At 43.9% G+C, this 261,276-nt stretch overlaps 8 protein-coding genes across 17 annotated transcripts; 6 read left to right on the top strand and 2 right to left on the bottom strand.

The window, feature by feature from the left end:
• Window positions 1-49,874: 49,874 nt before the first annotated feature.
• Window positions 49,875-98,251, top strand: LOC106605706 (ETS domain-containing transcription factor ERF-like). 2 transcript variants are annotated; one of them, XM_045718698.2, is made up of 7 exons: window positions 49,875-50,308; window positions 54,188-54,336; window positions 84,562-84,638; window positions 85,510-85,744; window positions 89,556-89,739; window positions 91,874-92,003; window positions 95,689-98,251. In XM_045718698.2, the coding sequence occupies exons 3-7, from the start codon at window positions 84,575-84,577 to the stop codon at window positions 96,525-96,527; spliced, it is 1,452 nt and encodes a 483-aa protein (XP_045574654.1). In that variant the 5' UTR covers window positions 49,875-50,308; window positions 54,188-54,336; window positions 84,562-84,574; the 3' UTR covers window positions 96,528-98,251. The 2 variants fall into 2 exon arrangements, with proteins under 2 accessions (XP_045574654.1, XP_045574652.1); XM_045718696.2 differs by having other exon boundaries at window positions 84,562-84,680.
• A 908-nt stretch (window positions 98,252-99,159) lies between these two features.
• Window positions 99,160-145,760, top strand: arhgef1b (Rho guanine nucleotide exchange factor (GEF) 1b). Of its 5 annotated transcripts, XM_082975480.1 has the most exons (30): window positions 99,168-99,461; window positions 120,527-120,611; window positions 120,906-121,019; window positions 121,488-121,586; window positions 122,159-122,201; window positions 122,324-122,429; window positions 122,690-122,830; window positions 124,712-124,741; window positions 126,137-126,245; window positions 126,393-126,483; window positions 126,839-126,871; window positions 128,000-128,209; window positions 128,318-128,459; window positions 129,589-129,600; window positions 130,542-130,694; window positions 135,106-135,302; window positions 135,454-135,600; window positions 136,437-136,516; window positions 136,694-136,934; window positions 137,019-137,119; window positions 137,196-137,270; window positions 137,389-137,464; window positions 138,298-138,465; window positions 138,956-139,043; window positions 139,220-139,339; window positions 139,609-139,670; window positions 140,266-140,412; window positions 140,512-140,771; window positions 141,139-141,242; window positions 141,515-145,760. In XM_082975480.1, the coding sequence occupies exons 2-29, from the start codon at window positions 120,561-120,563 to the stop codon at window positions 141,208-141,210; spliced, it is 3,168 nt and encodes a 1,055-aa protein (XP_082831606.1). In that variant the 5' UTR covers window positions 99,168-99,461; window positions 120,527-120,560; the 3' UTR covers window positions 141,211-141,242; window positions 141,515-145,760. The 5 variants fall into 5 exon arrangements, with proteins under 5 accessions (XP_082831604.1, XP_082831603.1, XP_082831605.1 ...); XM_082975478.1 differs by lacking the exon at window positions 126,839-126,871 and having other exon boundaries at window positions 99,160-99,460; window positions 120,525-120,611; XM_082975477.1 differs by lacking the exon at window positions 129,589-129,600 and having other exon boundaries at window positions 99,160-99,460; window positions 120,525-120,611.
• A 70-nt stretch (window positions 145,761-145,830) lies between these two features.
• On the top strand, window positions 145,831-149,388 carry LOC106605673 (B-cell antigen receptor complex-associated protein alpha chain). Of its 2 annotated transcripts, none has more exons than XM_014201561.3 (5): window positions 145,831-146,015; window positions 147,321-147,677; window positions 148,293-148,408; window positions 148,628-148,690; window positions 148,827-149,388. In XM_014201561.3, exons 1-5 carry the CDS (start codon window positions 145,976-145,978, stop codon window positions 148,953-148,955), a joined length of 705 nt encoding a protein of 234 aa, XP_014057036.1. In that variant the 5' UTR covers window positions 145,831-145,975; the 3' UTR covers window positions 148,956-149,388. The 2 variants fall into 2 exon arrangements, with proteins under 2 accessions (XP_014057036.1, XP_014057037.1); XM_014201562.3 differs by having other exon boundaries at window positions 145,843-146,015; window positions 147,324-147,677.
• Window positions 149,389-149,965: 577 nt separating this feature from the next.
• On the top strand, window positions 149,966-191,879 carry LOC106605704 (hormone-sensitive lipase). 2 transcript variants are annotated; one of them, XM_045718695.2, is made up of 14 exons: window positions 150,099-150,187; window positions 154,802-154,842; window positions 176,551-176,792; window positions 177,259-177,543; window positions 177,667-177,757; window positions 178,750-178,895; window positions 179,367-179,552; window positions 180,723-180,875; window positions 183,053-183,197; window positions 183,880-184,107; window positions 184,247-184,405; window positions 185,472-185,674; window positions 186,299-186,565; window positions 186,716-191,879. In XM_045718695.2, exons 2-14 carry the CDS (start codon window positions 154,827-154,829, stop codon window positions 187,115-187,117), a joined length of 2,523 nt encoding a protein of 840 aa, XP_045574651.1. In that variant the 5' UTR covers window positions 150,099-150,187; window positions 154,802-154,826; the 3' UTR covers window positions 187,118-191,879. The 2 variants fall into 2 exon arrangements, with proteins under 2 accessions (XP_045574650.1, XP_045574651.1); XM_045718694.2 differs by lacking the exon at window positions 154,802-154,842 and having other exon boundaries at window positions 149,966-150,187.
• A 7,490-nt stretch (window positions 191,880-199,369) lies between these two features.
• LOC106605699 (transmembrane protein 145) lies at window positions 199,370-236,419 on the top strand. Of its 2 annotated transcripts, XM_014201595.3 has the most exons (16): window positions 199,371-199,644; window positions 216,654-216,728; window positions 217,431-217,508; window positions 222,870-222,956; window positions 224,997-225,098; window positions 226,809-226,893; window positions 227,332-227,403; window positions 228,259-228,327; window positions 228,783-228,863; window positions 229,552-229,630; window positions 231,406-231,499; window positions 232,286-232,458; window positions 232,787-232,907; window positions 234,193-234,381; window positions 234,568-234,628; window positions 236,003-236,419. In XM_014201595.3, the coding sequence occupies exons 1-16, from the start codon at window positions 199,540-199,542 to the stop codon at window positions 236,020-236,022; spliced, it is 1,491 nt and encodes a 496-aa protein (XP_014057070.1). In that variant the 5' UTR covers window positions 199,371-199,539; the 3' UTR covers window positions 236,023-236,419. The 2 variants fall into 2 exon arrangements, with proteins under 2 accessions (XP_045574647.2, XP_014057070.1); XM_045718691.2 differs by lacking the exon at window positions 236,003-236,419 and having other exon boundaries at window positions 199,370-199,644; window positions 234,568-235,439.
• Window positions 236,420-237,914: 1,495 nt separating this feature from the next.
• On the bottom strand, window positions 237,915-239,929 carry LOC106605701 (large ribosomal subunit protein bL17m). 2 transcript variants are annotated; one of them, XM_014201597.2, is made up of 3 exons: window positions 239,552-239,929; window positions 238,736-238,804; window positions 237,915-238,574 (listed from the first exon to the last, which is right to left on the bottom strand). In XM_014201597.2, the coding sequence occupies exons 1-3, from the start codon at window positions 239,723-239,725 to the stop codon at window positions 238,314-238,316; spliced, it is 504 nt and encodes a 167-aa protein (XP_014057072.1). In that variant the 5' UTR covers window positions 239,726-239,929; the 3' UTR covers window positions 237,915-238,313. The 2 variants fall into 2 exon arrangements, with proteins under 2 accessions (XP_014057072.1, XP_014057073.1); XM_014201598.2 differs by lacking the exon at window positions 238,736-238,804.
• Window positions 239,930-242,509: 2,580 nt separating this feature from the next.
• LOC106605678 (trypsin-1-like) lies at window positions 242,510-247,171 on the bottom strand. Its single transcript, XM_014201568.3, has 4 exons — window positions 247,146-247,171; window positions 243,071-243,358; window positions 242,807-242,996; window positions 242,510-242,717 (listed from the first exon to the last, which is right to left on the bottom strand). Exons 1-4 carry the CDS (start codon window positions 247,169-247,171, stop codon window positions 242,655-242,657), a joined length of 567 nt encoding a protein of 188 aa, XP_014057043.2. The 3' UTR covers window positions 242,510-242,654.
• Window positions 247,172-252,745: 5,574 nt separating this feature from the next.
• Window positions 252,746-254,585, top strand: LOC123743150 (trypsin-1-like). The gene is made up of 6 exons (XM_045718692.2): window positions 252,746-252,840; window positions 253,021-253,171; window positions 253,307-253,557; window positions 253,776-253,912; window positions 254,124-254,225; window positions 254,405-254,585. Exons 1-6 carry the CDS (start codon window positions 252,765-252,767, stop codon window positions 254,450-254,452), a joined length of 765 nt encoding a protein of 254 aa, XP_045574648.1. The 5' UTR covers window positions 252,746-252,764; the 3' UTR covers window positions 254,453-254,585.
• The last annotated feature ends 6,691 nt before the right edge of the window (window positions 254,586-261,276 follow it).

Genomic DNA, 261,276 nt, shown 5'->3' with positions numbered 1-261,276 from the left:
ATTTAAACTTGTGTTAAATCCACTCCTCAGGTCATTGAGGACCACAAACACTTTTGTCTCTAATAGTATCCTATAGTAAGCCAGCCATTCATCAGCTGTGAACCTTACTCACACATCCATTTACAGACTGAATATGCATCACTTGGACAAGGGTCCCAAACAAGCTTGTCTGGGTCAATTCAAAGGGAATTGCTCTATTATTTTTATGTCCGTGATTACGAGGACGTAGCTGTAACTACCACTCGGGCACAGATAACAAAGATGTATTTAGAACTAAATAATATTGAGTGTACCTTTGTTTAAAGCTGGAATCAATACGTTTTAAACCGTGTCCATTTTTCATTTAGCCGCGTCATGTCTGTGCAGAGGAGGGGACGGGAGATAAATGGGCTGGATCTTCTAATTCCCCTGTTGCCGTTATCATAATTGTTGAACAACCACGATTTTTAAAGATCGGGCTTTAGGGGAGGCAGGCCGCACAAAGAAAGTTAATAGATTTAGAAAATTGAGATGGATTGTGCAGCAGACATATTTAGAATGTTCCATTGGTTTGGCAGGAAGATGGACAAATATGATCAGGGGTTGTGGTGGTGGTGGTGGGGGGAATAAAACAGAGTACACACACACACAGGGCAGCAGCAGAGAATGCATCCTGCCTCACAGATAAAGGTGTTAGTGTGTAGATATGTTGAGTGAGTGTATGTCTCTGTTATGGTTAGTACTGTAATGGCCGGATGTGTCATAGTTTGAAGTCCAGAACTGCCTTAATGCAGATGAGTTCACCTGTAAATTGTCACTGAAGGGTCCTAATTGACAAGCAGTTCCTTTCTCAGGGCAGCAGGGGGAAACCGCTAGCTGTCGATGGATGCTTCAGCCAGGGAATACGGGAGGAAATCTCTCCTCTGATTTAGGGGCAGGCAGGAGGAAGAGCTTGAGTGCTGTTAGATGGCACAAACCAGAGACGGGAGTTAACAGACTTAGCACATTGTTTCAGATAAGCACAGAATGTTCTGAATCAGAAGGTCTCTATTCCATTTGATCATGTATTCTTGTATCTATAGTGTTGATCAGTGTTACATGTATTCTTGTATCTATAATGTTGATCAGTGTTACATGTATTCTTGTATCTATAGTGTTGATCAGTGTTACATGTATTCTTGTATCTATAGTGTTGATCAGTGTTACATGTATTCTTGTATCTATAGTGTTGATCAGCGTTACATGTATTCTTGTATCTATAGTGTTGATCAGCGTTACATGTATTCTTGTATCTATAGTGTTGATCAGCGTTACATGTATTCTTGTATCTATAGTGTTGATCAGTGTTACATGTATTCTTGTATCTATAGTGTTGATCAGCGTTACATGTATTCTTGTATCTATAATGTTGATCAGTGTTACATGTATTCTTGTATCTATAGTGTTGATCAGTGTTACATGTATTCTTGTATCTATAGTGTTGATCAGCGTTACATGTATTCTTGTATCTATAATGTTGATCAGTGTTACATGTATTCTTGTATCTATAATGTTGATCAGTGTTACATGTATTCTTGTATCTATAGTGTTGATCAGTGTTACATGTATTCTTGTATCTATAATGTTGATCAGCGTTACATGTATTCTTGTATCTATAGTGTTGATCAGCGTTACATGTATTCTTGTATCTATAGTGTTGATCAGCGTTACATGTATTCTTGTATCTATAGTGTTGATCAGCGTTACATGTATTCTTGTATCTATAGTGTTGATCAGTGTTACATGTATTCTTGTATCTATAGTGTTGATCAGCGTTACATGTATTCTTGTATCTATAGTGTTGATCAGCGTTACATGTATTCTTGTATCTATAGTGTTGATCAGTGTTACATGTATTCTTGTATCTATAATGTTGATCAGTGTTACATGTATTCTTGTATCTATAGTGTTGATCAGCGTTACATGTATTCTTGTATCTATAGTGTTGATCAGCGTTACATGTATTCTTGTATCTATAGTGTTGATCAGCGTTACATGTATTCTTGTATCTATAGTGTTGATCAGCGTTACATGTATTCTTGTATCTATAGTGTTGATCAGTGTTACATGTATTCTTGTATCTATAATGTTGATCAGTGTTACATGTATTCTTGTATCTATAGTGTTGATCAGCGTTACATGTATTCTTGTATCTATAGTGTTGATCAGCGTTACATGTATTCTTGTATCTATAGTGTTGATCAGCGTTACATGTATTCTTGTATCTATAGTGTTGATCAGCGTTACATGTATTCTTGTATCTATAGTGTTGATCAGTGTTACATGTATTCTTGTATCTATAGTGTTGATCAGCGTTACATGTATTCTTGTATCTATAGTGTTGATCAGCGTTACATGTATTCTTGTATCTATAATGTTGGTCAGTGTTACATGTATTCTTGTATCTATAGTGTTGAGCAGTGTTACATGTATTCTTGTATCTATAGTGTTGAGCAGCGTTACATGTATTCTTGTATCTATAATGTTGAGCAGTGTTACATGTATTATTTTATGTATAGTGTTGAGCAGCGTTACATGTATTCTTGTATCTATAATGTTGATCAGTGTTACATGCCACAAGTGGAACACACCCCTTTTATTTAGCACTGTGTTTTCTTCCGTCTAAAACGACTTTTAGAACCTGTAGAGAGAGACAACACAGTCAATGCTTTTTTATTTCCTATTTTGGAACCAGTCATTGTGTCCAATGACAAACCTCTCTCTCCTACATTCTGTCCTATTTTCTATAATATTCACATAATTATGGCATGATGCATCTCTTCCCTCCCTTCAATAATGTATTTTTTTCTCTATGGCTCTTATTTTCCATCCATTATCTCTCCCCAGCCTCAGATACATTGTATTTATGGTGCTCCAGTATTCTCTATGAATGTCTGGCTCTGCAATGACATTATATTTCAGCAGTACAATATAGATGGTACTATTGCGGATACTACTGCAAATCATCAACAAATCGAAACATGAAACCAAACATTTATTTAGCCTTCAACATCCCAAAGACAAACGGCAAAAGCGTTTTCAATCTGTCCCCCTGACAGACAGTTGGTAGTCGTCTTTTAGGTTGCAGTCTGAAAATTGAATTACCTCATATTGGATTCTATAAAAGTCCAGTTGGGGGGGATTTTCTTTCTGTGATGTAATTTGAGCTATCCAATTTTCCTCGTATTTACTGTCTATATTTTTGTCAATTTGGCAGAGGAACACATTGTACGCGTTGGTGCTTCGGTGTCATCGGTGTCGTCACGGTACGGTGGTTTTGGCTCTCATTGGCCCTGGAGGTCAGTGTGTGGGAAGAGAGGGTGGCTCTATGGGGGCTTTGGAGCCGCTCTCGGCCCGTCCCTTTGGGCACCACCAGGCCCGCATCCACTCCTCTCATTCATGAAGGGGTCAAAATACGGGTCAAAACATCCCGTTAGACTCTGGAGAGACGTGCTGGTGTGTAGGCGTAGATGAAACAGGGTATTTTGGGGGGGCTTTGGTATAGGCTGCAGCTGGTAATAGTTATTTCGCCTCACTCTCTCACAACTCCAAAGACGCCTAAAACTATTGGTTTACACAAAAGAAGAAGGAAAAAAACAACTCAATTGTTTGGGAAAGAGTACAATGAGGAGGCTGGTGAACAACCTGGGTATGTAAGTGGGGTCGCGACCCAAAGTGGGCCACGGATACGTTAATGGTGCATCGTGACATGTCAGAGTAAAATATATATGTATATTCTATATATTTTTACATTTATTAGGAACTCTTTCTGGGTTCTCAATTTACGGTTGTCGAAGGCTAAATAAATGTTTGGTTTCATGTTTCGATTTGTTGATGATTTGCAGTAGTATCCGCAATAATACCATCTATATTGTAAATTAACTTTTAAAGAACAGATGAAATGTCTTCTGGGAACATTCTTGTAACATCAGGTGAATGTTTTTTGCACCCTAAAAGAATCAACCACACAACTGAACAGTTTTAGTATTTTGAGAACATATATTTTGTGATATCCCCATAATGTTTGCACCAGACTGTTTCTGTAGACCTAATGAAACATTATGGGAACCTTTTAAAGAACAGATGAAATGTGTTCTAAGAATATTCTTGCAACGTCAGGAATGTTTTATACAAACATTCTATAATCATCATCACGACTGGACAGTGTTTGTGTTATGAGAACATTTGCCACGACCTAACGAATGTTCTGGGAACTTTCACAGAAACAGTTTTGGTTTGCTGGGCAGGCTGAAAAAGTTTAACAACCTCTGTCCTAGACAATTGCTGCTAACTATTTGTTTTACACCCTCTGGCATGTAGGCCTATAGATAGGGCCTGTGTTTTGAAGATCTGACCTAGAAAACTCAGGGCCTTAGTTATATAGCCTATATGGTTCCAGAGGTTTTCCTAGTCAGGACATGTAGTGTATGTAGTGAAGACTTCCATGGCTATCACTAACAGGAACTGCTAACCACTTTCTCTTTGCTTGATTATGGGCTTGTCCAGCTGTACCATCCAGCTAGCATCTGTCGCAGCCGCTGCTGTCGTGGCTCTCTGACCACGGCCTCCCTCCTACTCCATCCCAATGTAACCTTTTGCTCCCTCTGTCTGTTTAGGGAGGGATAGAGATGTGGAGGGCGAGAGAGACTGACAGTGTGCGCTCCCCTGCTCAGTAAATATGAACTGCACCCAGCAGACAGACTCATTCATCACAGGGGAAAGAGAGAGGGAAAGGGAGGGAGGGAGAGGGAGGGAAAGGGAGAGAGGGAGAGGGAGGGAAAGGGAGAGAGGGAGAGGGAGGGAAAGGGAGAGAGGGGCAGAATGGAGGGTAGAGGAAAGGAGCGAGGAGGAGAGGAAAGGAGCGAGCGAAGGAGCGGCAACAGAGAAGTGACCACAGTACAGCCAAAGAGAAGGGGAGAAAGAGGGAGAGGGGCAATTGAAGGAGGCAGATGGGGAGAGGACGAGAGAAAAGAAAGGAGGATGGAATGAGTGGGAGAGGAGGATAACAGAATGGAGAGGCTGAGATGATTGAGGGATAAATAGAAGATAGTGGATTTATTTGGGGAAGCATGGCAAACAGGAAGACTGATGAAATGTAGAGGGACAGAGAATGGACTTGTGTATTGTTTGAGCTCTTACAAGTGTGATTCCTGACAATGTGTAGATCCTGGTGTTATTCTAACCCTCAAGACAGACAGGCTTCTAATCTCAATTTTAGAGACTTGTTGAACCTCAGACCTTGACCTTCAATCACTTCATTTCTTAAAGGAAAGTATCTTGTAGAGAGATTTCCACGTCAACCAATAAATACATATATTTACTGCGTTGTGGTCATTTTCCCTCCATGCTTTTTACACTATTAACCATAGTTTGGATTCCATTAGCATTATGTTGAGGCCTTTCCTACTGAATTAACTCAAACTAGCACACTAAACATTACCAAGGCAACTAGACCATTTATATATCATTAGGCCTATACCTCATATACCTTCACTTTCAAATTCCCCTCTTCTCTACTGACCCCCCAACTCCTCCATTTAAAGCACCTTCCTGTTCCTCTCTCACCCCAAACCTCCCCCTCTCTGCCTTTCCCTCCATCTCTCCTTCCTCCACAAAGAAAGACAGGAGAGAGGGAAGATGGCGTGTGGCAGATGCCATATTTCGACTTTCTGTCAGTGTGATTAATATTGACACGGTGTGTTTCTTACCAGAGGGTTGTTGACTGTGTGTGTTGTTTTGATTTCATTATTCTGTGCTCAGGCAGTTTGTCTTAAAGATCATACAATAACAGATGTGGGGTCTGAAATAGAGACACAGATATCGGGATGGGTTGAGTGCACTGGTCATATCACTAGTAGAGACATCGGTCATCAGTCCTCCTATCTGGACATGTCTTACCCCCTCAGGGTGGGCTAAGCAGAGGCCTTATGAAGTGTGACCCCCACCACCCATATATGTCTATGTGTATGGCTATGCCTGTGTTCATATTTCTAAAGAACTTCCCCTCTGGACTCGAGAGGGATTTAGGCTAATCATTCATTTCAGTGTGAACAGTTGAGAAGGAGGAAGAATCAAATCAATATCTAAATGTTGACTGCTGAGGAGAATAAATGAAGCAATGTGACGGAAAGGGAAAGGTTGAGAGACAGGAGAGAGAAAGAGGACGGGAAAGAAGAGAAACTTTTACGAATCAACAAATAAAAGGCGAAGCTGGGAAGAGATGGTGCTAGAGATGGTGCTAGAGAAAGAAGCTGGGAAGAGATGGTGCTAGAGATGGTGCTAGAGAAAGAAGCTGGGAAGAGATGGTGCTAGAGATGGTGCTAGAGAAAGAAGCTGGGAAGAGATGGTGCTAGAGATGGTGCTAGAGAAAGAAGCTGGGAAGAGATGGTGCTAGAGATGGTGCTAGAGAAAGAAGCTGGGAAGAGATGGTGCTAGAGATGGTGCTAGAGAAAGAAGCTGGGAAGAGATGGTGCTAGAGATGGTGCTAGAGATGCAAGAGGCGGACGGGGGGGAAACAGAAGCTGGGAAGAGATGGTGCTAGAGATGCAAGAGGCGGACGGGGGGGAAACAGAAGCTGGGAAGAGATGGTGCTAGAGATGCAAGAGGCGGACGGGGGGGAAACAGAAGCTGGGAAGAGATGGTGCTAGAGATGCAAGAGGCGGACGGGGGGGAAACAGAAGCTGGGAAGAGATGGTGCTAGAGATGCAAGAGGCGGACGGGGGGGGAAACAGAAGCTGGGAAGAGATGGTGTTAGAGATGCAAGAGGCGGACGGGGGGGAAACAGAAGCTGGGAAGAGATGGTGCTAGAGATGCAAGAGGCGGACGGGGGGGAAACAGAAGCTGGGAAGAGATGGTGCTAGAGATGCAAGAGGCGGACGGGGGGGAAACAGAAGCTGGGAAGAGATGGTGCTAGAGATGCAAGAGGCGGACGGGGGGGGAAACAGAAGCTGGGAAGAGATGGTGCTAGAGATGCAAGAGGCGGACGGGGGGGAAACAGAAGCTGGGAAGAGATGGTGCTAGAGATGCAAGAGGCGGACGGGGGGGAAACAGAAGCTGGGAAGAGATGGTGCTAGAGATGCAAGAGGCGGACGGGGGGGAAACAGAAGCTGGGAAGAGATGGTGCTAGAGATGCAAGAGGCGGACGGGGGGAAACAGAAGCTGGGAAGAGATGGTGCTAGAGATGCAAGAGGCGGACGGGGGGAAACAGAAGCTGGGAAGAGATGGTGCTAGAGATGCAAGAGGCGGACGGGGGGGAAACAGTTGTAGCTGGAGACTTGCATTGACTTTTTCCCCTACTCAATCGCATGTGACTGGAGCCTGCGTGGGGGCTAACAGATAAATTCACAGAGGGAGAACCAGAGGGAGGGAGAGAGAGAGCGAGAGAGAGAGAGGGACTGAGGGAGAGAGAGAAATGAGAAAATAAATGACTCTGGAAAGATATGACGATAGGCTACACGCGGCTTTAAATCTAAAAGGGAATTCGCGACACACTCGACCAATTTGTCACTGCACTCTTTACCTTTTTTTCATTTATTTTTTGTACTTTTTCACCTATTATTTTCGCCTCTTCAATACACCGATGCCCCTAATTTACCCCATTTTCCCCGTCTATCAAATTCTTCTTCACCCCATCCTGTTCCATCCATTCTCTTTACAAATTTCCCACATTGTTTTTGTCTTGGTTAGGCTGCTATTCACCTATCATTTGCCCAAAATTGTAACTGTTTGTATTTTTCTTTTTTGCATTAGGCTATTATGTATTATTAATAATAAACTACCTGCCTACATTTAACCCATGATCAACCACTTTCATGATGCTACTCTCCGCGTGGGATCATGCTACTTAACCCATAGGCTACCCAAAACGAGTGTCTTTCATGATGCTACTCTCCGCGTGGGATCATGCTACTTAACCCATAGGCTACCCAAAACGAGTGTCTTTTTGTGCCCGTTTATAATTTATGACAAATCCATAAATCTATCAACCTAAACTACTTGTCTTTCAATAGGTCTACCTTCATCTGTAACTACACCCAAGGATCTGTGCCCACTCTCCCTCCTCCTCCTCCTCCTCCTCCTCCCCAAACATATCAAAATCTAAGAGAGAGAGGGAAATGAGATGCATCGAAAAAAAGACTGAGGGGAACCAACAGTAAAGGATGGTTGGAAAAAGGGTGGAAGAATGGAATAGAAAAGAGAAAATAAAGAAAACGCAGACTTAAAGTATACCCCCTCTTTTATTTAATTTAGACGCCAGGCGAAAATCGATCCTGCCATTCGATACGCAATCCGAATCAAGGCGAATTAAGCGGGCGGAAATTAACTCTGAAAATATTTTTGATGGAGTGGCTTGTAGTCTCTCGGCCAAATGGACTGCAAAGTGGAACAAATGACAGGGGCCTAGTGGTGGAGACAGCGCCGCTCCATCTTCCATTAGGCCGTAATGGGATAGGTCCAGCCCCCTAGCTCGACTCGGCTGCATTAATCAAAACAGCCGCTATATGAAGATTTATGGTTCTCCCCTCGTCTCCGCTCCACTCCAGCGCCGCCGAAGCCAGAGCCAGTTCTCGGTGTGTGTGTTTGAAGAAAGGAGGGGGTGATCTCTCTCCCTCTGTCTCGCTTTCTCTCTCTCTCTCTCTCTCTCTCTCTCTCTCTCTCTCTCTCTCTCTCTCTCTCTCTCTCTCTCTCTCTCTCTCTCTCTCTCTCTCTCTCTCTCTCTCTCTCCACATACCTTGCATATACACAAACAGAGTCGCGTGTCTCGCTATGTGCACATGCTCCTTTATTCCGGGACTGTGTAATCGTATCTTGTCATTTTTGTCTACATGCATGTTATAGGACCTGTTTCTTCGATTGGTGCCTCTCATGGAGCTAGGTGATAGTCTATAGTTGATGTAGTGCAGGGTGACAGGATGCTTTGGTTCTGGGTTTCTACAGACTACATTCATAGTTTTAATATACACTGTATGTCTGTGACGCTGAAAGGCATTTGCCTTCTTTCCATCTGTTTTTCTTTTATTACTGTTTATGACTGAACTGACTGTACATACTGAACAGACTGAACCGATTGAACTGACTGAAATTACTGTTTTTTCAGAACCACAAACTTTTCATGAACAAATAAATCCTTAGGATATCTCTTGCCAACAATCCTTACTCTCAGGCATTCAAAAGTGAGACTTTAATGATAGCTCAGCCTAGTGGCTGTACTGAACCATCCCTCCAGGTGGTTGATCTGTGGCCCAGTGAGAGAGAGAGAGAGAGAGAGAGAGAGAGAGAGAGGGAGGGGGAGAGAGAGAGGGGGAGGGCCACTGCTGTGCTGAAGCAGAGGGGCAGGGGGAGACAATCTGACTGACTAGCAAAATGTCCTAGGAACAAACCAAAAAACTTCAGCCCACTTCTCATGAAATGAGACTGATCGGCCCACCGCTGAGAGACCCTATTTGAATGTGTGAGTGTGTGTGTGTGATTGAAACAGGGAGCAGGACTGGAGGTCTCCCAATGGACGTCCTCATGCCATTGTACCTTATTTCCCAATCTCTCTCTCTCTCTCTCACACACACACACACACACACACACACACACACACACACACACACACACACACACACACACACACACACACACACACACAGTGACTTCTCTCCTTAACGCCTAACTTTTCCCAGCTCTCTCCTATTCTCCTTCCCCTACCTCTTTACTTCCTGTATTTCCTCTGTTTTCCTTTCTCTTTGGTACCCATTATTTCTACCTGTCCCGTCTCTTTCCCCTCTATATACCTCCCTATCTTTTTCCACTTTAGCCTATTCCCTTCGACCCCCGTCCCCCACCCCTAGCTCTCCCATGCGGATAACCAAACCAACATGGAGACATCTCTATATCCATCTATCTATCTCTCCTTTCCTTTTGCCCTCCCTCTTTCCCTTTTCCCTTCTTCTCTTTCTTTCACTGGCGCGTGGAGGGGAAGCTTGCTGCCAGTTTCAGTCTGCCGAAGGGTTTATTTAAATTAGAAACGCTTCATTCTCCATCTCTCTCTCTCTCTCTCTCTCTTCCACCATCCTGTTGAAGCCTCCAGAGTCCAGTCAACACTGGGCAACTTTGTTTGTAGATGGAAGGGAAAGAGTGGAGGTCGGACGGGGAGGAAGGAAGTGAGGAAATGAAGGGGGGGAAAGTAGAGGTGGGAGAGAGGGAGTTAGAGAGAGGTCAGGGGAGGCCTGCTAGTCAGTGTTCGTTAGTTCCTCCCTCCTAACATGACTCATTCCGCTCCGATTAGGCCCCTTAAACGTCCCTTCCACTTGACTCTGTCTGTAGGCTACCGCTCTGCCTCCTAGACATCCTATCATAGCACCCCTACCTTCTAGGCTCCTGCCCTGCCTCCTAGACATCCTATCATAGCACCCCTACCTTCTAGGCTCCTGCCCTGCCTCCTAGACATCCTATCATAGCACCCCTACCTTCTAGGCTACTGCTCTGCCCACTAGACATCCTGTCAGAGCACCCCTACCTTCTAGGCTACTGCTCTGCCCACTAGACATCCTGTCAGAGCACCCCTACCTTCTAGGCTACTGCTCTGCCCACTAGACATCCTGTCAGAGCACCCCTACCTTCTAGGCTACTGCTCTGCCCACTAGACATCCTGTCAGAGCACCCCTACCTTCTAGGCTACTGCTCTGCCCACTAGACATCCTGTCAGAGCACCCCTACCTTCTAGGCTACTGCTCTGCCCACTAGACATCCTGTCAGAGCACCCCTACCTTCTAGGCTACTGCTCTGCCCACTAGACATCCTGTCAGAGCACCCCTACCTTCTAGGCTACTGCTCTGCCCACTAGACATCCTGTCAGAGCACCCCTACCTTCTAGGCTACTGCTCTGCCCACTAGACATCCTGTCAGAGCACCCCTACCTTCTAGGCTACTGCTCTGCCCACTAGACATCCTGTCAGAGCACCCCTACCTTCTAGGCTACTGCTCTGCCCACTAGACATCCTGTCAGAGCACCCCTACCTTCTAGGCTACTGCTCTGCCCACTAGACATCCTGTCAGAGCACCCCTACCTTCTAGGCTACTGCTCTGCCCACTAGACATCCTGTCAGAGCACCCTACCTTGTTCTCTTTTCTTCTCACTATTTTTGTTTCTGTTTCTTCTGGTCATATTTTCTTCTGTTCTCTTTTGGCCTCCCTATCTGTCTGCAGTCTCCCTGTTTCACAAGCTTGTTCTCTTACTATGTCTCTAATTCCTCCCGCTCTCTCTCTATCTCTTTATCTCTGGTCTGTCTATCTGTCCATCATTTGTCTCCGGTGAGTGAGATGCAGGGCATGGGTCAGTCAAGGCACCTAGTCATCCCTGTAAATGATGACCCTGCCTTTTAAACACTTCTTTCCCTCTCTCCCCCTCCTCACCCCCCTATCCCCCACCACTCTTTGCCTATTAACGCACAGTTATGTGAACAGGCCTCTGCTCCGCTGCCGACACTGGCGTCAAGGAAACCAAGTGTGGAGAACATAGAGGCAAGTCTCTAATGACTGACTGACATCAGACAAGCTCATAGATCACAGGATTATTAATAACACTGTTAACCGGCCCAGTCAGGACCACCATCATCAACACAGACAAGAGACTTAATGGACACTCTGATCATCTCTCATTCCCAGCACACAGCTCTATGGCCTGTCATGTAGGCTCTTGGAGGTGACACCCATTTCATTTGACTCATTTAAATGAAGCCCCTATAGATGTGGGATCTTAATTTGATCATCCTGTTGCAGGACATTTAAAACTTGTAATGTATTTGAGGTTCAAAAAGGCTTTTGATGTTTGTAATTTTCACTTGGAAATTTCAGACTTGATTTTCCCTTGTGAAAAATATGTCAAATGTCCATTAATTCTAATCCACATAATAATTCACATTTCCTGTTGGTGCAGGATTATTTTCCTGCAGTAGCAAACTGGCTCAAATTAAGATCCTACATCTGTAGCTCACTGGTGTTGGTGTAGAGATTAGAATCAAATCAAATTGTATTTCTCACAGACTTCGTAAACAACAGGTTTAGACTATCAGTGAAATGGTGATTTACCAGCCCTTCCAACAATGCAGAGAGAAAAATTGAAAAGTTATAGAAACATAATAACATGAGGAATAAATACACAATGAGTAGCGATAACTATCTATATACACAGGCTACCAATACCGAGTTTATGTGCAGGGGTACGAGGTAACTGAGGTAGATACTGTATGTACATATGGGTAGGGGTAAAGGGACTAGGCAACAAGATAGATAATAAGCAGTAGCAATCGCATGTACAAGTTAAGCAGTTATTAGCACCATAAGTGGCCACATCTTTTTTTCACCTCAATTTTCCTTTCTTCAATGTCGTGGCATATTCCTTGTTACTTACAGGTAACGGAAAACGCTCTCATTGAACATGTTCTCTGCTTACAATTTGTAAAACTCTTATCAGCCTCATCTTATTTCCATCTTTCTGTTATTCCTAACTTCCTTATGAGTGAGTTGTCCCCAGTTACTGGTGATGATTACAACGGTGTTGATTGGGTTATGATGATTACGATGGTGTTGATTGGGTTATCATTCTGCAGTGCGATGAGTTATTCCCTGTGACTTGTAGATAATGGGCAGGGAAATGTGGCCTTTAAGGCAGTGAGGGCCCATCTAGGGAGGGGAGATTGAAAGGCAGCAGGGAATGAATGACCTGTCCATTTAACCAGCCGAGCTCAGAGAGATGGCAGGGGAGCGGGGCGTCCCTGGAGAGCAGGGTCTGGGGAAATCACACTCACACTTCCACCAAACAACTGGATCCTATAGGACTGAGCTGAGGGAGCTATATACAGGCCAAGTTGAACCATTCTCCATCCACTATCATGGTTTGTTTGTATACTGTAAAAGAGAATCACATTTGTGTTGTATGATTGAATGTGTGTGAATAATTTGAAATCACAGTCTAAAGCCAGTGACTCGCAGTCAATGCTTCCTAGGCTTCTAATAAGGGACCTACAACAACTGACATAAATGAGTATATTTATTCACCTCATGTTTGATCATAGTGTGCTATTTCTCCATTGGTCTGTCCAGAAGTCTCAGAGAGCCCTTAGGTGGTGTAGATTATTTACAATTCTAAGGAGAAAAATAAAAACTATGGCTGACAGTCCCAGTCCATTGCCCTGTAGTGCTGAAGGTTGGAAACTGAACACAGCTATCATCGCTGTCCATGGTTCTGAAATGTTAACATTAGATGTTCTGCAAGTGACAAAGTCACCACAGATCTCTTAGGAGATCGTTGGCCAATAGTAGTGTTGCTAATGACAGCTCATTGATCCTTCAACTGATTACACTAATGAAATGCCTTCTATGAACTAGCATTGCATTAGAACATGCATTAAGTCTGATGCCAAACTAATACACAGTTAGAGCTTTCCTCTTTGTCTGGAATATATGTTACCTTCAGCACATCACCCAGACCTTGACCACTGTGACCTTTGACTCATTCCACTGACCCCTAAAACAATGGAAGTGGCAATTGTATCTAAAATTGTCGATGCATCATGTTTGATTATCTTTACAGATCCAATGAGAGGGAGGAATGGGACTCTACTGCACCACAGACAAAGTCAGTACTTTCATAACAAAGATGCTTTATACTCGCCCAATGACAGACCTACTGAAATGATTTGTTTGTGGGAGATAAATAGTGGTCTGTTGGCCTATCTTTGTTTATTGAGCCCTTTTGATACAATATTTAGCAATAGGCAATTTAATTGGCCTTTGTGAAGAGGCAGTACTAAAGTACATTATGACTGTATTCTCATTATTCTAGTGTAAAACATTTAAACAGTTGTAAAGGCATCAAATAATTAAATAATATTGCTAAAGAACAATATTTTATCTCTAGCTGCCTTATTTTGATGGATGTCTGTTTATGATTCGTTCCGCCAAGAAATTCCTACAACATTTCTTTCCTGATAATATATCAATTTATCAGCCGAGATTTCTATGTTAATTTCCACCCCTCCCCCTAAAATAAAGCGTCTTACTCCCAAACGATCTCGAACTAATTAAGCAAGCGTTAATTAAAAATTCGAGAGACTATAAACGTGGAGAATTGTTGTGGAAACGTTGAAGTTAATCAAGCTTTCAAATTATTGATAACATCCTTAGAACAGTGATCGATCGGTAAGACATTAAGTGATAAAATAAAGCAGGGATTGTGATATGTGTGTGTGTGTTCTTATCATCTGTCTCTAGATGTAACTATCTAACAGTAAAGGCTTGTTTTCAACCCATATGTTTATTTATTTTATTACCTTTATTTAACTAGGCAAGTCAGTTAAGAACAAATTGTTATTTACAATGACGGCAAGATCGGCAGGTAGCCTAGTGCGTTGGGTGAAAGGTTGCTAGATCGAATCCCCGAGCTGACAAGGTAAAAATCTGTCGTTCTGCCCCTGAACAAGGAAGTACTGTTTAGAAACAGACAGATTTTTACCTTGTCAGTTCGGGGATTCGATCTAGCAACCTTTCAGTTAGTGGCCCAACGCTCTAACCACTAGGCTACCTGCCGCCCCTATGTTATAGTATGCTATAATGTACTTACATACAATGGCCAAATGTCATCACTGATGTTGTACTAGCTAAATCCCATTTACATAAAAAAAACACCAGCTGTGAGCTCATATGTAGTTAGTTATACGTGTATCGATACTCAATTGATGTGTGCTGATGCCAACGCTTCCTCTCTTTGCACGCGTTATACAAAACATCAGGTTTTCACATGTTTACATGTTTTGTCCCCTGTGTGTCTGTTTACGCCTGTGTCAATGCCTGTGTGGCATGTACTTACAAGGCGCTTCATCATTCCGCCAGCTATAGGAGCAATTCACCCATAAAGTGAGCCTTTCGCCCATAAATAATATTCAAGTCGCTCTATTGTTAAGTGAAAAGTTGACTGGTGTTTGATTTTTTCTTCTTATTTTTTTCCTTGTTCTTTTCCGCGGCGACCTCGGGTTAGGACTCATACATCACGGGATGACAGGTATAGAAAGGCCCTAAATTAGCAACTAAATCGAATATTGATCAGCTATGTGCGGCCCTGCTAGTCTCGGCTGCTTGCCGTTTTTTTCCAGGGAAGGAGAGAGGAGAGAGAGCGAGAGATAGAGAAGGAAGGAGGGAGGGGTGGGGGTGAGAGATGCGGCTGTGTGTGTCTCTCACTCTCTCTCCCACCTTCTCTCTCCCCCTATCCTTCTCTCTGTTTGAGTTTGAGTGCTTGTGAGAGTGTCTTGTGTTGTATATTGCTTTACAATAAGAGCCAGTGAAACCGTTTTTATCTTCTTCCGATTGAGCTTTTTCGTCTGTGCGTATCATTTTCTGTACCCTTCCGACTAAATATATGCAAAACGATTGATGTATACGCCTCCGTATTAACTCTCCCCATTATCTTTGGTTGAAGTGTTGTTAAATTGGCGTTCCGTTATTAATGATACAATGATGACAAACGTAGACTCTCATTAAGATCATTGTTAGCTGCTGAGACATTATAGCCTACCCGCTACCCTTATCACATCTGTCTTCAGAGGGAGAGAAAAAACTTTCCATCTATCCATACATCCGTCCACCCATCCATCAATCAATAATAGCCATATGCAAAATCCTCTCCACCACTGATTTTGTTTATTTTAGTTTTCAGCCCATGCTTCTTGAAGTTTCAATAAAGTATCTGATTACCCATTTGACTATTGGCCTGCGCTGTTTATAGATAATTTGCTCGATGGCGGTGCCCCCTCCCCCCATGTTAGGATGAGAGGGAAGTCGACGGCGCGCACTGTTTGATGAAACGATCAAGGGCTTTCTCCCGGGAAACGTTGTGTGTCCGGGGCGGTGATGAACCAAACCCAAGGCCGGGGAGTGGGTGGTCAAGGTTACGCCGGGTCACTGAGATTAGTCCCGGCGAAGTCTTTAACAAAGGGCCGGAGCGTCAGGCCCGCTGAGTCCAGATCAAAGTATCGGGTGTAGGACAAGCGGGGCGTAAAACAGGGATGAGCTGCGGATTACAACGGGCTAATTGGAAATGCGTTTGTAAGTCCATTAAAAGAGGTGGTTCAAACATTCTGCTTCTCGTTTAGGCCTCTGTCATCCCACGACTCCCTCATAGGCCAAAAGCGAAACTGTTGGATACAGTTTTCAAATAGTCATAGACCTAAGGCCTATGGGATTCAAAATGTGCAGCCTACAATATCCTATTCATATTAGGCCTATAGCCAATGTTGCTATATATGAGTTTCATTGAACGCTGAATGACCGTGCGCTTTGCTATGGTCAGGCTTTAGCTATTTCAGCACCATGGACAGCGGCAGGTCAGCACCTCGCTTTTGGTCAGCACCAGATCGAGTTCACGTTGCAGATTCCTTAAATATTCAAGACTGCATCACTTTTTGAACATAGTAGGCAGTTCTTGTCATTCTAACATTTTCATATGACATATGTGGGCCACATATATTCCATCGTAGAGATAAATAGCCTATTGCACCGAATATGCCTACTTTTTCTTCCATCTCATTTGTCTATTTTTGCTGTTACACTTCAAGATATATTTTAACGACTGTTTGCATGTTTTTCATGCAAAGAGGACGACGATAGAAAATAGCAGAAGTTGTCAGAGATGCGCACACCCCTCGTCACGCGCCTCTTGGCTAGCAAGTTGTGTAGAACTTTGCTCGAGGACATTCCGGCAACCATCTGTTTCCGGAAGAACTCTGAGCGCAGGGCAGGAAGCAGAGTTCGCAAATTTGCGGGGAAAGGTGGTTGTCTGCCAATACGCCTGTTACTGTGAAAATGCTCCGTTTGATTTATTTTCTCTCTCCACTCAACTTTTCTAAAGACTTAACAGGAGGTAAGAAAATACACGTTATCTTCCTTTTTCTTTTTTCCTTGGCAGAACCAGAAATCAACAAACCTCCTTCCTGCTGCCACACACTAGCCCAGGCTATAAACACCCACATCTTCCCATCAGATTAATGGTCTTCTTGAATTAGGCTGAAAATCATAATTCAAAGGATATCCTCAACATACTGAGTTCATATAGGGTTCATATGAAAGTGACCAAACACTTGTGTCACTGGCTCATTCCTATATCACTAACCTCTTACATTACTTAATTTTAGCGAGTTACATTGCATTAAAGTTATATACTGTAAGTGTACTTCTCAAAAACAGAATCTGAGCTATGTGTATACTTTCATTTCAGAAGAGATCAAAAACATGCATATTTGAGCGAGACAGAGACAGACAGAGAGAGCGAGAGAAACATAGAGAGAGAGAGATGGCTAGAGGAAGATTGAGCAAGATGGAAGGAAGAGAGACCAGGGAAAGTACAGGTGGGTTGAAGGTTGTCAACAAATTAACAGTGTTCGCATTCTGTTCATTAAGAGAATGTCTGGCGCAGAACAAGGCATTCTGTGTGAGTGTGTGTGTGTGTGTGTGTTATCAAGGTGAACTGGCAGAGAGACAAAGCACCTCTTCGAGGGGAAGTGCCCAAGGCAGTCAATGGCTTATACAGTACATGTGATTATATACAGTGAATAGATTAGAGGAGTGTGGGCACTGGAGGGACACACACAGCTGATTCCTTCTGAAGTGTATCTTAAGACTGTACTCGCCTGTGGCGTTGGTTTTGTTTACAGTATAGATCCCAAAATATGTAGGCTGCGTGTCAGCTCACAGGTTGAGGTCTACATATTAGAGGGTTGTCTGTTTCTGGCTGGTGGTTGTTATTGTATGTCTAACTACATCTTATGGTCAGCTAAATAGCTGGTCCCAGGCCTGTCATCTTTTTCTGCTCAGAAAGGCTAAGATTAAAGCTAAGGGAGGGAGAGCTGATCTTAGATCTATTGTTGTTGTTGTTGTTGTTGTTGACTCCAACAGCATCCAATGATTTGGGCCAGTTCCAGAGGGGTTATAGAGCAGGTGGGTGCTCCACTGTTCACCATCAGGTGTTGTATTTTCTATTCTACTGCAGAGATGAGACCACCTGGCCTCACTGAGTCCCACCTGACACCATGGCAATCAGGAAATGGAGTAATGACATCACAGTGTTTCATTAAAACATGATAATGTATATCGACACATACGTTGTTTCATTGTTACTGTCTGTGTATTTGCTTGATAATAATAATCATTGAATTCTGTTCATAAAGGTTAGATGTAATAGACATTTATATTTACCATAGGAAAGTTCATTTAGGATTTGGAGAGGGACATACATGGATCAGTGCTATTTTGTTTCACTCTTTGAGGGTGTAAATTGATCAGAACAGAAGAGCAGAAGGTGAGAACCAACAAAAGAAGAAACAACAAGAGAAGCTTTAGATAAAGGAAGAAGAGGAGTCAGCTGTTTGAGACGGAAACTAAAGATGCAGCAGAAGGCCATTGCCATCCAAGCAAAGAGTACAAATGTAATGTAACCAGAAAAAAATAGGTAAAGAGAAGGAGAGAGAGATGAATGATGGATAATTGCATTAGAAAGAAGAGAGGGCCAGAAGGAAGGAAATGATTAGAGGAGAAGGGACTGATATCCGAGAGAGAGAGAGAGAGAGAGAGAGAGAGAGAGAGAGAGTGAGAGCAAGAGAGAGAGAGTGAGAGCAAGAGAGAGAGAGTGAGAGCAAGAGAGAGAGAGAGAGCGAGAGAGAGAGAGAGAGAGAGAGAGAGAGAGAGAGAGAGAGAGAGAGAGCTTACCGCCGCCGTTCAATACACACTGACACTCTCCCTCTGTGTCAATACATACTGTGTGTGTGTGTGCATCCTAATCCTAGTCCTGTGGCATACCCACTCTTGTCAACTCCTCGCTAACATTTCATTCAATCTCTCTCATTCTCTTTGTCTCAGTCCATCTCTCTCAATACTTTCTCTCAATTTGAGATTTCAATACAGCTAATTGTGGGATTATTTGATTGTGTGAAAGTTCAATATATAATGAGGACCTCTAATCCATTGATTTGTGTAGGTGTCAGAAACTGATTGTCTTAATCCTCTGAGATGGGTTCACGTTTACACATGTCAGTACTTGTTCTGTATATTTGTGTATTTTGTTGTCCATTGCTTTTCAACCATACACACTCTCTCTCCCTCTCTCTTTCCCTCTCTCTTTCCCTCTCTTCATTCCTTTCCATTTACTCTCCCTTCTCCATCCCACCTGCTCTTCTATCCAGGCAAGGACACCTACCTTTTGTCATTGACCCCTGACCTGTGTGTCTGGGCATTGACTGTCTCTTCTCCCCTCATGTCACTGGAGCTCCCTGTCAATACTTACCTGGTTTAGACACCATCCCTCAGCGCTGTGGTCAGAGAGTGGGGGAGACCAGATGCACTGGAGCACCAGGAGAGGAAGAGGAGGAAGGTGGAGGGAGAGAGGGGGAGGGAGAAACATAGAGATGGGGAGCAGTGAAAGGGATCAAGATCGAGCATGTTTAAAAAAAAGGGGTGAAAATGAGAGCGAGAGAAGTTTTAATGGAAATGATATAACTGTTGTCTGTAAGCAGATGTACGTTGACACTGACATTCATACTCATTCATCATAAACATTTAACAGAAATGAACAGTTGAAAATGTCTTGATTACAATACACTTCATAACTCAGGCTGCATCTAGAGTGTATTTCATTTCATTCCTAAAGTGCATGTCTCTATCGGCCCTATTTTCCAGTCTACTCCACCTCCACCACGCTCTGCAACCCTTTCCTTCTCTCCCTCTTTCCTCTTTACTATTTTCATTTCCTCTAATCTTTCACTCCCTTGCTCTACATCCGTGTCACTTTGATTTCCCTGTCCACTGGCCTGCGGGATGTGTGTGTGTCTGTGTGTGTGTGTGTGTGTGTGTGACTGTCGTCTGTTAAGAGAGTGTGACTTAATTGTGTAAAGCAGTTTTACCATCCTAAGTGAATCACCACGTGTCCTTTAGCACATCAAGATATGTGGCATCGGAATCCCACTGGATGTTTCATGTACTGCTGAAACACACACACACACACACACACACACACACACACACACACACACACACACACACACACACACGCAAATACACACACACACACACACACACACACACACACACACACACACACACACACACACACACACACACACACACACACACACACACACACACACACACACACACACACACACACACACGCAAATAGTCTCTATTCCGTCTGTGTACTGGTGTGTCTGAGCACATTTGACGCTTTGCCTAAGCTATATATTTATATGTATATCAGTGTGAACCATGTGTGTGTGTGTGTGTGTGTGTGTGTGTGTGTGTGTGTGTGTGTACACTGCTGTGTCTGGGCTTGGTGCTGGATGGGCCAGCCTGAATGAGAGTAGACAGTGGGCGCGTGGAGAGCAGGGGAGTGAGAAGGACGTAGCACGGGTGGAGGGGGGAAAGAGGAGAGAGCGCTAGGCCGAGGGGGCCCCCTCTCCTAGACAGTTTGACTGATGACATGCATTAAACAGTTAATCTGTCTGATTGAATGTTTGCTTCCTCCAAATTGAAACATTAAACAACAAGGCGAGAGAGAGGGAGGGGAGAGACGGAGGAGGAGAGAGGGATATGGCTTCATCTATTGCCCAAATCATGCAAAGCATGGGATTGGAATATACAATACTACCCTGTGAGCCAGAGAAGAGGGAGAGAGAGGAAGAGGGAGATTGGAAGGGACAGAAAGGGGGTGTGAATGAGAGGAAAGAGAGAAGGGGCGTGAGAGAGAGGGATGAGAATGTTAAGGCCGTGGGTGTGAGAGAGAGAGAGAGAGAGAGAGAGGGATGAGAATGTTAAGGCCGTGGGTGAGAGAGAGAGAGAGAGAGAGAGAGAGAGAGAGAGAGAGAGAGAGAGAGAGAATGGAGTGTTGTAGAATGGACCTAACGAGAGGTATTGAGGTGAAAGTTCTGGACGGTTATCTATGTAAGTGTAAATAAGAACAAACTAACCATCACAGTGATGAGAAAAAGGAAAAAGGAGGGTAATCGATGACATTAATCAATCAATGAACTACCAGGGAGTAAAGAAAACCAGCAGCACTCTGGACCGCAGGGCCTGGATTTGAAATCCCCTCTCCTCATATGTCATTAAAAAGACCTTCCTTTCCATAATGATGTCTTTTACAACATAGAATTAAGAATTAGAACATTTAATATGATCTCTATGTTCTAACATTTGTTCAGACTACCCCCCCCCCCAGTAGGCTTTTCCTACCATGCTTCTCAAAGTGTTAATATGTTCACTTAGTTTTTACTATAGCCGAACCAGGTTATACTTCCTCAGGTCGTGACCTCTCTCAGAAAGAAGCCCAACCCCTGTCAGCCATTTCCCTGTGGGACCAACATGGAGACGACTGAGTCTGTCTGTCTGTCTGTCTGTCTGTCTATTTGTACTGTTGTTTACATTTGATCATGTCTGACCATATGACATGTCTATAAAGGTGATTCTAGGTATGATAGCAAAACCAGAAAGGCAAGATCTTCATACTTGTTATTAATATTATTTTGTAGAGATTGAATATAAATACTGAGAGCAACAATTGTAATATGCCTGCCAATAAATGGTCCTCTCATACTAGAAAACAGTAATTTTACTAATGAGTGGTTGCTGTCCAGTGCTGAAATGTGACTATAGTCTGACAATGCCTGCTGGGGTTGCTGTCCAAGGTCCTGAAACTGTTGCCGCTGATAGGAATCCTGGACATAGGCTTTAATGTTTACAATACTGTTAACAGACAGGTGCATAGACGGACAGACAGAAAGAGCTGTTACTGTGGTGAGGATGGTGAAAGATTGGGAGGAATTGGGTGACCCTCACTAGGTAATGTGATATGTAATTTACTCTCAGCCTGACCCTGCTCTTCCCTGTATCCCACCATCACAACCCACACAATGTGTTTCCCTCTGTCTCAAGTGCATATTCTCAACAATGACCCGTCATTTTCTTCCCCGGCTGATTTTGGCCCCGCTTTAGGACCAGGGCATATAATTGCACAAACAGACAGAGATAATGGCTTGATGAACACGAGTCTTTATCGTCAACAGGCGCCAGAAACCCAGAAGCAATATGAAAACATTAATAGGTAGGTAGCAGGATGGACGGATAAATGGATAGATCTTTTAGAGAAGGTCAAACTCCTGTGGCCAAGCTCTAAGACCATCATGAAGAGAAGAGAGAATTGATCGCCGCATGCTCCCAAAGGGGCTAAAATGACCAATAAATTATTTTGAGGTCGAGGAACATTCTATAGGGAGGGAAAGAGCAAGGAAGGGGAGAAAAAAACAACCTGTTCTTTGACTGTATATAATGACCCAGGCAAACTGCTGTCAAGAATAGCTTGCTGAAAATCCACATGGATCTTCAACCAGATTGTTTGGGTTCAGAACCCGGAGTTGTAGAAGGTCCATGCACCTCTCTCTTACCTCCCTGAAATAATTTATTGGTGCATAGTTGTATGTTCTCTCTTGTTCTTCCTAATGTCAGCACTACCAGAGCCCTTTGGCATAGGCCTTTGATTATTGACATCATCACCAACAAACCCCTCTTCCCCCACTTCCTTGATGATTGATGATTCCGTCCATCCCTCTCTCTGCCAGTAAGGAGTCCCAAATGATCCCCTCATCACAAGATGGTGTCTCCTATTAGTGCCCCAAAAACGTATGATCCTCTCACATGGCGCCTGTGTGCAACCCCACAACACATCCCCCACTTGATGAGTGATAATAAGTGATTCCTTCAGCATGAGGCTTCATTCTATACCCCCCCCCCCCCCCCCACCAACTCTTAAAAGATGCTCTCCAGCTATTTTTTTTCCTTTTCTGTTCAAAAACAATGGCCCAAGTACAAATACAGTAATGTACACACACTTGTGCCATGTCATGTCATTCCTGGACCACCTATTGAGATGTGCCTTTTGTTAAGTAAATTATGGGATCACCCCCCCCCCCCCCCCACAGACAGACACACACACACACCCTTAAACACCCCTTCCCCCTTCAAAAGTGAGTGATCCCTCAGTGTGATGACGGCTCTGGTTCCTCCCCAGCCTGCATCAGTCTCTGCGTGGCTAATGACGCTCAGATGGATGGAGCGAGACACAGCCAATGGCCCTCCGTCACTAACAGAGGGATGGAGGGGCACGAAGAACAGTGGTGGATATGTAGATTGGGGAGGAGATGAGCGTGTGTGAAGACAGAGACGGATAGAGAGATCCACGAACGGGTAAACAGGGTGAGTTTGATTGCTAGCACAGAGTGAGGCCATTACGGCGAATCCGCACACTAATCATAATGAATCACTTACTTATTAAGTGTTAATTACAGTGCGCAAATACATCCCAGGCAGGGAGGCATGGACGCAGCTAGGCCTGGGTGGGTGCTACTTTCTGGAGGGTGCAGGCCATATTCATTTATTCGTATGTATTCATTTCCCTAATTAAAACAACAAGGCTGAGATAATAAGTGTTTTCTTTGTGAGAAACAAATGAAGGCTGAGAAAAGCAATATGAAGCGGAACGTGGCTCAGTGTAAACACTAAATCATATGAAGTGATGGTGCTTGTTCAGCTGTTCATTATTAAAATGGCTTTATATCCATTGGGTTGGGTTGGTTTGGGTTGGGGTTGGGTTGGGGTTGGGTTGGGGTTGGGTTGGGTTGGGTTTGGGTTGGGGTTGGGGTTGGGGTTGGGGTTGGGTTGGGTTTGGATTGGGTTGGGTTGGGGTTGGGGTTGGATTAGGTTGGGGTTGGGGTTGGGGTTTGGGTTGGGGTTGGGGTTGGGGTTGGGTTGGGTTTGGATTGGGTTGGGTTGGTTTGGGTTGGGTTTGGATTGGGTTGGGGTTGGGGTTGGGTTGGGGTTGGGGTTGGTGTTTGGGTTGGGGTTTGGGTTGGGGATGGGTTGGGGATGGGTCGGGTTGGGTTGGGTTGGGTTGGGGTTGGGTTGGGGTTGGGTTGGGGTTGGGTTGGGTTGGGTTGGGGTTGGGGTTGGATTAGGTTGGGGTTGGGTTGGGGTTGGGGTTGGGTTGGGTTTGGATTGGGTTGGGTTGGGTTGGGGTTGGGTTGGGGTTGGGGTTGGGGTTGGGTTGGGGTTGGGGTTGGGTTGGGGTTGGGTTGGGGTTGGGGTTTGGGTTGGGGTTTGGGTTGGGGTTTGGGTTGGGGATGGGTTGGGGATGGGTCGGGTTGGGTTGGGTTGGGGTTTGGATTGGGTTGGGGTTGGGTTTGGATTGGGTTTGGGTTTGGGTTGGGATGGGTTGGGTTGGGTTTGGCTCCCCTTCCCCATTTAGTTATTACCTCAAACCACCCCGTCACACTAAAGTAAAGAAAACATACTCATTCCCCCTCTCTCTTTCTCTCTCGTGTTACACACACACACGCACACGCACACGCACGCACGCACGCACGCACGCGCACGCACACACACACACACGCACACACACACACACACACGCACACACACACGCACACAAAACCATTTAATGAGAGCATCTTTTCAACCATCTCCATTGAGAATATGGATATTTTTGATGGCATCCAGGTTTAGGTGGCAAGTTAATCTGCTCATTAAATGGCCTACAGTACTAGGGCCTACAGTCCAGGGCCCTTCAAACAATAACCCCTCTGAAAACTGTCAAATCAACCAAAAAGACTCAATCTTTCCCAGTTAATTGTCAAATGTTTACATTCTCTTCCAGAATCACAAAATACTATTCCAATAGGGAACTAAACTGATTTGACCATTTCTGTTTTCCTATTCACACATCTCTCGTTGTTTTCCTCCTCCTTCTTTCCTCAATGCATTTTCCCAATTTCCTCATCTTTCTCTCTCTCAGCCCCAGAATGGCCCACCTGAGCGTCTCTGGCGAGGGCGGGGCGCGGTAATGGCGTTAATGCTCAGTAATACGGGCCAGATATTATAATCTAAACACTGTCACATTGCGTTAGCCGTGGGAGACTGACGTGTCAATGCCGCGTTGCGCAGGTGACGCATAGGGCTCAGGAAGCGTGGCCCGGTAATCGTCGAAAACAGACACGTTTATTTTATGGTGAGTTTTTGTTTGTAGAGTTTATTTCAGCCTATGGTTTGTGCGAGGGACAGAGAATGGAATGCGCCTGCCTGTGATCCCGCGTGCATGCGCCTGCCTGTGTGTGTTCACGCTGAGTGCGCGCTTGGTTGGTGATTTATGCGCGTGTGTAATTGAGTGTTAATAAAAGTTTGTCCGGAGCGCGTGTAATTGTGTGTTCAGGACCCACCATGTGCGAGCGTGTGTGTAATTGGGTGTTATCGATGCTGTGAGTGTTTGTGTGAGTCTCAAAGTGCGTTTGGACAGATCACGGGTTGAGTGGAGGTCTCGTTGTGAGGTAATGCTCTGGAAAGTTCTCATTGTTTGTTATCAGGACCCAGACATTCCCCCTAAAAGATGGTCAGTTTTTTGTGGATCGCTGTCTGTAAATTGCCTGGATTTACTGAAATCCTTATAGTGCTTGTAGTGTTTTTATTTCTTGTCGTCAATCATACAAGGATAAAGAATACTTAAAAAATACATGTACAGATGATTGCGGGTTTTAAAACCTTAAAGCCACAGTCTGTAAGATGTTCAGTGGTTTAAATTGCCATTCTCATAACATTTCATATTACTGCAGCTGATCTATATCCTATGTGTGTGGTGTCCTATATTAACGTTCTGTATTTCTCTGGATGTATGGTGTATTATACTGGTGTATGTATTCAGATGTTCTATAGTGTCTAGTGTTGAATATTAGTGTGTAGTGTAGATGCTTGTGGCCTGTGAGCATACATTAGGCATATATCATTATTTATAGTGTGTAATGTTTTGTAGTGTAGATGTGTGTAGCATGTGTGGTGTGTCTATACTATTGTGTAGTTTGTGTAGCATCGTGTAGTGAAGGTGCGTGTGTGTATAGCCTGAAGGTGTGTGTAGTGTAGCGTAGTTGTGTATAGCATTGTGTAGGGAAGGCATGTGTCTCGAGTTGTGTAGTGTGGGTGTGTTAAGCGTTGTGTAACATAGGTGTGTGGGTGTGGTAAGCGTTGTGTAACCTAGGTGTGTGTGGTGTGGTAAGCGTTGTGTAACCTAGGTGTGTGTGGTGTGTGTGTGTTAAGCGTTGTGTAACCTAGGTGTGTGTGGTGTGGGTGTAGTAAGCGTTGTGTAACCTAGGTGTGTGTGGTGTGGGTGTAGTAAGCGTTGTGTAACCTAGGTGTGTGGGTGTGTGGGTGTGGTAAGCGTTGTGTAACCTAGGTGTGTGTGGTGTGGTAAGCATAGTGTAACCTAGGTGTGGAAAGCGTTGTGTAACCTAGGTGTGTGTGGTGTGGGTGTGTTAAGCGTTGTGTAACCTAGGTGTGGAAAGCGTTGTGTAACCTAGGTGTGTGTGGTGTGGGTGTGTTAAGCGTTGTGTAACCTAGGTGTGTGTGGTGTGGGTGTAGTAAGCGTTGTGTAACCTAGGTGTGTGTGGTAAGCGTTGTGTAACCTAGGTGTGTGTGGTGTGGGTGTGGTAAGCGTTGTGTAACCTAGGTGTGTGTGGTGTGGGTGTGGTAAGCGTTGTGTAACCTAGGTGTGTGTGGTGTGGGTGTGTTAAGCGTTGTGTAACCTAGGTGTGTGTGGTGTGGGTGCGGTAAGCGTTGTGTAACCTAGGTGTGTGTGGTGTGTGGGTGTGTTAAGCGTTGTGTAACCTAGGTGTGGGTGTGTTAAGCGTAGTGTAACCTAGGTGTGGTAAGCGTTGTGTAACCTAGGTGTGTGTGGTGTGGGTGTAGTAAGCGTTGTGTAACCTAGGTGTGTGTGGTGTGGGTGTGTTAAGCGTTGTGTAACCTAGGTGTGTGTGGTGTGGGTGTGTTAAGCGTTGTGTAACCTAGGTGTGTGTGGTGTGGGTGTGGTAAGCGTTGTGTAACCTAGGTGTGTGTGGTGTGGGTGTGGTAAGCGTTGTGTAACCTAGGTGTGTGTGGTGTGGGTGTGGTAAGCGTTGTGTAACCTAGGTGTGTGTGGTGTGGGTCCTGTTTAATTGATGCAGGCTGCCCATCGATCCCTCCCGCCCGGCCTAATGAAGGCCTGATTGGTTTGTGAGGGCTGGCTGGTTCTGCTCAGCTGCCTGCTGCCGGCCCCGGCCCCGCTGCACACACTAATCCACACACACACCCTCAATTCACCATCACTCTTTTCTCATGGTCTCACACTTTGTCTCTGTCTCTCTCCTCTGTATCTCACTCTCCCTGCTCTCTCTCTTTCTACCACTGTCTGCCTTTGTCTCTACTATTTCTCTGTTCTACCTCACTTTCCCCTTTCTTTTTATTGGACCCGTCTATCACAGACATTTGACCCCAACAACACTGTGTAACAAGTCTGACACCAAGATTTAGTCACACCCTTCTGTAAATGTGGACACACCAGTGGCTGTCCTCTGGTATTTGCTGTATATTTCTATATCTGTGTCTCCCCTTCAGTGCATGACCTGTCATTCAGGGAAGGTGGGGCAGAGCCAAAAAAAGGCTTGCCTGTTTTGCATGTTATTTTGGCATTAACACGTGTCACATATCAGTGTGCAAACAATGTAAAAAATATATATATGATTGAGTTAATAAAGCCGCATACAAACATGGTCTCTTTTGTTTTCTTGAGTAAGGCAGCTCCAAAATGCAGGTGTTTCAGCCTAGCTCAGTGCTTTCTGTGGTGTTGGGGCAAGCCAGCAGAAAATACGGAGAGTTGCACTGTGATTGGCTCAGTGTTCTGTCACTCATGGGGACACTACGTCACCGCCAAGTCTAAGGGTAGAGCTAGAAAATTTGAACCCCTTGAGTGTTGCCATAGAGTTACATTAGAAGTGCCCATCCAAGAAGGCTCAAGGTCATTGGCCACAGATAAAATCACATGAAATCACATATCAACAGTAGCTTTGATTGGACTACTTTCAAAATCTTAGCTAGCAGTCATCATCATGAGTCAAGTCGAGAATCTACTGGCAAACCCTTTTTAATCCTTGTCATATGAAGAGAAATAATGAAGAGAAATTATAGATAAAATGTATTGGTGCGTCTCCCGGATAGCACAGTGGTCTAAGGCACTGCATTGCAGTGCTAGGTGTGCCACTAGAGGTCCAGGCTCTGTCGCCGCTGGCCATGACCGGGAGACCCATGGGGCGGTGCACAATTGGTTCAGCGTCGTCCGGGTTAGGGGAGGGTTTGGCCGGCAGGGATGTTCTTGTCCCATCGCGCTCTAGCGATTCCTGTGGCGGGCCGGGCGCAATGCACGCTGACACGGTCCCCAGGTGTACGGTGTTTCCTCCGACACATTGGTGAGGCTGGCTTCCAGGTTAAGTGGGCGTTGTGTCAAGAAGCAGTGCAGCTTGGCTGGGTTGTGTTTTGGGGACGCACGGCTCTCGACCTTCGCCTCTCCCGAGTCCGTACAGGAGTTGCAGCGATGAGACAAGACTGTAACTACCAATTGGATATTACGAAAAAGGGGTAAAAGTAAACATATATAAATAAAAAAAGAATTATCAGTGCTCATCGGCCATTGGACATAAACATTACACAACAAGTTGGAAATCACAATTTCAACAATGAGTGGTTTGGAAGGAATCAGTGGCTAACTGCAAGCGTTGCAAAGCAATCGTTAGCATGCTATTCAGTGGCGTGGCTGTGGGGTCCCAAGTCTAAGATTAAGGGTATCTTATCCTAGTTTAAAATTATCAACATTCAACATTGGCCATGCTGTCAATGAAGCATGATTTGTGCCACGCTCAAAATAACTGTTAACTCGGAACTACAAAATCTGAATTAGTGAGTTCAAGACAACTGGGAACTCGGGGAAAATGAGCTACGACTGGGAAAATATGTTTTGAACTTTCATCCAACTGTAAATCGGGAACTCAGGCCTCTTTCTAGAGCTACGATCTGAAGATCACTGACGTCATCACGAATCATGATTCAGCCTTTTTTTCCTGAGTTCCCAGTTGTCTTGAAAGCACCATAAATCCACAAAGGACCACTGTGCCACCTTCCTGTTCAAGTGAGCACAGCACAACAAGGTGAGTCCAAAAATGTATTGTATGCTGCTGCATAAATGATGCAATATACCAGGGAGATATGTATACTGTTGCTAAGAAAGTAATACTAAGTGTATGTTGTGTAGTAAGCTGTTAGTAGCCCATGGACCTCACCCTAATAATTGTCTATTTTTGCCTACTGTTCTGACTTGGTGGTGCACATGTAATCTATAACCTGTTTTTGAGAAATGTAATCGTTGAATATTGTAAGAGCTTTCATTGTCTGCTTATATTCCCCCTTTATTTATCCTACGATTCTGACTTGGTGTACGGGGAGAACACTGTAGAGTGGCCCATGTTCTGAATTCTGTCGCTGTACATTTCAAAAGTGCTGAACAAATAATTATATTGACTACGTCCATCCTAGCTCGTTCATTAATGTCTTAATCTAAATTACGGATTGCCTCTTACCACTTGTTCCTTTATGCCATAGTTTGTACATCTCAATTGTCAGTAGAAACCACATTTGTTTAAGCAAGTCAGCCATATCAGCTATGTCTTTTAAAAGGCAGTAAATTATGCTGAATGAACTGTTTTGCTGCCAGACAAGGCTCCACTGATAGCCAGGTGTAGCAGTGGTAAAGTGCAATTAATGTATTTTTTAGTGTTGTGTTGTGGCTTTGCTGGCATACATCCCACTTCTTTGTTTTGCTCCACCAAGATGTACATGCTAAAATGGCCACTGCTCCCCTTACTGTCCCCATATCTCTGTCTTGTGTCAGTAACCATCCCACACCCACATGGCGTCACTGTGTGTCCTCTTGTCTCTGTATCTCTATGTGTCTGAGGGCTTTCTCTCTTGGTGTCAGTGTCTCAGTGTCTCTTTTCAGCACAGACAGTCTCAGTAACATGTCAGTCAGACATGGTGCGTCAGTCATCTCAACGACTATAAGTCTTCCTGTGCCAGTCACTACAGACACACATACCAAGGTATTACACTGTCGTCTCCTTAATGGGTTTGTCAAACACTCCTTCACAGAGCCAGTCACTACAACAGGCAGGGGAATGCTATCAGTCTCCCTTGCTCTCTCTCTCTCTGTGTGTGTGTGTGTGTGTGTGTGTGTGTGTGTGTGTGTGTGTGTGTGTGTGTGTGTGTGTGTGTGTGTGTGTGTGTGTGTGTGCATTCACCAGTGTCAATCTCAGAAGGGGAAATAAAAGGCCATCCATGTATCAGCCAAAACTCTCCCGCTTTTCAGTCTGGCATTGCAGCGGGCAGCCCCATCTCTCACTGTCTGTCAGTCAGTCAGAGAGGCTGGAGCTGGCATCATACAGTACTCAAGCTATCATAAAGTCTCTAGCTAGCAGGGTTCAAATTATAGGGTTGCACCCTCACATCCATGTTGAAAATATGACTCTTTGTCCAGACCTTTTTTTAGGTTATCCCTGTGGTTTCACATGAATAATAATGTAAACAAACAAGCAAATAGCGCAGATAGCAGAGATGCATATTCAACACCACGGGCAACGTGATCAGAATCCTTGCAATCTGCCGTTCAGAACTAAATAACAGTGGAGAGAAGCTGTGTCTGGTGAAGCTGCAGCAACATCAATGGCCACTAGGGGAATCCTGAACATCAAATCAAATGTTATTTGTCACATGCGCCGAATACAACAGGTGTCGACCTTAACGTGAAATTCTTACTTACAAGCCCTTAACCAAGATGTAGAGTTTAGAAAATATTTACAAAATAAATGATAAAGCAACACAATAAAATAACAATAACGAGGCTATATACAGGGGGTACCGGTACCGAGTCAATGTGCCGGGGTACAGGTTAGTCGAGGTCATTTGTTCATGTAGGTAGGGGTGAAATGACTATGCATAGATAATAAACAGTGAGTAGCAGCAGTGTACAAACAAGGGGAGGGGGGGGGGGGGTCAATGTAAGTAGTCTGGGTGTCCATTTGATTAATTGTTCTACAGTCTTATAACTTGGGGGTAGAAGCTGTTAAGGAGCCTATGGGACCTAGACATGGCACTCCGGTACCGCTTGCCGTGCGGTAACAGAGAGAACAGTCTATAACTTGGGTGACTGGGGTCTGACAGTTTTTGGGGCTTTCCTCTGACAGGTCCTATTATATAGGTCCTGGATGGCAGGAAGCTTGGCCCAAGTGATGTACTAGGCCGTACGCACTACCCTCTATAGCGCCTTATGGTCGGATGCCGAGAAGTTGCCATACCGGTGATGCAACCGGTCAGGATGCTCTCGATGGTGCAGCTGTAGAACTTTTTGAGGATCTGGGGACCCATGCTAAATCTTTTCAGTCTTCTGAGGGGAAAAGGTTTTGTCGTGCCCTCATCACGACTGTCTTGGTGTGTTTGGACCATGATAGTTTGTTGTTGATGTGGACACCAAGGAACTCGAAACTCTCGACCCGTTCCACTACAGCCCTGTTGATGTGAATAGGGGCGTGTTCGGCCATCCTTCTCCTGTAGTCCACCATCATCTCCTTTGTCTTGCTCACGTTGAGGGAGAGGTTGTTGTCCTGGCACCACACTGCCAAGTCTCTGACCTCCTCCCTATAGGCTGTCTCATCGTTGTTGTGTTGTCAGCAAACCTAATGATGGTGTTGGAGTCGTGCTTGGCCATGCAGTCGTGGGTGAACAGGGAGTACAGGAGGGGACTACGCACGCACTTCTGATGGGCCCCCGTGTTGAGGATCAGCGTGGCAAATGTGTTGTTGCCTACCCTTACCACCTGGGGGCGACCCGTCAGGAAGTCCAGGATCCAGTTGCAGAGGGAGGTGTTTAGTCCCAGGGTCCTTAGCTTAGTGATGAGCTTTGTAGGCACTATGGTGTTGAACGCTGAGCTGTAGTCAATGAACAGCATTCTCACATAGGTGTTCCTTTTGTCCAGGTGGGAAAGGGCAGTGTGAAGTGCGATTGAGATTGCGTCATCTGTGGATCTGTTGGGGCAGTATGCGAATTGGAATGGGTCTAGGGTTTCCGGGATGATGGTGTTGATGTGAGCCATGACCAGCCTTTCAAAGCACTTCATGGCTACCGACGTGAATATAATTCGGCCTCACAGCTGTCCAAGGTGCTGAATCTGAATATGCAATCCTGCTACAGGAAGGCCCACACAGGAAGTACCTATTAAGAAGCCTGATAGACTGCTTCCACCATACTTTATTTCAAACTGTTAGATTTAGTTTAGTAAATAATAAGTCATGAATCTGCAGAAAACGAAAAGAAACTTCTTCAGTGATTCCTTGAAACGACAATCCCGAAGGGTCGATGTATCAGGGTGGGGGTCAATTCAGTTTTCAAATCAGAAAGTGAATAAAAAAAAAATGTTTTAATGAATACATGGAATTTTAATTCACTTACAAATTGACTGCATTCTATGATCAGAACCCTGGTAACCTACAGAGTAGACTGGGTCCTGGTCAAGATGTTAACCTACAGAGCAGACTGGGTCCTGGTCAAGATGTTAACCTACAGAGTAGACTGGGTCCTGGTCAAGATGTTAACCTACAGAGTGGACTGGGTACTGGTCAAGATGTTAATCTACGGAGTAGACTGGGTCCTGGTCAAGATGTTAACCTACAGAGTAGACTGGGTCCTGGTCAAGATGTTAACCTACAGAGTAGACTGGGTCCTGGTCAAGATGTTAACCTACAGAGTAGACTGGGTCCTGGTCAAGATGTTAACCTACAGAGTAGACTGGGTCCTGGTCAAGATGTTAACCTACAGAGTGGACTGGGTCCTGGTCAAGATGTTAACCTACAGAGTGGACTGGGTACTGGTCAAGATGTTAATCTACGGAGTAGACTGGGTCCTGGTCAAGATGTTAACCTACAGAGTAGACTGGGTCCTGGTCAAGATGTTAACCTACGGAGTAGACTGGGTCCTGGTCAAGATGTTAACCTACAGAGTAGACTGGGTCCTGGTCAAGATGTTAACCTACAGAGTAGACTGGGTCCTGGTCAAGATGTTAACCTACAGAGTAGACTGGGTCCTGGTCAAGATGTTAACCTACAGAGTAGACTGGGTCCTGGTCAAGATGTTAACCTACAGAGTAGACTGGGTCCTGGTCAAGATGTTGGTTTCCCTAAAGAAGGCCAAGCTCTTCACAACTGTCAATCATATTAAAGTCAGTCTGTGTACCTGTGGTCTGTCTGTCTCTGTATGTCTGTCTGTCTGTGTGTGTGTATGGCTCCCTATACCCTAACCCTCCACCTATTCCTATAGCCAACGCTACCCCCACAAACACACAATAGCACACACTCCGATAAGTGGTGTGTGTTTACAGCTTGTTCATTTCCACTCTGCAACTCTCAGCTGAGAAAAGAGTGAGGGAGAGAGCACAGGAAAGAGAGAAGGATAGAGAAAAAGAGAGCAGGAGAGAGAGAGGGATAGAGAAAAGGAGAGCAGGAGAGAGAGAGGGAGGGTTTATGGCAATGTTTTTGTCCTGGAGAGAAATGGCCCTCTAGATTGTAATTGGAGGCAGAGAAAGAGAGAAAGAGGAGGGAGGGAGAGACAGCAGAAATTGCTTGGCTGGGCTGTGTGGGATGATAGTGTTTTTGACAGGTAAATAAGGCTGTGATTGTGGACAGTTACACTGCACCTCGCTGACCCTCACACACGCTGGCCTCCTCCGTCTATATTTCACTCTGACACGCATGCTGACTCCCTCTCTCTACTACACACACCCTCACACACTGTACACATATACCCTCACACACAACCTCACACACTGTACACACTGATACATATACCCTCACACACAACCGCACACACTGTACACACTGATACATATACCCTCACACACAACCTCACACACTGTACACACTGATACATATACCCTCACACACAACCTCACACACTGTACACACTGATACATATACAACCTCACATACTGTACACACTGATACATATACAACCTCACACACAACCTCACACACAACCTCACACACTGATACATATACACTCACACACAACCTCACACACTGTACACACTGATACATATTCACTCACACACAACCTCACATAGTGTACACACTGATACATATACAACCTCACACACAACCTCACACACTGATACATATTCACTCACACACAACCTCCCACACTGATACATATACAACCTCACACACTGATACATATACACTCACACACAACCTCACACACTGATACATATTCACTCACACACAACCTCACACACTGTACACACTGATACATATTCACTCACACACAACCTCACATACACACTCGAACACACAACCTCACATACACACAGACACAGATACACACTCAGACACACAACCTCACACACACACACACACACACAAACGTACACATGTATACACATAGACAAAAACATTTATGCCCACACACACTGTGTACACTATGGCACTTTCATTGATTCTACAAATAGCTACATCACTTCATGCTCAGGAAACCACACCAATACCCTGTGTTTTACATACATACATGTACCTTATAGGACAATCTGCCTTGAATATCAGGGTAACTTTCTAATGAAACTAGTCAGCAACTCCCACATGTACCAACCCCACTGCCTGACACAATCACATACTTTATAGCATATGCTAACATGACAGTGGGCTAAATACATCATCCCTATAGGCCTATACTGCCCTACCAAGCAAACAAGGCAGTATACTGCACATTTGGTCGAAAATGAGTTAATGTCATTTTTGTTACATTAAACAGATGCTTAATCATGTGGACAAGTATTCTGCCTCTACTGTATTGTGTTTTGGAGAAAATGGGGGTCATGTTAGCAGTAACTGCATAAAGTCACTGTGAAACTAAGGTAAATAAAAGCCATTTTTCTCAGTTCCACGCCATGAGCAGTTTCTGCCTTTTTGCTTGGTAGGGCAGTATACTGCTTTTTTGCTTGGTAGGGCAGTATACTGCTTTTTTGCTTGGTAGGGCAGTATACTGCTTTTTTGCTTGGTAGGGCAGTATAGTGCTTTTTTGCTTGGTAGGGCAGTATACTGCTCAAACATTCACTGACCACCATTCATTTACCAACCATATTTATTTATTACTGTCCCTCTCAAACGATGTATTTTATTTTTGAATTTTTCTTTTTGAAGATAGATTTTCTCTATAGGACTATAGTGGTATCTCTTCTTCCTACACGTTTTCCCCTTCCTTCCATCTTCCCATCCTCTTTTATCAAGTCAACAACCGTCTCCCCCCTTCTGCCTGCCTGCCCTTGCCTCCCTCGCTCCCTCCCTCTCTCACTTCAATCTCAAGTGTTTTCAATTTTATTCTAGAGTGGAATTAACTACCCCCGATGTCAAATTGCCGACGAAATCGATAATAATATCTTTACAAAAGAGGATATTCCAGTCTCTCGCGTCGGCTTTTGAAAAATGGAAAATTTAGCCGAGATTGATTCATTAGTTGACACGTTATAGGACGGTATAAGTATTGATCGCGGCCTGTCATGTCCCATCTCGGCTAATCGAAGCTGAGGCGCTCTGTCGATGGGCGCATTTTTCATAATTCCAACGCCGGGGAGAGAGACTAGCCGGCGCAGGCGACTGCTCGGCTCTGAGAGAAAAGGGGAGAGTGTAAGGGGGGGGGGGGGGGGGGCTGAAGGCAGAAGAACGATAGACGGGAAGAGATGACTGGGGGGAAATAGGTAGGGGGCAAAGAGTGGAAGACCGAGAAATAGAGTGAAAAAGAGGCATGGGGTAAAAGGGAAAAATAAAGGGAAAAGAACGGGGATTTTTTTTGTGTGCACGAACACAGCTACACGGCTAGCCTGGAGGCCTGAGGGGTGAGAGGGCTAGGGAGAGGTATTGGGACGTAGATAATTAATGCATTAACAAATTAAATCCTAACGGTGAGATAACGAGGTGGAGGGAAGAACGGAGGGAAGCCAGTGGGATGGCAAAAGAGAGAAATAGGGCGACAATGGGGAGGGGTGGATTTTAATTGGGGACGAAGATGCGGAGAGGTGTGAAAACGGCTAGATCGGATGAGGAGAGAGCGAAGGTGGAGTGCTGAGAGGGGAGGTTGGGGTGGTGGGGTGGGTGAAATAAATAGAAATCGAATGACTTGGGTGCGAAGAGAAAGAAGTTCTGAGGCGGAAAAAAATATAAAGAGCAGCGAAAAGACACAACGACAATGATGGAGAAACTTTTGATAGCTGTGCAATTCGTTTGGAAAGTTGGTATTGCTCGCGCTCAAGAATTCAGTCCAACATAATGCCACCGCTCTCACATTCTTGTCACGAGTTCCATGAATCTAGGGGACACGTCAATCAACTAAAGAACGCTGTTGGAAGGGAATGGAGTCTACCTGTTTTTTTGCCGCTTTTACTGGTCCCTGCACTGGCCCTTTAGGCCCTAGATATACCTGTTTCCCTTCCTGTATATATAACATAATAGGCATACTGTAGTAGGCTACAGTGTGAAACCATAAATGTTGTCCAAATGAAGACAATGTTTAAGTTTGATGAAATGGGCCAATAGACCCATATATCCCTTTCTAAAAGGGGACTATATTGTAAATATAGTCCCGTGTGGCTAAATTGATAAAGCTTGGCACTTGCAACACCAAGGTTGTGGGTTTGATTCCCACGGGGACCAGTAAAAACAAATTTGAAAATGTATGTATGCTCTGGATAAGAGCACCTGCTAAATGACTCAGATCAAAATGTAGACATACTACAAGCGGTTTAGGCCTACTTAGAGAGGGAGATGCTGAAGATGGTCCCCTATCTTCTACTATTCATATGCCTAAATATAACCACTATTCTGGTGGCAACCTTTATGAATCTCAGTTCATTATATATGATTTGAATTAAGTCACAGGCATATTTTGTTGTGTTGCGTGTTGAGAGAAAAGCAGAGTTTGGGCCAAGGGCTACCACAAAAAAACGATGGTAAGAGTGCTGCAGCTGATGACAAATGGTGGGAGGAGGGATGGAAAGCATCAAGACAAATGAGATACACAAAATTAGAAGAGATTGAGTTGGAGTTGGATTATAAGGAGAGAGGGATGACTAGAAAAGGAGGAGAGTGAGTGCATATGAGCAAGATGGAGAAATGGAGGGGAGGGGGTGCGCGCGGGGGTCTCGGTACTTGGCAGTCTCTGGGTATCTCAGGTTCTCTCCGGCCGGGAAAGCGGTCGATATTTAATTGTTATTGCTAGCATGAAACGCACGGAAGCGGGGCCTGTACGAAAATTTCTCATTTATTTGGTATTCTTGTTTTCTCTCCTTTCCTCCCCCCTCCCCCCCCCCCCCCCCCCTTTGTGGAACGCCGGGGGTGTGCGGGGTTAGAAGCGAGGGGCAGTTACCGCGCTGTGGGGGTAGAAATAGAGGGATGAGGATGGGATAAGCTCTAAGGGAAGAAATACACCGTTTTCTTCTCCCAAGTTTAGTTTCTGTCCCTAGACAGATCGGATCCCCCCTCTATCACCTGCACGTAATCTCACTCTCACTGTCACCCGCCCCTGGACCCCCTCCCCTTCCCCTGTTACTCCATCACCCCTCTCTACCCCCACCTGTCCAAAATGAAAAATCTGTCATTTTCATCAAACGTCCAACCAAATATTATCTACACTCCATTCCAAGAGATCGAATCTTATTTAAGGCGACGAGATTCGCCATCTGTTTTCAAATTTCATTCCTCCATGAACTTTATTTTCCCCGACTTTGGGCAAAATTATAACCTGATCGATCCTCTATCTGGCCACCGTCTACATATATTTTCATTTTCATTGGCGGTCTCCCTCTTTGCTTTCAGTCGGCTGGTCAATTTTCTGTCTCGTGAACACACAGGAACACGCGCAGAACACATTTTACAGAGTAGATAGAGACTCAAGTGCAGCCAGCTTGAGTGTAGAGGGCTAGACCCATATGAGCTTCTCAATCTCTTTCTCTCCACCCCCTCTCTGCTCTGCTCTTTCCCCGCGTCCTGGACCTCTCTGTCATGCTCGCTTGCTCTCCCCCTAGCAAGCACTGTCAACCTGCCTCGCCCTCTCATATAGCATTGTTTCTCGTGATGTCTCCATCTGGTTCGCAGCTTCTTCTTCCTGTCCCATCTCTTACGCACCGCGGACGCAGTTGGAAGTGACATAGGAAACGTTTAGAGCGAACAACTTTTTTTGTGCATTTGTCCTCTTTTCTTTAGCAAACTAGCCTATTTGTTTTTACGCAGGACATTTCAACAGAGTTTTGTTTGTTTTCTTTACCCGCCTGGTTGTCTACACTTTAGACTACTCATACTATGTCCGTTTTTCTTTAACCTAAAACTCAATATTCAGACTATTTTCTGTTTATCAATAACTTTTCAATAGGCTGTAGCCTACCCTATTTATTCGCCTATTTAACTTTCTTTGAGTTGCTTTAGCCTACTATTATGCACATGTGGAGGATGGGCAGTGAAACGTGTTCATGAGTTGATTCCCAGTCGTCAGAAAGCTCTGTCTATGTCAGTTACGTCGACCGGGCCCCGGAAACTCAAGTGGGACCTACTGCCAAGTCGATGAGAGCGCATCGGAGAAGGTAAGCATGCTCTCTTCCCATTGCCTCTGGATAGACACGTTAGACTAAGTGAGAGGAATACTAAAAGAAGACGTCGGAGTGCTCTGGAAACAGAAAGCTCAAGAGATTGAGGGGAAAAACACGTGGCTCCTTCAGAAATTGATTGATCTACAGAATGCGCACGGGAGTGTATTGTACTGCGCTCAATGCGTCTCCAAATAGATCTACGCGGGTTCCTTTGCTATTAAGCAGTATTGCGATGCTTCTTTGACTAGAAATTGAGATGCTTCTGTGATGAGAACGTGTTGCGTTGCATTTGTAATGTAGGCCTACAATGAGTGTACACAACATTAAGGACACCAGCTCTTTCAATGACAGACTGACCAGGTGGAATCCAGGTGAAAGCTATGATCCCATAATTGATGTCACTTGTTAAATCCACTTCAATCTCTGCAGATTAAGGGGAGGAGACAGGTTAAAGAAGGATTTTTAAGCTTTGAGACAAGTGAGACATGGATTGTGTATGTGTGCCATTCAGAGGGTGAGTGGGCAAGACAAAAGATTTAAGTGCCTTTGAACAGGGTATGGTGGTAGGTGCCAGGCACACAGGTTTGTGTCAAGAAATGCAATTCTGCTGGGTTTTTCATGCTCAACAGTTTCCCATGTGTATCAAGAATGGTCCATCACCCAAATGACATCCAGCCAACTTTGGGAAGCATTAAAGTCAATATGGGCTAGCATCCCTGTGGAACGCTTTCGACACCTTGTAGAGTCCATGCCCAGACGAATTGAGGCTGTTCTGAGGATAAAAGGGAGGGGGGGGGGGTGCAACTCAATATAAGGAAGGTGTCCTCAATGTTTAGTACACTCAGTGTATATCTTCACTTTAAAGAGCGGAAAGGTGAGATGTTAGCCGTGTATCTAAGTGGCGAGACAGTGTGGAAGGAGAGGAAGTGAGGAGGCAAGGGAGCTTTAGTACATGGGTAAACAAATGGGGGATTCGCTTGAGAAGTTGTAGGTACAGAATGTGTGTGTGTGTGTGTGTGTGTGTGTGTGTGTGTGTGTGTGTGTGTGTGTGTGTGTGTGTGTGTGTGTGTGTGTGTGTGTGTGTGTGTGTGTGTGTGTGTGTGTGTGTGCAAGGAAAGCCTCAAACTCATACAGTGTGTGGCTGGCCTTCGTTAATGCTTGTAGCACTTATAATGTAAGTAGGTTTAAATGGTGTATATTTGAGGGGGGAAGTTACCTGTAGAGTGTCAAGCCCCTGTGAGGTGTATCTCTGTAGCAGTGTCAGTGCTGTATCTAGATGGCCCACAGTGTGACCAGTCAGAGTAAAGCATTATGCATGAGACACCGGCTGGGCCAGAGTTAACAGCCAAGCTAGCATAGGATTTTTTTCCAATGATATCAGTGGTATCAATCACAGGTATATTTTTGTTATTCAGGATGCCTGGCTGGAAAAGCAACAAGGTCTCAGTCTCACTGCAGAATTAGATGTTCATCCATGTTCTCCAAAAGTCACATTTTGTTGCTCCTGCTGCTCTGTGTTGTTCCATTTTCCCGAAGGTCAAATGTCGAAGTTAAAGGTCAAGTTTAGTCACTCATTCTGAATGGTTAAGGTAAGGGTTAAGGTTTGGGATAGGGTTAAAACATGAAGTTTAGTCACTCATTCTGAATGGTTAAGGTAAGGGTTATGGTTAGGGATAGGGTTAAAACATGAAGTTTAGTCACTCATTCTGAATGGTTAAGGTAAGGGTTATGGTTAGGGATAGGGTTAAAACATGAAGTTTAGTCACTCATTCTGAATGGTTAAGGTAAGGGTTAAGGTTTGGGATAGGGTTAAAACATGAAGTTTAGTCACTCATTCTGAATGGTTAAGGTAAGGGTTATGGTTAGGGATAGGGTTAAAACATGAAGTTTAGTCACTCATTCTGAATGGTTAAGGTAAGGGTTATGGTTAGGGATAGGGTTAAAACATGAAGTTTAGTCACTCATTCTGAATGGTTAAGGTAAGGGTTATGGTTTGGGATAGGGTTAAAACATGAAGTTTAGTCACTCATTCTGAATGGTTAAGGTAAGGGTTATGGTTAGGGATAGGGTTAAAACCAAAAAGAAAAAACAGTGTCCACGACTGGGATTGAACACACAACCTTCTGATCCAGAGTCATGGGATTGCATACATGCCAGCACCCTGTCCACAACACCCCATCAAAACCCAAGCCTACTTGATGATAATAGCGCTCACTGTTGCCCCTAGTGGCCGGTTTTGAAGGCATTTCCCAACGTTCGCAAGACGTCCAATTTCGATGTCAATCTTGAACAGCCTGGCTGGTTGATCAGTGGCTTTGAGCCTCATCCATTGATTAGGTCAGCTACATGAACATCCACACCTCTCAGAAACACAGCCGTTCAGTTATTTGTCTTGTACGTTGGTCGACTGAGGTGATATTTATGTTGACTTTAACAGGTTGATTATTGTCAGGTTGAATGGTTCCATGAGTGATAAAACAGTCATAAAGGCAGGTCCAGAGTCAGTCCTCCAGCACTGAGACGATGACGGTACAGTCAATGGCTCCAATCATTCCTCATCTGCTTTATGGCTTTTCCGACGTTTATAGCCGTTAGGCGGGCTTACGTAAACGCATTAACGGATGTGAAGGGCACGGGGGCTTTATTCAGCTGGGTACTACATTTAATCAAGGGTCACTCCCAGTTCATAAAGTCAGTAATCCACTCCATGTCAGCTAGATCCGCTTCAGAGTTTGGCTGAGACACGGCAGAGGACTGTTGCATGGATGTTTGTCTATAGGTAATCTTATTAGATGACTGCACTCCATAAAGAGATCATGATACTAGATGTGTTATCTGTTTATTCATTCAACCAACTGATAGTAAAATAGACAGAAAAACATTGTTCCTGCTTTATACAGTCTTGCTTTATGTTCCCTCTTATCAGTGCCTGTGAATTGCCTTCATTCTTACTGTTATCCTTTCCTTTTCCTCTGTCCTTACTGTTATCCTTTCCTTTTCCTCTGTCCTTACTGTTATCCTTCCCTCTTCCTCTGTCCTTACTGTTATCCTTTCCTTTTCCTCCATCCTTACTGTTATCCTTTCCTTTTCCTCTGTCCTTACTGTTATCCTTCCCTTTTCCTCCGTCGTTACTGTTATCCTTCCCTTTTCCTCCGTCGTTACTGTTATCCTTCCCTTTTCCTCCGTCGTTACTGTTATCCTTCCCTTTTCCTCCGTCGTTACTGTTATCCTTCCCTTTTCCTCCGTCCTTACTGTTATCCTTCCCTTTTCCTCCGTCGTTACTGTTATCCTTCCCTTTTCCTCCGTCGTTACTGTTATCCTTCCCTTTTCCTCCGTCGTTACTGTTATCCTTCCCTTTTCCTCCATCCTTACTGTTATCCTTCCCTTTTCCTCCGTCGTTACTGTTATCCTTCCCTTTTCCTCTGTCCTTACTGTTATCCTTCCCTTTTCCTCCATCCTTACTGTTATCCTTCCCTTTTCCTCCGTCGTTACTGTTATCCTTCCCTTTTCCTCCGTCGTTACTGTTATCCTTCCCTTTTCCCTCCGTCCGTTACTGTTATCCTTCCCTTTTCCCTCCATCCTTACTGTTATCCTTCCCTTTTCCTCCGGCGTTACTGTTATCCTTCCCTTGCTCTTCAGTAAATCTTTATTTCTTCCTCCTCACTCAAACTTTTCTATCTCTTCCACATTGTCTCTCTGATTCACACCTCTCTATCCACCCTCCCGTCTCACCTACCCTACCTACCCCCAAGTTGGCCTGCCCCATGTTTGGGAGTCGCTTACCCCCTCTCCTTCTCTCACTTAACCCCATATTTCACAGCTGAACTGAGGCTAATTTCCCCCTAGTCGGCCGAGCAGCGCTCCCTCCACCACACCACCACACCTAATTACCCACAATTAAAGACCAACGCTAACGAGTAAATTACTCTGTTATGAAATGACATCAAAAGGGGACTGGAGGAAGTAGAATGGATTGGAGGAAAAGTTGGGCGCTAGCCTTGGGGGAGACTGGGAGGGAAGAGGAGAGTTATCATGCAGTGTTTCCTTTTACCCCCAAGGATGTTTCCTTAGGCTGGATGTGCAAAGACCCATAGGCCACACCTGGGGCTGTAGACACTAAAAGTGTGTTCAAAATAACACCCTATTCCCCATATAGTATCAGTCCTGTGTACAGCATGCAGCATGCAGTATGTGGCTCTGACTAAAATTGCTATATTGTGAAAAGGCTGTCATTTGAGGTTTGCTCTACTATTTTATATTCAGTTCAATTTGATATAGGTTCTTCAATTGAACATAGCTACCGCCCTAGCTCATATTTTTATTTAACCAGGCAAGTCAGTTTAGAACACATTCTTATTTACAATGACGGCCTAGGAACAGTGGGTTAACTGCCTTGTTCAGGGGCAGAACGACAGATTTTTACCTTGGCAGTTCGGGGATTCGATTTAGCAACCTTTCGGTTACTGGCCCAACGCTCTAACAACTAGGCTACCTGCCACCCCTAATGAAACATGATGGTTTAGCAGAGGGATAGTAAAGGCAAGTAGCAGACTGATGTAGGGGGACTTCTTTGATGCTGGATCCCACAGAAAAGCCAGAATGTGGGTATAGTATATAGTATATTGTATTCAAGTCATGGATTTGTTAATTTTCTGGATTATGTGTGTATAGTTTTTTTTATTGCTAGGTATTATTGCGACCAATAAACTTTGATTTGATTTTGTAAAATGATCTTGGATACCAAACATAACACAGCTTACTTAGTATTTGTCAGTCTAAGGACGAGTAGGCTTTCCACCCCCCCCCCCCCCATCTAAAACCAGGAAAATGAAACAAATAAACCCTAATTCAGATTATTTTCGTCCAGTTTGCACCCTAATACACAGACTAATGGGGAAAAGAAGAGCTATATGCTGGGGATAATTCTAACAGTGGTAGTAATAACGTCAGACCCGACACTGATAACAATTAGATTTGATTTCATTTGAGAATGCCTCCACAGCTGCTCCCTTCTCACCCCCTTAACCCCCCCCCCACCCTCTGCCCCGCTCCCCCAGACCTGTCTCCCCCCTCTAGATTAAAGTGGGTGTGTTAATTCCCTGGTGTAGCGATCGAAGGGCTCTGGCAACAATGGGAAATGGGCTATTGATTAGAACAGCTCAGATTAAGACTAGGCAGTGGAGCTCTTTCTTGCTCTCTTTCCCCCCCTTTTCTCTCCATTTCCCACCTTCTTCTTTCTGTCTTCCTGTCTGTCCTACTTGTGTCACCTCCCTCTATCTATCCCCCTCTTTCTTTCTTTTCCCTACCTGTCCCTACCTTCCCCCCCCCCCCCACACACACACACACACACACACACACACACACACACACAGACAAAGGCTCTGTCAATGTCTGAGGATTTCCGTGTCTGTCTGCCCCCACTCTTCTCTCCCTCCTTCTCTCCCTACATCCTCTCTCTTTCTCTTTCCCAATCTCTGTCTGTACCTATTAGGCCTATCTATTTGCTCTCTCTCTCTCATGCACTCGTCTCCTTTGGAAACAAGGTAGAAACGTCTGCCAATACCACTGTTGATGTAATAAAGTCTAGAAATGTAGAAATAGAACTGTACAGTAAATGTACAGTAGTATAGACTTAAACAACTAAATAACTAGATTCTAAACCCCTCACTCCAAAGCAGTCTGACACCCACACTGCTGTGAGGTTGTATATCAATCAATCAAGCCACGTCTTTGTTGTACCACAATTAAAACCTCCCCTATCAAAATCTCTCTTATACCAAATTAGCTGTCATGATCTGACGGGGGACAAAATACATTGGATTTGCATTGAAAAGACATAAAACATACAAAATATAAGGAGACAGCAAATCTATACAGTGAAAAGTGAGCTAAAATTCCCCTGCTCTACTTATATTAATTACCTCAATCAATGGGAATGCTGTAGGTCAGTTATCCATCCTCCCCCTCCACCACTACTCTCTGGCAGAATGCCTACCAGGCGCCGGAACCACATCCCAAGCCCAGATCTAGGATCTGTGGCCACACCACTGCTTCAACCTTGTTGGTGTTATAAGGCGCCTGAGATTGGTCTTGGGTCAGTGGTTAGGAGGTACTGTATTGTCCACTGCTTCCACCCTTTCGGCTGTGAGACACACACGCACGCACGCACGCACACACACACGTAGACAGACACAAACACACATGTGTCCACATCAATATTCCTATGATCCTTAGGGACTATGAGAGTATTGGCGGAGCTTTCATCTGCTGAGTATGTGACCGTGTGTCTGATATCCACTTCTCCCGATACACACACACACACACTTAGTCCCCTCCCAGACACGTGTGTAAACACTATGATACACACACACTTAGCCCCCTCCCAGACACGTGTGTAAACACTATGATACACACACACTTAGCCCCCCTCCCAGACAGGTGTGTAAACACTATGACACACACACACACTTAGCCCCCCTCCCAGACAGGTGTGTAAACACTATGACACACACACACTTAGCCCCCCTCCCAGACAGGTGTGTAAACACTATGACACACACACTTAGCCCCCCTCCCAGACAGGTGTGAAAACACTATGATACACACACACTTAGCCCCCCTCCCAGACAGGTGTGTAAACACTATGATACACACACACTTAGCCCCCTCCCAGACAGGTGTGTAAACATTGATACACACACACTTAGCCCCCCTCCCAGACATGTGTGTAAACATTGATACACACACACTTAGCCCCCCTCCCAGACAGGTGTGTAAACATTGATACACACACACTTAGCCCCCCTCCCAGACAGGTGTGTAAACACTATGACACACACACACTTAGCCCCCCTCCCAGACAGGTGTGTAAACACTATGATACACACACACTTAGCCCCCTCCCAGACAGGTGTGTAAACATTGACACACACACACACTTAGCCCCCCTCCCAGACAGGTGTGTAAACACTATGATACACACACACTTAGCCCCCTCCCAGACAGGTGTGTAAACATTGACACACACACACACTTAGCCCCCCTCCCAGACAGGTGTGTAAACACTATGATACACACACACTTAGCCCCCTCCCAGACAGGTGTGTAAACACTATGATACACACACACTTAGCCCCCCTCCCAGACAGGTGTGTAAACACTATGATACACACACACTTAGCCCTCCTCCCAGACAGGTGTGTAAACACTATGATACACACACACTTAGCCCCCCTCCCAGACAGGTGTGTAAACACTATGATACACACACACTTAGCCCCCTCCCAGACAGGTGTGTAAACACTATGACACACACACTTAGCCCCCCTCCCAGACAGGTGTGTAAACACTATGATACACACACACTTAGCCCCCCTCCCAGACAGGTGTGTAAACATTGACACACACACACACTTAGCACCCCTCCCAGACAGGTGTGTAAACACTATGATACACACACACTTAGCCCCCCTCCCAGACAGGTGTGTAAACACTATGATACACACACACTTACCCCCTCTCCCAGACAGGTGTGTAAACACTATGATACACACACACTTAGCCCCCTCCCAGACAGGTGTGTAAACACTATGACACACACACACTTAGCCCCCCTCCCAGACAGGTGTGTAAACACTATGACACACACACTTAGCCCCCCTCCCAGACAGGTGTGTAAACACTATGATACACACACACTTAGCCCCCCTCACAGACAGGTGTGTAAACACTATGATACACACACACTTAGCCCCCCTCCCAGACAGGTGTGTAAACACTATGACACACACACACTTAGCCCCCTCCCAGACAGGTGTGTAAACACTATGATACACACACACTTAGCCCCCTCCCAGACAGGTGTGTAAACATTGACACACACACACACTTAGCCCCCCTCCCAGACAGGTGTGTAAACACTATGATACACACACACTTAGCCCCCCTCCCAGACAGGTGTGTAAACACTATGATACACACACACTTAGCCCCCCTCCCAGACAGGTGTGTAAACACTATGATACACACACACTTAGCTCCCCTCCCAGACAGGTGTGTAAACACTATGACACACACACACTTAGCCCCCCTCCCAGACAGGTGTGTAAACACTATGACACACACACTTAGCCCCCCTCCCAGACAGGTGTGTAAACACTATGATACACACACACTTAGCCCCCTCCCAGACAGGTGTGTAAACACTATGACACACACACACTTAGCCCCCCTCCCAGACAGGTGTGTAAACACTATGACACACACACTTAGCCCCCCTCCCAGACAGGTGTGTAAACACTATGATACACACACACTTAGCCCCCTCCCAGACAGGTGTGTAAACACTATGATACACACACACTTAGCCCCCCTCCCAGACAGGTGTGTAAACACTATGATACACACACACTTAGCCCCCCTCCCAGACAGGTGTGTAAACACTATGACACACACACACACTTAGCCCCCTCCCAGACAGGTGTGTAAACACTATGATACACACACACTTAGCCCCCCTCCCAGACAGGTGTGTAAACACTATGATACACACACACTTAGCCCCCCTCCCAGACAGGTGTGTAAACACTATGACACACACACACTTAGCCCCCTCCCAGACAGGTGTGTAAACACTATGATACACACACACTTAGCCCCCCTCCCAGACAGGTGTGTAAACACTATGACACACACACTTAGCCCCCCTCCCAGACAGGTGTGTAAACACTATGACACACACACTTAGCCCCCTTCCAGACAGGTGTGTAAACACTATGATACACACACGTAAACAGACATGGGTTAATGTCAAAGACTTATAATTGCATGCTTCAGCACAGTATCATGATAGGTTTGGTGTTATAGGGGAAACTTGACAGGAAACTCAAGGGAACATGGAGGTGAGAAATGAACGGAAAATGTTAGATGGACATAGAAGGGCTCGTAGGGAGGAGAAAGGATGGGGACGTCATGCAGAATATGCACAAGTATCTTCAGAGGTTAATTAACAAGCCCCGACAGTCAGATCAGCACAGGACACACTAGAGGGCAGTAAAGAGGTGTGTGTGTGCGCACATGTTTGTCTTGGTGTCTTGTTCTTGTTTGACCCAAAAGTTCTTATCTGAATGTCCACTGTGGACTTACAGGTAACTGCCAAAATAAGGAAACACCAACATAAAGATTCTTAATAGGGTGTTGGGCCACCACAAGCCAAAACAGCTTCAATGCACCTTGGGATAGATTCTACAGGTGTCTGGAACTCTATTGGAGGGATGCAACATCATGGGGGCATAGCCATGGTAGCCAAAATAATGTCCTGGCCAGCATTTGTATACGACCCGAACCATGATGGGACGTTAATTGCATAATTAACTCAGGAACCACCTACTTTCAATATACTTTGTATCTCTCATTCACTCAAGTGTTTCCTTTATTTTGACAGTTACCTGTATCCCTCTATATCCTCACTAACTGTATGGTGTTTTCTATCTCACCTGCCGTACTCCCATCTCTCTACCTCATCCCTGTCTATACGCCAGTAGGGGCTGCTGGGGGGAGGACGGCTCATAATAATGACTGCCATGGAGTAAATGGAATGGCATCAAACACATGGAAACCATGGAAACCATGTGCTTCATGTATTTGATACTTATTCTGCACCAGCCATTACCACGAGCCCGTCCTCCCCAATTAAGGTGTCACCAACCTCCTGTGATACACACACTCTATCTCTTGCTACCCATGCATGCACCCCATCACCACATCCCTCTCTCCATCTTCTCCTCCGTCTCGGTGACTCCCTTGTCAGATACTGCACCTCTCTGCACTCGAGTGAGTTCCATAGGTTTACCTAATTGATTATTAAGTAGCTGATTGGGGATCAATTAAGTAATTAAAGTTGGTTAGGGCAGGGTCGATTGCTGGCATGGGACTGAGGACGTGCATTGAAGTGTGTGTGTGGTATAGCGTAGCGCTACAGCCTTGCTTTTGCAGCCCTACGTGTCTTTTTACTCTTGTTAGTAATTGTGGTGTATACAGTGATATTTAGGGAATTATGTCCCATACAGACAGTTACCTACGCCCTTAATTGAATGTTGGATGTGTGGTAAGAGGAAATAAATGGCCCTTGACTGTGAAAGTGAATGATACTGTATCTTCTTAATATCTTCACCTTTTCTTTTACCTATTATGTTGAATTCCCTCTAGAAATATGGCAGTGGCTGTGGCGGTGGCTTATGTGTTTTTAACCTAGGCATCATCTGGCATGAAATCTATACAGGAGTAGTGAGTATTCAGTCTGAAAGAATAGTGAGTATTCAGTCTGAAAGAATAGTGAGGATTCAGTCTGAAAGAATAGTGAGGATTCAGTCTGAAAGAATAGTGAGGATTCAGTCTGAGAGAATAGTGAGGATTCAGTCTGAAAGAATAGTGAGGATTCAGTCTGAGAGAATAGTGAGGATTCAGTCTGAGAGAATAGTGAGGATTCAGTCTGAGAGAATAGTGAGGATTCAGTCTGAAAGAATAGTGAGGATTCAGTCTGAGAGAATAGTGAGGATTCAGTCTGAGAGAATAGTGAGGATTCAGTCTGAGAGAATAGTGAGGATTCAGTCTGAGAGAATAGTGAGGATTCAGTCTGAGAGAATAGTGAGGATTCAGTCTGAAAGAATAGTGAGGATTCAGTCTGAAAGAATAGTGAGGATTCAGTCTGAGAGAATAGTGAGGATTCAGTCTGAAAGAATAGTGAGGATTCAGTCTGAGAGAATAGTGAGGATTCAGTCTGAGAGAATAGTGAGGATTCAGTCTGAGAGAATAGTGAGGATTCAGTCTGAGAGAATAGTGAGGATTCAGTCTGAAAGAATAGTGAGGATTCAGTCTGAAAGAATAGTGAGGATTCAGTCTGAAAGAATAGTGAGGGGAGCGAATAACGACCGAGAACGATGTTTGACGGTATCACTTTGAGTGCACAATGGTACATTTTGGGGGTTTATTCTACGTCTTCCCACTGGGCACACACTGGTTGAATCAACGTTGTTTCCACGTAATTTCAAAGAAATTGCGTTGAACTAACGTGGAATAGACGTTGAATTGACGACAATGGGTTAAGCCTATCCTGAAATGTTAGCGGTGGAAAATAGCCCAATACTTTGTTAATTGACACAAAATTGCACGGTTGAGTAGAAAAAATTGACAAATATTTTGGTAAAACAGAGGAAGGGTGAGAAAGGATATGTGACTAACCAGTGAGGAGGCGAGACAGAGGGGCTGCTCTTGTGGCGGCGCGACTGAAAAGAAGAGTGTGAAAGGAAAAATACACACAGTCAAACTCGTGCACACACACAAAGACACACACACACACACACAAACCTCATATACGAAACACAGGAGCGGAAACGGGTCGAATCCTACTTCAAATTCTCTTTCCTCTCGGCTTGTCGACCGGGGAAAACAAACCGACCCGAGGCACAGCGAATGGGGATTTACTAATTAACTACTTACACACAGAGAGATGCACACCTCCTCCGCTCTCTCCCTCCCTCCCTCCCTCTGTCAGTTCCCTCGGTCGAGGTTGTTAGTGTAGTGCTGCTTCCACGGTCCCCGGCTCGGTGCGCCACTGGAACAAACGCCTGGAGAGTGATCTCAGACCTGGGTAGACTGCTCACGCTTTGGCTGTTGAAAGAATACTGAACCACACTTGAGGTATGTCATGGTCTTTATAACGCCATATCTTTGGCCGTCAAATGTTTAAGTTTTAGAAAAATTATCTGATCGTTTGTTAGATTTTGGATATGTGTTTTCTTTTATGAGTTTACTTTTTGTTGTTTTGTCAAGTGACTGAAACTAATATTATTGGGATTGTATTATTAGTATTATTATTGTTATTAGGCTGAGCTTTTAAATTCTACTTTAGATTCGATTAACTATCCTATATCACTGTTTATTTTAGTTTTCAAAATTACTAGTTGGCTTCCAGTCTGCATATAGTAGCCTACCTGAAATAGTGAACAATCATAAATAGGCTAGATTTTGGGGGGTCACATTTGAGTCTCCCGTCTTGCCCAGCCCAGCATGCATGTTAGACCACTGCTGCTCTCTCGTCTCGCTGAGGGGGAAGTTGTCTCCCGCGCAGAGCTGTCTGTGCTGGCCCGGATTAGCCGTTAAGTGTCTCTATTTGTTAACGCTTTACGTCTAACCCTCACCTCCACACCACAGTATCAATCAGTCAATTAAACAGCCACTCACACGGCTAGCAAGAGGCGTCTAATGTCGGCTATGCGCCGCCTGGGCTGTGTGTGTGTGTGTGTGGTGTGTGTGTGTATATCTCTCTATCTGTCTGTATGAGTGACCCAGCCTAATTTACCTTCACAAAGTGTATGTAATGTTTGGCCGCGGATGCATTTATCTTTGTGTCATCTTTTTCACGCTCTGGTGAGCCAGGATGCAAATACATGTAACATGCAAGGGAAACGGTGCTTTTGGCAGACCCATTCATCATTGCGCGTGTAGAAGTTTGCGGATGATTGTAACAAAACGGTTGGGTATCCAAAATCAGACCTAAAGTTTGTGTTTTAGGCTTTAGATAATACGCCCACATGTTTACAATGCTGTTATTTGTTGTGATAGGGACACCATACAGTTGGAAATAGGCTAGGCAAATTTGGATGTTCACATGATTTAAAAAAAAAAAACAATAACACATGTTTATTAGAATATAATCGACTGTAATATTGTTTTATTTTATGAGTATCACAGGAAGTTCAAAGTCGTCTTGTGTGGAAACACAAACCGTTTCAATAAGTGGTATTGTGACGTTATTTGCTTTTCTAATTCAGTTGTGAGTGTATGTGAGAGTTCTGTTTGTGTGTGTGTGTGCGCGCGCTTTCATGTTAGCCTAGATGGGAGTTGGAGATGCTGATCACGGGTGACCTGGCTGCGATATAGACGCAGAGAAAACCCTCAAATCTTTTGGAATAATCTAGCCTCTGCTTGACTTGACTTGGTCCCCCCCCCCCCCCCCCCCCCCCCTCCCAAAAAAAGTTGTTTACCCTAGTGAAACGTTGATGTATATTTATGGGCGCCGTGGGTTACCTTATCAATTATTTGTGCCAGTACATTTCTAGATAAACAGTGTTTATAAATCAATAGATGCATGTAACTATTCCAGATTAAGAGATAGATCAATAGGTCCACCTAACCCGACCGAATGTTTATTTTTTTCTCTGTTCAATTATTCAGTATATCATCTAACTTTGCACAACTTTGCCACTGCTCACAAGCATCTACTGTGAGCTGCTGAGTTCAAGGCTTAAATTAAAGTTGTCTTCATTTTAATAGACTATAGGCCTACTCTTCTAATCGTCTATTCGTTTGCATTGCTATTACTATAATATAGACCTAACAATGGTGACGAGAATGACAATGCTGTGCATATTGAATAATCATGATAATAATGATAAGAGCTGAATAATAATAATAATCTATTTCATTTAATTCAGCGTCAATTACGAAAAATAGTGTACAGAAAGAGTTATAACAGTGCAGATTTTTATCCATGAAAAAAGGAAGTCAGAAAGCTGTGCTAAGGATATATTTTTGAAGGACTAAATGCCCGAAATTGTGAAACTAAAAAATAACAAAAAATTCCCCTGCACTTTCACTCACTGTATTCCACTTTTTTTTTTTTTTATATTCAATGTATATTGTTCACTTAGAAAGTTACATTCTTTCTGTACATTTTTGTTTTGTCTTTTGTAGTTTTGTCTTGGTTTAGTTTTTGCAGTGTTTAGGTGGAAGTCTCAAACCTCATTTTCTCTCATCTCCAAACTGACCATTCATTTAATTATTTCCGCGGTTTGTGCCGCCTCTTCCCGGCTGCCTCTATCTTTCTCTTGTCAATATTTGGTAGAAATATTTCCGACATTAAATGGCATTCGGGGAAATCTCTCCCCACATCACTCACCCTGCCCTCCCTCCCTCCCCCCTCATCTTGAATTTGGGCTAGAAGTTGTTCACCTGTCGAATTAGGCTACATTTAGTTTAAGTTGTTTCTAACTTAATTCGAATCAATTAAATGAATTAATAATAAATAACAATTGCTCACATTTTGGTAGGCCTATTTGTATGCCGTTTTGGCCAACACGTAGGCTATTATTATTATTATTATTATTATTATTATTATTAGTGGTAGTAGTAGTAGTAGGCTAGTATTATTAGTATTAGTATTATTCCATTTTAATATATTGCAATAATGACAGATGTAATTGTTACAACGTTAAAACGGTATCTTACAAAATAATCTATTCTAATCCCATAACTTTCTGGTACAAAACTAAAATGTAAAGGCATACAACAATATAATATGTCGACAATGAACTCCAAAATGAACGATTACATTTTAAATATATTATATTCTTCAATTATCAATTTAACGTACAAAATGCCTGCGCATGCAGTTGTCCAAAAAGTCTGTCATATCGAGCTGCCGTCTCGCCTGGCTTTAACGTGACCTGTTGAGGTCAATATCGTCATGTTAATCAATCCACTGAGGAAAATACATAATCTGATATTTCTCCACTTCTAAAGGCTGGATTTTCCTCTAATATTCCTGGATAATCTCTTGATAATGTTTCCATACGCCCCGTAACACCTATAGGAGCCATTTCACATATATGAACCTTTGGATACACACGGGGGAAGGATAATATATTTAAATTCAGGAGATGCATTTGTAGAATTATAGCAAATTTTGAAGGTCAACCATTTGCCCATGCATGGCAGCGCTATTCACCTTCTCATTTAGTTCAGGCTCGATACCAGTGTTTTGAATTCCTCGTAGTTGAATGTTGCTTCTCAGCCACAATCAACGTTCTAATGCTAATAGCACCATCAAATATTCAGGGTAAAAGCCTAGGCCTACTTTGAAATGAGCGCCGTGTGGTTTGATTTCTGAAAACGTTATTATCCTTAATGTCTTGCATCTGGAAGCTAATTTGGTATGATCAAAGCGCAGCTAGTTAGTGCGGTCAATACAGTTTCGAGGACGGCAAGCGCCCTATCGATAGTGCATGAGACGCTAGGAGGCCCACTTCAGTGATGATGCGCGGCATTCAATTCCAAGGAATACTCGTTGCCTGAGCCAGTAGGCTACCCCTGTCTCATCTCACCAGTCCACCCGTCTCCTCTCCTCTCCTCTCGCCATGACAGTCAAGAGTAAATAAGGTGATTGATCGGATGGGGTGGAGTGGTTCCACCTGTCATTGTGCTCTTCTGTGATGTAGAGGCTGAAGTGGCCCTCCCGGACACAACTCAAGTCCCAGGGACGGTTCTGTTCAACTGGAAGAAAGCACGAATCTCTTCCACTTTGTCGTGTGTTTGATTATTTCTTCCCCAAGAGTGTCTTCTCTTTTGGGGAAGCACTAGGCCATGAGGCAAATTCATAGCCAACATGACGTGAGGTTGGTGTTGGACGTGGTTGTAGGGCCAACAATATTAGCCTTATCTCGTTTATTAACTAAAATACATGTATTATTTAAATGGGTTGAATCACAAATAAGTTGAACGAAACTATTTATTTTTTAGTGTACCATCACTTATAGTGCGACGCGGGACTTCCCTCGTCTCTCCGTCCAGAACCAGCGCAGCCCAGAGAGGTCCAGTTCAGTGCGGTGTTTGGAGTTCGGGCTTCGGCCTCAGGTGCATCTCTGAGGCGGGGCGACGCGGGAGTCCAGGTTGGTGGCAGCCCGCTCCCTTGATGACAATACCCCTTCTAGCTTTTCAATTAGGACTACTGTCTCTCACTAACTGAATGTATTTACCAATGTTTATCCCAAAGAAATCATGTTTTTGATGTTTCAACTTTTTGGTTTATTATTATACTATATGACCAAAATAGACCTATTGACAATACTTGTTATCATGTCAATAAAACATTATAGCTAAGCATTGCAAAAAGGGAAAGTAAAATTATTTTCTCATTATAATTGAACCAACGTGACTGCACCTCATACTAAATAGGTTTCACAATGCCTTTTGAGCTTTGATCAGCACTGTCTGTCTACAGTGATAAGCTCAATAGTGAATAAAAGCAAAAATATCAAAGCCATTTTGTTTCATATGTTATCAGAGAAAAACGTAGTTCTCTTGACCTGATTGTATAATGCAATTAGGGTAGCAAAGCTCAAAATACCTATTACCTCTCTTTAATGCATACAGTTATCCCCATACATACTGAACCTATAGGACAATTGAAGGACTATTCAGTCCCTCTCCCTGTGTCTATCTCTTCCTACCCCCCGTCTCCTCTACCCCCTCCCTTTCCCTCATCTCTTTCTCCTCACCCCCTACCCATGTCCCCTCTCTCCAGCACACCTGGTAACTACAAACTTGTACACAATAATAACAGCGAGATGTATCCATCTATCTCTCTATCTGGACTGTCTGCAGTTAGTGGAGTGGCTGAGAGACTCGCAGGCGTCAAAGGTCAGTTAATCGATGGCACACAATTTGACAAATCCCAGCGATTCTTATCATCCACACGGCGTTTAGGGCCAAAGGAGAGGAGAACCGCAGAGATAAATGTTTAATCCTGACTGGAGAGAGAGAAAAAAGAGAGAAAGAAGAGGAGAGAGCGAGTGAGGGAGGGAGGCAGAGAGAAAGAACGAGGGGAGGAGAGGGAGAGAGAAAGAGGGAGGCAGAAAGAGAGCGAGAGATAGGGAAGGAGGGATGTAGAGACAGAGGGAGAGAAAGAAAGAGGGAGAGAGGGAGAGAAATAGAGAGGGGGGTGGAGAGAGGGAGAGATAAAGAGGGAGAGAGAGAGAGAAAATAGGAAAGTAAATGAGTTACAGACAAATGGGCGTTGAAGTTGTAAGTGGAGGGACATAGCAACATGGACATAGCATCATGGACATAGCCACATGGACATAGCATCATGGACATAGCATCATGGACATAGCCACATGGACATAGCAACCGGGCCATCTCTACTTCTACATTATATTCACGCAGAGAAAGATAACCGATTCATGCTCTTTCTATATGTTTCCTGGATTAATTCTGGACAGGAAGAGTATAATTAGAAGTTGTAATGGTTTTGACCTTGTGTAAACTTACTATAGAGTTAATGTGTAAAGTTGAGAAAAACAAACCTTGTATGATTGGCAGATTTCTGAAGCACTCATGAGGCAGTAGGATGTTAGTCCAACAATAAGACCGAGCAACAGAGAGGAAATGAGCTTTAGAACACAAAGCTAGTCTGAGACTTTTCTTCATATTTTTTTGAAAAAGTGGCAGTGGTTTAGAAATGGACCCACTTTCTCTGTCCTCGCGCCCTTCAGAAGAATGTCTGAACTATAGCATGGCCTCAGTTGATAAACCTGCTCTTTAAAAGGACTTAATGACAATGCTCAACCCAAGTTAATTTTATTTAGGGGGTTTCTTTCGCTGAGTCATAATTATCGCTTTGACAGTGATGTAATTTTTTTTTAATGCTTTAGTGGACTTTTAGAATGGCTAATCCTTATGCGTGAAATGCATACTGCTCTTTCTATCCAGACATTGACACAGATGGACTGATGGTGGAGAGAATACAGTAAGAGACTGAGAGATGGCATAGAAAGACAGATGGTTGGAGAGGAAAGAACAAGAGACAGTGGATAGAAAGACAGACGGACGGACGGACACAGAGACAGAGAAAGGGCAGACCATCCACCAGACAGACTGACTTCCAGACTGTGCTGCTGTGTGTGACTGAGGGAGCTGCTTGGCCGAGCATCCAGACACACGCTCATGTCCCTTCCCGCCGTCTCAATACGAGCTCAATGTAATTCGATTGAGATTAGTCGCACTGGCATGACAGCAGATCCCTAGTATTGCCAAAGCACTTAGGAAGCAATGACAGGCCCACATCGATGGGTGCTAACACACACACACACACACACACACACACACACACACACACACACACACACACACACACACACACACACACACACACACACACACACACACACACACACACACACACACACACACACACACACACACACACACACTCCAACATGCCATGTAGGCAAGACAGAGAGACAGTGATAGAGAAGGAAAAAGAAGGAGAGAGGGAAAGAGGGAGAGAGAGCTCATAACTGGCAAAACATCAACGACTGTCAAGAAGAAGCAGTGGGCAAGAACTGTAAAGAGTGCAAAAGAAATGGATGGGGGACTCAGACAGAGAGATGAGGTGAGTGGGGTAAGATGGGTGACTCAGACAGAGAGATGAGGTGAGTGGGGTAAGATGGGTGACAGACAGAGAGAGATGAGGTGAGTGGGGTAAGATGGGTGACTCAGACAGAGAGATGAGGTGAGTGGGGTAAGATGGGTGACAGACAGAGAGAGATGAGGTGAGTGGGGTAAGATGGGTGACTCAGACAAAGAGAGATGAGGTGGGTGGGGTAAGATGGGGGACTCAGACAGAGAGAGATGAGGTGAGTGGGGTAAGATGGGTGACTCAGACAGAAAGAGATGAGGTGGGTGGGGTAAGATGGGTGACTCAGACAGAAAGAGATGAGGTGAGTGGGGTAAGATGGGTGACAGACAGAGAGAGATGAGGTGAGTGGGGTAAGATGGGTGACTCAGACAGAGAGAGATGAGGTGGGTGGGGTAAGATGGGTGACTCAGACAGAGAGAGATGAGGTGAGTGGGGTAAGATGGGGGACTCAGACAGAGAGATGAGGTGGGTGGGGTAAGATGGGGGACTCAGACAGAGAGAGATGAGGTGAGTGGGGTAAGATGGGTGACTCAGACAGAGAGAGATGAGGTGAGTGGGGTAAGATGGGTGACTCAGACAGAAAGAGATGAGGTGAGTGGGGTAAGATGGGGGACTCAGACAGAGAGAGATGAGGTGAGTGGGGTAAGATGGGTGACTCAGACAGAAAGAGATGAGGTGGGTGGGGTAAGATGGGTGACTCAGACAGAAAGAGATGAGGTGGGTGGGGTAGGATGGATGACTCAGACAGAGAGAGATGAGTGGGGTAAGATGGGTGACTCAGACAGAAAGAGATGAGGTGAGTGGGGTAAGATGGGGGACTCAGACAGAGAGAGATGAGGTGGGTAGGGTAAGATGGGTGACTCAGACAGAAAGAGATGAGGTGGGTGGGGTAAGATGGGTGACTCAGACAGAAAGAGATGAGGTGGGTGGGGTAGGATGGATGACTCAGACAGAGAGAGATGAGTGGGGTAAGATGGGTGACTCAGACAGAAAGAGATGAGGTGGGTTGGGTAAGATGGATGACTCAGACAGAGACAGATGAGTGGGGTAAGATGGGGGACTCAGACAGAGAGAGATGAGGTGGGTGGGGTAAGATGGGGGACTCAGACAGAGAGAGATGAGGTGGGTGGAGTAAGATGGGGGACTCAGACAGAGAGATGAGGTGGGTGGGGTAAGATGGGTGACAGACAGAGAGAGATGAGGTGAGTGGGGTAAGATGGGTGACTCAGACAGAGAGATGAGGTGAGTGGGGTAAGATGGGTGACAGACAGAGAGAGATGAGGTGAGTGGGGTAAGATGGGTGACTCAGACAGAGAGAGATGAGGTGGGTGGGGTAAGATGGGGGACTCAGACAGAGAGAGATGAGGTGAGTGGGGTAAGATGGGTGACTCAGACAGAAAGAGATGAGGTGGGTGGGGTAAGATGGGTGACTCAGACAGAGAGAGATGAGGTGGGTGGGGTAAGATGGGTGACTCAGACAGAGAGAGATGAGGTGAGTGGGGTAAGATGGGGGACTCAGACAGAGAGAGATGAGGTGAGTGGGGTAAGATGGGTGACTCAGACAGAAAGAGATGAGGTGGGTGGGGTAAGATGGGTGACTCAGACAGAAAGAGATGAGGTGGGTGGGGTAGGATGGATGACTCAGACAGAGAGAGATGAGTGGGGTAAGATGGGTGACTCAGACAGAAAGAGATGAGGTGAGTGGGGTAAGATGGGGGACTCAGACAGAGAGAGATGAGGTGGGTAGGGTAAGATGGGTGACTCAGACAGAAAGAGATGAGGTGGGTGGGGTAAGATGGGTGACTCAGACAGAAAGAGATGAGGTGGGTGGGGTAGGATGGATGACTCAGACAGAGAGAGATGAGTGGGGTAAGATGGGTGACTCAGACAGAAAGAGATGAGGTGGGTCGGGTAAGATGGATGACTCAGACAGAGACAGATGAGTGGGGTAAGATGGGGGACTCAGACAGAGAGAGATGAGGTGGGTGGGGTAAGATGGGGGACTCAGACAGAGAGAGATGAGGTGGGTGGAGTAAGATGGGGGACTCAGACAGAGAGATGAGGTGGGTGGGGTAAGATGGGTGACTCAGACAGAGAGAGATGAGGTGAGTGGGGTAAGATGGGGGACTCAGACAGAGAGATGAGGTGGGTGGGGTAAGATGGGGGACTCAGACAGAGAGATGAGGTGGGTGGGGTAAGATGGGGGACTCAGACAGACAGAGAGAGTGACTCAGAGAGAGAGAGGATGAAGACGAGTGTATACAAGTGATGTACGGGAAGAGGGGAGATTTACTAGAAGAGAGATTGTTAAGTCAACATGTCCTGGGTCAGTCATTAATCCGATTTAACAGCAATTAAGGTGAGACTGATTCCTCCCTAGAGAGGAGGGGAATCAGAGAGAGAGAAAGGAAGAGAGGGAGGAGAATGAGAGGTGGTAGGTGGGAACCACCACACCCCACATAATACAGCTCTATTCTCAATCAAAACTATGACCTTGTAAACAGGCGGTAGACATAGGCCAGGATTCAACCCGATCACGCTTTGTCGTCAATGCACGTTGTAAAGGCAATGTCCCCGTGTAAGCAGAGACCACATTCACGGTAAACTCTGCATACGTTGAATCCCGGTCTTCCATCTAATACAGTGATGTAGGAGGTGGAGGGGCGATTTCTTTCTACTGAAGGTGAGAAAGAGGAGAGGAGTGAGGAGGGTAACTCTGGTGCATATAGATGAAAAGTAGGCCCTTTTCCCCCTCTCCTTCCTCCTTTGCCCTCTCCACCCTCAGCCCCCAGCCGCCGTGCTCTGCTCTCTGGGTTCGGTTGTTCCAGATGTGTATCGGGGTCCTGGGGTGGACAGAGGGCCCCGTCGTCCCTGTAGCATTGGTGCGTCTATTGGGAGATTGTGGTCCTGATAGCTCTCCCGCCTGACATGTACACAACAGAACATAAATCACACACACACAGAGACGCATAGACGCACACTCACGCTTTATCTCTCACTCAGCACACCTCAGATAGGAGCCAGCTCTGCAGAGAGAGAGAGGGGAGAGAGAGAGAGAGAGAGGGAGAGAGAGAGAGAGAACGGGGTTGCTAAGTAGGGGAAAGGGTTGGGTTTGAGATGATCTGCTCGGCTCCTTGTTCTCGTTGTGTCTGTCTGCTGTAACTGGTGTTTACTCACAGTCTTAATGAGAAAATTGTTGGCTTGAATTGGATTGGGTTGCATGATGCTTGAGATTTAAATGAAGTTGTACCATTATTTACCATCCTTAAAACAACCGTAACACCATTAGTGATCCACAGAATGGCCAGCGCATTGAGATACACAGGGTTCTCATTCCCATTCTATGGGTATACATTCTGTCCTATGGGTCAAGTCCACGTATGATACTCCCAGTAGTGGTGCGTGGGTAAAATCACTGGAGAAGCCAATCCAGAATAAAAAGTCATTTTACAACCTCTGTGTTGTGATAATTGTGTTGTTTGTTCCATAACCTGTTAGTTCATATGCCTTGACACCGTGATATATAGGCCTGAAGGCCGAGACAATAAGAAGACACAGTGGCAGAATAAATTCAACCACACATTTGTTTCATCACAAAACCGGAGAGCAACATCTGTCTGGTGAAGTCCACGAAACAAATTGCATGTAACAAAGTTACATGACCTACAGCATGGTCAATCAAGTTAATGTTTCCCACATTTTTGGACTACTAAACAACTATTGATTTAGAACAGCGGAGAGTTACTGCAGGTCCCAGAGAAAACAGGAGCTGCCTCCACTATTCCAGCACCACTTCAACATTTCAACATCATCAAATCACCTCTACTTAGTCTAACACAGTTACAACTAATAGATACCAAAAACTATTTAGTCCAATCAACATAAGCTACATATCATGTGGCTGTCCATGGTTCTGATTTCTCTCTCTCTGTGTGTGTGTGTGTGTGTGTGTGTGTGTGTGTGTGTGTGTGTGTGTGTGTGTGTGTGTGTGTGTGTGTGTGTGTGGTGTGTGTGTGTGTGTGTGTGTGTGTGTGTGTGTGTGTGGTGGCGCAAGTAGAAAAAAACATGTTCACTGACTCTACTTGTAGAGAAACACCAATGCCATCCTCCTCTTTCATGTTGCCTAAACGGTCTATGACTGTCATACAGTACACGCTTTTAGTTGTTGTTGTCCTAGGCTACCTGGCTAAAATACTTGCTTACTAGCCTAACTTCCTTTCGTGGGCTACGATGTGCCAGGAAAGCTAGTTAACATTAGCATACTACATCTAGTTACATGTTGAACTTCCATCCTCTCGGGCCAGGGTTGCAATGAATGAATTTATGGTTGGATCAGAATCACCGTTATAATCATTAGCCAGTATGGAGAATTTAAGTAAAACCACGAGTCCAAATCCATATCTCCATCCATGGCTAATTTAGGAAAGGGTCGATTTTAGCTAGCTAGCTAGCCACCGGAGGACAACAACACAATGAGATGCAACAATTCAACTTTTTTCTGTCAATGCACTGCATCTCAGTGCAAGAGGCGTCACTACAGTCCCCGGCTGTATCACAGTCCCCGGCTGTATCACAGTCCCGGGCTGTATCACAGTCCCCGGCTGTATCACAGTCCCCGGCTGTATCACAGTCCCCGGCTGTATCACAGTCCCGGCTGTATCACAGTCCCGGCTGTATCACAGTCCCCGGCTGTATCACAGTCCCCGGCTGTATCACAGTCCCCGGCTGTATCACAGTCCCCGGCTGTATCACAGTCCCCCGGCTGTATCACAGTCCCCGGCTGTATCACAGTCCCCGGCTGTATCACAGTCCCCGGCTGTAGGCTGTATCACAGTCCCCCGGCTGTATCACAGTCCCCGGCTGTATCACAGTCCCCGGCTGTATCACAGTCCCCGGCTGTATCACATCCAGCCGTGATTTGGAGTCCCATAGATTGGGAGTCCCATAGGGCGGCGCGCAATTGGCCAAACGTCGTCCAGGTTTGGCAGGGGTAGGCTGTCATTGTAAATAAGAATTTGTTCTTAACTGACTTGCCTAGTTAAATAAAGGTTAAATAAAATAATAATAATTCCCTTGACACTTTTTTTCTGGTGCATCAGGACTATTCACAGTAGAGCTCACTTAGTTTAGCTGAACGCTGGTTGGCTAATATTTTCTATGTTTTTTATCAAGGCTTACTGGCTTCCCTTTCTTGTTACAATGTCATAGTCTTTCTGACCAGACAGCATCAGATAGATATGCTACACATACTGAGACAGAGGAGCGCTGGTTCGTTCGCTCAGATGCTTTCTCTGGTGAGATACATTCAGACTCTTGCGAATTGAAGGAAATGTATGCAACACAGAGAGATGAAAGATAAATGATTATTTTGTATGTTTTTTTTCTTTTTTGGGGAAGCCTGGCTTCCCTTGGCATCCATGAATACACGCCACTGGATACCCCAGATAGAGAGAGCATTACATTTGGCCTGTGTTGACAGAGGGAGGTTGTATTGACTGGCTCTTGCAGGGGAGGCGTGTCCCCAGCCCCGTCTCCAAACCATTTGTGGCGTTTAATACACTGTAGCAGAGGTCTCCCTAACCTGTACACTGCATGCAGCAGCCGTAGGAATCAATATGCACTAGTCTAGACTGAAACGGAGCATCTGACACAGACTGAAAGAGGGAGTGAGGATGAGAGAGAACGAGGGAGGAAGTGGGAGAGAGAAATAGGAAAGGATATACAGGGAAACAGAGGAAAGGTCAGAGTGAGGGATCCAGGGAGGTACAGGAAGGAGACAAAAGGAGAGGAAATTATCAGAGACATGGTTTGAAAAGCATGGAGCCAAGGAGAGGAGAGAGGGATGGAGAGAGGGGGGGTGGGGGGTGGAGTTAGAGAGACGTAGATGGTGAAAGAGAGCAAGCGATAGAGAGATAACAAGAGAGGGCGGTCAGTGGCTGAAAGAGACATTAAGCCAAGAGAAAACAGGGATGGAGACACCCGAAAAGAGGAAGACAAGGACACAGAAGAGGATACACACAGGAAGGAAAAAAGACATAAGAGAAAGAGAAGGGCGGGAGAGAAATAGAGACAGAGGGAGAGGAAGAGAGAGAGAGCGGAGGAAGAGAGCGAGAGAGGGGAGAAAAACAGAGAGGGGGGTAAAATTTCCATCAGGTTTTCAATTGGGGCGGATCAATAGTGTATTAGAGCTCACCTTGACCCTGTCTCTCCCCCTTCTCCCTGGCCCCCTTCTCCCTGGGCCAGCACACAGGGCAAGCTACTCTCCCTCACAGCAGGGGGCGGAGAGGGGGAGAGATTGCATTACGGCCTCCTTTTCTTGGACCAAAGTGGCAGAAAATGGTACAATAAAAAGAGGGATAGAGGACAGAACGAAAGAGAAATAGAAAGAGGAAAAGTGAGAGTGAGAGTGAGGGAGAGAGAAAGAGAGTTGTGGGGTGGAGGTGGTCCATACTGGATGTTGTGTTGTTGTATGTGTTGGCAGACAGTGACTATACATGAGGAGATCTGACTGAGGGACATATAGGCAACAGAGACCATGCATGGGAAATGAAAGCACTGTGGCCCTATAGGCTGCGGCCGGTTCTATTTAGGAAAACAGATACATGTGTACTCTGAGGCACTCTTCTTTACATTGGGACTGTATGGCACCATTCTGTTGTATAGGGTTCTGTCTTAACTCTTTTGGACCTCCTGTTGTATTGTGTCTCATAGGTTGATTTATTACATAAGGTCTCCATGACATGAATATAATGTTGAGCCAAAAAGCAGTTGATTTGTTGTCCAGACATTATTTTCTGTCTTTACATTGCGAGTTTCTGAATCTTAGTCTTGGCCTTAGTCTTGCACGCACGCAAGCAAACACCGTCAAACACCGTCAAACACACACACACACACACACACACACACACACACACACACACACACACACACACACACACACACACACACACACACACACACACACACACACACACACACACACACAGTCGACAGGACACACTACATCACAACACGAGGACACAGTACTTCACACCATTTCAGGGGACAGAAGCAGGGGCAGAGGGAGCGAGGGGATGGGGAGCGATTGAATGAAAAAAATTGATCCGGGAATTTAGCATTTAGACACAGTTTACAAAGCGATATAGAGGGGAGGCGCGGGAGCAGAGGGGAATATAGGGGGAGGACACTTAACTTTACAATAGGTCAGCTTTGCCCAATTGACTAACTGTAACCCCGGCGTAGGTTAGGATGTACTGTAAATACCTGCGTGGTGTAAATTAATTTCACAATAGTGTTTTTGTTTTATAGAATTTAACTAAAATGACAGGATTGTTGGAGGAAGTTGGCAGATATTTTTGTAGAATCTCAGTTTATGTTCCCGTTAACTTGCCCATGTGGAAACTATATATTTGTTGTTATTGTAAATAGATTCACAACAACGTCTCAATAAAGGTTTATAAGGAGAAACACTAATGCCGCAACTAACCTCCCCACATTTCCTAATGTTGTTCCCATTGTCACCCATCCACACTTGGGCGCACATGTACATGCTGGGAATCTCAACAACACACTGTCCCTCTTGCTGAGGGGAAAAATAGAAGAAAAAAGGAGAGAAAAGAAATCGATCGCCGGGGATAGCGGTGCGAGTCGGAGGATCGTATCTTGTCAAAATAATATATTACCCTCATCCCCGGCTGATCGATGCGGTGGATTAGGGACGGAGGGCTCCCTCTCCCCTCTTCCTCCCTCTCTTCCTCCCCGGCGCTCCGTGTAGTTTAATATTTACCTTCGTGAAAGAGCGGCCGTGACGGCGCTCACTCCTAATTGATTCTGACACTTGGGGCTCTCTGTTTGGACTGCGGATGAGAGAGGGAGGGGTTTGTGGAATGCAAAGAGAGAGAGAGAGAGAGGAGAGGGAGGGAAAGAAGGAAACAGTGTCGAAGAAAAGTGTGTAAACAGTGAATGGACAAAAAATGAAATGAAAATGCCTACAACGAGACAAAAAACATTCTGAAGATTGTGAGAGCAGTGATCGAATGGAAAATGAGAAATGATATATTTAGGGAGATGGATGAAGTGAGTAAGAGAAGGATAAAGGGCAGAAGTGAAAAGGTTAGGATAAGTCTGTGTTAATGATGTGGAGGTAGATTGATAGAGAGATGGAGTAGCCTAACAGATGGAATGAAAAGAGAGAAGGAAAGTAAAAGGAAATAAGGGTGAGAAGTGTAAGAAGAGAGATGGGGGGGCGTAGTAGAAAAGGATGGATAGCACGGCATGGATAGAGGGATGAATAGTACGACAAGGATGGAGGAAATGAACGTGGAAGAGAAGGGGAAATGGAGAGAAGCAGGGGGAAATGGGAGAGAGGGGAAAATTGGACAGGAGGAGAGGAAGAGAAATGGAGGCATAGGGAACAAGGAGAGCAAACGAGAGGGATTAAGAGAGCGACAGAAAGATACATGACAGGAGGGGTGGACATAGAAAACCTATAAAATGGAGCGTAGGGGGAAAATAGGGGATGAGGGGAAAAAGCGAGAGAGGTGACAGGATGATATCGAGGTGGATAGACAGAAAACAGGAGTTATAGGGAAGGAGGGAGGGGGCAAGAGAGGGGCATTTTTTCCGATGAAGGAACTGGCCTGTCATCTTGTTCCGCCAGCACAGAGCGCTCCTATAAAATACAGGGAGCAGGCAGGCCACACAGGGTGACTTATGTGTATATCTAGGCTTTGTCAATATATCTTTCTGTCTTCCTTCCTCTGTGTTCCCCTTTTGCTCCCTCGCTGTCTCTTTCCAGCTCTCTCACTCTCTGTTTCTCTCCAGCTCCCACTCTCTCTCTCTCTCTCTCTCTCTCTCTCTCTCTCTCTCTCTCTCTCTCTCTCTCTCTCTCTCTCTCTCTCTTTCTCTCAGTCCCAGTTGAGTAATCTCCCTTTCTCCCTTTCTCCCAGCACATGTCTTTATATCTCTCCTTGTCTCTCTGTGTAGTTCCCACACAGATTCACAGGCTATGTGAAGGTTTTAATCCCGTGAGGATTTATACATGAAAAATAACCAGAGGGACATTAACTTGAGCACACATTCAGTTGCCTCTGTAAATTCTCCAGGTCTGTATCCCACAATGATGACACAGTATTATTATGCGAGTCTGCAGGGGAAAGGGATAACCAAATGAACAGTGTAGTGTTCCAAGGTGTTTCTGTCCCATATAGCTCTATAGGAAGATCTAGATACAGTGTAGTGTTCCAAGGTGTTTCTGTCCCATATAGCTCTATAGGAAGATCTAGATACAGTGTAGTGTTCCAAGGTGTTTCTGTCCCATATAGCTCTATAGGAAGATCTAGATACAGTGTAGTGTTCCAAGGTGTTTCTGTCCCATATAGCTCTATAGGAAGATCTAGATACAGTGTAGTGTTCCAAGGTGTTTCTGTCCCATATAGCTCTATAGGAAGATCTAGATACAGTGTAGTGTTCCAAGGTGTTTCTGTCCCATATAGCTCTATAGGAAGATCTAGATACAGTGTAGTGTTCCAAGGTGTTTCTGTCCCATATAGCTCTATAGGAAGATCTAGATACAGTGTAGTGTTCCAAGGTGTTTCTGTCCCATATAGCTCTATAGGAAGATCTAGATACAGTGTAGTGTTCCAAGGTGTTTCTGTCCCATATAGCTCTATAGGAAGATCTAGATACAGTGTAGTGTTCCAAGGTGTTTCTGTCCCATATAGCTCTATAGGAAGATCTAGATACAGTGTAGTGTTCCAAGGTGTTTCTGTCCCATATAGCTCTATAGGAAGATCTAGATACAGTGTAGTGTTCCAAGGTGTTTCTGTCCCATATAGCTCTATAGGAAGATCTAGATACAGTGTAGTGTTCCAAGGTGTTTCTGTCCCATATAGCTCTATAGGAAGATCTAGATACAGTGTAGTGTTCCAAGGTGTTTCTGTCCCATATAGCTCTATAGGAAGATCTAGATACAGTGTAGTGTTCCAAGGTGTTTCTGTCCCATATAGCTCTATAGGAAGATCTAGATACAGTGTAGTGTTCCAAGGTGTTTCTGTCCCATATAGCTCTATAGGAAGATCTAGATACAGTGTAGTGTTCCAAGGTGTTTCTGTCCCATATAGCTCTATAGGAAGATCTAGATACAGTGTAGTGTTCCAAGGTGTTTCTGTCCCATATAGCTCTATAGGAAGATCTAGATACAGTGCTCATCAGCCGTTCTCTATTACTTTCCATATTAGCCATTCTCACACAAGTAGTCACTGAACTTGCAGCGTTGATGATGAGCGTGTGTGTGTGTGTGAGAGAGAGAGAGAGCTCATGTATTCATTTGAACTGTAGGAGTGCTTCATCTCATCCTCATGGAGCATCTTTAGCTTGTTCAGCTGAGAACTGGTGTTAGGCATGGGGCTGGGCATGGGGCTGGGCATGGGGCTGGGCATGGGACTGGGCGTGGGGCTGGGCATTGGACTGGGCGTGGGGCTGGGCGTGGGGCTGGGCATGGGACTGGGCGTGGGGCTGGGCGTGGGACTGGGCGTGGGGCTGGGCGTGGGGCTGGGCGTGGGGCTGGGCATGGGGCTGGGCATGGGGCTGGGCGTGGGACTGGGCGTGGGGCTGGGCGTGGGGCTGGGCGTGGGGCTGGGCATGGGGCTGGGCGTGGGGCTGGGCATGGGGCTGGGCGTGGGGCTGGGCATGGGGCTGGGCATGGGGCTGGGCGTGGGGCTGGGCGTGGGGCTGGGCGTGGGGCTGAGTGTGGGGCTGAGCGTGGGGCTGAGCGTTGGGCTGAGAATGGGGCGTGGGGCTGGGCGTGGGGCTGGGCGTGGGGCTGAGCGTGGGGCTGAGCGTGGGGCTGAGCGTTGGGCTGAGAATGGGGCGTGGGGCTGGGTGTGGGGCTGGGCTGGGGCTGGGCATGGGGCTGAGCGTGGGGCTGGGCATGGGGCTGGGCGTGGGGCTGGGCGTGGGGCTGGGCCTGGGGCTAGGCATGGGGCTGGGCCTGGGGCTAGGCGTGGGGCTGGGCGTGGGGCTGGGCGTGGGGCTGGGTGTGGGGAGCTATGGGGGGTTGGCATCCTGCACACTATGGGGTTGGAGGGGAAGCCTACTTGGAGCACTCATTAACTATTTCTAAACACATTAGAGCTTTATTGAAGGGGTATTCTGAGTTATGACAGCTCATGCTTTCAGACAGGACAGGCCCCGTTTAGATCCATTTCTTCTGGATTCAGTCAATTCAAAATAAGTATTGAAATTAATTTAATGGATCATCAATTTTTCATTTTGTCTCTCTCTCACTTTTCAATTCATAAATTGGATTTCAATGTATCTAATTTGAACTGACTGAATTCAAATGTAATTGACCCCAGCCCTGCAATATGGGACAACTCTTGCCTCACCCTCCTCCTCCATAAATGGCAGGCAGGTTTGGGGGGAGGATGGGTGAGTGCGAGACAGCGGGAGGAGAGTTCCCCTGGAACGAGCCATAACTTATTTATTTTACTGAACAACACAGAAATAGAATCCCAAATCCATCCGTGACTTCCTCTGTTCCTGTTTCATTCTGTCTTTCATTCCCTTTCCCTGTGTGTGTGTTATTTATTTATTTCTCTCTCTCTCTCTGTCCTCCACCTCTCTCTCTCTCTCTCTCTCTCTCTCTCCCTCTCTCAGTCTGTGTATTTCTCCCTCTGCTCTTTATTTACCTCTCTCTCCTGCTCTCTGCAGTGGCTCAGGTAGCGGTAACAGAAGTGTCAGTTGTCATTATTGGTCTAATTCAGTAATCCGTCATCGAGGCTCACTGTATGCAGCGTATTATACGCCGGCACAGCAGGTGTACTACGCACTGAGGTGGAGATTCCATTTGACACGCACAGAGGCGAGGGCCGACGGGGGCCAGGCTGGCGGGCATGCTGTGTGTGTGTGTGTGTGTGTGTGTGTGTGTGTGTGTGTGTGTGTGTGTGTGTGTGTGTGTGTGTGTGTGTGTGTGTGTGTGTGTGTGTGTGTGTGTGTGTGTGTGTGTGTGTGTGTGTGTGTGTGAGTAGTAAAGGTCTTTTGATTTCACTGTAAACAGAGTTCTGAGAGGTCTCAGTACAGAGAGGAGCCACAGTCACACAGGAGTTCAGAGAGACAGGGTTAACACACTCAGTTACACAAACACACACAGTTACACAAACACATACAGTTACACAAACACACACACAGTTACACTAATACGCACACACAGTTACACAAACACACACAGTTACACCAATACTCACACAGTTACACAAACACACACAGTTACACAAACACACACAGTTACACAAACACACACAGTTACACAACCACACTCAGTTACACAAACACACTCAGTTACACCAATACTCACACAGTTACACCAATACTCACACAGTTACACAAACACACTCAGTTACACAAACACACTCAGTTACACCAATACTCACACAGTTACACAAACACACTCAGTTACACAAACACACACAGTTACACAAACACACTCAGTTACACCAATACTCACACAGTTACACCAATACTCACACAGTTACACAAACACACTCAGTTACACAAACACACTCAGTTACACCAATACTCACACAGTTACACAAACATACTCTGTTACACAAACACACTTAGTTACACCAACACACACAGTTACACCAATACACACAGTTACACCAACACACTCACACAGTTACACAAACACACTCAGTTACACCACACCCACAGCCAGACACAAAGCCAGTGGGTCAATGAATAGTCAGTAGTGCACTGACAGAAGGAAAGGTTATCATACCTATAGCTATCAAAATGACTTCTGAGAGAAGGAAAGGCTATCATTCGTATAGCTATCAAAATGATTTCTGAGAGAAGGAAAGGCTATCATTCGTATAGCTATCAAAATGATTTCTGAGAGAAGGAAAGGCTATCATTCGTATAGCTATCAAAATGATTTCTGAGAGAAGGAAAGGCTATCATTCGTATAGCTATCAAAATGATTTCTGAGAGAAGGAAAGGCTATCATTCGTATAGCTATCAAAATGATTTCTGAGAGAAGGAAAGGCTATCATTCGTATAGCTATCAAAATGATTTTATTTTTTATATTTTTTATTTCACCTTCATTTAACCAGGTAGGCTAGTTGAGAACAAGTTCTCATTTACAACTGCAACCTGGCCAAGATAAAGCAAAGCAGTGTGACACAGACAACACAGAGTTACACATGGAGTAAACAATAAACAAGCCAATAACACAATAAACAAGTCAATGACACAGTAGAAAAAAAAGAAAGTCTATATACAGTGTGTGCAAAAGGCATGAGGAGGTAGGCAATAAATAGGCTATAGGAGCGAATAATTACAATTTAGCAGATTAACACTGGAGTGATAAATGAGCATATGATGATGTGCAAGTAGAAATACTGGTGTGCAAAAGAGCAGAAAAGTAAATAAAATAAAAACAGTATGGGGATGAGGTAGGTAGATTGGGTGGGCAATTTACAGATGGACTATGTACAGCTGCAGTGATCGGTTAGCAGCTCAGGTAGCTGATGTTTAAAGTTGGTGAGGGAAATAAAAGTCTCCAACTTCAGCGATTTTTGCAATTCGTTCCAGTCACTGGCAGCAGAGAACTGGAAGGAAAGGCAGCCAAATGAGGTGTTGGCTTTGGGGATGACCAGTGAGATCTACCTGCTGGAACGTGTGCTACGGGTGGGTGTTGTTATCGTGACCAGTGAACTGAGATAAGGCGGAGCTTTACCTAGCATAGACTTATAGATGACCTGGAGCCAGTGGGTGTGGTGACAAATATGTAGTGAGGGCCAGCCGACTAGAGCATACAGGTCGCAGTGGTGGGTGGTATAAGGTGATTTGGTAACAAAACGGATGGCACTGTGATAGACTGCATCCAGTTTGCTGAGTAGAGTAGTGGAAGCTATTTTGTAGATGACATCGCCGAAGTCGAGGATCGGTAGGATAGTCAGTTTTACTAGGGTATGTTTGGCGGCGTGAGTGAAGGAGGCTTGGTTGCGAAATAGATATCCGATTCTAGATTTGATTTTGGATTGGAGATGTTTAATATGAGTCTGGAAGGAGAGTTTACAGTCTAACCAGACACCTAGGTATTTATAGTTGTCCATATATTCTAGGTCGGAACCGTCCAGGGTGGTGATGCTAGCCGGGCAGGCAAGTGCGGGCAGCGAACGGTTGAAAAGCATACATTTGGTTTTACTAGCATTTAAGAGCAGTTGGAGGCCACGGAAGGAGTGTTGTATGGCATTGAAGCTCGTTTGGAGGTTTGTTAGCACAGTGTCCAAGGAAGGGCCAGAAGTATACAGAATGGTGTCGTCTGCGTAGAGGTGGATCAGGGAATCGCCCGTAGCAAGAGCGACATCATTGACATATACAGAGAAGAGAGTTGGCCCGAGAATTGAACCCTGTGGCACTCCCATAGAGACTGCCAGAGGTCTGGACAACATGCCCTCCGATTTGACACATTGAACTCTGTCTGCAAAGTAGTTGGTGAACCAGGCTAGGCAGTCATTAGAAAAACCAAGGCTATTGAGTCTGCCGATAAGAATACGGTGATTGACAGAGTCGAATGCCTTGGCCAGGTCAATGAAGACGGCTGCACAGTACTGTCTTTTATCGATGGGGGTTATGATATCGTTTAGTACCTTGAGCATGGCTGAGGTGCACCCGTGACCGGCTCGGAAACCGGATTGCACAGTGGAGAAGATACGGTGGGATTCGAAATGGTCAGTGATCTGTTTATTAACTTGGCTTTCGAAGACTTAGGCAGGGCAGGATAGGCAGGGCAGGATGGAAATAGGATAGGCAGGGCAAGGCAGGGCAGGACAGGATGGAAATAGGTCTGTAACAGTTTGGGTCTAGTGTCACCCCCTTTGAAGAGGGGGATGACCGCGGCAGGTTTCCAATCTGTAGGGATCTCGGACGATACGAAAGAGAGGTTGAACAGGCTGGTAATAGGGTTTGCAACAATGGCGGCGGATAGTTTTAGAAAGAGAGGGTCCAGATTATCAAGCCCAGCTGATTTGTACGGGTCCAGGTTTTGCAGCTCTTTCAGAACATCTGCTATCTGGATTTGGGTGAAGGAGAAGCTGGGGAGGCTTGGGCGAGTAGCTGCGGGGGATGGGGTGGCATGGCCAGCCGTTGAGAAATGCTTATTGAAATTTTCAATTATCATGGATTTATCGGTGGTGACCGTGAGAGAAGGAAAGGCTATCATACCTATAGCTATCAAAATGACTTCTGATAGAGGTTTCATTTCTCTGCTGATATCGATGAATGAATATGCAATGTAGAAATGATTGATTTGTCTCCCATGATAGGATTATGAATATGATGAATGGTACTAGATTCATTTTGATAGTGATGATCCGGGTATTATACATTGTGATTGTATTCGGAATTTCAGCTCTCCACAACATTGATTGTGTTTACATGTTTTTTTTTACTGTTCACGCTGTTTCATAAATTTATTGACTTAATAAATACACGTTGTCATTTTTACATTACACGCTTTCCATGTTCATCAACGAGCTTGTCCTATTACCATATTTTGAAGTCACACTCACCTCCATTTAGAAAGTGTCCAGGTTGAATCAAGATGACCCTAAAACTACAACTCCCATCTCATAGCACTGCAGTCCTAGTTCCCCCGGGGGTCTCAAATAGAGCAAAATAAGACTGCTTAAATCTTCTTTAGTAAGTGTATTGTGAATTGTGAGTACAGCGTATCTCTCCTTTCGCTCTCTTACTTTTATCAATTTGTATGGGAGCTCCCACCTCTCGGTTCCCCACGGGTATGGTGGGTTTGATCACGTTCTCAACCCCACAAGGCTGCAAATCCAGTAACCACTGTAAGTGTTTTAAACAGTTTAAACTATCATCATGCTTCACGCTGTGTCTAGAACCCCTATACGTGTCTCAGACCACACCCTTTCCCTTCCCGTAGGCTACTTTACTTTGAGGTTGTTTTTGAGGCACATGGTCACGTTCAATGGCATCACGTACAGTCTTAAGTGGATATTCAGCTGGTGAATTTTTCAATAGTTTTTAAATTAAGAAAGTTTTAAAAAACAATTTCCCAAGATTAGTACTTGCGTTTCTTGTAACCTACCAATTATAATGTATCCAATGTTATCTTCCCATGGTCGTTTTTCTAGCCTACTATTTCGATAGAATTCCCGAATTGTACATGTCATTGTAATCCAGGCCAGTAAAATAGAACCAAGAAGAAAACACATTTATGCTTGTAATATTGTCCATAGAATAACCGAATAGCTTAACCGTCACTAGGCAGACAAGGAACGAAAATAAATTAGGGGTTGGCCTATAATAATAATAGTAATAAGAATTATTATTATTACTACTACTACTATTAATAATAATAACAGTAATAATGATAATAATAACAATAATAATAATAATAATGTCAAAAAGGAGAACATTTATTCATAAATGGTGAAAATGCACAGGATTCGTTGACTAATTACTTTTCAGTTGGCTACTTATCAAACATCATGCCTATAAATCAAACACACACAAAAAACCTAAATGTTACCACTATTTTTGTATCCGTTCAATAATTGATATAGCTCACTGAAGTTATGAGCTTGTTGTTTCAACATTCAGACATGTAGATATTTAAATATCCCTTCTTATTCATCTGTAGAGTGCTACTTTCGGTAAACATGAACGATCGAGACAGGAGGCGGGGGGGGGGGGGGGGGGGGTAATGAAGAAGAAAAGCACCTGTCTGCACGGTTCTGGGGGGAGTTCAACCCGCCGTTTCCGTTTTGCAAAAGCTGCGGTAGTGAGACAAGAATAAGAACTAAGAACAAACGGATAGCCCAAACCGGCGGCGGCCAATCCGGATGAAGACAGAAAGAACCAACAACGGTTCATTACCGTCCTACTCTTTTTCTGAAAAAAACAAACACTCTTTATCTCTCTCATACTTTTTTAGATCGAAATCTTTACGAATTTTAATAGGTCTGTTAGAATCTACATCTTGTTTGCATTGCAACAAATCTCAACATTCGTCACACAATGTTTTACTATGAAATAATGGACACGAGAGGGCTATGGATGGGCTGCGATTTAAATGAAGGAGTAATAGCCTAGGATTTAGAAGAAAACGTAGAAAACTATACAGGGAACGAAGAGGCAACTTGAAATAAAGGAGGAGAGGAGTGATACAGCAGGTGAAGAAGAGAGGGGGATGTATGGAGACAGACAGGGAGAGAAAGAGAGAGGACTTGGGCAGAAGGAGGGAGTGTGTTAGACAGAGTTGGGAGGTGGTGGCAGAGAGATTAATGGTCTGTGTTGATGTTTGGGGCAGGGCACTCACTGCTTTGGCCCTCCTTGTAATTCTGTACTTAATCACCATCATTATGACACAGGGAGCGGACGGAGGAGAGAGGGAAGGAGGGAGATAGAGAGAGAAAGAGGAAAGGGGGGAAACCGAGGACAGATAGAGAACAAGGTGATCAAGGAGGTTGATGATGGAGAGGGGACACTCGGAGGAAAAGAGAGAGCAAAGTAGAGGAGAAAGAGAGGAGACAGAGGAAAGATGAAGGAAAAGAGTGGGTACTGGATGTGTGCTTGAAATATTACTATATGCTTGAGTGAGCAGGAGATGGAAGATAAGAAAGAAAAGGAGGGAGAGAGGGGAAGAAAGAGCTATGACAGCAAGATGTAAAATAAAAGATGGGGGTGAGAGAGAGAGAAAAGAGAGAGAGGGGGAGAGAGATGAATGGATAGAAAACAGGATGAGAGAGGGAGCAGCATGAAAGAGTACATGTTGAAGAGTAGGGTGCCGCTCTGCAGATGATGAAACGCTAATTAAAGTAAACGAGCTACCTGAGCCCTTCGACTAACCCCTTGTCACCCTCTGTCAAGAGCAGGAGAGAGTGAATGAACTAGGGAGAGATGGAACGAGGTAGTGGGAAGACGAGACAGAGATTTATGGAAGACAGAAGTTCTTGATGTTCAGTAGTTGTGCCTTTAGGTCCAGGTTTAGTTTCCCATGTTGCCTTTTCATATGAACCATTATGAACTAAGCAACTAAGTTTACCCAATACCTCTTGTTATGGGTATTATTTACATGGCATCGGCAATGTTTATGTGTAATCGGAATAATTTATGTTCTGTATGACCTTGTACCAGTTATGGACAGTTGTCACTGTTCATTTTGGTATCCAAGGAAGTGTATTGAATGGGTGAAAGTGCCACTGTTGAGAGCCGGTGCTCCAGTGTTGCACCGAGGTTGGGGTGAACAACATATCCTCGCATTTTCCAACATGGGCTTGAAAATGTCCACCACTATCCAAAGATGAGCTCTCATGTCAAGTAGAGAACAGTAACAGCAGTTGGCATGACTCCTGGACTTATTTGCCAAGTGACCTTGAATCAATATCAAATAACTTGGGTGATTTGGAAATAAATAGCTACCGTTATCATATAGTGTATGTTTGATGTCATGCTTCTTCCACTGTATGGGTTGGTGTGGTTTAACTACATGTCATTGTAACCACGGTGTTCTTTTTACGGACCAGTCATTTGCAGGGTTCACATGTTTTACCATAGCTAGTTTTTTTGTATGTACATAGCCATGAAAACATGTAAGTGAACCCAGTTATTAAAGATAGTTTGTCATCCTGTCACTATTACAATTGGTCCCTTGGTTGTTACCCCTTCATGATATTTCCTTAGTCCATCAAGCATTTTGTTATCTAACTGGCGAGCTATATATAAATCTACCATTCTTTATTTCTTAATGCTCATATTCATTCAATTAATCCCGCGTCTAATTCGTTTATATATTTATTTAGCCCATCTCGCTATTCCTCTTTCCTTTTTTCTTCTCTCTCTCCAACGATTATCCTGGCGTCTAATTAGAAATCGATGCTGTTGGGGCCGGCGGGTATTTGCGATGTGTTTGTGGACATTGAGAACAATTCCCCCGACAGAGACAGAGAGAGAAAGAGCGAGAAGAAAGGAAGTAAATATGAGGAAAAAACACACACACCTCCTCAATTTACCATACTGACAAGCAACTTCACTCCTTCCAGCTATTCTTCTTTTTAAAAAGCAGTAAAAAGCAAGTAACGGAGAAATGAAAATGATATCATTTTAACCACTGTCGCGAGGGATTTGAGCGGGGAGTGTTTTTAGAATAAATAAACGATGAGGGGTATTTCAAAACGCTTGAAATGAATGAGCATAGCTCAACACTAAAATACAAACAAATGTTACCACCAACTATTTAGAAATAAATGGTATCGGCTGGGACACCAAGGCAGTATGCAGGAAGACCATTAGCCTTCTCAGTTTTAGTCTTTCCGCTTAATGTAAGTAATTATAGCCATAAAAAACTATTTTGGGTTACCGGTATTAGCCTATTTATTTACTTATAATTTCCTTATTATTATATTAATAGCTTACTATTATCATAATTATTATTATCATTATCATTATCGTTATGATTGGTTATTATGCCTGTTTTTAATATTCATATAATTTGCTGAATGTTATTTTTAAATAGATATGTAATGCATTGCTGAATTTTTGTGTCTGTGCCTCTGCGCCTGCCTGCTCAATTCTGATACCGATCCAAAGTCTCTTCCGGTCGGCGCGTCCCGTGGAGAGGAGTCGGCAGAGGCGACGGGTTAGCACGATTACTGCCGGAGCAATCGAACCTAAACGAATTAGGAACCCCAGATGCCGGTCTGGGAGAACATTTTAAAACGAATTGAAAAAGGAATGAGAATGCGCCCTTTTATTAGTTCAGCTCACACCGGTACCGTCTGTGTTCAGCTTTATTTCTCTACCCATAATCACTTTTAGCTGTTTTTGTTGTTGTTGACTCTTACAACGAAATCTCTCTCTCGTGCTTTATTCGGACTTTGTTGAATTCAGTGTCAGGAAATGTCAAATTGGGGAATACATTGCCATCTTTTAGCGAGAAGGAAAAAATAAAAGACGTTTTTTTTCTCGGTGTTGCCTCACATTTCGTCAGCCCCTCTCATGCTTTACTTGGCAAAGGCAATCTGCTGGTGTGTGTGCCTCTGTTCGTTGGTTTGGTATTTGAGTCAGTCAGTGCATGCATGTCTGTCAGTCCATCTCTCCATCTTGCGCGCTCATTAAACGTCCCTCTCTCCCCTTCCCGGCGTGTTTGTGCTCCCACTCCCGCCCTCCTTCCTCCTCGCCTCGCTCTCCCCTTGCCCATGGCTATATGATCGTGAAAAATGTGTTTACAAAACTCGCTCTCTCACAGATCAAACCACACGCGAATCAAAGACTTGGAGAGAGAAAGAGAGAGGAGGGAAGAGAGGGGTGTGTGTAATTTAAAAATTCGGTGTTTTTTTTCCTTGTGCATGTGGATGTCTGCACATGGCTCCTTTGGCAATACAATATCTTTAAGCCCAAAACAACTGTTTGTGTTTCATAGTTAAACATGAGACATAATGTAATATTGATGGCTCCTTGACACACTAACACGGTGATACACGGCCTGCCTCAGTCCAGTTGATCATTAGTATGTATTACACGGCCGTACAATACCGTGCTAACAAGCACCGCACCTGAGATAAGTTGTCATCTGTAGTTGAGCTTTCAGAAGTGTGACACGAATTGGTTTAATTGACAGTTCAAGAAGCATTTGCTGTTGTGTTTTATTTCTCATGTTGCTTTTTCTCAAAGTCCATTTTAGGCCAGTCATTTTTGTGAGGAGGATGATGATGATGGTGTGTGTGTGTGTGTGTGTGTGTGTGTGTGTGTGTGTGTGTGTGTGTGTGTGTGTGTGTGTGTGTGTGTGTGTGGTGCTCGGGTATGTATCAGAATATGGAGGGAGGGAGAGTAGGGGTCTTTAGATTCATCATAACAAAACAGGGGACTGAATATAGAAGTGGGTAATACAATACAGTATTGATGGAACAATGGGGAGAGGAAGAGGAGGAAGAGGAAGAAATAAAGAGAGCGACTTGGCGAGACACAGAAGGGGATGAGAAAGAGAAGAGTGTCAGAGGATAGAGTGAAGGGGTAAAGAGAGGGGGATGAGAGACAGGGAGGGAGGGGCAGACAGACAAGTGGGGGAGTGATTATAGCAGGGTTTATGTATGAGCTATTGATTTAGTCGGTGGTGACTTCTTGAGTGGTTAATTCGGGAAGTGAGAGCGATAGAGAGAGTAACTCACTGACCAGGGAGGAGGAGGGATAAATAGAGAGGGGGGTAGAGAGCAGGGAAGGGAAGGATAAGGAGGAGAGAAGGGTCTGTAACAAGTGCATCTCCTCATGGGGTGAAATCATCGACAACGGCAGCTTTTATCACCATGCATCTAAAGACAGGTGTTGAAAGCAGGGCAGTACAGTGTTGGTCTCCGCAGGATGGAGTTAAAGGAGTCATTTTTCTGCTAACCTTTGACCTCTGAATCCCATAACCTCTGCGTCCAAAATGCGACCATTTTTCATTTGAAGTGCACTACCTTCAATCAGGCACTGCTGAAACTAGTGCACACTATAGGAAAAAGAATGCCATTTTAATCCCCTGATCTGACAAACCACCATGCAGGTTTTAAGTAGGCTACATTCTGGTCAAAGAAGAAAATATTATGTTAAAATGTCTGATTTTTCCATAAAACAGTTGTCTTTCATGAACAAGTTTGATAGCTTTTGGTATCTTTCAAATCTCATGCTCTCACTTTCTCTACAACTTTGCAATTCTGAGCTCTCTCTTGTGCATCTGGTCACACACACACACACACACACACACACACACACACACACACACACACACACACACACACACACACACACACACACACACACACACACACACACACACACACACACACACCTTCTCTGTTTACCTTTAGGATAGGGTGAAGTTGAGCCCATAGGTCACTCATCTGCTCTATAGAAACAACAGATGGTTCTCCCCTTCTCACTGTCTTACCCTGTCTGGAGGAGTCAACATCAACCCTAACCCCAAATCCCTAACCCTACATTTAAACCTAACCCTAAACCTAACCCTTATTGTAACCCTAACCCTAATTGTAACCCAGCGAAATGTCTGCTTTTGTCTGAACTTCTGGTCCCCACAAGGATAGTAAAACAAAACCACAAAACCACACTCACACACCTTGCATCTGGAAGTAGTAATTTGCAGTTAATCAAACTCTGTGAAATTGCCTCATTGTGAAATTGCCTCATCATGAAATATATTTCGTATAAATGTTTGTAGATGTAATCATGTATGTGCGTGTGTCTCTTTGTATGTTTTAGACGTGAATATGCGTGTCTCCGCTTGTGTGAAGTTTAAGGTCCGCTCGTTTCTCTTCCCCTCTCTCTTCCCTCTCGCGCAGGTTTTGATCTCTCAGCCGCGAGATCAAAGGCGTTCTCTGGCTATTAGTCAGCGCGAGCCATTGATCCCTCATCGATCCACGCGAGACACAGCCGCCCCGTGAACACCGTACTAGGCTCCCCAAAGCTCTCCCGCACGTCGGGAGAGAGAGAGAGCAAGCAAGGAGAGAGGGAAAACGCAAAGGGGGGCAATGTGTGTGTGCGTCTGTGTGGATTTTTCACTGGCACCGGTAGAGCCAAGCTCGAGCTTTTTCTTTGCCGCGGGACATGAAACAATGAGGCTCGAGCCGGTTTTAATAAAGCGCGCTTTCCCTCCTTTCAACTCTGGCGCTCGGCGGACGAGCCGGCAGCGGAGAGCGATCGATAATTAATGACGATGAATAATTTAACCCTATCGATTGATACTTTTTCTTCCTCTTTTTTTCTTCGTATTTTCCTCCTTATATCTTAAGGCCGGTATTCTGTAAGGTGGTGATACCATATCACATGCAACCCTCTCCCATCACCATCTCCTTAACTTGAGCAAGTTTTCCAAACATTCGCTTCCTCATCCACATGCCAACCTACTGTATATTTATTAATAATTTAGCTTCATAACTAGACACACTAGTTCGTTTTCTTAATAAAATCGTCATCATTAGTGTTCACATACAAAACGTTACCCCATTTATTTCCCCTGGTTGAGTCAACGTTGATTCCACGTAATTTCAATGAAATTAAGTTGAACCAATGTGAAATAGGGCCTATACTTTGAATTGACGTCTTTTCCCAGTGGGATGGCTGTTTGGTCCATTCACATACAGACATATCTCCAAAAGCCCCATAGTTTTCAAGCACCCAATGCTTATAGGCCTAAATTGTATGGTCTTTGTTGTTGTTGATGAAATTACATGTTGTTTCTGAAGTGGTTTAGCAGTTTTGGGATTATAGTCATTTTTACAGGCTCATTTCAAGTTCTCCATAATTTTCTCTTCTTGACCTGTTCCTCTTTTGACTTTTGTTCATTTATTTTCCTTCCCCATTTCTCCCACCATCATCCTAGTTGTATTGTTGTCTGTTCCATAGACCTCTCCACCTTCCAGTTTAACATTTGGACAGCCAGCAGGTCCTGTCTTCCATCCCCCTGCACTTCTTACCCCTGCCCCTCTGCCTCCCTCCCTCCCTCCTCTCATATCCCCCCTCCTTCTCCTCTTACAAACCCATACCACAGTCCCTCTGTTCTTCCACCCCGAGGCTGACCAGAGTGTCAGAGCTAACCAGAGAGAGGAACAGAGAAAGCGGGAGAGGGGGTAGAAGGATAGGGAGAGGGTGTTCAGTTGGGCATTTTCAGGGGCAACCAAAAAAGAAAGATGAGACAGATGTACAGAGTTTGTTTCATCTGTTGGAAACAGAGAGCGAGAGAGGCCAGACTCATATCTCTTCTCTTTTTTTGGAGACCCTACACTTTTTCCATCTTTAGACACCACTGGAGACAAAATGTTGCCAGAATGTCAGTCTGTCCAACGTCCATATCTGGCTGTTACTCTTCGCTCTGCTCCCTCTCTGTCCACATACTCTCCATTACCAGTCTTTCTTCTGTTCCAAGTCCCCACTCAACCCCAAGTCCCCACTTTACCTCTGTTCCAAGTCCCCACTCTACCGCAAGTCCCCACTTTACCCCTTTCCCAAGTCCCCATTCTACCCCAAGTCCCTACTCTACCCAAGTCCCTACTACCCCGTCCCAAGTCCCCACTCTACTGCAACTCCCCACTTTACCCCTGTTCCAAGTCCCTATTCTACCCCAAGTCTCTACTCTACCCAAGTCCCCACTTTACCCCTGTTCCAAGTCCCCACTCTACCCCTGTTCCAAGTCCCCACTCTACCCCCGTCCCAAGTCCCCACTCTACTGCAACTCCCCACTTTACCCCTGTTCCAAGTCCCTATTCTACCCCAAGTCTCTACTCTACCCAAGTCCCCACTTTACCCCTGTTCCAAGTCCCCACTTTACCCCTGTTCCAAGTCCCCACTCTACCCCTGTTCCAAGTCCCCACTCTACCCCTGTTCCAAGTCCCCACTCTACCCCTATTCCAAGTCCCCACTCTACCCCTGTTCCAAGTCCCCACTCTACCCCTGTTCCAAGTCCCCACTCTACCCCTGTTCCAAGTCCCCACTCTACCCCTGTTCCAAGTCCCCACTCATCTGTCAGACCTGATTTAGTGAACTGCAGTTCATTACCATATAGAATCTGATTCTTCATTTCCATTCACAGAAAAGCTCAATAGTGAACTCCAAGGCAGGTGCAGGTGTACTATGGGGTTCCAGGACACATGTTATAGGTGTATTAGTGTAACAGTGAAACAATAGTTGCCAGTGTAAAACTGGGACAATATGTCTCACGCTCTGCCTTTTTTGGTATTGGTGATTAGAGTAATCCATCATCTATACTGTTGTATTGGGTGGCCATCAGTTACTGTGTGAGACTGGTCTTTTCTTTGGTCCATTATAGGCTCGTCCCCAATGCTACGTGCAAACCTCTTTGTGACTATCTTTTAGCCTTTGTTTATGCATTGTGTGTGTGTGTAGTCTGCATCTTTGGTAAACAATGAACATTGTATTTTTCAGCCCTGCGATAAATGTGTGTGTGTGTGTGTGTGTGTGTGTGTGTGTGTATTGATTCAGTTAGTATCCAAGATTTCAACAATGCCTCATTGTGTGTGCTATCACTATCAGTCTCTACCTGTACACTGGTGTTGGTATGTGTGAGTAGAGTATATACCTGTGACTCGGTGTGTCTGTGTGGGTATACACACTCCATTAGTCTATCAGTGCGCCTCTGTATCTGCCAGTGTGCATGAGGAGCAGTATTCCCTGTGCTGCTAGTTATAATGTTTCTGGGGGTGATAGGGGGAACTTGAAAGCCCTGTGCTGCCCAAATCAAAACTAACAAGGAAATGATGGGGGCTCCTTTATCTCCTCTCTGGCCTGGGGGGCTGAGGGGGGTGAGAGAGGGAGATTGGGAGTCGGGGTGGGGGGGTGGGGGCTGGCTTCCTCTTTGATTTGTAAAAAATGCATTACCTCCGAAATCAAACAGAAAATTACTGTGCCGAAGCATTACACACAGAGCAGGAGAGGGAGGGAGAGAGAGAAGACAGTGGACAGGTGGGAAAGGGAAGGGAGGAGTCAACTGTGGAGATAGGCTGGCAGATAGATAGGAGATGGGTGCGTATAGATTTTGAGGAGGTGCATAGGAGGAGAGGTAGACCTTGTCCGGTACTAAAGCACCCATATTGTGTATCCTCTGAGAGTACAGACTGGGGTTTAGGAGTCTATGATAAATGATAGGATGATGTGCTATTGATGGCCCAAAGCTCAAGGGAATAGGGAGAGGCATAGATTGTTGCAAACATAGAATTACATATGGAATCATAGACATATAGGAGCTCTATGGCTGTAAAGATCAAATAAATAGACAAGTTGAAATTCAGTGCAGTGCCTGTCAGGTCTCAAATATGCTTAAATATTGTACATGTAGCCTCTAAAGGTGTTGAAATAATTCCACAACAATCTCTGGAAAATTGTTTTGAATGTACAGCTTCCCAGAATGCATAGTTATCTTAGTAAATAATTGAACAGGGAGTATAGGCTTGTTAGTTACAGGTGAAGATAATTACTTGGCGACAGACAGAATTCGCACTCCAGGAGGGACAGTAAAGGAGGGACAGTAAAGGAGGGACAGTAAAGGAGGAGCAGGTAGAACAAGAAAATGAGGAAGAGAGGAAAAAGAAGAAGGGATATATACACTCAGACGATGGATTCTGATAAAGAAACAGTCTGAAAACACAAAGATGAAGAGAGCGGGAGGAGCCACAGTCCAAAGACTAAAAAGAGCGAGAGGGTGAGAGTGAGTGAGAGGGTGAGGGCGCGAGAGGGTGAGTGTGAGTGAGAGAGCAATGCCTGGAGTTAGTAATAATAATTTATACAAACACACCTCAATAATTCACGTACCATTTCAATGCTGGAGGGAAAATCCACATTTCACAGAGCATAATTAAATAGAGACAGAGAGTGGAAAGAGAGAGAGAGAGAGATGGAAAGATAGATGGAGAGACCAGCATTAAAGATACTTTTGCAGTGGCAGGGTTTCTTTTCCATTTGAGGTTTGTAAAACAACCAAGATGAAATTGTAATATCCAAACTGTATCCAATCTCTTGAACTCGTCTCACTTCACTTCATCCTAACATTGACAGGTGCTCATCCTTAGTATTTCACCATTCACCTCCACAGTTGTCTAATGTGCACAGTAGAATTACAACTCTACTGTGCATATTCACCTCTACTGTGTCATATTCACTCATATTACAGGGTCAGCCATAGTAGTATGGCACCCCTGGAGCAAATGAGAGTTAAGTGCCTTGCTCAAGGCACGTCGTCAGATTTTTCATCTTGTCAACTCGGGTATTTAGAGCCCACTGGTCCAACCACCTGCCGCCCTAATTCACAGTTTCATTTCTATATTCAGAGGTTATCTTCTCAGAAATAAAATGATATGAATGTTCAGACAGAAAGACTGTGCTGATCAACAGTTTGCTGGGCAATAAACATGTCTGGATGTATTTATTCTGTACATTTACCTGTTGTGCATTTCACTAGCCAACCCAATTCCAATTTTTGGGCATTTATTTGGCATATTCGATGCAGATCTTATCTTAGGTATTAGTAATGTGAAAATATGAAAATACTTCAGCTTTATTTGTTTTTACACACCTGGCCTTGGTTCTCATTTTAGTTTCTATTTTTGTAATTTTCTCCTCATTGTATTACAAAATATGAATTATTTTAAATGATTGTAAATTGAATATATCAGTCTTTCATGTAACATCTTTGTCAATATAGCCGTTATAACCACTAAACCACTAACCCTTTTGGAATGAATCACTACTCCCTACTCCCACTTTTTGATCAAAACAGCTTCTATCTATTACCTCATTATCCTGCGCCTCTTCAAGTTTAAAGAGATTCATTTCTCATATTCTTTAAACATACTGTAGGGATGTCCTCCACATTGCATCAGTTACTGCTCTCTGACCCTGCTAGATCGCGCCATCAACACATGATCTACAAAAGCTCTTGATATATACTGAATGTAACGTTGATATGAGGGACTCAAAACCACGGTGTAAAACCATCCCCTGCCCTTTGCCCTGCAGGTCATCTCTCACCTCGGACTTGGTTAACTCATCCCTCTCTCCCACCTTTCTTTTTCTCCCAGGAAATAAAATGTATTTGAATTAAATTAGAATTTTTCCCTCTCTCCCCTTCTCTCCCTCTGTCTCCCCATCTCTCAGGTGTAGTGGAGGCATGGACTGTAACTGCGTCAGTGATCTGTTGCTCACCCCCCCTGTCCCTGCCCTCTGGACTCCAGGTGAGGCAAGCAGGATGGGGGCACTTTTTTGCGGAAGCCGGGGTACGTGGTTTGGGGAGTTGGGGATTTTATTAGGGTTGTGGAGGAACATTTGATAAACTTTTGGGGGAGGGCAGATACCAGTTATACACTAAGGGGAGATGTACAAAGTGCTTGCAATGTTTGGTGTTAGCTGTTATTATCAGCAGGAATAGAATAGACAACAAAAAACCTTGATGCTAATTTACCAAACTGTCTTTATTTACACTTCAACTAAATGCATTATTCCTACCTCTTAACCTTTATGTACCTATTTGTAGTAGGTTTACCTGTATTCCCTTGCATACTTTTCCCCTGTGTTACTGCTTAGTACATCAGGCCTTGATAGCTAGTGTTTTCTAATGGTCAATATGTATACTCCAACAAGTTTGCATTATCAAGATAATTTGTTATTTATGAAGAACCAAAAACTTACCACACACATCAGTGAACAAATAACGTTTCTAATTTGTTAGGAGTCATGTTTCTTTACTTATTCTGCAAGGTCTAATTAGCCAGAATTTTTGTTCAATTGATGAGCTATTTAATTATATTAGAAGTGTACAGCAGCAGGCAGTTAGAATTCAAGTATTATCAAAATGTAAGTAGCATCCATCAACTCTGAAAGAGAGCAGAAATCTAACTGACCAGCCAGTGGGTCCAAGCTAGTGGGCATTAGTAGTACCACAGAGCAACATTGCTGTAGGCATGCTCTGTGATATTAAACACATCATCCCTTAACTGCATCACTCCATCAGTCATCCAGACAGCTAGCCCCTTTGGCCAGCACTCACCATTCACAAACCAATAGGCCTCAATCTCATCCTCCCACTCTCCTGCTCCTCCTCCTCAGGCATCGCCTTCCCAGACTGGGCCTACAAGCCTGAGTCGAGCCCCGGCTCGCGACAGATTCAGCTTTGGCACTTCATCCTGGAGCTACTGCAGAAGGAGGAGTACCAGAGTGTGATTTCCTGGCAGGGGGAATATGGAGAGTTTGTCATCAAGGATCCTGACGAGGTGGCTAAACTGTGGGGCCTCCGGAAATGCAAACCCCACATGAACTACGATAAGCTGAGCAGGGCGCTAAGGTAGGAACTGTGTGTGTGTGTGTGTATGTGTGTGTGTGTGTGTGTGTGTGTGTGTGTGTGTGTGTGTGTGTGGTGTGTGTGTGTGTGTGTGTGTGTGGGGGGGGATTTTATCTGATATTTTTCAGTAAAAGATGCCAGAAGAAGTAGCAGTATTTATTTTTTGTGGATTTAAGTCCTACATGTCTCATTCATCTTCTCCCTCCATGTCAGTAAAAATGGAAAGAAAAATATTATGTTTTTTCCTTAAAAATGTCAATACCCTCGATTTCACCTTATTTTCCAATGTCCAAATGGAAAAGTTCACTCTTAAACCTCCGTATAAAAAAATCAATAAGAATTTAGCAATTAATCCCCCATATAAAATTGCTTGGATTTAGACCTACTGAGAATAAATCAAGTCCTTTTGCCTTCTCAGAAATACTTGGCTAAAAACTCTACGCATTGCTATGTGATTTAAGCTATAGCCCTGCTACCTATTCTGCTATACATCATTCTATTGAATTTCCCCCGCACCCCACCGCTACTCGTTGTTTGCTTATGCAAATGACAATACACACACACACACACACACACACCCTGTTACCGCCCTCCCTGGTTTCCCCTGCCCTCTCGTTAATGGGGGCTGTCGTAGGGGTCTAATTGTTATGAATTGGCTGGGTCCATAATTAGCCTTCTTGATTAGCCTAGCTTAATTGCTCAATTAAGGGCCACGGTACAATTGCCACGCAAAGCAAAAGTGTACAAATTATTGCGAGGGCCCCAAACGTTTGTGGTGGATACATACTGATATACATTGTATTTGGAAAGTATTCAGACCCCTTCACTTTTTCCCCATTATTCGAAAATGTATTTAAAAAAATGTACCTCATCAATCTACACACAATACCCCATCATAATGACAAGGCGAAAACTGTTTTTTTGAAATTGTTGCTAACTTATAAAAAACAGAAATACCTTTTTTACATAAGTACTCAGACCCTTTGCTATGAGAGGAAATTGAGCTCAGGTGCATCCTGTTTCCATTGATCATCCTTGAGATGTTTCTACAACATGATTGGAGTCCACCTGTGGTAAATTCAATTGATTGGACATGATTTGGAAATGCACACACCTGTCTATATAAGGTCCCACAGTCGTCAGAACAAAAATCAAACCATTAGTCCAAAGGAATTGTTCATAAAGCTCCAAGACATGATTGTGTCGTGGCACAGATCTGGAGAAGGGTACCAAAACTTTTTTGCAGCATTGAAGGTCCCCAAGAACAAAGTGGCCTAAATCATTCTTAAATGGAAGAAGTTTGGATCCACCAAGACTCTTCCTAGAGTTGGCCGCCAGGAAAAAAACAAATGTTATCAATTTTAGAATAAGGCTGTAACGCTGTAAGGTAACAAAATATGGAAAAAGTGAAGGGGTCTGAATACTTTCCGAATGCACTGTATACAGGTCTGTATGCCTGTGAAGTTGTTACCTTACTTCTACAGTGTAGCTATACAGGGTTTTAACTTTGTCACTGGCCTATTTTAAATTACTTACATGCTTAAAATAGTAAATTAAAGTCTAAGAATATATCAGGGCAGTCACCAGCTTAATATAATATGTTTTTTCTTTATTTAGTTTTGAGAACACCCCCCACCCCACCTCACCTCTGTACCAACCCTCTCATCTGAACCATATGGCAGTATGTAATATCTGACAGTGTAGGATTCTGACAGGTACTGTAGCCTGTGACACCTCAGTAGGTGGCACAGGAAACAAGCACTGTAGAGTTGGAGTGACTGGCACCTGAGGTTGTTTCCATAGAGACACCACTCACATTGTAGTCCCGCCCTCAAAGAGGCACTTCAGTTGCGAATGATGCCAGACGCACTGACAGCAAGAGTTGATGTATATCTATTATGCATATTTCTGTACATATACATACATGTAATAAATAATATGTATGCACATATACTCTACATGTAATAAATAATATTTATGTACATATACTCTACATGTAATAAATAATATTTATGTACATATACTGTACATGTAATAAATCATATGTCTGTACATATACTGTACATGTAATATATCATATTTAGGTACATATACTGTGCATGTAATAAATCAAATGTATTCATCACATGCTTTGTAAACAACAGGTGTGGATAAACAGTGAAATGCTCACTTACGGGCCCTTCCCAAATATATTTAATATTTACATAATAATTGCTGTATGTCAACGGTGCACAGCAGGTCAGATCAGGCTCAGGAGGGATGTTGTTTATGTGCTTGTTTTTGGTTTTACTCAGGGACCTAATTAGTCCTGCCTAACGAGGTGTGTGGAGACTTTATCAAATCAAAACATGAATTGATCAGTGAGATGCCAGGGAGAAACAAACCCAGCAGGAGTTCAGCCCTGGAGGACCTGTGTTGTTCCCCCTGCTGTTAAGGGAACACATTACTGTTGACCAGGGCTCTCCAACCTTGTTCCTGGAGAGCTACCGTCCTGTAGGTTTTCGCTCCAACACCAGGTGTAACTAACCTGATTTAATTTGACCAACCAGCTTATTATTAGAATCAGGTGTGCTAGATTAGGGTTGGAGGGAAAACCTACAGGATGATAGCATTCCAGGAAGCAGGTTGGAGGGAAAACCTACAGGATGATAGCTCTCCAGGAAGCAGGTTGGAGGGAAAACCTACAGGATGATAGCTCTCCATGAAGCAGGTTGGAGGGAAAACCTACAGGATGATAGCTCTCCAGGAAGCAGATTGGAGGGAAAACCTACAGGACGATTGCTCTTCAGGAAGCAGGTTGAAGGGAAAACCTACAGGATGATAGCTCTCCAGGAAGCAGATTGGAGGGAAAACCTACAGGATGATAGCTCTTCAGGAAGCAGGTTGGAGGGAAAACCTACAGGATGATAGCTCTCCAGGAAGCAGATTGGAGGGAAAACCTACAGGATGATAGCTCTCCAGGAAGCAGATTGGAGGGAAAACCTACAGGATGATAGCTCTCCAGGAAGCAGATTGGAGGGAAAACCTACAGGATGATAGCTCTCCAGGAAGCAGATTGGAGGGAAAACCTACAGGATGATAGCTCTCCAGGAAGCAGATTGGAGGGAAAACCTACAGGATGATAGCTCTCCATGAAGCAGGTTGGAGGGAAAACCTACAGGATGATAGCTCTCCAGGAAGCAGATTGTAGGGAAAACCTACAGGATGATAGCTCTCCAGGAAGCAGATTGGAGGGAAAACCTACAGGATGATAGCTCTCCAGGAAGCAGATTGAAGGGAAAACCTACAGGATGATAGCTCTCCAGGAAGCAGATTGTAGGGAAAACCTACAGGATGATAGCTCTCCAGGAAGCAGATTGGAGGGAAAACCTACAGGATGATAGCTCTCCAGGAAGCAGATTGAAGGGAAAACCTACAGGATGATAGCTCTCCAGGAAGCAGGTTGGAGGGAAAACCTACAGGATGATAGCTCTCCAGGAAGCAGGTTGGAGGGAAAACCTACAGGATGATAGCTCTCCAGGAAGCAGATTGAAGGGAAAACCTACAGGATGATAGCTCTCCAGGAAGCAGATTGGAGGGAAAACCTACAGGATGATAGCTCTCCAGGAAGCAGATTGAAGGGAAAACCTACAGGATGATAGCTCTCCAGGAAGCAGATTGGAGGGAAAACCTACAGGATGATAGCTCTGCTGTGAACCATCGATGACAACATGGATATTTGTTTCTAACTCTTCCTATTTTTTTCTCTCCTTTCTCCATTCCCTCTTTCCTAATCTCTTCCTGTTCACCTTTCTCTTCATCCTCCCCCACCCAGGTACTACTATAATAAGCGCATTTTGCACAAAACCAAAGGGAAGCGTTTCACCTACAAGTTTAACTTCAGTAAGGTGGTGCTGGTGAACTATCCTCTGCTGGACATGGCCAGCTCCCCTTTCCTGCTCCAGAACCACTTCAATGGGGGCTCCGCCGCGCCCGACTGCAGCCCTCTCACACCCGAGGTACGGAGGGAAAAACGGAGGAAGTGAGGGAGGGTGGGAGGGAGGGAGGGAGGGAGAGAGGAACGAACGAATGGAGTTTAGGACAGAGGGAGGGACGGAGAGAAAGGGTAATGGATGGAGGAGGGTATGAAGGGAAAAGAGAAAGAGAGGATTACTAGGATTGTAAGGACAGGAATTACAGCTATTCCAGAATAGACAGCTACTTCAAGTTATTCCCCGCTATTATCACAATCCATCACATTGTCTAAAGTGAGCTGTCATTTGAACAGTACATGTTTGAATTCACCAAAATTAAAGGACAAGTTGGATAGAAGACAAGCAGATTCCTGAGAACCATCAACGACAAACATTGGGGAAAAGAAGAGAGGAATAAAGGGAGGAAAATGAGAGGGAAAGATGGAAATATGGTTGCCAGAACTCCATACTTGATTGTTTATTAATGTTGATTTGATTCAGCGGGTCTAGCTAAAATCCATTTTGTCTCAGGGAACTGCAGATTGTACTGTACAGACTCCTGCTGTGTATTCATTCTTCAGTTACGGGAGGATCAATTGTATTCCGTGTGTCTTATCATACATCTTTTATTCACTGTCTCTAATAGCAGCAGTCCTGATCATGATAAAATGTCTTCACTTATTATTTGCCCAGAGTCATCTTGAAATTTTTACAGAGATAAATGTTCTTGGACCACCAGAGGGGTTGTATGAATAAAACTGTCCTGTTACAGTTTGTAATGAAACAATAGATACACGTATTGAAGTAATGGTCTGTGCTCAGGATGCATATTTCTGACGGATCCATTTAGGTGATGATATATGCAAATGAAACACTAACTGATTCATACTTTCTCATTTGCTTGGATATAGAAATTGCTATGACAATAATTTTTTACAGATTTTTTACAAATACAAAAAACTGACATTGCAATACTAGTGCAAATAGTATTTTATCTTAATTAATTTAATTCATGAAATGTATTTAAAAGAGAATAGAGTTAACTTTAAATGACTAGAAGAGTCTTTGATTGTCCTGAAAGATAGAAACAGAAAAAGAGAGTCACAAAGAGAGTGAAGGAGAAACTGGAGAGATGGTTTTAACTTGTCCTTAAAACAAAAGAAGATGTTATCCACCCTTCTCACATCCCCGTCTCGGATGGCCTATCCCTCTGTCATCGATTGGAAATGAAAGAAATAAAAGACAAGTAGATACGTCAGATCAGATCAATGCTCGGTCATTAATGCAGGTTTGGTTAAGCAATCCAGATCATGCAGCTTGGAAGTACAGTCTCGCTTTTCAAACTTGGAGCTGATGGGTGACAGAAATTATTGATCCCAGCTCTTCTAAAAAAAGAGAAATCCTCTCTCTCTCTCTCTCTCTCTCTCTGTCTCCCTCGACTCTGTGTGACTTAACCGTTTCGTTTGTTTGGCCTCCTTTCTCTTTCCTGTTTTAAAGCACCTCTATACACACACACACACACACACACACACACACACACACACACACACACACACACACACACACACACACACACACACACACACACACACACACACACACACACACACACCCCCCCGCATACATCCTCTCTCTCTCTCTCTCTCTCACTCTCTCACTCTCTCTCTCTCTTACCCCACAGCTATTATGTTGTTTAGTCTCTCTCTCCCTTCCATCAATCCTTTCCCTCCTTTGTCCCCTCACACTGTTCCCTCCCTGAAGGGTGCCCTATCCCTCTATCTCTCGTCGTTTATCCTTTGTGCCCACTTAATCGTTGGCCTCCATTTGACTCTGTACTTCTCCTGGCTTTGAGTCTTTGAGCCTCTGTGTCCTCCTACCTCCTCTCCTCATCTTCTCCTCTGTTTTCACATCTCCTCTCCTCTCCCTCTCAGTCCCCTGGCACTTCCTTTTATCCTGTCCTTGCTGTGACTGTTGGTGTGATTGCACCACACACTACAGGGTGCCATCTCCATCAAATGACTTACCCTAAATACATGCTGATTTAAAGAGGAGGTTGAGGATCCTATAGACAAGTCTAGTTTTTATTTGCTGATGAAATTAATTGCTATTGATTGCTTAACTGACATGGGCAGATTCTAATGTTTTTTTCTGTCTCTCTGTCTCTCCCTCTTTCTCCCAGGCCCTGCAGTCACTGTTCCCTCGTTTGCCAGAGTCAGGGAGAGGAACCTCCCTGTTTGATCGAGTGGCCACAGCCCCGGGACCAGAGGGAGACAAACTGAGACTGGACACATTCCCCTTCCTCAGCTCAGGTTAGAGAGAGAAGAGCAGAGATGAGAGGCGAGAGGGAGAGGGGTGACAGCGGTAAAAATAAGGTAGAAGATGATTGAGAAAAACGGGATGGTGAAGAACAGAGGAGAGAGGGAAGGTAAAGAACAGAGGAGAGAGGGAAAAAGAGGTGAGGAGGAGAGAGGGAAGGTAAAGAACAGATGAGAGAGGGAAGGTAAAGAACAGAGAAGAGAGGGAAGGTAAAGAACAGAGAGAGGGAAGGTAAATAACAGAGGAGAGAGGGAAGGAAGGAAGGAAGGAAGGAAGGAAGGAAGGAAGGAAGGAAGGAAGGAAGGAAGGAAGGAAGGAAGGAAGGAAGGAAGGAAGGAAGGAAGGAAGGAAGGAAGGAAGGAAGGAAGGAAGGAAGGAAGGAAGGAAGGAAGGAAGGAAGGAAGGAAGGAAGGAAGGTGGAGAACTGATGGAAAGTGGAGATTGAGAATGATAGAAGAAATGAGGAGAGCATAAGGAGAGAGAGAACAAGATCAAATCCATGTTCACTGCAGTACTTTACTGCCTCCAATTCATACTCTCCTTCAGGTGACAGGAAAGGTTAGATGGGAGTGATCTACAGTATATATTGTCGTATAATTACAGTGATATGAGGCAGTTGCTCAATTAAGGTTTTTGGAATTAATGTCAGTGTAGTCATGTGCATTTTCCCTTTATATAATCCCTCAGTTTGTATGTGTGTGTTTGATTTGTGTGCTTCCGTGCGCGAATGTGTGCATGTATGTGTGTGTTTTTTGTGTGTGCATTTGTGTGTGGGTGAGCGTGCGGGCGTATGTGTGTGTGTTTGTGCGTGTACAGATGCCTTTGTCTGTCTGGATACTCCATGTGTGCTTTTCAGCCCTGCTGCTGCATCAGAATGTGTTGCCTTACTGTACAGTGAATATGTGTGTGTGAGTTAGTGTGTGTTCACTGTGAATACATTCCCCTTCACAACCTGGCCCCCCTGTTTTGTTTGTCCTCAGGTCCTATTCCCCCCTCCTTCACTCCTTACCCTCCTCTCCCTCCCATGTGTCCCCCCTGTCCTAATCCCTTCCTAGGCAGGAAGGCCCTAATTGAGGGTGCAGGCTTCAGTTTGTGGCCTGTGGGCGCCCATTACTGTGTTTTCATAAGCAAGTGAGGCCTGCCTGACTGATTCAATATTCATGTGTCTGCTAGCTACTTTTGGCCCAGCACACAGAGACTCAAGCACTGTCAAATTATCCCTGCATAGCAAATAACACAGAGCGAGGGGGGGGCAAGAAAGAGGGAGGGAGAGAGAGGGAGAGAGGGAGAAAGAGAGAGAGAGAGAGAGAGAGATGGGGTAAATCTTTGATTTGCTGTTTGTTGTTGGAAGGAAGTACAGTCGAGGTTGTAGAGAGTTCTTTTGTTCGCACACTAAAATTGAATTCCAGTATCACCTCAGATGTACCTCCTTTGTTTCAGTTCTTATTAAATGATGCATTAAGGGAAGCTGATGTAATACACATACACATTTAATCAGCTGTTATGTTAATCAGGTTTCTGCTTTTGTCTAATAGAAGAAGAAAAAAAGTCCCAGATTGGTTTTAAGTGATACAGTTGAAGTCGGAAGTTTACATACACTTAGGTTGGAGTCATTAAAACGTGTTTTTCATCCACTCCACAAATTTCTTGTTATCAAACTATAGTTTTTGCAAGTCGGTTAGGATATCTACTTTGTGCATGACACAAGTAACTTTTCCAACAATTGTTGACAGACAGATTATTTCACTTATAATTCACTGTATCACAATTCCAGTGGGTCAGAAGTTTACATGTTGACTGTGCCTTTAAACAGCTTGGAAAATTCCAGAAAATGATGTCATGGCTTTAGAAGCTTCTGATAGGCTAATTGACATCATTTGAGTCAATTGGAGGTGTACTTGTGGATGTATTTCAAGGCCTACCTTCAAACTCAGTGTCTCTTTGCTTGACATCATGGGAAAATCAAAAGAAATCAGCCAAGACCTCAGAAAACAAATTGTAGACCTCCACAAGTCCGGTTCATCCTTGGGAGCAATTTCCAAACGCCTGAAGGTACCACGTTCATCTGTACAAACAATAGTACGCAGGTATAAACACCATGGGACCATGCAGCCATTATACCGTTCAGGAAGGAGACGCATTCTGTCTCCTAGAGATGAACGTACTTTGGTGTGAAAAGTGCAAATCAATCCAAGAACAACAGCAAAGGACCTTGTGAAGATGCTGGAGGAAACAGGTACAAAAGTATCTATATCCACAGTAAAACAAGTCCTATATAGACATAACCTGAAAGGCCGCTCAGCAAGGAAGAAACCACTGCTCCAAAACCGCCATAAAAAAGCCAGACTACGGTTTGCAACTGCACATGGGGACAAAGATTGTACTTTTTGGAGAAATTTCCACTGGCCTGATGAAACATAAATAGAACTGTTTGGCCATAATGACCATCGTTATGTTTGGAGGAAAAAGGGGGAGCCTTGCAAGCTGAAGAACACCATCCCATTCCGTGAAAAACGGGGGTGGCAGCATCATGTTGTGGGGGTGTTTTGCTGCAGGAAGGACTGTTGCACTTCACAAAATAGATGGCATCATGAGGGAGGAAAATGATGTGGATATATTGAAGCAACATCTCAAGGCATCAGTCAGGAAGATAAAGCTTGGTCGCAAATGGGTCTTCTAAATGGACAATGACCCCAAGCATACTTCCAAAGTTGTGGCAAAATGGCTTAAGGACAACAAAGTGAAGGTATTGGAGTGGCCATCACAAAGCCCTGACCTCAATTCAATAGCAAATGTGTGGGCAGAACTGAAAAAGCGTGTGCGAGCAAGGAGGCCTACAAACCTGACTCAGTTACACCAGGTCTGTCAGGAGGAATGGGCCAAAATTCACCCAACTTATTGTGGGAAGCTTGTGGAAGGCTACCTGAAACATTTGACCCAAGTTAAATAATTTAAAGGCAATGCTACCAGATACTAATTGAGTGTACGTAAACTTCAGACCCACTGGGAATGTGATGAAAGAAATAAAAGCTGAAATTAATCATTCTCTCTGCTAATATTCTTACATTTCACATTCTTAAAATAAAGTGGTGATCCTAACTGACAGGGACTTTTTACTAGGATTAAATGTCAGGAATTGTGAAAAACAGAGTTTAAATGTATTTGGCTAAGGTGTATGTAAACTTCCGACTTCAGCTGTATATTCAAGTATGATGGAGCCAACTAGAGTGCCAGGGTGTGCGAGTTGTGTTTTTCTATTATTTAGTTGACTTAACCAAGCACCTGGACTATGCACACGGCCAAAACAGACATATTTTCTAAGTAACTGTATTTCTCTTACCACAGTCCATTTTCCTTTTTTCATGGACAGTATTATTTTATTACAGTGGCATAACTATTCTGTTATTAACAGGATATTTGAATTTGCCAGAGAGCATATCTCTCATCATGTTCATATTTGTTGTTAACCAGTTGAATGTGTGAATAGGTCTGGCAGGCATATAGTCTAAGATCAGGGTTCTATTAAAATCAACAGCGCTCTCATTTTGCCCCAGCGCATAGCTGTGGATTTGCATTGCTAATTATTGCAGAGCATAATTAGCTAACATGCTTGGATGTGGTATGTCAGGAGACCTTTACCCCTTCAGTGAGCTAACCTCTGTCTCTGTTCTCTTCCAGCCGCTCCCTGTTACTCCAAGCCCCCGTCCCTGTTGGGTCCTTACCCCCGCAACCCTCCCTTCGACTACCCCTGGGGCTTCAATCCCTACCTCTCAGGGGCCTTCTCCCTCAACAACTGCCCCAAACTGCCCCCCGGCTCCCTCTACCCCTCCCACTTCTACCCCAACCCACTGCAGACCAACCTGGGCCAGCTGCCTCACCCCTTCTCCTCCCTACTCCCGCCGGGGGAGGTGGCAGGAGGGGGGGAGAGAGGAGCAGCGGGCCAGACCGGGGTTACTAACGGCACGGCAGGTGGGCAGCCCAGACTCTGCCTGCCTCCTTACCCTGGTGCTCTGTCGCTGGGCCGGACGGACATTGGCAACGGGGGCTCTGTGGGTGAGAGGGAGAGAAGGGAGACCAATACCCCAGGCACAGGGCTTGGGTTGGGGCTAGGGTTAGGGTTAGGGTTAGGGCTGGGTCTGGGAGGAATGGGTCTTGGTGGTGGGGCTGGGGGGCGACAGAGCCCATCGGAGCGGCGAGGCGGGGTGAAGCAGGACCCAGAGTCAGACTCAGACCTGGAGATCACAGATCTGAGCGACTGCAGCTCAGACAACGAGCCTGACTTCAGCATCACCAAGGAGACCAGGCTGAGCGGTCGATCACAGATCCTGGTGGAGGGGAAGAAAGGGGGAGCACTGCCACCTCTCTCCTCCCTCCCTCCCCCCGTGTCCCCCCATCCCCTCAAGAGCCTGGTGCCCCTCACCCCTCCCCCTCCGTCCCTCCCTCTATCCCTCTCTCCCTCCATGGCTCTGGTTGAACGGCACAGGGAGACAGAGACTCTAAAATTGATCCACAGCTAATAGATTCTATTAGATAACTCTCTCTCTCGTTCCCTCCTCTCTCTCTCCTCTCTTTCGCTCCCTTCATCTGTTATGTTGTCCTTTATTTGAGCCATCTTGCCCTGTCTCTCTGTTTTTTTCTTCCTCTCGCTCTCCACCCTTCTGCTCTCTCTTTACATGTTGACTTGTCCAACATAGCTGAGATAGTGAGCTTGCTGATTTTGACATTACTGAGAGTCTACCATGTTTCAGATGTATGTGTACTACTTATTCATCATGTGCTCCCACATTTTATTGTCTCAAGGTTTCAGTGATATTTTGAGCTTTAACAGCATTGCACGTTGTTCTGTGCTATTCGTATGTTACCGTGTTACTGCAATGGGTCCATCAAACTGCATAAATATAACACAATGTATAATTAATTACATTAAAATATAATACTATAACAATAATAAACAACACTACAATACATAACATTAATTGCAATAATGGCCACATTAAATTATATCTGACAGAGATATTACTTTCGTTTTTGGGGATTCCTTTTCTTGGGTACCGGTATGTATTTTTCTGTTCAAAACATAGTCAAACATTGCCAGCTGGTGGTCTTTATAGAAGGCTGCTACAGTTCATTGTTTGTTGGTAGAAATTATCATCCCCCAAATCCAAACAATTAGTCATTTTGCTCTGCTAATGTAATGCTCTGGTATTGTAATGTACATTTCTAACTCCACACTTGTTTGTTTGTTATTGTTTAATGCCAATTTCAATTGCTTAACTTTCTTCAGTGAGAGGGAGAGAAAGAGAGAGCAAAAGAGAGAGCTGGACAAATCTAGAATTTGTATCAATATTTCATTGTATATATTTTATTATGGTGTATACATTTAATTATTATCAATATTATAAAAGTTAGCTGTGTTGGTGTGATTTAATTACGTATTTAAATAATGTTGGGAAATTGACAAGTATAGGTGTATTAAAGTTTTAAATAATTAACAGCAGTCAGAGTATCTGCGCTGGGAAGGTGTTTTTTCTATGAGGAGGACTCATATATGGGGAATTGTCTCATATTTTCTCAACCCCAGCTAATTGTGCCCTTTGGTCATTTTCCAAGATGCCCTTTGGGTTTAAATATTCTGGTAGTCTTATTTTTATAGTTAGCATTCACCCAGTGTAACTGTTCTGTAATTTCTCAAATGTGAGTAATATTGGTTTCAGCACATTCTTTCAACTACAACAAAAAAATATGTAGATTATTTTTGAGTCTAAGCTTTTTATCCATGGCAACAGTTAGGCAGTTGGTCCCCTTGTAGAAATTAAAACAAGAGGTACAAAGTATCTCAATACCAACTAGGGACACAAACCAACATCTCCATTCCATGTTGCTCACTTTGAAGCACAGAGTGCATACTAAGTACCCCACATTGTACAGATTCATATGGTATGGTTTGTAACAAGTGGCGGTATAACATTAGGTGTGAAAGCCCTAATGTAAAGGTCATGTAATTCTATATTTGTTGGATTCTACCGGAAATCTCTGTTTCATGATCTCTGTGTGGCATTCACCAACACCGCTGTAAATACTATTTCCTTTGTGAATGTATGTGTAAACACATCCAAAATGATCATGCCGTGAAATAATGTCACATTTCTTTGTTTTATTGTAAAGAGGAAAAATGGAAAGACCAAAAATAAGAAAAAAATATTAATAACTTCTAAAGCAATAAACATTATTCTGGAGATTGGACTGTTGTTGGCACTGAACTCATTGTGTGAATGTGTGCTTTACACAGGAAGAGGCTCCTATAGGCCTGCTTGAGACCCCTGGTGTAGAGCATCCTTTCTCCACAGGGTGGCGAACCTGGACCTATATTACAATGTAATGACCTTATCTAGTCTACAAGAAAAGTTTGCATTATATCATGGAAGGGTTTGATTTCATGAGCATGAGTAACAATTGGCCATGGTTTCCCTTAGTCTTATTTTTCTTGCATGTGTAATTGACTGATTGAGTTCAATGAGTTGTATGCCATATGGCCTCCTCTCCCAAGGATATTATGTCATGAAAATCTGCCGCCTACCTTTATTAAACGTGTTGATTTAAAAAGTCTGAAAATTGCATAGTTTTCCCTCCATAGTGTGCACTACATTTGACCAGTGCACTATAACGTGAACAGGGTGCAATTTCGGATGCAACTGGAAGCTGAGACACAGTAGTAAAGGCCGGATATGAAGAAGGGAAATTAAGAAGATGACAAACCAAGATAAGTGCATGCCCTAAACTTTCACAAACAGCCAACACTACCTAAATCGGAATTACTTTGTGTGATAGCCTATTTGTGAATTGTGAAACATATGAGATCATATTTCTAAGTGAAACAGAAGTTTACGAAAAAAAATCATTACCTCTACTGGATATACCTAAATGTATTTATGGATGCACTAGTTCAGTGTTCCATACCATACTGTTCAGTAATTGACATATTGTGTTAAATTCCATAAATAATATTTTAACACAGATTACCTTATGTGTGGAAAGATTAGCAGTGAACTAAAATGTTGCTACATAAACACATTGATGATGTATTGGATAACTGTTGAGACGGTTGACTCCCATGGGTGAACGAGGGGAACGAATACCGTGTAACACAATATTGTATGGAAGCCCAACAGGAAACAACTGGGGATGGAAAAAGTTACATGAAAACCAGATTTTGCATAGCTAGATCATATTGAAAACTGTATTATTGCATCAAAGTAATATATTTTGACATCGTCATGCATTACTTTGCCAGTGGTTTATGCAAATAAAAAAAATCAGTCAAGGGGAAATTGTGCACTTGAATTTGTACTTCCGCGTACAATGTTTTTTTCCAGCGACATACGACAACTTTCGAACAGCAAACCATATTAGACGTTTGTCAGTCTTTTTTTTGTTGTTGCTGTATTTTGAGGTGAGTACCACGTTGAAACATTTTGCTAATCTATTTAACACGTACATACGTTCGATGCTTAGTTACTTATAAAAAACAAACAAACATGGGAATTAATTAGGTTATTCCGCGAGTAAAGGCTTGTCTCTCGCTAGCCAGCTCACCAGACAGCCTTTAGTTAGCGTCTAGCTAATGGAATGTTGTGTTTGGCTACAGTCTAGCAGGACATCTTGTTCTCTCGAGTACCAAAATCAGGTGTTTTAGAGTGAATTAAAAACTATTTTATTACAAAGCAAGACTTGCTGAAGCATACTGGTATTTCAAGGGTACGTGTCAGGTCGCTAGCTAATTTGTTCAATCAAGTGATATTTTTTTAGCAGGCTACAAAGTATCGCTATCCGTAATGTTATAAAAATGTTGTTAGGAGCGGAATTTGTAAAATGACTCGCGACATTGTAGCCTATTATTTAATGTAACTCTGTAACTATAGCAGTTATTGCCAGCAATGTGGCCAGGCCTACGTGCGATGATTTGCTTGCCTATGTATTTTCCCCCTGGTATTTCAATGTGACATTTAAAACCTAAAAATTATACTTCATCAAATAACATTAATAGCTAATGTTTGATTTAGTTGTTAAATCAGCCTAAAGTCTGAGTGTTATTTAGACATAAATTCACACATTATACTGATTAGGTTGTTAATCATTATCAAAGATAGATAGCCTTCTGATAGCAAGATGTGTGAGATTGTACCAGTAGATATATCATACACTGTAGCATATTTCTCCTGCTTACAGTTGATCACACTATTTTCTATTTCTATATGAAAAGTACAGCAGCTATACAAACACACATCTGTCACTGGACTCCATCCCACTTTTGGCCCTTTTTGCCTCTCCCCTCCCCCTTTGTCTCACTCCCCTCCCCCATCGTTCCGTTTAATCCTCTACAAATCAAATCAAAATGTATTGATTGCATACACAGATATGCAGATGTTATTGCAGGTGCAGCGAAATGCTTGTGTTTCTAGCTCCAACAATGTGTTAATAGTACCTAGCAATAAACAACAATATGCGCATAATCCAATAAGTACAAATAAATAAATAAAAAATATCAGAATGTGCAATGTCAAAGTCCGGAATATATATAAACTGGTATAGACAGTATATTAATAGGAAAGACGGGTACAGCAGTAGTTGTATAGGATGAGCCATGACTATAATACAGTATATACATATGAATTGGGTATACAGTATGTAAACTTGATTAAAGTGACCAGTGTTCAATGACTATGTACATAGGGCAAAGCAGTCTGTAAGGTGCAGGGTAAAGTACCAGGTGTTAGCCAGCTACTGTAGTAACAGTGACTTAGGTGAATTAGAAATTCTTGGATCAAAGATCAAGAGGAAAATATACATGATCAGACCTAGAGGGTTGGGCCTATATCCATAGTATGAGTTGTTCAATACTTATTTAGCTGTTTAGTTTCGCAGCCTCAGTTGAACTCCAAAAATAATATTGTCTATGTGTTACTAAGGGACTGAATTGGGCCTACAACACATCAACATTGTGAATGCTGAATCAGTAAAAATGTTGCTTTAGGTATGTATGACCTTTGCTCAAAATCTGAACAACACTCTGTCTCAAGTTCAGCCATGGTCTGTTGTTAGGGGCCTGTGGGTTGACCCGTGGTTGTTTTGGAGTAGTTCTGTAGCTGAACTGATCAGATGAGACATGATGCTGAAATGGCGGTTGGGCTTGGAGCGTTGTGATGTGTCAGCGGCGACCACTGAACTACAGAGGCTTCCTGTCTCTGTTAGAGGAACAACAACATTTAGCTGTCATCCATCCTTTCTTTCTTTCTTTCTTTCTTTCTTTCTTTCTTTCTTTCTTTCTTTCTTTCTTTCTTTCTTTCTTTCTTTCTTTCTTTCTTTCTTTCTTTACCTCTGCAAGTGCAGTCTTGCCTGAAGCTCAAAGGGTACCGTCTCTTCTTGTCTCTCACACACACGCCAGGGCTGGGCTATGTATCGAATTTGATTATTTGAAATCATGTTTTGGGGCGATATTCCAAATACCTTTATTGCAAGAATCAAGGTATTGTTTATTTTTCGTTTATGTCCGCATATTCTCATGTTGTCTTTTTGGTCTCATCTCCTTCAGCTCATCTCTCAGCTTCTTCTACTGAGACTGTGCATCTTTACACACACCAAGCCCCTCCCCCTACACGCCCAGCTCCTCCCCCTAACACCAAGCCACTCCCCCTGCTACTCATAACAACAAAGATGAGAGATCACTTCCTCTCTGACAAGCGGTTTTAACTCGCTGTTTGCATTTGAGGTTTGGTCCAACAGAATGGGTCATATGGAGACTGAAACACATTGAGACATTATTTTACTGTAATACAGGAGTTAACCTTTCTAACTATATCATTTTTATGTCTCAACTCTGCAAATTGGGGCCAGAGCAGACACTACTGAAACAGGAGTATCAATGAACGTTGGTTCTGGAAAATGAATGCTCAGTTTGTCGCTCGCGGTGGCGTTGCGGTACCACATGCTGCTAGCAGCATTTTAGCCAAAGACTGTCATAGCATAAAACACCATTATATAAGGAATTCGTTCTTATTCTCATTGGCAACTCATTCTCATTCTGAGAAATAAGATATCCACTAGATTTTAACATCTGAACAAAGTGGACAGGCTAGCATGCTGTTCAAACAGTTGGAGACGGACAGAAGGGTGTGTTAATAACAATTCAACTTTTAGACCTTGTTAGCAAGCAAATAGCTCCAAGTTGGCTAAAGTTGAAATATAAAGATTAGCTGGCTTCTCGCTAGCACGTGGGCTTGTGCTTGAGAGGTTGTTCATGAGACCTGTGTTAATTTTCTATAATGCCTGCTACAAGAAGTGAGTACATTCACTAATAATGACATGTTTCTGGTTAAATTTGTAACAAAAAGGCATTTTCATAGACAGACTTGAAAGCCAGATCAGTTATTATTGCAAAAAAACAGGTTAAACTATTTTGATTAAATAATTAACTAATAAGTGGGTCTAATGGTTGTGGAAGGCTTATATTTAACCTTGGTATAATTTCACAAGCCCTGAATTAATTAGATTATTGCTGACTGTTTGAAATGCAGTGTATTTGATAGTGATGCACCGATATTACATTTTTGGCCCATACCAATATTTTCATTGCCAAAAACAAACAATACCGATAACCGATATTTAACATTTTTGCTGCCTTTTAACCATTCTTGTACAGTTAAAGAGTTAACACACACACGGACGCAGCGGTCTAAGGCACTGCATCTCAGTGCAAGAGGAGTCACTACAGTCCCTGGTTCGAATCCAGGCTGTATCACATCCGGCCATGATTGGGAGTCCCATAGGGCGGCTCACAATTGGCCCAGCGTCGTCCGGGTTTGGCCAGGGTAGGCCGTCATTGTAAATAAGAATTTGTTCTTAACTGACTTGCCTAGTTAAATAAAGGTTACACACACACACACCACACTGACCAAAAGTTACGTATGTCCCCGTTACCAGTAAAACATAATCAAAACCTATTTCTTTCACTTACTTGCTGTGCTGTTTCATTGTTCAGTCGTTTCATTCTCAGCCAGTATTTCTATGGAATGCCGTTTGGGTCTTTGCGTGTCAAAAAAGATACACGGTAAATAACACTATTTGACGTGGCAAATAACATTTTTGATGTGGGAAATGACATTTTTGATGTGGCAAATAGGCTTGTTGACCAATCAGGACCTGAATATGACTGCATGTCACGTGGATGTTTTGGAGTCTGATAACTCTGAGGAGGACGTTGGGGGAAAAATGGCTTGGGTATTGAGTAGACTGATACCCCATTTCATTGATCCCCAATCATTAGGTAAAGCTGTACAGTGTAATATGAATGTCAATACACACAATAGGCTGACTGGGGAGGTGATTTCACACAGTCACAGTCCTGCGATAAGAGCTTCAACGCTAATGTTTGCATAAACTTAACACAGTTTCGTTCTGTGGGTGTCACAGAGTAGACTGATACCCCGTTTCATTGCTTCACATTCTAACCTTGTTTAACATTCTCGTCTAAATATGGCATGATTCCACCAATTACAAACTTCTGCATCACTTTCAAAGAGGTACTTTTATTTTGAAGGCAAACCACTATTGTTACTAATCCTTATTGTGACTAGCTTCACAACACACAACCCGGTCTGGTCGAGCCTCACTAGCCAGATGAAGCTTGCTGGCTGCTTATAACATTAGCTTTGGGCAACAGGGTAAGTAGCTGGCTAGCTATTTATTTTCATGAACTAAAGTTCAATTTCAATAGGCGAACAACAAGTGGCTACCTAGTTAATACTCACAAGGATTCCTAAATCATTGCTAAGAATAATGAAATTGACTGCATTTTCTACTGGTCATTGTTTTCAGGCTGGTTGTATTGGTGCTAGCTAGGTACCAAGCTAAAGCTAGCTAGCTACCCCGGAAGTTGCTGTCGAACAAATAATGCTTTATTACCAACGCGGTATTGTAAACACATCATTTGTGGCCGGTGTTTGCTTGTTTGCAGACTTTTTCTGTACAACTTTGACTGTGCTACTGATAGTAGTGGTGGCGCTTGGCTTGCACGTGCAAATTCATGAAAAGCTTATTTAACACGTCAAATTGTGTTATTTGACGTGTACCTTTTTTGACATGCAAAGACCCAAACGGCGTTCCATAGTATGTCGTGAAGCTAATAGCAGTGACGCTATTACTGTGTAACTCCGGTAGGGCAAAATCTGAAAAATAGCGCAGTGTGTACCGGTGCTTGACCAGTCACCGAAAGCCAACATCACCCACGACAGAGAATGGTTGATTGTCAAGGGCAATGAATTCCATTATCTTGGCGTTTAATGGATTTTGCCTTTGAGTTGTCTCGCTGAAATGTTCTTAATCTTTCAAATGACTGCTCGACTTGTTCACTGCTCGATCCACACAGCAGACATTGTGGGCTAGGTTAGGAAGGCTGTGTTGCGCAACATTTTACGTGGCGTCATTACTTCATGTACCTACGTTATATAGGTGTGCTTTGACATCGGTTTTGCACATCACCGTTAAACTAGACATTGGGCCGATACCAATGTTGGCATTTTTAGCTAATATCGTCCGATTCCGATATATTGTGCATCCCTAGTATTTGATCTTTAATTGTACAACAAAGCCTGTTTAGAGAAACTATATATCGTGAATCGCCCCTTAAGTTAGAAAAAATGTAGATGATTTTTAGGCCATATCGCCGAGCCCTAACGAATGCACACTCCCCACCCTCCGCCAATCTCTGTCTCAGGTACACTATCCTATTCTCTCAGGGCATTAATAGAGGAATCCCAGTGCCGTCCTGCGTCTCCCTGGCATGACGGAAGGATCTGAAAGCAGCAGCATTAATCCTGGCCTTGAGCAAGATGAAACTGAGCATCTTCTAACCAAGAACCGTGTGTGTTCATCAGTGTGTGCGTACTGTATGTCCGTTTGCAATTAGCCTAGTGTGTATTCCAGACGACAGTTAAATGAGCCGTGTATTTGTAATAAGTGGAGATCGTAACGGCAGGGTGGGGGATGGTTCTCAGTTAGCCTAGCTCAGGGTATTCTCAGGTGAACACAGGTAGCTCTGGTTTACTGTCAGCTTGTACAGTAGAAGTGCTTATCTCTCTCTCCTGTCTCAGTGTGCTGTGTCAGCCCTGTAGCACAGCCATGTAGTTCAGAACAGTCCAGGACAAACCCACTGTCCTCTGATACACTATGTAGAGGCGGGAATGGAGCTGAACATGTGTGACGGAGATGTGTGCAAGGTGGTGACATCCCCAAGCCCTGATTGAGTCTTTTAGTAGAGAGAAGATGTGTGTGCACATACAGTATGTACAATTAGACTGTGTATGTGGTATACAGTTGTCTGTGTGTATTATGTCTTTATGTCTTTGTGTTTGTGTGTGTGTCTTGTTTTGGCAGACAGGCAGACAGGCAGACAGGCAGACAGGCAGACAGACAGACAGACAGACAGACAGACAGACAGACAGACAGACAGACAGACAGACAGACAGACCGGTGGGACATGGAAACAGCTCTGCCCCTCAGTCAGAATGTGAGTCAGACTGGTAGAGAACAGGAGGGAGAGAAGGAGCTCTTTCATTCCCGGGGTCAGGCTGGAAAAAACTAGACTGGGCTTCATGGACCGTGTTTACTCTTGGGGATGGATGGATGGATGGATGGAGAGAGAGGGATAGGGGTGGGTGGGATAAGTGGAGGTTTAGACACACACACACCACCATCACGAGAGCAAGCAGCCTCAAATGACCATCCATGTTGACAGTGCAGCAGGGCTGATGAGGTTACTAATGTAAACAACGAGAGGGGTTAGGACACAAAAACATCTTAACATTTACAGCTCTGAATGAGTTGTATACACATTATTTTCTAAAAGTCTGGTTAGAAAAGGGGGAGACAGAGCTGTATGACTAAATCTGAAGATATTAATTATTAGGCCATTTTCACTGAGAAATTTAACAGAAATGTCCAATAATGGTGCTATCTGCAGTATGTGGTTTATGGTGCCTCGGTAATAGAGCTAAGTTAAGATGGAGGATATGAATGCAGCAGGACTGTGTTGCATGGTTGGTGCGTTATGTGGGCCGTACCGTCATGAAGGGGCGTGTCTGTTGGGCGGCGGTATTGCTACCTCCATGTTCAGAGCCAGCCCAGATTGGGATTCTGGGAAAGCTCTTCCAACACTCTGGCCGGACATAGCTGCTTTATGTGCTGCCGTCCTCAAGTCATCATCAGCCACCGCTGGACATAGGGGTGGTAAAACGTGTCCTGTCAACACAGCACTGCACACACACACATACACCCCATCTGAATGAATGAGAATGTTTCTCCACAACCCAAATGGTAATCAAAGGCCTCTGTGTTTGGCCTGCGCAATTACCCTACTATCCAGACACACACACCAACACACACACACATTTGGAAGCAGTTAAATAGGCGGGAGGCTCACTGCGAACCCGTTCCATGACAGTCGATTGGCCCTCGTCTATCCAATGTTTCCATAAAGCATGAAACAGTGACCACTTACATGGAGAGTGCGAGAGAAAAAGAGGGGGTAGGGAAAGTAATGCCAAGGAGTTGTTGGGTATGGAAGTATATTTTGGCTCTAATGGATAGGAAATCGGGACAGAAAGAGATGCAGGGGATTTAACACACCACTGGTGTTCTAGGGGTGAGGAATTTTTGAGTTGCTAGTCTTATGTTAGCCAGTGTGTAATGGCTGCTAAATTACGTAATTGGCTCTACTGTTCCGGTCATGAGTGGCTTGGCTGTATTGGAGTGGCCATTAGAGGTCGACTGATTTCATCGGAATGGCCGATTTTTAATTAGGGCCGATTTCAAGTTTTCATAACAATCGGAAATCGGTATTTTTGGACGGCGATTTGGCCGATTAAAAAAATAAATAAATAAATAAATAAATAAATAAATAAAAAAAAATACAATTAACCAAAAAAATAATATATAAAGAAAAATAAATTAAATAAACATGTATTTTTTTTTTTTTTTTTAAGTATTATTTTTTTAGACCTTTATTTAACTAGGCAAGTCAGTTAACACATTCTTATTTTCAATGACAGCCTAGGAACGGGGGGTTAACTGCCTTGTTCAGGGGCAGAACGACAGATTTTTACCTTGTCAGCTCAGGGATTCAATCTTGCAACCTTACGGTTAACTAGTCCAACGCTCTAACCACCTGCTTTACATTGCACTCCATGAGGTTACGCGAATGCAGTAAGAAGCCAAGGTATGTTGCTAGCTAGCATTAAACTTACAGTGGGGCAAAAAAGTATTTAGTCAGCCACCAATTGTGGAAGTTCTCCCACTTAAAAAGATGAGAGGCCTGTAATTTTCATCATAGGTACACTTCAACTATGACAGACAAAATGAGAAAAAAAAATCCAGAAAATCACATTGTAGGATTTTTAATGAATTTATTTGCAAATTATGGTGGAAAATAAGTATTTGGTCAATAACAAAAGTTTATCTCAATACTTTGTTATATACCCTTTGTTGGCAATGACACAGGTCAAACGTTTTCTGTAAGTCTTCACAAGGTTTTCACACACTGTTGCTGGTATTTTGGCCCATTCCTCCATGCAGATCTCCTCTAGAGCAGTGATGTTTTGGGCTGTCGCTGGGCAACACGGACTTTCAACTCCCTCCAAAGATTTTCTATGGGGTTGAGATCTGGAGACTGGCTAGGCCACTCCAGGACCTTGAAATGCTTCTTACGAAGCCACTCCTTCGTTGCCCGGGCCGTGTGTTTGGGATCATTGTCATGCTGAAAGACCCAGCCACGTTTCATCTTCAATGCCCTTGTTGATGGAAGGAGGTTTTCACTCAAAATCTCACGATACATGGCCCCATTCATTCTTTCCTTTACACGGATCAGTCGTCCTGGTCCCTTTGCAGAAAAACAGCCCCAAAGCATGATGTTTCCACCCCCATGCTTCACAGTAGGTATGGTGTTCTTTGGATGCAATTCGTCGTGTTTGGAGGACAAAGAATGCTGAGTTGAGTTTTTACCAAAAAGTTATATTTTTGTTTAGTCTGACCATTTGACATTCTCCCAATCCTCTTCTGGATCATCCAAATGCTCTCTAGCAAACTTCAGACGGGCCTAGACATGTACTGGCTTAAGCAGGGGGACACGTCTGGCACTGCAGGATTTGAGTCCCTGGCGGCGTAGTGTGTTACTGATGGTAGGCTTTGTTACTTTGGTCCCAGCTCTCTGCAGGTTATTCACTAGGTCCCCCCGTGTGGTTCTGGGATTTTTGCTCACCGTTCTTGTGATCATTTTGACCCCACGGGGTGAGATCTTACGTGGAGCCTCAGATCGAGGGAGATTATCAGTGGTCTTGTATGTCTTCCATTTCCTAATAATTGCTCCCACAGTTGATTTCTTCAAACCAAGCTGCTTACCTATTGCAGATTCAGTCTTCCCAGCCTGGTGCAGGTCTACAATTTTGTTTCTGGTGTCCTTTGACAGCTCTTTGGTCTTGGCCATAGTGGAGTTTGGAGGGTGGCTGTTTGAGGTTGTGGACAGGTGTCTTTTATACTGATAACAAGTTCAAACAGGTGCCATTAATACAGGTAACGAGTGGAGGACAGAGGAGCCTCTTAAAAAATAAGTTACAGGTCTGTGAGAGCCAGAAATCTTGCTTGTTTGTAGGTGACCAAATACTTATTTTCCACCATAATTTGCAAATAAATTCATTAAAAATCCTACAATGTGATTTTCTGGATTTTCTTTTCTCATTTTGTCTGTCATAGTTGACGTGTACCTATGATGAAAATTACAGGCCTCTCTCATCTTTTTAAGTGGGAGAACTTGCACAATTGGTGGCTGACTAAATACTTTTTTGCCCCACTGTATCTTATAAAAAACAATCAATCAATCATAATCACTAGTTAACTACACATGGTTGATGATATTACTAGTTTATCTAGCCTGCCCTGCGTTGCATATAATCGCTTAGGTACACGTTGCTCCAACCATAAACATCAATGCCTTTCTTAAAATCAATACACAAGTATATATTTTTAAACCTGCATATTTAGTTAATATTGCCTGCTAACATGAATTTCTTTTAACTAGGGAAAGTGTGTCACTTCTCTTGCAAACAGAGTCAGGGTATATGCAGCAGTTTGGACCGCCTGGCTCGTTGCGAACTGTGAAGACTATTTCTTCCTAACAAAGACAGCCGACTTCGCCAAACAGGGATGATTGAACAAAAGCGCATTTGCGAAAAAAGCACAATCGTTGCACGACTGTACCTAACCATAAACATCAATGCCTTTCTTAAAATCAATACACAGAAGTATATATTTTTAAACCTGCATATTTAGCTAAATGAAATCCAGGTTAGCAGGCAATATTAACCAGGTGAAATTGTGTAATTTTGTGTTCATTGCACGCAGTCAGGGTATATGCAACAGTTTGGGCCGCCTGGCTCATTGCGAACTAATTTGCCAGAATTTTACGTAATTATGACATAACATTGAAGATTGTGCAATGTAACAGGAATAACGTTTTGTTTTCGAGATGATAGTTTCCGGATTCGACCATATTAATGACCAAGGCTTGTGTTTCTGTGTGTTATTATGTTATAATTAAGTCTATGATTTGATAGAGCAGTCTGACTGAGCAGTGGTAGGCAGCAGCAGGCTCGTAAGCATTCATTCAAAATAGCACTTTCGTGCGTTTTGCCAGCAGCCCTTCGCAATGCATTGTGCTGTTTATGACTTCAAGCCTATCTACTCCTGAGATTTAGGCTGGTGTAACCGATGTGAAATGGCTAGCTAGTTAGCCGGGTGCGCGCTAATAGCGTTTCAAACGTCACTCGCTCTGAGACTTGGAGTAGTTGTTCCCCTTGCTCTACGCTGCTTCGATGGTGGCTGTTGTCATTGTGTTCCTGGTTCGAGCCCAGGTAGGAGCGAGGAGAGGGACGGAAGCTATACTGTTACACTGGCAATAATAAAGTGCCTATAAGAACATCCAATAGTCAAAGGTATATGAAATACATATTGTATAGAGAGAAATAGTCCTATAATTCCTATAATAACTACAACCTTAAACAAGGAACCAACAGCTTTCATATGTTCTCATGTTCTGAGCAAGGAACTTAAATGTTAGCTTTTTTACATGGCACATATTGTACTTTTACTTTCTTCTCCAACACTTTGTTTTTGCATTATTTAAACCAAATTGAACATGTTTCATTATTTATTTGAGGCTAAATTGATTTTATTGATGTATTATATTAAGTTAAAATAAGTGTTCATTCAGTATTGTTGTAATTGTCATTATTACAAAAAATAAATGTAAAAAATCGGCCGATTTAATCGGTAGCGGGCTTTTTCGGGCCTCCAATAATCGGCATCGGTGTTGAAAAATCATAATTGGTCGACCTCTAGTGGCCATACCAACCAAGATTATTGAGTTGAAGGTGAAGAGAGAGGGAGACGGCGAGAGGGGGGCGGCGAGAGAGGGGGAGAACGGAGAGAGAGAGAGGGGAGAACGGAGAGAGAGGGGGAGAACGGAGTACGGGGAGGGAAGGAAGAGAGCGAGAGAAGCGGAGGGATGGGTAGAGAGGATGTGGTATAAGGGCATATTCACACCACCTTCAGCGCAGCTGTTTCTATCACACATCCTCCTGACACTTCTGTCTCTCTCTCTCTCCCCCCTCTTCTTTTGCTCTTTCATTCTCATCTCCTTTGCCTCTCTAGGTTCTTTCTTCTGTCTTATATCTCTCTCTTTTGGAACGTCCATCCGTTTAGGTCCAGAGTCTGCTACTATAGTATGTTGAATTGTGAATGACAATCTCTGTTTATCCAATACTATTTTCTGCTATGTAAACAAATGTACTGATTAACCCTACAAATACTTACAAGGCCAGGCAGTAAACTGTTCTAGTAGCTAGTTATCTTAGGTGATTTAATCTGTTGATATTGAGTATTATTCACTACCGTTCAAAAGTTTGGGGTCACTTAGAAATGTCCTTTTTTTTTAAAGAAAATTACTTTTTTTGTCCATTTAAAATAACATCAAATTGATCAGAAGTACAGTGTAGACATTGTTAATGTTGTAAATGACTATTGTAGCTGGAAACTGCTTTTTACATTTTTTATTATGGGCCTCGTACAGCGGCCCATTATCAGCAACCGTCACTCCTGTGTTCCAATGGCACGTTGTGTTAGGAAATCCAAGTTTATCATTTTAAAAGGCTAATTGATCATTAGAAAATGCCTTTGCAATTATGTCAGCACAGCTGAAAACTGTTGTTATGATTAAAGAAGCAATACAACTGGCCTTCTTTAGACTAGACTAGTTGAGTATCTGGAGCATCAGCATTTGTGTGTTCGATTACAGGCTCAAAATGGCCAGAAACAAAGAACGTTCTTCTGAAACTCCTCAGCCTACTCTTGCTCTGAGAAATGAAGGCTATTCCATGCGAGAAATTGCCAAGAAACTGAAGATCTCGTACAACGCTGTGTACTACTCCCTTCACAGAACAGCGCAAACTGGCTCTAACCAGAATAGAAAGAGGAGTGGGAGGCCCTGGTGCCAACTGAGCAAGAGGACAAGTACATTAGAATGTCTAGTTTGAGAAACAGATGCCTCACAAGTCCTCAACTGGCAGCTTCATTAAATAGTACCCACAAAACACCAGTCTCAATGTCAACAGTGAAGAGGCGACTCCGGGATGCTGGCCTTCTAGGCAGAGTTGGAAAGAAAAAGCCATATCTCAGACTGGCCAATAAAAAGAAAAGATTAAGATGGGAAAAAGAACAGACACTGGACAGAGGAACTCCCCGGAGTCGCATTTTCACCGTTGCATTGTTGGGAAGGGCCTGTAAGTAAGCATTTCACTGTTAGTCTACACCTGTTGTTTGCGAAGCATGTGACAAATAACATTTGATTTGATACGCACACCCCCCCACACACATGATGACAGTGAGCAGTACTAGGGTCTCACTGCTTCTCAGACCTTATCTCAGTTTTACCCACGTGACCTCGACTCCTCTCTCTGTTTCTCAATTATCTTTCTTCTGTTGGTTTCGTTCATGTAATATTTGCCAACTTCCTCCTCTGAGTGACAGAGGTGATGAGCACAGGTCAAATAAAGAAAAGGGTGTCACTTCTTAATCGGACCCCTGACCTTGTTCTCCTCTGCCATGTTCCATCCTTCTTTCTAGCTTTCTTTCTCTTTTTTTGTGCCCCATTCCTTCTCTCTCTCTCCCCCCTCTTCTTCATCTCTCGTCTTTGATCTCTCGACGTGACTCTTGCAGACAGGTCAAACAGGAAATGGCTATGATCGTTTCCTGAGGAAATTACACCCACTTCCTGTCTGTGTGCCTTCCGCTCCTTTTTTACTCAGGCGCCTCTGGGGACACCCCCTCGGAGCCAGGCCAGGGCCGTAGGACCCCAGAGAAGCTCTGACTCATTCAGTGTAATGAAGCCCAGCCTGATGAGAAGGCCAGATAAAAAGAGCACAAACACAGCTAGCTGCCTTTAGGGCTCTGCTCTATTTCAGGGCCATGCTGTCATAGCACAGGGGACCAGACACAGGCTATTGTGCGGGACCGGGTGTTTGGGGTGAAGAGTGACCTAAGCTGACACAATGAATGGATGTTTGGTACTTAGAAATGCACTTACTTTATGTTTTCAGATGGGATGAAAGACTGGCTTCTATGATTGCAATATACTTTACAACCCTCAATCTCTTTGTTGCTTTTATTTTTACAGTATTATATGACTCTCACCAGTCACATAAGGGCAGTGGTGTAAAGTACTTAAGTAAAAATACTTTAAAGTACTACTCAAGTAGTTTTGTTGGGGTATTTACTTTACTATTTATATTTTTACAACTTTTACTTCACCACATTCCTGAAGAAAATAATGTACTTTTTCCATACATTTTCCCTGACACCCAAAAGTACTCGCTATGTTTTGACAGGAAAATGGTCCAATTCACACACTTATCAAGAGAACATCCTTGGTCCCTGGTACTGCCTCTGATCTGGCGGACTCACTAAACCAAATAAATATTTTTTTGTCACATACACATGATTAGCTGATGTTAATGCGAGTGTAGCAAAATGCTTGTTCTAGTTCCTACAGTGCAGTAATATCTAACAAGTAATCTAACAATTTCCCAACAACTACCTAATACACACAAATCTAAAAGGGTGAAATAAAAATATGAACATATAAATATATGGATGAGCGATGGCCGTGCGGCATAGGCAAGATGCAGTAGATGGTGTAGAATACAGTATATACATATGAGATGACTAATGTAGGATATGTATAAATTATTAAAGTGGTGTTATTTAAAGTGACTAGTAATACCTTTTATTAAATCTATTTATTCAATGTATTAAAGTGGCCAGAGATTTGAGTCAGTATGTTGGCAGCAGCCTCTCAATGTTAGTGATGGCTGTTTAACAGTCTGATGGCCTTGAGATAGAAGCTGTTTTTCAGTCTCTCGGTCCCAGCTTTGATGCACCTGTACTGACCTCGCCTTCTGGATGATAGCAGGGTGAACAGGCAGTGGCTCGGGTGGTTGTTGTCCTTGATGATCTTTTTGGCCTTCCTGTAGGTGCTGTAGGTGTCCTGGAGGGCAGGTAGTTTGCCCCCAGTGATGCGTTGTGAAGACCGCACTACCCTCAGGAGAGCCTTGCAGTTGAGGGCGGAGCAGTTGCCGTACCAGGCGGTGATGCAGCCTGACAGGATGCTCTCAATTGTGCATCTGTAAAAGTTTGTGACAGTTTTAGGTGACAAGCCACATTTCTTCAGCCTCCTGAGGTTGAAGAGGCGCTGTCGCGCCTTCTTCACCACACTGTCTGTGTGGCTGGACCATTTCAGTTTGTCTGTGAAGTGTACGCTGAGGAACTTAAAACTAGGGGGCTGGGGGCTGGGGGCTGGACACGAATGCTTTGTTTGTAAATTATGTCTGAGTGTTGGAGCATGCCCCTGGCTATCCATCAATAAAACATATATTTTTTTTAATGAATACAAGGAATTTGAAATTATTTTTACTTTTGATACTTAAGTATATTTAAAACCAAATACTTTTAGACTTTTACTCAAGGAGTATTTTACTGGGTGACTTTGACTTGTCATTTTCTATTAAGGTATCTCTACTTCTACTCATGTTTGACAATTGAGTACTTTTTCCACCACTGCATAAGGGTCTGTCTAAGGCTTCATCCCTCTAAAGTGTTGTACCAGTTGGCTCTGTTGACATTATCTAAACTCCAGCGGTCTGTGATGCTCTACTCTTACTGGGTATTGGCAGGCACCATACAACTACAATTTCTATGATCCTTCCTATTCTGATTCTGACTGCCTGACACAAACTGCTCTGACTGACAGTCAATGTAATGTGACTGTCATTGAAGAAGCTTGATTGACAGGTATCAGCCCCTCCCACTGTGGTATGGACAGTGAAGAAGCTCACAGTGGGGTGAGGTCATCGTTTGGCCCCCCAGTGTCCTGCGTTCTTATTGGTTGTGTAAATGGTGACATGGTGGGTGTTTGTTAGCTCAAACGGTTACACAATGGGGATTGTGGTCTTGGTGCTAGAGCTGGTGTAACAGTGACTCGGTGATTATTAATACAACTCTCTCACACTGACCTACCTGCCTGGTGGAACTAAGAAATGCTGTAAAACAAAACATGTTGAATTACCATATAATATGAATGTGTTTGAAGTGAAAAATGGAGATAGGAGTTGTAACAGGTGCTTTATAATACACACGTACAGAGGCACATGCGCCTGGTAGCTATCAATAGACTGATGCCAGCTGACACCTATTGAGTTCTAATAACATGCTGAGTTATTGAAGAATGGTGGAGGGAGGAGAGGAGAGGAGGTGGAGGGAGAGGAGGTGGAGGGAGGAGAGGAGGTGGAGGGAGGAGAGGAGGGAGAGGAGGTGGAGGGAGAGGAGGTGGAGGGGAGCGTGGGAGGAGTAGCACAACTGCCTCCTTGGGAGCTCCAGGGCTCTCCTACTCTTCTGGGCCACGTCTCAAAAATGGCCTGAATCAACTTCCTCTCCTTGTCTCCTTTCCTCACCAAGTCACGTCCCAATAGTCTGTAATAGATTCTCACCCTTTCCTCACTGTCTGAACAGCCCCATCCAGCCCTTTTCATGTGTCGCGACGGGAAGGGAAGGGGACGAGAAGTCAAGGAGATGAGAAGGGGAAGAGACTGGTGTAGTCTGGTGCCATGCTGTGGAATGTTCAGTATGAGAGGAGAGTAGAAGGGACCCTCTCAGATTGAAGCTATAGTATCCCAACACTGTCTGCACTGGAGTGGATACTACTTCATGTGACAGCATGTCATAGTTCCACCAGGCAGCAGTACGTTCAGCCTCTGTGGTAGCCATGGTGATGTAACTCTACGGTTGGGTAAATGATGGGCTGCTGCAGCGGTGTTACTTCACATGCCACCTCGTCCCCAGGCTAATTGCACATAGCATTGGGCAGAAGTGTGTGGTGAACAAGATCACAGTAAGTGCAGCCAGGGCATTGGTTGATTCAGGCTACTAACAGTGATGGTTGTTATGTGTGGAGCTGAGGGGAAGGTGTGTGGGATTATTTCACCCTACTCTGTGCGTGTGTTTGTGCACATTTGTGCATTCCACTCAGTTCCCTGGTTTACTTACTGGACTGGCCATCCCTCATAGCCTGCTTCCTCTCTAGGTTTCTTCCTAGGTCCTGGCCTTTCTAGGGAGTTTTTCCTAGCCACCGTGCTTCTACACCTGCATTGCTTGCTGTTTGGGGTTTTAGGCTGGGTTTCTGTACAGCACTTTGAGATATCAGCTGATGTAAGAAGGGCTTGTTAAATACATTTGATTGACTTACCTCTACACATGACTGTGAATGACCACATGTCCTCCTCCAACTCCATTTCTCCATCTCTCTCCTTCTTGACCTCTAAAGCCTCTTTGAACTCATACCAGCAACACCACTTCTCCTTACAAGACAATGTGCTATTTTAGTCTCTGTCACTTACCTAACCTCACTCTCAAACCCAACACACATTTACTGCTATCGCGCCTCACGTCATCTACATACGCTGCACTCTTTCTACACTGTACTCTTTCTACAATTTGTTTTTACACTTTCACAGGCCCACAACCACCCGCTCACATCCTCATTCACACACAGGCCCACACCCACCCGCTCACATCCTCATTCACACACAGGCCCACACCCTCATTCACACACAGGCCCATACCCACCCGCTCACACACAGGCCCACACCCACCCGCTCACATCCTCATTCACACACAGGCCCACACCCACCCGCTCACATCCTCATTCACACACAGGCCCACAACCACCCGCTCACATCCTCATTCACACACAGGCCCACACCCACCCGCTCACATCCTCATTCACACACAGGCCCACACCCACCCGCTCACATCCTCATTCACACACAGGCGTTTCTAAGATTTTGTCAGTGGTGATGTGACTCGGGGCTGGACAATGGTGCTGCTGTGATTGTCAGGTTGTTCCCCGGTGGCTTCTAGGAGCCTGACTGACTCTGGCCTGGAGGATGAATGCAGGGCGGGGGTCCACTCCTGTGACTTAAGGGCAATTGCACGGTAATGGAATTATGCTGAGACTCTCATTTTTCACTTAAAAATGTATGCCAAACAAAAACAATTGATTTCAAAGTTTAACAAACCAACTCTATGCACAAGGACTACTTTGAACAATTGACACAATAATAAAAAATAAAAAAATTATGCCTCCTGGGGAAAACTGTGCAGATACAAAGTTTGGTAACAGAATTACGGTAAAATCTCCCTCAGTTGTATTATTTGACCAGACTTTGTATCTGCACAGTTCTTCCTGTGAATGTGTTTTTGCACAATTGTAAGTGGAAACTGTTAAAAGCAGTCATTGTGCATTGAGTTGTACGGTTGGTTAAACTTTGAAATCAATGGTTTTTGTTTAAAGTGAAAAATGTGAAATCTCTGTTTAATTCCGTTACCATGGACTTGCCCCTAACTCACTACTGGGGAAGAGGGGCCTCTGCAAAGGTTTTGGTCTACAAACAATTCCTAGCCCCTACCCCTTCTGTGTTTGGAGATCTGAAATTGTGTTGGGTATGTGTAAGCAAAATGGTAATCTGGCTCTACTTTCGAAATGGGTTTAGGTTCTGAGCTTCTGCCAGATTGCTTAGACTACATCAATTCAAATCAGATGTTATTGGTCACATACACATATTTAGCAGATGCTATTGCGGGTGTAGCGTATTCCATTCCTACAGTCTACAGCTGAAGGTGTAACCTAGGGTCTAAGGGTAGAGTCCAAGGGATGGGGTTGTTCCTGGACAGGCCTAGCCGTCACTGACTGTCATGAGTTCTCCCTCAGGGCATTATTGGCTCAGGCTTAGTTAAACTTTTGTTTAATGCTCAGCTCTAAACTGGGTTTTGGCAAGGCATGTCCAACTGTTTCCCTTGGGTTAAAATATTTATCCCTCTCTCTAACTCCCTCCAAGCTACGATCCCAAATCTAAATGTTTCAGAGGAGCCTGGAGGAAGAAGAATTTGTAATTTGCAGAAAGCACCTTGATTCTACTTAATTAGTCAAACACTCCAGGATTTTATTTAGTCATTCTCCAAAAATGGATTGGAGAATTCAAATTGGGCCCCTTTATTTTCTTGCAGTCAATTGCGTCAGTAATGACCTGTCGTGATAAGCAAGCAAAGGCCCTAACCAGGGTTTACCCCCCCTCCCTAACCAGGGTTTACCCCCCTCCCTAACCAGGGTTTACCCCCCTCCCTAACCAGGGTTTACCCCCCTCCCTAACCAGCGTTTACCCCCCCTCCCTAACCAGCGTTTACCCCCCCTCCCTTACCAGGGTTCACCCCCCTCCCTTACCAGGGTTCACCCCCCTCCCTTACCAGGGTTTATCCCCCTCCCCTAACCAGGGTTTACCCCCCTCCCTAACCAGGGTTTACCCCCCTCCCTAACCAGGGTTTACCCCCCCTCCCCTAACCAGGGTTTACCCCCCCGTCCCCTAACCAGGGTTTATCCCCCCTCCCCTAACCAGGGTTTACCCCCCTCCCCTAACCAGGGTTTACCCCCCCTCCCCTAACCAGGGTTTACCCCCCCTCCCTTACCAGGGTTTATCCCCCTCCCTAACCAGTGTAAATAAAATGTGTTTAATTGTCACATACACAGGATAGGTGCCCCCCCCCCAAAAAAAAGCTCTTACCATATACTCTATCCGAACACTCTAATTGTAGTAGACTCCCCAACTCCTGGCTTTGGACCTTGGCATATCTGATTCGAATCTGTTCTTTTTCCTGCAATTTCAACAGCCAATTTCAAGCCACATTTCAAACCACCTTCGTAGGTGCTATGCGTCTTGTCTGAACAGTCAAATCTGATTTATTTGCCCTCAAGTGCTTTTTAGACTGTTATTTGGCATATCTTGACAGTTTCACAAGAACATGTGGTAACTAACTAGCTTGTTAATTGTTTACAAATAAATGAATGTGTTAGAAAGCTAACAGCTACCTAGCTAGTTAGTTGACCGCTGTGGCTAGCCAAAAGGACTTGTTTTGAAAGCTGGACCGTCCTATCCTTTGAGGGCTTAAGTGTTCTTACACTATGATTTTGAACACTCAAAGCAACTGGGAAACATCCATGGCAGGCATTGTTGTCACCTTAACTTGCTACACAACTTCTGAGTGATAGGAAACACGAGCACCACCACCAGTCAGAGTACACCCACAGATAGAACAATGAGACAGATATTTCAGCGGATGTATAAATGTGAAGCATCCACTTGGCGTTCCCACTCACTACCAAATATGGCAGTGAGAGGAAGCCCAGTGGTCGGCAGTGGGAGAAGGTGGAACCAGATGGATTTTGGCTGACATTCTGCAAATTTTCTCATTGATTAAACCTTTGATCTCAATAGAGTTTTCTGTTCCAAAACTATAATCTCTTGCAAACAGAGTGGACTAAGTTTTCTAGACTTTACCCTTTGCTAAAGTTTCAAAAAAATGGCATTGTTTAGAACAAGTGAAAAGGTGAATTGAGTTATTGCACACGCACACTTCAGAGTAGTACGCATCGGAAATATGCAAATGTATGCTAGAACAAGCCAATGGGATCTTGCTAGCTTGTGCTTGTTCTGCCCACTATGACTCATTTGTTTCCATTTGAAACGACAGGCTGTGGTCTATCTTGGTTTAGTTATACATATCTTTGCTACACCACTGCCACACACCAGTGGTTACTATGACAACTAACTTGGCCATGTGTGTTCAGACAGCAGTCATTAGCTGACATCTGATTTGGTCGCTCGTAACTTGCTGTTTGGACAGTCAGTATTCTAAAACGGATTTGAAAAACCAAATGGATTTGAGCATTAAGGCCTGCAGTGTGAACAAGGCTTTAGTAGTATGATGATGGGTTCCTATAGGCTAGGCCAGGGGTCGGCAACCCTGTTCCTGGAGTGCCGCAGGTGCTGCAGGATTTTGTCCCAACTAGGCACCACACCTGACCAACTGAGCTCATTGATCAGTTCAGTGATGGTCTAAAATCAACACACCTGGTCTTCCAGGTCAGTTAAACTAAAAACAGGACCAGGGTTGCCTAACCCTGGGCTAGCCTATATATATTTCCTGCCTCATCTTCGTGTGTGTGTGGTGGGTGAGGCCGAGGTTGGTGTGGGTTAACGTTCGGAGTGTCACTCAGCAGGTTGTGGTGTTGTCAGATGATGTAATGTCCTCTCTCTCTTTTCTGTCTCCTCATGGTGCCAAAAATCCACATTGCAATAAATTGTCTGAATTGATGCGATGACAATAAATATAACTATACGTTTATAATATTAACTACTAGTTTGATGGTTGTAGCCATCAATTGTCCCATTATCAATCACCCACATTAGCAAACTTATTTCATTTCAAACTTCACATTTCTCTGGTATAGGCTACTTATTGTGATGAACCATATCAGAAAAATGCCGGCGATAAGTAATTGGTATAGTCGGTGTCCGATAATTTAACGGTTTATTTACCCAATCATATTGTCTCTAGCAAGGAGCGTTTGGGGCTCAGTGGTCTAACTGTGTCTGTCTGTAGGGGGGAGCGTTTGGGGCTCAGTGGTCTAACTGTGTCTCTGTCTGTAGGGGGAAGCGTTTGGGGCTCAGTGGTCTAACTGTGTCTGTCTGTAGGGGGGAGCGTTTGGGGCTCAGTGGTCTAACTGTGTCTGTCTGTAGGGGGGAGCGTTTGGGGCTCAGTGGTCTAACTGTGTCTGTCTGTAGGGGGGAGCGTTTGGGGCTCAGTGGTCTAACTGTGTCTGTCTGTAGGGGGAAGCGTTTGGGGCTCAGTGGTCTAACTGTGTCTCTGTCTGTAGGGGGGAGCGTTTGGGGCTCAGTGGTCTAACTGTGTGTCTGTCTGTAGGGGGGAGCGTTTGGGGCTCAGTGGTCTAACTGTGTCTCTGTCTGTAGGGGGAAGCGTTTGGGGCTCAGTGGTCTAACCCAGCCATGAGCATCATCGGGGCCGAGGATGAGGACTTTGAGAATGATCTGGACCCCGTGAGTAACTCCCTGATGACAATGAACTGTAGCGAACAATAGACTGATGAATGATCATATCTGTTCTGACCTTTCTCTCTGTCCCTCTCACATACTCCATTCTCTACCCTTCTCCTCCTCATTCCCTGTCTATCTAATCTGTCCCTCTCACATACTCCATTCCCTGTCCACCAATGTCCTCTATCTAATCTGTCCTTCACTCTGTACCTTCTCCTTCTTCTCTCCTCTATTCCTCACCTCTCCCTCAATATATCTACTGTTTCTAATCCCCCCCTCTCTCTCTGTCCATCCCAGACGGTGGATGACCACAGCAGTCACTTCACCAGTATAGAGCTAGTGAAGAGTCGGCCAACCCACCTGCTGGTCTTCCTTCAGCACGTCATCCTGCAGTTCGACTGCTCCTCCCTGGTGAGAACTACAGTGTGTGTGTATGGTGATGTATTGTCTGGTGTGTGTGTGGGTGTTTATGTCCATGTAGTGTGTGATGAGTGTCTGTCTGCTCCATGTGTAGCTATGTTTCTGTGTATCTCCAGTGATATTAAGCATGCCTGTCTCTCCCTTTTATTCTGCATGCAGACACCGTGATCCACCCAGGTACTGTTACCCCTCCACAGCCCAGACAGCCTCCCTCTCCTCACCCCTCTCCCTGACCCCCTACCTCCCCCTGCCTGTCCCTGTAGCTAGTGATGCACCTGTATTTTAATACACACCAGACTATCTGTCCTCCACATTGTCACAATGTGCTGTAGAAAGTCTGCACACGGCCGCGCAAATGACCTAATGGTGTTATAGAAAATGGTTTGTGTGTGTGGTACTTACATCTTTTAGCTCCCTTCCTAATTTTTATCTTTCTTGTTCTCTCTCCCTCCCTCCCAGTTATGTTACCTCCATGCTGACCTCTTTAAGAACCTCAGTACCAAAGAGACCAAGAAGCAGTTTGTGGAGTTCTACAACAGCTTCCTGGACAAGAGTGCTGTAAGTGCAAGAAACACAGGGAGCTAAGAAGCGACTGTAGAGCCCAGAGCCAGATGGCACCTCACTGTTCTGTTCCGTACTTAGTACCTATTCTGTACCGTACTTCCTCTGGTTTCTTGGTACTGGCCGTTTGTCCAGCTGTACCTTCTGTAACCCTCTGTAACCCTCTTCCTCTCGCCCTGTGTGTGTGTCTCTCTCTCTCTCTCTCTCCCTCTACTCAGTGTGTCACACTTTCTCACGCTGACAAACTACTTCCTGTTCAGGTCGTGGGAATGACCTTTGGGAAGAATTGCTTTTTCTATTGCTCTTTTTCTGTTTTACACTCCCTCTCTATTCTAAAAGGATACATGTATTGGAACATTCAGAGGTAGAGAGAGACTCATGGAGTAGAAATTGTACTTTTGTTTTCAGATGTTCCTCTTGCCTGCATTTTGTTTTATTGGTATTCAAGTGACATCTGGTGGTGACTGTGGTGTACTGCATTTTTGTTCTGTTGTAGAAGTCAGTGTGATGCATATTATCATTATGTCAAATTAAAATGTTCTCTCCCTCCTTCTCTTCAACCCACACAGATTCTCAGAGTGCAAATCCCTCACAATGTGTCGTTTGAGTTGGGTAAGCCCTCCTACGATCGTTCTCTTGTCATTGTAGATAATGCAGCCGTCACACTGCTATTCCACCACTGGTCTACTCAGCATTATCTGGATAATGGTGTGTATGTAATCTCTCTGTCTCAGACCGTACCAGACCAGACCTGCTCAGTGAGGAGCAGCAGAAGAAGTTTGTCCAGGATGTCCAGTTGGCTCAGGCCCCAGAGGTGCTGCGACAGCTGGAAGACTTTAGGTGACACGCCCACATCCATAGAACCAGCAGTGACCTGGTCAAAATCAGCCATATCTATGAAACCAGTGAAACAGCACCTATTGACTCACCAGTGATAACATTGGGTTAAAATAGTATCTGCCCTAAACACAAACTGTCTTGTTGCTCCCCATACACACATGTGTACCAACTAGCCCTCAGCGATAATGTCAGACTGATCACAGTTATACAGTGTGAGATGTACATACTTAAAGGGATACTTCCTGCTGTGCCCCCCTCAGGCAGAAGAGGATGATGGGTATGACCCCTAACGCGGCAGAGCTGCTGGAGGTGGAGTCTCACTACCCCACCGACCGTATCCCCATGGAGATGAAGGAGAAGGCCGTGGCAGAGACCCTGCTGGACAAAATGTCTGAGATCCAGTGAGTGGACGGCTGGGGTGGATTATTGACTGTCATAATGCAGTACTACATGGCGTGTAGCTTTTATGTAGCTTCATAGATAAAGGTACAGTCTAATTAGCTACGTTAAACCTCCCATGGCCTAGTCTGGAGGCAAGTTTCATATGAATTAAATTAAATGCTGTGTAGTATTATGATGACATCACGGGCCTCTAGACATCACAGTTCCAGTCCCTCAGCGGACATTTCTAGAATATGGTGCAGAAATACACACATTGACACAACCAGTTCAACACACAGGGACCACTAGGGGATAGATGGATGATTAAAGACATGGAGGAGAGAGACTGATTTGGGGAGAAAAGAAAGAGGGACAACAGTGATTGGAACAGAGGGGGTGAAAGGGAGGAGGAGGAGAGGAAGCGGAGGGAGAAGGATAGAGTCAGCAGTGCCACGTTGGCAGGAAGGCTCTCCCCTGGCATGCGGCCAACCGGAGGGAGGGGGAGGATGAAGAGGGGGAGGGAGGGAGAGAGAGTAGGGGCAGTGCAGTGTAGTCCATTTATCTACCTCTGACCCAGTGGCCAGACACAATGAATTAACACTGGAACAAGTGAGGGGGAAAGCAGGAGACTAGCTCTTTAACCTGCAGTGTGAAGAGAGAGGATGGAAGAGTGACTATGAGAGAGAGACCAACAAAGGGGAAGGGGATATGCCCAAGTCCCTTTCCTCTGGTTACTACTGTATTGTCAGTGGAGGAAGTATGAAAAGCTTGTCAGCAGGCAGTGTCAAACACATCATAAACTTACTGACTCACAATCAACTCTCTCTGTTACTGACTCTCAATCAACTCTCTCTGTTATTGACTCTCAATCAACTCTCTCTGTTACTGACTCTCAATCAACTCTCTCTGTTATTGACTCTCAATCAACTCTCTCTGTTACTGACTCTCAATCAACTCTCTCTGTTACTGACTCTCAATCAACTCTCTCTGTTATTGACTCTCAATCAACTCTCTCTGTTACTGACTCACAACCAACTCTCTCTGTCTCCTAACTACAAAAGAGTTATTCATTTATTCTGCCCATTTAGATTCACTTACACAATCCTCTGCTCTCCTCCACAATCCCACACTCCCCCTCGTTCAGCTGCTCCCCGTCTCTCCCCCCTCTCTCCGCTACAACATGGTGACCTCACAACCTCTGTCTCCTATTGGTCAGTCAGTGGAATGGAGGGATGGGGCATCCTGATTGGCTTGGGGAATCCCGGGAAACCCCTCCCCTTCCTTTATGTTAATAGAAAAGAAAAACAGTAGGATCTCATTTCCATATTCTTGCCTGCTTGTTGCATCAGACTAAAACACAGTTAAATAGTCATTTCCACTGTCCTGGAGCATTCTTAGATTTTCCCGCCCCCCCTGCAGACAACTCCCAGAGAGCAGCTGTGCCTTGACCTCACACTTATCTTTTGCAGATAGTTAGACGGCTGATACCTTGCCTTGTGCAGAAAAGCAGATTGGATAGATTTGTACAGATTAGAATTTTGCAGTGTTTTAGTTTAAAAACAATTGTCAATAGTTTCTTGTGCCTTGTTTTGGGTGCAGCTTCTAATGCATCTCTCATTGTTTTAGACTTTGTTTTATTTTTTCCCTATTTTTGTTGGAAAGATCAGAGTATGTTCAGTAGCCTCTGCTCTGAACACAATATCACTGCAGTCAGATTTGAGTTGGATCAGGAGAAGCTTAGTCGCTTCAGATTCCACCGTCCCAAAACAGAGTTAAGAATCGGTCGAGAAAGGGAAAATGCCACTTAATCGACTGCGGCGGTAAGTCTACAGACTTGGCAATGTCTGCACTTATCTTTCTCTCTCTATCTCTTTAATATCTATTCATCTCCTCTCTTTCAGTCCCTCCATTGTCGCAGACGAGGAGAAATGGTGAGTTTTATGTTTCACGGTGCTGTGTGTGTCTGAACCACTTCCGTCAATGTGTGAATGCATGATGGACATGTTTTGTCCAGCTCCCTGCTTAGATTCATTGAAGTCCATACATGCCTTATATTTATTTTACCTTTCTCCTCAATTAGTTTGTTTTGCTCTATAGTTGTACATTGTGCAGACTTCAGTACTGTAGTTGTACGTTGTGCAGACTTCAGTACTGTAGTTGTATGTTGTGCAGACTTCAGTACTGTAGTTGTACGTTGTGCAGACTTCAGTACTGTAGTTGTACGTTGTGCAGACTTCAGTACTGTAGTTGTACGTTGTGCAGACTTCAGTACTGTAGTTGTACGTTGTGCAGACTTCAGTACTGTAGTTGTACGTTGTGCAGACTTCAGTACTGTAGTTGTACGTTGTGCAGACTTCAGTACTGTAGTTGTACGTTGTGCAGACTTCAGTACTGTAGTTGTACGTTGTGCAGACTTCAGTACTGTAGTTGTATGTTGTGCAGACTTCAGTACTGTAGTTGTACGTTGTGCAGACTTCAGTACTGTAGTTGTACGTTGTGCAGACTTCAGTACTGTAGTTGTACGTTGTGCAGACTTCAGTACTGTAGTTGTACGTTGTGCAGACTTCAGTACTGTAGTTGTACGTTGTGCAGACTTCAGTACTGTAGTTGTACGTTGTGCAGACTTCAGTACTGTAGTTGAACGTTGTGCAGACTTCAGTACTGTAGTTGTACGTTGTGCAGACTTCAGTACTGTAGTTGAACGTTGTGCAGACTTTAGTACTGTAGTTGTACGTTGTGCAGACTTTAGTACTGTAGTTGTACGTTGTGCAGACTTTAGTACTGTAGTTGTACGTTGTGCAGACTTCAGTACTGTAGTTGTACGTTGTGCAGACTTCAGTCCTGTAGTTGCATTACTTTGCAGTAAATGGCATTCTGTAGCTGATGTAGACTGACTTGGTTTATGGTCTTATGGCCTCAGTTTGAAAAGCTCTTGCATTTTCCCTCTCAAGCTCCTCACTCTACTCCTCCTTTCCTCTCTGGTAAACTTCCAACACTCCACCCAGCATCACCCCAGCCTTTCTCATATCTCAACCCCAGCCTTTCTCATATCTCAACCCCAGCCTTTCTCATATCTCAACCCCACCCCTTTTCTCATCTCAACCCCACCCCTTTTCTCATCTCAACCCCACCCCTTTTCTCATCTCAACCCCACCCCTTTTCTTGTTATTTACAGCTCATGCTTTAGCATCCTCTATAATAGTGTATCATTACTGTTTCTATTGCAATGTCAATATATATGCATTTATACAGAATGTACTTTCATACTTTTATCACCCTTAACTTTACAGAGATCTTGCTCTCCCTCCCTCTCTCTCGTCCTCCAGTTCGTCAATCTTTGCAGCAGTGGCCTTCTACATGAAGCACCTAGGAGTGAAGTCCAGAGTAGCTGACAGTAAGAAGTCCAGAGGGTTCTTCAGGAGACCCCTTGGGAAGGTCTGTCTGTCTGTCTGTCTGTCTGTCTGTCTGGCAGCTAGCTGGACTCCACGGTCCACAGTCCATACCACACATCAACCTATCCACTATTATTAGACTGTTCTTGTCATAATGCGCTCTCTCTTTGTCTCTCTTCCTCCCTCTCAGAATAAGAAGAGTGAGGAGTCCACTAAATCTAAACCGAAGGGGGGTTTTCCCAACATCCTCAGCGCCGCCGGTGGCTGGATTGCTGGCAGCAGTACGTACCAGCAGTGTCATAATATGAGATGAGATTGTACTTTGTCAATACCCAAGGGGAAATTAGTTTGTCTTCCTTACATCGTTAAAAAACAATACAATACATACTGTATACACTACTAAATACATACTGTATGCACTACTAAATACATACTGTATGCACTACTAAATACATACTGCATACTGAAGGTACAGAGAAACAGAATGGATGACATATTGTATAAGCTATGTCAGGTGTTTGATTATCGATCGCTATCTAAAAGTGGGTCTACCAGAATGACCGTAGTGCCTGTATAAGCCAAAGTCTTTGTAGAATTAAAAAGAACCCGTTGTCTTGCCCTGTGTTCTTCTTTCAGCTGAGGTCAAACTTCCTAAAGTGGAGGCTGAAGGTACCACCGTCTGGCTCTTTCATCTCCTCTTCCCCACCCCTTTATCTCTAGAATGGTTTAGTCCTTACTAATCAACCCCAATGCATGTTTGCATGTACCAAATCAACCCGGAAGGGGATCCGAGGGGAATGTTTTGCGTCTAGGTGTAGATGATATGATCTGTAATCACTGGTGTTTTGATAGATGGACTGACCACACGCTACAGCTGGGACGATAAAAACAAACATCTGTGATTTTGCTATACAATGTTCCTGTAGATTGTTCTAAAAACGTTATTTGGGCAACGGTAATAGCCTATGCGTTAAGTTGATTCCTGCAGAAATGTGACGTTTGGTGCAACTTTTAAATTTGATGTTTGGAGAAACGCGGATAACCATCAGAATCTGACGTGAAATTGGTACAACTGTGAGCTCTTGTTGTACATCAAGTAGCCTAGGCCTAGCGCTGGAAGGTTGTTGTAGGATGTTAGCCTACATTTACTGATAGATGAATCAAATAGCATGCTTGTCTATATAGCAACAATATCACCAGCTAAGTGTTTTGAGCTCCCACTGCCATCTCAGTTGACTTGCTTGGCACTGGAAATCAATAGTCAAAAGCCCTCCCGCTAATGTAAAGTAGCCTAACTGTCCCTTTTAAAACGTTTAGTTATATTGTTGTAGGCTATTTATTGTTATCGAGCAAAATAGTTACATTCATCACATTATCACTTTTTGTCCATCTCGCCCAGCTCTAGCACCTCCCCCAAACATGATTTATTGCTGATTTATCATTATCGAAACAATTGGTCAATTTATCACAACATGGATTTTTGTCCATCTCGCCCAGCTTTCTCTCTCTCACACACACACACACACACACACACACACACACACACACACACACACACACACACACACACACACACCCTGAGAATGACTAACCCTCCTCTCTCACCACAGATCCACTGATTACCCTATACTCATCCTGTCTGTGTCTGTCTCTCTCATAGTCTCTCATGGAAATGCCTCTGACTGTTTTGACCGGGTTTTTTTCCCTCCTCAATGTCATCCCTTTTACCATATATTTCTCTTCTCTTTCTCTCTCTCTCTCTCTCTCTCTCTCTCTCTCTCTCTCTCTCTCTCTCAGTGGATAAAGAGAAGGTGAATCAGGAGCGTAAGGTTTCCAGCGTCCTCGCCCCCTCTCGAGGCTCCTCCGCCCCTGATGCCGCTCCTCAAGTATTAAACAGGAAGTCTGTTTCCACAGGATCCTCCCCCCATCAGGGTTTGGAGGTCAGCGAGGGCTCAGGGGTTCACATCAGTGTGACCTCCAGCCCAGACTTCTCCCACAGCGAGATAGGTAAGGCTGATTGGACGGATACATGGTAGCGTAGCAACACCCAACCTAACTTAGGGTGTATTCAGTGAGGTGAATCTGAAATGTGTGTTTACTTCCCTCCTCTCCCAGGTCTGTTCAGCAGCCGTTCGGACCCCCATTTGGTGGCGGAGGGGGGCGAGCTGTCCCCCGCGGGGATGACAGGGGGGCTGGCTATATGGGAGCCCCCCTCACCCAATGAACCCCCCCTGGAGGAAAACCTGGACAAAGACAGGTGAGGGAGAAATAGAGGAAGAGAGAGGTAAAAAAAAAAAAAAAATGGAGTAGATGAGATGTATAAAACCAAAGACCAACATAGACCCAACACCATTAGGTAAAGTTGAACATGCAGTCAAACATTTTAAAAAGGTTTGGGGTCAGTGGCTATGCTAAGGCTGAGGGAGCGTGGTAAAACTCCCTCAGTGTCTCCGTCTGTCCCTGCTGTGTACTGTGCTGCCTAGCCTACCTACCACACCTTAGCCCTGCCCTGCCAGAGCAGCTCCATGTAGCGAACATCACCAAGACCCACCCAGCATTTGGAGATGGACCCTTCCTGGGGCTACAGGGACCTGGTCTTCCCCTCCAGCCCCCAACCCCTCCTCCCTTCTCCTCTACCACAAATCTCTTCTTTTGTTTACCTGTTCTCCACTTTCTTTCACTCTGTGTGTGTCCATCATCTTTCATGTTTGTGTTTGCTCCTCTTCCAAAGCACCACTGCTGTCTCCTTGTTTGTGCGATGCTGACTCTGCTCAGTTGTTCAGAGCAAGTTAAGTGTATAATAGTTAACATTGTACTGTAGCGTGTCATCTTGTCTGTGTGTCTGCAGGCTAGACTCAAGTACCAGAGCTGGGGAAAGCTGGTATAACGTTGTTATGTTGTCTGGGGTTGTGCGTCTGTCTGAGTTGGGCATTCATTGTGCTATATTTGATTTGTACAGCATTGTATCTCTACAGGCTTAAGTTCATTAAATTGGCTTTTACTGTGCTTCAGCCGTGCGGTCCAGCTTCAGATTTGTCTGTTGTCGGCTTTATCCCAGTCCTACTGTAAGTCAAGCAGTGAGGTCTGGTTCGCTTTCATGTCTGTTGCTTGCAGAAGGCATCAGTGTGTGTGGTTCTATAGGGTTCCGCTATGTTCTGTTGTCCAGTCTTCACAGGGCTTCATGTGGTACCATGTTCAGGACAGCAGACGTGTTGTGTTTGTGGGCGAGCTTTGCTTTCTGGGATTTTACAGTGCGTTCAGTGCTGTTAGCCTCTGTCCGTGTGCTGCAGCGGTTGATGGGGGAGTTGGAGGTTTCTAGAAAGGAGGTGTGTTACTGTTTAATGGTTGTGGTGGTTATGTAACTGTGCTGTCCCGTGTTTTTACAGACGCAAGACAAGGTGGGTTTCTACTTCTCTGCGACAGGGATACGGACACGCACTGGGCCTCATATTGATAACACACAGTCCATCCTGCGTTACTACACACACACACACACACACACACTGCATGGCTAAGTATTGTTTATCCTGTACCTTGAAGTGACGTGAGTGGGCTGTGATGTTAGAGAATAATAGTCTTCTTGTCAGTGTGTGTGTGTGAGATTGGAGGGTTGATAAGCCCAATTGATTGCCATTTAACATTGCGTAATTGAAAGGCCTTGGTACACAGACACACAGATGTTACTAAGGACCGCTTTCTTAACTAATAGTCTTGAGGAAGATGGGCTTCCAATGTGTTTCTGATAGGGCCAGTCATTAAGCAGTAACCCAGGACTGTGTGGAGTGTCTCTATGCTTCCAATGTGTTTCTGATAGGGCCAGTCATTAAGCAGTAACCCAGGACTGTGTGGAGTGTCTCTATGCTTCCAATGTGTTTCTGATAGGGCCAGTCATTAAGCAGTAACCCAGGACTGTGTGGAGTGTCTCTATGCTCCTGAGTCTAACCATCCATTCTCTGTCACATCTCTTGTGTGCTTTTCTTTTGATCCTCTACATTCCTTTGACATGACATTGACTTCCTCTGTAATGGTTCTCCTGCTTGGATCCACTTTATCCTAATATCTCCCCTGTCTTTGTTGTTCCACTCTGTACTCTTTGGTTTGGTCTTGGACCATTTCCTTCTGGTTCGTGTACTCCTCACTCTGTCTCTCTACTTCCTCTCCTCCCCGCCTTCCTCCTTATACTACCATCCTCCTTGTATTTTCCCCACCCACTGGCTCTCTTCTCGCTCCCCTCCCTCCCTCCCTCCCTCCCTCCCTCCCTCCCTCCCTCCCTCCCTCCCTCCCTCCCTCCCTCCCTCCCTCCCTCCCTCCCTCCCTCCCTCCCTCCCTCCCTCCCCAGGCGTGTGGGACGCAGTGAGAGTGCTCGTGTGGACAGACATTCCTCCCGTCGCCGTGGCTCCTCCCGGGCCAAACAGTCGCGTTCCCGTAGCGACGTGGACCTGCAAGCCGCCGCCACGGCAGCACACTCCTCCACGACCTCTCCCCACCCCTCGTAAGGCAGACCCCCCTACCCCCCTTCTCTCATGGGGGTCGAGAGGGGAGCACAGCCACAGATGGACATAGTCACTGATGGACAGGCTGACTGACTGACTATAGTCACTGATGGACAGGCAGACTGACTGACTATAGTAACTGATGGACAGGCTGACTGACTGACTATAGTAACTGATGGACAGGCAGACTGACTATAGTAACTGATGGACAGGCAGGCAGACTGACTGACTGTAGTAACTGATGGACAGGCTGACTGACTGACTATAGTAACTGATGGACAGGCTGACTGACTGACTATAGTAACTGATGGACAGGCAGACTGACTGACTGTAGTAACTGATGGACAGGCAGACTGACTGACTGTAGTAACTGATGGACTGACTGACTGACTGACTATAGTAACTGATGGACAGGCAGACTGACTGACTGTAGTAACTGATGGACAGGCAGACTGACTGACTGTAGTAACTGATGGACAGGCAGACTGACTGACTATAGTAACTGATGGACAGGCTGACTGACAGACTGACTGACTATAGTAACTGATGGACAGGCTGACTGACTGACTATAGTAACTGATGGACAGGCTGACTGACTGACTATAGTAACTGATGGACAGGCAGACTGACTGACTATAGTAACTGATGGACAGGCTGACTGACAGACTGACTGACTATAGTAACTGATGGACAGGCTGACTGACTGACTATAGTAACAGATGGACAGGCTGACTGACTGACTATAGTAACTGATGGACAGGCTGACTGACTGACTGTAGTAACTGATGGACAGGCAGACTGACTGACTATAGTAACTGATGGACAGGCTGACTGACTGACTATAGTAACAGATGGACAGGCTGACTGACTGACTATAGTAACTGATGGACAGGCTGACTGACTGACTATAGTAACTGATGGACAGGCAGGCTGACTGACTATAGTAACTGATGGACAGGCAGGCTGACTGACTATAGTAACTGATGGACAGGCAGGCTGACTGACTGACTATAGTAACTGATGGACAGGCAGGCTGACTGACTGACTATAGTAACTGATGGACAGGCAGGCTGACTGACTGACTATAGTAACTGATGGACAGGCAGGCTGACTGACTGACTATAGTAACTGATGGACAGGCAGGCTGACTGACTGACTATAGTAACTGATGGACAGGCAGGCTGACTGACTGACTATAGTAACTGATGGACAGGCAGGCTGACTGACTGACTATAGTAACTGATGGACAGGCAGGCTGACTGACTGACTATAGTAACTGATGGACAGGCAGGCTGACTGACTGACTATAGTAACTGATGGACAGGCAGACTGACTGACTATAGTAACTGATGGACAGGCAGACTGACTGACTATAGTAACTGATGGACGGGCAGACTGACTGACTATAGTAACTGATGGACAGGCTGACTGACTGACTGACTATAGTAACAGATGGACAGGCTGACTGACTGACTATAGTAACTGATGGACAGGCAGACTGACTGACTATAGTAACTGATGGACAGGCAGGCTGACTGACTGACTATAGTAACTGATGGACAGGCAGGCTGACTGACTGACTATAGTAACTGATGGACAGGCAGGCTGACTGACTATAGTAACTGATGGACAGGCAGGCTGACTGACTATAGTAACTGATGGACAGGCAGACTGACTGACTATAGTAACTGATGGACGGGCAGACTGACTGACTATAGTAACTGATGGACGGGCAGACTGACTGACTATAGTAACTGATGGACAGGCTGACTGACTGACTGACTATAGTAACTGATGGACAGGCTGACTGACTGACTGACTGACTGACTATAGTAACTGATGGACAGGCTGACTGACTGACTATAGTAACTGATGGACAGGCTGACAGACTGACTGTAGTAACTGATGGACAGGCTGACAGACTGACTATAGTAACTGATGGACAGGCAGACTGACTGACTATAGTAACTGATGGACAGGCAGACTGACTGACTATAGTAACTGATGGACAGGCTGACTGACTGACTATAGTAACTGATGGACAGGCAGACTGACTGACTGACTATAGTAACTGATGGACAGGCAGACTGACTGACTGACTATAGTAACTGATGGACAGGCAGACTGACTGACTGACTATAGTAACTGATGGACAGGTAGACTGACTGACTAGTAACTGATGGACAGGCAGGCTGACTGACTATAGTAACTGATGGACAGGCAGGCTGACTGACTATAGTAACTGATGGACGGGCAGACTGACTGACTATAGTAACTGATGGACGGGCAGACTGACTGACTATAGTAACTGATGGACAGGCTGACTGACTGACTATAGTAACTGATGGACAGGCTGACTGACTGACTGACTGACTGACTATAGTAACTGATGGACAGGCTGACTGACTGACTATAGTAACTGATGGACAGGCTGACAGACTGACTGTAGTAACTGATGGACAGGCTGACAGACTGACTATAGTAAATGATGGACAGACTGACTGACTATAGTAACTGATGGACAGGCAGACTGACTGACTATAGTAACTGATGGACAGGCTGACTGACTGACTGACTGTAGTAACTGATGGACTGACTGACTGACTGACTATAGTAACTGATGGACAGGCTGACTGACTGACTATAGTAACTGATGGACGGGCTGACTGACTGACTATAGTAACTGATGGACAGGCTGACTGACTGACTGACTGACTGACTGACTATAGTAACTGATGGACAGGCAGACTGACTGACTGACTATAGTAACTGATGGACAGACTGACTGACTGACTATAGTAACTGATGGACAGGCTGACTGACTGACTATAGTAACTGATGGACAGGCTGACTGACTGACTGACTGACTGACTATAGTAACTGATGGACAGGCAGACTGACTGACTGACTATAGTAACTGATGGACAGACTGACTGACTGACTATAGTAACTGATGGACAGGCTGACTGATGGACAGGCTGACTGACTGACTATAGTAACTGATGGACAGGCTGGCTGACTGACTATAGTAACTGATGGACAGGCTGACTGACTATAGTAACTGATGGACAGGCTGACTGACTATAGTAACTGATGGACAGGCAGACTGACTGACTATAGTAACTGATGGACAGGCAGACTGACTGACTATAGTAACTGATGGACAGGCTGACTGACTGACTATAGTAACTGATGGACAGGCTGACTGACTGACTATAGTAACTGATGGACAGGCTGACTGACTGATTATAGTAACTGATGGACAGGCTGACTGACTGATTATAGTAACTGATGGACAGGCTGACTGACTGACTATAGTAACTGATGGACAGGCAGACTGACTGACTATAGTAACTGATGGACAGGCTGACTGACTGACTATAGTAACTGATGGACAGGCAGACTGACTGACTATAGTAACTGATGGACAGGCAGACTGACTGACTATAGTAACTGATGGACAGGCAGACTGACTGACTATAGTAACTGATGGACAGGCAGACTGACTGACTATAGTAACTGATGGACAGGCTGACTGACTGACTGACTATAGTAACTGATGGACAGGCTGACTGACTGACTGACTGACTATAGTAACTGATGGACAGGCTGACTGACTGACTGACTATAGTAACTGATGGACAGGCAGGCTGACTGACTATAGTAACTGATGGACAGGCTGACTGACTGACTATAGTAACTGATGGACAGGCTGACTGACTGACTATAGTAACTGATGGACAGGCTGACTGACTGACTATAGTAACTGATGGACAGGCAGACAGACTGACTGACTGACTGACTATAGTAACTGATGGACAGGCTGACTGACTGACTGACTGACTATAGTAACTGATGGACAGGCTGACTGACTGACTGACTATAGTAACTGATGGACAGGCAGGCTGACTGACTATAGTAACTGATGGACAGGCTGACTGACTGACTATACTAACTGATGGACAGGCTGACTGACTGACTGACTGACATTAATGACCAACTAACTTTGCTTTACTGACTGTCTGATGTCTGACAATTAGACAGAAAGGCTGAGTGAGAGTGAATGGAAGCTTCTTCCACTGTGTCCCCAGCAGCTTCAGTTAGACCGGAAGAGATCCATGCTGAGTGACACAGCTTGACTGGAGGAGGAGGGCCAGAGCCAGAGTTAGTTTCCTAGAGTCAGGGCTACAGTACTAACTGTAACTAAGTGTAATGTTAGTGCTGTGTGTGGATTATGTAGACTTTGAACCAGCCAATAGCGTACTGTCCCAATCCAAATGCTTCTCAACCCAAGCAGGTTTTCTAGCGTCGCGTTAGATTCTTTTCATATTATCGCCCCATAGCCTTTATCCCCATACCCTTATACCTGCCCCTCTCCTCCTCCTCTGTCTTCCTCCTCTCTTCTATCAGTGTTGATGAAGGGGTGTTACCCCCCGAGGGTGTGCTCCCAGGTCTTTCCCTTTCTGGCCCCACCCCCCAGCAGGAGGAACAGGACCCTCGCCTCCTGGAGCTGGAGCAGGACCCGCCCAACTGGAGAGAACACACCCCCCCAGACACCCTCAAAGACCTCAGCAAGAAGGAGACCAAGCGGCAGGAGGTCATCAACGGTGAGGAGGGGTGGGGGGAGGGGTGGGGGATGGAGGCATCCAGCCTACGGAGGAGGAAAGAAACTAATTGCGGTGTAAGAATGAGCTGCTGCTATTCTGACGCAAAATATAGTGAATTAATTCACACTAGAGTCATCTCTCTCACTCTCAGAGTTGTTTGCGACGGAGCACGCCCACGTGCGCATGCTGAGTGTTCTGCAGACCGTGTTCTGGAAGCCTCTGGAGAGAGAGGAACTCATGACCGCCACAGAGCTGGCCACCATCTTCCCCAGCCTGGACGAGATCATAGACATGCACTGTGAGTACAGTCCCACCGCTGCATGACCGTAGAATCACCATAACCCCCGCTACAGTACAACCACATGACCAATGTACTGCCACTGGACGACCGTAACCCCAACTACAGTACGACCGCAAAACCCCTGACATACAACCACACTTACACAGTATGACTACATGACTGCAACTGCATGGCTGTGACCGTTACCCGACAACAGCACTTCTACAGTTCTGATCCTGGCACAAGTCAGTCTGACCAATGTAAATTGTAGGCAAGACCTCACGATACGATGTTACCATGATACTGAGGTTCTGATATGATATGTATTGCAATTCTCACAATTCTTTATGTTTTGCGGTTCGATTCTGTAATTGTATTGCAATTCCTTGTTCCAAAGATACTGCTTTGCTCACCATACGTCTGCTGCAGAAGGACAAGAGAAAGCCATGAGAAAACAAGTTTTGATCAGTCATGGAAATAAAAGTGCTGAAAACAAATTGTCTCCCTATTTAAAAAGAAGATGGAGAACAAGCTATGATGGGAAAATATTGGAACTTTAGTGCAACTACTGCACAAATAATATTGCGATACTGTCAAAATGATACGGCATCTCTTCCAAAATTATATCCTGATATTTAAATGTTTTGATATTTTTCCCTCGTCACCAGTAAATGACCCCTAGTGTAACTTTAACCCAACCGTAAATTGACCTGTCTGACCATAATAACCCAACCGTAAATTGACCTGTCTGACCATAATAACCCAACCATAAATTGACCTCAGTCTGACCATAATAACCCAACCATAAATCTACCCCAGTCCAACCTCTGTGCTCCCTGTGTGTTTCTGTGCAGATGCTTTCTATGAGCACCTGAAAAAGCTGCGTCAGCACAATTTCATCGTCAAGGCCATCGGAACCACGTTACTCAATAGGGTAAGGAACAGGTCACCTTCCATCACCCCCCTGTCTGTGCCTCTCACCCCCCTCTCTCTGTGCCCCTCACCCCATCTCAGCCTAACCCCCTCATCCCATATATGAAGTGGATACTTATGGAAATGGATCCCTGAAGAAAGCTTTTAATCTCTCCCTCTCTCCCTCTCTCTCGTCTAGTTTGGAGGGACGGAGGGTGAGTGGTTTCAGAAGCTGACGTCTAGGTTCTGCAGTCACCAGACGTGGGCCCTGGAACAGCTGAAGATGAGACAGAAGAAAGACCCTCGTTTCAACTCCTTCATACTGGAGGCAGAGAGTAGGCCTCAGTGTCGTAGGCTGCAGCTGAAGGACATCATCCCCACTGAGATGCAGAGGCTCACCAAATACCCCCTGCTGCTGGAAAACATCGCCAAGTGCACAGGTCTGTGTGTGTCCTTCGCTGCTCTCATTCAGATAAACAGAGAGAGTGTGTGTGTTGTGACATGTGTTGTGTGTATTCCTGTAGAGGACACCTTGGAGAAGGAGAGTATTCAGCAGAGTGCAGAGTGCTGTAGGAAGATCCTCAACCACGTCAACGAGGAGGTCAAACAGATGGAGAACCTGCTGGTGAGACACACACTACTATTACAACAACAACAAGTGTCTGAGGGAAAGTAGAAATTATTTCTCTCTCTCCCTCCAGACCCTGAAAGACTACCAGCGCAGGCTGGACACCTCAGGACTCAAACCCAGTAACGAGCTGTACCTGGAGTACAAGGTGACTGACCATAGTGAGGGCTTCTTGTAGTGTGGTCCAGTGCTCTTCATGCTATCCTTTCTACAGTTGTCCTGTTCTCTCATTCTTTATCAGTCTCTGTTGTTCTCTTCTCTCTCAGTACCTTGACCTGGCCCAGAGAAGGATGATCTATGAGGGGCCTCTGACCTGGAGGGTGACCAAGGAGAAAACTTTAGGTGCACTATCAACTCTACAAACATTAGTTTGTTTTGATGTATCAACCAATCATCTGTCTGATTTCGTTTTACACAAACCCAAGCTGTTGTTATTATGCTGTTTACTTCCTGCCCCATTCTCCTCCTCTCCTCTCCACCCTGTTCCTGCCCGACTCTCCTCCTCTCCTCTCCACCCTGTTCCTGCCCCACTCTCCTCCTCCTCTCCTCTCTCCCTGTTCCTGCCCCACTCTCCTCCTCTCCTCCTCTCCTCTCCACCCTGTTCCTGCCCCACTCTCCTCTCCACTCTGTTCCTGCCCAACTCTACTCCTCTCCTCTCCTCTCCACCCTGTTCCTGCCCCACTCTCTTTCTCCTCTCCACCATGTTCCTGCCCCACTCTCTTCCTCCTCTCCTCTCCACCATGTTCCTGCCCCCTCTCCTCCTCTCCACCATGTTCCTGCCCCCTCTCCTCCTCTCCTCTCCACCCTGTTCCTGCCTGACTCTCCTCCTCTCCTCTCCACCCTGTTCCTGCCCCACTCTCCTCCTCCTCTCCTCTCTCCCTGTTCCTGCCCCACTCTCCTCCTCCTCTCCTCTCCACCCTGTTCCTGCCCCACTCTCCTCCTCTCCTCCTCCTCTCCTCTCCACCCTGTTCCTGCCCCACTCTCCTCTCCACTCTGTTCCTGCCCCACTCTCCTCCTCTCCTCCTCCTCTCCTCTCCACCCTGTTCCTGCCCCACTCTCCTCCTCTCCTCTCTACCCTGTTCCTGCCCCACTCTCTTCCTCCTCTCCTCTCCACCATGTTCCTGCCCCACTCTCCTCCTCCTCTCCTCTCCACCCTGTTCCTGTCCCCCTCTCAGAAGTGCAGTGTGTGTTGCTGGGGGACCTGTTGGTGCTGTTACAGAAGCAGGATGATAAGATGGTGTTGAAGTGTCAGAGTAAGAGTAACATCGCTGTTCAGGAGGGCAAGCAGATGCTCAGCCCTATCATCAAACTAGACTCTGCCTTCCTCCGAGAGGTGGCCACAGGTGAGACGCGCACATCTTTAAATACTTCATTTGAATGCACAAATCACATTACAGTCCCGAAGGATTCAAACATTTCAAAGGTTCACAGATACATGGACACACGTAGTGTCAAAGCACCTTCTCCATACAGCTTGGCTGTCCATGACAAAGAGCAGTACCTTGCTAGCTGCTTTGCCTTTTTCCCATGCAGTCCTGCAATCTGATGGCCATGCACTGTTAGCCTATGTACACGTCCAAAGGCTGTTCAGGCATGACTCAAGAGGCTGGTATTTCAGAAACTTGACAGCACAGGGTCTGATCCATGTAAGAGTCATTAGAGCAACCCACTTCCAAAAAGAGTATCTGTCTCCGGCCTCCCCCCACAACAACAACACCTGCCATATTTGGTATTCAACAAAACACAACATCATTAACATGGAGCTGCACGCACACACAAACACCTTGCAGGAATATGTCAGCTCAATCCCCCTCTCTTCTGTCCCTCTGTCAGACCGTAAGGCCTTCTACGTGATCTTCACCTGGGACAGCGGGGCTCAGATCTACGAACTGGTGGCACAATCTGTCGGGGAGAGGAAGAAGTGAGTGTGGGAGAGAAGGGTTTGGGAAGGGGAGAGGAGAGGAGAAGGGGATTGGGAGGGGAGAAGTGAGTGTGGGAGAGGAGAGAGGTTTATGGGGAGGGAGGAGGAGAAGTGGAAGATATGAAGATAAAGACGAAGCACCAAGTGTAGTGGTGATGTGGCTTTGTTGTGTGAAGCTGGACAGATGTGATCAAGATGGCGGTAGATGAGCTGAAGAAGACAGGACCTCCATCTGACCTGAAGAGAGGAAACAGCATCTTAACTGGAGGAGGAGGAAACCCATACAGCCCCACCACGTGAGTCAACACAGCTCTGAGTGTGCACTGTTATAAGCCAGTCCTCTGACCACTGATCACATTTGAGTCATTTAGCAGACGCTCTTATCCAGAGTGACTTAAAGGAGCAATTAGGGTTAAGTGCCTTGCTCAAGGGTACATCCACAGATTTTTCACGTAGTCGGCATGAGGATTTGAACCAGCGACCTTTCGGTTACTGGCCCAGCGCTCTTAACCACTAGCCTACCTGCCGCCGATCACATTTCTTTCTCTCCTTCTCTTTCTTTCAGGTTTCCTCAACCCCCTCTCAGCCCCACTGAAAATGGAGGAGTCTTGTTGAAAAACAGCATTGGTGAGAACAGACAACAAAGCACCTCTTTCAAGCCATTGAGCTTCTAGATGTTGATAATGTCGTTGTTAATGGTGTTATTACTGATGTTTTAGTTTTTACTGTTACTGCATTACTACCAAGACTGTTCCTGTGTTTTTACTGTTACCGCCAAGACTGTTCCTGTGTTTTTACTGTTACTACCAAGACTGTTCCTGTGTTTTTACTGTTACTACCAAGACTGTTCCTGTGTTTTTACTGTTACTACCAAGACTGTTCCTGTGTCTTTACTGTTACTACCAAGATTGTTCCTGTGTTTTTACTGTTACTGCCAAGACTGTTCCTGTGTCTTTACTGTTACTGCCAAGACTGTTCCTGTGTTTTTACTGTTACTACCAAGACTGTTCCTGTGTCTTTACTGTTACTGCCAAGATTGTTCCTGTGTCTTTACTGTTACTGCCAAGATTGTTCCTGTGTTTTTACTGTTACTACCAAGACTGTTCCTGTGTTTTTACTGTTACTGCCAAGATTGTTCCTGTGTTTTTACTGTTACTACCAAGACTGTTCCTGTGTTTTTACTGTTACTGCGTTACTAACAAGACTGTTCCTGTGTCTATAGAACGAGATAAGGACATCCTGACTGATGAGATGAAGTCTGTGGACTCTCGTCATTCTCTGATTGATTACCTCTCGGACAAAGGCTTCGACTTGATTGGCCACAGCAACAGCGATCAGGTGAAAGTGGCCAATAGCGCGTTAAATGAAGGTAAGTGGGTTTATTTGATTGGTCCAAGCGGTTACCACTTTCACTGATGTTCCTCTTACTGTCATGTCATACATCAACTCTTCCTGTCTCCTCCCACAGTCATGTCCCTCAAGAGACTATTGGTTGGCAGCATCAGCCTATCAGACGACTCACAGCCTGATGAGCAGAATGGAAGGGAGGGGCCAGAGAGCCAGGACCAAGGACTGCAAGGGGAGGAGGAGGGAGGAGGAGGAGAGGGTGGAGGGATGAAGATAGACGTGGAGGGAGGGATCAGCGCTCCTTTGGTTCTGTCCCAGGAGAGGATGGAGGAGGTGCGCCGGAAACTGCAGAGTCTGGAGGTACAGCTGAAGAGACTGCAGGTGAGAGAAGGAGGGAAGGAAGGAAGGGTGGCAGAAAGAGAGTTGTTGAGTAATGGGGTTGCAAAGGATGACTGAAGCATAAAAGGAGGGAACCAAGGAGGACAGATGGGGACAAACAGCAGCATAGAAGAGAAAGACAGAGAAAATCACTGCACCAGGGCTTGTGCTGCTCTGTTGCTATTGTCACTGAAATGTCTATGTGAAATTGGAGTTCTGGGACAATGGCCTTTGTCTGCAGCTAGCTGTGTGATGTCACAAGAGCACCCACAAAAGGGAAAGAAGATTATGAAAGGAAGGGATGGCGGAAACGGAGGGGTGAAGTGTGTGTGTGTGATTCAGCATTTAACTGTTGATCTTGCTCCATCAGAGTGTTGAGGAGGAGCACCACAGGCTGCAGCAGGCCCTGTCTAAGTTCTCCCTGGAGGGGGGCAACTTCTAGTGAGACACACAGCGCCACCTTCAGGACACCAGGTGAACCTTCATATACAACCCTTTATACTGATGTCTTGTGGGAGGAGTTCGCCTTTACCACTGATACAGGGTCAGATCTTTTATTATCCCTCTAGTTAAGATAAGGGTTGGGGTTAGAGTAATCTGATTTTAGGTCTGTGGTTAAGGTCAACTTCTACCTCCGGCTCTGCAATGCCATGGGTATTAATACTAGAATTGTGTCAAGGATATGTTGTTTTCTCTAATCTCACCAACTATTTTCTTTAACCTTGTCATCTCTTGGTCTTCCTCAGATCACCGTAAGTGCTGGATTGGAGTGCTCGAGTTGCTTTTGGAGAATTGATGAATGCGTCCTGGAATTTCCTATTTACTAAACACTCTGTGCTCCACTGCCATGCCTGAGCCCTTGTTAAAGATTTCCAGGGGGTCGCAGCCAACCGTGAGGCCCTTGCAAGACTGAGGAGCACGGCTTTACGCAAAGTAGTTGAGTAATGCAATGTGTGTGTGTTTGTGAGTGTTTGTGAACATGCTCGTATGTGCAAGTGCGTGAGCATGTGAGAGATGGGAGTTTTGCAAACAGGTGCCAAAGATTGGAGCAGTAGTTTGCTGTGAGAAAGATGCTGCCTGGGCTTATTGATTGTGAGCTTCTGCAACACACATATACACACACACACACAACAGATACTTCCCCCAGTGCATGTTCAATAAATATATCTATCATTGCCAACTGTAGGGGTTTGGACTGTATAATAAACCCCCATGTATGCATGTAGCGAGAGATACTAGTGTCAGCCCTATAGAGGGCGATGTAGAGCTGTAGAACCAGACAGGAACATGCTCAGAGTTGTGAAATTCTGGTAACTTTTTTTCTGGTAACCAAAATTCACAGGTTTTCCCCAAATCCTGGTTGGAAGATTCCTGGATTTAGGAGGGAATAAGGAGGAATTCTGGGAGTCATTCAACCGGGGATTTCTGAAAAACCTGGGATTTTTGGTAAACTTTCCAAACCTAGACATTTTACTGAACATTTAGTAGGCCCCTATATCCAGTACATACCAAAGTACAGCAGAGATGCACTTTTAAGTTAGTATAATCTAATTCAAGTGACCACCCACACTGAATTCCCAACATTGAATTTGCTAATGTTTAGTACTATTATTATTATAATATATAATATATGCCATTTAGCAGACGCTTTTATCCAAAGCGACTTAGTCATGCATGCATACATTTTTACATTTTACCCCAATTGTTGAGATCTGCGTGTGTGTGTTGGTGTGTTATAGTGTTGTAGAAGCAGAATGGCCTTCTGGAGTTACTGTAATAGAGTTCTGTTAGAACTGTAATTATGGCCCAAACATTCATCCAGTAGTATTGGAATTGATCATGTTGTTAGGGATATAGACGGTGTGTGTACTGCTTTTGACTTCAGCTGCCTCTCCTTTGGACCCTGCTACTGTGCTGGGCCGGGCGATAGAGGGATGGACAGATACACAGAGATGGAAGGAGAGGAGGACCATTTTTATGACTGAGGTAGGATGCAGATTAGAGATGGAGGGATACAACAAGGAAGAGAGGAGGAGGGGAGGCAGAAGGGTTTTTCCGTGGAAGACCAACTTGATTAGCAGCGTATTAGATGGTGAGGGAGGTATATGTAGAGAGAAGACTTGAAGTTCAGTGTTCAATGTGCTGTGGAATCGGTTATATGGGCCTCCCGAGTGGTGCAGTGGTCTAAGGCACTGCATCACAGTGCTAGCTGTGCTACTAGAGATTCTGGGTTCGAGTCCAGGCTCTGTCGCAGCCGGCTGCGACCGGGAGACCCATGGGGCGGCGCACAATTGGCCCAGAGCCGTCCGGGTTATGGGAGGGTTTGGCCGACAGGGATGCTCTTATCCCATCGCGTACCAGCGACTCCTGCGGCGAGCCAAGCGCAATGCACACTGACACGGTCACCAGGTGTACAGTGTTTCCTCCGACACATTGGTGCAGCTGGCTTCCGGGTTAAGTGGAAATTGTGTCAAGAAGCAGTGCGGCTTGGTTGGGTTGTGTTTCAGAGGACGCACGGCTCTCGACCGTCGGCCTCTCCCAAATCCGTACGGGTGTTGTAGCGATGAGACAAGACTGTAACTACCAATTGGCTATCACGAAATTGGGGAGAAAAAGGAGTAAAAAAATCTATAATAAAATTAAGAATCGGTTATAGACACAGTCAGTCAGACCCATACACACACTGATACTCACATTGCGTGGAGCCCAGTGCAGTAACAATGGTCACACAGGAGCACGGTCATCACGTGTGTGATGTGACTGGAGTCGACTTCCTCACTATAGGACTGGTATCTTCTCCGTAAAGAAAGGAGGGAGACAGAAGGAGACACATAGTATTATATGCTGTATGATACATTTTATGGTAGCAATACCATTTTTGTGTGTGTTTTTCTTCAGGAGTTGATTGTAATTATTGTTATTATTTAGAGTAGTGGCATTGAACTGTGGACTGGGAAACGGGACCAAAGAGATACCCATGTACCTGTAGATCCTCATATGAGCTGTTTATATTGTCCCACTGCTTATTATTATAGGAGAAAGTCACTTTATGCTGATTGGAGAGTGATGCCTACAGTAAGCAGCCTTGGCTCTCTGCTTCTCCTCCATCCAAACTCCAGCGTCACATGTAGAGAAAACAACACAGTGGGTAGAAACGTAGAGGGCCTGTGTAGAGGGAGATAATGATATCTAAACTTGTATGAAGACTGTATTGTGATACATCATCCATGCTGCTGCCCCAGACTAATGAACAAAATTTAACTGGACACTTCACAATCACACTGCCGTTCAAATCCTCTCTTCATTACTACCATGTGTGAGCAGGGCTGCACTGTATTGTTATAGACATGACTCACCTAGCATCACTTTGATATTGACTGGACCACGTTTAGGGACAGCATGGGATGACGGTACAGTACAGTAAGATACCCATCATTACTGGATTAAGCTACTGTTTCTATAGACCACTTCTGGAATGAAGAGAAGCGGGTCTGGGGAGTTTGGATGCAGGAATTGCAGGGGCGACTAGTCGTCACTCTCACCAGTGCTGTAACAACAGTTATCTTTCACGATCACTTTTGAATTATGCATTCTCGTTGTGGCCATAGCAACCGCTCCCTTATACCCTCGCCCAAATATGTAATTATGCAAATGTTATTGATAGTTACTCTAAGAAGCAGAGGGCGTAGTTACAAGTTGTGTTGAAACTTCATTGCCTTTTTTTCTTTCACCCCCCACCCCTTTATTTTCTCGTCTTCCCCTCTCCATCACCAAGTCCACAATAATAGTCTCCATCTCTCCTTCATCCTGTCTTCCTTCTAGAAGTCGTAGAAATGTAGTCCTTACTACTCTCATCACCTTTTCTTATCTCACAATTTCACTGTACGTTGCGGTGTATTTAATTTAATTTGCTTAAACGGGTCGGGAGGTTTTGTTGATGTTTTGTTGAGAGGAACTTTTGTAATTATGTACTATGCAATTGGCAACAATGGGAGAAAGAGGAAGAGACTTGGATAGCTTTTGTTTGCTCAGAGACCCCATATGTGAGACAACTCACTTGTATTATACAATACTAGATGGCAACAAGATGAGGTTAAAGAGATTATCTCTAACTTGGGCTTTTTCACCATTGAAGCACAGTAATGAGCAGGTTAAATCCTGTTATACCAGCTTAGGTTAATACCTCCACCGCCACTGTAGTCTCAAGACTACTTGGCAAACGTGTGCTTACAATCCTCTCGCTCTCTCTTTCTCTCTCTTTCTTCCCTTTGCTTCCCCTCATGTATCCTATTTACAAATGCAGTGGTCTAGTTTTCTATGTATAAAATGTATTTATAGAGAAGGGTGTCTTGTTCTGATGATCAGGCCTGTTTTTTCCCCAAAGGGCTCTCTAGTAAACAAACACGGTTGGTTAGGGAGATGTTTGGCTGTTAAGGTAGAACCATGAAATGAACGTAGAAAGAGTTGGGTGACCAACATCAAGTCTCCAGTTTCAAGTTTTAATGTCACAAGTACAGTGAAATGCCTTTCTTGCAATCTCTAAAGCAACATGCATTCTAGGTTGTCCAGGTTTTCCTAGTCAGGTCCCCTGGCCTTAATTCTAGGTAATCCAAGGTTTCAGATAGGTGGTTGTGGCGGATTGACTGTAGGGTGGTTGTATAAGTCCTGCAGTGTCCCCTGTAACTATGCTATCTCAGGGGTATGTATGTTAGAAAGTGTATTGTGTGTGTTCACCTCAGCGACTACAAGGTTTGACCAGTGCCATGTTTGCTCCAGCTAGCCAGCGCTTTGTATAGAATAGGGTCTGGTCTGTCGCACATGCATCCGCCACATGTATATCTATAAAAAAATGAATATGCAAGATCTATACTGTGTATTTTGGCTTTGATTTCATTGTATAAGAGTTTTTAATTGTATACTTCAGAAGAAATGAGGTACTTTTTTGTATTATTGTAATTTTCTGTTTTTTAATAAATGGGGAAGAAAAACCGACATTTTTGGGGTCTTTTACTGTTTTGAGTTCTAGAACACTGCAGTCACTCAAGCATATATCCTGACACAGAGAGACCAACAAAAGAGGAAGGAAGGTTTATTCACAAGACAACTGGGTAGAAGTGTATAGCTGTGTTGAAAGGAACAACACTCAAATAACATAAAGGCTTATTTTCTGCAACGACTGGCAAACAATATAAAACACAGTGAAGAAGATGGTGGCCGTGACATTCTTGTTCCTCTGCTTCTGGGCTGGTGAGTAAGGGGCTGCTAGGATATGCTGATAAACAATGCAGGGTAGTTAGTCTTTCAGTGCATATTCACCTTTATTTGAGAAGTTACATTACAGGTGGAGGATGAAGATTAGACCGAAGTGTAAAACTATGGTGTTTGAGGGAATTAATATGAATAGGTTCAACATCCTTTGAACAGATTTCAACCCTTTAAACCATGCATTGTAACATGAAAACTATTTTCCCCCATTGTATCCCTTGGAACATTTAGATTATTTGGCTGTGAGTAATGTATCTGTTCTGCTCTAATGAACCGTATCTCCTACCAGAGCAGATGGTTGTGCAATCAAATCAAATCAAATGTTATTTGTCACATGCGCCGAATACAACAGTGAAATGCTTGCTTACAAGCCCTTAACCAACAACGCAGTTAAGAAAAATACTGAAAGAAAAAAATAAGAAATAAAAGTAACAAATAATTAAAGAGAAGCAGTAAAATAATAGCGAGGGTATATACAGGGGGGTAATGGTTAGTCGAGGTAATTGATGCAATATGTACATGTAGGTAGAGTTATTAAAGTCTGGGTAGCCAATTGATTAGATATTCAGTAGTATTATGACTTAGGGGTAGAAGCTGTTTAGAAGCGTCTTGGACCTAGACTTGGCACTCTGATACCGCTTGCCGTGCGGTAGCAGAGAGAACAGTCTATGACTAGGGTGGCTGGAGTCTTTTGACAATTTTTAGGGCCTTCCTCTGACACTGCGTGGTATAGAGGTCCTGGATGGCAGGAAGCTTGGCCCCGGTGATGTACTGGGCCGTACGCACTACCCTCTGTAGTGCCTTGCGGTCGGAGGCCGAGCAGTTGCCATACCAGGCAGTGATGCAACCAGTCAAGATGCTCTCAATGGTGCAGCTGTAGAACCTTTTGAGGATCTGAGGACCCATGCCAAATCTTTTCAGTCTCCTGAGCGGGAATAGGTTTTGTCGTGCCCTCGTCACGACTGTCTTGGTGTGCTTGGACCATGTTGGTGATGTGGACACCAAGGAACTTGAAGCTCTCAACTTGCTCTACTGCAGCCCCATCGATGAGAATGGGGTCGTGCTCAGTCCTCCGCTTCCTGTAGTCCACAATCATCACACACTAGAATCTATACCCTACACTTATAACTCTAAATAGCCTGATGTTAAGAGACATAATATTACAGCACTCTGGATTGTGTGGAGTTCTTCTACTTTGTAGGCTACTGTTTCTTTTTATCATCATTGTCTTGGGCCAATAGTTGGACAGATATGCTGTCAATATACTCCTGCTGCTCTGCCTTCTAGTAGGTGACCTCAGCCGTATCCAGGTTACTCTGGAGCCAGACAGGACCTCTGTGAGGGTGCAGCTCTCTCACACCGCCTCCCTGCGCTGCTGCTACTCAGTCACAGGGGGAGTCGTGGACACCACCTGGGCCACCAGCCCCCACACGGTCAATGGCACGGCCCAAGTTCGGGGAGTGGACCGGAGAGACAACCGTGTGACGATGGATGGGGGGAACCTGACGGCGGCAGGGGTCATGTGTCACACACTCATCCTGAGGGAGGCCCGTCTGAACGACTCAGGGTTGTACCAGTGTTTCCTCAACCATAGCGCCCTGTGGCCCCCTCTATACACCCACGGCACCTTCCTGCATGTCTACAGTGAGTGTGTGTGAAGCCCTCACAGTAAGCACCCATGTCCCCTTCCTTCAGGTCATGTGTGTGTAACCCTCAAAAGCTTTAGCCTGGTCTGCACTCGCAGTACTTTGTTGTACAGTATTTCTATTATGTGTGTGTCTGTGTATGTGCATGTGGGTGTCTGGTGGGTGGGGTCAAACCAGCTAAGCAATGCAGAATGCTTTGTGATCCATAAATCCAGTTAACCACTGCCCAGTCCAGTAGAATGCAATCCATCTAAAGCACCCAAACTTTAGCCACCAGTGAATGGCTACATTGTGTAGTAATCCCTCTGATTTAATTCAAATGACCAATGTTGAAATGTTAAAGAAATGCTATGGTTGTAGTTTTTCCTGGGAAATTGTGTGACATAAGGGGCATTGTTTTTTTTAAAATAATTGCACTGCTAAACATACACTGGCTGTTTGTCTAATTTATCTCAAACTATTCTCCTCTGTCTTCCTGCGATGATGCATGGTCCTCTGTCCACCCCCCCACTATCTGTCTTTCATGCACATCTAGCCTGCATCTCTCCCATGAAAGAGCAGCAGGTGAGTTCTACTCTGATGACCTTTATCTGACCCCTCTCTCCCTGCTTAGGGCCGATGGTGAAGATTCTGGACATCAGTGAAAGCACCAAGAACGGCATCCTGACTGCTGAGGGAATGTTACTGATGATGGCAGTGCTTCTGCATGGTACCATGATGCTCTTTAAGGTCAGAGAGCCAAGCAGGCCACTTTTTCTACTGCTAATGCTAGGCTACTAGATCTAATATTCCTAATTTGCTCTCATTCCAATAGTGAATTTTGTCATTTGAAAACTGCTGTAACCAGAAGGACTAGTATGTATGGTAATCTTACTGTATGACGGCAATGGGCTTTTTCACACCATTGGCCAAGACGTAATATGTCATCAACTTCCTCTGCTTTTCAAGACGAAGAAACTCAATCAACTGAAGAAGAAAAGGGTCAAAGAGGAAGAGGAGAATATCTATGAGGTGGGACTTGAATGAGATCCTCTGTCTTTCTGTCATAGTCACTGTTTTCACCATTCTTCAGTCAATCAAAAAAGTTCTAGAAGAAGGGAAGAGGAAGTCAACCTATCATAACTCCCTTACCTCAATCCATATCCAGGGTCTAAATCTGGAGGAATGCTGCTCCACATATGATCAGATCCAGCGCTCTCTGGTGCAGGGCCCCTACCAAGACGTGGGAAACATGATTATGGAGGAGGAGGAGGAAATCCAACTGGAGAAGCCTTGAATGAGAGGGGGAAGGAAGGAGGGGGAGGAAGAGAGAGGGTGGGAGAAGAGAAGAGTAATTTGATAGAATAGAATTGTGGTGAGGGTTTTGATAGGAATTTTCTTAACTGCCCCCCCCCCCCCCCCCCCCCCCTTATGTTTGAGTTTATAGAGGTGACCTGCGTTTTCCTTGCAGCCTTTGCTTATATTTGAATCTAATTTCTTAGTGGACCAAAAAGACAGTAACCTACAATGTCAGAGGGCATTTTGCTTTCAATTTAGCCTTTCATTACCAATGCCAGTATCTAACCACTTTATATTCATAAGAGATTTTTTTTTCTGCATGTTTGCATTTTCTATGCTTTGTGTATGCATTGGCCAAATGTTTTTTTCTCTCTCCAATCTCCATAATTCAAGGCCTGGATTGTGCTTTGTAAATACAATTTTAAAACTGATTGCCTTATGTTTTAATGTTTACATAGTTAGCATTTTAGCTTCATGAAATTGATGTATTTGTCATATATGTCCCTCGCACCCATACCAATGTGACTCGCTTGATGGAGTCTCGGAAGCGTTATCCCATTTCTGACACCACTGTAGCAAAATTGTGGTGTAGCACAACTGTGACTTGATCCTTGTCAGTCAAACACCTTACCATTACACCAAGAGGCTCTTGATAGGTCTCTAGCACAGGAGGTTGGTGGCACCTTATTTGGGGAGGACGAGCTTGTGGGAATGCTGGAGCAGAAATGTGGAATGGTATCAAATACATTAAACACATGGTTTGATGCCATTCCATTTGCTCCATTCCAACCGTTATTATGAGCCGTCCTCCCCTCAGCAGCCTCCACTGAAGATGTTGTAGCTTGTAGGCAGCTGTTAAGCCGTCACTAGCCTACAATACATTAAGGTTTACCTCCCTGTGATGGGAAGCCTACTGACAGACAGTACTGTACTATGTTTACCACAGATGATTATCTGGGGAAAGCTTTTGGACATTGCAACGCAGCAAAGAGGGTGGCGTTTGTCGAACTGGAGCACGTTAATAGGCTCTAGGAATGCATTACCAGCGCTGACTGGCTGCAGTTTTGGTTGTGGGTGTGGCTCTTTTTACATGTATGACTAGAAGATTTAAGGAGGCGGTGCGGAAATAGTGGGTGAAGATGGCGTCGGGAAAGAAGGGAGGCAACAACAGCAGCCTCGGAAAAGGTTTGAATGGAAGACGTTCGTCAAAACATAAAGAGGGGCCAATAGGTACGTTATTTACAGCAGTTAGACCTTTCGCTTTATTGGTTTTTGATAATGGCGGTTAAATTGTTAATTTAGGTTGCCAACCCCAACTCTTGCCTCCTAGCTAGCTAACTAGGATGCCAACGTTAGCTAAATTACAGAAAGATGTAAGCCGCGGAAAGTGACAACAGTCTAACATGTAACGTTATAATTACGTTTTCTGGCAACTTGCATTATGTGGTATGAGGTTTGCATTAAAATAGTTAAGTGTTTCGAACCTAAGCTTAGTAGCTAATGTTAGCTAGGGTGAAACTTTCACAACTCGTTTTATTTCATAATGTAGGTACTGTAACGCTCTATCTCGCAACAATGTACCAATGCAATGACTTGGAAATTGTAATAATTTCGCGCGAGTATTTGACGGTAACGTTAGTTAGAATGACCATTGTATCTAATCGAAACCTCTAGTCACCTGTTATATCGGCATCTTTCTTTAGCCCCTGTTGGTTACTCCCAGCTCTTGTAGGCTGACGATGGCAACTGTCCACCCGAACAGGTTGTCAACTCAGATAACACAGCGGGGTATGTGGAGTCAGGGATTAACGTTGGTGTGTGGAGGGGTGAGGGACGTTGAGAAACTGCACAATGCAACAGCAGCATCCTATTCTTCAGACAGTGTTGCCATCAGTTTACATTTGGAACCGTGTACTCAACAATGTGACACATGGGCAGCCTGTGGAAAAGAATATGCTTGAGGGGGTGGCATTACATGGTCAGGGATATGCCATTCAGTCAGACAGTTCTCCCACTGTAGCAGGATTCTTTACTAGTATTTATTTAAACTATCACTCTATTTAAAAACAACTGGATTAAATATGTTGAGCCTTTCACAATAGTCTCTCACAAACAAACCATTTATCTGTAGGTATTTAATAATGAGGTGAACAAACATGATATTATCTTAAGCAAACGTGCCTCTTGGATGAAAACAGTCCAGTGCCAGTTATTGTGGCGCAAAGAGACCTGTTATTATCTCTATCTGTAAGCCCCTTTTTGAGTGATTCCAGATCATGAGTGAAGAGCCAGATGCATTCTGCAGGGGTAGGATTTCCTGCTTCCCATAGACATCTGAATTGCAAAAATACCTGTGGATTGGATTGCCACATCATTAACCACACGTTTAGCCTATCCATCAAAATATGCAGGTAATGGTGAATGTAGCCTAGTTGTCAACATGAGCTGCAGATTCTGTCTGACCTTAGCAATGACCTGTTGTATGAGATGTTGACTCAACTCAGTTGACTAGCCACCTGTGGTACTAGACTTTCTTTTCTGGTCTGTCGTCTCAGTCAGACAGTGTAGTAAAGGGCTGAGGGGAAACCGGTGAGGCCACCAGGCATGCTTGGTTGTGAGGGGTGGAGAGGCTCATTGTTACTAACGTCCTGTTGTGAAGTTTGGCCACAACTGAAATCGTCTGGAGCAAGGGTCGCACCTTCCGACCCACCATGACAGGAAATACCCCCCTGCACAGCCCGAGGAAGATGTAGCCTAGCCTTCACACTGTTTGACTGCTTCTTGACTTCAATTAGCAATGGGGCATACTTCCTCAGGCTTAGCCTATTATTGGTACCATGGCATTTTGGATGAAAGTGAACTTCCATGCCATTTAAAGTTAAAGAGCAGTGCGGTGTGCACCACCCATCACATCTCTAGGCCAAGATGACATCATGCCATGATCAATTAGGTTAATTTACACATACTATAGGCTTTAGTATTCATATTAGTGGTTGAACTTTGCACTTTGATGTTCTTCTTAGAATTCTGCACCCACACTCTGTAGAGCCTCTTTATTTTGTTCCAATATGTGAGTCCACAGTGTTTAAATTAATACCTGACTATTTGAATATCATTAACATGCAACGTATTCAAAGAGCATAGGCGACACTAAATGGATGTCAAGTAGCCAATTATCTCTGCTACGGATACTGAGGTACCAAGGTTGTAAGTACGAGCAGACATGGTTATTAATTCTAATGAGACTTTATTTTCAAGATTAACTTGTAGGCCTCTCCTATCTAGAATGTAGAAAGTAATTTCACTCTCTTTGCCTGCCTCTTTACTTTTCTCATTGTACCTGGGCTGAGAATGTACCTTTTTCCTTGAAGATAAGCTTATCAGTGAGGGTGCTAAAACATCCTTACTCTGTATTCAGACGATTCATCATGTTTGTCCTGCAGTCTATGGGATCAGTAGGATGCTACCTCACCTTGCATTTTTCAGTTGAAAAGTGACTTAGCTAAGTATGTAGTTCCCAAAACATTCTGACAACCTCTATAACCCCTCAGACTTCCTGGTGAATCACTAAATTAACCAAAACAATATTAAGGCCTAGCCAGTCAGTCTCAAGCTGCAATCCAGGAGAAATGAGCTGAGCTGCCACCCACCAACAAGACAATTTGTTCCCACTGTTTGGAAAGCACTGCGTACAACCAATCCAGCTGCTGCCCTGGTACGTACAGTACAACCAACAATGAGGTTCAGGCCTGGAGCAGACTTAGACATTTCTCAAGACTTGGCCTGGCCTACACACACAAATCTCAGCATCCCTAAATAGTACACGTTCAAAGGTTCAGTATTACTGTTAAGACTTGAACTCACATGTTCAGACAGTATGAGGTGTTTGTGGTGTAGTAAGTGTCTGTTTGCATGTGAGTGTGCAGTAGATTAAAATCTCTTTATTGGTCTATTGTTCACAAGGTCCACTGAAATTTGACCTCTGGTTCCAACCTCTCCGAAAGACATGCAGGTTGCAGCAGGGTGCTGCCACACTGGACACCCATGGAGCTGTTGTTGTGGGTGGGGTTAAGTGACTTGCTCAAGGGACGGGCACAACGGCAGGCGGCGGCATCTAGGATTTGAAATGTATTGAGACAAGTTAGACAGTAACCTGTAGCAAAATATAACTCAATTGATTGAACATGAAATATATTTCAATATAATTGAAATATCACTATAGTCTATGGTTTCTATTTTAATTCTGTCCTCTAGGTTTTCATTTTATGTCACTTGTTCGTATCAAATGCGTAGACATTGGCAACTTTGTATTTGTGGTCAACTTATGCCCCAAAAGCATTTTAAGGCTGTCATTTAAATCATAACAAAATCTAAGATATTTGGCTACATCTTCTGTCCAAAAACAAATCCTGTGAAATGACATCAACACATATGGGGGGAGTTTCTGACTAGCTCTGTTGGCCGTGGCGTGCATGACCAGAATGACACATTACTGAGAGAGGCATTTTTGGACCGTTGCCCAAAGTCTACCTTTTTAATTAGTTTATCCTATAGCCTACTTTACCATACTTTTTAATGTACCTCCATTAAATTCAGTGAATGAAATGTAGACCTACCCTTTGATCTAGAAGACTATTTATTACTTTAAAATACCTTACAACTGTCTTACCTCATAACTATAAAACGAAGGATCTAAAACCTAGAGCTTGGACGATAAACCGAAAGTGATCGACAGCGACATTGCCTTCCTCTTACCAATGTGGCCTAGTGCTGCAAAGTTTTTATAGGATATTAGCCTACATTTTACTGGTAGATGAATCAATTAGCCTACACGACTATATAGCAGCAATATCATATTCAGAGTTAACAATCTCTTCAGTGTTTTTTTTTTTTTAGTTTCCCACTTCCTCAGGTGGTGAACATTATAGCTTATACTCCAATATGCACAGAGATATTGACAAATTCTCTGAAGAGCCAAAAATAAATCTGATCATTTTGGATCCTATTTTGACAGGTTGAACATCAAAATATGAATCATGCATTTCCTGGATGTTAGATGAATTTAGCTTTCTTTTTTAATCGTAGGCTACCATCTCAGTTGACTGACTAGGCACTGGGAAAAAATGTCTAGAGCCATGCCGCTAATGTAAATTAACTGTCGAAACATTTATTGCGCAAAATAGTTATTTATTGCAATATTACTTTTTGTCTATCAGCCAGCTATAGCACCTCCCCAAGAATGATTTATCGATTGTATTGTTAGTGCTCTACTAGAACCTGACAAAAGGAATTTTCTCACATGCTCACACACGGTTGTCTTTGACCATGGTATCTGCCAATTTGGCTGAAGGTCACTGGGAGTTGCATGCTGAACAGCCAAGGTTACTAACTTCCAGGGGGGAGAGGCAGAGGTTAGGCTACAGTATATCACCACTTGGAAAAGGGTATTATTTCAATCTGACATCAGGGCACATGCATGCACCCAATCCCCCTGCTCGGTTCTGTGTGTATACTGTGTGCATGCGTACAATGTCTGTTTTCCCCTGACTGGGTGAAGAGTCATGTCCCCAGAGTACAGCTCAGTGGGACTGCTGGCATGTGGCTAAAGAATCCCTGCCCTTTTTAAAACAGAGTGAGGGAGAGGAGAACAGAACAGAGTGGAGAAAAAAAAACAAGACTGGTTGGAAGTGGATGAAGAATGACATGGTGCCTGACACAAAAACAGACAGGGGAAGAGTCACCAAGTGAGGGAGAGAAGGTGAAGTGCAGGAGGATAAATCATAAAACCCTGTCTCTTTTACTTCACTCTTCTCTTCCCTCCTTCTCTTGTTGCTGTTGTTGAAGAGAGGAGACAGACAAGGACAGAGCCATGAACCCGGACACGGGTAAAAAACTATTTATACTCTTATGACTAGAGTAGTTGTGACCTACAGCATGCTTAATGCCTATATGTGTATCTGCCTGCTCATACACATTATTTACCTTCTCTTTTTCTCTCACCCATCCACACCATTCTGTAGAGCTCATTAGAAGCCTGTTGTGCTGCTGGTGGTAGTTGTTGTACATGATTTATTAATGCCGGTATTCGTCCATCTTTAATGTCTTGGGACCAGGTGTCACTTTTAGTTCAGTGTGGTTGTTTACCCTTAACTGCCTGGTGTAAAGGTTGACTGGTCAGAATGGTTATAGTGCGACTGAAACCAAGTTTGGTTCTTTCAGAGATTTTAATGGGTGATATGGACTGAACAGCTGTTGCTTGCGTAGGCTGCCACCATCTCTATAGACTTGAGAGAGAATATAGAATGCCGCTGCTTTCACTAATTTGATTAGTTTAATTGATTGATGGTTGAGGGGTCTGAGTTGTCCTCTTGCCCTTTTAATGTCATGTTCTCAGGATAAATAGTGGGCCAGAAACCTCATAAATGTTGCATGAGTACAAAATAGACCCTGTATGTATTTTCTAGTGGTTGAAATATTGTATTGCAAGTATCCTAAGTATTTTGTGCACATGGGGGATATGAGACACATATTCATAAAACAACATCCAGCCATTTGGCCTTAGTGAGAAGAGCAAAAACATGTTTATTTTTTTTAATAATTAGACATTAGAATCTATTTCATTTTCACCACCATTGCAGAATAAATTCCTCACCTTTTCTAGGCAGCCGTTCTGTAGTCTAGTCGAATTTAAGGTGAACATGCAGACAGTTGATATTTTACTTTGAAGTATTTATGCTGCTACTGTTTGTAGCCAACTGTAAAATATATTTTAAAAATTACTAGCCTCGACAATGTTTAAGAATTTGCGGGCAGTCCAGCATATTAGGTTGCGGGGTAAGTCAATGCAAAACATTGTTGAATTCAAACGTTATGCTATGTCCTCAACAGTTTGTGACCGGCCACCTGGGTTCAGTCTTATGTTGCAAAATTTGAAATGGTGTTTTTTACTTTGGATGAAAGTAGACTCAGAGCTACAAAATGGTATGTCATGCACTGCAGTTGAGGAACAATGGCAAAGTAATTATGTGCAGTGACATGGTTACTTGCATAGTAGTAATATCAAAAATAGAAAGTGTCCAGATAAAAATATTTACAAAATAATGAATAATTGTTAGATGCTTACCCATACATACTTGTCTAAATTGTTGGGTCATGTGAAAGTGCTATAACCACCCCCCAGCTACTCCGGTCACTTATCTAGACAAGTACAGTGCTTCTTCCTTTAAAAGTTGCAGCATACTTGCCGCAGCATACTTGCCGCAGCATACTTGCCGCAGCATACTGCCGCACGTCATTTAATTGTCAGACATTATTTCTATTACTGCAAGTTATTGCTAGTTTGACCACCAGAGGGCATCTTTAAGAAGCATTTGATAGTATTCCGTATTGGCATTACCAGAGAATTTTAAAACTCTTGTAATAACGTAGTATATGGGATTGATTTTAAGAAATTTGGCTTAAATAATTTGATTAATATTATGTTTCTATTCAGAGAGAAACAAAAAACGAAACCCTCAGGGAAAATAGGGCGCTGTACAACGTGACCGTCGGGATTTGGCTACAGGATTGGAGGATTCTAAATTGTTTGCCTTCGTTAGATAACTTTGTTCCAATATTTCTTTAAGTCAGTGATATTTATTCCCATGGTAATTCATTATGGATCCATAACTAAATCCACATCTGAATTTTGAAAGAGTATTTAAAAAAAAAATATCATTTTACTAATGAAATGTATTTGTTTGTTAGGCTATTGTGCAGTCTACAATACATACTGTAGTAAACATGGGAAAGTGCCTAATTCCTTACATAAGGAAGAGCAGGCCATGTCTGTACTACAAAATGCAGGGCATGTGGAAGACCAGTGTTATTTCATAGTTGTGATGGCTTCACTATTATTCTACAATGTAGGAAATAGTAAAAAATAAAGAAAAATCCTGTAATGAGGTGTGTCCAAAATTTTGACTGGGACTTGCTGAGTTAATTTGATTTAATATTATGGTGTTTCTATTCCATGAAAAACCCTCTGGGTTTCTGTTAGAATGGAACAGAAAATATGGCGCTGAACAACATGCCCGTCGGCAGTACAGTACTGGGCTATTTAGCTAAACAATCCCTGTGTCATGCAGACAGGAGACCGAGGTTCAATCCCCCGATGGGGAGGAAGGAGTAGACGCTCTTTGTTCTTAACTGATTCCATATGTTATTTCATAGTTGTGATGTCTTCACTATTATTCTACAATGTAGAAAATAGTAAAAATATAGAAAAATCCTGGAATGAGTTGGTGTGTCCTGCTAAGTTCTTATTTTTCAGAGTAAATAACTCACGGACACTAGAGCAGCTTTAACCAAGTTTAATCTTCCCAAAGGTTCTGTGCAGCTGAAATCAGACAGCAAAACATTTCAGACATCACAGTTTATATACTTCCTACTTATGACACTCCTCTTCCTTACAGTTTATGGCTCTACAGGAAAGAAGGTAACCAGATAGCAACCCTGATTACTGCCTTAAGGGGAACTGACCTTACCCCTCACCTCCTGACCCACAGATATCCATATGTCTTCCCTCTATCAACACATCACCCTCCTCCATCAAACACATTCCAAAAGCCTTCTGGCTTTTTACAATCTCTTTCTATTCAAGGCTTTGTCTCTCATTTATTTAATATCTCAATGTTCAAAGTTTAGCCGATTCCAACAGTCCAGACTGGTACGTGCTCGATGGAAAATATGCGCTGTACAATGTGACGGTTGGCAGTGCAGTACTGGACTATTTAGCTAAAGATTCCCCGCAGGGCACGAGGAAGGAGAAGGCTGTCCTTGTAAATAAGAATTTGTTCTTAACTGACTTGCCTAGTTAAGTAAAGGTTACACTTAAAGCATAACATTTCTGCACCCTAATTTTCAAGTTCTTGTCTAACCAATACCCAAATGGAGGTTAAGTGAAAATAAAAATCTCATTGATTTATCAAGCCCATGCTTGCCTCTGTGCTAAAATAGTTGTAGGCTATTGCTTCTAACTTTTATATGCTCTTTAAATAAATAAGACCTACACCATTTTTAACAGCACATTACTCAACACTCGAGACTAATTTCGCCTATGGTAGGCCTACAGTATATCGAAAAATATACTAATTACATTTAGATATTAATTTAGAGTCCTCCAATCCTCTAAGGGGCATTTTCTGTTAGGATCTGTGAGAATATGAAAGGGTCTTTGATATAATTCTAAATGAATTAATAATAGTCGCTTTGTTAAAAAGTAACCATATTTTGGAGATTTTGTTTTCCTTTAACCTAGTGAGCGAGGAAAAAGGCAATTCTTGAACATTGGGTGAGACAATCTCACTAATTTGTAAATAAAGCCAGTTTGTTATTTAGAATTATTTATTTCTGGAGAAACCTAACAGTGATTATTTAGCAGACATCACTTGCTTATATTCTGTCAACAAGATCTTAAGAATATCATGGAATATTTGAAAATGTTCGTTTCTCCATGCTTGTTTCAGAGCAGCGTGAAACGGTCCACAGCGGGGAGGCTATGTATTCTGTGCCCACTCGTGGTATCTCTCTTCGGTTACACATCCTTTGAATAGCAGAACAGCATAACATTCCGGGCGGCCCTTGCTGTGCCTGGTGAGCAATTGGTCAAGTTCTGTTGTCAGAAGAGGAATGGAAATGTCAGGGTGAACCTAAGACCTGACGAACCCGCCACATATGTTGACTCTGCCTGTTGGAGGTGGAGTTCCAGAGCTCACAGGTGTGCCTGGCATGGATTGTGATTCCATCTCGATCCTCGCCCTTTTCAACATGTGAGTCAAATGATTCCAATGATTCGTCTGACAAACAAAGAACTTTGCTTCCTGCAGGCCCAGGCATGGATCAAAGCTGGCGAGACATTCAATAGCGTCATCTTCAAAGACGAATCAACCGTGGCCCTTGAGCAATTTGCTCAAAATTGCTACAGAAAAAAAGGAAGAAGATCAAGAAGATTAACGAAAGCATAAAGATGTTGGTGAAGAAATGCTGTTTTGAGTTAGAAATGTAACACTTTAGAGTACTTAAGCATCGACAACATTGCAAGTTGAGGGATTTTCACAACAGTAGCCGGGCTATTAAAAAGTCTATTGTCCTGCTAATTGGAAACATTTGCATTCTGGGCTAAATTCTTTATTGTAACCACAATGTCACATTTGTATCTACCTTTCAAATTACTTTTAGAGTTTGGGATTTACAAATGTGCGCTTTTAATTATTAGTTACTTTGTTTTAGTTTGAACGTGCAGACTTTTTCTTTAAATTATTGTTTTATGTAGGATGCTACATTTGACCAGTTGCAATTGTAAGTAGGCCTAACAAAAAAATCCTGCTTCTATTACGCTTTTAAGCCTCATAGCCTACCTCAGCCAGTTAAGTTATTTTTATATAGGTCTAGGCTCAGAAGAAAGACTCCAATTAAGCCCTCTTGTTTGTAAAGTCAAATTAAAATTAAGATTGTTGAAATGAATTGCTCGCCTGGTGTAGGTTTTCTCCATCTGTTGGTGTGCAACACTTGCATCTCTCATGTTGCACATCAAATTGAAACATATTGTCATTCTCTGCGGAGTAACGTTATTGTATTTGGCGCGGCGAATGTGTCCACTTTAGGCCGGGGATTGTAGGCCTGTTGAGGGATAGCTCTAGTGTAAATTACATTTTAGTCATTTAGCAGACGCTCTTATCCAGAGCGACTTACAGTAGTGAATGCATACATTTCATTTCATACATGTATTTTTTTTTCTCTACTGGCCCCCCATGGGAATCGAACCCACAACCCTGGCGTTGCAAACACCATGCTCTACCAACTGAGCCACAATGTAGTTTTAAAAAAAATATTTTCTGGGTCAAGGTTTGGTGTTTTCAAGAGATTATTACTGCCACTTTTAGTGAGTTTGGTACACATCCGGTGGATAGGGAGCCGTTTATTATGTTCAACATAGGAGGGCCAAGCACAGGAAGCAGCTCTTTCAGTAGTTTGGTTGGAATAGGGTCAAGTATGCAGCTTGACTGTTTCGAGGCCATGATTATTTTCATAATTGTGTCGATATAGTACTAAAACACTTGAGTGTCTCCCTTGATCCTAGGTCCTGGCAGAGTTGTGCAGACTCAGGACAACTGAGCTTTGGAGGATTGATTGATCATATAAAAACCTTGGGACCCAAATGCATAATGAGTGCTCTAACTCCCCCTTGTGGTGGTCTGGAGCAATGAAGCCGTGACGCTGGGTACCTCAAAGTCCTGCGGCGTAGCTCACTACTTTTAAAGGAGGAATCACTGTACACGTGAAATACAATGGATGGCTGTAATCAACCTCAGACACACCTGGCTAACTTGATGGGTCATGTAATCATCTGGGACAGTGGAGTCTTTAAAAAAAATTAAAAAAATTATAGACATGTAGGTATGTAGATGGCTAGCTAAGCAATGAACCATAAATCCATGCAATACTGTAGTATAAATCTGCAGGTAGCTAAAGCTAACAAACTAGGTTCGATGTTAGCTAGCTAGCTAACATTTGGCTGTAACTAGCAATGCAAATTGCTTGATGACAAGAATAATATTACTAGTTACTACACAGATCACACACGTAACATTAGCTAGTGATCCAGCAACCTAACGTTCACTAGCTAACAGTAAGCTTTAAGTTGCAATGAAAAGGACTTTCTGACAAATAGAAACGTATAATATCTGATTGTAGCTAGATTCTTACCTGTATACACTAAACAAAAATATAAAAGCAATATGTAAAGTGTTGGTTTCATGAGCTGAAATAAAAGTTGCCCGAAATGTTCCATACGCACAAAAGGCTTATTTCTCAAATGTTGTGCACAAATTTGTTTGCATCCCTTATAGTAACATTTCTCCTTTGCCAAGATAGTCCATCCACCCGACAGGTGTATCATATCAAGAAGCTGATTAAACAACATGATCATTACACAGGCACACCTTGTGCTGGGGACAATAAAAGGTCACTATAAAATGTTTTTTTGTCACACAACACAATTCCACATATCTTAAGTTTTGAGGGAGCTTGCAATTGGCATGCTGACTGCAGGAATGTCCACCAGAGCTGTTGCCAAATAATTGAATGTTAATTTCTGTACCATAAGCCACCTCCAACATAATTTTTGAGAATTTGGCAGTTCGTCCAACTGGCCTCACAACCGCAGACCACGTGCAAGGTGTTGTGTGGGCGAGCGGTTTGCTGATGTAAATGTTGCGAACAGAGTGCCCCATGGGCGGTGGGGTTATGGTAGGAGCAGGCATAAGCTACGGCCAATGAAAACAATTTAATTTTATCGATGGGAATTTGAAGGCATTGAGATAGCGTGGCGAGCTCTTGAGCCCCATTGTCTTGCCATTCATCCGCCACAATCACCTCATGTTTCAGCATTATAATGCACGGCCCCATCTTCCAAGGATCTGTACACAATTCCTAGAAGCTGAAAAGTTCTTCCATTGCCTGCATACTCACCAGATATGTCACCCATTGAGCCTGTTTGGGATCCTCCGGATCACCGTGGACGACAAGGTCTTCCAGTTCCCGCCAATATCCATCAATTTCAAACACAACCATTGAAGAGGAGGGGGACAGCATTCTACAGGTCAATGAACAGCCTGATCAACTCTATGTGAAGGAGATGTTGCTCTGCATGAGGCAAATTGTGGTCACACCAAATACTGTGCTTTTCTGATCTACGCCCTACTTTTTTATTTTAAAAGGTATCTGTCACCAGCAAATGTTTCTGTATTCCCAGTCGTGAAATTCAGAGATAAGTACCTAATGAATTTATTTTAGTTGCCTGATTTTCCTTATGAACTGTAACTCGGTAACATCTTTTGAAATTGTTGCTTTTATTTTTGTTCAATATACATGGACGAACGCTTCATGGCAGACTGGAACTCCAGTTTAACTAAGACGTCGTTTCCGTTTTGTAGCTACAGCTTGTTGGGCCTGTTGTGTAAAGTCACTCCGGTTCACACTGACTGTACAGAAAGTAGTCTAACATTTTCCCACTGATTTTTGCAGCAATTGTGTTGAGAGCAGTAGTAACACTTTTGCAGTTCTCCATGGCTAACATTGTCTTTCAAAAAAGCCACGGTAGCAAGTATTGTCTACTGAGCAGCTCATGTTATCGATAGAATCATGCTACATGGCAGACCAATCCAAACTCCTCTCAGCATGTCCAGCCCATCCATTATCTTAGCCAATCATGGCTAGCGGGTAGGTTCCGGTCTTCTTCTGTGGCTAAACCAACTATTTTTATTTACAGATGTCATACAGGTTTGGTTAAAGCACATGTAAGTTCATTTGTTCCAGAAGGCGTTTCTGCCAAAAACCGCATTTTGATAAAAAAAAATATATAATTACCTTAATGCTTCTCCTGTGAAGTAGTGACGTGCAACATATGCCTAGCTCCCTCAAATGGGTCACATTTTCCATCGTTTTCTCTTTCAGAAACCGCCACAGTCCTTTGCCAAATACAACAAAGTACAGCAAAAATTAAAACATTCTGCCAAAACAATAAATAGACGGGTAGCGTATGTAAAAGATTTTACAGTATTGGTATAGGCTACAGTATTGCTGTGCGATAGGTTGATGCTATTCTTCTATTTAATCTGAGCCGATACCAAGTTAGGGCTTGGCCCGGAAGACAAGTCTATAGAAATGGAAACAGTCTAAGCAAGCTACAGCTGTTCAGTCCTTAAAACCTCTCTGGGAAATGTGGGACGCTAGCGACAACAGACAGTGAAATAGCAGGGCGCCAAATTCAAACCAACAAATCTTATAATTAAAATTCCTCAAACATACAAGTATTATACACCATTTTAAAGATGAACTTCTCATTAATCCAACCACAGTGTCCGATTTCAAAGGCTTTACGGAGAAAGCATACCTTGCGATTATGTTAGGTCAGCGACTAGTCACAAGAAAACATACAGCTATTTTCCAGCCAAAGAGAGGAGTCACAAAAAGCAGAAATAGAGAAAATTAATCACTAACCTTTGATCCTCATCAGATGGCACTCATAGGACTTCATGTTACACAATACATGTATGTTTTGTTCGATAAAGTTCATTATTTATATCCAAAAATCTGTTTACATTGGCGCGTTATGTTCAGTAATGTTTTGCCTCCAAAACATCCAGTGATTTTTGCAGGGAGACCCATCAATTTACAGAAATACTCATCATAAACGTTGATGTAAGATACAAGTGTTTTACATAGAATTAAAGATTCCTTAATGCAACCGCTGTGTCAGATTTCGAAAAAGCTTTATGGCAGAAGCACACCATGCCATAATCTGAGTACAGCGCTCAGACACCAAAACAAGCCATACTACCTGCCATATTGTGGAGTCAACAGAAGTCAGAAATGGCGTTAAATATTCACTTACCTTTGATCTTCATCGGAATGCACTCCCAGGAATCCCAGTTCCACAATAAATGTTCATTTTGTTTGATAAAGTTCATCTTTATGTCCAAATACCGCCATTTTGTTCGCATTTAGTCCAGCATTCCAAATTCACAAAGTGCGCGTTTAGTCCAGATAAAGTCAAAATAGTTCCATTACAGTTCGTAGAAACATGTCAAACGATGTATAGAATCAATCTTTAGGATGTTTTTATCATAAATCTTCAATAATATTCCAACCGGACAATTCCTTTGTCTTCAGAAAGGAAAGGGAATGTGGCTTGCGCTCATGCCTTCCTGCCAGACACCTGATTCCAATAGCTCTTATTCTCTCCCCATTCACAGTAGAAGCCTGAAACAACGTTCTGAAGACTGTTGACATCTAGTGGAAGCCTTAGGAAGTGTAATATGACCCCACAGACACTGTATATTGGATAGGCAATCACTTGAAAAACTACAAACCTCAAATTTCCCACTTCCTGGTTGGATTTTTTTCTCAGGTTTCTGCCTGCCATATGAGTTCTGTTATACTCACAGACATCATTCAAACAGTTTTAGAAACTTCAGTGTTTTCTATCCAAATCTATGAATGATATGCATATTCTAGCTTTTGGGCCTGAGTAGCAGGCAGTTTACTCTGGGCACCTCATTCATCCAAGCTACTCAATACTGCCCCTCTTTCCCAAAGAAGTTAACACCCATCTAAAATCTTGGAAAGAACCTGACTGGGATCCAAACAGTCACATTACATTGCAACTATTCTGACCACAGTAAAGATGGCATAAGTCAACTTTTACACCAGGGACCTCATTTATAACTATATTTCACACTAAATATCTGCTTGCGCCATTTCTGAAAGTAGGTCTAAAATGTAAAAACTTGGCGAGTGCAATACCTACACGGTTTCCGTTATAAATCAGACCTGTCGTAAAACTGTGCTCGTGAACTAGCATTATAACGCTGTCAACAAAAATACTCTCCATTATATATAAACACAATTTTTCCCCTCATAGGTATTTCATTTGGAACAATAAGGACATTTTCTATAGAAACAAGTCTTTTATTTTTGAAGAACTGGTTCAATAATCATATCCTACTGTTGGGTCAACTTTTTAATGCAGAAGGATTGTTACTCAATTGAGGAATTTTTATCCCGTTACAATATCCCATCTGGAAGTCTCATGTTATTTAGAGGTGTAGCCAGACCTCACCTTCTTGATCTACCCTTGCTTAATCCAGTTGACTCTCCAATAGGGAATGTGTTTCTCCTTGCTCCCTCAGAACAATGGGTCTATATGTGCTTTATTTCAAAGGGATATTGTATCCATTCCTTATGTCACAAGTTAGTGGAATACATTGGTCACTAATATCTGTTGGTAAAAAGTCTGGTTATTACCACACAAATACTTGCTTGTTAACAAGGTCAAAGAGGTCTCTTTCAGAATGATCCATAAGTGTTACCCGAAGAAACTCAAAAAAGACAAACATTGATTGATTGTACTTTGTGTTGAGCATCCAGAAACAGTTTCACATTCATTTTGGCATTGTCTACATGTAAAACAATTATGGAAAGATATTCACAGTTTTATAATTGTTAATATTCTTGATTACTTTTTTTTTAATGGGAGAATGTGCTGCTTGGTTTCCTTAACCAAAAAAGAAAATCAACTTTACCTTAAATCTAATGGCAAAATGTCATTCATAAATGTAAATTCGCTAATAAAAAAAACACGCTTCTGTGTTTTTCTAGAAGGAATTCGAGCAGTACATTAAGACCATTATACATTCTTCTAATAAGAAAGCTATTAAATCATCTGTGTGCATCTTTTAAGGTCTTTGTATAATCTGTCATTTGTTGTACCCCTAGCATATGTTATCATTGTCTGTTTGTATACTTCTTGTACACTGCGTGCACAATTATTAGGCAAATTGTATTCCTCGGGATTAATTTTATTGTTGAACAAACACAATGCTCTCAGTCAATCCAAAATGTTATTGAACCTCAAACCTGAATGTTTAACAAAGGAAAAGTGAGTTGTCTTTCTCAGGGAAATATGTGTGCACAATTATTAGGCAACTATTAGTGTGCACAATTATTAGGCAACTATTAGTGTGCACAATTATTAGGCAACTAAATTACAAAAATCATTTCTTTCAACTCACTTGTTTATTCTCAATTTTTAGAGTAAGTGTAACAGATAAGTAACACAATGACAATTTATATAACATTTTTGACCTTTCAAAAGTATTCAGTGACCAATATAGCCACCCTTATTTTCAATAACTGCCATGAGCCTTCCATCCATGGAGTCTGTCAGTTTCTTGATCTGTTCACGATCAATTTTCGCTGAAGCAGCAACCACAGCCTCCCAAATGCTGTTCAAAAAGGTGTATTGTCTTCCATCACTGTAAATGTCACGTTTGAGAAGGGCCCACAAGTTCTCAATAGGATTTAAGTCAGGTGAGGAAGGGGGCCAGGTCATTATTCAGGCATCTTTGAGGCCCTTGCTGGCTAGCCAAGCAGTGGAGTACTTGGATGCATGTGATGGAGTATTGTCCTGCATAAAGATCATGGCCTTCTAGAATGCTGAGGACTTCTTCCTGTACCACTGTTTGACGAAAGAATCTTCCAGAAACTGGCAGTAGGTTTGGGAGTTGAGTTTCAGTCCATCTTCATCCTGAAAAGGTCCAACTACCTCATCCTCAATGATAGCAGCCCATACCAGTACCCCTCCTTCACCTTGCTGGCACCTGACTCAGTGTTGCCCTGTGTCCATTACTGATCCAGCCACGGGCCCATCCATTTGGTCTGTCGAGTCACTTTCATTTCATCTGTCCATAAAACCTTTGAAAAATCTGTCTTCAGGTATTTCAATGCCCAATCTTGACGCTTCAACTTGTGAATCTTATTCAGTGGTGGTCTTGTTTCAGTCTTCTTGACCTTGGCCATGTCTCTGAGCACTTGACACCTTGTACTTCTGAACACTCCAGGTAGGTTGCAGTTCTGGAATACGGTGGCACTGGAGGATAATGGGTTCCTGGTAGTTTGACGTTGAATTCTTCTCAAGTCTTTTGCAGTTAATTTGCGCCTTTTCTTCCCCATGCGTTTTTTGCGCCCCAGTTGACTATTCGCAACAAAACGTTTGAATGTCCGGTGGTCACACCTCAATAGTTTAGCTATTTAAAGAGTGTCGCATCCGTCTTAAAGGCATTTCACATTTTTGGCTTTTCAGTGTCAGTTAAATTTCTTTTTTGGCCCATTTTACATGAGGTAATGAGGCTGCCTAATAATTATGCACACCTTGATATAAGGTGTTATTCACTTTCGCCACACCCTCCCTCATTACACAAATACATATCACCTGAAAATGATTAAATCCAATAAGCATTCAAGTTTATATGGTTTGGAGTTTGAAAATATGAATAGAAACAATGATACGATCAGAATACTCACTTGCCTAATAATTGTGCACGGTGTATGTATACTGATTTTTCTCCAATAAAAAAATCAATAAATACCCTCCATTCACTTTTTTATGGTGACAACACCCTTTATCCCCAACGATGGAATCGGGGAGGACTGTGGATCTGTCTCTGTTCGTTGGTCACACACAGTATCTCAGACAGCACTGGAACGAGTTTGACAACTTTGGTGAATTAAGCGTCTAGCCATAGAGATCCGCCACTTAAATGTATACTGATTGTCCCAAGGCGGGATCTATAGTAATTAACTGAAACGTGTTAGTCACGTTATCTCAATTGGCCCAAGGGTGGGCGCTGACTCATTCGTGGGTTATGACATGTTTGCTCTATAATTTGAAACCATTCGAGTTAGGCCACAGCAGTAAAAAAAAAAGAAATGGTAAATTTGATCTCATTTCTGTAAAGGTGTGGGCAGAATTTAAATCTCTTTTTAAAAGTAAACATGCATGATGCCTATAGCGAGTGCCAAACACTTGATACTATATTCTAAACAATTAAAGTAAAATGCTACAGCCCACACTTCTATGCAAAAGACGTTGTTATTCAATATTTTGTTTACCAATGGATTGTTTCTATCTGCTGCCTTGAGTTATGCACACGTACATCATTCACTTTAGCATCATACATTAATGCAGATCTCTTCTGGGCCCTTAGTCAAGTGAATTATTGGTAGTTGGCTTTGCGATGCGTGGCTCATATTCTTTAGATTCACCGACGCAAAACTGAATCTTACGTTCGGTCTTGCTGCCTCCTTAACGGACACAGATAATAGGCTGAAGGAGAGAGATTAGAGTATTAGGCTAATCTTGGATTAATTTAGGTGTATGACTTTGCATTTTATTGATGAACAATGGTCTTCATTGTCATTTCAAAAAAATATGTGGCTAATGCATTAGGCGTGACCCATAATCATTCACACATGATGCAGAGGAGGAGAGGTGGTAAGGCTCGTGAGAAGATATCTATCAAAAAAAATGAGTGCCTATAATGCTGATTTATTCTGGTTCAAATTGCAACAACTGCTGCTTATTCAGTATCAGCAGTTATTATCTTGTTCTGCGGGCAGTTATGCTCCTACTAATTAAGCAATGTCAGGTTATTTGAGACTATTTCCCAACACTGGCCCGGCAGCAGGGCTTAGGCTAGTGCTGCTGCCACACTCTGGACTTTACTTTGTTCTGGGAATTTAATTCTGGTCTTTATATTATTAAGCGCCTCCCAATACTGCATTATGTTGCAGTCGTCACATTAGATCAGATTGCTCTTCCAATGTTCACAGCCGAACTCTTGTCTTGCGCGCTCTCCGTGTCTGTTGCAAATTGGTGAACTGACAATGAAAGATCCGTGAGCGAATTGCACAAGTTTAGATGGTACATCTCTGAGAAGCTGTTTTGCTGACTTTTTAAAATGACATTCTATTCCAAAAGGAATTAAAATAAAATGTTGACACCATCTAAAATATAATTTCTACCTCCAGAACTGAGCCCAATAGTATTCGTAAAATGATTTCAAATCACTTTTACATATTGGACCTTGCATATAGGTTGGTCCATATTATCAGGTATGCTGTTAGCAATAAGAAAGATCACCTGTAGCCAAACTGATGCAGCATAGTCACTATAAATAAATGGGTAACCCCATGCTTCAGCCTATCTGCATTTACCATGAGCTAGATCCCAAATGTGAGCTCTCTACTATTTAGCATGTATTGATGAATTTTGTCTCAAACTTGCATAAACACAGTGAATATACACTGAGTATACAAAACATTAACAACACCTGTTCTTACCATGATGGGCTGACCAGATGAAAGCAATGATCCCTTATTAATGTCACTTGTTAAATCTACTTCAATCAGTGTAGATGAAGGGGAGGAGACAGGTTAAAGAAGGATTTTTAAGCCTTGAGACAATTGATGTGCGGTTTGTGTATGTGTGCCATTCAGAGGGTGAGTGGGCAAGACAAAAGATGTAAGTGCCTTTGAACAGGGTATGGCAGTAGGTGCCAGGCGCACCAATTTGTGCCAAGAAATGCAATGCTGCTGTTGTTTTCACGCTCAACAGTTTCCTGTGTGTATCAAGAATGGTCCACCACCCAAAGGATGTCAGGCCAACTCAACATTAGGAAGGTGTTCATAATGTTTGGTGCACTCTGTGTTATGTGATACACCTCGTGCCTGTACTTCTCACAGAAGACTTTGTCACTATTTTTTCCCTTACTGTTGACCGGGGCAGGGCAGACATTTTACTAACGGTCTTTTTGGATAGTGGCATCCTATGATGGTGCCACTTTGAAAGTCACTGAACTCTTCAGTAAGGCCATTCTACTGGCAATGTTTGTCTATGGAGATTGCATGGCTGTGTGCTTGATTTTGTACACCTGTCAGCAGCAGGTGTTTCTAAAATAGCCGTATCTTCTAATTTGAAAGGGTGTCCACGTTTTGTATTTATAGTGTTTCTTGTATAGAACGCACAACAACAAGCAGACTAGGTAAATAGATCGTTTTTATTATACTATGGGGTTGTGATTTTTCTATTCATTACTTGTTTTTAGTAAGCAGAGGAATAGTAAATGAGGACTGTTGTAGCATATCTTCAGTGTGCCTCGGCATACTACTTATAATTTTTATGTTACATATTTTTTGGGGCTTGGCGGAAATGATTTTGCGTGCCGCCACCGCTAAATGACTGCAGCGGGAAACACTGAGCTGTACACCATCAGTGGTGAAGGAAAACGTGTGTGTGTGTGGTCCACGAGTACACGTTTGGTCATCATGCGTTTTTAGTATGTTCATAAATGTGTGTTGTCTCAGAAGGTTGATCTGAAAGAATTTGTCTGCAACTCGTCCTTTTGCCACATTCACTCAATCAGTATTCTTCTCTTATTTGTGACTGTCCATATCACTTTCTCCCTGTGCCATTCCTCGTTTTTATTTTATTTAACCATTATTTAACTAGGCAAGTCAGTTGAGAACAAATTCTTATTTTACAATGACTGCCTACCCCAGCCAAACCCTTCCCTAACCCGGAAGATGATGGGCCAATTGCGCGCCCCCCAATTTGTTGAAGCCTCTTACATCTCACCCTCTGTATTCCTTTCAGTGTGGCAGTGTGCAAGTCGTGGGAATGTTGCATATATGCCCAGTAGACTATATTCCCAATAACTTGAACCAATAGGAAATTACATGCATAGAATTTCTAAAATAAATTAAGGCCTTACTCTTAAATGTATTTTGCTTTCTAATTCAGATACCAAGTTTTAAAAGAATTCCATGCTGGTTTTAGGTTTCTGATTTACTTAATCACAAAACCTAATGAATTTGTCATGTAATATGTAAGTATCTAGTTGTACTAAGCTCTTGCTATGCCAGTGTCTGTTTCAGTGTTGCTATACCTGTGTGTCATGTCCAGTCACGGGTACTGGTGGCCCCTGGGCCCAGCATTGCAGATACAAACTCTTTTGGACACATTGCTGCTGGACAGAGTTGGTGGCAATGCGCGCACACACACACACACACACACACACCCTCCCTCTGTTTCTGGTTAACTATAGATACTTGGTTTGTGTCACAGGGAGCGAGAGAGGGAGGGAGAAAATTAGATGGCATACGAAGAGCTAGGGGAAGAGGAGGAGTTTGGTCCCAAAGGGAGTGCTGCATTCTGGGATGCTTGGTAATGCAGGCTGAGAATTTGGGGAATTGGAGAGAGGGTGGTTGGGTAATGTAGGGCAAAGCATAGGGTGTACTTAATATAGCAGTCAACTGAAGAATAGCAGGTAATTACACATTATTTGCTGCATGCTTTGGAGGAGGATAAGTGGCAATGAATAAGCCTGATAATACATTTTTCTTCAATGCTGTGACTCGCCCTCCAGCAAGTGGTAGACATCACACGCCTAGTGTGTCATTCCATTGCTTTCTGAGATGAGACACAAATGGAGACGGATGTAGTGATGGGGAGATTCACTGGTGTGTGTGACAATTGCTGCCTGGATGTCAGGAGGTTGAGATTCCTCACAACAAAGTGATGGCTCCTCTGACTTGTACAGTACCATAAATGTCTGGCTGGCCCACCATTTCTCTGAGAGGCATTGTACCTGTAATGCCATCCTTATTCCATTCCTTGTCGCTATTTTCTTCATATACATTCATAATTGAAGCATTGTTGGATCTTAGAATCAGTGGCCTTGACTGTCTGAGAGAACATGAATCACCCTCCCTTGCGTGCTCTTTATTTCCCTTGTGTGTTCAAGTTCTCACTCTGACCATCTGCGTACTCTCTCTCCAGCTTGGTCATTCTATACAGTAAATACCTGTCATCTGGGCTGCTCTGCCCTGTGCCTCTGCAGTGGAAACTGATCTCAGGTGGCTCACTACAACTCAATACAGCAGGCAGCCTGGCTGGCAGGCAGCCTGGCTGGCAGGCAGAGTACAGGCTGAGTACTCCACAAGGAGTCCACCAGGGCGTTGGGTTTTAATTGCTTGGATGGCAGTTCAGTTCACTATTAATGCATGATTAATCTGTTTGATGAACTACTCAAATTGTTTCAGTCGTGTATCTCCCTTGGGGACCACAAGGGTGGAAAGACATAGTGGGAGAAGACAGCAACACGGTGTGTTCCACCACTTGCTCTCTGCTCCTGTTACATGGCTGTCTTAGAAGAATGAAGCTTGGATTTAGTTTTCTCAGCTTGCGCAACGTTTCACTCAATCAGCTTTTATACTTAAGCAATAATACATGAGGCCATGTGTTAGGACATTTATCATGGCTGTGACATGGTCTCTTTCTGACTGCCATGTAAAGCACAACTACCCAAAAATGGTTGCTATGGAGGCTCTTCCCCCTTGCTAGCTAGCCAGCTACACACTTAACACAATCACTTCAGACTGAAGTTGGAAAGACAGCAAACAGCATTTTTGTTTCATTTGACTAGTTTTTCTATTGACATCTCTTTGTGTGTATATATCCAGGAAAATGATGCTGATTCATGATTTCGACCGGCAGAGAGAAGCTTTCTGTCTCGTCCCGACTCCCGACACATTCATTATTACAGTACCCAGTGGAGATCGAATTTCAATGTTGCAAATGTCGGAATGTCTCGATGCTTTTTACAGTAGCAGATGAGACGGTGGATCTGTAACCGCTAGGGTTGCAAAGGGTGAACATTTCCATGGGAAGTTAAACCTGGGAATTTGGGGAATTTTGCTTAAATTCATCAAAAAAGTTAGCTTATAACGGTGAACCTTTTTTGTGGGATACACATGGCAGTTCTAGGTCTTGTGGCATATTTTGGTTCAACTATCCCCAATTCAATGGAATTGGAACCCTCTGCATGCATAGTGTATTCTTCCATCACATGTACAGCTGATTCTCAAGATATTGCACACTAATGAGATGCTATTGAGCCCCTACACTGTCTGAGCCAAGGACTACATGCATTCTGTTAAGTTTTGACTAAAATACTGGGTGGGTGAATATATTTTTTTTATGATATACATTATTTTTTTATAACTAGTAAATAGTAGCCTACAGAAAGTGTGTTTTAAATAATTTATAATGTGTTAACAATTTCTGCTAGTCAGTTTTTGCTACCATGTGGGTTTTAGCTTGCTCGAGCCTGCTAACTGAGTGTTAATTCACCTGTTTCCATACATGTTTAATTTTAAACCATTTATCTTACAAAGCAGTTGTTTAATCTAACTGCTTAACTATTTATCGGTACATGGAATTGTATTTTTTATTTTTTTCTCGAATCTTTTACAGGAAAATGCCACGGGCACTAATCTGATGTGTCGAGACATTTCACTGCAGTTAATGTAGAAGGAAAAGCTGTGTACACTTGCAAATACTGTGCCAAATGTTATGTGAAGAATGCAACAAAAATGCAGAATCACCTGGCCAGGTGCATAAAGTTCCCTCAGCGCTCACAACAAGCTGACAGAAGTCCCTATACTTCTATTAGAAGTGAACATTATGAATCAGACATCTTATCGATAGCAACAGCTCATGGTCCTCCTTGAATCAGAAGTAGTTTTTTTTACTCAATGGAGGAACGTAGTCAGAGATGCTGATGAATTTCTTGGTCGAGCTGTGTATGCAACTGGTTCACCTCTGATGCTCACAGGCAATGTGTATTGGAAGAGATTTCTGAATGTTCTTCACCCAGCATACACCCCTCCAACCAGAGTTCAAGTGAAGGTCAAGCAAATCATAGAGAAAGCAGACTGTATTGCAATCATCTCTGATGGGTGGTCGAATGTTCGTGGGCAAGGAATAATTAGCTATATCATCTCCACCCCTCAACCAGTATTCTACAAGGGACAAGACACACCGGTCTCTACATTGCAGATGAGCTGAAGGCAGTCATCAATGACCTTGGACCACAGAATGTATTTCACGGGTGACAGACAGTGCTGCAAACATGAAGGCTGCTTGGTCTAAAGTGGAGTCCTACCCTCACATCACACCCAGTAGCTGTGTGGCTCATGCATTGAATCTGCTCCAAGGACATCATGGCACTGAAAACAATGGGTTAGGAAATGGTTAGGTCAAGTTATAGCAGCAATCTACCTCACCAAGCAAAGTGAGAAGAAGAAGAGCACCACATTGAAGCTGCCCAGCAACACCCGTTGGGGTGGTGTTGTCATCATGTTTGGCAGTCTCCTGGATGGGAAGGAGTCTCGAACAAATGTCCATATCAATCTGTTGATATGGACAGCCCCATCAAGAGGATCCTCCCGGATGATGTATTTTGGGAGAGAGTGGTAAGCAGCCTGAAACTCCTGAAACCTATAGCAGTAGCCATTGCACGGATTGAGGGAGACAATGCCATCCTGTCTGACATTGACTCTGCTTGCAGATGTAAGACAAGAAATCCGTACTGCCCTGCCCACTTCACTGTTGCTCCAAGCAGAGGAAACTGCAGTTCTGAAATGCATCAAAAAGCGTGAAGACTTCTGCCTGAAGGCCATACACGACGCAGCGTACATGTTGGACCCCAAGTATGCTGGCAAGCGCATCCTGTCTGGTGCAGAGGTCAACAAGACCTATGGTGTCATCACTACCGTGTCTCGCCACCTTGGCCTGGATGAGGGCAAGGTTCTTGGCAGTCTGGCAAAGTACACTTCCAAGCAAGGGCTTGGGGTTGGAGATACAATATGTTGGCACGACTGCCATATCTCATCAGCCACCTGGTGCAAGGGTCTTTGTGGATCTGAGGCTCTTTCCCCTGTTGCCTCGATCCTCCAAATCATACACCAACATCAGCCGCCTCAGAGCGCAACTGGTCCTTGTTTGGGAACACACACACCAAAGCACGCAACAGGCTGACCAATACAAGGGTTGAGAAATTGGTGGCCATCTGGGCAAATTTGAGGCTTTTTGAGCCTGACAACAAGCCATCTTCAACAAGGCTGGAAAGTGACAGTGAAGATGAGGCCTCAGAGTCTGATGTTCAAGAGGTGGACATTGAGGAGGTCCAGGGAGAAGACTTGGAAGCCCGAGAGGAAGACAACCAAAGCTTTAGTTTCTGGGCTATCATTTTACAGATGTACAGTGGGGGGGGAAGTATTTGATCCCCTGCTGATTTTGTACGTTTGCCCACTGGCAAAGAAAGGATCAGTTTATAATTTTAATGGTAGGTTTATTTGAACAGTGAGAGACAGAATAACAACAAAAATATCCAGAAAAACGCATGTCAAATGTTATAAATTGATTTGCATTTTAATGAGGGAAATAATTATTTGACCCCCTCTCAATCAGAAAGATTTCTGGCTCCCAGGTGTCTTTTATACAGGTAACGAGCTGAGATTAGGAGCATACTCTTAAAGGGAGTGCTCCTAACCACAACTTGTTACCTCTATAAAAGACACCTTTCCACAGAAGCAATCAATCAATCAGATTCCAAACTCTCTACCATGGCCAAGACCAAAGAGCTCTCCAAGGATGTCAGGGACAAGATTATAGACCTACACAAGGCTGGAATGGGCTACAAGACCATCGCCAAGCAGCTTGGTGAGGTGACAACATTTGGTGCGATAATTCGCACATGGAAGAAACACAAAAGAACTGTCAATATCCCTCGGCCTGGGGCTCCATGCAAGATCTCACCTCGTGGAGTTGCAATGATCATGAGAACGGTGAGGAATCAGCCCAGAACTCACGGGAGGATCTTGTCAATGATCTCAAGGCAGCTGGGACCATAGTCACCAAGAAAACAATTGGTAACACACTACGCAGTGAAGGACTGAAATCCTGCAGCGCCCGCAAGGTCCCACTGCTCAAGAATACATATACATGCCCGTCTGAAGTTTGCCAATGAACATCTGAATGACTCAGAGGACAACTGGTGAAAGTGTTGTGGTCAGATGAGACCAAAATGGAGCTCTTTGACATCAACTCAACTCGCTGTGTTTGGAGGAGAAGGAATGCTGCCTATGACCCCAAGAACACCATCTCCACCGTCAAACATGAAGGTGGAAACATTATGCTTTGGGGGTGTTTTTCTGCTAAGGGGACAGGACAACTTCACCGCATCAAAGGACGGGGCCATGTACTGTCAAATCTTGGGTGAGAACCTCCTTCCCTCAGCCAGGGCATTGAAAATGGGTCGTGGATGGGTATTCCAGCATGACAATGACCCAAAACACATGGCCAAGGCAAAAAAGGAGTGGCTCAAGAAGAAGCACATTAAGGTCCTGGAGTGGCCTAGCCAGTCTCCAGACCTTAATCCCATAGAAAATCTGTGGAGGGAGCTGAAGGTTCAAGTTGCCAAACGTCAGCCTCAAACTTAATGACTTGGAGAAGATCTGCAAAGAGGAGTGGGACAAAATCCCTCCTGAGATGTGTGCAAACCTGGTGGCCAACTACAAGAAACGTCTGACCTCTGTGATTGCCAACAAGGGTTTTGCCACCAAGTACTAAGTCATGTTTTGCAGAGGGGTCAAATACTTATTTCCCTCATTAAAATGCAAATCATTTTATAACATTTTTGACATGCGTTTTTTTTTCTGGATTTCTTTGTTATTCTGTCTCTCACTGTTCAAATAAACCTACTATTAAAATTATAGACTGACCATTTCTTTGTAAGTGGGCAAACGTACAAAATCAGCAGGGATCAAATACTTTTTTCCCCCACTTCATGTTGAAAATGTTTTTGGGAGATGCGATGGATCATTCAATATTCCCTTTTGTTCAGTGAAGTCAACTCGTAAATAAATGTTTTTATTTCTATTGGAAGGACTTAATCATTTGCAATTATGTCTCCTTATGGTAAAAGGTTTATGTTTCGGTCACCATATGATATGGTAAATATATCCAAAGCAAAAAACATCTACATTTAAATGGTATTAATTCCCATATATTCCCACGGAAAGTGTCCACCTCTGAATATTCCCCAAAATGTGCCACCCTAGTAACAGCAGTATTGTGTTGCTAGGTAATGATGCAAACAATGTCTGTTTTTCTGAATGTGTATGTTGTCTGGTATGTCATGGTATAGACTCTTACTCCAAATCACCTGTTGTATAAGGCTGGCTATAGTGGGTTAGCCATTTGAATGAAGTGAGTATTAAGTATAGCCTATAGAGATTTTTGGGGGGAATTAGACAGGATCAGTCTTTTGTATGGTGTTGCATGCTGATTGTTTCTCTCTTCCCCCCAGTGATGGACACCAAGGCGGTGTTTACTGCCCTGTACAGTGTGTGTGAGGAGAATGCTACGTTCTTCTCTGAGGGTGCTAAGGGGGCCCAGGGTGGCGCGGCACAGCGGCTGGTGGACACCATGACCCTGATCCAGGAGCACGCCCGCAGCCTGGAACCTGTCATCTCTGGCTTTGCTGCTGTCTACCATCACTTTGACTTTGACCCGCACATACCAGCCAACGGATACCGCTCTCTAGTCAAGGTAGAATGGCAGGGTTTGTGTGTCTGTGACAACTCCCTAGTTAAGAGAGATTGAGGGAGTGTGTGTTGTGTTTGTGAGCGTCCTTAGTACATGTGTGTGTGGTGCGCCTGACGTCTTAACTGGGGAAAACTCAACACCAGCATCGTATGCCTCAAGTTTATTTTTTATTCCGCTTTCTTTCTTTTTGTTGCTACCAATTGCTTGAGTGTCACGATAGAGCCTTTTCAGGCTCCCTCTTTTATTGGTGAGAAATCATGACCTTCTCTCTGCCAGCTGCTTACCTCTATTTAATAGTCTCTGAATTTCTGTCTCCACCTTTTTTATGGTCGCTCTCACTCCTTTTCTGTACCTGTTGTTTTTTGCTCTGCCATTCTTTTTTTAATGTTATTTCTCTCTCACACAAGCACTTTTCCTCCTCCCCCCTATTTCTCTCACTCCCTTCTTTTTCCTCCCACCCCTTTCCTAGGTGGTGCGCTGCTGCATTCTCCACATCATCCACAAGGGGCGCTACATCTCCACCAACCGACGCAGCATCTTCTTTCGGACAGCCCACAACGCAGGGGAGATGGAGGCCTACTGCTCGGCCCTATGTCAGCTGAGAGCCCTGCTCTACCTGGCCCAGCGACTGCTGCACGACAACAGCCACGGGAACCTCTTCTTCCACGAGGAGAGCGGCCTCAGCCAGAGCTTTGTCCGGGAGTACTCCTCCATGCACAAGGGCTGCTTCTACGGACGCTGCCTTGGATTCCAGGTGGGGGGGGGGGGGGGATTGGGAGGGAGGAATACTTTTGGAATGACCTTGAGGCCCTTTTGGTTAGCCTCAGGGAAAAGTATTTTGTAGTGATTTGTGTTTCATATGTCTCTCCTCTTCCAGTTCACTCCAGCCATCCGTCCCTGTCTGCAGACCATAGCCATCGGCCTGGTGGCCTTCGGAGAGAACTACAGGCGCCACCAGTCAGGCATTGGTCAGTGGCTCCAGCAGACCTCCCTATTGATGGAAACAAAAGCCACTCAATCATTAAGTCATTCTCATTTACATCCTAAACCATTCTACTGACATGGCAACTCAGTCGACGTGAAGGGATTGTGAGGGTGAATATCAATGCTAGATACAATACATCATTAAAGGGAGACTTACTTACATTACCCATTAACCCACACACACATTTGAAATTCTTTATCTTAATCCCCAAATCACATTACAGTCTAGAAGGATTCCAACATTTCATAGGTCATGGATATATGGACACTTATGAGTACAGAAAGCACCTTCTCCATACAGCACACACAAGTAAGCATTTCACTGTTAGTCTACACCTGTTTTTGAAGGATGTGACAGCGAGCACAAACAATATGATTGAACACTGTCTTGTGCTCTATGCTGCTTCCCAGTGGAGGAAGGAGGTATTGCACCGTATGGTGAGTATCTGTCCCCCTGACCACTGCCATAGTCTGTCTGGGACATAGAGCCAGCCTTTGACATGGTCACTCTATCCCCGTGGTCACTTATTAACCAAGTCTTGGTGATTAATTAGATTAGGGGAATCTGTTTTAGTGCTGTGGTGGAACAAATAGCTATATAGTTCAGCTCTCCTGGACAACAGTTGACCACTTCTCCGTCTCATCCAGACACTCCTGTAGCTACAGGGATTGAAAGAGTTCTGTTTAACAGTAGCATGAACTGCCTCCGCTCATGGCCATCGCTCTCTCTGCCTCCCCCTCCCTGTGTTTCTGTGTCAGTGAGGTGATGTGGTGATTTGATGTGTTAGCCACTCACTCCCTCTCTTCTTCCCTGTCCCTTTTCTGTCTTTATTCATCTTTATCCATACCTATATATTTTTCCCTCTCTGCCGCTTCCACTACCTTGACCCACTCTTTTTACCTGCAACTGTTTTTATCAACCTCTCCTTCTTGCCTCCCTCCACTATCTTCTCTCCCCCCTCCCCTCTTTCTCCAGGTGTAGCAGCCAGCTCCTTCTTTACCTCAGGGAAGTACGCCATCGACCCGGAGTTAAGGGGAGCGGCGTTTGAACGCATCACTCAGAACCTGGACGTCCACTTCTGGAAGGCCTTCTGGAACATCACAGAGACCGAGGTTCTATCTGTGAGTCACTGACCACTGGACGGACCTTGGAACGGGTCGCTGGTAGAATACTCTCCCCTTGCGCTGGGATGTACAGCTCAGGGGTAGATTACTCTTCCCTTGTATGTGTTTGTCGCAGCGTTTGTCTTGTTGGGTATCTTGACTCTGTCGTTAATGCCTCTCAAAGTTATGTAGTTGCAGAGCTTGTAATACTGTCACTGTGTTTAGATTTTACTGGATGCTTTCCTGCCATGAGGAAATGCTCTCAGCTTTGTCTTTTGTCAAGTTTATTGACCTACAAATGACCGGAAGATCAAAACAAAAGAATGAAATGATATGGTGAATTATGAATGTTTATCTGATTCACCCTCTGCCTTCACTCTTTCTTTCTTGTCCCTCCTAAAGGAAAAGACTGAAACATTGCGGTGTATCTGTGACGGGTGACAAAGTAATCTTCTTCCTCCCCTCCTTGCCTTCCACTCTCCCCCTCAGAGTCTAGCCAGTATGACGTCCACCCAGGTGAAGGTGAACCGTGCCCTCTCGGTGCCCCCTGTGCCCTTTGACCTCCCGCTGGTGGCCGATCCCCACCTCACTGTCACCATAGAGGCCCCGTCGGCCCACACCGGCCCTGGCCCCGTGCAGATGAGGCTGATCTCCTACGAGCTGAGGGAGGGACAGGTAACTAAAGCCTTGTTCATATTGGCATTTTGAAGTGACTCAAATCCTATTTTTTTGAATAGCCGATTCAAATCGTACTTTTCCTGCAGTCTGAACAGCCAAAAAGTACATGGGATCGGATATTTCAAACCACCTGATGAAGAAGAGGACCAAGGCAGTTTTCATATAATACATTTAAATGCCTTTATTTGTATGGCGCGTTCAATGGAAACAAAGATTAAAAACTAGTAAGCAATACTATACACATTAAAAATTGAAATACTGTAGATAGGTTATCATATATAAATGCATATCAAGGCTAGAAGCATAATCCAAAACGTTTTGCAATGTAAACAAGTTTGTATTGGACAAATGCAGGTAGGTCCTGCTTGGTTCTTTGGTTCCTAGTGAATAAAACCCTGGTCTCATACTGGTTACATTCCAGTATCAGCTGATTCTAGTTCACTGTTGTTAGCCTTTTAAATCTGACACGCAGAACCTTTAACTGGTAGATCAAAATGTGCTGCTGTCGCCGTACTACCTTTGACAGCAGCAGTCTGACAGTGTGTATTTCTCATATTCATTTGCTTTAAGCTGTTGAGAAGCCTCTTCCTGCGTGAAATGCTCGAACATCAAGGGATTCTGTTAGTTTGCGTTTCCTTTGTCTGAGAGCAGCTGTTGTAAACAACAGTGTCTTCTCTGCTCATCCATGGCTCTTAATCCCTTCAAATCCTCACACACACTCACATTTATTTATTTGGGGAGGTATTGAACAGCAGAGCTGAGCATCTGTAGTCTGGCATTAAACCAGACATGATATTAGCCAACACGTTCAACTCACTCATTGATCCTGCTCAGTCAAAGAGCTGTTGTCTTATGTGGAGAACACAAGCGAAAGCCTCTCTGCTGTTCCCTGCTAATGTTAATGAATGGGAATGAGGATGGTGTGTTTGTGGTGGAGCTGGAAGGACCGTCAGGAGCAGAGAAAATACCACACAGCTAATCCTGACTGAAGGGATTGCTTTACAGCTCTCTGTTTGAACAAACGGACAAATCAACATCTGTAGCAATTGAAGTGAAAACAGAAATTTGATACCTTTTGATTATGATAGTGATTCTCTGGCTGTCTGTCTGTCTCCCTCCCTCCCTCCCTCCCTCCCTCCCTCCCTCCCTCCCTCCCTCCCTCTGTAGGACAGTGAGGCGTTGCTGTCCCTGTCTCGTTCTGAGGGGGGTCCAATCTCCCTGTCTCTGGGAATGAAGACCAAGCAGAGCCCCCCTTCTCGCTGGCTCCTGGTGCACTACCACGGAGGAGGCTTTGTGGCCCAGACCTCCAAGTCTCACGAGGTAACAACACATTCTGTTCTCTCTCGTTCGTTCGTTGGGAAGGAATTGACATCACGTTTCACCTTTAACCTAACTAGTGTATATTGTTATAGTTAACTGGAATCAAACCATTCTAATGAACAGTTTGGGAATTGCGTTGTTAGATGGGTACCTGGTGGTCTTGAGGATATGATTGTGTTTTCACTCCATGGCTTCCCTGTAGTGAGCCGTTCCTGCTAAAGACTGTTTAATTCATCCTGTAGGGTTGATGGACACACATGGACTTTATTTGTATCACTCTATATTATCTAGTGATTGGTGGAGGCCAGCCCCCCTTACCCCCTCTTCCACTGCTGTCTCTTTCCTCATTCCATCTCTCTCCCCCCCCCCCCCCCCCCCCCCTGTCCTCTTGAAGTGGTCAGCTCAGCCTCTGACAGATGAGACGGGGCTGTATTATATAACCAGCAGGCTACTTTAAACCACTGAGATGCATCACCATGAAACCAGAGTGGACTGGCAGTCCCTTGATCTCCAATAGCCTAGCAACCAGAGGCTATAGGAAGTGATCTGAGGAGGAACAAGCCTGTCATGTTGAATTAGCCTGGAACTCTGCATGAAGTTATTATGGCTTAATATTACATAGGCCCTAATGGAAGATGTGTGTGATCTCTAGGCTCTCTCCTCTAACCCTGTCCTCTACACGTTCCTCCTTTCTGATTTATTATTCCCTTTGTTCTCTACTCTCCTTTGTCCTAATGACCTCTTCTGTCATTTTTGTAATCCACCCCTGCTCTTTGCTTTCTTTTCTCTCTCCCTCCTGCACTGTACCCACTCAGTTCTTCCTTCTTCCCCCTGGCCAGTGGGGAGATGGATAGAGTCTGTGAGGGCAGGAGTCTGTGGTGTGTCTCCATTTTTCACTTTTTCCCCTCCTGCCACCTTCACTCCTCCTCCTGGAGTGTTCAGGGAGATGGATAGTGTCTGAGGGCTGAAGCTCTCACACAGAGGGAGCGGTGTAGTGTGAGGGCAGAAGTCTTGATCTTGATCCAGACCCCCATTAATGGATGGGCCACAACTTAATCACTCAAGTGTGTGTCAGAGGTGCTAGCCCAGAAGCAGATTAACCACAGTGCCTGTCTCTGCAGAGGAGTGGAACTACTATTCCCTGTAACCCCGGCAGTAGGGGATGATCTGCAAGGTTATGAATAGGTGTGCCCCCCCCGTGGGCATACTTTCCACACACACCTCTCATCAGGACAGTTTAGACGCCGCCTGTTGTACTGTGGGCATTCATCTCTCTATATGGGGGCCGCTGGCAAACCTTGTGATTGTCAGCTCTGGCCAGCGGTGCTGACGGGTGTCAAAACGCATCATGTACGGACAATGGCGATCTTTCAAATTGACACGCAGGCGCACACACGCCACACCACACCACACATGTCAGCGGTGCCAGACTGGGATCCGCTATGACAGCGTGGCTTTAAGAGAGCAGGGCAGATTCCCAGGGATGGTGTTGAGGTGGTGTCTGGCAGTGTGATGTGGTCACATCCAGTCATGGGCCACTGAGGTGAGGCTCTGTGTGTATTGTTTAGAGAGGCGGAGCTGTCACTACTGACACTGTCACCGATGCTTAGAGAGAAGAGGAGAGGTGTTCGAAGGACAGGAGAGAAACTTCTGTAGAGGGCAGACTAATATTGTCAGATTAGATTTATTGTCAGATGTATGCTCTCTGACTTAGCTAAGTACTTGATGACCGCACAAGGTTCTAATAATAAAAGCAAATATTCTAAGGACGATTGATCTGAAAAGTATGTTTCTAAGAATGCTAATCACTTAGCTACCATGACATCAAATTGCATAGCAACAATGGGTTAACACCACCCCTGTGTAGTGAGAGCAAGGTTGTCATGTTGCGTTTGTGAGCACAGTGCACATACCTGATATTTTCATAACAGAATTACCAAGCCGCCACTGGAGTTCGGCAGTGTACGGTTGGGTTGGTCGTTCACCATTACAGAACCTGCACGGTGGGAATCTGATACCAGGACCTCTTCTCCTATCCTTCCCAACACCACCTCCTGTAAAGCTAGCTAGGGGGCACTAGGAAGCATTCAGAACTGCAAACAGCTCTCTTGCCTGCCCTGGTAGGGGGTTGCACCATCTATAGTAAACTCACTCCTTTCACCCCCTTTCTCTCTCAGCCATACCTGAAGAGCTGGTCTCAGGACCTTGGTGTGCCCATCCTGTCTGTGGACTACTCTCTGGCCCCTGAAGCCCCCTTCCCCAGGGCCCTGGAGGACTGCTTCTACGCCTACTGCTGGGCCATCAAGAACCACCACCTGCTGGGTAGGACAACACACTACTACCACTTTATCTAACCCTACTGCTGGGTAGGACAGCACACTACTACCACTTTATCTAACCCTACTGCTGGGCCATCAAGAACCACCACCTGCTGGGTAGGACAACACACTACTACCACTTTATCTAACCCTACTGCTGGGTAGGACAACACACTACTACCACTTTATCTAACCCTACTGCTGGGTAGGACAACACACTACTACCACTTTATCTAACCCTACTGCTGGGTAGGACAACACACCACTACCACTTTATCTAACCCTACTGCTGGGTAGGACAACACACTACTACCACTTTATCTTAGAATAGAATGATCTTTAATATCCCAGAGTGGAAAATGTCTTTGACAACATTTTGATGCTGTGTATATGTAAATAGACATGCCTGTTTTTTCAGGGGGGCTTTATTCCCAATGATCTCAATATTTACCATGGATACTTCCTGGTACCTAATAGAATATTATGATAGAAAGCTAAAAACTTGGAACTCACTCAGCTGAAGGTCATAGTCTCAACTTATGTCTCAATTATAAAACATTGTGGGACAGGATTAAACATCGCCCCATATAGACACGGGCACAGAGTGGGATTTTAGTCAGCTTTTCTCCTTTCTCTCCCTCTTTCTCTCTCTCTCGCCTCAATCTTCTGACTCTCCTCGCTCTCAGGTTGGACGGGGGAGAATGTGTGTCTGGCCGGTGACAGTGCTGGTGGTAACCTGTGTATTACAACATCGATGCGCGCTGCGTCTCATGGTGTGCGAATGCCTGATGGCATCGTAGCTGCCTACCCTGCCATCCTGCTCACCGCCTACGCCTCGCCCTCCCGCCTGCTCACCCTCTTCGACCCCCTACTGCCCCTCAGTGTGCTCTCCAGGTGTCTCAGCGCCTACGCAGGTACGGCTGTGTGAGAGGGAGCAGAGATGATTTACTGCCCCTGAGTGTAGTGCGTGGTGTTTGTGTATGCCAATCAATGCTGGTATGATGGGTACCACATTTCCCCCCTCCCTCCCTCCCTCCCCATCCTCTCCCCCAGGTGAGGAGCCCCAGGCGGAGAAGCGGGTGGAGAAGGTGAGCACTCTGAGCATGGTGAGGAGAGACACGGCCCTGCTGCTCAGAGACTTCAAACAGGGAGCTTCCAACTGGATCCACTCCCTACTGGACCCCAACAGAGCCGCTACCACGTCATCAACAGGTAGGTACACCTGTGTGTGTGTGTGTGTTGGAGAGGGTCTGGGGTGTGTGTCTTGTGGTGAGAGGGTATGTATGTACTTGTGTTCACGCATCTTTGTGTCTGACTGAGGTGAAATAATATTTTCCTATTACCGGAATGGCCATGTATGTAGGATTTGTATTGAAATTGATATCCATAGTTAACATCTAATTAACCAATCAATCACCCACGGCCACCACCCTGTTACGTCACACCCTCATCTATACATATCAGTTCACTGCTTCGTCTCAGGCCACAGAAGGCTCTCACCACTAATTGTGTTGAAACCCTGCAGTAAGCAGACTATTCCAGGAGTCACCATGTTACCTGCCACCCAGCAGCTGTTGGCCAGACTAATGACTGTGTCATTGGGAGCTGTACATTATTAAAGGCCATGATGGGGAGTTCATTATTAATAGAAGAGCTCAGTGAGTACAGCTTTGAGAACAGACAAGCCATGACACCGCTTACAGCTGTGTTGTGACAGGGAGATCATATCGTAATAACACCATTATTGCTTAAAGCTAGAATCCGCAGTTGAAACGATAACAAAGTGGGCACCTCGCCTCTGTTTTGGTAAAAAGCTGAGGGATGGGCCTGGAGCAATGTAACCACTCAAATTCAAACTGTATATGGCTATGGATGGAAGGACTTACAACCCATGTGATAACAATTGTAGTTTTAATCATGTTTTAAAGCTTTACGGTGTTAGTTTACATTTATATCATTTACAAACATTGGGGTGAAATAAGATTGTGGGGTTCTGATGGGGTTTGACAGTTGAACTAAGCTCACAAGGCATTTTTAAGTTATATTCTTCAACTATCAATAATTTATTAGTCCAAAAATGAATGTAGTATCTAATGGTTCTAGCTTTTATTATCCATCTCCCGATAACCACACGTCCCTCACTCCCGCCTCTTCTCACCGTCCTCCAATCATGTCTTCATTGATGTTTCCCTGGTCCATAATGGCCTCAGTCTGTCTCTCACTCTCACTCTGTCTTATTTTGGTTTGTCAATGACTTTCTCTTCTCTCTCTTCTTCAGACGTGTCTTCGTCAGTGAGGAAGAGTGTGACTGAGGCATCCATCAGCTCGCCCCACTCGGACCCCCCCGAGCCCCCTGAGCATCCCTCGGACTTCTCCCTGAGGAGAGAGTCTCTGAAGAGCCTGGCAGGCCACGCCAACAACACCCCTGCCGCTGCCCCCACCACACCTGCCTACAATGCAATGGTGTTCCCCGAACCCACAGTATGATACTCACTGAGTTTCCCTTAATAACAGATGTAGGATCAGATTACCCTCCCCAAATCTGAACCCTGACCATTTTTGGGGTGGGGGGGGGGGGGGGTGGTGTGTGTGTGTGTGTGTTAAACTGACTTCAGATCAGTGTGGCAGCTTCATCCTTACTACTTTTACAACAACTTCAGACACACTTGTCACTGAATTGTTGGTGTTTGTCTTAACTAAGCCTCTCTGAATCATTTATGCAAATAGATGGTGATCAAGCTGCTTGTCTTGTTCCCTCCTCCACAGATTTAACTGGTGGAGGCAGGCAGAACTGTGTGTCTGAGTGTAACCTCTAGTGTGTCAGTATGGGGATAATCTGTGTTTCTTTAAAGCCAGTATGAATGCCTCTGTCTACAGGGGGAATAATGAAGAACTGTCGCAGTGAAACATGTCAATGTTTGTTCCTGTGATTTGAAATGGGGAAAAAATATACTTGAGGCTTGTAGATTCTTAGAACAAGTGTCTGGTCCCAACGGAAAGACCCATCAGTATGATCCAGTATCATCAGGTTTCCACAGTCCTGGTCTTAGACTAGTGTTAACTTATGTATTTCCATGGTAATCTATTTTTCCTGTACCCCTCCAGCCTGACAACGTGAGCTTCTTCCTCTCCAAAGAGGTGGTGGTGTCCATGTCGGATGCTCTGTCTTCTGTTGCCATAGCGCCCCCTGAGGGGGAGGAGGGCGTGGTGCTGGAGCACCCTCGGGAGTTCCCCCTGGGCTTCGAACCGCTGCGTTCTGAGCGGCTGGCTGAGATGAAGCTGGCCACCTCGCCTGTCATCAGGAACCCCTACATGTCTCCTCTACTGGCCCCCGACAGCATGCTGAGAGGACTGCCCCCCATACACCTAGTGGTGAGAGGGAGGAAGGTGGTGGGAGGGAAATGGAGTTGAGGACTGGCTTGTCCCAATCCTTTTTGGGTCTTTTCCATCAATTATAATGTTTTACTTGATCCTATAATATCCTCTTTGACTCTGTTGTTTTATCTCTCCTTCTCCCCCTAGGCCTGTGCGCTAGACCCCATGCTGGATGACTCTGTGATGTTTGCCAAGCGCCTGAGGAACGTAGATCAGCCAGTCACCCTGTGTGTGGTGGACGACCTCCCCCACGGCTTTCTCAGCCTATCACAGCTCTCCAGGGAGACTAGGGAAGCGGCTAACGTCTGCGTCGACAGAATCAGGGACGTCTTTGACCAGAAGGACTCGCCCCAGGAGCCGCGTATGCACCGCAAGCTGGAAAGGACCAATCGCCGTGCTTCCTCTGTTGCCAAGGGTGACCCAGAGAAACTCTTTGCAGCACCCATTCAGGAGGAGGAGCTGCTGGTTGCCAGGGGAGGGGCTCTAGTTCCAGATGGGGAGGGGTTAGTTGGCGTGGCAGCACAGAACAACAATAATGTCATGGGATAAAGGCATAATCAGGGGTTTGCTAGACGAAGAGTGCTGTTTGTCAAAGGATTTAAAAGGGGGAGATTTGGGAGAGGAGAAGAGAATAGAGCGAAGGAAAAACAGCAGGAGGAGGATATGCAGAAGGAGTTGGTAGAGTGCCCAGTTTTGGAGAGACAGAATGAAGCACCCATGGATAGAGAGAAGGACAGCAAGTACTGAATGCAACCTCTTCAGCTTTCAAACTCTCAATTGCTGTTTAGCACCATGCGCAGCGACATGTTGCCCATACTGGTTGAACACACACACACACACACTAAACCACTTTGCCTTTTGGTCTGCTGCATTGTGCTTGGTGTAGAACTGTGAGTTTGGAGCCTGGACATTATCAAACAGCACAGAGCGTTGTGGTGAATGGTCGATCCATCTCCCTATAGAAGACTATTCCAGTCACTAATCAGATAGTGGTAGATGTGCAATGAGCGCCTACATAGTGCCATCACAACTTAATGGCCACTTGTCTTTTAGGGAGCCACTCTAAATCAAGCTTAATAACTGTAGAACTCTGAGGTCTGTTAAACTAGTTGGTTGTGAATACTGCCGCTGTTCGGTCACTTACTCTGCTGATTGGCCCATCAATAGGACGCTGCCGTGCTAAAAACAACAAACTTAGAAACTGGAAGGATTTCGTAGTACCTTGAAATTCCACAGAAATTGTTATCCATAATTGCTCTTATTATGCCATAGTATTCCTTCTTATTTGTATTTATTGTGTGTGTATACTCATATTGTATTTTTTTTTTTACCCTGGATTATAGTTATACCTGTTTGTTCAAGGCTTTTAAGAGCATATTGTGAGGTGGATGCTAAGTTATGTTCCTAGCTGTGTAGTGCCATACTCTGTGGCTGCTCATTCCTAGTTGTTCAAAGTAGCCAAATGTTAACCTCTACCACACTCACTGTAGTGACTAGTGGTCAGTTAGCCGTTACCCACCCAACCAGTCTCCTCATAGTGAGATTTGGCTGAGGGTTGATATTATGAGGCCAATATAATTTCTATATGCTGGGCTTTCTTTTAAACGGATATATTATAACTAGCCAATCATGAATAGCTAATGCAATATTATAGCTGCATTTTCATTGATCAGTGCAATCAACAGGATTCAGTGGAGCAATGATGATGATATTGTGTTGGATTTAAGTCACTGTTGTGGGGGCAAAGCATCAAGTCAGTCATTTTTGATTTGATCAATTTTATTGACGCCAAGTAATTACGTCTTATGATTTTAAGTCTCTTGTGCTCAGCCTTTGTTGCCATCTAATATAAATCACTTAGCTGTCTATAGACTGGCTTTAGAAGCAGATGTTTTTTAAAAGACTGGAAATCCTTTCTCTATTTGCACAGTGAATAACTTCAATACGAAAGCCTGAAGCAGACAGATCCACTGCCCATCTCTTCATACTATATCTGTACATCACTGCACTGACTGCCAAAAACGCAGCCCTCTATCCCAGGATGCAGTGCGTTACACTGCCACAGCCCTTGAGCCAGGGGACGTCCTGCTTGCTGACCCATTTCTGCATCTCTGTCCAAATCACACAGGATCCATTCTGCTCCAACAGCCTGTACCGAGCGAGCAGGAGAATCTAGAACAAGCCTGATAGTGAGCTCATACTCACTGAACAGGTGACTTCTCTAGTTAGAGAATGTCTTTCTTTAGGACATTCTACAGTGGCTGACTGATAATCTGTGTGTTCTACACCATCTTTACCCCGTGCAAATACTCAGTGGCTGACTGATAATCTGTGTGTTCTACACCATCTTTACCCCGTGCAAATACTCAGTGGCTGACTGATAATCTGTGTGTTCTACACCATCTTTACCCTGTGCAAATACTCAGGGGCTGATGCTGCTACTACGTTTTACTGAATCTGATACTTGATATGGCCTCTGTCTAGCTTGTTGAGAAAGAATGATTCACATTCTCCCCCCACCAGACGAGCAGGGTTTATCCAGCACAAGGTCATTATCTACTTTATGATTCTGTGTCCTGTTTGCTGCCAGTGCTTATTGCAGCATTTTGAGGCAGGCTGATAGAAATGAAAAGACCTGTTAAGTGATTCCCTTGAATACCTTCACGGTTCTTGTTTTTAGAAGTCTTGTGTTTAATGGTTGCTGGTTATGATCATTTCACACTTTTTCATTGTAAGTTAAGTGTAAATGTGTGTTTCGTGTGTCTGTCTGTGTTTAGTGCCCGTGTGAGTGTCTGGTAAGTGGATTCTGTATGTGTATCAATGACTCTAACATTGCACGTGTTTGTCAGTGCTTGTGTGGGTGGAACATCTACCATCTTTGAAACATGATTGTGTTTTTAATTGTAGCAGTAAAGCAGCACGTGGGTGTATGGGACCATGAGTTGCAACCCAAGCCCCTGAATCTCATGGGTGTTGTACAGTACACTATTGGTTAGCCAAGCAGGACTTCTGAGATCCCATTTAACATGCATTCTGTCAGCCATCCATTACTAGGTCCTTGATGAATACAGTTCTCATTGTGCTCTAGCAACATGACTGATCATGCATATTGAGATTTAGTAGCCTGGCGTCTCCATTGCCAGAGTAGATATCATAACCCCACACCCAACCAGCACCACTCCAGGCCCTATGGGATGCCCTGAATGGCTCCTATAGACTACTAGCGCCCCCAATGAGCAAGGCTAGTACAGCCCTCTGACCCATCTATGGAGCTGTGTAATGGTGGGTTAGAACCGCTTGGTGGTTTATGACCAAATCCTTTTTATTTGGGTTGTGGCTTTAGACCAGGTCCTGGTCAGAAACATTGCTCTTGTTTTCTTGATGGGTCACAATAAATGATTTTATATGGGTCACAGTGCAATAAGCTGCTCTTTTAATGGCTACCAATCCTTCACCTGATCTGAGAGGAGGGCACCACACAGGAGAAATCCATGGCATGGTGCTAGCCCATCAGTTGGTCTCGTGAGGTTACCGCCGTCTTGTTTTCACCTTCCTAGTCCTCTCCTATTGGTTGTCAGGAAAGGTAAGGAGCCATTTGAGAGCATTGGAACATGGCCTCCCTCCATATGTGGGCCAACCACTGTTTCTATGCCTCTAGAGGATTGATGCATCATGCATTTGTGTGCATGTTGCTGCGTTCAAAACAACTTGGAGCTTGGAAAAATGGTCAAATCATGACGTGAGTGATCTTCAGGTCGCAAAGTCGGAGTTCTAGAAAGAGGCCCAAGATTCCGAGTTGGATGAAGGTTGTCGGAGATCGCTTTTTTTTTCTCCCTCGAGTTCCCAGTTGTTTTGAATGCTCGGAAGTCGGAGAATTTCCGAGTTCCTAGTTGTTTTGGGCAGTATGCACCTCTTTTGGGTCTTGAAATGCAAAATGGCTGAAGTAGTGTGGAGTAATTTAATGTGGCTTTATGTGTTTTGATTGTACATCAACCATTTCCCTCATGTATAGGCTATTTATACTGGATTCAACATCTCTTAGCCCGGGATATCTTTAGCTCTAGGCTAACATGAAACATGCAGTGTGAAAAGCCTATTATTCAACATATCTAAAAGCTGTTAAGGTCAAGTACCTGGTCAAATGTTACCCTACACACAGCTATGCAGTAACGCACCAGCATCCTTTACTAGGTTTTATCTCCTGTCTTTGCTGAGCCATGTCTGTTTTTCAATCTAAAATTTGGTCTTGGTTGAAATGCTTTCGATCATCCCTGAGGCTAGAGTTATGCAAGGCTATTTTCCATTTACATTTGGTCATTTAGCAGACGGCATACCACTTAGTTTGTGTAGATTCCACAATGCTCTAGGCAATCTGGTCACTTGAGAATCATTTCCTTGACTAGAAATGACCTCGACTGCCTGCTTTGCAGAATGTGTTCTTCTTTATAGGAAATGTTTTTCTTTATTATTTTGTCCCACTTAGACCAGGGGTTCTGTAGAGATACTGCCGGGCATCCGCAGCCAGACAAATTTCACCAATTATACATTTTTCAACTCAGCTATTTCCCCCCCAAAAATGTTTTTGTTGTTGTACATAAATGCACTTTAAGCTTTAAACTGCAGTTTTCTCTCTGCCTCATGGCAGTGTCGATTGCAGGATATTACCTTTAAAGCAGTAATTTGCTTGAGAATTGCAACATTTTCACTCCGATGCCAACAGGCGGGCCCTTTGAAATGTTCTTTCCCCAGGCCCGAGACTTGGTTCGTTCAGCCATAAACTGCGGAAGTCATAACTCTTTGTAGACTATTTTTATCGCACTCGAGTTATGATTATGAGGGGATCCTGATAAATTTGCTATCACAAAAGGGGTCCCCTCCCCAGACCCAAAACGTTTGCGAACCCCTGACTTAGACAATACCACCTGTGTGATAAAGTGTATGTTAGATTAAGGCTTGAAACAGAACCAAAGATTGCGTGTAGTTTTATATGAAACTTGCTATCACTGTCATTGACATTAGTAACAGACATTTTGGCCTGGGTTGATGTCTGTGTGTCCTGGTAGCTGTGTCATTGAGATCTGCATAGTAGCTCTCTGTTTGCACTTTATGGAACAAGATACTGTGGTTAATATAGAGCTATTTAAGATGACTATTTTATTAAAACCTACACAAAGCCATAGACTGGAAGAAAATGTTTTGAAGTTTACTTGTTTTTTATTTTACAACACCACAAGTGCAACCATGTGAATAAAAAAGATGAATCTATATTACAAAAATAAAATATATCCTGTATAGATATTTTTTACTTTCACTTGTTATTCCATTTATTTTATTTTTGACTCCTGTAATGTCTCTTTACAGGATTGGTTGAATGTTTCACATATGCATTGAGTATTTTTGTCTCTTGTAACCCTTGTTTTCCCTCTGTTCATTTTTTTGGGAATAAATATATTCTCCCAAACGTGTTCCATCCGTATTTATTTCGAAGTTGAAATACGGAATTGGGGCAACAGACATTTTGTGACCTATGGGTAAATCCATTACCTGTCATTCAAATCTTAAACATAATTACAAGGCTGTTTCAACAAGCTTATTCTGTTTATCAATCTGACTGACACAGTCAGGTCTATAAATATTTGTACATTGGCCGAGTTATTATAATTTTGGCTCTGTACGCCACCACAATGGATTTATTTGAATGGAAACAAGATGAGCTGAAGTTGCAGGCTTTCAAATTGGGTGAACGGTGTAGGAATTACAGCATGTTTTATAGCCCTAAACACTTCAGAATTCATCCTGCTGCTTTTGTTAGCAATCACATCAATAAATACAAGGGAACCAGTTCCATTGGCAGCCATACATGTCCACTCCATAACACTACCTCCACCATGATTCACAGATGAGGTGGTATGCGTTGGATCATGAGCAGTTCCTTCCCTTCTCCATACTCTTCTCTTTCCCCCGGTTGTGCAGACCGCACCACCCTCTGGAGAGCCCTGCGGTTGTGAGCGGTGCAGTTGCCATACCAGGTGGTGATAAAGCCCGACAGGATGCTCTCAATTGTGCACCTGTAAAAGTTAGTGGGGTTTTCGGTGACAAGACACATTTTTCCAGCCTCCTGAGTTTGAAGAGGCCCTGTTGTAACTTCTTCACCACACTGTCTGTGTGTGTGTGGACCATTTCAAATCAAATTTAAGTGTATTTGTCACGTACGCCAAATACAACAGGTGTGGACTTTACAGTGAAATACTTACTTACAGGCTCTAACCAACCGCTCAATTTTTAAGTAAAAAAAAAGGTATTAGATGAACAATAGATAAGTTAAGAAATAAAAATAACAGTAGCGAGGCTATATACAGGCACCGGTTAGTCGGTATGGTTAAAGTGGCTATGCATATATGATAAACAGAGTAGCAGTAGCGTAAAAGAGGGGTTGGCGGGTGGTGGGAAACATTGGCTACCTGGCAGTCCAGGTAGCCAATGTGCGGGGACACCGGTTAGTCGGTATAATTGAGGAAGTATGTACATGAATGTATTGTTAAAGTGACTATGCATATATTATAAACCGAGAGTAGCAGCAGCGTAAAAGAGGGATGGGGGGGGGGGGGGGTCACACAATGCAAATTGTCCAGGTAGCCATTTGATTACCTGTTCAGGAGTCATGGCTTGGGGGTAAAAAAAAACAAAAAACTGTTGAGAGCCTTTTGGTCCTAGACTTGGCACTCCGGTACCGCTTGCCATGCGGTAGTAGAGAGAACAGTCTATGACTGGGGTGGCTGGGGTCTTTGACAATTTTTAGGGCCTTCCTCTGACACGACCTGGTGTAGAGGTCCTGGATGGCAGGCAGCTTAGCCCCAGTGATGTACTGGGCCGTACACACTACCCTCTGTAGTGCCTTGCAGTTGGAGGCCGAGCAGTTGCCGTACCAGGAAGTGATGCAACCAGTCAGGATGCTCTCGATGTTGCAGCTGTAGAACCTTTTCAGGATCTGAGGACCCATGCCAAAACTTTTTAGTTTCCTGAGGGGGAATAGGCTTTGTCGTGCCCTCATCACGACTGTCTTGGTGTGTTTGGACCTTTCTAGTTTGTTGGTGATGTGGACGCCAAGGAACTTGAAGCTCTCAACCTGCTCCACTACAGCCCCGTCGATGAGAATGGGGCCGTGCTCGGTCCTCCTTTTCCTGTAGTCTACAATCATCTCCTTAGTCTTGGTTACGTTGAGGGATAGGTTGTTATTCTGGCACCACCCGGCCAGGTCTCTGATCTCCTCCCTGTAGGCTGTCTCGTCATTGTTGGTAATCAAGCCTACCACTGTAGTGTCGTCTGAAAACTTGATGATTGAGTTGGAGGCGTGCATGGCCACGCAGCCATGGGTGAACAGGGAGTACTGGAGGGGGCTGAGAACACACCCTTGTGGGGCCCCAGTGTTAAGGATCAGCGGAGTGGAGATGTTGTTTCCTACCTTCACCACCTGTGGGCGGCCTGTCAGGAAGTCCAGGACCCAGTTGCACAGGGGCGGGGTCGAGACCCAGGGTCTCAAGCTTGATGAGTTTGGAGGGTACTACGGTAATGAATGCTGAGATGTAGTCAATGAACAGCATTCTTACATAGGTATTCCTCTTGTCCAGATGGGATAGGGCAGTGTGATTGCGTCATCTGTGGACCTATTGGGGCGGTAAGCAAATTGGAGTGGGTCTAGGGTGACCGGTAGGGTGGAGGTGATATGATCATTGACTAGTCTCTCAAAGCACTTCATGATGACAGAAGTGAATGCTACAGGGCGTTAAGTCATTTAGTTCAGTTACCTTAGCTTTCTTGGGAACAGGAACAATGGTGGTCATCTTGAAGCATGTGAGGACAGCAGACAGGGATAAGGATTGATTGAATATGTCCGTAAACACACCAGCTGGTCTGTGCATGCTCTGAGGATGCGGTTAGGGATGCCGTCTGGGCCGGCAGCTTTGAGAGGGTTACCACGTTTAAATGTTTTACTCATGTCGGCCACGGTGAAGGAGAGCCCACAGTCTTTGGTAGCGGGCTGCGTCAAAGACTGTATTGTCCTCAAAGCGCGCAAAGAAGTTGTTTAATTTGTCTGGAAGCAAGACGTCGATGTCCACGACGGGAATGGTTTCCTTTTTGTAATCCTTGATTGTCTGTGGACCCTGCCACATCTTGTGTTTGAGCCGTTGAATTGCGACTCCACTTTGTCTCTATACTGACGCTTTGCTTGTTTGATTGCCTTACGGCGGGAATATCTACACTGTTTGTATTTGGCCATGTTTCCAGTCACCTTGCCATGATTAAATGCGGTGGTACGTGCTTTCAGTTTTGTGCGAATGTTACCATCAATCCACGATTTCTGGTTAGGGAAGGTTTTAATAGTCACAGTGGGTACAACATCTCCTATACACTTCCTTATAAGCTCGCTCACCGCGTCAGCGAATACGTCAATGTTATTGTCTGAGGCTATCTGGAATATATCCCAGTCCACGTGACCAAAGCAATCTTGAAGCGTGGAATCCGATTGGTCAGACCAGCGTTGGATAGACCTAAGCACGGGCGCTTCCTGTTTTAGTTTCTGCCTGTAGGAGGGGAGCAACAAGATGGAGTCATGGTCGGATTTGTCAAAAGGAGGGCAAGGGAGGGCCTTGTATGCATAGCGGAAGTTAGAGTTGCAACGGTCGAGCGTGTTACTTGCTCGTGTACTGCAATCGATATCCTGATAGAATTTCCACAGCAGTGTTCTCAAATTAGCTTTGTTAAAATCCCCAGCTACAATAAATGCAGCCTCAGGATATATGGTTTTCAGTTTGCATAAAATCCAGTGAAGTTCTTTGATGGCCGTCTTGGTATCCACTTGCGGGGGATCTACACGGCTGTGACGATAACCGAGGAGAGTTCTCTTGCGAGATAATACGGTCGGCATTTGATTGTGAGGAATCCTAGGTCAGGTGAACTAAAGGACTTCAGTTCCAGTATGATGTTACAATTACACCATGAATTGTTAATCATGAAACATACACCCCCCACCCTTCTTCCCGGAGAGATGTTTATTCCTGTCGGTGCAACACGCAAAGAATCCAGGTGGCTGTACCGACTCCGACAGCATATCACGAGAGAGACATGTTTTGTTGAAACAGAGTATGTTACAATCCTGGATATCTCTTTGGAAAGCAACTCTTGCCCTGATTTCGTCGACTTTGTTAACGCGGGACTGGACATTAGCGAGTAATATACTCGGAAGCGGTGGGTAGTGTGCGCTCATCCGAAGCCTCACTAGAAGACCACTCCGGCATCCTGTCCTCCGGCGGTGTTGTTTTGAGTTGGCCTCTGGAAACAGTTCAAATGCCCTGGGAAGTGCAGACAAAGGATCTGCTTTGGGAAAATCGGTTCCTGGTCGTTGTGCTGGTAAGTTGACGTCTCACTGATATCCAAAAGTTCTTCCCGGCTGTATGTAATAACAACACTTAAGGTTTTCGGGGCTGACAATGTAAGAAATAATATGGTCTGCGATTGTGAGGCCGGTACTGCAAAAGTCTCTAAAATGACGGAGGTGGCTTGTGGTAGAGAAATTAACATTCAATTCTCTAGCAGCAGCTCTGGTGGACATTCCTGCAGTCAGCATGCCAATTGCACGCCCCCTCAACTTGAGACATTTGTTGCATTGTCGTGTGACAAAACTGCATATTTTAGAGTGGCTTTTATTGTCCCCAGCACAAGGTGCACCTGTTTAATGATCATGCTGTTTAATCAGCTTCTTGATATGCCACACCTGTCAGGTGGATGGATTATCTTGGCAAAGGAGAAATGTTCACTAAAAGGGATGTAAACAAATGTGTGCACAAAATTTGAGAGAGACACTTTTTGTCCGTATGGAAAATTTCGGGGATCTTTTATTTCAGCTCATGAAACATCGGACCAACACTTTACATGTTGAGTTTTGTTTCTGTTCAGTATAGCTAAAAGCTAGCTAGTTGGAGTCTGTGTACTTCTGTTTGTACCACCGCACAGTAAAGCAACGAGTTGAAAATATTGAACGGATACAGTACACAGAACGCACCGCAGCCTAGTGCAGCACCACCAACATAGTGTTGCGGACTGCTCCATTGACAATGAATGACTTCTGACGGAACACAAAGAGTTTGATGCATCTGGTGGACATGTGGCAATAGACCTATTTGTATGAGGTATGCTAAACGTATGGATAGCCCACAAGCTATTAACCTCAAAGTATAAACAGTTGGGAATAGGGTTGTTTGGTGTCTGTCCTATATCTAGGAGATAAGAAGGCTCAGGAAATATTTATATTTTTTTTAACACACATTTAACCTCTTTTTGTTGGCTCATAACTGCCTCCATACTTCCATTAATTTGTATAAGTTACCTTCAGACTAGTCCCATGACATGGTCTGACAAACACCACTGTAGCAGTGTAACATATCTTCAGCTTAAATTGACCGATTTTAGATGTTTTTATTATGTTACTCAGATTGACACACCGGCACACTACATCAAATGTAGTGTGCCAATTGTTTTTTATTTTGTGATGTAGGGAACATAACCCAGCATGAAGTTAATTTTAAATGGTTTAAAATTGGACTAGTGTTTGAAATCTTTAGCCATAGGAGAGAGCTGCCTAATATAACTGAACAATGATCTTTGTATAATTAACTCATTAATAAGTAGGCATTCGTTAGTGGGCAGTGTCTGGACTAAGGAAGACACTTTATTTGTGGGCTATTATTGAATTTAATTTATTTTGGTTAACAGACATATACAACAAAATGTACAATGTGGACCTAGAGGATATCACTTGAAAGTATTAATTAAAATGCTTGTTTCCAAAGTGGTCCTCGACGGTAAAAAGAATAACACATACCCTACCAGTCAAAAGTTTTAGAAAACCTACTCATTCAAGGGTTTTTCTTTATTTTGACTATTTTCTACATTGAAGAATAATAGTGAAGACATCCGAACTATGAAATAACACACATGGAATCGGAGTAACCAAAAAGTGTTTAACAAATGAAAATATATTTTATATTTGAGATTCTTCAACTAGCCACCCTTTGCCTTGATGACCGCTTTGCCTGCTCTTGTCATTCTCTCAACCAGCTTCACCTGGAATGCTTTTCCAATAGTATTGAATGAGTTCCCGCATATGCTGAGCACTTGTTGGCTGATTTTCTTTCAATCTGCGGTCCAAATCATCCCAAACCATTTGAATTTTGTTGAGGTTGGGGGATTGTGGAGGCCAGGTCATCTGATGCAGCACTCCATCACTCTCCTTCTTGGTATAATAGCCCTTACACAGCCTGGAGGTGTGTTGGGTCATTGTCCTGTTGAAAAACAAATGATAGTCCCACTAAGCGCAAACCAGATGGGATGGCGTATCGCTGCAGAATGCTGTGGTAGCCATGCCGGTTAAGTGTGCCATGATTTCTAAATAAATCACAGACAGTGTCACCAGCAAAGCAACCCCCCACCATAACACCACCTCCTCCATGCTTTACAGTGGGAAATACACATGCAGAGATCATCTGTTCACCCACACTGCGTCTCACAAAGACACAGCTGTTGGAACCAAAAATCTCTCATTTGGACTCCAGACCAAAGGACACATTTCCACTGGTCTAATTAATGTCCATTGCTCGTGTTTCTTGGCCAAAGCAAGTATCTTCTTCTTACTGGTGTCCTTTCGTAGTGGTTTCTTTGCTGCAATTTGACCATGAAGGCCTGATTCACACAGTCTGAACAGTTGATGTTGAGATGTATCTGTTACTTGAACTCTGTGAAGCATTTATTTGGGCTGGTAACTCTAAAGAACTTATCCTTGACAGCAGAGGTAACACTGGGTCTTCCATTCCTGTGGCGGTTCTCATGAGAGCGCTTGATGGTTTTTGCGACTGCACTTGATGAAACTTTAACATTTCTTGAAATTTCCCGTATTGATTGACTATGTCTTAAAGTAATGATGGACTGTTGTTTCTCTTAGCTTTTTTGAGCTGTTCTTGCTGTAATATGGACTTGGTCTTCTATCAAATAAGGCTATCTTCTCCATACTCACCCTACCTTGTCACAACACAACTGATTGGCTCAAACCCATTAAGAAGGAAAGAAATTCCACAAATTAACTTTTAACACGGCACATCTGTTAATTGAAATGCATTCCAGGTGACTACCTCATGAAGCTGGTTGAGAGAATGCAAAGAGCTTGCAAAGCTGTCATCAATGCAAAGGGTGGCTATTTGAAGAATCTGAAATATAAAATATATTGTGATTTATTTTACACTTTTTTGGTTACTACATGATTCCATATGTGTTATTTCATAGTTTTGATGTCTTCGCTATTATTATAGAATGTCGAAAATAGTAAATATAAAGAAAAACGCTTGAAAGAGTAGGTGTTCTAAACTTTTCACCTGTAGTGTGTAATGTTTAAAGACAAGACAAAATGACAAACAAACATAAATACATTAATTAAACTTTACATGCAACTTTTATCTCAACATGTGAAAATCATGTAACCTATCCTTTGTGTGATGATTTACGTAGGCTAATTTGTGTAGTGATTTTAGGTGTAGCCTACTACAGTCTTGTTCAATTCTATAGGTCTAGGCTAAGAGTGAACAATAGGCCTATAATGTGAGTGAAAACCCCACCCGTCGAAAATGTTTGCTCAAATAGGTAAATTAATTTCAATGTGAACGATTGATGTATGTCTTGAATGTGTCGCAATCTGAGAGCGAGAACGCGCATTCTGCCTCTGTTACTCGTGAGTGGGAAAGGGGTAGGGGCGCGTATCCAAAGCGCGCTCACACCTGAATTATTGGGGCCACATGCATCGGCAAAAGACGAGAACGCGCGCCCTGTGTCTTCTCTGCTTCCCTCCGATACTGTCGTTTCCTGCATTCCAGTTGATTGGCAAGTGGGGCCGGGACGACCACTGAGTAGCGAAATACTGGGATAAGATGGAGGTTTGCGAGAGACTTTTGTGCCTGGCCGTGGTGTCCAGCGTTCTCTGCGTTGGCTCGGTTCTGGGGAAATACGTGAGAGGTATCGTCAATACCAAGGAGGTAAGGTGTTTGATACCTAATGTATCACTTGTGACAATGACACCATTATTAGACTCGTCAGCGCCTTCTCATGTAGCCTAAAGCCTTTCCGTGTATATATTATATTGCGAGTGTGACGCGCTCCGAAATTGCCTGATCATATTTATTCCAAACCAAGCAATTTTTCCAAGATGTTACAGGCTGTCCATACTGCCTTGTATTTGTGCGCATCTCTATGCGTGTCAGAGCAAGCGTATTTCTATTTCTATCTTCATCGTTCTGTGGCTCTCACCGAACGGTAGAATCAAGCTGTGCATGTTTACGAGAATGTGCCCTGCAAATTCATCTAGCATGTATTTTTCTTTGTGATGCGCCAAGCGTTGGTGATATCCTACACTGTAACCAAAATAACTCACATCCAGCATTCGCATATAATAACGGTAACCCCGCGGTTACAGGTGTGCGTCAGTTGTCGCTCACGTCGCATATTGTTTATTATTTGACCTCCTCATCCCACATCAGCCGTGCTCTAACACTTAACACTAGCCTATTAATATAACACATCGTCTTCTGATATCAATCTATTATCAATATCAACGATGCTATTATATGTTGTACTCGTATTGTTTCCATGTGCACCAGACAGATGTGCGCCAGCCGCGACTATCCCGTGCACTGAGCTCTCTCATAACTCTTCACATCTCAGCTCTTTTAGTGTCCCACTTCTGCATAACAGTTTGATGATCAGGTGTGATATTTAACCCATGACAGTCATGCCTCATAAAGTAGGCTAACACCAGTCCTACACAATATAATTAATTCCCTCTTCCCCCTTCCCTCTTCAAAAGGACCACAATGGAAATAAACTTTATTGTATTATCCTTGATGATTTTCTTATTGTATGTGGAGGCGTCACGGGTTGGAGCGCTCTTATGTACGTATATATAAAAAAATGGTCAAATAAAATCAAGCAGTATCATATGTAGAAACACTTAAGCTTCTTATCAGATCATGTGGCTTCCAATCAAGAGCTATTGAAAATTGACAAACTATAATATAGTTAACTAGCTAAATGCACTAGTGTTTGTATGATATCAGAAATGCTTATGAATAACATAATCCATATTAGATCTCCAGCTCATGCCAGACGTACTCTATACTCTCTTCTCTTACGTGGTGTTAGTCTGAACCAGGGTTGTGTCTTCCCTCAAACACCATGTCACTGGTCTGAGTGGACTGACACAACACTCATCTGGACATGTTGATATAGGGTGTGTGTGTGTGTGTGTGTGTGTGTTGTCGTGGGACTGTTCAACACATCAGTCTTGTCTGCGGACTCCCACCCAAGGTCACACACACACAGCCTCACTCCTCCACCTCAAAGTCACAGTAGAGTACAACATGTCAAATCAGCAGGCAAGGTATGATCAGGTTCAGTGATGGTGGGGAGGATTATAGGTATGATCAGGTTCAGTGATGGTGGGGAGGATTATAGGTATGATCAGGTTCAGTGATGGTGAGGAGGATTATAGGTATGATCAGTTTCAGTGACGGTGGGGAGGATTATAGGTATGATCAGGTTCAGTGATGGTGGGGAGGATTATAGGTATGATCAGGTTCAGTGATGGTGGGGAGGATTATAGGTATGATCAGGTTCAGTGATGGTGGGGAGGATTATAGGTATGATCAGGTTCAGTGATGGTGGGGAGGATTATAGGTATGATCAGGTTCAGTGATGGTGAGGAGGATTATAGGTATGATCGGGTTCAGTGATGGTGGGGAGGATTATAGGTATGATCAGGTTCAGTGATGGTGAGGAGGATTATAGGTATGATCGGGTTCAGTGATGGTGGGGAGGATAATAGGTATGATCAGGTTCAGTGATGGTGAGGAGGATTATAGGTATGATCGGGTTCAGTGATGGTGAGGAGGATTATAGGTATGATCAGTTTCAGTGATGGTGGGGAGGATTATAGGTATGATCAGGTTCAGTGATGGTGGGGAGGATTATAGGTATGATCAGGTTCAGTGATGGTGAGGAGGATTATAGGTATGATCAGGTTCAGTGATGGTGAGGAGGATTATAGGTATGATCAGGTTCAGTGATGGTGGGGAGGATTATAGGTATGATCAGGTTCAGTGATGGTGGGGAGGATTATAGGTATGATCAGGTTCAGTGATGGTGGGGAGGATTATAGGTATGATCAGGTTCAGTGATGGTGAGGAGGATTATAGGTATGATCAGGTTCAGTGATGGTGGGGAGTATTATAGGTATGATCAGGTTCAGTGATGGCGGGGAGGATTATAGGTATGATCAGGTTCAGTGATGGTGAGGAGGATTATAGGTATGATCAGGTTCAGTGATGGTGGGGAGGATTATAGGTATGATCAGGTTCAGTGATGGTGGGGAGGATTATAGGTATGATCAGGTTCAGTGATGGTGGGGAGGATTATAGGTATGATCAGGTTCAGTGATGGTGGGGAGGATTATAGGTATGATCAGGTTCAGTGATGGTGGGGAGGATTATAGGTATGATCAGGTTCAGTGATGGTGGGGAGGATTATAGGTATGATCAGGTTCAGTGATGGCGGGGAGGATTATAGGTATGATCAGGTTCAGTGATGGTGAGGAGGATTATAGGTATGATCAGGTTCAGTGATGGTGAGGAGGATTATAGGTATGATCGGGTTCAGTGATGGTGGGGAGGATTATAGGTATGATCAGGTTCAGTGATGGTGGGGAGTATTATAGGTATGATCAGGTTCAGTGATGGTGAGGAGGATTATAGGTATGATCAGGTTCAGTGATGGTGAAGAGGATTATAGGTATGATCAGGTTCAGTGATGGTGAGGAGGATTATAGGTATGATCAGGTTCAGTGATGGTGGGGAGGATTATAGGTATGATCAGGTTCAGTGATGGTGGGGAGGATTATAGGTATGATCAGGTTCAGTGATGGTGGGGAGGATAATAGGTATGATCAGGTTCAGTAATGGTGAGGAGGATTATAGGTATGATCAGGTTCAGTGATGGTGGGGAGGATTATAGGTATGATCAGGTTCAGTGATGGTGGGGAGGATTATAGGTATAATCAGGTTCAGTGATGGTGGGGAGGATTATAGGTATGATCAGGTTCAGTGATGGTGGGGAGGATTATAGGTATGATCAGGTTCAGTGATAGTGGGGAGGATTATAGGTATGATCAGGTTCAGTGATGGTGAGGAGGATTATAGGTATGATCAGGTTCAGTGATGGTGGGGAGTATTATAGGTATGATCGGGTTCAGTGATGGTGGGGAGTATTATAGGTATGATCAGGTTCAGTGATGGTGAGGAGGATTATAGGTATGATCAGGTTCAGTGATGGTGAGGAGGATTATAGGTATGATCAGGTTCAGTGATGGTGGGGAGGATTATAGGTATGATCAGGTTCAGTGACGGTGGGGAGGATTATAGGTATGATCAGGTTCAGTGACGGTGGGGAGGATTATAGGTATGATCAGGTTCAGTGATGGTGGGGAGGATTATAGGTATGATCAGGTTCAGTGATGGTGGGGAGGATTATAGGTATGATCAGGTTCAGTGATGGTGGGGAGTATTATAGGTATGATCAGGTTCAGTGATGGTGAGGAGGATTATAGGTATGATCAGGTTCAGTGATGGTGAGGAGGATTATAGGTATGATCAGGTTCAGTGATGGTGGGGAGGATTATAGGTATGATCAGGTTCAGTGATGGTGGGGAGGATTATAGGTATGATCAGGTTCAGTGATGGTGGGGAGGATTATAGGTATGATCAGGTTCAGTGATGGTGAGGAGGATTATAGGTATGATCAGGTTCAGTGATGGTGGGGAGGATTATAGGTATGATCAGGTTCAGTGATGGTGGGGAGGATTATAGGTATGATCAGGTTCAGTGATGGTGGGGAGGATTATAGGTATGATCAGGTTCAGTGATGGTGGGGAGGATTATAGGTATGATCAGGTTCAGTGATGGTGGGGAGGATAATAGGTATGATCAGGTTCAGTGATGGTGGGGAGTATTATAGGTATGATCAGGTTCAGTGATGGTGGGGAGGATTATAGGTATGATCAGGTTCAGTGATGGTGGGGAGGATAATAGGTTAGGTTTTTTAGTTTATTTATGTTTGTGTGTGATTGTGATTTCATGTGGCAGTGAGTATGTTTAGGCAAGTGAGTGTGTTTGTGTTGCACCATTGTGTAACCTTACTAATGAATCATTGAGAGGTCCAGGGGTGACTGGACTATAGCTGATTGGTAATTAATTGTTAATGAGGCTTAGCAAGCAAACCGGGTTCTGGAGAGAGGGGGAGAGACAGAGAGGGAAAGAGGAAGGGAGGGACAGCGAGAGCGGGTAGAGACGGAGAGGAAGGGACAGGGAGAGAGAGGGAAAGAGGAAGGGAGAGCGAGAGATGGAGGAAAGAAGGGACAGACAGAGGGGAGAGAGAGGGAGTAGTAGTGACCGCTGTAGTGACCGGATACTGCATCGAGGCCTAGCACTTGATTAATGGGCTGTCTAACACGCACACACCCTCTTTCACACACACACTCACACTCACACTCTCACTCACTCACTCACTCACTCACTCACTCACTCACTCACTCACTCACTCACTCACTCACTCATAAACACACTGGCTCAATGTCTCTGCATCACAATGCAGTGGCCGTGGGGTAATGAGAGGACTAAGGGGGATTAAGGTTGACACCCCATCCACTGTTCCACTGCTCCTGTTCCCTACTACTCTCCACTGAGACCGACTGGGCCTAGTGCAGGACTACAGGTGTCCTCTGGGCTAGGCTTACACTGAGCTGCATGGACTGGGGCTAGACTGGACTGGCCTGCTCAGAAACACTGCTGTTAGACTAGGTTCTATTTTCTTACTGTTTCTTAAGCGCATGCCCCGCCCACCTGAGGATCTTTTTTCAGACATATATTTCCTGTTTGAGGAGTGCAAAATCCACTTGTCACTTAAATCTTGCTGCAGTGATTGTTTTAATTTGACTCCTGCGACACGCTCATACTCTTGCTTGTGCCTGTCCTTTTCCCCCGTTAACGTTATGACCGAGGAAATGACGCCTCTAGCTGCTCCACTCAGGAGCCGAAGTGACAATAGTGGTAGGTGGATCGTTTGTCCAGATCTGTAATATGCTATAGCAGTGGTCACCAAACTTTTGAGTCGAGATCACTTTGAGTCAAAATGCAAGCCGAGATCTACCGTTGAAATAGTTTTTTTTACGCTACTTAAAAAATGTAAGCCTATGCAACATTAACCTATTAAAACAATAGTGTAGTAATGACATTTGAGCAATAGGCCCAAAACATTATTACTGCATATTGGCTTTGCTTGAATGGCCTTGCCAATGCATTGTTGTTCTTCTCGAGCCGTTTTTGAAAATGATATTTCAACATTTGAGGAAGGCTATATGATCACATTGGTAATAAAATCAGTTGTTGTATTACTTGTCAGGCACAGCTGAGTGAGAATATGTAACCGGCTCTGCACCGGTACCTTTCTGCGTAGTGTTCTGGTGAAGTGTAGGTGGAAGACAAGGCTCTGGACACAATTCTGCCGGTTGTCTCTCTTTTAATGACTGCATGGAATGGATACAAATACAAGGCAAAAGTTACTACTGCCGTCTGGACTCCCATACAAGTATATTTGCCTCTCCTCATCACACTCTGAGCAAACTCAGGAGTAAAAGCATCAACAAAACAATACATTGTACAAAATGTACATGTTCATATTTTCAAAAGACTCAGATTTAATTTTATAAATGTTGTACACCAATAATCGGCTAATAAGTGCTCAGTATTTCTTAGAGTGTACTATTGTACCATTATACCTGAGGCATACTAATGAAGCAACGATGCCATTTATTAAATTACTGGACAGGTAACACAAATAAACTACAGCTAACTAGGCACATTAAACATGAAATACAACATCGTCACATTTCACAACATACCTGCATGGAATGGATACAAATACAAGCAAAAGTTAATGCTGCCGTCTGGACTCCCATGCAAGTATATTTTCCTGATAAAAGACAAAAGACGGTGCAGAATGCCCGTAAGCAAATCATCAGAAAACTCATGAGGCACTTGAAAGAGACCCTCTCCCACAACAAAGCTAACAGTAGCTGGGCTAGCCTTGCAAAGTTGCACTCAAACATTATTCCCATTCACCTTAATATATATTCCTATAAACAGTAATGCAACACTAAATCAGTGACAATATAACTTCTGCTTGTCTTTTCTTGTGCATTTGTGAACATGTGCATTCAAAAGACCGGAGCATACATAACACATACCTCTCCTCGTCACGCTCTGAGCAAATTGAGGAGTAAAATCATGGCTCCCGTTGATGACATCACAACTTGACACAATTTAGAAAAGAAGTACAATAAAATAATTCACTCTTGAAAATAGTGTAATATATCTCAAAATAACCTTAAAATAATAAATTAAAATAAATGAGTGATTTTCGGTGAAATACATAAATTATATTTTACACCTGTTACATATACATTTTAATAATGTTTTTTTTTTTACCGGGCTGATGGAGCCTGCATCTATCTGATGGTCAGCCTCAGCAGAGGGTGAGGGCAGCAGACTGAGGGTCTGCCTCTCAACGTCTCTCCGTTCTCCCTTTCCTCAGCTGACACTGACCCAAAAGGGACACCGTCTTCCAGCTGATGGCCAAACTGGAGTCGCACCGCATTATTTCTGCCTCATGCACAAATGTATTTTGTTACTTCTATAACCAAAGAAAGAAGACCCAAGCCACTAATAATAACAACGCAAGCCTATCGATACATTTTCCTTCTCATTCATTGCAGCTGCAGTGCTGGTTGTATTGTGAGTGGAAGTAGGGAAAACACACATTTTATGGCTTATAAAAGTGTTGAATAGAAAGTGTTGAGTAAAAACTTAAACATGAACTCACTCATCAAAACAGCAGCTCTTTGCTGTATTGGTTGACAGTCACTCTCTGGTCATGGTTTTAAAGTTTATAAATCTCACAGTATCAACTTCGCTGTAGCTGTCTTTAACGCCTGCTACGTTACTGCAGACACAGTCATCTGAGCCATCCCATTGGCCAATTGTAGGCCTACAGTGCACTTGATTTGCTTCCCCCGGGCCCGCCGGGAAGGCAGACTTTGTACCTTCAGACATATAAAATGGTAGAAAATGTGAACACGTCGCCTACCTGGTGAGCAGGGCAGCTGATCGGGTGCAACTACCGCCAACAGAGCGAGACCAATTAAAAAAATTGGAACGCAAGGCTTATCGTTGGGTTTTTTACATAAATGTTTGGTGATCGACTAGGAATGCCTTGGAAATCGACCAGATTTTAATTTATTGGACATTTGAGAAATCCATATGCATTGGGTGTTTAACCCATGAGGGCGTCACCCACGCAACCAGCAGCCTCAATAAACAAGGGATGTTGGCCAAATTAGCCACATTTACGTGTCCTTCAAAACAGCCTATAATTAATTACTAAATGTTTTTTCCTTGTGTGTAGATGTGTAGCATTACAAAGCTTTTTGGCCTATTGTTTTATTGGTTTTTACTTTCCTAAAATAATAATTGTCCACCTCACGGTTCAGCTGTCGGAGATTTGAGCACTATATGCATCAGGGCATTGCATGCTTAGGCCTATAGGCTTAGGTGTCCACTATACAATATTAATATTAACAAATGTGTATATAAAGAAAGAGAAGCTTAGGCCTAGCCCCAGAGAGAGAGAGAGAGCGATATGCCGGCGGCATGCTATTTGGTATTTGGTATTTTATTAGGATCCCCATTAGCTGTTGCAAAAGCAGCAGCTATTCTTCCTGGGGTCCAAACAAAACATGAAACATGACACCAGAATGCAATTAATTATCCTTGTCAGATGGGCTAGCCTACTGCGTCTGCAATAGAGATGTAGGCGTACAGAGGGAGGCTACTTCGTTAGTTTTTTATCCTAATATTTTTTTTATAAAGATAATCATTATATTGTAAGAATATAGGAGTAGCCTAAAACATTTTTCCTCACCTGAAGTTCTACTGTCGGCGCGCACTCCCTTAATATCATAGGCCTGCAGTATAATATGCTAAGAGCCACATCAAACTTTCACACAAGTTTCTAAACTTTATTAGGGTAACATCAAAAGTAAGTACATTTTAATAGGGAAAATACGAGAAGGATATTATATTGTGGCAAACAAAAAAAGGGCTCAGAATTTAACAAAACACTTACGAACTGGTTTGAACCTTCATGGCTTTTAATACATTTTATTGGCCAAAAGCCGGCAATTACCAGCTAACCGAAACATATATTCCAGGCAGGCCCAGTGATTCATGAAAGCTTAACGCTTTCTCTGCCTCCTCTCCAAACCGAGCGGCTATTCCTCGCTCACCTAGAACCTAACGCTTCAATACAGACGTTGAATTGACGTGTGTGTGTGTGTGTGTGTGTGTGTGTGTGTGTATATTGATTTTTTTATATATATATATATATATATATCTCAATCAATCAATCAATAAATCCAATCAAGAGACATCTGTTGCAAAACACCAAAAAGTTAGATTTTCAAGCCAAACCTTTGATACTGGGTAAGCCTACAAGGTAAGGAGGGATGCTTTTTCTGTTTGTCGAGATTGACATAATCTACAGTTGAAGTCGGAAGTTTACATACACTTAGGTTGGAGTCATTAAAACTTGTTTTTCAACCACTCCACAAATTCTTGTTAACAAACTATAGTTTTGTCAAGTCGGTTAAGACAACTAATTTGTGCATGACACAAGTAATCTTTCCAACAATTGTTTACAGACAGATTATTTCACTTATAATTCGCTGTATCACAATTCCAGTGGGTCAGAAGTTTACATCCACTAAGTTGACTGTGCCTTTAAAGAGCTTGGAAAATTCCAGAAAATGATGTTTTAGAAGCTTCTGTTAGGCTAATTGACATTATTTGAGTTAATTGGAGGTGTACCTGTGGATGTATTTCAAGGCCTACCTTCAAACTCAGTGCCTTTTTGCTTGACATCATGGGAAAATCAAAAGAAATCAGCCAAGACCTCAGAAAAAACATTGTAGACCTCCACAAGTCCGGTTCATCCTTGGGAGCAATTTCCAATCTGTACAAACAATAGTACGCAAGTATAAACACCATGGGACCACGCAGCCGTCATACCGCTCAGGAAGGAGACGCCTTCTGTCTCCTAGAGATTAACGTACTTTGGTGCGAAAAGTGCAAATCAGTCCCAGAATAACAGCAAAGGACCTTGTGAAGACGCTGGAGGAAACAGGTACAAAAGTATCGATATCCACAGTAAAACGAGTCCTATATTGACATAACCTGAAAGGCCGCTCAGCAAGGAGGAAGCCACTTCTCCAAAACCGCCATAAAAAGCCAGACTACGGTTTGCAACTGCACATGGGGACAAAGATCGTACTTTTTGGAGAAATGTCCTCTGGTCTGATGAAACAAATATAGAACTGTTTGGCCATAATGACCATTGTTATGTTTGGAGGAAATGGGGGTAGGCTTGCAAGCCGAATAACACCATCCCAACCGTGAAGCACGGGGGTGGCAGCATCATGTTGTGGGGGTGCTTTGCTGCAGGAGGGACTGGTGCACTTCACAAAATAGATGGCATCATGAGGAAAGACAATTATGTGGATATATTGAAGCAACATCTCAAGACATCAGTCAGGAAGTTAAAGCTTGGTCGCAGATGGGTCTTCCAAATGGACAATGACCCCAAGCATACTTCCAAAGTTGTCCTTAAGCCATTTTGCCACAACAAAGTCAAGGTATTGGAGTGGCCATCATAAAGCCCTGACCTCAACCCTTGTGAAAATTTGTGGGCAGAACTGAAAAGCGTGTCCTAGCAAGGAGGCCTACAAACCTGACTCAGTTACACCAGGTCTGTCAGGAGGAATGGGCCAAAATTCACCCAACTTGTTGTGAGAAGCTTGTGGAAGGCTACCCAAAACGTTTGACCCAAGTTAAACAATTTTAAAGGCAATGCTATCAAATACTAATTGAGTGTATGTACACGTCTGACCCACTGGGATGATGATGAAAGAAATAAAAGCTGAAATAAATCATTCTCTCTACTATTATTATGACATTTCACATTCTTAAAATAAAGTGGTGATCCTAAAACAGGACATTTTTACTAGGATTAAATGTTAGGAATTGTGAAAACTGTATTTGGCTAAGGTGTATGTAAACTTCTGACTTCAACTGTATGTATTGTGGTATTGAAAACGCAAACCATGATATTGAAGTGCCCGACGTCGGTATACTTTATTTATTGGTTGTGTCGTGCCTTGGCACAGAAACCTGTTGGTGGAAAATGAATTGCATATATTTTATATTATTATAAATATGGCATTAAAATGTTGAAAATCGGATTTTCCCCCTAGCTGATCGTTGTGTGCAGCCAGTCTGATCGTAGTGTAATGAAACAGCCAGGGAGAGTCAGCTCGTCTGTGGTGGTCCGCGAACCCTCAACCTTCTGGCCCATAGCCCTGCCTGGCTTGGACTGTGCCACAAAGAATGCTGAAGTGGCAAAGTCGTTATCCACGTTTATAAACACAGGGTCGTTACAGTTATTGTTATTTGTGGGCGTAAACATTATTTAGAGTAAATATTTTTGGGGGGGGTGCAATTTATTTCACAGTATAAGGAAGGGGCATGAAAATATTTGTATCGTTGGGGAGGGGGCTACATTTATTTTTACACCATGTGTTGGACTTTTGAATCTGAGGGCATCCTGCTATTAGCATTGTTTTTTTAGTTAAGCAATGTGACAACAGTAATTAATGAGGCTGTCTAGACAGCACAGGTGACTGCAGGTAGGGTAGACAGAGCAGGTGACTTCAGGTAGGGTATTCAGAGCAGGTGACTGCAGGTAGGGTAGACAGAGCAGGTGACTGCAGGTAGGGTAGACAGAGCAGGTGACTGCAGGTAGGGTAGACAGAGCAGGTGACTGCAGGTAGGGTAGACAGAGCAGGTGACTGCAGGTAGGGTAGACAGAGCAGGTGTTTGCAGGTAGGATAGACAGAGCAGGTGTTTGCAGGTAGGATAGACAGAGCAGGTGACTGCAGGTAGGGTAGACAGAGCAGGTGACTGCAGGTAGGGTAGACAGAGCAGGTGACTGCAGGTAGGGTAGACAGAGCAGGTGACTGCAGGTAGGGTAGACAGAGCAGGTGACTGCAGGTAGGGTAGACAGAGCAGGTGTTTGCAGGTAGGATAGACAGAGCAGGTGTTTGCAGGTAGGATAGACAGAGCAGGTGTTTGCAGGTAGGGTAGACAGAGCAGGTGACTGCAGGTAGGATAGACAGAGCAGGTGACTACAGGTAGGATAAACAGAGCAGGTGACTGCAGGTAGGATAGACAGAGCAGGTGACTGCAGGTAGGATAGACAGAGCAGGTGACTGCAGGTAGGGTAGACAGAGCAGGTGACTGCAGGTAGGGTAGACAGAGCAAGTTTTTACATTTACATTTTAGTCATTTAGCAGATGCTCTTATCCAGAGCGACTTACAGTAGTGAATGCATACATTTCATACATTTTTTTCCGTACTGGTCCCCCGTGGGAATCGAACCCACAACCCTGGCGTTGGTGGTTGCAGCCCTGTTTCTCTCCTTATGTTAATTTATTCATAGATGCAAATATACATGGTGTATTTATGCAAATATGTCATGTATAATTGTCTTCATTTGAACACAAAATATATCTAAAAGATACCTGATATAGTAAGAAAATGTATATATGAGTGCATTCTTAGAAAAAAAATGAAATTTTACAATAAATTGAATAGCTGAATTCCCACCAAAATGCCAGAACTCCATTCATGATGTGCTAAAGTTCAATATCTGATGGATTATAAAGATTTAAAAAGTTTGGAGTATCTTCATCCATTGTTCAACTGTTGCATTTAAGGGGAGTATCATTGTTTTGACCTTTTAACAATTTTGATGACCATTTCTACCTTACTGGGTATGAACAGGGTAGGACAGAACTCAGAAACACTGTTGTTAGACTCTATTTCCTCACTGGGTATGAACAGGGTAGGACAGAACTCAGAAACACTGTTGTTAGACTCTATTTCCTTACTGGGTATGAACAGGGTAAGACAGGACTGCATGGCCGGAAGTGCTCAGCAACTGAAAACGTCAGGCACCAAACAGCCCAGCTAGATCGAAGAAGAGGTCATAGATACAGAAAGACAGCTAGAGCGAGAGAGATGGTCAATACAAATGGAAAGACGTTAAGGGAGGGTCTAAAATTAGATGAATTTGTCCGTGCAACACAGAAACACAGATTAATTTACTGGGTTGTGTGTGTGTGTGTGTGTGTGTGTGTGTGTGTGTGTGTGTGTGTGTGTGTGTGTGTGTGTGTGTGGGGGCGTGTGTGTGAGAAAGAGAGAAGGAAGTAGAAAGGAGTGTGTGTATTTCTGAGTGAGTGCGGTGACTTTCATGGTTTCTATGGCAGCTGCAAACTCAGGCGCATGTGGCAGTTGCTATGACAATAATGGGGGAATGGAGGTTTGGTGTGTGTGTCTGAGCCTAACAAGGGGGTCTTTCACAGTCCTTGGGCAGTCATATGATATACCCCAGGCCTCCAGCCCCACCACCTCTCCTCCTTTGTGATTGCTCCGTAGTCATGGATACACCTTTAGCCTAGGACAATACAATCTAGGACAATAAAATACATTGAAGTGCAGTATGTAGTACTGTATGCTTCAGCAGGTCTGGAAGTTAGACCTCTTGATATACAGTACCAGTCAAAAGTTTGGACACACCTACTCATTCAAGGGTTTTTCTTTATTTTTACAATGTTCTACATTGTAGAATAATAGTGAAGACATCAAACTATGAAATAACACAAAATATATTTTAGATTTGAGATTCTTCAAAGTAGCCACTCTTTGCCTTGACGACAGTGTCGTGTCTTTGGCTATGCCGGATTAAGTGATATGACATGCTAACTTATACAATTATTTCTCTGTAATTAATATTACCTGATTAAGCTAATCATGTAAATGTAGTTAACTAGAAAGTCGGGGAACCACGGAAGAACGTTTATAGAGCCGTTATCTTCCGAATAAACTCTTAAAATACTTAGTAATATTTTACATCGATAGCAGTCAATATTAACCCTTATCTTATTTTCAGTCTCATAATGAAAGTTGTAAATTCTTGGCTATCTTCACGAACCCTGGCTAACAAGTTGAATCAGCAATACAAAATTGGGTTTAATTATTTATTTACTAAATACCTAACTAATCACACAGAATTACAAATACACAGAATACAATGATGTCATACAGAATTCACCCCTGGTGAACGGAACCTGTATGAAAGCTGGTTACACAAAGGAAAGGAGGTTGGGCTTGAATGAAAGAGCGGGAAGATTTAGGAACACAGAAACAGCAGCTATGCTATCGTAAATACATTATCTTATGCATTCTAAATTACCGCCCATTTGGAAAAGGAAAATGCAATAAATATTTACTCTGAGCTGCGCTTCGGTAGATTGGTCGTAGATGCTGGCCGTGTTGGCCAACAGATCTTCCTGTTACTCGGAAGAATGTCTCTGGTGGTAAATTGGATACGTGGTGGTATCTTCGTCCGTCTGTTAGACTGGATCCGTCGTCCGTCCTTTCCTAGCCCCCGTCTACAGCGGCCGCTGCTAACTCAACGGCTAGGAAGTATCACTTCTGTAGTGAATAAGCTCAAAGTTCATACCATTCGCCATCAAAGCTCACCCCGAGGTTGGCTTAGTTCTGTTCTTGACATGTGTGTCCTTCTAACGTAGAGGCTGCAGACCTCACGTGCTGGAACAACGTGGTTATCTTTTCGTCAAAGGCTTATATAGTGGAGAGGGGGGAAGGATGTGTTTCATCGTTTATAACCCCTCCTCTTCACAGGGGTGGGCCACTGATCAAGCAGGGCACTTTCCTTATGAAAACCCAAATCTCTCATTTGGAAGCTAAAATTACATTCAATCTCCTAACAAACAATTTCAATATCAAACATTTCAATTGCATAACAATTCCATGTTACTCTGATAACTAGAGAGTGTATACTTTCTCAGGTACCGTTTATGTCGTCCTGTCATCAGTCATAATGTCTCAGATGACAAGCGAACTGACATACATACTCATTACGTTATCAAGCATATTTCCAACTGGTTTTATTACCAAAATATGGTTCCTTTCCCCATTTGTTTGATGTTCCCAGACTCTCTATATTTAACAGGACAGCAGTCCTTCAGTAGGGTCAGTAAGAGAGGGGAAGGGAGAAAGGTATTTATGGGGGGGGGTCATAAACCTTACCCACAGGCCAACGTCATGACAACAGCCTTTTCACACTCTTGGAATTCTCTCAACCAGCTTCATGAGGTAGTCACATGGAATGCATTTCAATTAACAGGTGTGCCTTGTTAAAAGTTCATTTGCGGAATTTCTTTCATTCTTAATGTGTTTGAGCTGTGTTGTGACATGGAAGGGGTGGTATACAGAAGATAGCCCTATTTGGTAAAAGACCAAGTCAATATTATGGCAAGAACAGCTCAAATAAGCAAGGAGGGCTACAATACAGTCCATCATTACTTTTATGACAAGGTCAGTCAATTTCAAGAAATTTGAAGGTTTCTTCAAGTGTAGTCGCAAAAACCATCAAGCGCTATGATGAAACTGTCTCTCATGAGGACCTCCACAGGAAAGGAAGACCCAGAGTTACCTTTGCTGCAGAGGGTAAGTTCATTAGAGTTAACTGCACCTCAGATTGCAACCCAAATAAATGCTTCAGAGTTCAAGTAACAGACACATCTCAACATCAACTGTTCAGAGGAAAGTACGTGAATCAGGCCTTCATGGTCGATTTGCTGCAAAGAAACCACTACTAAAGGACACTAATAATAAGAGACTTACCTGGGCTAAGAAACACGAGCAATGGACATTAGACTGGTGGAAATCTGTCCTTTGGTCTGATGAGTCCAAATTTGAGATGTTTGGTTCGAACCACCTTGACTTTGTGAGGTGAAAAGTAGGTGAACGGATGATCTCCGCATGTGTGGTTCCCACCGTGAAGCATGGAGGTGGTGGTGTGATGGTGTGGGGGTGCTTTGTTGGTGACACTGTCAGTGATTTATTTATAATTCAAGGCACACTTAACCAGCATGACTACCACAGCATTCTGCAGCGATACGCCATCCCATCTGGTTTGCCCTTAGTGGGACTATTATTTGCTTTTCAACAGGACAATGACAAGGGCTAATTGACCAAGAAGGAGAGTGATGGAGCGCTGCATCAGATGACCTGGCCTCCATAATCACCCGACCTCAACCCAATTGAGATGGTTTGGGATGAGTAACAAGTTCTCAGCATATGTGGGAACTCCTTCAAGACTGTTGGAAAAGAATTCTTCATGAAGCTGGTTGAGAGAATGCCAAGAGTCTGCAAAGCTGTCATCAACGCAAAGGGTGGCTACTTTAAAGAATATAAAATATATTTTGATTTGTTTAAAACTTTTTTGGTTACTACATGATTCCAAATGTGTTTTTTCATAGTTTTGATGTCTTCACTATTATTCTACAATGTAGAAAATTGTAAAAATAAAGAAAAACCCTTGAATGAGTTGGTGTCCAAACATTTGACTGGGACTGTATGGCTGAATGTGTTAACTGTTAACTACAGATGGTTTGCTCTCTGACATATGGCTACGGATTTGCTCTCTATCTATGATATATAGGGCAGCTGTAAGTTCAATTTTTTTCTGTGTTGTTTAAAACCCCTTAAGGATCGTACCCTTTTTCTATTTTCACCTAAAATGACATACCCAAATCTAACTGCCTGTAGCTCAGGACCTGAAGCAAGGATATGCGTATTCTTGATACCATTTGAAAATAAACACTTTGAAGTTTGTGGAAATTTGAAATTAATGTAGGATAATATAACACATTAGATCTGGTAAAAGATAATACATAATGTTTGAAATGCAAGAGAAGGCCATAATATATTATTGCAATTTAGGCACAATTTAGATTTTGTGCACTAGATGGCAGCAGCGTGTGTGCAAAGTTTCAGATTGATCCAATTGTGTCTGCCCAAATGTGCCGAATTGGTCAATTTATTCATTTTCAAGTGCATAATTATATAGAACTTACATTTTGTATTACCATATCATTTTTGTAAGTTTACACACTCCCAGGAATGTCATACATGATGGATCATTAGCTTGTACACTAACTTTCACACATCTAGATGGCTGGGCGGGGTGGGTGTGGAGCCAGACACAGCAGGGGTTCAAACTGTAGAACCCAGTTCCTACTGTACATTTGAATATAAAAATCTATTTTATCAAACAAAACTATGCTACATTTTTATCTCTGGGACCCTCCGGATGATAAATCAAAGCAAGATTACTGAATGTAAGTACATTATTTACCTTCAGAGGTGAATGTATCAAACCAGTTGTCGTGATACGTTTTAGTTGTTGTTGTGCACTGTCCTCAAACAATAGCATTGTATATTTTCACTGTAATAGCTACTGTAGATTGGACAGTGCAGTTAGATTAACAAGAATTTAAGCTTTCTGCCCATATAAGACATGTCTATGTCCTGGAAGGTTTGCTGTTACAACTGTTTTGCTAATCGCATTAGCGCACATTAGCTCAACCGTCCCAGTATAGGGACACCGATCCCTTATTAATGATCAATTCTATACAGCCTGTGTCTGTGTCTGTCAGCCTACATCTGCAGCACAGCCCATTGACGGATACCCTGCTGCAGTGCCTTATGGAAGGACAGTGAAGCACTGTATACCATCAGCACTATATCTTGGTATGATGCTGGTTGAATATTACAGCCAGGTTTTCCTGCTCTCTTCCCCATCTCACCTTCATCTCCCTCTCTCCTCTCCCCATTCTCTACCCTATGCCCCTCTCTCCCTCCTCCTCCTCGGCCCATCTCTGGTTCCCCACTCTAAACAGGACTGGTTGTTCCTCACTCGCTTCTGTTTTCTCACTGATTTTGGACGTCTGGACTTCCGGTTCCGCTACCAAAAGGTCAGGTTATAGGTCAACTGACCCCCTATCTATCATTCTCTTTTCTTATTTTGTTCCATCAATATTGTTGGCTCTCCCCCTCTTAGTGAGTTGCTTTTCTGTCTGTCTGTCTGTCTGTCTGTCTGTCTGTCTGTCTGTCTGTCTGTCTGTCTGTCTGTCTGTCTGTCTGTCTGTCTGTCTGTCTGTCTGTCTGTCTGTCTGTCTGTCTGTCTGTCTGTCTGTCTGTCTGTCTGTCTGTCTGTCTGTCTGTCTGTCTGTCTGTCTGTCTGTCTGTGTCTCTCTCTCTCTCATATTGTCCCCATGTACCCTATTCTTTTCTTATTTTATGTCTGACAAACTTTGTTTTACAAGTCATCCTTCATCATCATTCCTCTATGTCCATCTCTCTCTTGGCTCTCTCTCCTCTAAATTGATTTCATCACTCTTTCTGTCTTTGGTAATTGTACCTACCTTTGTCTGTTCCTGTTATATTATCCATACATTTACTCTCTCCTGGCCTCTACTCATCTCTCCTCTCCTCTCCTATCTTCTCCTCTTTTTTGTCCTCCTTTCTGTCCTCCTTTCTGTGTTCCTCTGGTTGCTGTTAGTGGCCTGCAGATTTTGAGGCAGTCTTGTATTAATCTTAGGCCCCCTTTCCCACTCCCCTTTCCTCCCTCCTCATTTCCCCTACCTCCCCTCCTCCATTCTCTCTCTCCTCTCTAGTCGCGGTGCTGTCAGAATATATTGCTCTACTTTGATGACACCTCTCAGTGGCCGGCTGTGTACAAGAAGCCGGACAAGGTGAGAAACCACTACTCTGTGTCACGCTTGGCGTGTGTGTGTGTCTTTCTGTGTGTATATATATATGTATGTGTGTTTCCATCTGCTCTGTTTTACCTGACCATGCTCCTTCTGTGATCTGGGCGACATTGTGTGTACAGGCATTTCTGTTTCTTGATATGGAGTTAGTTCCATAGAAATAGAATGAATAGAACGGGCTTGGACGCACTAACCCTGGCAATTTGACTGGTAAACTCATGGGTACACTCACAATCACTGCCTGGTATTATGATGCAATAATTTCCATGGTATTTTGAAATTTTCTATCAACTGATAGATGCAGTAAAGAGGTCAATCGAACTTCACCAAAACAATGGAATTGCCATGGAAACGCGTGGAGGAAAGGGTCGTGGGTGAAAGTTCCTGAGTCTCCTCATTGTCCCCCAGCAAAATTTGCCTACATTTAGGCTATTGTTTATATGTGTAAATCTGAGTGTAATGCTTGTATGGATGTCAACTCCAATGCATGTTTATGTCATTGTTACCAACCAACTGCATTACAGTTAAAAATGACTGACTACCACCACCGATTTCTGTATGCTAACTATGCCAACCAGCTTATACGAACAGGAGTTAGCATTTAGAAGTCTTCTAAACCTAAAAAGGAACAACTTCTACATGTTAAACAGACAAATATTTTTCTTCCCTCGAACACACCCACAAATTGGGGGAAACAAACATTCGTTCCCATTGACCTCCATTGTAAAAGAGCCAACTTAGTGGTATATTTTTGTTTGTTATACAGAAATAACAAAACATTCCAAGAAGCTGCTGTGTTGTTCACTGCACATGTAACCAGGTCAAAAATCCCAACCTACGGTTCACGATGCTCACACGTAGAGAAATAGAGCCTTCGAAAACAGTCCTGTGGCTTCAGGCTATTCGGCCCTAATGTATGGATTTCACGTGACTGGGCAGCGGTGCACCCATTGGTGGACCTGGGAGTGCATAGACCCACCCACTTGGAAACCAGACCCACTCACTGGGGAGCCAGGCCCAGCCAATCAGAATTAGTTTTTCCCCACAAAAGGGCTTTATTACAGACAGAAATACCCTTCAGTTTCATCAGCAGTCTGGGTGGCTGGTCTCAGACATTCCCACAGGTGAAGAAGTTGGATGTGGAGGTCCTGGGCTGGCGTGGTTACACGTGCTCTGCGGTTGTGAGGCCGGTTGGACGTACTGCCAAATTCTCTAAAACGACATTGGAGGCGGCTTATGGTAGACAAGTTAACATTAAATTCTCTGACAACAGCTCTGGTGGACATTCCTGCACTCAGCCTGCCAATTGCACACTCCCTCAAAACTTGAGACATCTCTGGCATTGTGTTGCGGCCTTTTATTGTCCCCAGCACAAGGTGCAGCTGTGTAATTATCATGCTGTTTAGTCAGCTTCTTGATATGCCACATATGTCAGTTGGATCTATTGTCTTGGCAAAGGTGAAAGGCTCCCTCACAGGGATGTAAACAAATCTGTGCACAAAATTTGAGAAATACGATTTTTGTATCTTTGGGATCTTATATTTCAGCTCGTGAAACATGGGGCCAACACTTTAAATGTTGCGTTTATATTTTAGTTCAATATACACTACCGTTCAAAAGTTTGGGATCACTTAGAAATGTCATTTTTTCCATTAAAATAACAAGGTAGGATATGCATATTATTAGTAGATTTGGATAGAAAACACTCTGAAGTTTCTAAAACTGTTTGAATGATGTCTGTGAGTATAACAGAACTCATATGGCAGGCGAAAACCTGAGAAAAATCCAAACAGGAAGTGGGAAATCTGAGGCTTGTAGTTTTTCAAGTGATGCCCTATCCAATATACAGTGTCTGTGGGGTCCTATTGCACATCCTAAGTCTTCCACTAGATGTCAACAGTCTTTATAATGTTGTTTCAGGCTTCTACAGTGAATGGGGAGAGAATAAGAGCTGATGGAACTAGGTATCTGAAAAAAGTAACGCACGCTACCTTGGGAGCGAGCTGAGTTTATCTTCATTCCTAAAGAGAAAGGAATTGTCCGGTTGGAATTTTATTGAAGATTTATGATAAAAACATCCTAAAGATTGATTCTATACATCGTTTGATATGTTTCTACAAACTGTAGTATAACTTTTTAGATTTTTCGTCTGGACTTAGTAAGCGCATGCCTTGCATTTGGAATAGTGAACCTAATGTGCGAACAAAATGGAGGTATTTGGACATAAAGATGAACTTTATCGAGCAAAATGAACATTTACTGTGGAACTGGGATTCCTGGGAGTGCATTCTGATGAAGATCAAAAGGTAAGTGTATATTTATAATGCTATTTCTGACTTCTGTTGACTCCACAATATGGCGGATATCTGTATGGCTTGTTTTGGTTTCTGAGCGCTGTACTCAGATTATTGCAAAGTTTGCTTTCGCCGTGAAGCTTTTTTGAAATCTGACACAGCAGTTGCATTAAGGAGAAGTGTATCTTTAATTCTGTGCATAACACTTGTATATTTTATCAAAGTTTTTGATAAGTATTTCTGTAAATTGATGTGGCTCTCTGCAAAGTCACCGGCGGTTTTGGAGGCAAAACATTACTGAACATAACGCGCCAACGTAAACTGAGATTTTTGGATATAAATATGAACTTTATCAAACAAAACATACATGTACTGTGTAACATGAAGTCCTATGAGTGCCATCTGATGAAGATCATCAAAGGTTAGTGATTCATTTTAGTTGTATTTCTGGTTTTTGTGATGCCTCTCCTTGCTTGGAAAATGGCTGTGTGGTTTTTCTTGTCTTGGTGCTGTCCTAACATAATCTAATGCTATGCTTTCGCCGTAAAGCCTTTTTGAAATCAGACACTGTGGTTGGATTAATGAGAATCTTATCTTTAAAATGGTGTATAATACTTGTATGTTTGAGGAATTTTAATGATGAGATTTTCGCTGTTTTGAATTTGGCACCCTGCACTTTCACTGGCTGTTGTCAAATCGATCCCGCAAAAGGGATTTGATCCGTAAGAAGTTTTAAATTGATCAGAAATACAGTGTAGACATTGTCAATGTTGTAAATGTATTTATTTATTTATTTTATTTTTATTTCACCTTTATTTAACCAGGTAGGCAAGTTGAGAACAAGTTCTCATTTACAATTGCGACCTGGCCAAGATAAAGCAAAGCAGTTCGACAACATACAAAAACACAGAGTTACACATGGAGTAAAACAACATACAATCAATGATGCAGTAGAAGAAAAAAAAATGACTATTGTAAATGACTATTGTAGCTGGAAACGGCAGATTTTTAATGGAATATCTACATAGGCGTACAGAGGCCCATTATCAGTAACCATCCCTCCTGTGTTCCAATGGCACGTTGTGTTAGCTAATCCAAGTTTATCTTTTTAAAAGGCTAATTGATCATTAGAAAACCCTTTTGCAATTATGTTAGCACAGCTGAAAACTGTTGTTCTGATTAAAGAAGCAAGAAAACTGGCCTTCTTTAGTCTAGTTGAGTATCTGGAGCATCAGCATTTGTGGGTTCGATTACAGGCTCAAAATGGCCAGAAACAAATAATTTTCTGCTGAAACTCATCAGTCTATTCTTGTTCTGAGAATTGAAGGCTATACCATGCGAGAAATTGCCAAGAAACTGAAGATCTCGTACAGCGCTCTGTACTACTCCCTTCAAAGAACAGCATAAACTGGCTCTAACCAGAATAGAAAGAGGAGTGGGAGGCCCCGGTGCACAATTGAGCAAGAGGACAAGTACATTAGAGTGTCTAGTTTGAGAAACAGACACCTCACATGTCCTCAACTGACAGCTTCATTAAATAGTACCCGCAAAACACCAGTCTCAACATCAACAGTGAAGAGGTGACTCCGGAATGCTGGCCTTCTAGGCAGATTTGCAAAGAAAAAGCCATATCTCAGATTGGCCAATAAAAATAAAAGATTAAGATGGCCAAAAGAACACAGACACTGGACAGAGGAAGATTGGAAAAAAGTGTTATGGACAGATGAATCTAAGTTTGAGGTGTTCGGATCACAAAGAAGAACTTTCGTGAGACGCAGAAAAAATTAAAAGATGCTGGAGGAGTCCTTGACGCCATCTGTCAAGCATGGTGGAGGCAATGTGATGGTCTGGGGGTGCTTTGGTGGTGGTAAAGTGGGAGATTTGTACAGGGTAAAAGCGATCTTGAAGAAGGAAGGCTATCATTCCATGTTGCAACGCCATGCCATATCCTGTGGACGGCGCTTAATTGGAGCCAATTTCCTCCTTCAACAGGACAATGACCCAATGACCCAATGCACAGATCCAAACTATGCAATAACTATTTAGGAAAGAAGCAGTCAGCTGGTATTCTGTCTATAATGGAGTGGCCAGCACAGTCACCAGATCTCAACCCTATTGAGCTGTTGTGGGAGCAGCTTGACCGTATGGTACGTAAGAAGTGCCCATCAAGCCAATCCAACTTGTGGCAGGGGCTTCAGGAAGCATGGGGTGAAATCGTTTCAGATTAACTCAACAAATTGACAGCTAGAATGCCAAAGGTCTGCAAGGCTGTAATTTCTGCAAATGGAGGATTCTTTGTCAAAAGCAAAGCTTGAAGGACACAATTATTATTTCAATTAAAAATCCTTATTTATTACCTTGTCAATGTCTTCACTATATTTGCTATTCATTTTGCAACTCATTTCATGTATGTTTTCATGGAAAACAAGAACATTTCTAAGTGACCCCAAACTTTTGAACGGTAGTGTATATATCAAATTTAGCTAAAACATTGCTCTTTCCTTTAAATGGCCTTTACTGTTAGTGATGGATCCTTGGCTGCAACGAGATCTTACAATTCCTCTCTTGATGGCTTCATCATTCACTGACGTATGTTGGCAACTGAGGTAAAGTAGTGACTGGCTAGAACTGGAGCAAGGAGTGAGAGTGAGCCTAATCCTCCCCCCCAAAAAATCTGTTTATAACTATTCCTGTACTGCCCGTTCTTGTGGACTGTCACTCCTGTTGCATTCTGTCCCAAACTTGACTCTTGAACATCACTTTGATTCCTGCCGGAATCCCGTGGGACCCGCAAGACCCACGGGAGTCCTTTTCTTCTTGCGACGTTCTATCTAATACCAACTGGGATTATGGGTGCACTCAAAATGGCTGCCAGTCCACTGATTATGCCATCATTGACCTGAATGGCGATTCCCTTTCTATTCATTCTATTTCTATGGTTAGTTCGGCCAGTACCTGTTAGTAGTTAGTTCGTCCAGTACCTGTGCATAATGTGATGTGTGTATGACACAGTTTCTTTATTATTCTTGACCGTATTTCTTGACCGCAGGACTGCTACCAGAAGGAGGCGGTGTTGAGACCAGAGAATAACCAGGTTATCAACCTGACCACACGCTACACCTGGTCTGGCTGTGTGGTAAGAACATGGACAACCTCCTCTACAGCTCTCTGTCTTATATAGTGCCTTCAGAAAGTATTCATACCCATTTACTTATTCCACATTTTGTTGTGTTACAGCCTGAATTCAAAATTAAATTGATTAAATATAAAAAATACATACATACCACATAATGACAAAGTGAAAACATGTTTTTAGAAATGTTTTGTACATTTTTTTTAAATGAAATATCACACCCCTTTGCTATGACACTCCAAACTGAGTTCAGGTGCATTCCGTTTCCTTTGATCATACTTGAGATGTTGCTACAACTTGATTGGAGTCCACCTGTGGCCAATAAAATAGTTTGGACATGATTTAGAAATGCATCTTTCTGTATAAGATCCCACAGTTGATAGTGCATGTCAGAGCAGAAACTATACCATGAATTCCAGGGAACTGACCGTAGAGCTCCGAGAGAGAATTGTGATGAGGCATATATCTGGGGAAGGGTATAAAACAATTTCTAGTGTTGAAAGGTTCCAAGAGCACAGTGGTCTCCAATCATTGGGAAATGGGGAAAAATATGAAATCTACCCAGACTCTGCTTAAAGCTGGCTGTCCAACCAAACTGAGCAACTGGGCACCTCAGGGAGGTGACCAAAAACCCATTGACCACTCTGACAGAACTACAGAGTTCCTTGGCTGAGATGGGAGAACCTGCCAGAAGGACAACAGTCTCTACAGCAGGGGTATTCAACTCTTACCCTACGAGGTCCGGGGCCTGCTGGTTTTCTGTTCTACCTGATAATTAATTTTACCCACTTGGTGTCCCAGGTCTAAATCAGTCCCTGATTAAAGGGCAATAAGGAAAAAATGCATTGGAACTGGCTTTGAGGTCCAGAGTTGAGTTTGAAGGTTCTACAGCACTTCACTAATCTGGGTTTATGGGAGAGTGGCCAGATGGAAGCCACTCCTGAGAAAAAGGCACATGACAGCACACCTCTAGTTTACAATAAGGCACATGAAAGACTGAGATCATAAGGCAAAAGATTCTATGAGACAAAAAGTCTGAGACAAAAATGTAACTATTTGGCCTGAATGGAAAGTGCTATGTCTGGAGAAAACCAGGCACAGCTCATCACCCGTCTAACATCTACTGTGAAGCATGGTGGTGTCAGACTCATGCCATGGGGATGTTTTTCAGCGGCAGGGACTGGGAGACTGGTAAGGATAGAGGGAACAATGAATGCAAGCAAATACAAGCAAATCCTTGATGAGAATCTGCTTCAGAGTGCAAACGACCTTCAAATGGGGCAAAGATTTATGTTCCAACAGGACAATGACCCCAAACATACAGCCAAAGTAACTCTAGAATGGCTTCAGAACAAGAATGTGAAAGTCCTTGAGTGGCCCAGCCCAGACTTGAATCCCATTGAAAATCTTTGGAAAGACTTGAAGATTGCTGTTCACCGCTGCTCCCCCATCTAACCAAACAGAGCTTTAGAAAATCTGCAAGGAAGAATCGGAGAAAACCCCCAAATCCATATGGGCAAAGCTGACTCAAAGCGGTAATCGCAGCGAAAGGTGCTTCTACAAAGTATTGACTCGGGTGTGAAAACGTATGTATATGTGAGATTTCTGTATTTAATTTTCAATAAATTTGCAAAAATGTCTAAACATGTTTTCACTTTGTCCATATGGGGTATTGTGTGAAGATGGGTGAGAAAAAAAAGTTTTTTCACACATTTTTAATTCAGGCTGTAACACAACAAAATGTGGAAAAAGTCAAGTGGTATTAACACTTTCTGAAGGCACTGTACATGTGGGCTTGTCTTGTGTGTTTGCCTATGGGACTGTGGTTGTTTTTAGTTATTCAGTTATAACTAAAAGAGCTAGCTATTTTGAGGTGTGAGGAGTATGTGTATGTGAGACAGAGGTGTCTGGGTGTAACTCCCTCATTGGAAATGTGTTAGGATGTGTTGATTCAATGTGTTTTTGAGTGTGTGAGCGTCTTCTCTATTAATATATTAACTCTCTCTCTCTTCTGTCTCTGTTTCTGCTGTCTCTGTCTCTAAGGTGGAAGGAGAGGGAGATGAGGAGGTGCTGAGTTGTGTGGGAGGTCGTAGTTTCCGCTCGGTGAGGGAGAGATGGTGGTACATCGCTCTCAGCAAGTGTGGGGTGAGCACTGACCTTTCACTTCTCACTGATGGCTAGCGCACACCGACATTGATAATCTGATGACACACACCGCCCGCACACGTATACACACAACTCCCCCACACACACACACACACATAACAAATACACTCACAGATTGACATACACTGAGTGTACAAAACATTAAGAACACCTGCTCTTTCCATGACAGACTGACCAGGTGAATCCAGGTGAAAGCTATGATCCCTAATTAATGTCACTCGTTAAATCCACTTCAATCAGTGTAGATGAAGCAGATGAGACGGGTTAAAGGATTTCTAAGCCTTGAGACAATTGAGACATGGATTGTGTGCCATTCAGAAGGCAAAAATTGATTGTGCAGGGTTTTTCACGCTCAACAGTTTCCCGTGTGTATCAAGAACGGTTCACCACCCTAAAGACATCCAGCCAACTTGACACAACTGTGGGAATCAGTTGGAGTCAACATGGGCCAGCATCCCTGTGGAACGCTTTCGACACCTTGTAGAGTCCATGCCCCAATGAATTGAGGGGGGGGGATTGGGTGCAACTCTATATTAAGAAGGTGTTCCTAATGTTTGGTATACTCAGTGTTGATCTGGTCTGTATGCGTGCTTGCATGCTTTTGTGTGTGCATATGGATGCACAAGTGTGTGTCGCAAGTGTCTGCATCTGTATGTGTGTGTGTGGTGGCAGGGCCAGTGTATCCACACACTGACTGGCAGTGTTGGGGTGTTAGTAGAGAGTGAGTGTTTGTGAAGAGGGACAGACAGGATTGAAGCGGATGTTTCCTGGAGAGTGTGTTGTGTTGTCACGGCAGCAAGTGGAGGGCTGTTGACGGACATGATGCTTAATGGTGTAGGACTGAAGCTAAAGCTCTGTCTCCGGCCCACATGGCCCCAGGGACTCTCCCCGTCTCACCCCGCCTTACCTCGCCTGCACACTGCCAATATAATACACGCCTTCCACCCGCTCTCATTTCTTACTCTCTCTGGAGCGTCTGTCACTCTCTCTGTCTTTCTCTTCACCTCTTTCTCTAATTCTTACTCTTTCTTGTTCACCCACTCTTTGAATCTCTTCTTTACTCTGGCCTTCTTTCTCTGTGTCACTTCATCTCCTCTCACTCCTCTATGTCTCTCTCCCTCCAACCCTGTCTCTTCTCACAGCTCTCTGTCTCTCTCCTTCTCTCCCAGTCCTGCCTGTCTCCTCTCACTGTTCTGTCTCTCTAGTTCTCTCTCACTCTCTCCCAGTCCTGCCTGGCTAGTATTGATTTTGTGACAGTGCATGGTTCATGCTCCTCATTCTTCTGATGGAGGTACTGAGATCGAGTCTTGGCTGGCAGATGAAATCAAAGGTTTTTTTCTCTCACTTACAGCACAACAACACAAACTCCAGAGGCTTTGAACTCCTCTCTGTGAAATGAGCTCTTTGTGCGCTCACTATCACTTCATCTAACTCCCCGCTCTCCTCCTCTGTCTCTCTCTCTCCCTCTCTTCCTCTGTCTCTCTCTCTCCCTCTCTTCCTCTGTCTCTCTCTCTCCCTCTCTTCCCCTGTCTCTCTCTCTCCCTCTCTTCCTCTGTCTCTCTCTCGCCCTCTCTTCCTCTGTCTCTCTCGCTCCCTCTCTTCCTCTGTCTCTCTCTCTCTCCCCTGCTTCCTCTGTCTCTCTCTCTTCCTCTGTCTCTCTCTCTCCCCCTCTCTGTCTCTGTCTCTCAGGGGGAAGGTTTGCAGCTGGAGTATGAGATGAAGCTGACCAATGGCCAGTCTTTCTGGACACAGCATTTCTCTGCAGACGAGTTTGGTGAGAACGACAAGGATTACAGAATGAACGTTAATGGCTCGTCCAACACTATTTAACACGGCCAATAAAGCATTTTAAAATGAACAAATTATTATAAGGAAGGAATGGATGAATGAATTAATGATGATGGATTAACATGAGCGGAATGGATAAAAAGGAAAAAGGACAGTTTAGAAAATGACAATATTAAGCTACTCTCATATTCTGATGTTCTAATGACCTCTCTTTCTGTCGCTCTCTCTGTTCCTCTCCCTCCCTCCCCCTCTCTCATCACCATGTCACACCCTCTATCTGCCTCTCTCTCTCTTTCACTTTCGCTCTCCATTTCTCTCTCTCTCTCTCTCTCTCTCTCTCCCCCCCCCCCCGCTTTCACACTCCATTTCTCTACCTCTCTCTACCTCTCTCTACCTCTCCCTAACCCCATGCCTCTATTCTCAGGGATCCTGGAAACTGACATCACGTTCCTGGTTATCTTCTCCCTGGTCTTCATCCTCTCGTGTTATTTTGCCTGTAAGTGCCTGAGGAACAAGATCAGATCTCGTCTTCCTCACACCAGAAAAGCACTTAGCAGCCAATCCTAACCTGAGATCTCTGCTCTTAACTCCCATCTTCACACAAATGTCTCATTGGCATTAATGCATAAATGCGCCAAACGTCCGAATTACACTAGCCTTAAGGGCTAGTCCTTTCTGGGAGGAGAGAAGGGGTGTGAAAAGCGCCTGCCTTTCTGGAATGAAGACAAAGAGTAGAGGAATAGAGCTTGTCATTATGGAGTCATGGGGGCATGTCTTTCTGGAATGAGGGAAGAGTGGCCCCCTCTCTGGTGGAGGAGTGGAGGAACTTGTCATTAGGGCTGAACATGTAGAAGCCAGCCGGGGAAAGTAAAGTGGGGCAGATAAAGGGAAGGCAGATGTGACAGTGTTAAAATATGGAGAGTATCTCCTCAGATAATACAGCCCATGTGTCTACAAACACACAGACTCCTGCTGCACATACTAATGCCTAATACACCACTCCCCTCTCTCTCATTCTCTATCCTTCTCTTTACATTACCATCTCTGTTTTTGTGTCTCTGTCACTGCATCTTTCCCCTCTAACCCACCGCTCTCTTTTCCTTTTCATGTCTCTCTCGCTCCTCTTCATATCTCTCTCCTCTTCATCTGTCTCTCTCGCTCCTCTTCATATCTCTCTCCTCTTCATCTGTCTCTCCTCTTCATCTGTCTCTCTCTCTCTCTCTCTTCATATCTCTCCTCTTCATCTGTCTCTCCTTTCTCCTCTTCATATCTCTCTCCTCTTCATATCTCTGTCCTCTTCATATATCTCTTTATTTGTCTCTCGCTCTCTATCTTTCTCTATCTCTCCTAGATAATCTGAAGGGAAGGCAGCTTCTCCATACGACATATAAGATGTTTATGACTGCGGCTGGTGTAGAAGGTGAGTGTGGACCACAACTCCACACACACACACACACACACACACACACACACACACACACACACACACACACACACACACACACACACACACACACACACACACACACACACACACACACACACACACACACACACACACACACACACACACACACACACACACACACACACACACACACACACACACACACACACACACACACCCCCCACAGGCGGCCGATTGCAGCAGCATCACAATCTGACTCACACACTGCAGTTGTTGGCATCTCAGACATGGTAATGACTCCTACTGATTATCATAGATATTAACCACTGCTTCAGCACCATACAGATAGCTCCCTGTCTCTGTGTAGGGTAGGACTGCTGCTGCTATATGCAGCTCTGCAGTGCAGAACAGTGAAATATCCCTCTCTCTTTCTCTCCCTCCTCCCTCCCCTCCCTCCTCCCCCTCAGTTGTCAGCCTTCTGTTCCACTGTATCTACTGGGGCCTGTATGCCAGAGATGGAGTGGGCAACGGCAGTCTCAAGATAATGGGTGAGCATGATCGTCACAAACACCCTGATAAAGGATGTAATGCAGAAACACCCTGATAAAGGATGTAATGCAGAAACACCCTGATAAAGGATGTAATCCAGAAACACCCTGATAAAGGATGTAATCCAGAAACACCCTGATAAAGGATGTAATGCAGAAACACCCTGATAAAGGATGTAATCCAGAAACACCCTGATAAAGGATGTAATGCAGAAACACCCTGATAAAGGATGTAATGCAGAAACACCTTGATAAAGGATGTAATGCAGAAACACCCTGATAAAGGATGTAATCCAGAAACACCCTGATAAAGGATGTAATGCAGAAACACCCTGATAAAGGATGTAATCCAGAAACACCCTGATAAAGGATGTAATGCAGAAACACCCTGATAAAGGATGTAATGCAGAAACACCCTGATAAAGGATGTAATGCAGAAACTTTCCCACACAACCCATGCAGTGCAAGAGAGTGCATACGAGAGGATGAGTGTGTCCTTATTTGAGTGTGTGTTGCAAGTGTGTGTGTGAGCGTGTACTGGAGTGAGTGAGTGACCTGATTTCAAGTTCTGGTATGATGTTACATATTCAGATACTATAACCTACTTACAGTAACCTTTCTTTCACTCTCTATGGGGTTCTCATTTTCTTCCCTCCTTCTCGCCATCTCTCCCTCTCTCTCTCTCCAGGGAAATTACTGTTCTCTGTCAGTTTCCTGGTGTTCCTGCTGATGCTGATCCTGCTGGGGAAAGGCTTCACTGTCACCAGGTAGGGAGTGTGTGTGTGTTTTTGTGTATGTCTCTTACACTGTGTCTGGTTTCAGGCCGTCTCACCTATGGTCTCACGGTCAGAGCTACAGTAGCTGTCCCAGCCTTAATAACACCCTCTACCCTAGAGGACATGTCAGTCTAACTGCTTGTCTGGCTGACAGGTTCACTGCTTCATTACAGTGTGTCTCAGGATTAAATCCTCCAGCCACTCTCTCTGTCTTACTCCTTCTAACTCATACCAGTAGCCCAGTCTCTCTCTGTCTTACTCCTTCTAACTCGTACCAGTAGCCCAGTCTCTCTCTGTCTTACTCCTTCTAACTCGTACCAGTAGCCCAGTCTCTCTCTGTCTTACTCCTTCTAACTCGTACCAGTAGCCAAGTCTCTCTCTGTCTTACTCCTTCTAACTTGTACCAGTAGCCCAGTCTCTCTCTGTCTTACTCCTTCTAACTTGTACCAGTAGCCCAGTCTCTCTCTGTCTTACTCCTTCTAACTCGTACCAGTAGCCCAGTCTCTCTCTGTCTTACTCCTTCTAACTCGTACCAGTAGCCCAGTCTCTCTCTGTCTTACTCCTTCTAACTCGTACCAGTAGCCCAGTCTCTCTCTGTCTTACTCCTTCTAACTTGTGCCAGTAGCCCAGTCTCTCTCTGTCTTACTCCTTCTAACTTGTACCAGTAGCCCAGTCTCTCTCTGTCTTACTCCTTCTAATGCGTACCAGTAGCCCAGTCTCTCTCTGTCTTACTCCTTCTAACGCGTACCAGTAGCCAAGTCTCTCTCTGTCTTACTCCTTCTAACGCGTACCAGTAGCCCAGTCTCTCTCTGTCTTACTCCTTCTAACGCGTACCAGTAGCCAAGTCTCTCTCTGTCTTACTCCTTCTAACTTGTACCAGTAGCCCCAGTCTCTCTCTGTCTTACTCCTTCTAACTCGTACCAGTAGCCAAGTCTCTCTCTGTCTTACTCCTTCTAAGCTCGTACCAGTAGCCCAGTCTCTCTCTGTCTTACTCCTTCTAACTTGTGCCAGTAGCCCCAGTCTCTCTCTGTCTTACTCCTTCTAACTTGTACCAGTAGCCCAGTCTCTCTCTGTCTTACTCCTTCTAACTTGTGCCAGTAGCCAAGTCTCTCTCTGTCTTACTCCTTCTAACTCGTACCAGTAGCCCAGTCTCTCTCTGTCTTACTCCTTCTAACGCGTACCAGTAGCCAAGTCTCTCTCTGTCTTACTCCTTCTAACTCGTACCAGTAGCCCAGTCTCTCTCTGTCTTTCTCACTTGCTCTCACTCTACTTTCCCTGTTTTTCTTTCTCTTCCTGCTCTGCTCCTCTCTCATTGCCCTCTGTCTTTCTCCCTTTCTCTCTCACTATCTCATACAGTATAGTAGCTATGATTTTATTAGAGCACACTTTGTCATTATTGCTACATCTCTGAAATGTGGTGATGAATAGCCATTTAGATAAGCTGACTGTCTATACTGCACCATAAAGAGGGAATATGTGGCCAACCGCATGTGTGAGTGAGTGTGAATTTGTGTGTGTGAGTGTTTGTGCGTGTGAGTGTTTGTGCGTGCGTGTGTGTGTGTGTGTGTGTGTGTGTGTGTGTGTGTGTGTGTGTGTGTGTGTGTGTGTGTGTGTGTGTGTGTGTGTGTGTGTGTGTGTGTGTGTGGCGCATACGTGGGTGAGGAAATCCATCTCTGTTTGCAGGAGGAGAGTGTGTGTGTGTGTGTGTATGTATTCATCTGTCTGTGTGAAAGCTAACCCCCCTGTGTGTATCCGTCTCTGTTCAGGGCGAGGATCAGCCACAGTGGATCTGTCAAGCTGTCCATCTACATGACAGTCTACACCGTCACCTATATCATCCTCTTCATATACGAGGCAGAGGTACTGCAGTCTACGCTACAGAACTGCTGCTGCTACACTCCTACTGTCCATGCTATACGTGAAGGACCAGTGTATGACGGTCTAAGTTTCCACCGGGGATTCCTGTGTCCCACAACACTGTGTTAGCCTACTGAGTTGAAGCCTAGGTATTAGCTCTAGGAGCTAGTCTTCAGGCCTCGGGCACGGTTACTCATCAGCCGAGCATGGATCACAGAATCACCTCCATTACAAGTGTAAAATGTGCTCTACTATAATTTAGGATGGGTCCCTCTTGAAAATTAGGTTCACATATCATGGGACCTCCTGGTAAGATAAAGGTGAAATTAAAGGGGCCTACTCCTGATGTACTGTAGTATACAGGGATAGGAGTTTCTTACCCAGCCTGTCAGTGCCTAGCACTGGGCCTGTACATACATAATGCAGGGGACGACCGAGGGTAACCCTGTTTGACCAATGATATCCAGTCTCTGGCCTGTGAAAGTCAATACATAGCCCGCAAGCAGAGGCACTGTCAATGACCCAGTTGTAGAGAAGTGTCAATGACGCACAAACACACAAACAAACATACATACATGTGTACACATACGCACACACTTGTAGACACACTCACCAACAAAAATGAGTAGATTTCACATCCCAACATGTCAGCAAACCACAGACTGTTACAACATGCTGGGGAACCTATTGTAATACACCTCTCTGCTATTTGAGGGTAAAGTTAGTAGGTTGATTAGTAGGCTGCGGTCCATTAGAGTGGTTGTATGACGTTGTGTGTGTGTGTCTCAGTTCTTTGACCCAGGTGAGGTGCTGTATGCATATGACAGCCCGGCGGGCTACGGTCTGATGGGTCTCCAGCTGCTGGCCTACGTGTGGTTCTGCTACGCCGTCCTGATCTCCCTCAAACACTACCCTGAAAAACAACCCTTCTACATCCCCTTCTTCACGGCATACACACTCTGGTGAGAGGACATAGTCCTACAGCCCTTCACTCTCTGCATGCAGTTTGTCTCTGTCAGGTTCATCAACTTCATTCCTTAAAAAGCATTGCACCCAATAAACTCCCCGTCTCCCTTATTCTTCCACTTCTCGCTTGCTCGTCTTAAATCTGTCCTCACTCCTCCGCCTCTCCCTCCCTCTCGTTTCCTTTTGTCTCTACTCCACCATATTCCTTTTTTTCTCCTCCTTCCTTTACATATCTCAATCTCCCCCTTCCCTATCTCTCTCTCCTCTCTCTCTCTTAATAATCTCTCTCCCTCATTAACTCTCTCTCTTCTCTCCCTCTGGCAGGTTTTTCGCGGTGCCCGTCATGGCTCTGATAGCTAACTTTGGCATCCCTCGCTGGGCACGGGAGAAGATCGTCAACGGCATCCAACTGGGAATCCACCTCTATGCTCACATCGTATTCCTCGTTAGTACCCTTCATCTCTCTACACACTCACACACTGCCTCACAGTTGACGTTAATTATCTCGAAGACCTCATCGCCCGCCTCGTTAGTAACCCCCTGCCCTCCACACGCAGGCGCGCACACACTCACCTCTCTTTTAATATCTGTGAGTCATATCTCTCTGTTCTCATCGGCCTCTGCGTTAGTATCCCCCCAAACCAAGACTTCTATACCAGACTGAGCCTCTCTGTCCCAGACTTCTGTAGCAGACTGAGCCTCTCTGTCCCAGACTTCTGTACCAGACTGAGCCTCTCTGTCCCAGACTTCTGTAGCAGACTGAGCCTCTCTGTCCCAGACTTCTGTAGCAGACTGAGCCTCTCTGTCCCAGACTTCTGTAGCAGACTGAGCCTCTCTGTCCCAGACTTCTGTAGCAGACTGAGCCTCTCTGTCCCAGACTTCTGTAGCAGACTGAGCCTCTCTGTCCCAGACTTCTGTAGCAGACTGAGCCTCTCTGTCCCAGACTTCTGTAGCAGACTGAGCCTCTCTGTCCCAGACTTCTGTAGCAGACTGAGCCTCTCTGTCCCAGACTTCTGTAGCAGACTGAGCCTCTCTGTCCCAGACTTCTATTCCAGACTGAGCCTCTCTGTCCCAGACTTCTGTAGCAGACTGAGCCTCTCTGTCCCAGACTTCTATTCCAGACTGAGCCTCTCTGTCCCAGACTTGTATACCAGACTGAGCCTCTCTGTCCCAGACTTGTATACCAGACTGAGCCTCTCGGTCCCAGACTTCTGTACCAGACTGAGCCTCTCGGTCCCAGACGTCTATACCAGACTGAGCCTCTCTGTCCCAGACTTCTGTACCAGACTGAGCCTCTCTGTCCCAGACGTCTATACCAGACTGAGCCTCTCGGTCCCAGACTTCTGTACCAGACTGAGCCTCTCGGTCCCAGACTTCTGTACCAGACTGAGCCTCTCGGTCCCAGACTTCTGTACCAGACGGAGCCTCTCGGTCCCAGACTTCTATACCAGACTGAGCCTCTCGGGCCCAGACTTGTATACCAGCCTGGGCATCTCGGTCCCAGACTTCTGTACCAGACTGAGCCTCTCTGTCCCAGACTTCTATACCAGACTGAGCCTCTCTGTCCTTTGTCAGTGACACATTCACACACATACTGTTCTGTTCTTATATGTGCAGAAATGTGTATCAGTGTATGGAGAATACAGGGTAATATTTGTACAGGCAACAGGCAATATTCTGAATATGATACATTCCTCCCATCCATCCCCTCCCTCCCTGCCTCGCCACAGGCTATCACACGGCCCTCTGCGGCCAATAAGAACTTCCCGTACCACGTGCGGACCTCTCAGATCGGTATCCTGCTGTCTAGTCCGAAGGCGGGTGTGGCGAGTGAGAGTTTCCCCCACCACGCCTATGGGAACAGCTCCTTCCTTGGCGACTCCCAGCCCAACTTCACAGAACTGTTCTCCATCCAGTCGGTGAGTGGATGCATGGTCTGAGGAGGATGTAGTAACTGATACTAAGGTGTGATATAGTCCCTGTAACACTCCAGAGGTGTTAGAGCACAGAGGAAGTTGTCAGAGAAGGATGTGGTAACTGATATTGTGACAAATACAACCCAGCATGACCTTTAACCGTTCAACCTATACCTCCCTCTCTCTTAGGGCCCAGTGAAGACGGTGGAGGAGACGGTGGCCCGGAAGGGACAGGAAGTGCAGAGGAACAGTGAGCATAAGATCATCACCACCACGGCCGACCTGTCGTCACCCACCTTCCCCCCACTCCCTCCCCCCATGCCCCCCCGCCTCTCCGCCCACTCCCCCCCTCCCCCTCCACGACTCCCCTCCCACTTCACCGAGTACTTCAGCATGCAGGGGGGAGGGGGCGTGGGCACCAAGGCATGAGACAGACAGAGAGAAAGAAAGAGGGACACAGAGAGAAAGATCGAGAGGGAGGTGGAGGAAGATCAGGTAGCATAGAAAACAGGTCAAGCTATGTATAGCCACGAGGGAAGGAGGGATGGATATGAGGAAGAGAAGGGGAAGTCATTATAAGCAGACATGTGGAATGGAAGTCCTAAACGTCCCATTTTCACCTCTGAATGGGAAAAGAGCTGAATAAAGAAGAGGAAATGGCTGTGAGTTAAAGTGCTGAGCTTGTAAAAGAAAAAAGAAGCAATAAATATTTGAACATGAGCAGGGAGAGAGGCACCGGGAGGGAGAGATGACAGAGTGGATGAAGCCTGAGCAATAGAATGATAGGAGCACACAGTGGAGACTGAACAAAACTCCTATGAACACTTTTATTCAAGAATTCATAAGGCATCAATGGAGAGGCTGAGGGAAATGTGTAAATAGCTGAAGAGAATGAGTTACCATTACTCTAAAATAGTTGCAGAGTTTATATTACAAAAGGGATGTTTTTTTTCCACATTGTCGAATTCCAAGTGATGCTGTGACCATTGCAATTCTCATGCCATTACATTGTACAAGAGTAAAATATTCACTCACATCCTGAAACATACATTTTTTTTTCATGTTTGACAGATGTTAACACAAAATATAGAATTTCTCCATATAGAATATGTTGGGATGATTTATATTCTTATATATGTTGATTGCTCCAGGCTATTGGATTGATATACTGATGTTTAAGTGTACAATGTTCAGTTTACTGTGGACCCCTGAGGTACTGCTAAAACAAGCATGTACTCCCTGTCTCTAAACTGATTATACTCCATGTGCTCATACAGTGCGTGTACCTGTTGTACCAAACTACTATACAATAACTGTGTATTTCATACCATATAGGCTACCGAGGAGGTGTTAATGTACCTTCTTCTGGATTTCTATTGGAACCTTATGTTACCTTATGTCATACTGTCCACAGACAACTGTTTTAACTCCGAATACTACTGTTCAGTTTTCACTTGAGTGCAAGATGCTAGCTTGCTCAGAATGTAATTCCTTGATGTATGTAGATCTTGGTGAATGTATTAATGCAATAGAGCACAACGAAAGTGGTGGTTTTAAAGTTACATTTTTTGTATTTTTTTTACATCGAAATCATACTTATAGCTTGTTTTACTTTCAATTTCAGCCTCCATCCTTGACACATGATTTAAGGAGGGAAGGTTGTCCAGCGAGGATATGAACTAACTTCACAATCCCCCCCCCCCCCCCTCCCCCCGACTAGTATGTAATGATGTCATGTCAAACCTGTACATGTCTGTATGTATGGCCGTTTCCCTCAGTGAAGTTGTACAGTACATCTGATACTGTGTGAGGGGCTCATTGTTGTTTATCCATAAGTAGGAACAGTAGTTCTTCCTGACCATGAAAAGTCCTGGGCCCATAAACAACTAAAGCAAACCTTTTAGAGTAACTGTGAAAGTAGTAGCACCAACGTCCTGTTTGTCCTGCATGAAGCACTTTAATGTTCCCCTTCTCTTAGTTTTTCTGTTCCGCCATTTATTTCAAAGTGACTTTGAATAGCGCTTTTATCTGAATTATACGTATCCACACACTACACCCAATGATATTCCGGTATCAAATATACAAATGTTACCTGTAGATATGTTCATATTTATCAATGTCATCAAGTGTCATTATCAGACATTTAAAAATGTACATATATCTGAATAACATTAAGTTGATTAAATAGCCTAATGATATCAATGTAAGGGAGGGGGGGGGTATTCATAAGACTGTGTCAAGGCCAATTTACCACCTGTTCTAAGAAATGGAAGTAATAAATCACATCTTTTTTTATAACTTGTTAATATCTGAGTATGAAACATGCAAGTCTCTTTAATCATTTTTAATCCAATCTGTAAAAAAAAAAAAGGTGTGGGAGAAAAAATGGTGGTTAATTGACTGTTTCTAATGGTTTAATTAATAGCCCTTTACTATAGAAAGACTGTGGAGTAGGCTTGGGTTGGTCAGACTGCTACAGCACATGTTATCTACATGAGAACATACAGTCAAAAGGTATAATGTAGTCTGTAAAAAAAGAATGATACTTGAATTAGATTGTTCTGGTGTTCTAAAGGTTGTCTCTGTAGGCGTATATATATTTGTCTCTATTGCCATTACAGTCCACTGTTGTCCATGGTTACAGATGCCATTAATTGACTGAATAGATTTTGACAGACAGGTTCCATTCATCCTGTACAACAAGCTGCATGATCAACTTATCTATGGTATTTGTCTATTATACACAGACAAGTGGAAGAGCAACAGGAGATGAGTGAGGGTTTTATATGCATGACAGACAACAGCACAGATTCCTGGGTATTTAGAGAGGTCTGGTTAAGAGCACATTACTGAAGCACTGTTCGAAATGAATGCATTTTAATGGTGTCAAATTAGGGTATTCTGAATACGCTGTACATACACTTTTTGCCAAATTAAAATGGTTGGTTTTATTAGAGGCCTTGTCTGTTTCTTTCATACCTTGGCCACAGTGTGAATGTGTATGAGTTATTTTTATGTGATGTAGAAGGGCAAGGGCATTCGTCCAAAACATCTACTCCATCTTGGTACAGTACAATTACTTTTCTGGAACCAATCTCACAATTGGAGAGCTTACAGGCAAGTGGCAAAGGAGAACGGAGAGCAGGTCCAATTGAATGTAATTGCAATAGGTTTGGGGCAATTTTGGCAAGTAGTTACCAGTATGTAAAAACCAAAACTCTACAGCAGCTCTTAATAACAAAACAGTTTGAATCTAAACAAATAGAATGAATGGGGAAGCTCATGATGAGTGTGTGATTTTGCCTGGTTGAAGGTGGTTGCTTTCATAAAACATCCTGCCTCTATTTGCCACTGTCTGATGTTTATTATGAATCAGTAGAGGGACTAAAAAGAGGACATCAACCATGATAATAATGAAAAGTTTGGGGGACATGTTTCTGAACCGGTAGAGGGAATAATAACAGCATATCAAACCTGTTTCTTATTTAAGCACATTTGTTAAATTCACAGTAGTGCCATAAACAGAACGCTTAACATTTGTCAAACAATCATTTATTTTGACACACAACATCCTCATGTTCCGTGGGGTCCATAGAAAGTCAAATACTGTAGCCAGTCACCTCAAAACAGTTGCACCCCATGTTTCTGTACTGTTATCCACCAAAAGTGTTGGGTGCTTTTCTTATTACACACAATGTTTCCAAATCAGATGACAACACAATGTTTCCAAATCAGGACCTAGTCAGAATCTGTGGACTATAAAAGTTGAGTACAACCCACCAGCGGGTCCTCTACTATGGAATTACAGGGGCTTATTCAGGCGGGAGCAACGTTCCAGAATGTTCATATACTGTAGAACAGACATGACATTCTAAATGTTTCACCGAACACACCCCTGATCTAACACATGTAAGGTCAGTGTGTGGCTGGTTGCATCATGCCTCAACCTTGGCTGCTGCCTGCTGTGCCCGCTCCTCTCTGTAGCCTTTCAGGAGCTGGTTGATTAGTGTGAGTTCATTGTCTCGTTTGGCGGTCTGGAGAGGTGGGAATGGGTTGCCTTTATACTCCAGCACAGCCATAGCAGCCTTGTCCAGGTTCTCCCTGTTGGGAATGCGGGCCATCCGGGTGTAGGCTTTGGGCTGGGTCTCAAACCTGGGAGCCAGGACCTTGAAGAGCTTTGGGATCAGATCCTTTTCCTTAAACCACAGGAGAGAGAGACGGGATGATGACTGAAAGAACTAGGAACACACTCATACTAATCTGGTAGATAATAGTACAACAAAGCTGGGGACATTGGGACAATCTGACTTGGTCTGAGTACATTAAAACACTAACAAAGATCATAAAGAACATTTACTGTGAGCCAGAAATTTGCCATTTTCATCGCTTTCTCGTCAGTGTCTCCCTTCTTGGCATAGTCAATCAACTGCAAAACAACATCACATTGGTCAACAACGTCACAAGCTGTCAAAAACTACACAGTAGCCTACTAAACAGGGATGGTTGAGAAGTAGCCGACTAAATCAAACAAGGTAAATGAAAAAGTATGGATTTCAGCAAACAAAGGCACACATCTACATAGGACAACGATATGTACACGATAAGCGTTTCATCATTTACTATTGATCTTGGGCAAATCAATGTAGTCAGAGCTGAATTTCACAAAGCCAGGACTCTGCTCAACTCCATAGTTGATCAGAAACTTCCTTCACCATGGGAGTTGAGTTTAGTCAACTAGAGGAGTAGCCCAAAGGCTGGCAGATGACAATAGAGTCGCTTCATCTTACTGTCCAAAGGGAATCTATGTAGCCAGCTATACACTCATATCCCCTATGGACCGGGTTGTACATAACATATTCTCCATTCTGGTTGCAAAGGAGTCGATTACCTCCTTAACTCGATTTAATGGCGAGAAGATGGAAAAAAACATACTTTCTTATGGAACACCATTTTTGCCATTTTCCGGATGTCGCCAATCAGGTTGGAGCAGTCTATTTTTTTCACCCCTGGTCTGATTGGCTGAAGGGGTAAACACATGTATAGCCGGCTGCATACATTCCTTTTGGACGGTAAGATGAAACGACTCAATATCGCTGTTGTTTCCAGCCTTTGAATTACTGGAGAAGCAACTTTGTTGAGCTGCGTAAAAAGGGTAACGTTAACATGTCCTCACCTTTTCAGCATAGAATCGAACTTCGTCTGCTCTGCCTCGGGTGGTCTCTATCCTCTCGTGTCGAACGAGGCCGGTAAGAATGTTCCGAAGCATGTTTATTCGGGACTCTGGACCGAGACCCATTTTACGGGCCACCCGGCCATGGGATATCAACATCTGAATGGTGAGGCGCATCTTGTCGAGTTCAGACGCCTACAAGAGGCTAGAAAGAAAAAAAGCAATCAAGCCGGCCTTTAAAAATGTAAACCGATGTTTCTAAGGAAGGTTATCTTCCGTTATTCTCGTGTAAATTAGGTTTATGTGATCATTAATACATCCCCGAGGTCGCATAACATGACAACTTTGACATTGCCGGTGCATCAGTTATCGCAGTCTGGTTGAGTGAAAAATAGTTCCACTTTAGGATTGGTTCCGCCTCAAATGCATTCTATTTGTTTCTAGTTGTCATGAATTAATTGTTTTGTTATTAGATATCAGGCATTTCTATGTTGCATAGAGATATTTCAAAATGTAAAAAATGTGTTAATTTCTGATTAGGAAATGTAATCGGAAATAAGTGTACATATTTAAATGACCTATTTATCTACGATATATATGATGACAAATAGCATAGATATACAGTACCAGTCAACATTTTGGAAACACCTACTCATCATTTTATTTATATTTACTATTTTCTACATTATAGAATAATAGTGAAGACATCAAAACTATGAAAAAAACACATATGGAGTCATGCAGTAACCAAAAAAGTGTTAAACAATTCAAATCAAAATATATTTTAGATTCTTCAAAATAGCCACCATTTGCCTTGATGGCAGCTTTGCACACTCTTGGAATTCTCTCAACCAGAATGCTTTTCCAAAGGTCTTGAAGGAGTTCCCACATATGCTGAGCACTTTTTGGCTGCTTTTCTTTCACTCTGCGTTCCAACTCATCCCAAACCATCTCAATTGGGCTGAGGTTGGGTGATTGTGGAGGCCAGGTCATCTGATGCAGCACCATCACTCTCCATCTTTGTCAAATAGCCCTTACACAGCCTGGAAGTGTGTTTTGGGTCATTGTCCTGTTGAAAAACAAATTATAGTCCCACTAAAGGCAAACCAGATGGGATGGTGTATCGCTGCAGAATGCTGTAGTAGCCAAGCTGGTTAAGTGTGTCTTGAATTCTAAATAAATCACAGACATCATCACACCTCCTCCTCCATGCTTCACAGTGGGAACCATAAATGCGGAGATCATCCGTTCACCTACTCTGCGTCTCACAAAGACATGCAGTTGAAACCAAAAATCTCACATTTTGACTCCTCAGACCAAAATACAGATTTCCACTGGTCTAATGTCCATTGCTCGTGTTTCTTGTCCCAACCAAGTCTCTTCTTCTTATTGATGTCCTTTAGTAGTGGTTTCTTTGCTGCAATTCGACCATGAAGGCCTGATTCACACAGTCTCCTCTGAACAGTTGATGTTGAGATGTGTCTGTTACTTGAACTCTGTGAAGCATTTATTTGGGCTGCAATTTCTGAGGCGGGTAACTCTAGCGAACTTATCCTCTGCAGCAGAGGTAACTCTGGGTCTTCCTTCCCTGTGGCGGTCCTCCAGTTTCATCATAGCGCTTGATGGTTTTTGCGACTGCACTTGAAGAAACTTTCAAAGTTCTTGAAATTTTCCGTATTGACGGACCTTCAAATCTTAAAAGTAATGATGGACTTTCATTTCTCTTTGCTTTTTTGAGCTGTTTTTTTTTCCATAATATGGACTTGGTCTTTTACCAAATAGGACTATCTTCTGTATACCACCCCTACCTGGTCACAAGACAACTGTTTGACTGAAACACATTAAGAAGGAAAGAAATTCCACAAATTAACAAGGCACACATGTTAATTGAAATGCATTCCAGGTGACTACCTCATGAAGCTGGTTGAGAGAATGCCAAGAGCAGGCAAAGGGTGGCTACTTTGAATATTTTTTAAATTTAACTAAGCAAGTCAGTTAAGAACAAATTCTTCTTTACAATGACAGCCTAGGAACAGTGGGTTAACTGACTTGTTCAGGGGCAGAACGACAGATTTTTACCTTGTTAGCTCAGGGATTCGATCTAGCAACCATTCGATCTAGCAACCAAGTATGGGGTAAGTTTAGCTGCAGGACAGGGTAAGTCAAGCTGGCTACACATTTCTGGACTGAATGAAATCTCACTAGTACCGTTTTTAAAAACATAATTCATCACAATCACTTTTCGTCTTTTAATCATTTTAAGCATCTTTCAACAAAGGCTTAACACCTAGCAAACACGGTGTTTTTTTTTATACTTTGAACATAGGCCAGGCCCTGTTGTTACCTCATATCCCAGCTATAATGCCTTGAAAGCGTCATGAAACCTCTAACACAATAAATACATTTGACTTGGTGAAAATCCGTTTTTTGGACCTAACTTGCTTACCACTTTTTCCATGTGGTTTCTTACTTCACAGACTCAATGAAATGAAGGCCTTTTTCTAAATATTTGGTCAAATGATTAACATTGTGTATGGTTTCCTAGAAACAAGGGTGGCTCAACTTACCCCACTCTCCCCTAGTGTATGGCTTTCATATTTCCTGAAGTGAATTACAACCTTATAATAGATATTTATTGGCAAGCACCTCTTATTCATTAATATGCAGGTATTGTCCTGTGATGGCCCAAGGCTAAGCCCTGAATGTTGGGGAACTCTGATGCCTCTGATTGTCCCTCTCAATAATGGAGGTTATGAAATCTCTCACTGTGAGTATTGAGGTAGAGTATTTAGCATCTGGACTCAGTCTGACAGATGCACATTCAAGGGATATTGACTCTAAATCATGCAACCCAATATACAAACATTATGTAAGATCCAACCATATTCATGTTGCACCACACAGTATTTCAGTAGCAACACAACTCTCACAGAGAGAATACTCTAAATGGGTATGAAGGAGGGGTGAAGTTGGTATTATTGAAGTTAGAAACATGTAGTTGTGACAGGGATGAGCCAGTGGTCTAATAAAGGCTTTATCCCACAAATTTAGCAGCAGAAGCCTATATTCGTACCTTGGCACTGGGGTTATCGGGCTCGGCACAGCCCTATCCCCAGGACACAACACCCTGAAGATCACCGTTGCACACCACGGGGCCACCGGAGTCACCCTGAGAGAGAGACAATGAGAGATTTACTTCACTGTTTCGCTATACTGTATTTTCGGTCCTAATAGTTTTGATAAGCTAGTCAGTAGTACCTGGCAAGAGTCCTTGCCTCCCTCCAGGAATCCAGCACAGAACATGGCGTTAGTGATCTGGCCAGGGTAGGAGTTGTTACAGACATTGAAGGACAGGATGGCGAGGTTCAGGCACTGTAGCTTGTTGCTATCGGCGGCTGTAAGGATGGATGAAAAATGAAAGAATGGATAGAAAGAAGGGGAAATTAAAGGTAGAACATGTCAATTATGGATCATTTACATTTTAACACTGGCATGGTTACCTGACCAAGTGTATTTTATAACATAGCCCCAAAATGCATTAACATGTTGCCGTTATTGCTGTACTCACTGGAGTTCATAGTGTTGCCCCATCCAGAGACGGTACACATTGTGCCAGCGGGGGCACAGCTGGTGGGCAAAGCAACAGGCTGCACGTAGGTGTTGAGGGTGGCGAGCTTGAGCAACATGATGTCATTGTTGATGTTGTAGGAGCTGTAGTTGGGGTGGGGGATGACGTGGGAAGAAGAGATGAATTGCTCCTTACCTTCAGTCCTGTCAACGTTGTGCTTGCCCAGACACACCTCCACACAGCTTAGGGTGAAAGAGAAAGAGGGAAAGGAAAGTCTTTCATCACTTGATGGTGTTCTGTGCTGAGCCTTGGGGTGCAGGTGAAGTGAACTGCATGATATAATCTGGATGATAGGATGTTGTTAAGCCATGACAGACATGTAAAGTAAGTAAATAACCTTGTACAAGCCTTGGCGTGTGCGAGCCGGAACGGCTAATAGGAACAGGAGCCTATCTCCTGTTTCTGAGGCAGCTTGATGTACCAATACACATATTGAATGTATTCATTAAATGGAAGTCTTACTCATCTATAAGCACATAGGATACTTCAGGTACAGTTGAAGTCGGAAGTTTACATAGACTTAGATTGGAATCATTAAAACTCGTTTTTCAACCACTCCACAAAATTCTTGTTAACAAACTATAGTTTTGTCAAGTCGGTTAGGACATCTAATTTGTGCATGACACAAGTAATTTGTTCAACAATTGTTTACAGACAGATTATTCCACTGTATCACAATTCCAGTGGGTCAGAAGTTAACATACACTAAGTTAAACAGGATGTATTTCAAGGCCTACCTTCAAACTCAGTGCCTCTTTGCTTAACATCATGGGAAAATCAAAAGAAATCAGCCAAGACCTCAGAAACAAATTGTAGACCTCCACAAGTCTGGTTCATCCTTGGGAGCAATTTCCAAATGCCTGAAAGTACCACGTTCATCTGTACAAACAATAGTACGCAAGTATAAACACCATGGGAACACTCAGCCGTCATGCCGCTCAGGAAGGAGACGCGTTCTGTCTCCTAGAGATGAACGTGCTTTGGTGCAAAAAGTGCAAATCAATCCCAGAACAACAGCAAAGGACCTTGTGAAGACGCTGGAGGAAACGGGTACAAAAGTATCTATATCCACAGTAAAATGAGTCCTCTATTGACATAACCTGAAAGGCCGCTCAGCAAGGAGGAAGCCACTTCTCCAAAACTGCCATAAAAAAGCCAAACTACGGTTTGCAACTGCACATGGGGAAAAATATTATACTTTTTGGAACAATGTCCTCTGGTCTGATGAAACAAAAATAGAACTGTTTGACCATTGTTATGTTTGGAGGAAAAAGGGGGAGGCTTGCAAGCCGAAGAACACCATCCCAACCGTGAAGCACGGGGGTGGCAGCATCATGTTGTGGGGGTGCTTTGCTGCAGGAGGGACTGGTGCACTTCACAAAATAGCTGGCATCATGAGGAACGGAAATTATGTGGATATATTGAAGCAACATCTCAAGACATCAGTCAGGAAGTTAAAACTTGGTTGCAAATTGGGCGGCGAGTAGCCTAGTGGTTTCGCGGAAAGATATCGGGTGCCTTGTGAGGATCAGGCGACGAGTGCCTAATCTGCCTTTGCCATCTGTACTGTTAGCCAACGTTCAATCGCTGGAAAATGAATGGGCCGAACTGAAAGCACGTATATCCTACCAACGGGACATTAAAAACGGTAATATCTTATGTTTCACCGAGTCGTGGCTGAATAACGATACTAATAACATACAGCTGGCGGATTATTCACTATCGGCAGAACAGAACAGCAGCCTCTGGTAAGACATGGGGCAGGTGCCTATGTATATTTCTAAAAAACAGCTGGTGCATGATATCTAACGAAGTCTCAAAGTTTTGCTCGCCTGTAGACCACACTATCTACCTAGAGAGTTTTCATCTGTATTTTTCGTAGCTGTCTACATACCACCACAGACCGATGCTGGCACTAAAACAGCACTCAATGAGCTGTATACTGCCATAAGCAAACATGAACACGCTCATCCAGAGGCGGTGCTCCTAGTGGCCAGGAACTTTAATGCAGGGAATCAGTTTTACCTAATTTCTATCAGCATGTTAAATGTGCAACCAGAGGGAAAAAAATTCTAGACCAACTTTACTCCACACACAGAGATGCGTACAAAGCTCTCCCTCGCCCTCCATTTGGCAAAACTGACCATAATTCTATCCTCCTGATTCCTGCTTACAAGCTATTAATTTAAGCAGGAAGCACCAGTGATTCGGCCTATAAAAAAGTGGTCAGATGAAGCAGATGCTAAACTACAGGACTGTTTTGCCAGCACAGACTGGAATATGTTCCGGGATTCTTCCAATGGCATTGAGGAGTATACCACATCAGTCAATGGCTTCATCAATAAGTTAATTGATAACGTGTTGTCCCTACAGTGACTGTACGTACATACCCCAACCAGAAGCTATGGATTACAGGCAACATTTGGACTGAACAAAAGGGTAGAGCTGCCACTTTCAAGGAGCGGGACTCTAACCCGGAAGCTTATAAGAAATCCCGCAATGCCTTCCGACGAACCATCAAACAGGCAAAGCATCAATACAGGGCTAAGATCGAATCGTACTACACTGGGTCTGACGCTCATCGGATGTGCCAGGGCTTGTAAACTATTACAGACTACAAAGGGAAGCACAGCCGAGAGCTACCCAGTGACACGAGCCTAACAGACAAGCTGAATAACTTCTATGCTCGCTTCGAGGCAAGTAACACTAAAACATGCATGAGAGCATCAGCTGTTCCGGATGATTGTGTGATCATGCGCTCTGCAGCCAATGTGAGTAAGACCTTTAAACAGGTCAACATTCACAAGGCCGCAGGGCCAGATGGATTACCAGGACGTTTACTCTGAGCATGTGCTGACTAACTGGCAAGTGTCTTCACTGACATTTTCAACCTCTCCCTGTCTGAGTATGTAATACCAACATGTTTCAAGCAGACCCCCATAGTCCCTGTGCCCAAGAATACTAAGGTAACCTGCCTAAATGACTACCGACCCCTAGCACTCACGTCTGTAGCCATGAAATGCTTTGAAAGGCTGGTCGTGGCTCACATCAACACCATTATCCCAGAAACCCTAGACCCACTCCAATTTGCATACCGCCCCAACAGATCCACAAATGATGAAATCTCTATTGCATTCCACACTGCCCTTTCACACCTGGACAAAAGGAACATTTATGTGAGAATGCTATTCATTGACTACAGCTCAGCGTTCAACACCATAGTGCCCTCAAAGCTAATCACGAAGCTAAGGACCCTAGGACTAAACACCTCCCTCTGCAACTGGATCCTGGACTTCCTGACGGCTGCCCCCAGGTGGTAAGAGTAGGTAACAACACATCTACTATGCTGATCCTCAACACGGGGCCCCTCAGAGGTGCGTGCACAGTCCCTTCCTGTACTCCCTGTTCACTCATGACTCTACTGCCAGGCACGACTCGAAAGGAGATGATTGTGGACTGAGAGCTTTAAGTTCCTTCGCGTCCACATCACCAACAAACTAGCATGGTCCAAGCACACCAAGACAGTCGTGATGAGGACACAAGAAAACTGAAACGATTTGGCATGGGTCCTCAGATCCTCAAAAGGTTTTACAGCTGCACCATCGAGAGCATCCTGACGGGTTGCATCACTGCCTGTTATGGCAACTGCTCGGCCTCAGACCGCAAGGCACTACAGCGGGTAGTGCGTACAGCCTAGTACATCACCAGGGCCAAGCTTCCTGCCATCCAGGACCTCTATACCAGGCGGAGTCAGAGGAAGGCCCTAAAAATTGTCAAAGTCTCCATCCACCATAGTCATAGACTATAGTACACAATATATTGGAAGTCGTTCACATGATACTTACAAATTGTAGCAGTGAGCAGCAGACACCACCATGTGCTGGAGATCAGGGAGCCAACACAGAAGTGGTACCCAGACTGCAGAGACACCTGATGGTGCTGGGAGTACGGCTTGCCTTGCACTCATACCCTTCGACGATCTTGTCGTCCTCCATTGCGACTGGAAACCAAGAGCAGGCAGATTCTTAGCTATATTTCCTCACCTTTTGAGATGATAAAAAAAGCATAACACTATCATAGAGCATCGAGCCAGCGGGGTGGTGGCACTGGAATCCTCATCTCTCCCAAGTGGACATTCTCTCTTTCTCCCCTGACCCATCTGTCTATCTCCTCATTTGAATTCCATGCTGTCACAGTTACCAGCCCTTTCAAGCTTAACATCCTTATCATTTATCGCCCTCCAGGTTCTCTTGGAGAGTTCATCAATGAGCTTGACGCCTTGATAAGTTCCTTTCCTGAGGATGGCTCACCTCTCACAGTTCTGGGTGACTTTAACCTCCCCACGTCTACCTTTGACTCATTCCTCTCTGCCTCCTTCTTTCCACTCCTCTCCTCTTTTGACCTCACCCTCTCACCTTCTCCCCCTACTCACAAGGCAGGCAATACGCTTGACCTCATCTTTACTAGATGCTGTTCTTCCACTAATCTCATTGCGACTCCCCTCCAAATCTCCGACCACTACCTTGTATCCTTTTCCCTCTTGCTCTCTTCCAACACTTCTCACTCTGCCCCTACTCGGATGGTATTGCGCCGTCCCAACCTTCGCTCTCTCTCTCCCGCTACTCTCTCCTCTTCCATCCTATCATCTCTTCCCTCTGCTCAAACCTTCTCCAACCTATCTCCTGATTCTGCCTCCTCAACCCTCCTCTCCTCCCTTTCTGCATCCTTTGATTTTCTCTGTCCCCTATCCTCCAGGCCGGCTCGGTCCTCCCCTCCTGCTCCGTGGCTCGACGACTCACTACGAGCTGACAGAACAGGGCTCCGGGCAGCCGAGCGGAAATGGAGGAAAACTCGCCTCCCTGCGGACCTGGCATCCTTTCACTCCCTCCTCTCTACATTCTCCTCTTCTGTCTCTGCTGCTAAAGCCACTTTCTACCACTCTAAATTCCAAACATCTGCCTCTAACCCTAGGAAGCTCTTTGCTACCTTCTCCTCCCTCCTGAATCCTCCTCCCCCCCCCCCTCCTCCCTCTCTGCGGATGACTTCGTCAACCATTTTGAAAAGAAGGTTGACGATATCCGATCCTCGTTTGCTAAGTCAAACGACACCGCTGGTCCTGCTCACACTGCCCTACCCTGTGCTTTGACCTCTTTCTCCCCTCTCTCTCCAGATGAAATCTCGCGTCTTGTGACGGCCGGCCGCCCAACAACCTGCCCACTTGACCCTATCCCCTCCTCTCTTCTGCAGACCATTTCTGGAGACCTTCTCCCCTTCCTCACCTCGCTCATCAACTCATCCTTGACCGCTGGCTACGTCCCTTCCGTCTTCAAGAGAGCGAGAGTTGCACCCCTTCTGAAAAAACCTACACTCGATCCCTCCGATGTCAACAACTACAGACCAGTATCCCTTCTTTCTTTTCTCTCCAAAACTCTTGAACGTGCCGTCCTTGGCCAGCTCTCCTGCTATCTCTCTCAGAATGACCTTCTTGATCCTAATCAGTCAGGTTTCAAGACTGGGCATTCAACTGAGACTGCTCTTCTCTGTGTCACGGAGGCTCTCCGCACTGCTAAAGCTAACTCTCTCTCCTCTGCTCTCATCCTTCTAGACCTATCTGCTGCCTTTGATACTGTGAACCATCAGATCCTCCTCTCCACCCTCTCCGAGTTGGGCATCTCCGGCGCGGCCCACGCTTGGATTGCGTCCTACCTGACAGGTCGCTCCTACCAGGTGGCGTGGCGAGAATCTGTCTCCGCACCATGCGCTCTCACCACTGGTGTCCCCCAGGGCTCTGTTCTAGGCCCTCTCCTATTCTCGCTATACACCAAGTCACTTGGCTCTGTCATATCCTCACATGGTCTCTCCTATCATTGCTATGCAGACGACACACAATTAATCTTCTCCTTTCCCCCTTCTGATAACCAGGCGGCGAATCGCATCTCTGCATGTCTGTCAGACATATCAGTGTGGATGACGGATCACCACCTCAAGCTGAACCTCGGCAAGACGGAGCTGCTCTTCCTCCCGGGGAAAGACTGCCCGTTCCATGATCTCGCCATCACGGTTGACAACTCCCTTGTGTCCTCCTCCCAGAGTGCTAAGAACCTTGGCGTGATCCTGGACAACACCCTGTCGTTCTCCACTAACATCAAGGCGGTGACCCGATCCTGTAGGTTCATGCTCTACAACATTCGCAGAGTACGACCCTGCCTCACACAGGAAGCGGCGCAGGTCCTAATCCAGGCACTTGTCATCTCCCGTCTGGATTACTGCAACTCGCTGTTGGCTGGGCTCCCTGCCTGTGCCATTAAACCCCTACAACTCGACGCAGCCCGTCTGGTGTTCAACCTTCCCAAGTTCTCTCACGTCACCCCGCTCCTCCGCTCTCTCCACTGGCTTCCAGTTGAAGCTCGCATCCGCTACAAGACCATGGTGATTGCCTACGGAGCTGTGAAGGGAACGGCACCTCCATACCTTCAGGCTCTGATCAGGCCCTACACCCAAACAAGGGCACTGCGTTCATCCACCTCTGGCCTGCTGGCCCCCCTACCTCTGAGGAAGCACAGTTCCCGCTCAGCCCAGTCAAAACTGTTCGCTGCTCTGGCACCCCAATGGTGGAACAAGCTCCCTCACGACGCCAGGACAGCGGAGTCAATCACCACCTTCCGGAGACACCTGAAACCCCACCTCTTTAAGGAATACCTAGGATAGGATAAAGTAATCCTTCTAACCCCCCCCCCCCCCTTAAAAGATTTAGATGCACTATTGTAAAGTGGTTGTTCCACTGGATATCATAAGGTGAATGCACCAATTTGTAAGTCGCTCTGGATAAGAGCGTCTGCTAAATGACTTAAATGTAAATGTAAATAAAAGTGGAATAACATTTCTTAATAACATAAAATTAACACATTTGTGATGTTAGTGTCATAACACAGTCCTCTATGCCAATTTTTACACTGCTCCAATGAGCAGAGCAAAGTCCAGAGAAATCATGGTTGCTGTGTCATCCTGTTGATGAAAGGGGTTCATCTGCACCTCTGGTTTATGTACCGCCCAGTTTCATGGAACTGTTTGATATGTCAAGAGAAATCTAATCAGATTTTAAAGGTTCTCTGGTGAGCAAATAATACAGCAGGTAGCATCAAACTGTAAAATGTCGGAAAGTTGTGCATCCTCACCACTCACTGGTGAAGGTTAAGATCCGGGAAGGGTCAACTGATTCTAGCTCTGTGTCTAACGTCTATGAGAATGAGACTCAAACCTGTCAAATCCCCTGTCAAAACGTAGGCCTACCTTTTCATTAAGTATTGGTCAACGTTGTCTTATTAAGCCCAGTACGGTGTTTATTGATTGAGTTAATTCCAGATTTAGGACTGGATTCAATCCATATTGTGGAAATGGCATTCAAGGCCAGGGTTAATATGTGAAGGTAATTTCCGAATGAGCTGATATATGCAGCATTTACCGTGAATGAAGTCACCGCGAACAGGGGAAAATGCCTTTAAATTTCAATTGAGATATAACGCAGATTTTCTGTGAACATCTGCGATACGGATGAAATCCAGCCCTTCATTTCTACCAGAAGACAGTGATACAGTACACTAAAACTGCTAGTTTGAGATGACCAGTATTCTCTGCTGTTCAAACTGTATCTTGACCTCAACATGGCTCCAACACAGCTGTGTGTGAACACACACAATCTACCCAAGGCAGACTGTACCATAGCTTTGTAGATTCGATTTTTACTTAGTCACATGCACAGGGTCGCAGATGTCGTTGCAGTGTACAGTGAAATACACAACTTCTTCGGGTTTGGTGTCCCTTCCACGGGACGGTTGAGCTAACGTAGGCTAATGCGATTAGCATGAGGTTGTAAGTAACAAGAAGATTTCCCAGGACATAGACATAACAGATTTTGGCAGAAAGCTTACATTTTTGTTAATCTAACTGCACTGTCCAATTTACAGTAGCTATTACAGTGAAAGAATACCATGCTATTGTTTGAGGAGAGTGCATAATTTTGTACATGGCAAGTTATTAATAAACATATTAGGCACATTTGGGCAGTCTTCACACAACATTTTTAACAGAAATGCAATGGTTCAATGGATCAGACTAAAACTTTGCACATACACTGCTGCCATCTAGTGGACAAAATCAAAATTGCTCCTGGGCTGGAATAATATATTATGGCCTTTCTCTTTCATTTCAAAGATGATGGTACAAAAAAATACAAAATAACAGGGTTTTTTCTTTGTATTATCTTTTACCAGATCTATTCTGTTATATTCTCCTACATTAATTTCACATTCCCACAAACTTCAAAGTGTTTCCTTTCAAATGGTACCAAGAATATGCATATCCTTGCTTCAGGGCCTGAGCTACAGGCAGTTAGATTTCGGTATGTCATGTTAGGCGAAAATTTTAAAAAAAGGGTTGTATCCTTTTTTATGAGCATGGCCTTATTTCTATTACAGCATATTGGATGACTGTCATTCATATTCCATTCATCTATCGTAATGTAATAGGTTAAGGCTACTACTACATGATACTCAAATTTTCCCTATACCCATCATGAGGTTGCTACAACCTAGCCTATAAATGAAAGTTTACATTGTAGGTGCATTAGTCGAGAGCAATTTGAGTTATCAAGGTGACAGACGTCGACACATTCAATACTGCCTTGCCTGCATCTAGGGATGTGGACATAAATTTAGGGTTAGGGTTGAGCCAGGATGTGGACATGAAGCTAGGGTTAGGGTTAGAGTTATGGGTAAGGGTTGAGCCGGGGTGTAGACTAGTGTCAACCACAGGAGATTGTGGCACCTTAATTGGGGAGAACAGGCTGGTGGTAATGGCTGGAGCTCCATTAGTGGAATGGTATCAAATACATCAAACATATGGTATCCATGTGTTTGATCCCATTCCATTTGATGCGTTCCAGCCATTATTATGAGCCGTCCTCCCCTCAGCAGCCTCCATTACTGTCAAACTACAACTGTTTATTTTAATCTTGTGCTTACTTTGAGTTTTTTACTGTATACTAACTACATACAGTATAACTTATGTAATGAACTCATGGCACTAAGGTATTCAAAGTCAAATTTTAAGACAGCCTTGTATGACTTTTCAACCCCTTAAACCCAGTTTGCTTGTTTACAAAGCTAAAGACCTTGTGAGCAGCAAAGCTGTGTTTGTCAACTTTTTCAAGAGAATACCAACGTGTGAACCACACAGCTGTGTTGCAGTCATGTTAAGGTCAACATACAGTCTGAACTGCATAGAATACTGGTCATCTCAAACTATCAGTTGTAGTGTACTGTACATGTATCACTGTCTCCTGTAAGAAATTCAATCAAATCCAGACATCAATAACCTGCACTTAAATGTACTGGGACTAATGACAACATATATTTAGCTTTCTGCTGCCTTTAGGGTCAACTTCATACCACACCATGATGGAAACTGCTGGGTCATAATGCTGACCTTGGCAGTGCACCTTTTGCCTCTGATTGGATTTCACCTGACCAATCAAACAGTTCCATTAAACGGGGCGGCACACCCGATTCCGCATATATACCAGGGGTGCAGATGAACCCCTTTCATCGACAGGATCACACAGCAACCATGATTTCTCTGGTCTTCGTTCTGCTCATTGGAGCCGCTTGTGAGTATAGTAATGATCATAGAATAAAGAACAGGACTGTTTTAATGATACTAACATCACAAATGTGTTTCTTTGACGTTATTAAGAAATATGTTGTTGTTGTTTTATCATAGTGCTATGCTTTTCCATCTCAAAAGCTGAGGTAATATAGCTAAGAATGTGCCTACTCTCTGTATACAGTCGCCACAGAGGACGACAAGATCGTCGGAGGGTATGAGTGCAAGGCCTACTCCCAGGCCCACCAGGTGTCTCTGAACTCTGGGTACCACTTCTGTGGTGGCTCCTTGGTCAATGAGAACTGGGTTGTGTCTGCTGCTCACTGCTACAAGTCGTAAGTAGCCTACCATTTGCATTACTAGCAACATATTGAGTCAATAACAACTAGCAACAACTTGATAAGCTTAACTTTTACAAAACTAAAGGACACAAGTGAACTCCACATTCACATGAACTCTCTCTCTTTCAGCCGTGTGGAGGTGCGTCTGGGCGAGCACAACATCAAGGTGACTGAAGGTAGCGAGCAGTTCATCTCTTCATCCCGCGTGATCCGTCACCCCAACTACAGCTCCTACAACATCGATAATGACATCATGCTGATCAAACTGAGCAAACCCGCCACCCTCAACACCTACGTGCAGCCTGTTGCTCTGCCCACCAGCTGTGCCCCCGCTGGCACCATGTGTACCGTCTCTGGATGGGGCAACACCATGAGCTCCAGTGAGTGCAGAACCTGGGTCAAAGGTTACATGTGCCAGTTGGTCATCGTCATGGTGACTGAGTGTGTTTACAGGCATAGCAAATGTAGACCTACTATTAAAAACACTGTTATTATGTCTAACTATAACTCTCCTCCTTCTACCTTCCTCCCTCCCTCCGTCCTTCTCTCTCTCTTTCTCTCTCTCTCTCTCTCTCTCTATATATCCTCCTCCTTACAGCCGCCGATAGCAACAAGCTGCAGTGCCTGAACATCCCCATCCTGTCCTACAGCGACTGTAACAACTCCTACCCTGGCCAGATCACCAACGCCATGTTCTGCGCTGGATACCTGGAGGGAGGCAAGGACTCTTGCCAGGTACTTACCACGTACTTACCACACTGACCTCAATTCAGGGGTACCACAAGGATGACTTTAAGTTGACTTATTCAATTTATTAGATATAAATTGAGAATGAAATGACCAATTCCTATCACTTGTTTTCCTTCTTTCTCTCTCTCTCTCCCTTCCTATCTCGATCTCTCAATCTTTCTCTCTCTTTATCTCTCTCTCTCTCTCTCTCTCTCAGGGTGACTCTGGTGGCCCTGTGGTGTGCAATGGTGAGCTCCAGGGTGTTGTGTCCTGGGGTTACGGATGTGCTGAGCCCGGTAACCCCGGTGTCTACGCCAAGGTAAGACAGAAAAATAGTTTTCCTTTGGTGTTTGAGGAAAACATCAACATTCATATATCACTGTGACATCCTTAAGTTTCCTGAAGGAAAAAGACATGGTCTATAAAACAGATTGATGGTTCTCATGTTGCCTCCCATTGAGTGTGTCCACTAATGTCTCTCTTCTTCTCTTCCTCCAGGTTTGCATCTTCAATGACTGGCTGACCAGCACCATGGCCTCCTACTAAGTCTGATCCTAGCTTCGGTCCTCCAGCACGGTCCCACAACTCTACAACATCCCGTTCCAGATCAACATCCACCTTTTGTACGGGAGACTAGACATTATTTATGTTTATGATAAATAAAAAATGTAACACTAAATACTTTTTTGCTGTTGTGTTTGTACTCTCACTTTGTAAAGGTCTTTCTATCTCCTCATGTCAAGTAGTATTACTAGTAAACACTAGAGAAACTAGTAACCACCAGCAAATTGTTAAAGTATGGATCAAGAATATACCGTTTTTCTTATTGTGTCATGGTACCCTACCTTAACCATTTTTTTTATCGATACAACAAGGAACATTATTGATTACATTGATTTGTTTCTATAGTTGTGTATTGATGCGTTGCTGCTCACAATAGCTGATGTAGGGATGTTAAAAGTGTGGCATAATTGTTCCTCCTTCATACCCATTTAGAGTACTGTCTCTGAGAGTTGTGTTGCTACTGAAACACTATGTAGTGCAACATGAATATGGTTAGATCTTACATAATGTTTTACACTGAGCAAAAATATAAACTGTGACATCCACTTGGTTTCCCTAAAGAAAAAGACATTAAGTCTATAAAACAGATTGATGGTTCTCATGTTGCCTCCAATTGAGTGTGTCCCCTAATGTCTTGAAGAGTGTTGCTAGGGCCGGCTCTAGCCTTTTTGGAGCCCTATGCAAGATGTGGTTGGGGGGGTGCCCACCACCTCGCAGCAAAACATTTGAGTGTTTTTATAAAAACATATATGTGGGTTATGATATAGACAATTATATTGATGGAAGCCACAATTTATCTGCAACATTAAAGCTGATGTAGAATTCTTTTATAATAATCATAATAAAAAATATATTGAGTATATATCAATAGGAGCCACGTGGAGGTCAGGACGCCTGGGTACATGCCCTGCGTGTCCGGTTGGTATTCGACCATGATTACTACAAGTTTAAATAGCTGGCTAGATCAAATAACAATCTAAAACTGTTTTACTGACATGGCTATGCTCAGGGTCAGGGTCAGTCAAATGGAATGGCTAATTGAGTGACTGTCAGGGACTGACATAACAATAGAAAAACTGCTGATGCACAGCCACATTTTTTTTTATTGCAACTGGTGTATTCTACTATTCTTACTCTCAATAGTAATTTGAGACCCTGACTGAGTTACACCCAAAAAATCAAAAATAAATCAAATGTGTTTGTTTTTGTGGTCGGGGGCCCCCTAGCGGTTGGGGGCCTTAAACGACCACTTACATTGCTTATGCCTAGAACCGGTCCTGAGTATAACTTATAAATGCCTCCGGAGCTCAGATTCCTATAATCGAATGACCAAAGCGCCCTCTAGCGGCCTCATGGGTGGAATGCTATTAATACTTTTCAACATTCTATTTTTTTAAATGCCGAATATCCGGTGTTTCTATGTAAAACAATTTTGTTATATTTCAGTATTCTGTGATGTATTTAAAGTGTAATATTGGGATTCAAACTCAAAATGGAATACATTTCAACTCTATATCTAGTAATCTAGTCAACCCTAGTAATACTCTTCAAGACATTAAGGGACACACTCAATGGGAGGAAACATGAGAACCATCAATCTGTTTTATAGACTCAATGTCTGTTTCTTTAGGGAAACCAAGTGGATGTCACAGTTTATATTTTTGCTCGGTGTAAAACATTATGTAAGATCTAACCATATTCATGTTGCACTACATAGTATTTTGGTAGCAACACAACTCATGGTACGGGTGTCTTCTTTTTTTAAGTCCATAACCATATGTCTGAGGTGTATACCTTTGTTTCAAAGTAGATTTGTTTAAGACTACCAAGAAACAGTCTGCTTGACACTGATTTAGCCCACTGTGGTAAAAGGTTAATCTGTCGTACCCCTTCAGAAAGCAAACATTTTTATTTATTTATTTAACCTTTATTTAACATAAGTTCATTTTACTCCATTGTTTGTAAACAATGTAATTGTAACACACTGCATATCACCAAAAGATAGGCCGAGATTGTCGACAAGCAAATTGCTCTGTCGATAATTTAGCTTTTTAAAGGCAATTTACTACTTTCCATAGCAATCTTTAAGTTAAAGTTAATTTGCAATTTGTGTGAACTATTTCCTTTAACCTTTTAAACTCTTAGGAGGAATTTCACTATAAACATCGTTCTATTGGAATCTTCATATTATGATCATTCCATAAATCAATACAGTGCCGTGAAAACGTACTTGCCCCCTTTGGAATTTTCTCTAATTTTGCATATTTTTGATACTGACTGTTATCACATCTTTAACCACAAACCTAATATTAGATAAAGGGAACCTGAGTGAACAAATCACACACCAATTACATACTTCTTTCACTAGCAATGTTATGCAACACCCAATGTCCCTGTGTGAAAAAGTGATTGCCCCCTTACACTCAATAACTGGTTGTGCCACCTTTAGCTGCAATGACTCCAACCAAACACTTCCTGTAGTTGTTGATCAGTCTCTCACATCGCTGTGGAGGAAGTTTGGCCCACTCTTCCTTGCAGAACTGCTTTAACTCAGCGACAGGTCTGGACTTTGACCAGAATATTCCAAAACTTCAAATCTGTTGATTTTTAGCCATTTTCATTTAGACTTTGTGTGTTTTGGATCACTGTCATCCAAAAAGTTAGACTTTTGGCTCATCTTTCCTTAGAACATTCTTCCAAGAGTCTTGATGATCATCCAGGTGCTTTTTGGCAAAGTTGAGTCAACTTTTTGGATGAGATGGGTCCCGTTATGTCTGGCGAAAACCAAACACTACATTCCACAGTAAGAACCTCATACCAACGGTCAAGCATGGTGGTGTTAGTGTGATGGTTTGGGGAAGCTTTGCTCCTCAGGACTTGCCTTAATAGAAGTAGCCATGAATTCTGCTCTGTATCAGAGAATTCTACAGGAGAATGTCAGGCATTCCGTCTGCGAACTAAAGCTGAAGCACAGCTGGGTTATGCAGCAAGACAATGATCCAAACACACAATCAAGTCTACATGAAAATGGTTAAAAAGCAACAAATTTGAAGTTTTGCAAGGGCCTAGTCAAAATCTATACCTAATCCCAATTGAGATGCTGTGACAAGACTTGAAACAAGCAGTTCAAACCCACACAAGTCACTGAATGAAAGCAGTTCTCTATGCAAGAGTAAGCCAAAATTCCTCCACAGCGATGTTAGAGACTGATCAACAACTACAGGAAGCATTTGGTTGCAGTCATTGCAGCTAAAGCAGAACCAGTTATTGAGTTTAAGGGGCAATTACTTTTTCACACAGGCAAATTGAGAGTTGCATAACTTTGTGAATTAAATAAATAAGTATATATTTTTTTGTTATTTGTAACTCAAGTTCCCTTTGTCTAATATTAGGTTTTGGTTGAAGAACTGATAACATTCAGTATCAACAATATGCAAAAATAGAGAAAATTAGAAAGGGAGAAAATGCTTTTCCCAGGCACGGTAAGTACACACATTAGTTATGTATTCTATGTTGTTATATGCTTGAGTATATTTCAGAGAGAACTGATATGTTATGAGACTTAGTGTTACAACTGCTATGCTTTTTTCCCATTGCTCTATTAAATCCAAATGAAGTCTTTATAGGGTGAGTCTTCTGTATACAGCAGTTATACAGTTGAAGTCAGAAGTTTACATACACCTTAGCCAAATACATTTAAACTCAGCTTTTCACAATTCCTGACATTTAATCCTAGTAAAAATTCCCTGTCTTAGGTCAGGATCACCACTTTTTTTTTAAGAATGTGAAATGTCAGAATAATAGTAGAGAGAAATATTTATTTCAGCTTTTATTTCTTTCATCACATTCCCTGTGGGTCAGAAGTGTACATACACTCAATTAGTATTTGGTAGCACTGCCTTTAAATTGTTTAACTTGGGTCAAACATTTTGGGTAGCCTTCCACAAGCTTCTCACAATAAGTTGGGTGAATTTTGGCCCACTCCTCCTGACAGAGCTGATGTAACTGAGTCAGGTTTGTAGGCCTCCTTGCTCGCACACGCTTTTTCAGTTCTGCCCACAAACTTTCTATAGGATTGAGGTCAAGTTTTTGTGATGGCCACTCCAATACCTTAAGCCATTTTACAACACCTTTGGAAGTATGCTCGGGGTCATTGTCCATTTGGAAGACCCATTAAAAAAAATATATATATATATATATATTTTACCTTTATTTAACTAGGCAAGTCAGTTAAGAATTTTTTTTTATTTTCAATGACGGCCTCGGAAGTGGGTTAACTGCCTTGTTCAGGGGAAGAATGACAGATTTTTACCTTGTCAACTCAGGGATTCGATCTTGCAACCTTTTCGGTTACCATTCCAACACTCTAACCACTTGGCTACTTGCCACCCAATTTGCAACCAAGCTTTAACTTCCTTACTGATGTCTTGAGATGTTGCTTCAATATATCCACATAATTTTTGTTCCTCATGATGCCAGCAATTTTGTGAAGTGCACCAGTCCCTGCAGCAAAGCACCCCCACAACATGATGCTGCCACCCCCGTTCTTCGGATTACAAGCCTCCCCCTTTTTCCTCCCAACATAACGATGGTCATTATGGCCAAACAGTTCAATATTTGTTTCATCAGACCAAAGGACATTTCTCAAAAAAATACAATCTTTGTTCCCATGTGCAGTTGCAAACCGTAGTCTGGCTTTTTTATGGCGGTTTTGGAGCAGTGGCTTCTTCCTTGCTGAGTGGCCTTTCAGGTTATGTTGATATAGGACTCGTTTTACTGTGGATATAGATACTTTTATACCTGTTTCCTCCAGCATCTTCACAAGGTCCTTTGCTGTTGTTCTGGGATTTATTTGCACTTTTCACACCAAAGTACGTTCATCTCTAGGAGACAGAATGCGTCTCCTTCCTGAGCGGGGTATGACGGCTGCGTGGTCCCATGGTGTTTATGCTTGCGTACTATTGTTTGTACAGGTGAACATGGTATCTTCAGGCTTTTGGGAAATTGTTCCCAACGATGAACCAGACTTTTAGAGGTCTACAATTTTTATCTGGCTGATTTCTTTTGATTTTCCCAACATGTCAAGCAAAGAGGCACTGAGTTTGAAGGTAGGCCTTGAAATACATCCACAGGTACAGCTCCAATTGACTAAAATGATGTAAATTAGCCTATCAGAAGCTTATAAAACTGTGACATAATTTTCTGGACTTTTTCAAGCTGTTTAAAGGCACAGTCAACTTAGTTTATGTAAACTTCTGACCCACTGGAATTGTGATACAGTGAATTATAAGTGAAATAATCTGTCTCTAAACAATTGTTGGACAAATTACTTGTGTCATGCACAAAGTAGATGTCCTAACCAATTTGCCAAAACTATAGTTTGTTAACAAGAAATTTGTGGAGTGGTTGAAAAACGGGTTTTAATGACTCTAACCTAAGTGTATGTAAACTTCCAACTTCAACTGTGTATTGCTGCTACAGTATACTATTGAACACATTCTGTTATGTTCTAATGAGACAAAATCCTTTTGGCTACTGGTACATGGTAACATGCTAACAAAATTATGACTCTGGACAAATCTTGGGGTTTGAAGTGAGCTAGGTTGAGTTCAGTTCGCTTCAACAGTTGCTATGTTATGTGACTGTTTGTACTGAACCAGATGTTTCCTCAAAATGGTGTGCACCGTTTTTCAACAGCCTTTGAGGCATGTTTGCTCCTGTTTGCTGGGTGTTGCCTGATCAATATGGGTGTGACCATTTATAGACGAAAAACTCATGCAGCACAATCCATATATATGGAAATCGCCCTCTGGGCCACCGTAATCACAACTTTTTTTAGCTGGTAATTTAGTACAGTACCATTTTTGTCATACTTAACACATGCCTGGGTTGAACATAAAGCTGGGGTTACGGTTGGTTTTAGTGTTAGTGTTGAGGCTTCGGTTACGGTTGAGACAAATTAAGTTATTATGAGTATGTTAAATGTTTATTATGATTTGGATAAACTGATTGATTGATTTAATTATTTTCAGTTGGGTAAACTTGTTATTTTGAGAGATGGATACATGTATTATTCTTGTATTATTCTGACTTAACTCAATATCTCTACTCAACAACAATATTTCAAATTGAGGTTGGTAAACGTATTGGGCTAGATTTGAGCTGGGATGTTGACATGAAGTTAGAGTTAAGGGTTAGGGTTGAGTCGTGATCTGGACAAAATTAGTTGGGGTTAAGGGTTGAGCTGGGGTGTGGACATGTGGACATGAAGCTAGGGTTAGGGTTGAGCCAGGATGTTGACATGAAGCTAGGGTTACGGTTAGGGTTGAGGGTTAGGGTTTGGGTTGAGCAGTGATGTGGACATGAAGCTAGGGTTAGTTAGGGTTGAGGGTTAGGGTTGAGCAGTGATGTGGAAGTGAAGTTTTTGTTAGATTTGGGGTTGAGCAGAGACTTGGACATGAAGCTAGGTTTAGGGTTGAATCTGTGGTTATGGGTAAGATTAGAGTTGAGACAGGGTGTAGACTTTAATCTACTGTCAAGGTATATTCATACCTAATATAATACATTACACTACCCAAGTGTGTGCTTATTTTGAGTGTTTTACTGTATACTAACTACATACAGTATAACTTATGTAAAGAACTCATGGCCCTAAGGTATTCAAAGTCAAATTTTAAGACAGCCTTGAATGACTTTCCAACAAAACCCCTTAAACCCAGTTTACTTGTTTACAAAGCTAAATTTTGCCTTGTGAGCAGCAAAGCTGTGTTTGTCAACTTTTCCAAGAGAACACCAATGTGTGAACC

Source organism: Salmo salar, chromosome 05 (assembly GCF_965601325.2).
Source record: "Salmo salar chromosome 05, fSalSal1, whole genome shotgun sequence".
In the NCBI taxonomy this organism is placed as follows: domain Eukaryota; kingdom Metazoa; phylum Chordata; class Actinopteri; order Salmoniformes; family Salmonidae; genus Salmo; species Salmo salar.
The sequence above is the reverse complement of the archived record's forward strand: the minus strand, read 5'-3'. Positions and strand labels throughout refer to the sequence as shown.

Coding starts and splice junctions, on each gene's coding strand:
- LOC106605706 (XM_045718696.2), top strand. CDS start 84,575: ATGGACTGTAACTGCGTCAGTGATCTGTTGCTCACCCCCCCTGTCCCT. Junction 84,681..85,509: donor ACTTTTTTGCGGAAGCCGGG/GTACGTGGTTTG, acceptor CCTCCTCCTCAG/GCATCGCCTTCCCAGACTGG. Junction 85,745..89,555: donor AAGCTGAGCAGGGCGCTAAG/GTAGGAACTGTG, acceptor TCCCCCACCCAG/GTACTACTATAATAAGCGCA.
- arhgef1b (XM_082975477.1), top strand. CDS start 99,308: ATGCAAATAAAAAAAATCAGTCAAGGGGAAATTGTGCACTTGAATTTG. Junction 122,202..122,323: donor CAATGTGTCGTTTGAGTTGG/GTAAGCCCTCCT, acceptor TCTCTGTCTCAG/ACCGTACCAGACCAGACCTG. Junction 122,831..124,711: donor GACAAAATGTCTGAGATCCA/GTGAGTGGACGG, acceptor CCTCTCTTTCAG/TCCCTCCATTGTCGCAGACG.
- LOC106605673 (XM_014201561.3), top strand. CDS start 145,976: ATGGTGGCCGTGACATTCTTGTTCCTCTGCTTCTGGGCTG. Junction 146,016..147,320: donor GTTCCTCTGCTTCTGGGCTG/GTGAGTAAGGGG, acceptor TCTGCCTTCTAG/TAGGTGACCTCAGCCGTATC. Junction 148,691..148,826: donor AAGAGGAGAATATCTATGAG/GTGGGACTTGAA, acceptor ATCCATATCCAG/GGTCTAAATCTGGAGGAATG.
- LOC106605704 (XM_045718694.2), top strand. CDS start 150,097: ATGGCGTCGGGAAAGAAGGGAGGCAACAACAGCAGCCTCGGAAAAGGT. Junction 150,188..176,550: donor ACATAAAGAGGGGCCAATAG/GTACGTTATTTA, acceptor TCTTCCCCCCAG/TGATGGACACCAAGGCGGTG. Junction 184,108..184,246: donor GTGTCTCAGCGCCTACGCAG/GTACGGCTGTGT, acceptor CCTCTCCCCCAG/GTGAGGAGCCCCAGGCGGAG.
- LOC106605699 (XM_045718691.2), top strand. CDS start 199,540: ATGGAGGTTTGCGAGAGACTTTTGTGCCTGGCCGTGGTGTCCAGCGTT. Junction 217,509..222,869: donor TGTACAAGAAGCCGGACAAG/GTGAGAAACCAC, acceptor TCTTGACCGCAG/GACTGCTACCAGAAGGAGGC. Junction 229,631..231,405: donor AAAGGCTTCACTGTCACCAG/GTAGGGAGTGTG, acceptor GTCTCTGTTCAG/GGCGAGGATCAGCCACAGTG.
- LOC106605701 (XM_014201597.2), bottom strand. CDS start 239,725: ATGCGCCTCACCATTCAGATGTTGATATCCCATGGCCGGGTGGCCCGT. Junction 238,805..239,551: donor TTCGATTCTATGCTGAAAAG/GTGAGGACATGT, acceptor GTTGTTTTGCAG/TTGATTGACTATGCCAAGAA. Junction 238,575..238,735: donor TGGCAAATTTCTGGCTCACA/GTAAATGTTCTT, acceptor CTGTGGTTTAAG/GAAAAGGATCTGATCCCAAA.
- LOC106605678 (XM_014201568.3), bottom strand. CDS start 247,171: ATGGAGGACGACAAGATCGTCGAAGG. Junction 242,997..243,070: donor TTAATGCATTTTGGGGCTAT/GTTATAAAATAC, acceptor ACATGTTCTACC/TTTAATTTCCCCTTCTTTCT. Junction 242,718..242,806: donor GAGGCAAGGACTCTTGCCAG/GTACTACTGACT, acceptor TCTCTCTCTCAG/GGTGACTCCGGTGGCCCCGT.
- LOC123743150 (XM_045718692.2), top strand. CDS start 252,765: ATGAACCCCTTTCATCGACAGGATCACACAGCAACCATGATTTCTCTG. Junction 253,172..253,306: donor GCTGCTCACTGCTACAAGTC/GTAAGTAGCCTA, acceptor TCTCTCTTTCAG/CCGTGTGGAGGTGCGTCTGG. Junction 253,913..254,123: donor GAGGCAAGGACTCTTGCCAG/GTACTTACCACG, acceptor TCTCTCTCTCAG/GGTGACTCTGGTGGCCCTGT.